At 38.1% G+C, this 243,793-nt stretch overlaps 6 protein-coding genes across 9 annotated transcripts; 4 read left to right on the forward strand and 2 right to left on the reverse strand.

Annotated features, from left to right (window-relative positions):
- Positions 1 to 109,080: 109,080 nt before the first annotated feature.
- On the reverse strand, positions 109,081 to 117,675 carry adcyap1b (adenylate cyclase activating polypeptide 1b). Of its 2 annotated transcripts, XM_020929186.2 has the most exons (5): positions 114,511 to 117,675; positions 114,147 to 114,251; positions 113,131 to 113,253; positions 112,814 to 112,918; positions 109,081 to 112,388 (listed from the first exon to the last, which is right to left on the reverse strand). In XM_020929186.2, exons 2-5 carry the CDS (start codon positions 114,248 to 114,250, stop codon positions 112,202 to 112,204), a joined length of 519 nt encoding a protein of 172 aa, XP_020784845.1. In that variant the 5' UTR covers position 114,251; positions 114,511 to 117,675; the 3' UTR covers positions 109,081 to 112,201. The 2 variants fall into 2 exon arrangements, with proteins under 2 accessions (XP_020784845.1, XP_020784846.1); XM_020929187.2 differs by lacking the exon at positions 112,814 to 112,918.
- Positions 117,676 to 117,916: 241 nt separating this feature from the next.
- On the forward strand, positions 117,917 to 162,366 carry yes1 (YES proto-oncogene 1, Src family tyrosine kinase). Of its 2 annotated transcripts, none has more exons than XM_020929087.2 (12): positions 117,917 to 118,057; positions 131,174 to 131,464; positions 135,890 to 135,989; positions 137,441 to 137,539; positions 139,222 to 139,325; positions 139,895 to 140,044; positions 143,882 to 144,037; positions 148,864 to 149,043; positions 151,160 to 151,236; positions 152,923 to 153,076; positions 156,105 to 156,236; positions 160,816 to 162,366. In XM_020929087.2, exons 2-12 carry the CDS (start codon positions 131,182 to 131,184, stop codon positions 161,022 to 161,024), a joined length of 1,644 nt encoding a protein of 547 aa, XP_020784746.2. In that variant the 5' UTR covers positions 117,917 to 118,057; positions 131,174 to 131,181; the 3' UTR covers positions 161,025 to 162,366. The 2 variants fall into 2 exon arrangements, with proteins under 2 accessions (XP_020784746.2, XP_055008154.1); XM_055152179.1 differs by lacking the exon at positions 117,917 to 118,057 and adding an exon at positions 130,331 to 130,442.
- A 746-nt stretch (positions 162,367 to 163,112) lies between these two features.
- On the reverse strand, positions 163,113 to 173,769 carry clul1 (clusterin-like 1 (retinal)). The gene is made up of 11 exons (XM_055151510.1): positions 173,665 to 173,769; positions 172,036 to 172,168; positions 167,089 to 167,216; positions 166,849 to 166,997; positions 166,396 to 166,566; positions 165,818 to 166,065; positions 165,345 to 165,535; positions 164,694 to 164,816; positions 164,135 to 164,355; positions 163,431 to 163,606; positions 163,113 to 163,176 (listed from the first exon to the last, which is right to left on the reverse strand). The coding sequence occupies exons 3-11, from the start codon at positions 167,189 to 167,191 to the stop codon at positions 163,161 to 163,163; spliced, it is 1,398 nt and encodes a 465-aa protein (XP_055007485.1). The 5' UTR covers positions 167,192 to 167,216; positions 172,036 to 172,168; positions 173,665 to 173,769; the 3' UTR covers positions 163,113 to 163,160.
- Positions 173,667 to 223,351, forward strand: colec12 (collectin sub-family member 12). Its single transcript, XM_020929150.2, has 11 exons — positions 173,667 to 174,173; positions 176,285 to 176,335; positions 213,464 to 213,586; positions 218,563 to 218,649; positions 219,645 to 220,090; positions 220,454 to 221,051; positions 221,139 to 221,651; positions 221,722 to 221,864; positions 221,940 to 222,049; positions 222,166 to 222,308; positions 222,616 to 223,351. The coding sequence occupies exons 1-11, from the start codon at positions 174,167 to 174,169 to the stop codon at positions 222,630 to 222,632; spliced, it is 2,238 nt and encodes a 745-aa protein (XP_020784809.1). The 5' UTR covers positions 173,667 to 174,166; the 3' UTR covers positions 222,633 to 223,351.
- Positions 223,352 to 223,731: 380 nt separating this feature from the next.
- On the forward strand, positions 223,732 to 232,662 carry stam (signal transducing adaptor molecule (SH3 domain and ITAM motif) 1). Of its 2 annotated transcripts, none has more exons than XM_020929113.2 (14): positions 223,732 to 224,108; positions 224,898 to 224,982; positions 225,079 to 225,154; positions 225,244 to 225,339; positions 225,439 to 225,585; positions 225,653 to 225,743; positions 226,185 to 226,380; positions 226,463 to 226,557; positions 227,164 to 227,252; positions 227,345 to 227,432; positions 227,876 to 227,930; positions 228,044 to 228,197; positions 228,422 to 228,543; positions 229,981 to 232,662. In XM_020929113.2, the coding sequence occupies exons 1-14, from the start codon at positions 224,069 to 224,071 to the stop codon at positions 230,207 to 230,209; spliced, it is 1,563 nt and encodes a 520-aa protein (XP_020784772.1). In that variant the 5' UTR covers positions 223,732 to 224,068; the 3' UTR covers positions 230,210 to 232,662. The 2 variants fall into 2 exon arrangements, with proteins under 2 accessions (XP_020784772.1, XP_055007484.1); XM_055151509.1 differs by lacking the exon at positions 223,732 to 224,108 and adding an exon at positions 224,158 to 224,810.
- Positions 232,663 to 232,792: 130 nt separating this feature from the next.
- Positions 232,793 to 238,402, forward strand: tmem236 (transmembrane protein 236). The gene is made up of 4 exons (XM_055151511.1): positions 232,793 to 234,636; positions 235,027 to 235,099; positions 236,229 to 236,352; positions 236,558 to 238,402. The coding sequence occupies exons 1-4, from the start codon at positions 234,383 to 234,385 to the stop codon at positions 237,205 to 237,207; spliced, it is 1,101 nt and encodes a 366-aa protein (XP_055007486.1). The 5' UTR covers positions 232,793 to 234,382; the 3' UTR covers positions 237,208 to 238,402.
- The last annotated feature ends 5,391 nt before the right edge of the window (positions 238,403 to 243,793 follow it).

Below are 243,793 nucleotides of genomic sequence, written 5' to 3' on the forward strand. Positions count from 1 at the left end.
GTACAACAATGTGGAGTTAATTTGATTGACAGAGATTCAGAAGCAGGACCATTCTTCAACCTCCCTCTCCTCCTCACCAGCTCACCTCGAACACACCTCTAATTTTCTCATTTGTAGCAGCCTATCCCATCATCTCAGTTTGTCTCAGCTAACTCGAGTCCACCCTCCCGCCCCCTCCTCTTGCCTGTCTTTCAGCTATAAGAGATCTACGAAAGGGGGGGTCTCATCTGGGCCCACTGATTGATTTAGACGAAGCCTCCACCCTGAGTCTCAGTCTAGCCTCCTCTACCTCATTCATCCCATCATTCATCTCACCAATCAGTCATAAATATCTTCATTGCATCATGTTGTTGGCGTGGTCCATAGTGAATCACTTTTATCTAACAGATAACCCTATGTCCTGTCAGTCATCATATCATTTTTTCACTGTTTTCCTTATGACCTCTTGGATATAGCTGAGATTTTTTTTTTTTATCACTTATTTTTCAATTTGATTTTAACTTATATACATTTATATAATTATGCCTATCTCTTGTTATTTTTGCTACTTATTTTGAACCATTTATATTTTTACTCTTGGTTATTATATTATATTGTGATGTGTGAGCTCCTGTGTCCAAATAATTTACCTTGGGGAGCAATAAAGTTTGTCTGAGGCTACGTTCAGACTGCAGGGCTTAATGCTCAATTCCGATTTTTTTGTGAAATCCGATGTTTTGGAGAGGTCGTTCACATTTCCAATTAAATGCGACTTGTCTGTGACTTCAGTGTGAACGGCCCGAAAGTGTCCCGCATGCGCACTGGAGGACACGATGACGTCAACCCCATGCGTCAACCGCAGCGAGCACGCTCTGTGTTTACGGAAGTTGTCCAAATATGGTGGCGAGCATTGAGCACCTGCCGATTTTACAGTTCCGGTTTCCGCCTGCTTCAGCGCAGAATAGTGACGTTTGTCGCTTGTTAATGATGTGTAGGTCGGATGGATGCGCTTTGGCCGTTCAGACTGAAGTCGCATGTCAAAAGATCGGATATGTATCGGATTCAGGACCACATATCCAAGTGACCTGGGTCGCATTTGAAAAATTCGGATCTGTGCCGTTCAGACTGTCATTAAAAGATTGGATACAGGTCACATAGAAGCCAAAAAATCGGATTTGGGTCACTTCAGGCTGCAGTCTGAACGCAGCTTAAGTCTAAGTCCAATGTCATACTGTTGTAGCCTGATTCATGAGCCGGTTTCACTTTGTAGAAACCATCTGACCTCGCAGCATTAAGATTTATTTGCTCAACAGTAGGCGGGTTTTTTAATTTAACTAATTGCTGCTATTTGGTCATGACGTATATAATGAGCCACTAACGAGGATAACTGGTATATTAAGGTTTTCCCAAATCCCGTAGGAAGAAGGGCAATAATGTCTTTCCTCTTGATAAAATTCACTAAGCATTCTCTTTGTTTTAAATCCTCGATCTCGGGAATCATTGCCAACACAGAATGTATGGCTCTTCGCTGATTGGCTGGTGCCCAGACTCGCATTACCGGGGTTTTCACAAACCATTTAGTGTATTCTGATTCCTGATCTAGTCGTTAGAGAAATGAAATTAAACAGAGGCACTAGCATATATCCATATCTAGGTGCTAGACTCATACCAGAAAAGTTACATTATGCACTTTTAAAGCTGCATAACCACAAAGGATGAAGTAGGTATTGACATCTATATCTAGCTCTCACAAATCCTTTGGCGTATAGTTTTCACGTTCATGAAATTTGCACTGCATTAAAGGTGCACTGTGGAACTTTTCTGGTGGTGGATCTGCCAGCTGCTTGTCACCATGGAGATCGCTTTGCCTTGAACGTTCCACAAAAAGGCATCTATCCACAGAAAAGCAACTTATCTACTGTATCTCAAATGAGACCATGACCTAGCCAAGTTACAAGTCAGATCTGTGAACAGACATACCTGCTCACGGTGAGAATGTGTGTTTTGGAGGGACGTTTGAGCAATGAAAACACTTCTAATTGAATAAACGCAAGATAGATTATTTTAATATTGTGAATCACTCCAGGAAAAGCAATTACATATTTCCACAGAGACAGACAAGTACAGGCAGAACCTCCACCAGAAAAGTTACACCATGCATCTTTACACAGCTATTTTTAAGAGGGCAAAGAAGAGGTTTGTGCAGTTAATCATACTGATGTTTACAACAATAAAACTTTATACAATATTATGAGCTGCAGACAGAATTCTTTTACATTCAGTGGGAACAAAATATAATTTACTCATTTCCCAGAAGTGTATCTAGACTTATTTTTCTTCTATGAGTTATGCTAACAGATAACATATTTAGATCACCATGTTCCCTTTTATTGTTTTAAAAAAAAATAATCTAGATTTGCCAAAACAATGTATTAACATGTTTTATAAGTTTTAGTTTTGGTTTTGATGCTCTGTGTCCCTTCGCTTTGCTCCCTTCCTTAAGTCACTCCCCCTCCAGAGCTTCTATCACAACACAATCAGGGTGCATCCCGCTAATGAAACTACTGCACATCGCATCAGGTTTGTGAAGTTGTTGTGTACAAGTACCTTGGCGTCCGTGTGAACAGCAAGCTGGATTGGAGGGACAGCTGTAATGCTGTGTACAAGAAGAGCATGAGTAGACTCTACTTCCTGAAAAAGCTCAGGTCTTTCAATGTGTGCAGCAAGTTACTCTAGATTTTCTACCAGTCTGAGGAGCACAAGTATAAAGGGCATTGGACAGACTGACAAACTGATCTGTAAAGCTGGTCACGTGATCGGCTGGAGATATTTGTCACAGTGAGGGACAGGAGGACACTGGACAAACTGCTCTCCATCATGGACACTCCTGCTCACCCCTGCACCAGACTATAGAGGGACAGAGGAGATAATACTCCCTACAACTCTACAACAACTCACCCTTATGTAACAGATAATACTCCCTACAGCTGTACAACAACTCAGCCTTATGTTACAGATAATACTCCCGACAACTGTACAACAACTCACCCACTGCACCAGACAACTCACCCTTATGTAACAACTCACCCTTATGTAAGAGATAATACTCCCTACAACTGTACAACAACTCACTCTTATGCAACAGGTAATACTCCCGACAACTGTACAACAACTCACCCTTATGTAACAGATAATACTCCCTACAACTGTAAAACAACTCACCCTTATGTAACAGATAATACTCCCTACAGCTGTACAACAACTCAGCCTTATGTTACAGATAATACTCCCTACAACTGTACAACAACTCACCCTTATGCAACAGATAATACTCCCGACAACAGTACAACAACTCACCCACTGCACCAGACAACTCACCCTTATGTAACAACTCACCCTTATGTAAGAGATAATACTCCCTACAACTGTACAACAACTCATCCTTATGTAACAGATAATACTCCCTACAACTGTAAAACAACTCACCCTTATGTAACAGATAATACTCCCTACAACTGTACAACAACTCACCCTTATGTAACAGATAATACTCCCTACAACTGTAAAACAACTCACCCTTATGTAACAGATAATACTCCCTACAACTGTAAAACAACTCACCCTTATGTAACAGATAATACTCCCTACAGCTGTACAACAACTCAGCCTTATGTTACAGATAATACTCCCTACAACTGTACAACAACTCACCCTTATGTAACAGATAATACTCCCTACAACTGTAAAACAACTCATCATTATGTAACAGATAATACTCCCTACGAACTGTAAAACAACTCACCCTTATGTAACAGATAATACTCCCTACAACTGTAAAAACAACTCACCCTTATGTAACAGATAATACTCCCTACAACTGTACAACAACTCACCCTTATGCAACAGATAATACTCCCGCAACTGTACAACAACTCACCCACTGCACCAGACAACTCACCCTTATGTAACAACTCACCCTTATGTAAGAGATAATACTCCCTACAACTGTACAACAACTCACCTTATGTAACAGATAATACTCCTACAACTGTACAACAATGCACTCTTATGCAACAGGTAATACTCCCGACAACTGTACAACAACTCACCCTTATGTAACAGATAATACTCCCTACAACTGTAAAACAACTCATCCTTATGTAACAGATAATACTCCCTACAACTGTAACAACAACTCACCCTTACGTAACAGATAATACTCCCTACAACTGTAAAACAACTCACCCTTACGTAACAGATAATACTCCCTACAACTGTACAACAACTCACCCACTGCACCAGACAACTCACCTTATGTAACAACTCACCCATATGTAACAGATAATACTCCCTACAACTGTACAACAACTCACCCTTATGTAACAGATAATACTCCCTACAACTGTACAACAACTCATCCTTATGTAACAGATAATACTCCCTACAACTGTAAAACAACTCACCCTTATGTAACAGATAATACTCCTACAACTGTAAAACAACACTCACCCTTATGTAACAGATAATACTCCCTACAGCTGTACAACAACTCAGCCTTATGTTACAGATAATACTCCCTACAACTGTACAACAACTCACCCTTATGTAACAGATAATACTCCCTACAACTGTAAACAACTCATCATTATGTACAGATAATACTCGCTACGACTGTAAAACAACTCACCCTTATGTAACAGATAATACTCCCTACAACTGTAAAACAACTCACCTTATGTAACAGATAATACTCCCTACAACTGTACAACAACTCACCCTTATGCAACAGATAATACTCCCGACAACTGTACAACAACTCACCCACTGCACCAGACAACTCACCCTTATGTAACAACTCACCCTTATGTAAGAGATAATACTCCCTACAACTGTACAACAACTCACCCTTATGTAACAGATAATACTCCCTACAACTGTACAACAATGCACTCTTATGCAACAGGTAATACTCCCGACAACTGTACAACAACTCACCCTTATGTAACAGATAATACTCCCTACAACTGTAAAACAACTCATCCTTATGTAACAGATAATACTCCCTACAACTGTACAACAACTCACCCTTACGTAACAGATAATACTCCCTACAACTGTAAAACAACTCACCCTTACGTAACAGATAATACTCCCTACAACTGTACAACAACTCACCCACTGCACCAGACAACTCACCCTTATGTAACAACTCACCCATATGTAACAGATAATACTCCCTACAACTGTACAACAACTCACCCTTATGTAACAGATAATACTCCCTACAACTGTAAAACAACTCACCCTTACGTAACAGATAATACTCCCTACAACTGTACAACAACTCACCCTTACGTAACAGATAATACTCCCTACAACTGTACAACAACACATGTATGTAACATGTAACAACCTATGTCCTGCCAATCATCATATTATTGAACTCCTGTACAAAGCCAAGATTTTATATTTTATTACTTATTTTTCAATTTTATTTTGACCTGTACATATACATTTATATAAATTACCAATTACATTTTTTACTCTTTGTTATTATATTATATTGTGATGTATGAGCTACTGTGCCCAAGTAATTCCCCTTGATCAATAAAGTTTCATAATACCCCCTCTTTAACCACTGTAGCAGTTCATAGTTTAAAATATTGAATAGTCTTCTAGTTTTATTTTGTTATATTTGCTAACAGAACAAAACACATTGAAATATAATATGAAATTTAATGTCCATATTATCTAAATTATTGCTGCTGCTACACATTTAATCTGAGTGCATAAAACTGTATGACTTTTGAATGATCCCTACAATATTCAGACTTTATACCCTGATTATTGTAGTTAGCGTCATCATTACCATTGTTATTTGGGAATAAATTCAGAGTGTTTTTGATGTAGCATTCTGATGGTTTCTGGAATGCAGTAATCAGAGAGAGACAATTAAACAGATTAAAAGGAAGAAAAAAACAAAACAAACAAATGTCGCAATAACCACTGTTTAGAAGTCAGACATTTGTGACCAATTTGTTTTATTGGTTTGGTACAACTCTTCTCCAAATCTTTGTTTTTCTGAAAATACATCCTCTAATTAGTGCGTGTGCGTGCCTGTCACTGAGGAAGCAATTAAAGCCAGCGGCCGTTAATATATTATCACAGAGCAATCGCCGTCATGAAAGTTAATTAGTCGTATTTCTCTTCTCGAACACTTGGTATTTACCTTTGAGTTAGCCTTTCCAGCCCCTGGAGGAGATGGGCGGACATTTTCTCTGCTAGTGTGGGGAATTAGTTTTAAAGCTGTGTGTCTGTACGGTGCAACAAGGATAAGGTTGGCACGAGATTCAATATCCACAATATTCAGATGCTAATCAATAATAAAACGATAGTGATGATGAGAAAAGATGTTGATATAAAGGTCCTATATTACGCAACAGTGACTCTTGTGAGCTTTAAGTCATGTTAAAATGTTGTTATCTTTTCAAAAACATAGCCCAGTTTGTGTTTTGTTTCATTCACACACGCCTGAGTAACTCTTTATTATTCGTCAGTCTATATTGCTAAAGCTCAGAATGCTCTGTTCCACCTTGTGATGTCATGAAGTGGTAGTTTTCAAGTTAACGCTACCTTATACTCTTTGTTCAGTTGATTGGCAATCCCAGATCTGAAATAATCCAAATGATTCTGCAGTTTAAAAATACAGTGCACCACTTCATGTATTATCACATGACATCACAAGGTGGAAAATAACGTTTTCAGTTTTAGGTAAAAGCTAAAGGTAAAGTTTAAATATGAAACGTTTTGTGTTAAACGTGTGAATGAAACAAAACACAACTCAGTGTTTTTGATGAGGAAATTAAATCCGTGTATCATTCGTTCATTTGTTTTCAATATAAAACCAAAAATAAGAAAATGAAAAAAACAACAGTTTTCTTCATTATTTATCTCCAAAACCAAAATGAAAAAATGGATGACGATTTTTTTTTTTTTTTCAATTTTGTGTTTAAATTTATAATGGAAAAAACAGAATAATGGCATTAAACTGCGATGCCGAACTTTTGCGCCACATAGGGGCTGAACTAGGACTAAACCAGGACTACAACAAGACTGAACAGGTCTAAACCAGCTCTAAACCAGAAGTGAACCAGGACTAAACCAGGTCTCAGTCCTGGTCTCAGTCCTGGTCTGGTCCCAGTCTGGTCCCGGTTTCTGATCACCTGACAGTCTACGCGGGCGCACGTCCGGGCCAGTTCTACACTCTTGGCTCAGTCCTGGTTTAGTCCTGGTTCAGTTCCGGTTTAGTCCTGGTTTAGGACTGAGAGTTGGACCGGACCAGGACCGGAACTAAGACTGGGACTGAGACTAGGACTGAGACCGGTTTAGACCTGGTTTAGACCTGTTTTAGTCCTGGTTCTTCTTCTTCAGTCCGTCATCGCAGTTTAAATCACAGAAACAGGAAACAGCCATTATCCGCTTTTTCTATTATTCATTTAAACACAAAATCAAAAAATGAAAGCGAAATGTTATCCATTTTTTACTTTGGTTTTGGAGACAAATAATGAAGAAAATTGTTGTTTTTTTCATTTTCTCATTTTTGGCTTTATATTGAAAAACGAATGAACCAGTGATACATGGATTAAACTACATTATAACATAGATCAGAAAATAGCATAGCAGAGTGTTTTTAGTGGTGTACACAGCTTCTTTACAGCAGAGAATCCCTGTCTATATTGACTGCGGAGTGTGAAGGGAGGTGAGGCGCTTTGTCCATGTCACATACAGGTCTCAGCATCCTCCTGACCTTTGGAGGAGCCTGGCCTGTTACTGGTGCAGATTAAATCACACTCTCTCCTTCCACAGACATGTCACCCTGTATGCGTGAAAGGAATTCTCACAAATGGCATTCTGTTACTGATCTGTAATAGATTTCATGTGGAAGAAGTACTCCATTTTGTTACTTAAGTAAAAGAACAGATACTGGAGCAAAAAAAAAAAAAAAAAACTTGAGCAAAAGGAGAAGTTTCACGTGGAAAATCTACTTAAAATGCACTTAAAGAGTAAATAAATAAAGTGGTTAAAAAGATACAAGCATTTTGAGTAGGGTTTGAGGAATGGAAACTATATTGAATCATTTTTTTCCCCCTAGATGTTTTGTTGTTTGCTCATTTTATGAACTTGATAAAAATAACTCCCCTCTCTGCAGGTTTCAAACAATAATAATAATATTAAAAAAAAAAAAAACTTTTACTTTTGAGTTCAGTTAAAAATGTAGTGAATTAGAAGGTACAGATACCTGCTTTTAAATGTAGTGAAGTAAAATTAAAAAGTATCCACTTGTATAATTAGTGGATACTTTTGATAATGATGATTGCCAGTGTTGGGAAATAACTGTATTAAAGTTATTTCCTCTTTTATTTCCAGTCCAGTCCAATCCGATCCAACTTTATTTGTATAGCACATTTTATAAGCAAGGCAGTTTCCAAAGTGCTTCACATAGCAATGTAAAAGAGTCAGCAGAATTATGTTCCAAATAAAAGGAAGTAGCATCAATAGATAAAAGAATAATAATAAAATCAATGAAAAAAAAAAAATCAATATATAAAGGCAGAACTGAAAAATAATATAGATAAAAACAGTAAATAAAATAAATTAAAAAATAAAAAAACACAGCGGGGCATACACAACTTACATGGTGTTAAAAGCCACAGAATAAAAGTGGGTCTTAAGATGAAGCTTAAAACTCCACTGTGTGGGCTGTTCGTACATGGAAGGGTTAATTTGGTGGTATTCAGAATACAGATACTTTCCTAAAATCCAAGGAATGTATTACAGTATTTAATCACAATATTTAGGCTTCAAACTGCACATAATGAGTGAGAATAATATAAAACAGTGCTCTTGTGGTGAGTGCGTGATCATCATTTCCAATTAGTGATAGGAAATGCTTTAAAAATGGTGAAACAAACCTAATTAATTAGTTAATTTAGCTGTAAATCGATGTGAAAGTATTCCATGTATTCAGAATACAGTTCTGTGATTGGAATACATTTTAAAATACTTTTAAATGCAGATATTCAGTATTCTGTAACTAAATACATTTGCATTGTTCCCATCACTGATAATGGCTTAATGAAAGAACTGAAACAAAAATATGTGATATCGCCCCTCACTATTCTGTACCATGTGGGTATGAATTACAGCTGTGTCTATGAACTCAATATCAACTGTGACTTCCACAAGATAAGCCTTTTTTGATTTTCACTTGACATGCAAACCCCCGTCACTAAAACACAAGTTAGCAGTGGAGTGGCTAACATTAAAAATTCAGATTCTGTGTCAGTCTCACTCACAGCTCCATATGTTTTTACAGCAGATGGGAAATACTGCAGGAGTCCTCAGCTGTCCTCTGGCTCTGCTCAGTCGTGTACTTCACCTACAAAGGCCAGTGTAATCAGCCAGTCTTTCTTCTCCGAGACAGAGGAGTGTGACCTCACTGTAACCTCTGAACACCTGTGGTATCTTTACAAAAAAAATAGAGAGAGGGAAGAGAGGAGGGTTTTAACGCTACAGTTCCCAGTGAGAGAAATGTCCCAAATCTCCAAAAGTTTCTACCTGCTATTCAAAGTTAAAGGTCCTATATTATGCAAAACTTGTGAATTTTAAGTCATGTTAGAATGCTTTTAACAATTCAACACGATTATAATATATCAGATCAGAAAATAGCATAATCTAGGCCCTTAAAATAAATGAAATAAGCACAGGATGTCATGGCTTTTCCTGAAATGACATGAGTTTTATTGCTAAACTTGACCTGGTGGTATCACCCATTTGTCTTTATAGAGATGGACAAGAGACAAGACATGATATATGGTCCACTAGCCTGACACGTCACCCACATGTTTTGCTATGTCGTATAAAATGTAGTTTAGTTTGCCTGTGCCTATAAAGGTCATGTGGTACAGGTCTCATGCATTTTCCATCAGTGGCTGTATCCCTGGATAGGCCTTAACCTTGGCACTGGACTCCAAATGTGAGTCAGAGCTTCATGGGAGTCGACAGAGCAGCCAAAAGATCATATACTATTTGTGTTCACTCTGCAGAGACGAGGAGAAGGGCAAGGAGAGCCGCTGTGCTCCACCAGTGCCATGGAGAAATCTGATAAACACCAGTCAGTCGAATAACTCTCTGTACAGTTAGGCCAATATGATCTATGTTATAATGTTGTTTCCTCATCAGAAACAGACCTGGAGTTGTGTTTTGTTTCATTCACATGTTTAACACACAAGCTCTGCATATTTAGGCTGAATTTTTCTGGCAAAGTGAAAACACTGATCCACTGTCAACTGATTCACTTTGTTTTTAAACTTCATACACTTTCATTACATTCCCTGAAATTGACAATCTCTACTAAACAAAAGGTAAAAGGTATAGCTGTTAACTTGAAAACTACCTCTACATGACATCACAAGGTGGAACAGGGCATTTAAAGCTTTTGAGCTGCAGACAGGGTTGCTCCAACATGTGTGGATGAAACAAAACTCAACTCCAGGTATGTTTTTGAGGATGTAACAGCATTGTAACATGGCTTAAAGCTCACAACTTTTAAGGTTTAAATCCACGGTGAACGATGAGTTGTCGCAAATGTACTGCTGTTTACTGCCCAAGTGTTTTGATGGAGCACTTCATTTTCTCTTTATTTCCTCAAATTTCAAACAATAACTCAATATTTGTTGTTATTTCTTGCAAAATCTTTCTATTGCTGTTCATTCCTCTCAAAATGTGCGTAGTCTAAATCTAACGTACTCGAGCTATACGACAGGTCAGATGCTATTTCTTGCAAATGATTGATGCGGGTTTGCAGTAAAAGGCAACATTTTGTCTAAAAATATAGTGAATAGAAGGGTAATCAGATTATTAACATTCAAAACTGGGACACACCTGGGTTGGGATGGTTGATAAAAATAAAATTGTGAAAAGTGCACGTAACATTGTCCATTCTCGACTTGTGTCATAATCTGTATTTTTTTTTTTGCCTTATGCTCATTTTCAGTAGTACAGTAAACAGTATATTCCCCTCTTTAATGTTGGTACAGATTGGATTGGTCAAAAACAGGGAACATTTCTTGTATAAAACTGGGACAAATCACTGGCTTTGTATAAATCTGCTGGGACGGGAAACAGAGCTCAAAACTGGGAGTGCAGTGAATAGTATACCCTGCAGAATGGAAGCTAAATGAAAAGCACAGCATTTAATAATTAAAAACAGAAGGAAAAGATTTATTGGGGTTGTAAACGTTCTTCTCAAAAATAATCTTAAACCTTGTATGTATCTGAATATAAAGTTGCCCTCTCTAATGCACGTTTCTGTTGTTTTATTTTGAACCGAAAACTGTTCACAGACGAGTGACTTTGTTTTGATCCTGCGTAGCACCATCTGACAAACTCCCATAACTCTTACTGTATCAAGTAAACACAGTTAACCAGACTTCAAAGCTTGGATTGATTAGCCCTGTTTTTGTTTCGCAATTGATCACGAAGTTTCCAAATTGCATTGAATTTTCCATTGCACCTGCTCAGCTCCTTGTATGACCTCATATGATGTGACGCATGTCTTGGGTACGGTATCCCTTACTGCACCAGCATATTTAGCCGTATAATCGATAGTGCATGAGATTTTTGTGAAAAAAAGAAGGGTTACCATCTCTGGACTGATTAAAATGCCAGCTTGTCTCCAGCTGCAGCCATCAGATAGGCATAACCTTTAAGAGGGCCATTAGGAATATATTAAAAAAGACTCATTTCCTGGGGACATGTCACTGATGAATTATTAAAGCATCTAAAATGGGGCATACCAAAGCCCTGGACTTGATACCCAAAAAATACATTATTTAGTCTAAATTAACCCTTTAAGACAAGAGCGTGGGGAGATGGGAGATTCCAATATGTAGACCACATTTAGTCCCGTGATATAATTTCCATATCGATTTCAGGTTAGGTGTGTAGGCTGGTTTCATGTATGTGCCTGAAATCAATGCTGCAAACAGGGACGGTGGGACTAGATCTGTCATTGTGACAGCAGAGATACAAGGCATTCACTTGAAAACACTTTTGTTTTACAGAGTTTAAAGAAAATAGTTCATCATTCTCGCCTCAGTAAAGCAGATAAAGTAACAGCTGTATGTTATTAGTTAAACTGCCAAATTAAATGTCATTTATTAAAGAATTGAATTATTGATGCAGAATTTTAATTTGTAGTAAAGATCGGTTGGAAAAACAATGACTAGTATATCACAATTAAAACTCAATAAAGTAATATTTATGATTAAAGTGCTTAAATCAGCCAAAATGAGGATCCAATGAATACTTAGGCTACGTTCAGACTGCAGCCTGAACTAACCCAAAGCAGATTTTTTCACCCCTAAGCTCCTGTATCTGATCTTTTAATGACAATCTGAACGACACAGATTCGATTTTTTCAAATGCGACCCAGGACACTTGGATATGTGCTTCTAAAACCAATACATATGCAATCTTTTGACACGCGACTTCAGTCTGAACGGCCAGGTCACATTCATCCCACCTACATGTCAGGCTCGGAGTCTAGTAGATGGAGGGAAAGCAAAGTTAGTGAGTTCATTCATATTTGGGGGATTGCTGTATTCAGGTAAATTGGAGGGGTCTTATCAGAACCGGGCGGTTTTTAAAATGATTGAAGAAGAAATGTCCGAGCTACAGGCGATCCTGGCTCCAGTGTCAACAAAAAATAAAGAGCCTTTGAGCATAATACAAGGAGGCTAAAGAATCAAACAAACGAAGCAGCCATGGATATGTAACCTGTCCATTTTACCAAGAACTGGACCATATTTTGAGAGACAAGCTTCTTTTACTTCTGTAAACACTGAGCTGTGTTTACTGTGTGACGTCATTGTGTCCTCCAATACACATGCGGGACACTTCACACTGGAGATCACATACAAGTCACATTTAAATGGAAATGTGAACAAACTCTCAAAAAAATTGGATTTCACAAAAGAATCTGAATTGAGCATTAAGCCCTGCAGTCTGAATGTAGCCTTGGTAACCTGGACAATGTTACTACATATATATGCGCAAATAAAGTGTGAATTTTGGCTTTTGTTGACATGAGGGTCATATACACGTTATCAACTTAAGCATAACTAAGCATATCAAGGCATTTATAACTCAGGAGGAGGCTCTTAGAAGCAGGTGGACAGGAGCAACTAAAGGGAAAATAAGTGTTGGATATCAAACTTTAGCCAAATGCAGGGCACCACCATGCTGGATTTTTTAACTGGGACTCTGTTTCCAAGTAGAAAATGTGAGATGGCTGCGTGTTACAGTTGTTGTGCAAGTCATGCAAGTAAGAACTTGTAAAATACGACCTCTGAGGACGACCTGAACACACCATCAATCCCCAATAGTGTATAGGAACTGAAAATGTGTTAGTACTTTCAATTCCTCTTGAGAAAGACTTCTTTGACCTCAAGGCTGTAGAAAGTTGTATTCATAAAACAAGCCTTATTAAAAGGAAGGTTAAACTAAAACAATGTTAAATGAGTTTGTACAAGGACATAGATAAGAGAGTAAAATCGGCAGTGTGATGATTCATGCAGATATTTCATTTCCATCATCCGGCTCCAGATGTGTGGAGACTGAACCATAGTTTTGTTAACGCACATATTTTAAAGGTATTAAAAGTTGCTAGCTGATTTGAATATTTTCTAAGTCACAGTTTCATAAGCAGGAGCAGAGGGATTTAGTTTTTGGAAGAAATACCCAGAAATATCCAAACTTATGATCCACAAATTTGGATTCTTCTCATTGGTTGTTTGGGATTAGCTCTACAAACTTGCCGTTTTAATCAACAATAACATGATGCTCAACTTTGTGCTAGTTTTGGTTTCATGTTGATAGTAATTTCAGTGATCTAAATCTTAAAGCAGGTCAACAAATCTGCAGTCTCACAGTTAAACTACCATTCTATCATAGCCATCTGACCTCCACATCCATTTTAAACTACAAAGATTCACGCAAGATTTTGTAGTGACATCATGCTAGGGGTGTTCTACCTGCATGTCTGTGGTGGAATGTTTAGGAGTTATCATGGTGACACGATGCACACATTAGCAAACACTGTTAAAAAAGTTGTACGATCTTCTGAAAACTCAAGAAAAAAAAACACAATGGATTTAAACAGCACATTTTCAGAAGCCTGTGATCAATACGAGCGTTCATGGTCCTGTTAAGGTTGTTTTGAAAAAGTATCAGTGACATTATCCATGATTTTTTTAAATACCAGAGGCTTTTCTAATATTAGAGAACCAATTAAAAAGTAACATCTATAGGCCATCATGTTATTCCATGCTTTTAATTCATATCAGTGTACATTTAAAAGACCATTCTGATAGTTGGCGCTGTGACGTAAAAGAGGGAGTGAAAATTACATGACTTCACCTTCCTCCAAACGTCAGCCATTAGCAGTCCATCCTCCCATTAGTGCGCTGCAGACAGTGTTAAGTGTATGGGACACAGGGCCTCATATTCCCCACTGTAAAGTCACTGCTAATAGGCCACACTCAAATGTCGCTGTCTGCAGTCTGAACATCCAAAGGTCCCACATCATGCTCTCTGCCCCATAATTCCACTGGAGATTTAAAATTGTAATGAAAAATTGAATATGTTTAAATGTTGTCTGGACGGAAATAGATCCTGCCTAAACTATGAAAGGTTATATGCTAAACTTTTTGGGGCTTTGATAATGTTGTGTTTTTCCCTCATGAAAACATAACTGGAGTTTACATGCTCAGATTGGTAGCAATGGGTAAACTTTACCTTGATATAAGAAGCCTTAAGCATGTTATTAATATTAATCATGGGGATCATGTGTTACCCTTGAACCCAAAGTCTCCATTGGCAAGGCCTTTTGGTATAGTTGACTTTGAGATCCTTCTTCATGGTTTTCAAATTTTGATTTGTCAATGTCTGCATCGCTGAGATTTTCACAGAAGAACTGGCAGATGTTCACCACTGCTCCTCTTAGGTCCTAAATAACAAAATATCCAGCATCTGCACTGATGCAGTCGCTTTATCGGGCTATTGTAGTGAAGAAGGAGCTGTGTCAAAAGCCAAAGTTCTTGATTTATCGCTCAGTCTACATTCCTGACCGAAATTAAGATCGCGGATACAAGCAATCGACACAAGTTTCCTCTGCAGAGTGAGTAGTTCAGTAAATGAGAGAAGCCAGCTGAAGTGGCTCAAGAATCTGTTCTTGGTATTTCCTCCAAGCCTCCATGGAGAGGTGATCCAGGCACTTCCACTGAAAGGCCCCAGGAAAACCCAAGGACATGCTGGAGGGACTGTGTCTCTTGGCTGGTCTGGGAACGGACTGGTGTTTCCCTGGAGGAGCTGGAGGAAGTGTGTGGGATGAGGGAAGTTTGGGAATCCTTGCTTAGACTGCTGCCCCTGCGACCTGGGATAAGCGGAAGAAAATGGATGGATGGGTTCATGCATCACACAATGCACAAATGCCTATAGAGTTATATAGATCAAAGTGTTACCGCACCATGTTGTAACTGTATAAGAGTTCTTATCATTGTCATGTCCTCATAGCTCAGGTATGTCTGCTTCACATGAAGCCGGCGTGTAGTGGACTGGGAGCACTCCACTGCTGTGTGCTGGAGAGGAGATGTGCTGCTGGGAGGATTATAACACACCACAGGCTCCCAGCAGAACGGGCTGAAGGGGCATGAGAGAGGCTATGTTCCAGTCCTCTCATGCCATTGACAGAGTGTCAGAGCTGGGCAGCCCAGGCCCCGACAGACCCCCTCACGTGGAGCTCAGATGGGAATCAGATGGACAGTGCATGAGTCAAGAGCCATCAGCTTTCTATACACCTCCCACTCACTGGCCAGAGCTACAGGTCAGCACAGTAAAGCAGGACAACAGTAAGTCAACAGGAAATCAACAGGAAGTCAATTGAATTACTTCCTTTGAATGATTAAGCAAGTGACGCAATGACAAACACAGAAAATATGGCTTTTCGTCATTGTTGAAAAGCTTGCCAGTAACATAAAATTTAAACGAACAAAAAATCATGGAATTACAAAAACAAAAGATCAGTCTATCAAAAGCCTGTTTAAAAGTGTACTATGTAACTCCTTTGTCTCCATGGAGAAACTGTTTTGAACATCCAGAGTATGGCATTATTATTTATACCACAAGAGTGTAAAAAAAAGCATGCATTCATGCACTGAACGGGGTTGCCTCTCCACAGATCACACCTGTAATGTGACCTGGAGATTGACATTTAGGGCTATAATATTAAACAATATCAAGCAATAACATTTCCCTGGCAAGTTGGGTTGTTCCAGTACTGATACCAGTATTGGCAACGCTAACGCAAGAGCAGGTTAAATACAAACAGTGGAGGCTCTCTAAACACTTAAAACATGCTGATAATAACAGAAAAGATATTTGTGTTACCTCTTTGATATCTTCATTTAGACTTTGGTGTGGACGCTGAACTGAGCTACAACAGGCTAACTCGACTTTGTTTACTTTGCATAATGAGCCATGCGCTCCGAGGATGAGCATCTTGCTACAGTCCTCACTGTTGTTTTAATCTGTGCATTGTGGTAGAAAGTGACAAACGAATGGTATCGGAACAACACTAATGGCAAGGCAAGGAAGGTTTATTTGTAAAGCAGCATTTGTACACAACATAATTCAAAGTTTATACAGAGTAAGCAATGCATTAAATCACAATACAAACAAAATCAAAACAAAAATAATCATAGTATGGAGACAAGCAGCTGGGAGATCGAACACTAAAAAATAGTGTACCTTTAAACTGAGATGGCTGAATATAGAAAGATTGCAGAGGTGCATTTATAGCATGACCCAAGCAGCCAGTACTGAACAAGAAAAATGACAAAGCTGTGAGTGTACTCTAGCTCCAAATCATAAAAGCAGCTTCTCAGCCAATCTAGTTCCTGACACCTTTGTGACCTGTTGGTAATACCTGAAGTGATAAAAGCATGCTGTCAAATTTAGGGCATGTTACATTGATTTTCACAAATCACAACTCGCAATATGTGACAATTCCTCTGCTGTTTTTACTTACACTTGCATCAGTGTGTCAGACTATTTTAGCACTCTTTCACTCTACTGATATTTGCCCTCTAAAAGTTATTGCGCATTTGCAAAATCTTTACATTATTTTCATTTACATAAAAATGACACAATTATGTTGCACATCTTTTAATATTTTTTTCTTATTAAAGAGGTCATACTGTGTTTGAGTATGCTATATATTCTTTTTCATTTGTGCAAAAATGACTACACAGTATTGTCAAATCCTGCACTTACTGCTACCCAACAAAATAAAATTGGAGAACAAAGTAAGTACAGAGCAGTTGGCATGTACAGGTAGCAGTAAAAGTGGGGCTTGATCAGGTAATGATGTCTTGAATACAGAAGTATAAAGATCACTCAAACATGTATAAATTAGGATAGTAAATGAAAAGGGGAAACAATTATAACATGTTTTTTTTTTTTTTTTTTTGTAAAGTAAATTTTCTATAATAGGTCTGAAATGAAAAACATATTTTTATTACATTATACTTGAATAATCAAGCTTTTTCATGTTTTACTCTGAAGTGAAAATCAATGTTTAAAAGTACTGAACACTTAAACATATCCATATCCACATTTGTAAAATCCTTAACAAAAGAGTCTTAGTAAAGATGATTGAGTTCTGAGTCTATTTTGAGAGGTGTGGTGAAGCAAGACTTGCACTGATCATATTCAATCTCTTTATCTTTTTGTATGGAAAATATGGTAATCTTAAGCACGATCATCAGACTCTCCAATCCTTTAATATCATTTGTAATACTGCACACTGACACAGCCACAGAAGTGAATGTAATCTTAAGGCTGTCACACAGGATTTTTTGGTCTTAAATGATTTTTAAACATGTGACAAAACATGCACATCACAGACACGAAGATAATCTTATGAGATTTTAAATCTCCGATCACAAAGATTGCAGTGGGATATGGCTGCGGACCACAGGCTACGAAGTTCTGAGCGCAATTGCGTCAGCTGTTTCCTGTCTACAGTAAAACCACTCGCTCTGAGACTCTTAAGTGTTCAACAGATCAGAGCTCTGCACTTCTAGTTTAGACAGTCAAAACTGTGTTATTATTATTAGTGAAATGTGATGATTTCTAATGCACAGAAGGCTGGTGATAAAGTCCACAGAAAGTAGGAGGAAGAGTAGGAGGCAGGAGTCACTATCGCAAATCTGCAGCTTCACCCCGATGCGCGCGCTGCATGGATGTAAACAGACACACTACTCTTGCCATTGTACTTTTAAAGATTGCTTCAAAGTAGATTAATAGTGCTGTTTTGTGGACTGGGTGTCATTATGTGTGGAGGACATATGCTATGGATAATGTGGATGAGAATGCTGCAGTTAAAATAAACTTTACCAGAGCTGAGTAATAATTATTGTTGCTATTTAGCGAGTTTGGATCTTGCGCCTCTAAGCCCATCTGCATAGAGATAGGCAAGTTTACAGGGCCCATGTTACATTTTTTTTCTTATCTATGTTATAATGTTGCCTCAACAAAAACAGACCTGGAGTGGTGTTTTGTTTCATTCACACATTTGTTCTTCTCTCAAACCCAAAACACTTCCAAATTATGATGTCATGGGGCAAAAGAGGAAATGTTCCACTGTGTTTGTTGAATTTCAGCCCTGGATTTGCCATTCAATTGAACAAAGGGTAAAAGGTAGCTGTTAACTTGAAACCTCGCTCTTCATGACATCACAAGGTGGCATTTTGAACTTTGGAGATGTAGACAGACTAATAATAAAGGGTTACTCAGACACGTGTGAATGAAACAAAACATACTGTAACTCCAGGAAAGTTTTTGGCAGCATTATAACACGGCTTAGAGTTCACAAGAGTGAAACTTTTATAAGACCTTTAAGGCAAAACATGGAAACAAGCAGGTTCCTCCTCTAGAAAAGTTACATAGTGCACCTTATTGCGCACCATAATCAATCACAACATTTTTCCCTCTCTTTGGCAAAGGCTACTTATTCAACACAATGCACCAAGACTGTATATATATGTTCATATTTAGTTCAGCTGTTATTTTAAGACAAACCATATACAGCAAATGCCGCAGATGATTCGTCAGCAGCCTGTTAACTTGAGTAGGTCACGCAAATGCACAGAAATAACACATCTCTGACATACAAACCACACTTTGGGCTATATAGTGTGTTTATGGCCCTGTGTCATGTGACCACTGCTGCTGCAAAGGACAGCTCAGACATCACATCACACCATGCATATTTGAAGAGCTAGCATACCCCCATAAATAGCTCTGGGGGTAAATAATTGACGAAGATACAGCTCAAAATATATGAAGAGCGGAGAACCAGCTGTCTCCTTCTGTTCCCACATTGTGCCGGTCAAGAAAGCACCAAATTATTGTCTAGTTAATCGAAACTGGGTTGTGTTTTCCATTCATTTTGGCGTTTTTGTTGACTACGCAATGTTGTTTCGGAATGTTCAGTCAGTATTTTGCGTTCATTATAAAGAAAAATGGCAGAGACAAACACACGACTTTGAAAGAATGATGAAAACAAAGCTGAAATGACAAGAAAAGTCCAAAAACAAAGTAAGCAAAGGAGTTTTGAAGGTTATGTGCAACAGTATTTCTCCACCCAGCTAGACACTTTCATCTCATCAACAAACAAAGCTACAAACAGAGCTATTCATGCAGTAAAAAGACATGACCCAAAATAGCCAAGATTGTCTTTTTATTTATAAATAGGACCGGTTGCCACAAAACTCATTCAGACAGAATACTCAGAAAATGCTTTGTAATTAGGAATACTTTAGACCCTCCATATTCAATGGTGACATTTTATAATTATGTTTATTTGTCCCTTTTTATGAATGGGTCTATGTGAAACACAAATTTGTTGTTTTTAGAATATTTGGTTTCATAAAAATATCCTTTTGGCTCTTTTGCTTTCCAGTTGCCACCTCTGCCCCGCAACAAATCACATTAAATCATTAATTTCCACAGTGAAATGAGAGCTGCTGTACCTGAGTTTTACTGTCTTAAAAATACAAAGTTATTCCTCACTTTCCTGGCAAAATTATGCACCTGAGCTGGTTTGTAAGCACTTTTCTCAACTGTCAGAGATCAGAGCAGAGTTTTCAAGCTAACAACAGTTAGTATGCCAACACGCATTTCTTGAATATTGGACAACAAAATCCTTATTAGATGCACATCATGCCCTAAAGAGAATCTTTTACAATATATCTTTACTTGGGTAACAAGCTCTAAATACTCAGCTGTATGCAGGATCACATATGTTACTTTGTATATTGCACATGTCTGTTTATTTTCAATAATGCAGTGAAGGTACATGTGAACTGAACCCAAAAATAACAAAGTCATAAAATCATATGGAACTGTTCTATTTGCCTTTGTAAATTGCTTAAAAAAAAAAAAAAAAGCATTTTGTATTATTATATGGCATTATTCCCTATTATGAATGTGACCTGAGATGTTCTCATTTTATGTGCATGGCGCCTGAGAGTCACTGACTGTAGTTATACTCGTTTAATTAGAAAGTGGATGTACTGTCACACAGATCAGTGGTGGGTGGACAGTTCATATATCTGAGTGGCATTTCTTCCCATTGTTTTGATCCTCTATTATATATATAAATATATATATATATATATACAGGTGTGTTGACTTTATAATTGAGAGACCTTGTTTGAAGGATGGTATTTATGAGGACTATATTTTTATCTGTATATGTTTCTCAACTTCACTATAACAGGGAACAGTAACAGTGGAAGTGAATACCTATATATTGTTTTCACTGTAGACCAGAGCTGTGCTGCTATTAACCTAAAAATCTAACATACAAATGTCATAATGAGACATAAAATGCTATAATAGTGATGTACAGCACACTCCTATAAAGATTGGGATTAAATGTCCAAAAATGTGACATTATTATCACTTAGTGTCAGTGATAGGCAGAATACTTGGAATTACTGAACACTAAATTTGTGCATTAAAATGACTAAAGGTCCTATGTTACACAAAATCGACTCTTGTGAGAAAATATACAGAGTTTCCAGGTATGTTTTTGATGAGAATCATTATACCATAGATCAGAAAATAGCCTTATATGGGCTAATTATGGGCTAAATATTCTGACTATGTATTTTTGGTGCATATTTAGTTACTTCCGATTAGGGTTTTTAGTTGACTTATCATTTTATTTAGATATGGGAATTTAAGATAAACTGAAGATTTGTTATTTTTGGGTTTATTTCTAAGGTTTAATCTGTCTTTTTATAAATACATTGTTTCCTAGTACAGTTTTCTCTATAAATGTCTGTTTTTGAGTGCATTTTGGGTCAAAAACATAGAGATACGTAGCTTTTACTTTTTAGCCGACTAATAATTTCTTTAGTCTACTACAGTACTTCCAAGCATATCTTATTATACAGGTAATATAGTTGCATAATCCAGACCTCTCTCTCCTCTCCGTATCTAAATCTGCTTTCGGCATCCCCCAAATTCCCTGAGTCACATGTTTTTCAGTTACATATTAAGCCAATATTTGTGCATACATAATTTATCAGGGAGTCATTTTAAATGCAGTGGAAAGGCCCTCCAGTCACATTTGTTCCAGTTCATTTCACTTGAAGCTTTTTCAGAGCAGACATCTTGTGGTTTCGTGAGAGTTTAGAGGAAAGCCCTGTTCATCCTTATGGCCTGATAACTGTGTATCTTGTCACATTGTACTGGATAACTTTAAGAATAAATAATACATTTGACAGTAGTTTTTGTATGGGGAGATTTTTCCATACATTTGAGTAAAGTTTCTCTTGCCAAAGTACAGCTATATTATATAAGCAGCTGTTTAGGTTAAGAATAAATCAGCTGTGTATAACAGGGGTTTAGTCCTGGTTAAATCCTGGTTTAGACCTGGTTTTAGTCCTGATTTTTGTCCTGATTTTAGTGCTGGTTTAGTCCAGGTTTAGTGTTGGTTTAGAACTGGTTTAGTCCTGGTTTTAGTGCGCCTTAATTTTACAGCTAATACAGGCACGAGTAGTTATCAGTATCAGTACTGCTCCCGATGTGTACAGATATGGACCGTTATTTTTTCTACACGTGTGTCAAGGAAAACAGCTAGTCAGGCTGGCGCCACCTAGTGCCTCCACTCAATTTCATTTCTCTCCAGGAATTGGAATACATTAGACGGTTTGCAAGTACCCCGGAAGTGTGAGTTTGTGCACCAGCCAGTCAGCGAAGAGCCATACATTCTGTGTTGGCAACAATTCCCAAGATCAAGGAATTTAAAGCCAGAACAAAGAGAATGTTTGGTGAATTTTATCAAGGGGAAAAACGTTATTGCCCTTCTTCCAATGGGATTTGGGAAGAACTTAATATATCAGTTAGCCCCGTTAGCAGCACATTATATACATTATGACCAAATGGCAGGGATTGATTAAATTAAAAAAGTATCCGCTTACCATCGAGCAAACGAAACCTAAATCAAAGGGTTTGCACCTAATTATAAGTGTTTTATAGCATCTGATAATCAAGAAGTGCATGATTAGCATACTAGTTTAACTTTACCACCATAATTACTGACTATACACTACACATTGTCTTTTTTTTTTGTTGTTGTTTTTTTTGTAGTAAAAACGAGATTTGTAAATATATTTTTCTTGCTTTATTCTATGACCTATTTCTATAATTCATAACGCTGATTCCTCATCACAAACATACCTGGAATGTGTTTTGTTTCATTCACACATATTTAGTTCTTGGAAAACACTCCGTTCAACCTTGTGATTTTGAGCTTTGGCGATGTAGACAGACAGCATTACTCAAACACATGTGAATGAAACAAAACACAACCGCGGGTATGTTTTTGAAGAGGTAACAACATTACAACACACATAAAGCTCACAGGGGTCAGTTTTGTGTAATGTAGTACCTTTAAACTTGAGTAATATCCTCTTTGTACTTCTACTATAGCAACATTATTGTGAAGTACAATTCGTACACATATCTACTCATGCACTGTGTCCACCACCTCACATTCTTTGAGCTATAACCACAGACCCGCAGGCAATCCTTGGGTGCTCCTCTATTTCCTGCCTCGTATTTCACTGTAATGTGTTGCTATTCGTTTTATGGCCTTGCATCTCTCAATTATTCAGACGGGGATCCATATTTTGTGAGTGTTCTGTGCTGTTTGTGTGTGGACATCAGGTAGAGAAAGGTGAGAAAATTGAATGGGCTTCTTGTATTGTTCGGTAAAATATTCATCCCACTGTTATTTTCTCCAGGTATGAGAAGCGCAGCTGATCTGGCCCCGAGTGCAGCCCTAAACGTGTAGCAGTAAAAGCCGGGATTGTATTAAGGTGGAGAAGGAGGGCATGCTATCTTCCTCACCCTCACCAGCTCGGATCAGCTCGGAGAGGTGGGATATGGAATGGCACACAGCACAAGGTGAAAGCGAAAGGTGAAGCCGTCCTCATATATCGTGTGTTAAAAAAGTCTCAAAGGAAAAAGTTAAGGGGATTCTTCCGAGAGATGACATGATTGCTTTGTTCACATGTAGACATATGTGGTATATTAGTAGATGGAGAAAATAAAAAAAACTAAAACGCTAGAACACTTTTCATTAGTAAGGTACGCTGTTTTTAATTTGGCAGGTCCTATATTAAGCAAAAATGACTCTTCTGAGCTTTCTGCCATGTTCTGTTTTGTTTCATTCACACTTGTCTGAGTAGATTATTAGTCTGTTTGCATTCCCATATTTTATAGATTGTGATGTCATGTAGTGGTAGTTTTCAAGTTATCAGCTACATTTTTCTTTTTGTCAAGTAGAGAAGGACATTCCCAAAGCTGGAATCACCCAAATTATTCTGGTGAAGGTATAGTGAAGGTGGAGCACTTTCTGTATTACCACATGACATCACAAATCCACATATGTTTTTGGTGATTCAGTTCAGTTCAAGTTTATTTATGTAACACATTTAAAACCAAGTCAACAAAACAGAAGAGACACTTACACATATTCAGACAACATGTGTAAACTACAATAAAAATGGCAAGATAACCTGACTAGCTCTTACTAAATGCCAGGAAGAAGAGATAAGTTTTCAGTGTCATCTTAAACTGCGTTACAGACTGAGAGGATCTGTCAGGAAGAAGAAGGTTGTTCCACAGTCTGGGAGCTGCCACAGAAAAGCCTCTGTCACCTCTCATCCTGAGCCTAGTTTTGGGCACGACCAACAGGAGCCGGTCAGCTGATGTCAGGGTCTGTATAAGTATAAGACTGCAGTTATTCCCTCAAATAGACTGGACTATAAAGTGCAAACATTTAAAAATAATTAATAACATTTTAAATTGCGCCCTATGTGAGACAGGGAGGCAGTGCAGGCCCTGTCCAAGCCTACATACAAAGAATTGAAATAGTCTAGGCCTGATGAGGAAACAACAATATTGTTAGTTCAGAAAATAGTGTGATATGGGCCCTTTAATGAAGGGTATTACACTTTCTATCAACTGCCAACACATAACATATTTAGATCATCATATTACTTTTAATGTTTTGAATTTGCTGAAAACAAGGTATTGAAATGTTTAATACATTACAGTTTGTTGGATTTTTTGAGTTGCCCTTCTTTTGCTCCCCCTTTAGAGCACAATCACATTACAATCAGTGTGCGTTCTGCTCAATAAAACAACTGCACATCATATCAGGTTTGTGAAGTTGCAGTGTATTTTGCGTCATGCTTTTGTATATTCATGAGCATTGCTGTGTGGGAGCGTGGGTGATGAAGGCTTCTGGGCCTTGGACAGAATCTTACAGCTAAACATGAGGATGGTTTGAATACTGGCCTCTATGGTAGGGCTCGTTTGTCCTGGTTTGGTTGTGGTTTGAGTCTAGTTTAGTCCTGATTCAATCCTGTTACTTCTAGTTTAGTCCTGATCTTGTCCAGGTTTAGCTCCAGGTTCTGTACCAGTTCAGTCCCTATTGACAGTCGCTCAGTCAGTAAAGTGTTTGTCCACTGATCCGAAGGTTGGTGGTTTGAATCCTGCTCTGGACTGAGCCACTGACCCAGAGTGACTCCAGCTCACACCGATGAATACTAATATTGTGTCCTTGGGCAAGACAAGACACTTAACCCCCTCACCCCCACTCTACGTGCACTGGTGAATGAATGTGTGAACGGATGAGTGGTTCCTTGATGTAAAGCGATTTGGATACCTTGAAGATGAAGAAGCACTATCTAAAAATGTGTCCTTTTTTCTGAATATATGTTTTGTTGTTGTTGTTTCCTTCTTCCAATTAGCACTGCTCCTCTGAAGCATAAATTGTCTAATGTCAGAGGTCAGTCAATAAACAATTACTTTTATTTTGACATATTTTCATTGGCTGTTAAAGCAGCTGAGCAGTGAGGAGCGGAATAGTAGAATATAGGGATGATCTTTTGAATTATATTTTTTCTGTATGTGAATACTTTTGTGCCACTTGCATTCTATATTTCATACTTGACATTGAAGTTTTATTCCATTTTGTACAGACTGTCATGATATGCATTCTGCCAGTCAGCCTGGTAGAGAACAGAAATCTGGACTTTTTTGCCTGTTGTTTTATACAAAATGATAAACCAATTAAGCTGAACGTTTTGATCAACTGTAGTTTTGTTGGTTGCTTTAGTCCAGCTATACATTCAAATATTACTGTCAAACTTGCTGTAAACTTAAAGTATCACTATACTGAGGTGGGACCAAGTCTTTGTTTTGCAAGTCTCAAATAAGTCTCAGTCTTTAATCTCAAGTTCAAGTCAAGTCCCAAGTCAAATACAGGCAAGTTCAAGTCGAGTCTTGAGTCACTGGCTCATAAGTCCAAGTCAAGACCAAGTCATCTGCTTTGAGCTTCAAGCCTTTTCAAGTCTTTAAACCAAATACCAAATACAGCTTAGATTTTTGCAATTCATATGATTTTTAAGATAAATTGTACTTATAAAATCATTGTATATTTATATATGAGTATTTAGAGTATACAAACACACACACACAGATGATGATGTCCACTCTGTTACCAACCCCTGTCACCTTTGTCCTGATTTGTATGTAATCTTTCATCTTAATGTTTGTCTTGTATCTTGTATGTTGTTTTGTTCCTATGTTCTGTGATGTACTGTATGTAGTTTGCAAAAGTTGCAGAAATTAATTTTAGTAAATTTTTCCTTTTTAAATGTCTTGACAAGATCTTAGTGTGAATCATTATGGTCAGAATAGAAAGAATTCAGATTTAACAGTGCTTCTCATGTCTTCTGAAGTCACAGACCTCAGTACTGAGTCAAGTCCCAAGTCACTGATCTTCAAGTCCAAGTCGAGTCCCAAGTCCATTTTATCAAGTCAAGTCTCAAGTCCTAAAAATAGTTACTCAAGTCTAACTCGAGTCCAAGTCACAACTTGCAAGTCTCAACCTCTGACACTATATATGGCACGTCTTACCAAATGGCTCTTAGCAAAAAATGTGTCTGATTCGATGAAAATTAGTAACCTCTTTTCAATTATAATTTAAAGGGCTCATATTATGCATTTTATTTATTTTTTTTATAAAGTTGTCTCCTCATCACAAACATACCTGGTGATTTGTTTTGTTTAATTCTCACAAGTTTAACACACAAACCCTGCATATTAAGACTGAGTTCTTCTCTCAGAACAGAACAGAACACTCTGATCCACCTTGTGATGTCAAAAAGTGCTCCACTCTGTTTTTAAACTCCATAGACTTTCACTGGAATCATTTGGATGATTTCAGCACTGGAACTGCCCGTTTCTACTGAACTAAAAATAAAAGGTAGCTGTTAACATGAAAACTACCACTTCATGACATCACAAGGTGGAACAAAGCATTTTGAGCGTTGGAGATGTAGACAGACTAATAAAGCAAAACACAACTCCAGGTATATTTTTGAGGACATAAAAACATCCTAACATGGCTAAAAGAGTAAATGTTGTGTGATATAGAACCTTTAAGAGAGAAACAATGGTACAATTCATTCACTTATATCGAGACAACATTATCATAGTTATTAAGTGCTTTGTGTTATTTATACAATGCAGATGAATGAAGTTAAGTCTTATGTATTGGAATTCAATGGTGAGAGACGACCATTAGAGACCAGCTCGGCCCACGGCAATCTAAGGGAGGACTTTGAGTGTCCGCTATGAGACTAACCCTGTTCAGCAAATGTGTTATGGATATCAATAACCGTTACTGAGACAAATGTGAGGACGTCTCCTGGTATTATTAAAATGTCATGGAACACAAATATAAAGCATTTTGTCTTTTTATGAAGACACATTGCTTTACAGTAGTGGGAAACTTACTATAATGCAAGTGATTTCACAGCACAAATGAAAAATAACATGATATTCAAGTCATTCTAATTTTCAGATATGTGTTCACCCATACTTTACATGTTCTTTAAAGGTCTTACATTACACAAAAGTGACTCTTTTGAGCTTTAAGCTGTGTTATAATGTTGTTACCTCATCACAAACATACTTCAAGTTTTGTTTCATTCACACATGTTTGGTTAATCCCTTATTATTAGTCTGTCTACATTGCCAAAGCTCTGTTCCACCTTGTGATGTCTTCAAGCTGTAGTTTTTCAAGTAATTTTTATTTTATTTTATTTTTAATTTTTTTAACCAGTGCAGAAATCATCCAAAATATTATAGTGAAGGTGCATGGAGTTTAAAAACACAGTGGAGAACTTCCTGTAATATCACATGACATAACAAGGTGGGACAGTGGAGTGTTTTTTTTTGAGAGAAGAACTCTAGAGAAGAACCAAAATATGCAGGGTTTGTATGTTTAACATGTGTGATTTAAAAAAAAACGCAACTCCAGGTCTGCTTTTGACAAAGAAACATTATAACGTAGTTCATAGATAGCGTCATATGGGCACTTTAAATTAAAGATCCATCCATCCATCCATTTTTTTCCGCTTATCCGGGGCCGGGTCGCGGGGGCAGCAGTCTAACCAGGGACTCCCAAACTTCCTTCACCCCAGACACGTCCTCCAGCTCCTCCGGGGGGACCCCGAAGGCGTTCCCAGGCCAGCCGAGAGACATAGTCCCTCCAGCATGTCCTGGGTCTTCCCTGGGGCCTCCTCCCGGTGGGACATGCCCGGAACACCTCCCAAGGGAGGCGTCCAGGAGGCATCCGGAACAGATGCCCGAGCCACCTCAGCTGGCTCCTCTCGACGTGGAGCAGCGGCTCTACTCCGAGCTCCTGCCGTGTGACTGAGCTCCTCACCCTATCTCTAGGGAGCGCCCAGCCACCCTGCGGAGGAAACCCATTTCGAGCGCTTGTATCTGCGATCTCGTCCTTTCGGTCATTACCCAGAGCTCATGACCATAGGTGAGAGTAGGAACGAAGATTGATCAAGAGCTTCGCCTTTCAGCTCAGCTCCCGCTTCACCACAACAGTCCGATACAGCGACCGCATGACTGCAGACGCTGCACCGATCCGTCTGTCAATCTCACGTTCTGACCTTCCCTCACTCGTGAACAAGACCCAGAGATACTTGAACTCCTCCACTTGAGGCAAAGACTCCCCACCCACCCGGAGAGGGCAAGCCACCTTTTTCCGGTTGAGAACCATGGCCTCGGACTTAGAAGAGCTGATCTTCATCCCTGCCGCTTCACACTCGGCTGCAAACCGCCCCAGTGCACGTTGCAGGTCCTGGTTCGATGAAGCCAACAGGACAACATCATCCGCAAACAGCAGAGATGAGATCCTGTGGTCCCCAAACCAGACCCCCTATGGCCCCTGACTGCGCCTAGAAATTCTGTCCATAAACACAATGAACAGAACCGGTGACAAAGGGCAGCCCTGGCGGAGTCCAACATGCACCGGGAACAGGTCTGACTTACTGCCGGCAATGCGAACACAGCTCCTGCTCCGGTCATACAGGGACCGGACAGCCCTTAGCAAAGTTTGCCTTGGGTGACCCTACCAGGGGCATGAAGCCCCCGACAACATAGCTCCCAGGATCATTCGGGCACTCAAACCCCTCCACCACGATAAGGTGACGGTTCAAGGAGGGGTAAATTAAAGATGCATTACATAACTTTTTCAATGGAAAGTCCATCACTTACTGGTCTACAGGGAAAAATTATTGCTTTATCTCAGTATTCCACTCTATGGAATTTAACTTAAAGATAAAGAGTATGAGCCATGGTGATACAGTAGTTACTTTTGACACTATAATGTGGAACATTCTAGACAATGATATCTCTGTGGAGACAAACAGACCCTACACAAGAAATGTTACACAGTGAACCTTTAATTCTAAATAAAATTAGACACAAGCAGAAGTACATGAAAGTTGTTAAACAGTAGCTTACCCATATGAGTGGACATAGCTAATGCTCTAGCCGCTGTGTGCCAAACAGGAAGTTCTCCAGGAGGCTCTTCTGGCTCCTTCTGACTCTGCCTCCAATTGACTTACACTGGGGTCTTGTTGTCTCTCTCTCTGTAACTGCTGCAGTGAGCTTCGTCATTTTAGTCTTAAAATGTTCATATTAACCTGCTCTACATGATCCTGAATTTTTCTTTGACTATTTTGTCCATCAGAAAATTCCTATTCATGACATAAAGCCTGGCTCCAGCTTCGCACCGTTAGCACCGTGAGCCTCATTTGAGCGGTCCTGAACGCTATGGTTGACATCACACTCGCCAAGTCCACTTTTTTATACACTCTATGCAATACACTAATATTATTTGTAGAACAAACTGTATTAATTGCTGTAGTCACAATGATAATAACAGGAGTAGTTGTATACACAGTACGTAACTAGTACTAACTGCTACCACTAACTACAACTACCTCTTCTGCAGTAGCCTATAGGAGTTAGTGGAAATAGCAGTTTTCCTTCTTGAGTTTATTATTGTTGCAGTAACTTTTCCCCATAAAAACCATGAGCATAAATTTTGAGTCACGTCCTTCTCCACATTGCAGCAAATATATTTCTTTTCTTGTTTAGCTGTGGTAAAGCTGAATTTGATCTGCCGACATTGTGTTTTTCATACCGTAATCCTTCTTGGGAACAGAGTTAGAGCGACGCATATTGTTACTTTTGAGCCATTCCTGTCTGAATAATTTGCTTTTTCTCTATAGGTCACCCCTGTACTCCTCTTCTCACTTGTTCTGAGGGTTGGAGAGATAGTTGAGCTGGAGGTGGCGCATTGAATTATGTTTTTTTGACACAGAAATGACCTTTGGGTAAATGGCTTCACACTGCATTCGTTTGTTATTTAAAGGCTGACTGATCTCGGGGTGCGCTTCTTTTGTTCGTCATTGTTAGCGTGGAGTCACTCAGCTGTCTCCTCACAATGGCTTTGAAATGACGTAAATACAAATTCTTGGGTGATATTAATAAATGAACTTTGCAAGATAGGGAACAAGTTGATCCCTTTTGTAGTAAGGGACGGTGAAAGTTGTTGAAATTGAAAATACTGTACACGTAATATGACACTGAGCATTTATATTATGAAACTTTAAATTTTACTTTCTAAGTTTACGTGAGTTCTGCCGCCCACTGTATTGAGCCACACTTACACCTCTGCCCTACACCTCTCACCGTGGCCTGGTAGAAGTCAGAGTTATACACTAAACTGGATTACATCAAGTTTTTCTATGAACTGAAATTATAGTATGGCATGCTCTTCAAACTGGTTGATTGATTTTTCTGTTGCTTGAAATAAACATCTTGCTCTTATCACTCCCATGAAATCAATCCGTAGCCTAAACATTAACTTTGAATACAGCCATTGCTCAAGACGCTCTAGCCTGTAAGTTTGGTTTGAGAAAACATAATGAAGTGAATTGTAACTGTCTAAAAAAATCATCTTATTAAAGGTGGAACCTGAAAAACATGTGATGCCACAGGGCCACTTTACAAGTTAGATCTGTGGCGAGAAAAACCCATTCACAATCAGAATGAAAACACATTTTTAATTGTATCCAAGTGATTTACTTACAAAAGTACTCACACAAAAAGTACAAGGGCAATGTGGTATAAAAAGTTACAAATATTTATGTAAAACTCAAGACATTTAAAAATTATTTCATTTTCTTTTAGGTACACAACTAACAAATCAACCCTTGTAAATGCAGGATTCAACACACTCCTAACTAAACACAACAAAATCAAAGTTAGTAATCTCAAACCAAACATTAATGAAAAACAAACCAATAGTTACACCCTACATTTACAATAATTTAAAGTGCCACTTGCTACAAAAACATGAATGCTGTGCCAGTTGATACTTAAAGTGCGTGTGCCAAAGTATTTGAGGTGGGCTTTGTTAAATTAAAGTGCGTAGAGCTCCAGATGGTGAAAGTGCTTGTGCTAAAGAGGACTATCTGTGCTGAAGTGACTTGTGGTAACCCTGAGGCCTAACCTTGCATTGCACTACGCACCTGGCCAAATATTGCATTTCCTCTCCAAGACCTCAGCTATTGTCCCAGACATCAAATAAACCACAACACTAAGAATGCGAATAAAGGATAAAGAGCAAGAATAAAGCAGCAGCAGCAATCTGTTACACCAGGAACAATACATTAACTTCAGGTAGGCCATTAGCAACCACCACCTCAGGTATACAACAAAAAAGGCATTTACTGGGAGTTTAGAAGGAGGAGGGGGGCTCTACATGGGGCTCGGTGCGCATTTGGAGAGGCTGCCGTCACCACCAACTCCACACAGCACATGCGCCTTGCACATCTATGAGCCGAAAACCCCCACAACGGCATTAAGGCGTACACACCGATTTCTACTCACTAATCAGTGAAGCCAGGAGTCACGCACAGCGATGCACAGGCAGATGCATTCATGGATGCATTACAGTAGAAAAAATAGTCTCTGCTAACCATCCGCTTACATAAAGGTATTCAAGAGTCAATTCCAGATAGATTAATTCCATAAATCTGAACATTCAAGGCAAAAGCAATAACATCTCCATGGAACAAGTAGAAGACAAGTTCCCAACCATAAAAGTTACATAATCCACCTTTAACGCTTCAACAAGACAAACAAGAAAGCGTCTCTTCTAACATCACACATATTGTTTAACACATTCACTGTGTGAGTACAAGAGTAGGATTTCCTCTGTTTCATACCAACTTTCCAAGCACCTTCATATCTGCAGTTGTTTGACACATCTTTGCCAACGTGTCATGTACACCTCCCACTGCCTTTAGTGCACATAGCCTGCAGGTATCTTAGTTAGAATCGTAATTAAATATCATTACAGTCAAGATCCGCATCACCCGCTCTCTTCTCAGGCCCTTGTCTGTCTTCGAATGGCCTTTGGGACGGTGTCATATATTTAGTTGTGCTTGTGACGTCTCTCCCACGGACTCCCCCAGCTGTTTTTATCAAGTTAGTCAGGCGGCAGGCAGGCAACCCCCTCACTGCTGTATTATTCATCCTTGTGCTATGAAGAATGCAGAGTCGGAAGTCCCCAGCACACTTTGATGGCATGCAAAGGCGCTGATGTGTGTGTGTGGTGCACCCCCCTCTGTCAATGGTGCTTCCCTGAATCCTCTGATCTCTCCAACAAACGCCTCACATATGAGCCTGGAGCGAACTGTGCAGAGGGACGCCATGATATGCAGGGTAAATATGATGCGTATGAAAAAGAAATGGACGCAAAAGGCAAAATGAAATCGTGTTCTCATCGTCAGTCTTTTAACTCTGCAGTTTAGTGACCGTGAGCTTATGTTTGTGATCTGCAAAACCGCCGCAAAACTTTGTACTTCTGATACTCAAGAGGCAGTTTTAGTTGGGTCTTATAAGTTCTATAATGTTCAAGCTTAGACCTAGTTATCAGACCTGGTTTGGTTCTGGTTTAGCTCTGGTTTAGTCCTGTTATGTCATTTTCTGCCTCACGTTGTGTCTTTTTTAGTCTTTATGTCAGTTATTTTTGACAATTTCAATAAATCATTAGCTTCATGTAGTACTTAGATAATTTACATTTAATTCTTCATTAATTTACTCCATATCTGATCATAGTTACAGTTATTATTACCACTAATACTTATACTAGTTCTACTACTACTACTTCTACTTCTAAGTCCTGCGGTAGACTGAAAGTGAGGTTACCATCAAGCCCACACCACGTTTATGGATAAGCGGAATGGGTTTAGTGTCTTGCCTAAGGACCAAGAACTGAACCATAAATCATTAAATCATTGTCCTCATTTATCCAGATTAGGTTCTTAAGGATAATTGTGTTTCATGACTTAGACTAATATGTGACTATAGTGAATGACAATCTCATTTCAAAAACTTCTAATATCAGTTTTAAAGCTACACTGTGTAACTTATCTTGTGGAACATTCGCCACCTGCTTGTTTCCATGATGATGTTACTCCTCTGTCTGGAATATTCTGTGGTATGTCATATTTATTTCTACAAGTGATGGAGAATAGATAGGTTTAATACTATGCTGTGGAACACTCCAGGCAATGCAATAACATCTGGAGAATAGATGAGAAGAGCAGATGGCGAATCTCCAACAAAAAAGGGACATATTGGACCTTTCATTTAGTAAAGATAATGATGTTTTGACCCAAGAGCATTCATAAATCAGTACTTGAACAACCCAAAATTTGTTGTTGAGTAATTTCATACCTCACTCTCAGCTTTAAAATGTAACTTCAATAGCTCATATAACACTATTTTCTCATCTTTGGAGATGTACACAAACTAATAATGCAGGATTACTCAAACATGTGTGAATGAAACAAAACACAACTCTGGGTAAAGCTGCATTGTGTAACTTTTTTGGTGAAGAGTCAGATGCTTTTCTCCTTGGCGATATTATTGCTTTGTCTGTAATGTTTCACAGTATGATATTAAACCTTTTTATCTACATGGAAATCAAACCAGACCAAGTTACAGGTCAGATCTGTGGAGAGGCAGAATCCTTGTTTTCTACATATTTTTGAGAATACAACCACTTTCAGTTGAATAAATATAAAGAAGAGCTGTTTAATTGTGCTCCCATTGGTCTCATGGTTTGGGACCATCTCTGCTAAAAATAAGAATTCCCTGAATCAGTTGGTTACATGGGCGAGTAAGGTGATTGGCCATCCTCAAAGTGGCCTGGACTCCTTGTACTCAAGACAGTTACAGAGGATGTCCCAGAGTTTTATAAAAGATGTACAACATCCACTAAACTCAGAGTTTCAGCTGCTTCCTTCTCGTCAGAGGCTTTTAGTCCCAAGATCTAGAATGAATAATTTTAAAATTAGCTTCTTCTATCATACTTATGAAAAAATTGTAATCTATTTATCAATTTTAGTACATTTATGTTGGCAAAATCTTTTTTTTTTTTTATATATATATATTTAATATTTATTGTGATTTTAACCAAGCGTGATGGATGAATTTAACTAAGCATTCTGCACTGGAACACTGGAACACTTTATTTTTGCAAATGTGTTTTTATACGTGTTATTGGGTATAATGTGGATGAATGAAATGTGAAATGTGGGACCTGCCTCTCAAATTTGCAAAACAAATTTACCTAGGGGCACAAATAAAGAAACCTAACCCTAACCTAATGTCATACTGTGGAACATTCCAGGCAGAGCATCATATCAATAGAAACATGCAGGTGATGGACCCCCAACCAAAAAGTTACATAGTGCACCCCTAAAGCTCCAGAGAACCCATTTAGTGTAATATAAGCCCTTTAACAGACATGATCTTGGAACAACTCTCAGTCTTGAAGAACATCAACTCCACACTGCAGTGTGTCTGTTTGGCTTGAGGTGTTGCTAGCGCGTGCATCTCATTCTTTCACATCAAGGCCCAAATTCGGTTTAATGCTGTTTTCTCCCAGGTCGTCCCTATGGTATTAAATTTATGCAATAGGTTCATTAAAGACATTCATCATCCTCACCACTCGGGTTTCCCTGGTTCAGCCTCAGCCTTGCTTTATGCACTATAAATAACTCTCCAGCGGTGAAACTCCCTCCTCCGGCAGCAGGCAAGGCTACCACCAGCGCCCACAAAACACGTTTTGTACGTTCTGGAGTAATTGCATAATCTTTTGACAAGAGACGGATGAGATCTGAAAATGAAAAACGTGTATCCGGTTGTAGATATATTTGTCAGATCGTAGCGTGGTTTGGCTCTGATTGAAATGTCGGTAGGAAGCGAATCTAGCTGGTCCTCCATCACAGGATTTTCTTTAGTCAATGTAGAGCAGCGCTGTCAGACTCAAATGGATGGGCCCAGGACAAAGGCAGGAGTATTACAGAAGCATTACAGCCAGAAAGAGCCTTCAATCTTGGTCACATATCCACTCAAAGGAAGCAAAATGTTACCAAAAAACTATTTCAGAGTTGAGTCCATTGCTAGACTGATGTTAACGCAAAGTCTAACAGAACTTTTAGTATCCATACAAACATTTCAAGCTTGATTTCGATACTAAAGGTGCATTCGTAACTTTTCTGGTGGAAGGTCCATCAAATGCTTTTCTCCATGGAGAGGTTATGTTTTGTCTGGAATGTTTCACACTATGGTATTAAATTTTTTTATCATCATGGTAACCAAACCAGACCAAGTTACATGCCAGATCTGTGGAAAGGCAACCCGGCTCACAGTCAGAATGCCTGTTTTTCTAGATATTTTTGAGCTATAAAACCACCTGCCAGGTAGAGCTGTTTATTGTCATATTGTGGAACATTCGAAGCAGAGCAATGACATCTCCGTAGAAACAAGCAGGTGACGGACCCCCGACCAAGGACTTGACTTAGACTTGAATGTCAGTGACTTGGAACTTGACTCAGACTTGAGGACTGTGACTTGAGAAGACTTGATGCTTCTCCTATATATCCTCAAATGTGTTACAGTAATATACAGTACAACACAGTAAAACAGAGGGAAATACAAAAAACACGATCCTTCCATGACACACATGACAAAATAACAGTTATTAAGCTCTCTTAAATCTGAACTCTGTCTATTCTGACTGCAATGATTCACACTAAGATCTTGTAAAGACATTTAAAAAGGGGGGGAAAAAAGCATTTCTGCAACTCTTATATAAATACTCATACATAAATATACCATGACATTTTAAGTAAAATTTTATGGAGTAAGAAAGCTGTCAAAAATATTCGTGCGCATAAAATAGTAATCCGTGCGTATTTGGGAAATCCGTGCATATTTGGCTGTAGTTGCGCATAAAATAAATATTTGTAAACTCTCAAATGACTTTGACTTGGGACTTGACTCGGATTTGAGGTAAAAGACTTGAGACTTACTTGAGACTTGCAAAACAATGACTTGGTCCCACTTCTGTGTAGTGCACCTTAAAGAATAGATTTACTCAATACCAATACCATGATAATCATGATAATTAATTAATCAATATTAAATGTGCATTGTGTAACTTTTGTAACTGATAGTCTGTCACCTGCTTGTCTCTATTATAAAAATGGTATTGCTTTACCTGTATGTTCCACAGTCTGGCATTATGCTTTTCTATCTCTATGGAGAGAAGCAGGTAATGCCACCAGACCAAGTTATGCACTGCAAAAAACATAATCTAGTCAAGTTAAGATGACTTGAATTAAGAAAGTTTTATCATTTCACTTGACAAGTAAAATTATCTGCCAGTGGAATAAGACTTTTTGTACTTAAAATATGAAAATACATCTTGCTACAGTTAAAAAAGAAAAACTACAACTTTTTGCACAAATAAGAAACAAAACAAATGTTGCTTGAATTAAGAAAAACACATTTATTCCATTGGTAGATCATTTTACTTGTCAAGTTGAATCAACTCAAATAAAGTGAAATGTTCTTAATTTAAGTCATACAGTGGAACATTCCTGGCTACTCTAATCCAGGCCAAGTGATAACATGCAGTAATGTAACCTCAACTAGAAAAGTTTAAATAATAGTACTTTCTTTCATATTACAATATCCGTGGGCATATACTAAGTCATTTTTAGTAATCCTTGTTCAAATAAGTATCAAGTTCTAGTATCTGATCTTCAATACTTTTTCAACCCTAATCCTTACACCTCCATTCATATTTTGCCTCAATATACAGCATGTAGTTTGTAGTCAGTGCTATAATTAGAAAACACTGAATGCAAGTTGACAGTAATATTAGATCAATAAACCAGATGCCAATTTGGTTCCTGGAAAGCATCACAGTGTGGATGGTGTGGGTCAAATCCTTTTTCCTGTCCACTTTGTCACTAGGTTATCGGTCTTCCTAATTTAATTGTGTATGTCATTGCTTGTCTCTGAGGGGCTACAATACAACTAACTGTTAAAGATAAACCCCCAATGGTCTAAACGTGTCAGCAAAAAGAATAATACAAGAATAATGCAAGAGTAAAATATGCAGTCTAAGCAGTCTCAAGTGCATGTTAGATGAACAGTGAGACAAGTTTCGAATCAATCTAAAATACTGCTAGGTAGATACTTTAATATAGTTAGTCTCATAGCATAATTTATAAGGGTTTCAGATACAATACAATACGATGACTAGGAAGGTTGAAGTAGCCAGGCTGGTGCCACCTAGTGCCTCTCCTCAATTTCATTTCTCTCCAGCGACTAGATCAGGAATCAGTATACACTAGACTAGACAGTTTACAAGAACCCCGGGAGTTGTTCAATCTGCCGTGAAGCCATGACGTCAAACTCAAGCTCCTGTCTGGGTCCCTTTTGTGGTACAGCACAACAGTAAAAAAAACAGTCGAGATGGATTTAGATGAAGCCATACATCCTGTGTTGACAATGATTCCAAGATCAAAGATTTAAAGCCGGAACAAAGAGAATGATTTGGTGAATTTTATCAAGGAGAAAGACGTTACTGCCCTAAGGGATTTGGAAAAAAGGTTTAATATACCAGTTAGCCCTGTTGCCCTGCAGCCTGTAGCCTTGTAGCCCTGTGGCGCATTACATTTTTACAGTTTTTTTTTTTTTTTTAAATTAAAAAAGTACCTGCCTACTGTTGATCAAACAAATCCTAATGTTGTGAGGTCAGAATAACAATCAGGCTAACAACCCAATGGATCATGACCAAAAGAGTTTAAACTGAAGTAAAAATGATGACGCCTAACCCTTTTAAACAATGGCAGAATTCCAAGAAAGAAAAGCATCGTATGAGCAACAAGTTTGCATCTACAATTTCAATTACGACTTACTGTATATATAAGACACAAAATATAAATTAAAATAAACAAAACTGAATGCATAAGTCATTCATTCCAGAGCACTACATTCTTTTTTAAAGGCCTCTACAGTGTTAGACTTTTTTTTTTAAATCACTCAGATTGTTCCATATACTAACCCCTCTAACAGAAATACAATCACATTTATTTATTAATTAATTTATTTATTTTTAGTTCTTTTCTTCATCAACTACTAACACTAAATTGACAAAGTTCACTGCAGCAGTTACAGAGGGAGTGGTGACAATTGTCCAAAACAAAGTCAATTGGAAACAGTCGAAGGAGCTGAAAGCATCCTATCACAAACACTTCTTATTTAAAACTAAATTTTCAAACGTGGGTTAGCTATGTCCATTCAGTCTATGCTACAGCTCTAGAGGTTTTGGTTGTAAAAATTTTTCTGGTTGGCCGGTGGATGGAGCCAGTGACACTTACAGTTGTAGAATGAAACTCAAAAGTCAATTTGACCAAAAATGACTGGACATTTTGGTACAAGGCCTGTGATATATAATCAAATCATAATATAATTAAATCATGCCTAAATTAGAATAAATGTAGAAGGTTGCATGTCATTTTTGAATCTAACTCAAATAAATCCATGCACTACTAATTTCCACAGACAAATTTCCATGGCAACCTCAGAAACAAAAACAAAGATAGGCCTGTGTGAATTCTCGCTTTCCTGACGCATGATCCGAAGACAACGCATGTCAAACTCTGCATATATAAAAGGATTACATGATAAACTATGGCGTGTACGTTGGCTCGTGTTAGCTGATGTTTGCAGATCTCCCTGTTTGCCTAAATGACCCCGCTCCTCGACCCACACACACGCTAACAGTCCCTCCGTGTTGACTCAGTATGATTGACTTGAGGATATGTCCCTATCTCCAGCGCAAAATCGGACCCCTCCCCACCCGCTCCCATCGCCACCGTCCGCAACTCTCGTCTGCCTACCCATAATCCCTCTGTTAGCATGTGCAGGCACGTCTTAGCCCGCCAAGACCAGTCATCTCGGAGAAGCTAATCCATAGATCCCCGCGTGTGTCAGTGGCCCAGGCCGTTAAAGCTATGGGCGCAGGAGGCAGCCGGTGTCAAGTGTAGCTCTCCACAATGGACAATCGATGGCCTGAAAGTCATTACACATGCAAATGTTCAGCAGTGTGATGCACAGAGTGAGTGGGCTTTCTAATTAGGGATAAAGCAGGAGACTGTGTACAAGTACGCAACATTACACTAAAGCTCTGTTGTTTTTAGGAATGCACTGATCCAAATCCTAAGAGATTTGCTGGATCGGATATCAGCTTTCTAATATCAGTTCAGTCGATATTCTGGTTGGACAGATATATTCATGTAATAAGACTGGTTACTGGTTGCAGTCATCAACATTTATTTATTCAAAGTTGTTCAGTAGTTAACTTGAAGGATAAGTAAGAGCATTTGGATAAGTCTCATTTTGTTTTAGTTTAAAGCAAATAAATGTTGTTTTCCATCTCTGCACTGGTATCGCTTGATATCGGTTAGTGGCAGATACTTAAATCTACAGTATCGAAATCAGTATCGGAACTGAAAAATATATTTTCTGTGCTTTTAGTTGTTTTCATTGTGGTCTCCATTTTAGTTTTCAGTTGTTTTCCTCTAGATGTCTGTAGTGTAACTGTCTAGGATCAATCCCACATCCAACCCACAGGTGTCAGCAAAAACACTAAGTTCTTCTTTAAGTATCTTTGTGCCACTGCCTCAATCAATTTTGGGTGTCTTTCTGCAATATTACAACATTGAGTTTTTATATGTCATCCATGCATTTTTCATTAATATAGTGATCTCTCCTGGGCCAAGTTTGAAAAGTCTTTGTGATTAGATGTGAGATTCTGAGATGCACAGTACACAAGCCTGCATCATCCATTCTCCCAGACGGCAATTCTCCATTAATATAAAAAAACATGATACAAAACTGTACACAAAAGTTAAAATATGCATAGCACACTCAGATGGCCGATGTCCAAAAGCCTTTGTCAGATATTTTTCTTGCTTTGGACCACAGTACACAAATGTACTAGTACTAGTGTACTGTGGTCCAAAGCAAGAAAAATATCAGAATATCTTGCCGAAACATTATTTAAAAATAAAAAAGCTTTTGGACATCGGCCATCTGAGTGTGCTATGCATTTTTTCCACTTTTGTCTTGCTGCTCCTTGCATTTGCACCTCTACAAGAACTGCGTTTTCTGTTTCTTTTGACAAAACTGTACACAACAACTTGACAAACCTGTTGGAATGCACACTGATTGTGTTGTGATAGTGCTCTGAAGGTGGAGTGACTTAACATAGAGTGCAAAGGGAGGGGAGACTCTTCTTCTTTTTTCTTCTACTTCTCTCCTTTAAAAAGAAAGCGAATCTTATAGAACGGGTTAATACATGGTTGTCATAAATAAAGCATTTTCAAAACAATAAAGGGTAAGATTGTGATCTAAATATGCAGTTAATACGCAATAGAAATAAAAAAAAATGGCATGTACCTTGGGGTAATTTGTTCAATACTAATACTTGATGCAGGTCTAACCTTTCTATTATTTGTTTTAAATATTTTCCATTAGGGAACTCTATTTTGCATTCACAGGAAAAATCACAAATCACAATATGGTGATTTCATCCAAACAGAATATTCTCACAGGAATGGCACAACAATTTGGCTTTTATTAGCGTATTGCCCAGTCTTATTTTCAATTCCAAATATTATCAGTTGCAGCTTTTCATTGATTTGTTTTTTTTTATTTATTAGTTGTTACTGACTACATATGATTATATTCACACTGAGAAGCAAAGCAGTGACGCAAACCCACTCACAGTAAGAATACATGTTTTTCAAGTCAATTTTAGATATATAAACACCTGTAATTAAATAATGCAAGAAAGTAAAGCTATCTCCATGGAGACTGACCCCTCAAGAAAAGTTATAGTGCATCTTTAAAACACCACCCAAGTGGGAGAAACCACAAATACAAAATGATTTATGGGGCAGTGGAATGTAATAAGCATCTTTGCGTTATGTAGAGGAAGCCAGTGCGGAGTGATCATGTATAAAGCAGACTTCCCCCGCTCAAATATTTATAGCAGCGATTTACTCATTAATCTTTCATTATCTGCTATCTCCCCATTTTGCATACATCATGGGAGCAGGCCTGGTATTGGGTAGAGCCTTGATTGTTTGACATCATCATGCATTGGGAAAAGAGATTGGCTTTAGATTACATGCCTTCTCACACAGAGTTTCAGCAGAGCAATGGTAAAGCTTTATGACATCTACGATAGTACTAGTGAATACAAATCGCTGCGTGTATTTCTGAATGTTTGCGTGTTTGTTGTAACAGGCGCAGTCAACAAATGTATATGAGACATTTTTATCATATATTCATTCGCAGTCGTTGTAACTAAAACAAAGCAACATTCAGTTTCGTTTCTTATTTTAAGTGCAAAAAGTTGTTGTTTTTCTTATTTTAAGAGTAGCAAGTTGTACTTTCATATTTTAAGTACAAAACGTCTTGTTCTACTGGCAAATAATTTTACTTGTCAAGTGAAATTTATTCAAATCATGATAAAACTTAATTCAAGTCATCTTAACTTGACCAGATTTTGTTTTTTAGTAGTAGTAGTTTTAGAAGTGCTATCATTAAAACGTATATTAGTTCATAGTTTTGTTTTGTTTAATTGATGCAAAATTGTTTCTTGTGAGCTTTAAGTCATGTTTTAATGTTATTACATTATCAAAAACATACCTGGAGATGTGTTTTGTTTCATTCACATATGTTTGAGTAATTTATTTTTTTTACTTTATTATTAGCTCCAGATGCTTTGTTCCACCTTGTGATGTCATGTTGTGGTAGTTATCAAGGTAACAGCTACTTTTTACCTAGTGTTTATAGAGACAGGCAATGACAGGACTGAAATCATCCAAATGATTCTAGTGAAGGTGTATGGAGTTTAAAAACACAGTGGAGCACTTTCTGTATTACAACATGACATTACAAGGTGGAAAGGAGTGTTTTCTGTTTAAGAGAAGAACACAGCCCAGATATGCAGGATCTTTGGGTTACACATGTGTGAATGATGAAACAAAACACAACTCTAAGCAAGTTTGTGATGAGGAAACAACATTATACCATAAATGAGAAAACAGTGTAATATGGGCCCTTTACGTCAGAGGAGCTTTCACGAGGACATTCATTTAGAGTGAATCCAGACATTCCACATGATGAGGCTTAGCGCAGGCTTAACGAGATCTGCTCCTGTGCTTCATATTTGAGAGAAAGACTGCTCTCCACCTGCAAAAACACTCAAGCCAATCCTCATGTCCAAATACACCTGTGTACAGTTGTGCTCATCCTCTGGGGCAATGCAGACACCTGCTCAACAAAAGAACACTACAAGAACAAATCATGTCAGTCAACAAAGTCACAGGAAACTCAATGTGGTGAAGATCTAATCAAAACTAATAGAATTACATTTTTTTAGACCTGCTAGACTTCATGGAGATATTATTGCTTTGCCTGGAATGTTCAGCAGTATGGCATTAAAGTCCTGACATGACACTTGTGAGCTTTAAGAGCCTGTTTACATGAGACTGCTTGTGAGTAAAAATGACAAAATATTTTATCAGAAGTGCCTTTTGTTTAGTTTGGCATTTTTGGGATTTAAAAATGCATAAATCTGAAATCACCCTCCAGAGTGGAAAAGTTGAATACGCTCCGCCGTAGTGTTTCCGTCTACACTGCCCAAGACGCAAAACTCTGGTTAGATCTGCTCAAGGTGTATATGCATTTACGTCCCGTACATCACCACCTAGCGTAACCACCTAGCCACCTGGCATGCATACCCAATCGAATTTCACAAACTTTTGCGTCACCATATGAACATATTTCCTCCCGAAAACGCTTGTCTAAACGCGAAATAAAAAGTGAAGACGCAACGCTACTTTTGCATCTTCTGTTCAGACCGTCATCATATAAACGTAGCCTAAGTCATGTTAGAGTGTTGTTACCTCATTCACACATGTTTGAGTAACCCTTTATTATTAGTCTGTTTCCAAAGCTCAGAATGCTCTGTTCCACCTGGTGATGTCATGAAGAGGTAGTTTAGGTATTTAGAATACACGTTTACCTCTTGAAAACAAATTCCAAGTTTCATAAAGCACATTTGCAAATTTGAATTAGTTTTGCTCAGGAGTAGTTCACTAATGCTAGTCATTGTTCGCCTTTATGTTTTCATCTTTCTTACATTGATAGTTGTGAATAAATTTTTCATGGAAGAATATTTATCCTTTGTGGACATTGTTGGTTGAAGATTTGGTGATGGGGCAGATTTATGAAGCTGGTGGAAATACGGCAGACATTTCCACAGATATTTTGCCATAGAGCAGCATTAACTGGAAGTGATGTTTACCCTACAGTGCAGCACTTACAGCCATTGTGAAAAAGGTCAATGTGTTTCGGAGGTTTGTATTTGTGTTTTTGCCACATGTAAATTTGTTTTGCGCTTCTACAAATGTTTTGTGTTTTGTAAATTTGTTTGCACATTTGCAAATGTGTTTTGTGAAATGTAAATTTGTTTTCAAGAGTGTTTTGTACTTGCCGGCAACCATACTTCTTGTATCACCACATGACATCACAAAGTGGAAGAGTGTTTTCATTTGAGAGAAGAACTCAACTCAGCCTAAATATGCAGGGTTTGTGTGTTAAACATGTGTGAATGAAGCAAAACTCAACTCCAGGTATGTCATTGATAAGGAAAAATTAGAAAAAAAAATCTGAAAATATATATAGATTAGAAAATAACCCTTTAATATCAAAATCAAGTGTGAATTTTTAGCATCGTCCAAACACCTAACCCGACACATCTGCTCATCCTCTGCCGCTATCCTGAGGGACTGTTGTCTATTCATAAAGTGTATAACCAAACAAAGAGTGAAAAGTGTTACATGTTGAGGTACAAATGTTCTAATATAACACTCTTTGGATCTTGTTCTCTTCTTGCTATGACGTTAGACACTAAATTAGACCATGGCGGGGTATAAAAAGCAAAAAATGTTACTGTCAGATGAAAGACACTGCTTACAGGTCAGCAGTTCATATCCCGCCCCCAACGTGATTAAGGAAGTACTGTGATTACCATATATGGCAACAAGAAGGTGTATATGGGACTTAAAGGGGGGTGGCAAACGACTGATGTTAATAATATACAGCGACTATAGCTTCACCCACACAGAGACATGGGCAGCTATGTAACAGCTCCAGGCCTTCAGCACTTCCTATCGCTCTAAATGAGGAGAATATCCGAATGTTTTGTTGACTTTTCTCACCCCACGGTGATCATCTCCGACTCTGTATCCATGGTGATCACAGTCTCTTCTGCCGGTTCAGACTTTATGATAACAATGCAATTAAACAGGATCTCAGGAAGGAATAAAAGCTGTCCGAAAACTCCAAACTGCACTGCTTATTAGTGTTCTTGTGCATGTATGTTAAAGTTACTGCAGCATTTTGCTGTTATAGGGAAGAGGTGGGGGATAACTTATAAACTTATACTTATAATACTTGTGACATTTTCAAAGTTTTAAGGCATGTTGTACTACTTCCCAACTGACTCTTTTAATTAACTTTAAGCTATGTTATAATGTTGTTACCTCATCAGAAACATACCTGAAGTTCTGTTTTGTTCCATTCACATGTTTGAGTAATCCTTTATTATTAGTCTAGTCTAACAACCAGGCTGGCGCCACCTAGTGCCTCCGCTCAGTTTAATTTCTCTCCAGTGACTAGGTCAGGAATCGGAATACACTAGATGGTTTGCAGGAACCCCAGAAGTGTGAGTTTGGGCTCCAACCAATCACCGAAGAGCCATACATTCTGTGTTGGCAACGATTCCCGAGATCGAGGATTTAAAGCCGTAACAGAGAGAATGTTTGGTTAATTTTATCAAGGAGAAAGACATTATTGCCCTTCTTCCTACAGGATTTGGGAAAAGCTTAATATACCAGTTAGCCCCGTTAGAGGCGCATTACATACATCACGACCAAATAAAAGCGACTGGTTAAATTAAAAAAACTTACCTGCCACCATCGAGCAAATGAATCCTGCGAGGTCAAACAGTTTCCATGAAGTGAAACCAGCTGATGAATCAGGGTACTAGTCTACTTCCAAAGCAGACAATGCTGTTCCTCCACATGATCCTGTGTTGGTAATTTTCAAGTTAACAGTTTCTTACTTACTTAGCTTTAGTTTTGTAGAAATTATGATGATATGGCTGAAATTATCCTAAACAAGGTCAAAAGCAGCATCTGTTTCTATTTTGTTTGTCTTTGTTGATGGACTGTACTTTTGCATCATCATTGGAGCCAAATATGAGTCTCTGTTTGTATAAAATTGTATGTGCAGTGTTCTTCCTTTGACACTTCATGATTACCATTTTCCATTTCATTTTCATTTGAGTTAAAGGTGTTGACCTAAAACTGGGAAAAAGTTCATCTTATACGGTTTGCAATAATCCTAACTTATCTTGGACACATCCCAAGCATCCTAATTCAATCAATCAATCAAACTTTATTTATAGAGCACTTTTCATACAAAAATGCAACACAAGGCGCTTTCTCTGTTCTCAGTTCAGGTCCTCAGCTCAGAATCTAGGTTCTAAACTCAGGTTCTCAGCTCAGGGTTGAGATTCTTAGCTCAGGTTGTCAGCTCAGGTTCTCATCTTAGGTTCTCAGCTCAGGTTCTCAGCTCAGGTTCTCAGCTCAGGGTCCTGATTCTTAGCGCAGGTTGTCAGCTCAGGTTCTCAGCTCAGGGTCCTGATTCTTAGCTCAGGTTGTCAGCTCAGGTTCTCAGCTCAGGGTCCTGATTCTTAGCGCAGGTTCTCAGCTCAGGTTCTCAGCTCAGGTTCTAAGCTCAGGTTCTCAGCTCAGGTTTTCAGATCAGGTTCTCAGCTCAGGTTCTCAGCTCAGGTTCTCAGCTCAGGGTCCTGATTCTTAGCTCAGGTTCTCAGCTCAGGTTCTCAGCTCAGGGTCCTGATTCTTAGCTCAGATTCTCAGCTCAGGTTCTCAGCTCAGGTTCTAAGCTCAGGTTCTCAGCTCAGGTTCTCAGCTCAGGGTCCAGATTCTTAGCTCAGGTTCTCAGCTCAAGTCCTTAGGCAGGTGTTGGCCCAACAGTTTGACGTGGGTGAAAGGGAAGTGTCCGTGTTTGGCTTTACATTCACCCTCCCTTGATCTTGGTTACATTCACCATGGCGTGGGTGTACACGGGGCCATTCTGGAGGTTTGACAGTTGCACCGTGGTCTGAGCGTACTGTCCCGAGGTCCCCAGCGGTGGCGTCTTCAGGGAGTCCTGTCCAGCTGCTGCCCCCTGGAGGAGGAGGGCGAGATGGGCGAGTCTGAGCATTACTTCTCCACTTATGGCACGGGGATCATGCCACGCCCCATGATGATGATGATTTACATTGATGAGTTTATTAGAGCTTTTCACAACCAAAGTGGAGTTTTGCCATCTCCACCTAGCATGCTAACAGAGCACCAGCCTTACTAGTTCACGAACAGTGCTTTATTAGATTAGATTAGACGGCATATATTGATCTCTTTCTGTACTGGTGCATGACAAGTTTTTTATTACATGAGAAAAATGGATACAGCCCCAAATAAAGCTGAAAATCTACAATAATATTTTTAAGGTCCTACTGTATATTACGTGAAATTGACTTTTGTGAGCTTTAAGTCATGTTATAATGCTGTTACCTCCTCAAAATCTTAGCCAGAGTTGTGTTTTTGTTGTTTTAGGCCCATTCAAATATCTACACAGTCTCTCCATAAATCAAAAATCTTCTATTCTTTGATGGACAGCTTCGATCTCCAGTGACTAACATTACCTCTGGAGCACTTTTGTATGTCAGGTGATATTTTCAGACTGCTGCGTGTGTGTTATGTCCCTCTCCAAAGCGTCCTGACCACCCACGGGTCTCTGTATAGTTTATGTGCACTTCCTGTTTGGGTCAAGCGCGGGTGCCGGTCCCACTCCTCTCACAGACACATGGGCGCTGTGCTCTGTGTCACTGCTGATGTGAGTAATGCACAAGTGAATCACAGGCCTGCTGCTCCTCAGAGGTATACAGCCACCATCTGCTGCTGCCCGGGCCAAACAAGACTCCACCCAGACAGGGATAAACTAGGGCTAAACCAGGGCTATCCAGGCCTAAACCAGGACTGGACCAGGACTAAAGCAGGGCCAAACCAGGACTAAACCAGGACTGGACCAGGGCCAAACCAGGACTAAACCAGGACTGGACCAGGCCTAAACCAGGACTGTACCAGGACTAAAGCAGGGTAAAGCCAGGGCTAAACCAGGACTGGACCAGGGCCAAACCAGGACTAAACCAGGACTGGACCAGGGCCAAGCCAGGACTAAACCAGGTCTGGACTAGGACTAAACCAGGGCTAAAACAGGGTTAACTTAGGGCTAAACCAGGACTAAACCATGACTGGACCAGTGCTAAACCACGACTGCATCAGGACTAAACCAGGGTTAAACCAGGGCTAAACCAGGAATAAACCAGGACTAAGCCATGATTGGACCATTGCTAAACCAGGACTAAACCATGACTGGACCAGGGCTAAACCAGGACTAAACCACGAATGGACCAGGGCTAAACCAGGACTGGACCAGGGCTAAACCAGGACTGAAACAGTACTAAACCAGGTCTAAACCAGGACTAGATGAGGGCTAAACCAGGACTGGACCAGGGCTAAACCAGGATTAATCAAGGACTGGACCAGGACATATCCAGGACCAAACCAGGACTGGACCAGGACTGGACAGGGCTAAACCGGGGCTAAACCACGACTGGACCACAACTACACCAGGGATAAACCAGGGCTGAACAAGGGCTAAACTAGAAGTAAACCAGGACTGGACAAAGGCTACACCAGGACTGGACCAGGACTAAACCAGGGCTAAACCAGGATTAAATTAGGACTGGACCAGGACTGGAACAGGGCTAAACCAGGGCTAAACCAGGGCTAAACAGGACTAAACCAGGGATAAACTAGACTAAACCAGAACTGGACCAGGACTTAAACAGGACTTAACTAGAATTGAACAAGGACTGGGCCAGGACTGGACCAGGGAAAAACTAGGACAGAACCAGATCTGAACCAGGACTTAATCAGGGCTGAACAAGACTGAACTACAACTGGATTATGCCTGAACCAGGTCTGAACTAGGACTAAACAAGTTCCAAACCTGAACAAAACCATTTCTAAACCTAATCTTTGAATTAACTACCCCAGATCTACAGTAGGTCTTCAACATTTATTATTAAAAGACTCTAAAAGCCAAAAATAGGCTATTATCCACCATGTACTTCCCTTCTGGTTTAGACTTCTATCAGCAGGCACTACTGCATTTATCCATCTAAATATAACTGAATATATACATAAATAAGATATTGCATAAACAGTATTTGGGTCACTGTTAGGGGGGAGCGGCTGTTTCTATTTGTGTTTAAAATAATTCAGAATTTTCCGGTGTTTACTCTTCAGAGGACGGCGGCCATGTTGAAAATGTCTCATTAGCATACTGTGGACTCACAACAGTAAAGACTATGTAAATGTTTGGTCGTTGTCTAAACAGATCTGCTGCAGTTAGGAAAAAAATGTTGAAAATATTCTGATACAAGTTTATGAAAAGAGAATATTAACGTGTTATTAAAGTTATCACAATAAAATCAATTAAAACTCAATTTAAATACTAAGGAATTAACTTGATACTCAATATTGATTTTGATACCACGGTGATAATTAAAAACACTTTCTTTAGACAATAGAATGTGACTTTCAACATTATTCATGTACTTTGTATTACCATGTGGCCTTAAATTTGTGTTATTGTCCAGATTCCATAGTGATCCATGGGTGTATTCTAGTCTACACTTGGTCTTATACTTGTTTTGATTCAGCTCAAGATCATTCTAAATACATTCAAGAACAGTTTGTAATGGAAATTTATATTGTGGAAAGATTCCTCTCATTCTGTCTTTGTGTAAATGAATGTGATTTCTACCTTAGACCAGACCAGTATCATTCCCCACCACACTGGAAACTCAGGAGAGGCTGTAACAAGAACAAACCTTTGTCTGTACTCCAAAAACTCACCGAGCTTCACAAATGGATTAATTATTTTTTCTTCAAGATCTAAATCTCTAGATCTCAGAAGCTAAGCAGGGCTGGGCCTGGTTAGTACTTGGATGGGAGACCACTGGGAACATCAGGTGCCACAGGGGGGCGCCAGTCAACAAACTGGTGTTGTGTCCTTAGGCTAGGCACTTCACCCACATTGCCTAGTATGAAAGTGGTGTGTGCCTGAGTGATGGTGGTGGTCAGAGGGACTGATGGTGCCAACTGGCAGCTGCACTTCTGTCAGTTTGCCCCAGGGCAGTTGTGGCTACAGTAGTAGGTTACCATCATCGGGTATGGAGTGAATGAATAATGCTCCTTTGTTCCCTGTCTTCTCTCTTGTGTTTTTTTTTTTTTTTTTTTTCCTCAATAAGCAGTCAATCCATGGATTTCAGAATGATTACGACAAATTAGGGCTGTTACCATAACGGTGAACAATTTTAAACAAAATATTAGATCTTTTGGATGGCGAAAAGTGCTCAGGTCCAAGAACTGCTCAAGCCCAGTTATTAATTTTAATGAGGCAATTGCATTTTTTTTTTCTCTTTGTACTGTCAATTTAAAGTTCCTATATTGCACAGAATTTACTTTAGTGCATTTTAGGCCATGTTATAATTTTGTTAACTCATCAAAAACATATCAAAAGTTATGTTTTCATCCATTCACATGTTTGAGTAACTCTTTATTTGTCTTTCTATGACATCACAAGGTGGAACAGTGTTTTATGTTTAGAGAAAAACTCATTTTAAATAAGCAGAGTTTGTGAGTTAAATGTGTGAATGAAACAAAATACAACAACATTAAAACATAGATTAGGAAATAGTATAGTGTGGGCCCTTTAACTATTTAATTGTGACTATAATTTTAAAGTAAACAAATATTATTATATATATTATTATTAAATGTGTGGATGTTGACTTTGAGAGCTTGCTGTAATATTGTACATGAATATCTTACATCCGACTTGTGACCTGTGTTGACCCTATTCCCAGTGGTCCTTGACTCTTAATCGTGTTGTTATGACGACTAGCACGGCCCTTTGTGTTCTCTCAGATCAGAGCGAGTGATACTGTCTGCACTGGAGATGTCAGAGAGGAGCAGACATGAGGAGCAGTGCTGGGGCCCCCACTGCGTTCAGCCATCTGTGTCACTGTGAAACCCCCTCAAACTTCAAACAACCAATCACAGAGCATCCTCAAGGTGACCCAGAGGACTGGAGAGGGAGAGGATCACCCGGGCTAAAGCAGGACGAGAGATGGATGAAGCAGGACTATCCATGGGTTGCAGTGTGATACAAATTTAGTACAGTTGTCATAGTGATTCATAATTTAAAACAAATATTACTTATGAATGTGCAAAAGTCCATAAAGGGCCCGTATGTTATAATGTTGGTTCCTCATCAAAACATAATTAAGAGTTGTTTTTTGGTTCTGTTTCACATGTTTAACACACAAACCCTTTATATTTAGGTTGATTTCTTTTTTCTGTTCCACCTTGGTGTTGAATGGTAATACAGGAATTGCTCCACTGTGTTTTTAAACTCCACACACCTTCACTAGAATCATGTGGATGATTTCAGCACTGTAACTGAAATCTCTACTGAACATAAGGTAAAAAGTAGCCAAGCTGGCACCACCTAGTGCCTTTGCTCAATTTAATTTCTCTCCAGCGACTAGGTCAGGAATCAGAATACACTAGATGGTTTACAAAAACCCCAGAAGTGCGAGTTCGGGCACCAGCCAATCAGCAAAGAGCCATACATTCTGTGTTGGCAACGATTCCCGAGATCGAGAATTTAAAGCCGGAACAAAGAGAATGTTTGGTGAATTTTATCAAGGGGAAGACGTTATTGCCCTTCTTCCTACAGGATTTGGGAAAAGCTTAATATGCCAGTTAGTCCTATTAGTGGTGCATTACATATGTCGCGGCCAAATAGCAGTGATTGGTTAAATTTTTAAAAGTACCCGCCTACCGTAGAGCGAACGGATTCTAATGCTGCCAGGTCAGAAAATCAGCTGATGAATCAGGCTAGGTAAAACGTAGCTGTTAACCTGAAAACTACTACATCACATCACAAGGAACAAAAGAGCAATCTGCAGCTTGCAAATGTAGACAGACTAATAATAAAGCATTACTCATGCGTGTGAATGAAGCAAAACACAAACAAAACTCTAGGTGTGTTTTTGAGGAGGTAACAGCATTCTAGCATGGCTAAAAGGTCACAAGAGTCAATTTTGTGTAATTTTAGACCTTTACAATATTACCCATAAACAGAAAGCTAAAGTCCATGAATACGAGGTTTAAATCAAGACAAAGATATAATTCCTTTTATTTCTATGTTGTTGTTTTTTTAATCTTTGTATAAAAAGGCTCTTTGTCCCCACATTAAATTCCCTCTGACAGGTTATATTATATTGTACTACAACACAGTTAAGATCATTATATTTAAGATTTTTCCAAAAACATCTCTCAGTGTTTTCTCAGTTTGGCCATTTTTTAGGTTCAAAATTTTACTTACTGGTACTGGTTACTTGGGAATTACATCACAGTTATCAAGCAAAACTGGTATAATGTAAACAGAAATTATTATCTGACAAAGAAAATATATTCATTTAATTGAAATCATGTGGAAAAGTGCATTGTGTAACTTTTCTGGTGGAGGATCCATCAAATGCTTTTCGCCATGGAGATGTTATTGCTTTGTCTGTAATTTTTCACAGTATGGTGTTAAACCTTTCTATATTCATGGAGACCAAACCAAGACCAAGTTACAGCTCCGATCTGTGGAGAGGTGACCCCGTTCACAGCCAGAATGCCAGTTTTTCAATGTACTTTTGAACTTCAAAACCACTTGTGTGAAAAATAGTAGAATCCATGGCAAAAGGAGAAATTCGATTTGTCAACTGGAGGAAAGTTTATTTGGTTGAATAAAAAAAGCTGCTTCTTCTGCTGAAGGCTGATTGATTTGTTTTTATTTTGAGTTTGTGCCAAGAGAGAAACAATAATCATATAATATATAAGACCAGTTGACAAATTGAATTTCTCCTTTTGCCATACAAAACCTCCTGTAATTGAATAAATGTAAGGTAGATCTGTTTGACGTCATACTGTGGAACATTCCAGAGAGAGCAATGACATATCCATAGAAACAAACAGGTGACAAACCCGCAACCAAAAGTTACACAATGCACCTTTAAAGTCTCAGAACAAATATCAATATATTTTAAAACTCTCTACATCCATTTCATTTTCAACATATTTTTCAACCTTTCTTCACAAATTGCCTTTTTAGTGGTGATAAACTATAATTTATATTTACACAAGGTATTATCCCAGCTAATTAAGTCAACGTTAGAGAATCATAAAACATCTCTCATATGCACTTATATTAATAATAATATGAATAATAATAATAATAATAATAATAATTACTTTTTAAATGTGTTTTGCTGGTACCATTGTCTTAGCTTTGGTCCAACTGTTTGACTCTATGCTCTATGTAGAAATGAAGATAATGAAACTGAGTAATGCATAATAATAATAATAATAAGACCTATGCCTAAGTCAAATTAAGTGCACAATTAAAATAGAGTAGAAACATATTGTCAGAACTGGCACGAAACACTATGAGCCAGGAGATGCAGTGAATCACCTAGAAAGAGCCGATGCCCAGAGCTCCAGCCCCGGTGCCAGCTCAGACAGATGGTCACAGTTAGCAGATGTGAGTCCAAAACAAGGTGTGTGACAAGACTCAGCTCCCCAATGTTATTTACTCAAGTCAAATTCAACTATATTCTGATCCTAACAAATAATTATCTCCAACAGTAATTACCTTTGGGCAAACATATCACTTCAAATCAGTGCTGTGTATATAATGTGGCTAAATATTGTGTTTGATTGTATGGAGTATGGAGTAAATCCATGGGGAGTTTAGTGAAGGAACTACTTGAATAAAAGTATTTGTGACTATAACTATCTGGACATAACATCTGATTAATAGTTTGAAGTTAAAGTAAATGGAAGGGCATTTAATATATATACAAAATATATGTGGTAATTTAAAGGGACAGACCACGGATGAGAAAACATCCAGAAATCAAAGAGCACATTAGCCCAGATTCTCAAATCTATTTCCGCACTGGATGATTTTAAAAGACAATTCAAACAAACATTGATTTCTAATTATATTTAATATTTGAACTACTGAAAGACAACTTGCCTGTTCATGATTGTTGTGCTAAAATCATGTTTATTGGGGAGGTGATTTTATAAAATCAAAAATGTCTTTTCATTCTCTCCTGCAGAGTCTTTTTTTCTACTTGTTTGAAATGTTGGTTTTACTATTTGTGCAAATAATATTAATGCGTTATTTATTTTTTAATTGTAAATGTTTGTTGTTCATTGGCTTTTATTTTGAAAAAGTCCATCGTGAGCGAACCTAGAGTTGCTTATTGTTGCAGCGCTCACAGGAAACAGAGAGAAAGAAAGCGGGATAAACAAACATGGAGAAGGGTAAGGAACTTTTACAAGGCCATTTTCATTTTAAAGTTCTTCCGGACAGTGCAGTCGATACAGCCAAAGTCATTTGTCTGAAATACCACCTAATTGCAACACACTCGGCTGCTGCTGGCAAAGAGCCGTCGCTGCGCAAACGCACATTTTACGTACAGCGCATGAGGCAACAAGAGCTTGTGATGCACCACCACGAGGTCAATCACTCTTCGTAGTTATTTTTGTCCCAGACCTAAAATATAAACATAAAAACAAAATAATATCCGAGGTGCCTAAATTACACTATTTTCTGATTTATGTTATAATGTTGTTTCTTCATCAAAAACAGACCTGGAGTTTTGTTTCATTCACACTCGTTTACCACACAAACACTGTATATTCAAGCTATGTTCTCCCTTAAAACAGAAAACACTGTGTTCCAGTTTATGATGTCATGTGGTAATACAGGAAGTGCTTCACTGTGTGTTCAAACTCCATACGCCTTCACTAGAATCATTTTGCTGATTTCAGCCCTGGAATTTCCGATCGCTACTGAACAAAAGGAAAACTGCTTCATGACATCACAAGGTGGCACAAAGTATTTTAAGATCATTTTTCTGGGCACTCAAAGATGCTTTACAGAGCGTTATTCATTCAATCTATAAACTACTTTTGTAGCCACAGCTGCACTGGGGCAGACTGACAGATGTGAGGCTGTCAATCTGTGCCATTGGCCCCTCTGACCACCACCATCACTCACACACACACACCACTTTCATCATTTTTGAGAAGATAACAGTATTATATTACTCCTTAAAGCTCACAAGAGTCAATTTTGTGTAATATTGGACCTTTAATATTCAGAGTACAGTTACATTGTAGAAATATATTAAACAAAGAGGACTTATGTGCGTTTGAACTACTAAAGTACAATTTTATTTAAATGTATTTGACTTATTGTTACTGATCATTGGTTATTTCTAGTTTAAGAAAGAAAAATAACTCCAAATTGCTTCACATTTTCTTATTGCAATTCAATTTCACACAGAATTTTTGGAATGTTTTATTATTATTATCATTATTATTTAAATTTTTTAAGCAAATCTCCCAGTTCCTCATGAATATGTGTTATTTGAATATGCGCTTGGAACTTTTTAAATTAAACTTTTGGTAAAATAATATTTGGAAGAACAATGAAGGATCTGTTCTCTTTCTCTTTGTGTTACATATCTCTTCTCTTCTCGTCTCCCCTTTTCTAATACTGTTTATTTTAATTTGCTATTTCCATTGGTTACAAGGTGGATTTTTTTTTTTTTCTTACAAAATATGATAAACAAACCAATTACCAAATCAGTGATGTTGCTATGACAATTTCAACAACTACAGGTATGACTTTTCACATGTATTTTAAATCACACCTCATAAACAGATTGCAGCATACATCATTATTTCTTTTAATTAGTTGACTTTGTTGTAAATTCTCACACTTCTTACTTATGAGCTCGAGGCCAGAGAAACAGGAATATATGTCACGTATCTTAGGAGTTATATATAGAAATGTAAAGGAGCTGAAAGAGGAAAAGGCTGTGGAGCTGTCCATGGTGCTAGTGCTGCCAGTGAAGTCTTTCTCTAATACTTTTGTTTATGTATTAAAGGTGCATTGTGTAACTTTTCTGGTGGAGGATCTGTCACCTGCTTGTCTCTATGGAGATGTCACTGCTCTGCCAGGAATGTCCCACAGTATATTAAACAGCTTTACCTTACATTTACAGTTGAACAGCTCAAAAATACCTGGCACTGGGACTGTGAGCAGGGCCGCCTCTCCACAGATCTGACCTATAACTTGGTCTGGTTTGGTCTCCATGAAGATAGAAAGGTTAATATATACAGGGAAGAATTCCAGACAAAGCAATAACATTTTCTTGGAGAAAAGCACTTGATGGACCCTCCACTCCAAAAAAGTTAGACACGTTTTATGTTTTTTCTTTTACTTTCAAACATACATCACCACAATTATCCAAATTAGATCAGATTAGCCTTTCCTGTCTCCTCATACAGATGTTTTTGTTGGACAAGCAATGGGCACAAAAACACAACAGCCACATTCAACAACACCAAAAGCAGACAGCATCAATTCAGAAGAGGTAGTTACTGTGAAAAAACAACTGACAAATGATACAAATTAAATGAGATTGTTATGTTATAAAGAATAGGTTATTTTTTGTGTATTGATATTTTGCATTTTGACAGCCCAGAGGCAAACAAGCTCTGACTAAACACCTTGTCTAGTCTATAAAACATTTATGTCAGTTTAAAAAATGATGACACAGTGGCTTAAAGGGCCCATATTATGCAATTTTCTGATCTATAATGTTGTTTCCTCATAAAAACATACCTGGAGTTTGTTTTGTTTATTCACATGTTTAACTCACACATCCTGCATATTTAGGCTCTTCTCACAAACTGAAAACACTCTATTCCACCTAGTGATGTCATATGGTAATACAGGAATTGCACCACTATGTTTTTAAACTCCATAAACCTTCACTACAATAATTTGATTGATTTCAGAATTGTTTTTTATTTAAATAATGAATTCATAAATAATAGCATGTATATAACCAAAGCGCTCCGACCACCACTAACACTCACGCACACATCACTTTCATATTGGGCAGTGTGGCTGAAGTGCCTTACCTAAAGACACAACGACTGCCCCACTGTGGCACCACATTTTCCCAGCAGTCTCCCATTCAAGTCCCAACCAGGTCCAGCCTTGCTGAGCTTTTGAAATCTGATGAGATCAGGCTTTGACAAGCCAGTATGGCCATAAACTCTTGAGTAAAAGGTGCTGCTAACTGGAAAACTACCACTACATGACATCACAAGGTGGAATGGAGCATTTTAGCTTTGGAGATGTGACAGTAGTAGTGTAGGTTTGATGAGGTAACAACATTATAACATGGCTTAAAATTCAGTGTCAAGTGTCAATTTTGTGTAATATAAGACGTTTAAAGGTGCTCTATGCCCAACACCTGCTCGCCTCCATGGAGATGTTACTGCTTGGCTTGTAATGTTCCACAGTAAAGCATTAACCTAATTCGAATCATTTGCCTTCAATTTTTAGTGTTTGTATTGCAAAATAGCTTAAAACACAAATTCTGTGATGTCACATCTCCACAGATCTGACCTGTAACTTCTTTGTCTTCATAAATTTAATGCCATACAGTTAAGTATTTCAGGCAATAACATCTCCATGGACATGCTAGCTGGTGGAGGACCTTGTACTAGAAAAGCTACATAGTGCACCTTTAAAAATAACAAAGCTATATTAATACTTTTTTTTAGCTTTGTTTTGTTTTGTTTAAAACACAAAACAAATAAAAATCTTTATTCTATTTGGCTATGTGTGCATGTTGTAGTCATTTAGCCACAAGTATTAGCAGTATGCATTAAAAGTACTAGCAAACTTACTTAACCTCTTAAAACTCAGACACTTTAGAATCACCCCCAGCACTGCAATTGACATATATCTCCATTTACTGCAATCTGTACTGTCTCCAAACTTATCACAATATTTTTATTACAAATTGAACTCATATTTCTAGAGGTCTCATGATTATACACTTCCAAGTACATACTTCCTTACATTGCCTGGTCCTGTTTTTATCCTGTTCTTGAGAATCCCATTGCGTAGTGTCTATATATGTTTTGGTACACAAGCCTAAAGCCCCTGACCCTGTGCCACTGCCTCTCTCTGCTCTTTATATTAGATTGCACTTTATTACAGGGTGCAGACTGAAAGAGAAAGAGAGAGGAATGTCCCCCATGGCTACACTGTTTTTGTCAAGTTTGACTCCAGTTCTTATAAATATGAGATTCTAAAAAGAGCGTCAAGGGCCGGAGAGTCCCATGATAAAACACTGAATGGAAGGCATGGTTTCTCTCGCAAAGTTTACTTACTTGGCAGAAAATAATAATAATTTTAAAAAGCAAATAACACTAAGGTTGTATCCGCAAATGCATCTCCTTATTTGAGTAAAGTTACAGTTAACAATAAGAAGTCAAGTTCAGGATGTATACATTTTTTTTAGCTTCTGTTCAAACATCAAAACATACCTGAAGAGGTTTTAGATGTGATCCATGCATGTTTGAGTAATTTAGAGATCTCTCTCAGGCCATTCTGTCCAAGACTCAACCCACAATCTTACAATTTACCATAAATATACAAAAAAATTCTACAAAATAAACACTACAACTTCACAAGCCTGATGCAATGTGCAGTAGTTTCATTAGCAGATTGCACGCTGATTGTGTTGTGATAGCGCTCTGAAGGGGGAGTGACTCAGGGGGATGACTCATATTAATTAATGTGTTGTTTATGTAATGTCAAAAGGAATAAAAGCTATATTTTCTTGGAGAGCATGAAAAGTTGCATATAGTACCTTTGACTTTGTTTTGCTGTAAATCAAAACTTTGCATATATTTGTTTGTGAACTTGGGTTACATTAACATGTGTATATTTCTTTTCTTGTTGTTGTTGTTTTTGTGTTTTGGATTATCGGTCCGTGCAGGAGGCAACTGTGCTTTGTGTCTGCAGGTTAGTGATGAGATGCTCACATACAGAGACATTTCTCCAGAGCACGCTGCTGTGACATGTGGCTTGGATTCTGTCTGATGGTTTCTGATCAGGAATAATCACCAAAAGGATAAAAACACTGCACCTCAAGGAATCAACAACTGTCAAACCTCCTCTGTAAGAGGCGGTGCTGTGGAAATGCCCCAAAGACCCCATGACTCACTTACATACACAGACTTTTTCAACTTTTTCAAAATAGTTTTCACTAATCATATACATTTACAACAACAGTAGCTCAGTTGGTACATTGTTTGTCCACTGATCTGAAAGTTGAGGTACGATTCCAGCTCTCACGGATGAATGCTGTTGTTGTGTTCTTGGGCAAGACACCTATCCCACTTCACCCCCAATGTAGACCAGTGTATGAATGTGTGTGTGAATGGGTGAGTGATTCCTTGTTTTAAAGCTTTGAGTCTTGAAGGTGGAAAAGCACTATATAAAAATGTGACTACCATTTTATCATTTACATTATCATACACAGTATGGTGTTAAACTTATTTCTATGGAAACAGGTTAGTGAATAATGTGTCAGATTAATGTCATACTGTGGAACATTTCCATCTCCATGGAGACAACTGATGGAGCCTCTAACTGAAGCGTTGGAAATTTGTCCTCTGCATTTGACCCACCCTTCAATGGGGTCAAAAGCAGTGCAGCATCCACATATCCGTTGGATCTTGTGCAATAGTTCTTAGGCTGTACATGGGTATTTTTTTAAAAACAGAGACATTTACTTTTGTTTGTACACATCTTTTACATGCAAACTGTGAATTCACCTCTGAAAATGAATCTTTCTAAAAACTCTGGCTAGACTGAAGATTCTGGAAAACTGCGGTTTGGCGTTTGTAAGATGAATGAGTTTTAGGAGCTGACGTGCCAGAAGTGCAACCAGTCCTTACCTTTTGCTACGATGATGATGATGATGAAGCATTCAGGGCAGCAGTCACATTTCTTCTGGTGCAAACACTTTTCATGTGTTCGTATTTGCACACACAGCTAATAGATCATATCCATGACCAGAGACGAATGAGCTCTGAGGTTAGCAGTTTTGCCACGTCATTAACATATCTGTGGAGAGGCAACCCTGCTTAGTAAAACACGTTTTTCAAGGTATTTTTGAGTAATACTTACAACTGTAATGAAATAAAGGCCTCAGGTTTGAATCTAATCCAGGTGCTGCCCAAAGGCTTCACGTAGTTATTACAGCGCTCTATGGCATATTTATACAGCTTGATGTAAACAAAAACTTTTTTGAAAACAATGCTATGTTCACGATGTTATTTTGGAAAACGTAGGTAGGAAAATATTCGTTTCTCAACATACTCGGCTATGTGTAAACATAGCCTTAGTCTGCTCGGGGCTGCAGGATCAGACTATTGTCCATGTTTTATTCTTAGACTTAGACAAACTTTATCGATCCACAAGGGAAATTATTTAGACACAGTAGCTCACACATCTCTATATATTATAATAACAAAGAGAAATATAAATGGTAATTATAAATTCTAAATAAGTAGCAACACTATCAAGAGACTAGCGTCAAATAGGGCATAATTATATAAATGTAAAAATAAAATACAAGAGAATTAAGAAATATAAATATCTCAGCAATATTCAAGAGGTCGTTAAAGAGAAAAAGTGCTCAAGATCATAATGATGATTGACTGGATATAAAGTATGGTTATTTATTACATAAGGTTGAGTTGTTGTACAGTTGGAGTATGGTATGCATGTCGTCCTGTATCTCTCACTGTTTGAGCGGAGCTGTAGGAGCCTCTGTAGGTCCCTCTATAGTCTGGTGCAGTGGGTGAGTGGTTGTACAGTTGTAGGGAGTATTATCTCCTCTGTTCCTCTATAGTCTGGTGCAGTGGGTGAGTAGTTGTAGAGTTGTAGGGAGTATTATCTCCTCTGTCCCTCTATAGTCTGGTGCAGTGGGTGAGTAGTTGTAGAGTTGTAGGGAGTATTATCTCCTCTGTCCCTCTATAGTCTGGTGCAGTGGGTGAGCAGGAGTGTCCATGATAGAGAGCAGTTTGTCCAGTGTCCTCCTGTCCCTCACTGTGACAAATGTCTCCAGCTCACAGTCGATCACGTGACCAGCTTTATGGATCAGTTTGTCAATTCGCCCAATGTCTCTTTTACTGGTGCTGCTCCACGAGCAGACCACAGCGAAGTACAGGGCACTGGCCACCACAGACTTGTAGAAGATCTCCAGTAACTTGTTGCAAACATTGAAAGACCTTCAGAAGTTGTATCATTTATTCAAAGCATTACTGTAATCCAAATCAGGGTAATTTATTATAATTTAGTGCATAACTTTGCCCCAAGCCTGTATAAATGCATATGACTGTATATTTCAACAGACATTTAGAAGTTCCCCAGACTGTTCCCCAGGTTTCCACAAGCACTGAAGGAGACATCATTTCTTTGATATCCTGACATGCTATAACGACCTAACAGGCAGCGTAGTATGTGGAGACGTGTCTTGATGTAATTTGCGAACAGCATGCTAACAGGTACATACAGGTCACTAATGAGTACCTCACATCACAGCAGCTGCTTGTTCTACCAGACTGGTGAACACGAAGTCTATCTCTGTTAGCCTACATTAAACCTCCACTCTTTGTACATTATATGATTTTGTATATTTCATGATTAATATATTTGTGTAATTTTGTTTATGCATAAATAAAAATCTATACAGCTGGTTCAGGCACTGGCCTGGTTTGACTTTTCCTGGATTCAGCAATCGCCCACACATTTCACTTGGAATTGCATTCAGATGATATACTTTGTTTAGATTCGATGGTGTCTGTGGGATGTTAGCTGCAAATACTGAGGACAGAGGTTAAATATGAAATGAAATGTTCTGAACACAATACAAAAATAGCATGGTTATGTTTCATTTATTGGAGGAAATCTGCATTATGAACTTTGATAACAATGCTGAATTTACATTTTGTATTTTTAAATCTGTAAACTGGGCAAGTATGGCAGTATTAAGGAGTAGTGTGGCAGTTCATGTACTAAATATAACATCAAGTACTAGTAGTAGTAGTAGTAGTGACAATTCTATAATTGATGGTTATGATATGTCTATCTATCTAATCTATTTAAACACATAGTAGTTTTCTTAGTTAGTTTTTTTTTTTTTTAGTTTCACGATATTTTGCGATGTGTGTACAGTCCCTCTAGCCAGGCTGGTGCCACCTAGTGCCTCTGCTCAATTTCATTTCTCTCCAGCCACAAGGTCAGGAATAGGAATACACTAGACGGTTTGCAAGAACCCCTGAAGTGCGGGTTCTGGCATCAGCCAATCAGTGAAGAGCCATATATTCCGTGTTGGCAATGATTCCCAAGATTAAGAATTTAAGGCCGGAACAAAGAGAATGTTTGGTGAATTTTATCAAGGGGAAAAGACGTTCTTGCCCTTCTTCCTATGGGATTTGGGAAAAGCTTCATATACCAGTTAGCCCCTTTAGCGGCGCATTATATACGTCATGACCAAATAGCAACGACTGGTTAAATTTAAAAAAGTACCCACCTACAGTTGAGAGCACGAATCCCAATGCCAAGGTCAGATAGTTTCCATGAAGTGATCCAGGTAGAATCCATGGCCAAAGGAGAAATTCAATTTGTCAACTGGACAAAAGTTTATTTGGTCAAATACGTTTCACAGCCCATCCAATCGATCCAATTCGTTGACAAACTGAAACTCTCCTTTTGCCAGATTTTCTGCAACACGTACCTCCTTAAGTATAATGATTTGCATAATACAATTTATTCAATTTGTGTATATCTAAGCACAGTACTGGCAAAAATCACACTGTATATTGATCCATCCATCCATCCATTTTCGTCCGCTTATCCGGGGCCGGGTCGCGGGGGGAGCAGCCTAAGCAGGGACTCCCAGACTTCCTTCACCCCAGACACGTCCTCCAGCTCCTCCGGGGGGACCCCGAGGCGTTCCCAGGCCAGCTGAGAGACATAGTCCCTCCAGCGTGTCCTGGGTCTTCCCCGGGGCCTCCTCCCGGCGGGACATGCCCGGAACACCTCCCGAGGGAGGCGCCCAGGAGGCATCCGGAACAGATGCCCGAGCCACCTCAACTGGCTCCTCTCGATGTGGAGGAGCAGCGGCTCTACTCCGAGCTCCTCCCGTGTGACTGAGCTCCTCACCCTATCTCTAAGGGAGCGCCCAGCCACCCTACGGAGGAAACTCATTTCGAGCGCTTGTATCCGCGATCTCGTCCTTTCGGTCACTACCCAGAGCACATGACCATAGGTGAGAGTAGGAACGAAGACTGATCGGTAAATCGAGAGCTTCGCCTTTCGACTCAGCTCCCTCTTCACCACAACGGTCCGATACAGCGACCGCATCACTGCCGAAGCTGCACCGATCCGCCTGTCAATCTCACGTTCCGTCCTTCCCTCACTCGTGAACAAGACCCCGAGATACTTGAACTCCTCCACTTGAGGCAAAAGACTCCCCACCCACTCGGAGAGGGCAAGCCACCTTTTTCCGGTCGAGAACCATGGCCTCGGACTTGGAAGAGCTGATCTTCATCCCAGCCGCTTCACACTCGGCTGCAAACCGCCCCAGTGCACACTGCAGGTCCTGGCTCGATGAAGCCAACAGAACAACATCGTCCGCAAACAGCAGAGATGAAATCCTGTGGTCCCCGAACCGGACCCCCTCCGGCCCCTGACTGCGCCTAGAAATTCTGTCCATAAACACAATGAACAGAACCGGTGACAAAGGGCAGCCCTGGCGGAGTCCAACATGCACCGGGAACAGGTCTGACTTACTGCCGGCAATGCGAACACAGCTCCTGCTCCGGTCATACAGGGACCGGACAGCCCTTAGCAAAGGGCCCCGGACCCCATACTCCCCCCACAGGACACCACGAGGGACACGGTCAAATGCCTTCTCCAGATCCACAAAACACATGTGGACTGGTTGGGCAAACTCCCATGAACCCTCGAGCACCCGATGGAGAGTGTAGAGCTGGTCCAGTGTTCCACGGCCAGGACGAAAACCACACTGCTCCTCCTGAATCCGGGGTTCGACTATCGGCCGGATTCTCCTCTCCAGTACCCTGGCATAGACCTTACCGGGAAGGCTGAGAAGTGTGATCCCCCTATAGTTGGAACACACCCTCCGGTCCCCCTTCTTATACAGAGGGACCACCACCCCGGTTTGCCAGTCCAGAGGTACTGTCCCCAACCGCCACGCGATGTTGAAGAGGCGTGTCAGCCAAGACAGCCCCACAACATCCAGAGACTTAAGGTACTCAGGACGGATCTCATCCAACCCCGGAGCCTGGACTGTATATTGATGTATTTGTAAATTTGGAATAAACTCTTATATCATAATTCAACTTCAAATGAAAGGTACAATAATAGGCTATGTAACTTTTTTCTGGCGGAGAGTTAAGTCATGAATGTTATTGCTTTATCTAGAATCTTCCATAGCATACCATTAAACTTATCTATCTTCATCTAAATAAGCAAGTGAAGTGTCAGATCTGTGAGGAAAAGAGGACACTCTGTACACAAGAAGCATTAAAGGGCCTATATTATATTACACAAAACTGACTCTTGTGAGATTTAAGCCATATTATAATGCTGTTACCTCACCAAAAACATACCAGTACCTGGAGGTGTATTTTGATTCATTCACACATGTTTGAGTAACTCTTTATTAATAGTTTATAGTTTGTCTACAAGCTGCAAATTCTCTGCTCCACCTTGTGAGGTCATGAAGCTGTAGTTTTCAAGTTAACAGCTACCTTTTACCTTTAGTTCAGTAGAGATTTGAGTGGAGCCAAGGGTTTTCTGTTTGAGAGAAAGCTCAGCCTAAACATGCCGGGTTTGTGTGTAAAACGTGTGAATCAAAAAAAAAAAAAAAAAAAAAAACCTCCATGTTTGTGATGAGCAAACACCTGTAATTGAATAGATGTAAGATATATACATTTAATGTTACACAGTGAAATATTTCCCACAAAGCACTAACACCTGTCTGCATTTTATTTCTAATTCTGTTCTTGTTTTGAGAGTATGATCTCCCTGGTTCAGCCTTATCTACCTCCAGGCTGGTGTTTACTTGTATTATAGGTAAATGCCACTTCACTGCAGTGCCTGTGGGAGCTTATGAATATATGCAAGGCGTATTTCCCAGCCACACAACACAGAGCCAGAGGAACGCCGCCCCTTTTTCATCATTTGAGATGAAAGAGAAAGCATCAGATGGGTCTCCCTACACAATCTACATCCACAGTCTATGCTGTATTTGCCCTGGAGATGTGTCTAAACCAGGTCTATTTTTGACTTCACCGCAGGAGAGTGGAGCCACCACAAACTCACTGAAAATGCACTGCTTCAAACCAGCTTCAATACTTACTTACTTTTATATAGCCTTTTGAAGAATTACGTATAACTAGTGGAGGAAATTTGTTTTTATTTTTCCTTTGACATATGAAGACTGTTGAATCACTGGGTCTCAGATGACATTATAACATGCCAATATTATTTAATACAGATGGGGGGCTGCTAAAATTTATATTATTCAACTGCAGATTTATTTATTTTTTTTTTGTAATATGGCATGGTCTTTCTTGGGTCTGGTCAGTAATAGAAATGATGAGGTTCCATATTTAGGAATTTACTTCAATATTTCATGTTAAAGTACAATGTAATATAAAACTAGCTCAAATCCCAATTCTGGAAGTACGACATCATCTAAAAATTATGTTTTTGTGTGCACTGATGCACAATGGTGTGTGTAATAAAAATACTGAAGTTATAAAGGGATAGGAAAAGATGGACAGTTGACAGGTAAAAAGTCTTCAATATGGCAGCATCTATATCAGGGAAAAGTCATGAAAACCTTCCCTGGGATTCAGAATAACTCTGGGTGCATCTGCTCAAGTAGAGAAGGGCATGACTAACAGGTGGATTAGCCAATCAGAGTCGTATAGGACAGGACTAAACACAGAGAGTCAGTGTTTCAGTTTTATGCTGGAACTTCCTGGTCTTCCTGAACATGTGAGACAGGCCTCTACTTTGACGCTGTTTAAATCCAGGCTCAAAACGGTTCTGTTTAGCTGTGCATATGACTGAAAGGTTTTCACACTGCACTCTTCTCTCTGATTTAATGTTATTATTAATGTTATTATTATTATTAGTTGTATTATTAATGCTATTTATGATTTTATTTGCTTTTATTGTGGTTTTAATGTATTTCTTATTCTGTAAAACACTTTGTATTACTTTGTGTACAAATTGTGCTATACAAATAAACTTGCCTTGCCTTGCCTTTATGTCCCTCAAAACAAACATATTAATTTTAAAAAAAAATACAGTGGACTAAAAAGCATCATGGTCTTTTGCATAAATGTTTAAAGAACTAAATTCTGAGGTGAGAGAAATGACATTTGTTTCTAAATGATAGGTCACCGATGATGAAATAAATGAGTGTCACTGTTATGTTTGTTTCTGGCTTAAGGTGCAACAGAGGGAGCGATGTCTAGTCACCAGACAATTAAAAACTTTTATCGCAAAAACTAGTAACAGCACTACACTTAAAGAGCCTATATTACTCTATTTTCTGATCTATGTTATATAGTTGTTTATCCATCAAAAACATACCTAGAATTTTGTTTCTTTCGCACAAGTTTATCACACAAATCCTGCATATTTAGGCTCAGTTCCTCTCTCAAACTGAAAACTCACTGTTCCACCTTGTGATGTCATGTGGTAATACAGGAAGTGCTCCATTGCTTTTTTAAACTTCATTCACTTTCACTAATCATTTGGTTAAATTTAGTCCCTGGAATTGCCAATCTCTTCTGAATGAAAGGTAACGTAGAGATTCACTTGAAAACTACCACTTCATGAAATCACCAGGTGGAACAGAGCATTTTGAGCTTTGGAAATGACAGACATAAAATGAAGGATTATTCAAACATGTGAGAAAGAAACAAAACACAACTCCAGATAAGGTTTTGAGGAGGTAACAACATTCTAACATGACTTAAAAATCACAAGAGCAACATTTGCATAATACAGAACTTTTAATTCAGCACTATTTATTTGAATGACATTTTTATTTAAGTCAATGCAACACACATGGAGCTGTAGCACACAGGTATACATACAGGTGTTGCAAATAGGTGAGTAATGTGACAGGTGTGACAGAAGTAATGTAGCGTTAACAGAGGAATGTGAATGAAATAACTTTATTCACAAACCCCAGCCCGCTTGTAACATATGTCATATTGCATTTGTCAGTTCATTTAGCATGTATTTATAACTAAGTAAAAATAAAGTGATAATTGATTGTGGTTTCACTGAATAAATCTTGTCTTCACTTGGATACTATTTTTAAAGTGTCAGTGTGCCATGCTCATGCTCATCACAGTGTTGCTTTTTTGATGACGGTTTCTCAGTCTGTTTGCATCGGACGAAATGTTTAAGTACAGTTTGAGCCTCTTGTAATTTTGGAAGTTCAGCGATGTTAAGTCAATGTGAATGACTATGAATGAACATTTTGTCTTTACTGGCCACATTTAATTACAATGGCCTTAAGTGTTGCTGCTTCTTTGGCTCGGTCTCTTGAAAAACAGATTCTGAATCTCACTGGGACCTCTGGTTAAATAAAGGTAAAATAAAAACTGCATTTTAAAGGGCCCATGTTATGCTATTTTCTGATCTATGTTATAATGTTGTTTCCTCATCAAAAACATACCTGGAGATTTCATACACACAGAAAACAGTCAGGCTACGTTTACACTGAAACAAATCACCATATCAGAAACGATTTGCATCCAGACACGTTGTTTCTTTGTCCGCAAGCCTTCCCTATCCACACAGCTTTGCGTATATTTGTTTATGTTTTACAGAAACAAAACTTAAAACCACGTGGCTAATTTGCATAAGATGAGAGCTCAAAAAAACACCTCGCCCCTTGTGCTCTGATGTCGTTTAACTTCTTTCAGACTAAAGGACACGGCTCAGTGGAATATGAGTGTTCTTTCTGTGTTGTGTTGTGTGGTGAACGGTGAGTCTGTTCTGTGCTTCTAACGCGTTGGAGATGGTTCATGTTAAACTTTTCAGAGATTATACATCTGCAGGTCATACACATAGATATATATGAATGGACATACATTCTAGCCTCTTAGCATTTTGGAGGTGAATTACTTCGTGGTGCATAGACCTACTTCAGCGTATCAACATTTTCAGGCAGACACAGTGCCGGATCAATTCGTACTTAGATGAATTTGTGGGAGCTGGTGGCACCAGATCGTTTCGCCTCTGGAGCTGTTTTCCATCGGATTAGTGTTGATGAACAATGAATCCGCAATAAAAACGACTGAAATATGTGCTAGTGTGGATGGAGCCTCAGTTCCACCTTGTGATGTCATGTGCTAATACAAGAGGTGCTTCACTGTGTTTTAAACTACATACACCTTCACTAGAATAGATAATTAGCTCTTAATTTGAAAACTACTGCTTTATGACATCACAAGGTGGAACAGAGCATGTCAAGGTTTGGAGAGGTAGACAGATTTATAATGCAGGATTACTCAGACATGTGTGAATGAAACAAAACACAACTCCAGGTATGTTTTCAAGGTGGTAACATTATTATAACATGGCTTAAAGCTCTCTAAATGGAGGACCTTTAAAGTTGTATTTTCATTTTGATATTGTTTTAAAAATCTAAGCACTATCTCACCTGGTTTTAGGTCTCGGTTTAGTCCCAGTTTAATCTCAGTTTTGGTGTGTGCAGAGATGTCTAATGAAATTTGGGGGCTTGGGGCAAGAAAGTTCACACAGGGCCATGTTTAATCAAAAATAATCGGACAACAGACTCTGTAATCTAATCTATACTACAAACACATAACAGTAGTGCATCACCTGCTCTGACTGGCCAGAATACACAGACTGCAGCTCAAAGCAGCTTCATCAATCACGCTTTGTAGGCTCATCTAAAGTGGAAAAAAGTAACCACTAAGTAACTAATATTCTTGAGTAATATTTTTCATGAATACGTAATATTTTCATGTAAAGATCCTTTATTACACAAAATTGACTCTTGTGAGCTTTAAACCATATTTGAATGCTGTTACTTCATCCAAAACATGCCAGGAGTTGTGTTTTGTTTCATTGACACATGTCTGAGTAACCCTTTATTATCAGTCTGTCTACGTCTCCAAAGCTCAATATGCTGTGTTCCATGTCATGATGTCATGCAGTGGTATTTTTACCTTCAGAGAGGCAATTGGCAATTTCAGGTCTGAAATCATCCAGGTGATTCCAGTGACAGTGTATGGAGTTTAAAAACACAGTGGAGCACTTCCTGTATTACCAGATGACATCACAAGGTGGAAGAGAGTATTTTCCATTTGAGACGCTGGACTTGTGTGTTAAACATGTGTGAATGAAACAAAACACAACTCCAGGTATGTTTTTAATGAGGAAACAACACAACATAGATCAGAAAACAGTGTAATATGAACAATTTAATTCAGACATGTCAAACTCAGGCCCAGGGGCTAATTTTGGTCCACGATGTAATTATATTTGGCCCACGAGATTATTTAACATTTAACATAACATTACATATCTCAAAAGAAGAGAAAACATGAAGATGTTGTTGAGTTTTTTCAATAAATATTAAGTTTGGCCCATGACTTTGTCCCAGTTTTTAGTTTCGGCCCTCTGTGAATTTGAGTTTGACACTAGTGCTTTAATAATTTGGCAGTAATACTTGAGTAAATATTTTCATTTGACTTTGCACCACTGAGTAAAAGACATATTGACCTCTCTCTTACTAAACCATATTAAAACTCTCCTCCTTGACTGTTCAGAATTGGTTTTGCCCTGCAGCCTTCAGACCTGTCTATCACTCCATTCAGTCTGCTGTCCAGAAGTGGTCCGAGTTCAAATGAAAGTCTGTCTGTTTACACATTTACTCCAGAATGAGTGAGAGACGAGACTACTTGCCTTTTCAATAACAAAGGACCTCACCCTGCTTTTAATAAATAGCACAAACCCGAATCAATCTGAGTTAAAGTATTTGATTACCCAGTTTCCTAGCAACTCCAGACCAGGGCCATCTGTTGCTGCAGAGGCCTGTGCAGTCTCCAACAGGGAGGATAGCTCTGCACTTCCTCACACTCAAATTCCTCCACATCAGAGACTACATTATGAAACATGCCCCTGAAGGATAAGCGTCCACTGAGCCAATACACACTCATCTGGGATCAGATTAAAGATAAACTGTGTAACTTTTCTGGTGGAGGGTCTGACAAATGCTTTTCTCCATTGAGATGTTATTGCTTTGTCTGAAATATTTCACAGTATGGTATTAGAGGTTTCTATCTTCATGGAGACCAAACCAGACCAAGTTACAGGTCAAATCTGTGGAGATGCAACCCTGCTCCCAGTCAGAATGTAACTGAGTAAATGTAAGGTGGAGCTATTTAAAGTCATACTGCGAAACATTCCAAGCGGTGAAATGACACATCCATAGAAACAAGCAGATGGCATACCCTTCACCAGAAAAGTTACACAATGCATCTTTAAGGATTAACTGTAGTTTTTCTGGTAAGGGGCTCTTTCTTTAGCCAGTGCCTCCGCTCAATTTCATTTCTCCAGCAACTAGGCCAGGAATCAAAATACACTAGACGGTTTGCAAACACCCCAGAAGTGCGAGTTTGGGCACCAGCCAATCAGTGAAGAACCATACATTCTGTGTTGGCAACGATTCCCGAGATCGAGGATTTAAAGCTGGAATAAAGAGAAAGTTTGGTGAATTTTATCAAGGGGAAAGATGATATTGCCCTTCTTCCTACGGGATTTGGGAAAAACTTAATATATCAGTTAGCCCTGTTAGCAGTGCATTACATACATCACTACTAAATAGCAGTGATTGGTTAAATGATAAAAAGTTTCCCGCCTACCGTCAAGCGAACGAATTCTAACACTGCGAGGTCCACGAAGTGAAACCGGCTGATGAATCAGGCTACAGTGTCATGCTTGTCTCCATGAAAATGTTGTCATTTTGCCTGGAATGTTCCACAGGATGGCATTTAACATCTCAAGTTCCAAGTCAGATCTGCAGTAAGAAAGCATGTTGGTGTGGTATTTTTGAGCTGCTTAAGTTTAATGCCTTACTGTGGAACATTTTAAGCAAAGCAATAAATTCATGAGACAAGCAAGTAGCAAATCTCCCACTAGAAAAGTTCCATAGTGTGCCTTTAAAATTAATATTAGTATGTGTAGACTGTCCTTGATAAAACTAAATGACCAAAACTAAACAAATAGGTGTAGAGCCTTGCCCAAGGAGGATGATGGGAGCTGGGATCAAACAGGGATTGGACCATCAACCATCAGGTAAGTGGCATTATCTTTTACAGTAATTATAACTCATTTGTGTTGCTTCACAGCTGTTCATTCTGCAGACACCTCACCAGAGCTGCAGTTCTGACGATACTAGTTCTTTGTAGTTATTCCAATTTTTTATTCTTTGAAAACATCAAACTTGGAGACAAAATGTTCACTTGTGTTTTATTCAGTGTATAAAATATTCGATTTTGTTAAGTACAAGCATAAATACCAGCAAAAGAGTACTCAAGTAAAAGTGAAAATATCAAATGAAAAGATCTACTTTAAATGTGTGCTACTACTACTACTCCTACTACTACTACTACTACTACTACTACTACTACTACTGCTACTACTACTGCTACTACTACTTCTACTACTCCTACTCCTACTACTACTACTACTACTACTACTACTACTACTACTACTACTACTACTACTACTACTACTACTGCTGCTACTACTACTACTCCTACTACTACTCCACCTCCTACTCCTACTACTACTACTCCTACTACTAATCCTACTACTACTACTCCTACTCCTACTATTACTATTACTACTACTACTACTCCTACTACTACTACTACTTTTGTTGCTATTAAAGTAACTGTTTAAAATAAGATTGTAAGTATTTGCAGTGATTTTTATAACAAAGCATCAAATGAAGTGTAGTTTTGATAAAGAATTTAGATGATTTTAAGGGATTGAATTGATTTCTTCATTTTTCTAGCTGTTTGTGTGTTTTTGTGTATCTGGTTTGCTCAAAGTTGGGAAGTTATCTCAAATTAAATGGTCTCATACTATAAAGAAAAGTACTTTTTACTTTTCAGTCCAGATCTAAAATGTAGTAGAAAGTTGATACATGCTCTCAAATGTACTGACATAAAAAGTATCTACTGTAAAATGTACACAAGAGAAGTACACATATGTAAAAACTGAACTTAACCTCTTAACGCCTGAATTTATATAAATGTATATAAAAAAAAGTTGAGATTATTAACTTGACTATAGCCAAAATAAACAAATAAATAAATAAACAGAAATTTGGGTATGTTGCAAATTTGCGGCAACTAGAAAGAAGTGCTTGCCAAAGGTTCCTAGGAAAGTACTGCATATGCACTAACCGGGATTGGGGGAATGTAGCTGCTATCTCGGCTTATATCTTGATCCAAATGGTTTGTCACAGTAAGAGGCTATGTATTGTTATTTACTTTTGTACTTTGTGACATTCCACCACAGCAAATAGGTGCCATTTTGATGATATTTCTTCTTTCTTCCACATCAGGCTCATCATTTTAAGGTTAATTCTCTCAAGTCTTTCTATGAATTTGCATGTTTTCATCATTATTCTCTCTTTGAAGGCTTAAAAATATCACCTCATTACTTATCCAAACATTTTTGCCTTAGCTTCTTCGAGTCTCCATTTACAAAAACACCCCAAAAGACCAGATCAGGCTGTTTGCCAAAGTGCATTTTATTCAATAATTTAACACTGGACTTGACACATACAATGCAATATTTATACAGACAAATGTTCAGCTCTGCTCCGTTGAAGGCTGTGTGGAGATTTGAGAATGAGTGGTCCGTGTGTCGTGTGCACAGGGTCAGGAGACAATGAGATGGAGAGGATCAGTCAGGTTCAGGCTCATGGTACCATATTACTCCAGACTGCTAGACTAAAATGCAGGACAAAAGCTTGTTTATGTAACATGTATAAACTAAATATGGATACAGTATTCTGAGTGGTTGGAGTAAGGTGAAGTTTGGGTTACCAAGTGCGTAGTTTTACATGGTTTTAAACATAGACTGTGTAAAGAAACAGACTGAGCGAGTGTGACGTCACCCATAGCGTTCAGCTCCACTCAAATAAAAGCTCATAATGTTTTGCAAAAGTGATTTTTCAGAGCTTTTAACCATGTTATAGCTGTTTCCCTTTCTCATTTACCCCCTGGAAGATCATATTTGGAGTAATCTGAGTAATGAGTAATATTTAATCACTTTTTTTCAAGCTGCTCTGTTGTTTCTGCTCTGTACTTACTTCATTCACCAATTTTATTTTATTTCTTTTCTTTTCTATTCATAGCTCCTCAAACCCAGACATGTTGCTACAGTGATGCGAAGGAATGAGTGAAATGCATGACAAGACAGCTCACACATCTATCCCATTTATCAGAAAAAGAAGAAATGACATAAGATAGAACATGATCTTCATCCAAGTTGTTTAGCAATTCATATTTTTACAAAAAAGTAGCCCATCCTGACTGGACTGACAACTGACAAAAGCTCACCTTATCTACTGTACCTAATCAATTTCTGCACAACCATTGTATTTGTTAAGAGGTGTTAGTGAAATATGGCATAGTTCAGTATTCACACAGCATCCTTTTTCATTTAGCCTCCAAATGATTCATCCATTGTAATTTAGAGCCGTATGAGGTCTGGCATGCTGGCACACTTTCATCAATTACTCATCACCAATAATCTGTATTTTATTCACTTATCTTCACCATCATCTTTCTTCATCCTTCTTTTTATGGAAGCATCCCTGCAGGAGACGTTAAAGGCCCTGTACCCGATTTGTTTACGTTTTTGACCAAAAATTGTCTTGCCTTCATACAGATATATTGTATAAGAAGTTCTGTGAGATCAAAATATGTCTGCTGGGTATTTTCTGCTGTTTTTTATAGTCCAATAATCAGGAAGTGCACAGTTTGTATGCTAGTTGTTGTTAGCATTATTGCGACACAAAACTCTGCTCCACGTATGAACTCGTGGTGAATAATTAGGATGCTTGGAATAACTTTAAATCACTGTAAACCATTTAAAATTAACAGGTTTTTCCTCATTTTTTCCGACAGTAAAAATCCAGTGCAATGCCTTTAAGAGAGGATTGGCTGTAGAATTATTTTTGTGGTTCTTGCCTGGAAGAAGGTCAAACGTTCTGCAGTATTTAACAGTAGGTGCGTCAGAGTAAGAATATATCTGTTAGAATGAGACACCAGTAAAGTGTCAGACTGAACGAGGAAAAACAAATTGATGATTTATGTGTACTAAATTTGAGGATTCAATTCCCATGAGTTTTGATGGTGTCATAACTTGTTTACAGTTTATTGATATTGATTTTATGGGCTCTGAATCTTTTGGATCCATTCATTTCAAAGAGCAAAGTTATTTTTCCTACCAACTAATCATAGAAAGAAAACCAAGACTCAGATTTGTTCAAACTGGAAGTGGGAGTGTGTTTGAAAGGACGCATAATCTAAATAAAGCATTCCACTACAAATCTTTAAAATGTATATATTATGATCCAAAATATGTGATCAAAATGCATAAATTAGAAAGTAAAAGATCTGGCTCTTTTTAAAAAAATTAAATATGGTTTCAGCCATTGATGTAAAGGAATCGTTCAGTCATCACATCTCTACTTTCAATATATTCTATCACTTTTTATTGCATTTGCACAAACACAAACTCCAGTCTATCTGAACTTTATTGATTATTTTTCATTATTACATGCCAGAATGTCCACTTATCCTTATCATTAGCAAGTAATTAACAAGTCTACCTTTTCATAATATCTAGTTTATTAAGAATGATTCAGGCTTATAGTAAATACTTATAGGTGCATTGTGTCACTTTTCTGGTGGAAGGTCTGCCAAAAGCTTTTCTCCATGGAAATGTTATTGCTTTGTCTGGAATGTTTCACAGTCTGTACCTGTTTTTAAATCATTCCTAAAAGTGCACTTTTTTTCACTGGCTTTTAATAAGTGAGATGTACTTTTCTTGTTGTGGGTATTTTATCATTTCTATATTTCTTAGTAGTTTTATTGTAACTTTGACTGCGATTGTCCTTGTCTATTTTATATTTGTGTACAGCACTTTGACCAGCTGTAAAGTTTTTAAAGTGCTTTATAATTAAAGTTGGTAAGGTAAGGTATGTGTGTATGATATTAAATCTTTATGGAGACCAAACTAGACCAAGTTACAGGTCAGATCTGAGGAGAGGCCTTGTAATAGCCCGGATAGCAACCTTAGCAGTATAAGAGGAACGGAGTAGAGTTGAGCCGATTTGTAGTGCAGACCCAAAGTGCATTTACTTCCACAACCAAGAAGAAAATTAAAAAAAATATTTACAAAAAATACAAAAGTTATAAACAGGCACGGCCATAACCTGCACTCACACACAAGCACCTTCTCCTCGACAAAGGTGAGGCTGGCTCCTTATATAGGCCACATCCTCTAACTGGGTGAGCTCATCTTCAACAGGTAAGTTCAGATAATTCCCATTCAGTATTTAAAAAGTTAGCCATCAAACAGTGCTCCAAATATTCAATTAAATCTAAATACAAAAATGTATCTCTTTATTAAATTAGCAGTGTTTTATTATTCATTTTCAAATATTAAATAGAAAAAGTTTAAATATCTGTGCACCCCTCCTGCTAACAAAATAGTTGCCTGCCCCGGACCCTTGTTAAGGTGCTCTGGCTTCTCGGGGACTCTTTTAGCCAGAACACCCGAGGCAGACAACACAAGAGGGTAAGTACAATTCATTTCAACCACAATTACTTAAATTAAATGCACTTATTTCATTTTCTTTACAGGTTCCTTTACTGCAAAGGCACTTCAATCAATTATCAATAAACATTTTAAACCTTTGCTTTGTCAGAATACTTGTTTTTCTATGTATTTTTGAGCTATAAAACCACCTGTATTTGAATAAATGTAAGGTAGAGCTGTTTAATGCCATACTGTGGAACATTCCAGGCAGAGCGATGACATATTCATAGAAACAAGCAGGTGATGGACCCCTAACCAAAAAGTTACGTAGTGCACCTTTAACTCAGCACTATTTACAGTTTCTAGTCATATTTTCGGCAACTTTAGCTCAAACTGTACGTAAATTTCTTGCTTTATGGTCAGAAACATGTGTGCTGCCTTCAGTGACCTCTGCAAATTCTAGTAGTTGGTGACATCACGTAAAACTGCCTTGATTACAGCCAGATCACAAACAACTGCAGCGTGGATACCTGTTTTGACACTGTTCCTTATACCCCAGACCCTGCCCATACTCCCCCCTTCACTTTCCCCTTTAGTCCTCCAGGTACTGCCCAGTTTAACAGCTCTATTTAAAATTTGGTTATTGGCAGAGTTTAGGATTTAATCCCAGTTAAAGCATCTGTTCATTTTATTAAGGCTAATTAAAGTGCAATAATTACAAAGTGTTACCGTATTTTCTCATTTCAATACTGAGTAAAGAGATGAGTGGTATACAAAAACTTTAAAGCTCCTTAAATTTACTTGAAACTCCCTGAAGCCAGTACATCCTCTCCATCTTTCATATTTTGTTTATTTGGTTCTTGTCCGAGACGCTTTTTACAGCTTTCATTTGGCTCATAATATGTGTACCTCCATCGCAAATTAACTGGGTAGATTCTCCGCCTCCAGGATATTTTTACCAGACAATTTTGGCAGCGGACATTTTAAACCTCCACTCAAGTCCCTAAAGTTTTCTTATTTACCTTTTTATCTTCCCGAGTTACAAAGTGGCCCGTCTGTGCGCTGGTTACACCACAACAATGCCGGAATATTCAATAATACTTTGTCTAAAATTAGCAGCAGTTGTAGCCAGCCTATTTCAGCGCTGTGTTAGTGTTGGCGGGGTCTGATTACACAGCAGCACAGCATTATTACACAGTCCATAGCTGTCTGCTATCTCATAACTTCATATTGAACCTCTTTATTACATGGCTTTCATTTCACTGTTTGAATATAGGGCAGTGCACAGTGCGGATTCAGACTAGCATTGTTCTCATCTTTGTAAATAGAACCATGGGGTATTATAGTGTTTTGTTTTTTGTTTTATCCCAATATTTGACCAGTTATGATGACTTCTTTTGATGAGTAGAAAATCAATTATCTCATCAGTCTCGGTTGTCTCCATGGACGTGTTCTTGCATTGACTAGACTGTTCCGTGTATGGCAACTTATATTTTGTATTTATTCAGTTTCATGTGTTTTTATCCCTGGGAAAAGGGTAAAAAGATTGGCATTGCCTCTCAACTCCATGGCGATACGCTTAAAGGGGGCATATTATGCAGAATCAATCTTTTTGAGTTTTCTCCCATTAAATATAAAGTTGTTTCCTCCTCAAAAACATGCCTGAGGAGGTTTTAGAGGCCATCCATGCATGTTTCAGTAATTTAGTGATCTCTCATGGGCCCTATTTTCACCTTCTTTTCGTTTAACTGTAAGATTCTGTCCAATAACCAGTCTACGTCATCCATGCTCCCACACAACAATTCTCCAGAAATATACCAAAGCAGGATACAAAACTGTACACAACAACTTCACAAACCTGATACGATGTGCAGTAGCTTAATAAGTGGAATGTACGCTGATTGTGCCAAAGATGTTCATTTTGTCTTCTTACATACTTCAACTTCTTGGGTTCTTTTTGAAGAGAATACAGTAAAGTGAATTTACTTTGTTGACATGTTTCTACTGCATCTTCAGAACTGTCTTTGGTGTTGGTGGTGACGTGTCGTCTATCAGCTGTTGTTACTTCCTGTAGGCGTGGTCCACCTGAATGACCTGGCAGGTCGCTCAGACTGACCACGCCTTCCGTCGCCCAGTGCTCTCTGGAGGAGGGTGTCCCAGGTGTGAAAGGAGAAATGTTCCCTCATCACTATTAATGTTGTCCGTGCTTCGTTTCCTGAGTTCACTGTCCTCCCTGATCCAGCATTTGAACTTGTTGTTTTCCAATCCAATGACCCGAGCCCTGTCCCAATCCATAATGTGGTTATTTCTTTTAGAGTCATCCAATATGGCAGATTTTAGGTTTTCCTGTTCTGCTTTGTCTTTTTGTGTTCTGGTGTCAACAAGGTAAATACGCTTTACTGTAATGTCTTTAAAAAGAACCCAAGAAATTAAAGCGTGCAGCTTGTGTTGTGATAGCATTCTGAAGGGGGGTGACTTTGCATACAGAGCAAAGAAAACTAAGATTTTGTGTCAAAAACAAAAGTGAGACTTATAAAAAAAATGTTAATGCATTGTTTTTGGCACATATAGCATTTTCAAGGCAATAAAAAGTAACATGGTGATCTAAATATGATGTGTTACCAGTTAATACCACATAGAAATAAAAAAAGCCTCTCTTTATACTTGCAGAATATTACAGGCATATAAAATTAAAATAGGAACATTTCTGACTCTTGCATGTTTATTTTTAGATAAATAAATAGACTCTCTTCTGTATCATTAACCCATTTTATCCAACTGTGTTCTACTCATCCATTATCACACCAGCCATCTCAGCCTCTTCATCTTCTCTTCACAACCACTATCAATCTATTTATCTATAAGATATAATCATTGCATTTTATTTATTTTTTTGTTGCAAAAATAAGTACAGTTTAATAATATTTTTGTGAGTATCTGTTTAGGAATTTGTCTTTGTTCAGTCGTAATTTGGTTGAGGTCCTTCGTGTCAGAATAGCTGGTTGTATATCTCATCCACTGGCCCCACCTCCTGCAAATCCACAGAGACCAGAGGAACTGATTGAAAAAACTATTAGGGTGGGAGGTGTCAATCATGTCTGTCAGTGATAATGGACCAAACACAACATGTCTCATTAAATCTGCAAAACAAATTAAGGTAAATTATATTAAATCCAGGTCTCTAATCCCAACCTGACTTTTGGTGTTAATGCGATGATGTAAAGTAAAATTGCATATATTATTTTGGAATTTCATGTCACTGTTGTTGTTTATATTAGGGACCAGGGTTGTCAAAAGTATCGAAAATCAGATACTAATCGATGGCAAAACCAGTATCACAACTAATGCTCATTTGAGCAGGTATTGATACTAAAAAAGTCACATTTATAGGACAGAAATTAACCTTTCCTGAATAACTTTAAAATGATCTTCATCTTTATCAAAACATACCATGGAACCCACACTATCAGACAACTGAGGGATTACACAGATATAAGGCCACATGGTAATATAAAAGAAAATAATTTAACTAATTGTTTGTGGAACAAACCATTTTTCACTGGAGCACTGCAACACTTTATTTTGAAATTGTGTTTTTATGAGTGTTTATTGTACATAATGTGGATGAATGAAATGTGGAATGTGGAACCAGCCTCTCAAATCTGCAAAACAAATTTACCTATGGGTACAAATAAAGCAACCTAACCTAACCTAACCTAAGAAAGTACTACCATTTAATGTTGAAAATGACATTTTATTGTCACATTAAATTTAAATAGCTTTAAACTGCAGTTATATTAATATTTCTATTCATATTTAACAACAATCCAATATTTTATTTTTTTTTCTGTCAATCAAAACGTTAAAAGGAAAGTCATTTTATTACAGTTTACATGCTTCAATTGGCAGTGCGGTGTAGTAATATAAAACTCTAATACTTTTATTTTTAGCAAATATTTGAATCTTCATGCAACTTTTCCGACAAATAGTTCATCAATCATGAATGTCTCAATGTTTTTTACTTTGCCTGGAATGTTCCGCAGTACAGCATTAAACCTATCAATTTTTTACTTATTCAATAGCAGTTGTTTTAATTGCTAAAGAGAAGTTATAATATAATAAGCTAAAGTGTGGAACATTTCAGGCAGTGATAAGCAGGTGGTTGACCCTACACTAGAGAAGTTACATACTGCATCTTTAAACATTCAGTTGCTGTCATTAACCTTTTATTTGTTGTTAGCTGAGTAGAATAAATATTGTAATTCAGTGGTGTAAGAAGTAATCAGATCACTCTCTTGTTGTGTAAACTCTTTTGAGAACTACTCTACCTCCTCTTCACTTCAGCTCATTTAACACAGCTCACACCATTCACACACTGAAAGCCCACACTTACACATCTTTGTATCGCTCGACTCTTGTTGTCTGTCATCCTACCAGTCCCTCCCATTGCTCGAATCATTACTGCTTACTGCTCAGTGTCGGAGTTAGGGGCTAAAGTGACCCCCCGGAATCCTTCAATGCCCATTATTAGTATTCTGCGTGGAAATAAAGGGTCCCATCTGTGGAAGTGGTGATGGGGAGAGGAGGGGGACTCAGCAGGACAAGGGGGGCCGTTGGGGGGGGCTCCCGAGGGACACACAGGAATTAACCAGTGACACATGGAGCCTGCTAATAAGGCGATGGTGCGTAGATTGGAGCGAGCACATGTAAAGCGCAGCAGGCGTCATTATGCGCACGTGATTATGCATATACTATTCAAGTACTACAGGGGGACGGGGCACGAGATCAACTATGCAAAACTAAGATACAGGAAATTAAACATGTGCATTTAGAAGTGAGGATTGAAACCAGATACTCATTTTAGCAGGTATTGATACTCAAAAGTCACAGAACCAGAACCAGAACCTAAATAGTTTTTTTATATATATATATATATTATTGTCATGGTATCAGAATCAAGTATCGAGACTTTTCCTAATATAATGTAAAAGGTGGAATCTATCTAAAAATACAATGAGTACAACTTTTATCTTTTTTTTTACTTGATATTAGGGTTTTGTCTTTGCCGAGTTAGCACAATGAGTGACCCATGCTGCTTTTCTATTTCCTGTACCCTTTTTGTTTGTGGTATGGGTGGAAAGAAGTAATTTTTAGTGTGCATGTATTGTAGACCTTTATTACAAGCATAGATATTCAAAGACTCTCTCTCTCACACACACCCACGCACACACATACACACACTCACACACACACACACACTTATTGTAATGCTGTGTGTTTATTAAATTTGTAGTGGGGCCACATGTGGTCACAGGGCAGACAAAGCGCAGGGTGAAGGGGCCATGTCAGATATGGAGATTTGATGTGGTGATTCTGGTGTTGCATTAATGCGCTTGTGCGCGCGTGTGTGTGCGCGTGTGTGAAGGCAGCATCTGTCACGAGTGTAATTGGAGGGGGTCAGGTGTGGACAGGGCACAGATCCAGGCCCCGCCCACAGCATGGGTCAGTGTCTGGTACAAGAGGCTGGTACAAGCTCTGTCTAAGTGTTTCTATTTACAACAGTGCTGAGCTATGTCTGATGGGGATGATTGTAGCTCTATACATGGCAGTGATATCAAGCTGCATGCATATATGTCTACAGTGAAATGTTCAGCAGTTACCATGGTGACACAATGTTAGTAAGTGCTGCCAAAAAATGTTTTAAGAAAAAAAATATAAAAACTCAAGAAAAAAAAAGATTAAAGATTAAAATCTAACAGAGCTTCAGACAGAGCAGTGCCTCTAGATGTCATCACAGTTAGCATCAAGTATCAATATGAAAACATGGCACTTTTCTTTTTGGTGTCCTTTTATACTTGTGATAGAGTGGCCTCATCAAAGCCACAGCACTGTCGCTAACCTAAGTACGCACATATAAACCATAGACTGTATTTACAGTCAATGCCACTTACCTGTTTGTTCATTAAGTGCATACCAGGCTGCTGTTCAACCATCCATGTGCACAGTTTGGTCCTCCAACAAACTTGAAATCAGTATCCAGCTCCTGTTCACAAGTCCCTACTGTCAAACCGAGCTCCTCGCTTACTTCATGTTTTTGTTTCGTCATGCGCGGAACACTGGCCTCTGACGTCATAGTGACGTCACCTTAAGATGCCATTTTTCCCACTAAATGGGAAATGTTATTTTTTACTAACTGTGCTACAGGTGCAGAGTTATGGCCATAATGTAAAATGTATTTCTGTGTATTTTTCCATATTTTTGTTATTATTGTTAAGTTGAGTTTTTCCATAGAAAACCAGTATTTTTGTCCTTTTTTTTTGTTTTTGTTTGTTTGTTTGTTTTTTCTATTTCTGCTTTTTCTCACCCGTGTTGTGTAGTAGAAAATTCTGAATCCTGCATATTACTCATTTTGGAGGGCCCATTTCTTGCCTTTGGCCCTGGTTAAACAAATACTTCTCCAGCTGGATGCCTAAGCAGACGCCAGTCACAAAATTTGGACCATAGGAGGCACCAACAGCTCTGTGGCTCTTTGTTGTGATGACAATTATAGCGATGTTCACTCAGTTCAGTTCAATTACAGGTGGTTTTATTGCCCAAAAATACCTAGAAAAACAGCATACTGACAGTGAGCAGGGTTGGTAAATGAATATTGCAATTTAAAATATCCATAATGATCCACAGGTGTCATAGATTATAACAATACAGCAGACACAAGCATAGTGTGTGTTTTAAATGCGAGCCATCTCCATCTAATTTTCAGCTTCTTTAAAAACCTTCTCTTCATCAACACAAAGAATAACAAATAATTCTTGAATCATTATGTTATTTTGATAGGTTTAATTGCCTTTCTTTTTGCAGACACCTCCTCTCCTCACCACTGGCCTGTGAGACACATCATGCTTTTACCATGAATAAAATCTCCAGAGTTTTCCTCCTGGTGTCAGCCTTAACCAGGTAATCGTCAAATCCCCCCCTTTAAATGTAAGCTGGGGTTTTCCTCCATCAAGCCCGGACAGCGAGGACCTCTGGGGAGCCTGGTTCACTGTACCACTGACAGCTACCCAGAAACTCCTGCTCAGGCTCATCTTTAGATCCCAAGGGAGCAGGATATAAAAAGAAAATTATTTAGACAGCAAAACAAACACGGTTAATTACAGTGAGTGAGTCTACAGCATGTATTTGGTGAAACAGTTTAAGGGAGACAAAATAGAGGAGAATGCTCAGGAGAGAGAGAGAGAGATCAATTGGTTGTGATTGAAATGACAGCAGAAAGACTGAAGGGCTGCAGATGAGGAGAGCACGTTAGAACAAGATCTACAGACTGGACCATCAGTCAAAACTGCCAAGCAATTTTGTGTCCTCAACCAGAGTACAGCAACAATGAGAATTCATGAATTAAATGCAGTTGATACAGTTGCTTAGCCATTGTGAAAAGTGGGTTTACAATTAAATAAATAAAAATAACAATAAGAAATGGCTTTTGGCATAAAATGATTTATCCCCATGTAGACAAGCATGTGACTGCACCAGGCCAAGTTACAGATCAGAGCTGTGGGTAAAATGCATGTGTTTCAATTGATATCTTTACCAGTAAATAAACCTGTAATTGAATAAACAGAATGCAAAATAGGTCAGTCTGAAGGTTGGCTCTCGACATAAACATCACTGGGAGAGCGGTGAGATCCACTGACCTTCAGGTTGGAGATGAGCTTCCAGGTCCCACAGATGAATGCCACTGTTGTGTCCTTAACCCAACTTGGCCCCAGTATCTGTGTACACTGGTGTAAGAATGTGTGTGTGAATGAGTTGGTTCCTTGAGAACTTTGAGTGCCTTGAAGGTGGAAAAGCACCATATATAAATCTGACCATTTACCATTTACTGTGGAACATTTCAGAGAAAGCAAAACACATCTATCCAGAATATTCCTGTCAAAACAATGACATCTTCTTAGAGACAATCTGGTGAAGACCACCCAGAAAAGTTCAAAGAGGTATCTTTAAATTAAACCGTAAGATGTCCATAAATATACCTGATATTTTCATAAAAATATATCATGCACTGTTCATGCCTCAGATTGCAGTGATTCATATGAATGTAAATCATTTATCCAGGTATGGGACTGTAGCACATATTAAAATACAGTTACTTGTGACCGGTGGTGGCTGTATTGACATCTCACTTGAGATGAGAATAGATGGTTTGGGTGGGACGAGAGACGAGGCACTGTAAATCAGGTCTGGCTGGCTTCCTGAGCTTGGGCTGATCCAGAAATAGAATTTTGCTGACAGAGGAAGTTGTGGAACCAAAGATCGATACACTCTCACTCACAGAGCTGTTTCAAACCTCCAGCGTTTTTCACTGCACTGTGTTTTGGTTTTGCATCTTCCTCCTTGTTACTGTAGTAACATGTGAGGAGCTGCTTTTTATAACATTTAAATCAGGAAGATGAGATGAAGCATTCATGTAAGTATGCCCCAGGGCAGGCATGGCTGCTAAAGGAAAGCCATGATGATCACTGGGGTGTAATAATGAGTTAAAAATAACGAAATCTCCCCATTGTTTGTTTAGAAATTCTATAGAAAAATATGTTCCTTCTCAGATGGAATATCATTTTTTTTATTTCTAAAATGCCACAAAATGCATGTACTGTGAGTGAGGTCTCCTCTCCCAGAAAAGTTACATAATGCTTTTCTTTTACTAGTTCACAAAGCTACTTTTCACACAGTTATTCATAGTGAAATTAACTTCATATCAACTAGGAATAGACGTGTGGCTAAACATTGTGATATAAAATTGTGCTTAGAATTAAACTTTATTACTGAAAAACTAACTCATGCATATTTTTGCATCTTCAATGTCCTCCTTCTGAATCCATCCATGCCTCTCTTCTGGTCTTTTATTCCGTGTGTGTGTGTGTGCATGTGTGTATGTGTGCATGTGTGTATGTGTGCATGTGTGTATGTGTGCATGTGAGTGTGTGTGCATGTATGTGTGTGCTTGTTTGTTGGTTAGAGGTCAGTGGTGTAATCGGGTGGGTCCTATTCCCATTCAGGAGGCAGAGTTCACGCCTGGCTGCATTAACATATGTCTGTGTATTGACTGTGACCACTGTGTTTGATTAAGCTTAAACAGAACCCAGCCCACCACTCCGCAGCAGTGACTCACTCCTTTTGCATATATGCAGATGAAGAATACACCAGTGATTTCATCTGTTTATAGTCATAAGAACACGAGACACGACATGTGAATAGATGGGACTGACAGTTATTAACTATAGATTACAGCACATTTTTGGTTGTTTGGTGGATGCCTCACAAACTTCGGTACGTGGGTTGCCTTTCATGGTTCATTGCAATTCTTGTATTTGTATTGAAATATATTCATGAACTACTTTTATAATGTTTTAGGTCCTAGTGTAGACCCAGTATAGTCCTGTTTTTGATCTGATGGTACTCTGATGGTACCATATATTTCTTCCAGGCACACAAAACAAATTATCTTATTTTGTGTATCATAAACTCTTCACTAATAAACATGCCCAAATATAGTTATATAATTATATCTAAGTGCATTGTTAAGTATAAGAAAACATGTGCTGTAAAAACTATTAGGAGCTGCATAAAATTAAGGAGCGGGGCTGCATAAATTTAAGTCTGGTTTGATATTAATAAATTGTCGCTAAACAGAAAAAAACAAAATTTATGATATTTGCAAAACAAAAAGTACAATATCATGTACAGATTATGTTCAATAATACACCACTAGAAAGAGTCTCTGAAAACAAGTTTTTAGGAGCAACTATAGACCATAATTTAAACTGGAAATCACACATAAATACAATTAGAAATAAATTATCCAAAGTAATCACAATTATATATAAATATAGATATATCCTAAATAAAAACTGTATTTTTATTATAAATAACTTGCTGGTAATGCCCTACATAAACTACTGTATTTAGATTTGGGGCAATACATACAAGACTAACACAGATCCAATCTTTACCTTGCAAAAAAAAGGCAATAATAATCACACACACATTATCAACTTTTTTTTAATAAACCTTTGAACTCCAAATTCCACGGCTTAGTCCACCAGTACACTTTGAAAATCATGTTCAAATTAAACAACATTCTCTTGTCAAAATCATTACAGAATATGTTCAAAATCCAAAATAGTCAATATGAGCTCAGAGGTACAGCCATGCTTTGAAAAAAATAAACTAAAAGAAAATCAGAACAAACATTATGAAATTTTGTATCTCTGTTATCTCTGGGTGGATGTCTTGAACAATTGTACAGAAAACCTAAAATTGTGCACCACTCTCTTAAAAGTTTAAATGTTTAACTCTGGGCAGATTCATGAATCCGTTTGTGCTGCTCAGTTTGTGCTGTAGTACTTTGTTGTACTGTAACTGATTTGTTTGTTTCCTTTTGCTGTATTTATGAATATGAACTGCTGTTACGATGACGCTCTGAGAAAGGAATAAAGGGTAAAGGCAAAATAAGCTCAAGCTTCAGCCTACACCTTTTCGGTCAGTATATGTTAAATATGACTGTGGATAATATCAGAATATTCCTGTGACCGAAATAAATTAACTAATCAGTCAATTTGAAGAACAATCATTGCTAATAGTTACTAAATATTAGCCTGATTCATCAGCCCGTTTCACTTTGTGGAAACTGTCTGACCTTGCAGCATTAGAATTCATTAATTCGATGGGAGGCATGTACTTTTTTTTATTTAACTAATCGCTGCTATTTGGGCTAACTGGTATATTAAGCTTTTCCCAAATCCCATGGGAAGAAGGCCAATAACGTCTTTCCAATTGATAAAATTCACCAAACATTCTCTTTTTTCCGACTTTAAATCCTCGATCTTGGGAATCGTTGCCAACACAGAATGTATGGCTCTTCTCTGATTGGCTGGTGCTCGCACTTCTGGGGTTCTTACATACCATCTAGTGTATTCCAATTCCTGACCTAAGGAAGTGGCATCAACCTGTCTAATTTAATATACCATATCATTTAAAGTTACCAGATTTTTTGAAAAGTCCTGTGAGGTGATTACTGTTGTGATTTTGGGCTAAAGAACCTGCATAATAAAAGTTGGTTGCATACAGTGTCTCGTGTTGTGAGTGATATGTGTGTGATCTTGCACTCAGTCTGCTCATTGTGAGGGGACTCTTTGTTACCCAGAAACTCAGGTTTGAGTGACTTCACTGGGCAGATGTTAGCATATAGCTTCATCTTTAGGACTAAACTGAAATCCACCTGAGATGTCATACCGCCATTTATTAATTTGTAAATCACAAGTTATTGACAGCCTGGTAACATGTTAAAAGTGTTCTATAGCAAACAGGAGAATAAATCCACCCTGGTTAGAAGCTTGCACCAGACCCAGACTGGTGATGATGAGACGATAAATTCACCGTGTTGCTGTGTCCTTTGGCAACACACGTTGCCTAGAAAGAATGTGGTGAGTGGTAGTTGAAAGTTTACCCCTCGGCAGCTGTGGCTACCGTCACAGAGTGTTGAGTGAGTGAATAATGATTATAGTGTGGAGCTTGGAGAGGCTTGGACAGATTGGCATCAGACTGACTACTGCACACGAGGAAGCAGATATAATGGAGGGATATACACATATGGAAAACACAGTGCAGAGACCAAGGTTAGGCAAGGCAAAACACACTGTGCATAAAACATATCATACCCAAATGTATTCATATTTATACATTAAAGTGCAGAGACAGGCCGTGACTCACTGCTGTCTAACCGTCCTCCTGCTCTCCAGGTTTATCTAACAGTGCCATTATCTTTTAATCTGCTCTTACACCATCCCCAAGAGACGCGCTGCTCTAGATACGGCTCTTGATCTGTGACTGACGCTCTGCTACATGAATGAAAGAGGGAGGGTTTTCAGCAGAGCAGCGCTGCTTTCATCACACACTTTTACTACTAATAGAACAAGCCATATGGACTCTTTAAAGGGGCTATATTATGCTATTTTCTGATCTGTTATAATGTTATTTCTTCTACAAAAGCATAGGTGTTCATTCTGTTCCACCTTGTGATGACATGTGGTAATACAGGAAGTGCTCCACTGTGTTTTTAAACTGCATACACCTTCAATAGAAACATTTGTGATGATTTCAGCCCTGGAACTGCAAATCTGTACTGAACAAAAGTAGCTGTTAACTTGAAAACTACCACTACATGACATCACAAGGTGGAACAGAGCATTTAGAGTTTTGGAGATATAAATAGGCAAATAAACCAGGACTATTGAAATGTGAACAAAACACAACTCCATGTTTTTGAGGAAGTAGCAACATTATAACATAACTTAGGTTACGTTCCGTATCACCATATCGGAAACGATTTGCATTCAAACACTATCCACAAAGTAACGAGAAACAGCCTGAAACACTAGTCACATGACTAGGCTGGCGTCATAACATCACATGGGCGGTAAAAACAAAGAAGTGGTTCTAGCTACGCTGTAGCTAGAAATAAGTAGTTCTAGCTACACTGTATTCTGTTTATTTGTGGTTTGTTTAAACTGTTTCCCGCAAAAGTGTCACATGACCGATGTCACAAACCCAGCAAATCAGGAAGACACAAGTCACAGTGATGTGGTCCAATAAAGACGCAACTAGAGCTCCTATGTCAGCGTATCAACATTTTCAGGCGTCCACACAGTACCGGATCAGATCCGTACTCGATTGTACGAATTTGTGGGAGCTGGTGGCACGTTCGTTCAGTCGTTCCGTCTCTGGAGCCTTTTTCCATCGGATTAATGTAGACGAACACGGCATCCGCAACGAAAACGTCTCAAATATGTACTAGTGTGGATGGGGCCTTAAAGCTCACAAGAGTCGGTTTTGAGTAATATTACATGTATTACATGTAATTTTTCACACTAACTAGAGTCTATTGCATTCACCATTAATTGTCATGTGACCCACATTAGAATGTTTTCATACATTTAAATGTGCATTTCTGTGGTGGACCAAGATTGTAGCACAGTATGGCATTACCCGGAAGTACGGCATTATTATACAACTTACCCGGAAAACTTACAAATCTTAAAATAGCATTTTTGGCTTTGCGCAATGATGAAATATATTTCTACAGCCACCTCCATGTAGATTTTCACTTGATATGTATTAAAACAATTTATTCAGCATTCTAAATTTGGTCTACTCAGCTGTTTCACCCATTGTATTCTAAATCTTAAAATTATGTGCAAAATGAATGTCCGTTATATTTTTCCTTACTTTTTCTTAGTTGTAAACTTTGCTCAACCTTGAGTGTGCCAGCATGCCAGAGGTTAAAAAGACAGACCTCAGATTGGGGAAAACATCACTGACCTTTGGGATCTCATCAGTGAGTCCTCATCCAACCGCTCGGAGCAAACTGGGGCGTGATTCAAATCTCTGAGCTGGAAGTGGGAAGGCGGCCATTTTGATTATTTGAATTTAGAGTTTGTATTACACGCTGTTGTTTGTAGTTTAATTTTGTTTTTACTTTGCACAAAACAAACCTGACAGATTGAAGCTTAACTGTGCTCTGGTCCATTGCTTCCATGGAGACAAGCAAGTGACGTTACAAGGCTGAATTGTGGGTCTGATCTGTGGATTGGTGACCGCACTCACAGCAAGAAAGTATTTCTGTAGCATAAAAACATCTGTAATTAATAAATGCACAACAAAATGGTTTAAAGTAGAGGTCTGCGTGGGAGAGAATTTTCAATCCCACTCCAGCCCGCATCTGTGATATTTTGTCCCGCTCTCGTCCACAAATCCCACAGGACAGGGATTTTCGCTTTCTTAAGCTCTATTAAACATGAAGAAGCAGAAAGGAATTGTCTAAAATGTGTGTGAGATTAGACCACATCTGCAAATTTAGGCTGCTTAAAATGTTTTTATTAATGCCAAATAAAATATCCAGCACAAATGATGTATGATAAGCATACATGATTCATTTGTATATTTTAATTTACACTCATATTTAGTTTAGTTTGGAACTGCAGTTTTTCATCCCACCTGCCCGCTCCCGCATTGTGCAGTCCAGCTCCCACCTGCGTCTGCAATGAGCTTTCAAAATATGTCCCACGACGCACTGTTTTGCATCGGGTCAGGGCGTCAGGTAGTGAAGGGCACTAGCTTAAAGCCATACTGTGGAATATTTCAGGCAAAGAAACAGAACAGAAACGTGACATACTGGTAGTACACTGGTAGTGGTACAATAATGTTGTTTCCTCATCAAAAACACACCTAGAGTTGTTATTTAGGCTGAGCTCTTCTCTCAAACAGAAAACACTCATGTGGTAATACAGGAAGTGCTCCAGTGTGTTTTTAAACTCCATACACATTCACTAGAATCGTTTGGATGATCTCAAACCTGGAATCGCCAATCTCTACTAAACAAAAGGTGAAATGTAACTGTTAACTTGAAAACTATTGCTTCATGACACCACAAGGTGGAACAGAGCATTTTGAGCTTGGAATGTGCCTAAGTTCCCTCATTTCTAAGTTTTTTGTTTTGTTTTGTTTTGTTTTGTTTTGTTTGTTTGTTTTTTCTTTCCAAAATGAAGCCCTATGTTCCCACATTTACTTTATCATCAATTTGCATCAGAGTTTCTCCCCATTTCTCCCCATTTGGTCGTCAGTTTGACCCAACCTATTCTCCAGCAACACTACAGATGTAGTATCAAGGTTATGGTGCAAAGGACCTGAGGTTGAAATTACTCTGAATCATCCCTTTAAATGCAGTATAAAAATAAAAATGACTTGACTCAGAGTTCAATTTTGAGAAAAATCTTTGAAGTAAGAAAAATCTTAGGAATGAGGGAACATTGGGCTGACCCCTTTGAGCTTTTGTAGATGTAAACAGACTAATAATGCAAAGTTACTCAAACATGTGTGAATGAAACCAAACACAACTCCAATGTGTTTTTGATAACAGCATTTTAACATGGCTTAATGCTCACAAGAGTCAAATTTGCGTCATATAGGACCTTTAATATTATAATTTCATTCATAAATCCTGCGTCACATTAACTTACCATGCTTATTGGAGTGTGTTTACTGTGATTTGGTCATGTCTTGAGTGTTGAGCAGTCATGGAGAGTGACTAGAGCCAAAGAGTGAAATCACTGCACTGAAGGGAGGCCATATGCTGAACAAACAAACAAACCATGCTGCTCTGAAACGCCTAATAGCACGGCCAGCATAATGAATGCTAATGGAGAGACAATAACAGCATCAGTAGGTCAAGATAATATTGTAATCTGCCTGGTGCGTGTTTTGCTGTCTCTCACTAACTGTTATACCTTTACATATGAACTACATTATGCTGTGTTGAGTCCAGACAGTCTTCAGAAGTTAGGCCTACACAAAACTTCACAAGGCTCTTTAAATTCAAGTCAATTCACTGCTTATGTAAGTTTAGCATGAATAAATTAAGCAGTGCAGACTTCATTCATTAACATCATTTGTTGGCTGGCCTTGGCTAACAAGGACACTTTAAAGGGCCCATATTCTCTGATCTATGTTATAATGTTTCCTCAGCACAACAGACCTGCAGTTTTGTTTTATTCACACATGTTTAACACACAAGCCCTGTAGGTTTAGGCTGTGCTCATCTCTCAAACAATAAACACACCTCACAATGTCTTGAAGTAATATGGCAAGTGCTCCACTGTGTTTTTAAACTCCACACACCTTCACTAGAATCATTTCGATAATTTCAGCCCTGGAATTGCTGATCTCCACTGAACTAAATGTAAAAGGTAGCTGTTAACTTGAAAACTATCACTACATGGCATCACAAGGTGGAAAAGGGCATTATGAGCTCTGGAAATGTAAACAAACTAATAACAAAGAGTGACTAAAACGTGCTAGCTGCTAACACATAACAAATTTAGATCTCCATGTTATCTTTTGTTTTAATAATTTTCACATTTTTTCACAATTTTCATTTTTGACAGTCCCATTTCTACCCCAACTGTCCTACCCTCCCTTTGCCCTCCATGCTAACTCACTCCCCCTTCAGAACACTGTCATATTCCAATCAATATGCACCCCACTAATAAAACTACTGCACATTGCATCAGGTTTGTGAAAATTGCAGAGATGACATAGGCTTCTAGGCTGGGTTTTGGACAGAATTACACTAGCCACATCCACACTAGTACATATTTAAGTCGTTTTCCTTGCGGATGCAGTGTTTGTCCACACTAATCCGATGGAAAACGGCTCCAGAAACAGGACAATGTGGTGCAGCCAGCTTCCATGAATTCATCTGAGTATGGATCTGATCCGGTACTGTGTGGATGCCTGAAAACGTTGATATGTTGACATAGGAGCTCTAGTTGCGTCCTTACTGGACTGTGTCAGTGTGACTTGCGCCTTCCTGATTCGCTGGGTTTGTGACATCAGTCATGCAGAAACAGCCTTCTATACACACATAATTTCTAACATGGTGATATGGTAACACGGTGATTAGTTTCAGTGTAAACTTAACCTAAGAACTATAAGGAGGATTCAAATAGGGCCTTGGAGAAGTCGCTAGGTTACTGAAACATGCATGGATGACAACTAAAACCTCCTCAGGCAACAACATTATAACATGTTAGAAAGTGCCAAAACATAAATTTTGCATAATAAAAAATAATAATGGTCAACATTTGTGGATTTTGGATCTTTCTTTCAGAGGCAGAGGTACATCTTTCATGGAGTTACATAGGCCCTTGCCCACTCTGTCCACTGTTCAGTTCTTTTCAGTTCAAAGCACGACGGCAAACTCTCCCATGACACCTATTAAGCACAGTGAACATTTTTGAAACATTTTAACATTGTGAGTGAGCTTTCTATTTGAGCTCCCTTTCTCCATGGTTTTATTCAACATTTATGTTCACAGTTGCTGGGAGCTGTCTATCCCCAGGCTGTTGACTGATAAGGCTTCAGACAGGTTTTCACTTCACTTTCTTTGTCACTTAAAAAAACTCTTTGTTAAAAGTTTGCTCGCACTATTGCACACTTTACACATCAGCTTTGTAACTTCATTGACTTGTAGCAAGCTTAGGTATTGACATATTTCAACATCATAATTTTGCTAAATATCTTGCAATAAAGTGTGATCCCTTTCTATACTGCAGATCTAAATTTTGATGTATTAAAAGTGCACTGTGTAACTTTTCTGGCTCATCATGATGATGCTGCTGCTTTCCCTGGGATGTTCCACAGTATAGCATTAAACAAATATATCTTGTATTTATTAACTTACGTGTTTTTATTGCTCAAAGCTACTGCAAAAACATTAAAGATGCACGGTATAACTTTTCTGATAGAGGGTCCATCACCTGCTTCTCTCCATGAAGAAGTTGCCTGGAATATTCCATAGTATGGCATTACATGTATTTATCTCAGCAGAGACAGCAGGTGAGGCCATAGAGCCAAGTTACTTAATGTGGAGAGGCGATCCCCCTCAAAATAAGAATGCAAGTTTTTAAGTCAGTAAAAGCCCATGTTATTGAGTAATTGCAAGATGGATACATTTAATGCCATACCGGGACATTACAGACAAAACAACATCTCCATGGAGACAAGCAGATGGCAGATGCTCCACACTTCTCCAAAGGTGTTTTACACAATAAAATAAAGACAAAAAAATACATTAAAGGTTCTATATTACACAACATTAACTCTTGTGATCTTTAGACCATGCTATAATGTTGTTGTTGTTACCTCATTGCAAACATACCTGGAGTTGTGTTTTCTTACATTCACATGTATTTGAGTAATACTGGTTTATTTGTGAGTCTACATCTCCAAAACTCAAAATGCACTGTCTTGTGATGTCATGTAGTGGTATCAAGTTACCTTTATTTCAGTAGAGATGGGCAATTCCAGTGCTGAAATCATCCAAATGATTCTAGTGAAGGTAGATTGAGTTTAAAAACACAGTGGAGCAGGGTGTTATACAGAATTTGTGTGTGAATGAAGCAAAACACAACTCCAGGTATGTTTGCAATGAGGAAAAAAAAACATTATAAGATCAGAAAATGAATTAATATGAGCCCTTTTTTAAATGTAGTGTATTTAAATATAACTAAATTCAACTCAGAGCACACAAAACTATAGCACAGCCTATGAATCTATGAACATGTGATCAAAACCATGAAATATATTTGTCAAAAAAATATAAAAAAGTTCGGTCCTTGAAATCCCACAATGCAACACCAGCCTTGCTCCTCTCACACGTTCCATCTTCCTTCTATTATGCCTAACAGACCCCACTCTTCTTCCTCCTCTTCCCCTCTTCTTCCTCCACCTCCTCCCTTTCTGAAGACTGCAGAACACAGGAGTGACTGACACAGGAGGGAGGCAGATCCGGAGCCTCATGGGTGTCAAACAAGACCCAAACTAGCGACATCATCTCCGTGTGTTCTCTCTCTCCACACCTCCCCAAGCGATCCCAAAAAGGTGTGAAAACAGGGGAAATCCAATGCTACACGCTGCTATGTGCTTCTGCTAAAAATGTACCATCCATTTTTGGTGCAAAGCAAGTTTTTTATATGATTCTTTCATTTTTGAATTTGATGCCGTGATTTTAGATGGAATGGTGTGCAATGTTAAGATTCACTGTTGAAAGAAATCGCCCCAAAATAAAATTTATGCATTTTAAAGCTTTTCTTGTCAGGAAATGGGATCTTCAATTTTGCTGTTTTAATCTTATAACTTAAAGTAAATTAAATATATAATAATAAAGCAGCAATAGTAAATAAAGTAGTACATAAAGTAAATATATATTTTTCATTACCATAGCTGATTTGTGCTGACAAAGAAGATGCTGATATTTGAGATTTGGTTTGTGTATTATGTGGATAGGCCTGGCATTGTGCTTCTTCTGAAAAGATGTTAGGCATTTTTGATGCAAAGTTTTTTAGATAACTTCTCATTATAGAATTAGATGCAATGATTTTAGATTGAAGTGTACAAGCATTTATGGAAGATTCACTGTATTTAAAAGAAATGACAAAAAATACATTTGATACATTTAAATAATAATTCTGAGACAGTTTTTTTTAAATATGTGCCTGTAGATATTAACCACAATACATCTGCAACTTCTACCTTTGATTTCTGACCTAAATGTCCAGCTCAATCTTAAACTATAGGCAGTTTACAACAGGCATATTACAGTAAATCAATCTGTTTGTAGGTTGTAGTTTCCTGTGAGAAAATTCTCTGCAAGATGTCTGATGCTTCCTCTGAGAAGGTGTAATCCATTTGTGGTGCAAAGCAAGTTTGAAGATGCCTGTAAACAAGTGACTTCCTGTTTGGAGATAGGGCTGTAGACCACAGCGGTGGTGCTTGGTGTTGTAATTTGTTCTGAGTATTTCTGTGTGTGTGATTAGGAACTGAGAGCTTGTGAAAGTGACATGAAACTTGTCACTTTTGCTTCAGACGTTTTCAAAGAGGGAGTGTCACTGAGCTATTCTCATACAGATGAGACATTCCTGTCATGAAACGTTGTTGTTGTTACATATACACATTACTTTACCCATGTCTCAGTGCAAATATAATATAAAAGCAACTAGGACAGTCAAGTATCGAAAGTCAGATACTAATCAATAGGGATGTAATAATAACTGAAATATCATGATATCGTATCATCAAAAGTCTCGTGGGCTGTCACAATATATGGAATCACAAGTTCCTTTGCTTAAATGCATGGTTTTATAGTAGCAGCTTATAATATAATAGTAGCTTATAAATATAGGGAACTACATATCCCATGATTCATTTTAGTGTAGACAACATGAAGAAATATGTTTTTTACTTGAATTCTTGGGATTATGACAGAAATAATTCACAACAAAATCTTGTCAAGGTTTTATAAAAGCAAAAAAGTGTCCTATCTACAATTATATAAGCCTCTTCAAAATATTGCAATAAATATTGTACCGTGAGAATCATATAGTGATAATACTCATTTAAGCAAGTTTCATTCAAACAATTTCATCTTAAGTTTTGCCAGAACTAGTGTAAGACCATGTCCACATAATAAACAAATATTATTATGTTGTGTTGAAAACTGAAAAATGTTTGTACACTGAAAGCAACCATTGTATGCTGTATGACTGCTGTATGCTGTCTGCCTTTACATACTACCAAAGGCGAATCGTGCAGAAAGTAAGGCTGGTGTGTTGTTAGCATACCTTTATTGCCATTTTTATATGTGTAGGAGCATTTTTACATTACTTTTTTAGGTCTAAATACAGTTTCACTATGCAAATCACCACAGACGTCATTAATATTTGAACATATATTTAAAATGTGTGCAGTTAAAGGCTTGTCATACTTTTCTCTACTTGTCCCTACATACATGTCTTATAGTAGTATAGCATTTATACTATTTTATTTAGTATTTTATGTAGTATTTTATAGAATTTTATTTCTTCTTTGTGCAGATTGTGTAGAGCATTGAATATTATTTCTGCACAAATTGGTTCAATGATTGGTCAGCCTTTTTTGGAGTAGTCTGGACAGTGTGACCTTGAATTGGATTTCCTCTGAGTGTCCCAATACAGTAGACAATTGATTATGTTTAGATGTTGTTTATCAATGAACTACAACAAGGAATAAAAGAGTCGCAATCATTAAATATAATAATATAAAAATACATAAATCATAAGTCATATGCTATTCATAGTGTATATAACAAGGAGAGTGTGCACTGATGTTACAGAAGAACATGTTTAATTTTTTATACATTTTTGGTATTTTTTCATTTGTGAATAAGCTTCGGTTGAACAGGAGAATCAAATCAGTCTATTTGTGTCTAGGCTTATTTAAATGGACATAGCTAATCTACTCGCCGACACGTTCTAAATAGGAAGTAAGCATGGACGCTTTTTGGCTCCATTGTCTCTGGCTCAAGTTCACTTTTCACTGAAAAAATGCTGCCTCTCTCTCTGTAATTTCTGCTGTTAGGGTCATCATTTTGGTCTTAAATATCTGTATTAATCCGCTCTACATGATCCTGGTTTGTTTTTTCCACTGTGTTGTCTACAAATCATATCACTATGTATCGACCAATAAGGCTCCTTCTTTTCCCGAGGTTGCTCCTGTTAACGTTAGTAACATGTTTGACTAACACTCAATGTCAAACTTGTTGGGGGCGTTACCTTCAACCATCCCGCCCCTGGTTGGCTCTTTGGTTGCTATGGAATTCCAAATATGGAACTCAGCTCAAGATTTGCAGCTACAACTGTCAGCCTTGATGAACTTAATTTGACTGGAGCCAAAAGCTATGTGTGAAGTCACACTCACTTAGTCCATTGGTTAGTCCTCCAAAGTTTCAATTACAAGTCAGGTTTTGTCTACATAATTAGCATTGCAGGTTAAATAGATTTTTTTTAAAGTAACATGTCACAGAATGTACTATCAAATCAAATGAAATTTTATTGTCTTATACAATTTTATCTGAAGGGTAAAATTACATAGATTCTTGTCTGAGTTTGAGTGCGTCATTTTCTATGTATTATTATTGTATGTATTTGAGTAGTTTTTCCGCATAGCTGCTTTTAATCTCATAGTCTTTCAACTTAGTGCTAGCCTATTTGCATATTACTGTATGGCTACAATCATGGTTACATGTATAACCCTAGCACTGAAGTTTTACATCCCTTGAACTCACACCTCTCTGTACATTCATTCATGCCATTACCACCCATTGTGTCACAAGCATATTCCATACACTTGTTATTATCTTTGGTCTCATTCAGAAAATCTTGCACAGCTGGAGGAGACACAGTAACAGGGTGTCTTCTATCCAGTGTTGTGCAAGTTCACACTTTTCCTGAACTAGTTAAAAGTTCAGTTCACACTTGTTCAAAGTGAATAGTTCACGTTCATAGTTCACAATTTAAATTTTGAACTAGTTCAAAGTTCAGTTCATTTTATATTTAGATGAGATCTGTAAATGAAAGGCTGCATTTATTTTTCAAACTGACTTCTAGTTTACAACAACTTTACAAGATACACTGTTGGACAAGTGACTTTAAAACTGTAATGTGTTATTTATGACTTGTTACTGTCATTTCAAAGTCATTTGTTACATTACAATATTACTGTATTTAAAATGTAAAACATTACACGACTATTGCAGCACTTTTAATTTACTCTCACCAAAAGAACTGTTAAGATGCTGAACCTTTGCGCCGTATATGGACTGAACCAGGACTGAACCAGACTAAACCAGGACTAAACCAGGTCTAAACTAGGACTAAACCAGGTCTAAACCAGGACTAAACCAGAACTGAACCAGGTCTAAACCAGGACTGAACCAGAACTGAACCAGGTCCAAACCAGGACTAAACCAGGTCTAAACCAGGACTAAACCAGGTCTATACCAGAACTGAACCAGGACTAAACCAGAACTGAACCAGGTCTAAACCAGGACAAAACCAGGTCTAAACCAGGACTGAACCAGGACTAAACCAGGACTGAACCAGGACTAAACCAGGACTAAACCAAGACTAAACCAGGACCAAACCAGGACTAATCCTGGACTAGAACTTGGAATCTAGGACCGCCCCTGAGAGAACCCCGAGTGCGATCGGGCGTCAGCTGCGTTTATCTCGGTGGAGCGCGGACTTCTGCGTCGGTCCTTTCGCTCAGGATCACGGTCTACGCGGGCGCACCTCCGGCGTTTCACCGCTGCTGATATCGCGGTGATTTTAGCAAATTTGTATGAAGAAAAACGAAAAACCCACCGTTTCAATCCAGGTTAAAAAAGCATTGTGACGCGCGTTACTGACATATGTACCAAGTAAAATAATACGCGCGCGGAGCAGCACGTCCTGTGCGTGTAGATTTCAGAAAATAGGATCCATCCTATTTTTTGACGCTCTACACGAGCGTCCCCGTCAAAATACACAGAGAGCATGTATTTATTGTTGTATTTGTGCATTTACCATCAGCACATTGTGCTCCCTGGGCAGTTGGGTATCATGTGAAAGAGCCCAGATCCACATAGACTGTTAATTAGTGCCTTGCGTTTGCCGTGGTCAGCCTGTACAGAAGGCAGCTAACGCGCCCAGTCAAGTTTGACTGACTTCCCATTGAGAGACACAAGAGCCCGTACGTTCTGCTAAAGCTGCCGGTGGAGTCGCCTTCGCGTTGACACGCGGCTGTGGTTTCGCGAGGTGAAGTGCGAGCAGATCGTCACTCGTCAAATTCCGACGTTTAACTGAACCCCAACAGTGACGTACGTCGTTCATCACACATAATTTGAACAAATTCACGTTCAAGTTCTTTATTTACAAAAGTGTTGCGTTCAGTTCAAAGTTCACTGAAAAATGAACGTGTTCAATGAACGCGTTCTTTTGAACTCGTTCATGCACAACACTGCTTCTATCTCTTGTGCAGTTAGCTCAGAGGCAGGTGCAAGCAAAAAGTGGCAAAATGGAGCTTCTTTTTGGCGCTGATCTCATACCACGTTTTCACACTTCAGCACGCCAGCATTAATACATTATTCAGTGTTTGCACGGCCTCACCCCAAATCACAGTGAAGCCTGTTATAGACCCTTAAAACACAGCCAGTGCAAGCACGTGCCATTGAACTGAGAGGGTCAGGTACACGGCTCGTTATTGTTAAAACAGGGCTTGCACTCATTCATTGAGCATTGGAAAACTGTTCTGAATGGGATAAGATGAAGTGAAGGGGTGAGAGTCAAGATAGAAGTTATTTGCAAAGCTATTACCAAGCAGTATTTTCAACTTAAAGCAATGTTTTTATGTTAAAGGTTCTATATTACATAAAATGAACTCTTGTGAGCTTTAAGCAATGTTAAAATGTTGTTACCTCAGCAAAAACATACCTAGAGTTGTGTTTTGTTTCATTCACACATGCCCGAGTAACCCTTTTATTATTATTAGCCTGCTTACATCTTCAAAGCTCAGAATGCTGCAATGGGCAATTCCAGGGCTGAAATTGGCCAGATTCTTGTGAAGGTGAGTTTAAAAAGAGAGTTGAGCACTTCCTGTATTACCACATGACATCACAAGGTGGAACCGAGGGTTTTGTTTGAGAGAACACAGCCTAAATATGCAAGATTTGTGTTAATGACACATGAGGAAACAACATTATAACTTTGATCAGAAAACAGTGTAATACGGGCCCTTTAGCTGATTTGAATCTGATTTATATCTGTATAATGTTAATGGGAAGGGAGGGGTGGGACATTCAGATTTAAGCTTGTACCTAAAGTGCCGTATCAATGTTGGTAAGTTCACACCCAGACCACAAGACAATGTGGCTGAAGTTTTCCTCAGTTTATAATTGATCTGATTTGTCTAACCTTGGAGGATCAGCAGGATTGGCCCTGGTTATCACTTAGGCAACAGTGGCTATAAACTGTTGTTGTGTCCTTAGGCAAAACACTTCATCCACCTTTCCTAGTACAAATGTACTGTATGATTGAGTACCTCTGTTCTGTCACTCTACCCTAGGAAGCTGTGGACATAAGAGAAGTTTACCACCACCACCACCAGGTATGGAATGAAGGAATAATGTATGAACATTTTGATCATCTGGAAAATAAGAGTAATTGTACTGAACTGTCTTGGTTTTCCATTTCTTAGCATTACTTATATTGTGTTACCAGTGAGTATGTTTTATAAGTATCAAGACTATGTATTTGTTTTATTTTGTTATAAAAGGCAATAAAATGTTATGTTTCTACAGTCCCCAATGAAGCATTTTGCACAGGACTCCCAAAAGGCTAGAAAGCCTGTGTAAGCTAGTTTTCAAATGCCAGTGAGTGAGTCTGAGTGTATGTCAAGGAGAATGCCCCTTTAGTTGCAAACATACACTCTGGCATTTGAAAACTAGTTTTCAAAGAAAGTTTGGCAAGTTTCATCCCAGTCAAGTGCAGATTTAAATCTCAAGTTTGATTATGCATTCACAATGTCACAAAAATCCTCCTGATTTCTATTGCTTATTTTCTACTTCCAAGTCATGAAGCCTGCTACTGAAGTAGCAGACATTGCAGAATGTTTCAGATGCCTCTTGTCTTTTACCATTAATAGAAAACCAAGAGAATTTTAAAATAATTTGTCTATTGTTGCCAGTCTTGAGTCAAATGTGCAGACTGCAGACACCACACCACTGAGCTGATGAAGTGAACTCACAGAAGCAGCATGAAGTCTAGCCTGCAGCTCCACAGGGCGACAGGTGCCCACCTGCTGCCTCCACTACTGCTCTGCTCCTGTCATCTGCTGCACCACGGCAGAGAAGCACTGATCTACGCCACAGCTGAGGGGTACAAATCTCTGCTGGTTTATAGATGAGAGTTAACAGGATCCAACAACACAAACCATCCTGTGGACTTAAGATGTTTTAGAAGAAGGGTGTAAATGGTTATAAAGTAGTTGACTGTAATTTAGACAAGCTTTTCATAGTGCCACCACAGCCACTTTTTTAACCACAGCCACCAGTCCTAGCTCTCACACTCTATTCTTTTAAAGATAATAGGTGAAGTGTCTTGCTACAGAACACGATGACAGCTAGTTGAAATCAGAATTGAACTATCAAAACATTCATTTACAGCATAGACTTGGTTGCCTCTCCACAGACCTGAAATATAACCTGGTCTGGTGGCATCACCTGCTTAAAAACATACTGTGACTATTTCCAAGAGAAGGAATAACATGTTCATGGTGACCACCAGAAAAATAACACAGCATACCTTTCAATTAGACAAAAAAAACATGACCAAACAGGCTATGTATGAAGCAAACTAGTTTTCTTTGAGTAAAAGGACTTTGTGGTCATCAAATGGTTAATAAAATATCACAGTTTGGGCTTTAGAGTTAACAGATTTCTAGGCAGTGGATAAGGTAAAGTTTTGGCTCAGGGTTGTATTTGCAAACCATGAATGATGCCTGCACTCAGACCAATGAGATTTGCCTCTGTGGGACATTGGGTTAAGAGTCAGCACTGTCATCTGCCACACTCAAACGCCTCTGATTGGATTTAGTGCCCTGTGAGCAAGACATGAGCAATGATACCCAGAGCGAAAAATAAAAGGAGAAACTGGAGACGGATATTGAACATTTTCAAAGCCAAACATCCAATTTTGTGACATCAAACACACACAATTCATCAGATTGGTTATAATTTAAATTTAAAGCTACACCACATAACTTTTCTGGTGGAGGGCATACCACCTGTTTGTCTCCATGGAGATGGTATTGCTTTTCCCAGAATGCTCCACAGCCATTAAACTTACCCATCTTCTTGGAGATATTTGAAGAAATAACCAACTTATAGGTCACATCTGTGGAGAGGAGCTCACAACAAGAATGCATATTTATCAAAGTATTTCATTAGCAATAGAAACCCCTGTAAGTGAATAAATGCAAGATATATTTAATGCCATATTGTGGAACATTTAAGGCAAATCAATAGGATCAGATCTTAAAGGACCCATATTATGCAATTTTCTGTTCTATGTAATTGTTTACTCACCACAAACATGTTTCTTTCACACACAAATCCTGCATATTTAGGATGAGTTCTTCCCTCAAAAGGAAAACACTCCACTCCACCTTGTGATAATATATGATAAGACAGGAAGTGCTCCACTGTGTTTTTAAACTCCATTCAACTTAACTAGAATCATTTGGATGAGTTCAACCTTGGAATTGCCAATGTTAAAGGTAAAAGTTAGCTGTTAATTTTAAAATTACCATTGCATGACAGAGCATTTTGGCTTTTGGAGATGCAGACTAATAATCCTGGATTACTCAGACATATGGGAATGCAACAAAACACTATTCCGGGTATGCTTTTGTGAAGGTAGCAGCATTAAAACATGATTTAAGACTCACAAGAATCCATTTTGTGTAATACAGGACCTTTAAGTTTTCTAGTTACATTGTCAGTAGTGTAAAAACTGCAATAGAAGGAAAATCCTGACCCAGAAAAGTTACATAATGTGCTGTTATAACAAATTTCTATTACAAAACTTCACAATCCAAGGAATATGTGCTTTGGACACCTCTAAGAATGAAATACAGTCAGTTACAATATCTAACACATACACAATGCTGAATCCAAATAATAACAAACCAATTTCATGTTTGGCTTTCTCTCCTCTTCCCCTACCTTTGATTCTCCTCACTTAGGTGTGTTTTGATCCGTAGACTCCTCTGTGCTGAACATGGATTGCATCAGCAGGTGGTTGGGGGTTGCTTCTCTAGACAAAGACTTGGGCGCACAAGCGTTACCTGCCAACATCAAACAACAGACCAAGAGGAGGCGCGCCCTGCTAAACCTGATGGATTATTTTTAGAAGCTAACGAGCCTGATACATCCCCCAGGAGTTAGAGCGGAGCAAAACACAGCTAAAAAGGGGGGAGTGCATGGGTGTGTGTGTAATGGTGTGTGGTGCATTGTGGGCACTGAAATCTGTGCACACAAACACAAATCATGGAGACCTGCCTTACTTATGGGGACAAATATCAGGTCCCCACAAATCACACACAATATATTAGATCAGCTACATGGTCTAATGTTCAGAGATGGGTTTAAATACGTTAAGGTTAGACAAGTAATGACTATGAGGTTATGATCAATCTCCAGGAAATGAATGTAAGTGAATGTACTGTCCCCCAAAAGCATGGAAACCCAAAGAGAAAGAGAGAGAAAGAGAGATACATATTGGATGGGGCTCTCCAGAGACCTCTGTATGTATATGTGTATGTAAGTCTTCGGGTGGGTGATACAGCACAATATAACGGATTTGTCTTTTTGAATTTCTAGGAAGATTCTTGGAAGCGCCTTTGCCAATTAGCGAACTAATTATTAGATGTTAATGGTTTTGGATGATGTAGTTGCTTTTTCACCCTGCTACTCTCTCTTTCTCTCTCTGTAGTGATAACATGTTTAGAATTCAGCAAATGATAAATGTCTAAGGTGCAATGTTTGTGTTTCAAGTACAATGGTAATTCTGATATATTTTGAAATATATATTTTTGAGCCAATTGTGCAGATTGCAGACACTACACCTCTCACACCTTTAATATGTTGTTTATGTCTAAGAAAAAAATGAGAAATTCAGCATGTCAGATGAAATGAATGATTGGGATTAAATGTATACTTTAAATACAATTATTTAAGGCCAATGTGAGATCATACATGTGAAATATGACATTTTACTGCTGATTTATAGTAAATTATTTTTACCAGCAAGTTATCATTCAGCCAGAGTCACTTGCCAGTGTATTCTCTGGTGGTCCCAAACTCAGGAGACTGTATGCATTAGGGAGGGAGCGCTGGTGCTAAATCAACATGGATCTCAACATATTATATATTTAATTAGGAAAATCTAAATATAAAAGCACATAATTCTTCTTAAAGGTGCACTGTGTACCTTTTCTGGTGGATGAGTCAGCCATCATGTCACAGGAGATGTTACTGCTTTCCTGGCCAAGCTGGTGCCACCTAGTGCCTCCGCTCAATTCCATTTCTCTCTAGTGACTAGGTCAGGAATCGGAATATACTAGATGGTTTGTAAGAACCCCGGAAGTGCAAGTCAGGGCACCAGCCATACATTCTGTGTTGGCAGCAATTCCCAAGATCGAGGATTTAAGGCCGAAACAAGGAGAATGTTTGGTGACTTTTATCAAGGGGAAAGTCATTATTGCCGATGCACATTACATACGTCACAATCAAATAGCTGGTTAAATTAAAAAAGAGTACCCGCCTACCGTCGAGTGAACAAATTCTAATGCTGCGAGGTCAGACGGTTTCCACGAAGTGAAACCGGCTGATGAATCAGGCTACTGCTTTCCCTGGAATATTCCACAATATGGCATTTAATATTCTGTCTCCAAGGAGACGACCAGGTAACGGCACCAGACCAACCAACAAGTCAAATCTGTGGAGAAGTGAGTCCACTTAAAGAAAGTTTGCATAGCATTGTAATGATGCTGGCGATGACATCCCCATGAAGACAAGTAGATCACAGACACTCCTCTTGAAAAGTTGCATAATACATCTTTAATCTTAATACCTTGACACAAACATTCCATAATTCAAGCAACAAACAAACAAAAATCAGTCCCTCTCATATACTTCTACCCTTAAGCTCAAAACTTATCACAATACATTTCTACCTCAAGGGTTCAAACTTAGGACATCATAACAAGATGATGGGTTCTTTGTGGAACATTAAACCTTCTGTACCTGCCTGTAATCTGAGTAACACAGGTGTATCCAATGGTCAACTTGATGCTGTGTGACGTTTATTCCCACTCGCACCTCTGTCTTATTGCTGTTTTAAGGTGCGACAATAACGTCAGCTTTGCCCATGTAGGCTCATAACACATGATGGATAGTGCTGGTTCCACATGGTCACCCAAGCAATACAACTAAAGTGTTCCCCTTTTGAACGCCACAAGCAACACCAGTCTTGATCAGAGGCCCGACTCCTCCCACTCCCCCCTGGTTTCCGTGGCGCCTGTCTGTTGCGACGTGTGGTTGGTCCCTGGGGGGGTTACCGTGCCTCCTGTTTAATGAGAGCCGTGACAGGCAGGGATGAGATTTAAGCCTAGAATAGAGCCTTTACTGTGGGGCTCTGGCAGGACGGCAGGCCGGGGCAGGGGAGGGCAGGGGAGGGCAGGGGGCGGCAGGAGCAGGCACACCCCTCCTGTGTACATGTCCCGCCAAGACACCGAGCCCTGAATGATTTATGAGGGGGGGGGGGGAGGGAGAGGGGAGGGGCTGTTGCATCACTGCTGTCTGGACTTCTCTGTAGTGTTGGCTGTAATCCTGGTTCACCATGGGGAAGTCAGAGTGCACACAAAGGTGAACAGAAAAAGCAGGAGTTTAAAGGTGTAATATGTAAGCAGGGTTTGCAACTTGCTTCTAACTACAGAGATGCATTTGCTTTTCCTGGAATATGCCTCAGGAAAGAATCAAACTTGTATATCTTCACGGAAATGAACAGTCTTCAATTTTGTGATTTCAAAACACTCACAATTTATCAGTTTGATTACAATTTAAAGCACTATGTAACTTTTCTAGTGGAGGGTATGTTATCTGTTTGTCTCCATGGTGATGTTATTGCCTTGCCCAGAATGTTCCATATGGATTAACCTTATCTATCTCCTTGGAGACATCAGATGAAAGAACAAAGGCCAACAGGTCACATCTGTGGAGAGGAGAGCCCACTCACAATAAGAATGCATATTTATCAAGGTATTTCTTTAGCATTACAAACACCTATGAATAAATGCAAGATATATTTAATGCCGTATTGTTGCCATATTAAGACAAAGCAATGGGATCTTAAAGGGCTCGTAATGTGTTATTTTGCAGCTAAAACCTGGAACTTAAAAAGGCCTCCACTTTGACTCTGTTTAAATCCAGGATCAAAACTGTTGTGTTAAACTGGAAGGTTTTCATTCCGCTCTCTAATTTATGTAATTAATGTCTCTCTTTTTAATTTTATGATGTTTATTTATGTTTTGATTTGTTTTTATTGTGATTTTAAAGTATTTCTTATTCTGTATAGCACTTTGAATTACTTTCTGTACAAACTGTGCTATAAAAATAAGCTTGCCTTGCCTATTTTCTAACCCTAACCCTAACCCCCCCCTAACAGCTATCATGAAATCATTGCAAGATTGAGACATAATGCCATACTGTGGGACTTTCGAGGCAGAGTAATAATATCTCATGGAGACAAGGGGGTAGTGGAGCCTAGAAAGGTTCTTTTAATTTATTTTATGTCCTTATTTCCATGATTATTTACATTGTAGATTCTCACTACAAGAGAGAATCCATTCAAAACTATGAATGGACACATATGGAATGTAGCAAACAAAATAAATCTGTTTTATATTTAGAAAAATTAGAAATGGCCACTCTTTGCTTTGAACCCTGGTTTGTGCTTCTGGCACAGCTGTGATGTGAAAACTATTTCAGGAAACTTCATCAAGAAGCTCATGGAGAAGGTTTGCGGTGCTGTCCAAAAAGCAAAGGGTGGCTACTTTGAGGATCTGAATTTAAAAGATGAAAAATATATAGAGAGTATTCCATCAATTTTCCATAATATATTTGACGTATTCCATATGTATATAAAATCTAGTAAACATAAAGAGAAAAAAAAGCATTGAATGAGAGGGTGTGTCCAAACTTTTAACTGGTAGTATAGTGTATAAATGACTGTATATTTGTATTTATTTTTGTATGTTCTTTTTTGCTTAGAAAAGGTTAACAAATTCTTACCAGTTATTTCTAGAAGACCTTACCCCAACTGTGGCCTTCAGCATGCAGACATTTTGCAGTGACAATCCCATTGATTTGTCACAGGTTTTATTACCCCAGATGACCTTAAAGACTTTTAAAATTATGTTCTTCCATTCACAGTGTGACTATCAACAGAAGCTACAACACAAAAACACTGAACTTAGATAAATCTCTTTGTTTCCCTGAGGAGACGCCCAAACCATCTGCCTCCAAGTGTAAAGTAACTTGCCATTTTCTTTTCTTTTTCTTTTTTTTTTTTTTCAGAAGAGTGGAATTGAACCAAACAAACATTCATGCCTCATGCTGAAAATATAATTTGTCTTGCAGTCATAATTAAGATTTCATTTAATATCAGTGAATTACACACATAGGCCCCATTTTTTCTAGAATGTTCTAAACACAAGAATGAGCTGGTGTATATTACAACTTACCTATTTTACCTATATCATTACCTATTCTGGCCTATATAAATACCAACATTGATATAAGAGATTGTAGATCAGTGCTGAGATGGTAACAAAGAGCTGGCTGCATGTCGACTGGAGGGGCACTGTGGGTATCCCCTGTGGAATATCCCAAATCCATCACCCCTCCCCCTGCCCCCTCCTCCCTGCCCCACTGCTGCCCCACACAACAATGATTAAGACATGTCTGGGGGCTATGAAGGACACGTGCGCATTATTAAAAGATGGGATTCTGTGGTTCAGCCTGAATTAAGGACTTTTCTTCACAAATAATTACCAAAAGGCCAGAAAAAATGGCAAATATTAAGGTGAAAAGAAGAAGAATGCCACAGAGGAGCAGTGAAGGCAGTCTGCTGAATTCATATTTTGTTTTGTTCTACGTCTTCAATCATATCTTTGTGTATGTTGTGTAAAGGGTATTCCCTCTGCTTTGTGAGAGAATGCACTTCGGCTGAATTTCAAATGCAATTCCTTTCTGAATATATTCTTTTATTTATTTCAACGCATCACTTGTGAAATCCCAAAACGTCAGATGGAATCTAGGAATTTCATCTTGTCGACAGGACAAAGCTTCAGTTTGGGCTGCCAGCTCCAAAACACAGAGGGATAAATAAAGAATAGAGACATCTCCACACAAGAGCTGACAAACGCCAATCTGCTTCTTAGTAACGACTCCCACCACTCGCCTCCTCTGGGAGACTCACATGTATGTGTGAGCAGGTTCTCATGGCTAATTCATTTAGCTGCTTTCATTAATCATATTTACCACCTGCTCCACTGTGCTGCCGCTACAGTATCAGCGAGAGTGCTGTCCAGTGCTGTTTGTACTGCAGTCAGGTACAGGTGAGGACCTGAGTGGAGGTGTGTGTAGTTGTGTGTAGTTGTGTGTAGTTGTGAGGAGGTCTGAAGAGCTGTGTGGAGTTGTGTGCTATGAATAATGAAAGACGCTCATAAACATGTACACAGGGCTGTGAAGATGGCGATATACACACTCCTGACACATGCGTATACATAGCGCGTCCCTTTGTGGCCTGTTGCCATGCAACATGTCTCTGATTGGGTTAGAGCAGTGAGCCTCTTCACCACACCCTCCTCCTCCTTGCTCCCACGAGACCCAGCTGCACTTCCAAGGCCAAGACTGGAGCGAGGAGAGATCCACAAAGAGGAACTCTCAGTCTGGAGCAGGCGCCAACCGCCTGTACACTCACAACTATTGATCCAGTAGTCTGATGCAGTCAGGACCTCTCCTTATTTTCATCTCACTTGTCCGTTTAAATGTGCTAGAAGCATACATATCTTTAGGTGAGGTGGAGAAGTAGATGTTCCCTCTTACACACAGTAGACCAGTGTATTCTGGGCTGGGCTGCTTACAGGTGTGAACGCTCCTGGCTTATATTTGCTTTTCATTTGTGATGAGGTTTTGCTGGAAATGTAAATTGAAGCTGGCAGACTCTGTGCTCCTGAGAGCAGCTGGGCTGGATGTGAGAGATGTTTAACTTTATTTTCCATCAGAGCTTTTGGCCGCTGTCTGTTTTAGAAATGATCTGCTCTGAGGCTCCAAATCTGCACTTCGGTCAGACTTATGTGCCAGCACTCTTAATTTCATCTTAATACACCTTATATATGAATTTAACAATGGTTCTCTTAAAAATGATTAGACATTGATTAGAAAAATGTTGTTTACAAAAATTTATTCATACAAATCTTACAACACTTCATGACATTGAGAAACGTAAAACCCCATAAAGGATTCCTGTGTGTAGAACGATGCCACTTGTACTAAGGTTCACTTTGAAAACACAGAGTTTTGCAGATAGAGAAGAGAAGAGTCAACATTTAAAGTAAGGCGTTTGGCGCTTTCAGAAATATCAACAACAGGCATTTTCTATGAGCGGAACAACATCTCCGTCATGGTTCTGTAACCCTTGTACTTTTGGATAGTGATGTACATGAGAAAGTATAAGTTATATAAGGGGCTAATTTCTTTAAAATGTACTGACCAATATCAAAGAAACAACACCTCATATAGTCAACATTTATAATACCACTGGTGTTTGTTCACAACTCCCACAGACACTGAACACCCCATGCACACACATACATTGCCTGCTCCTTCAACATATACATTCTAGCCATTTTAATAATATTTTACTCACTATAAAGTATTGGCCATGCTTTAAAAAGAAAGCCTAATTACTACTACTGTTGGGGTGGACCAAGCCAAGCAATTCAACATTAAAAAAGGACGTTTGAATGTAAGCTCATGGACTGCAGCATCGTAGGGCCACTAAAATTGCCATCTGTCACTTGTGGCGATTTTTTTTTTTTTTTCATTTTTTGTACATTTTTTTTCTCACGTCGAAAGCAAGGCACCGAAGCCAAAAGCTGTTTCCACCACCTCCACGTTTTGATCCTCATTCACACAAACAAACACACGGATACAGATATTTGCAAAACACCTACATTGATACCACTCTCGCACAAAGCCTGTAGGAAGAAAAGCCCAATTTGACAACATATTTATAGTTTTGTATGAAAAAAGAAGGATGCAGGCCAGAGATTGGATTGCAAGGGATGCATAAAACGCCATTTGCATAATATGGAATAAATTCATAAGATATTGGTCTAATAAAAGTCAATACGTAGGTCTCTCTGGGCTGGAGGGCTGTGAAAATCCGTTTAGTCTTTTCTTACAGTCAGCAATATCTACACTAAAGCGCATCTATTTCAAATCAGCATTTAAAATAACACAACCTACAACTAAGACAGGCTCTATGCCATTAAGGAAGCAATCTTATAGGCTTTGTCCACACTAATGCAATTTTGTACTTTAATATTTTTGTACATAGCACTTAAAAAGGAAAAAGAATAGTTTAATTAGAATGAAGCATGAGCAAAAAGGGCATTTAGCATAAAAAATATGCTAAATGAATATGCAAATCATTGAGAAGGCATGATTTGCAGTAGTGACGTCAGAAGGCAAAGGACAAAAAGTAAAAATTAAGAAAAGCATTGTGCATGGCAAGTATGTGGCAGCATATCAGCCATCTTGTATGCTTGGTTAAGTTTGGATGCAGGAGCAGCAAAAGAAAAAAAAAAGAATGAATCTGCTAGATTTGTGAAGTTATCTGCGAAGAAATTTGGTAACGAAAAATAAAACCATAAGAAGCAAGTTGATTATTAGCTTCAGTTACTAATAATTCTGCCAGAAAATATAGAACTAAATTCATCCAAACATATTTTTAATACAAAAATATGTTTTAAAAAAGTGCATAAACTACAATGAAGGCAAGCTCATTATTAGCTTTAGGTGCTAATAATGCCAAAAAGATGCAACGTGCTGAACCAAAACTGCACTCGTGTAGATGGCCTCCAACTTCCAATTGACAAAGGTGAGGGAATTCAACGCCTGACATCCACTTTCAGACTCATTGACCCTCAAGTTGTCAAGTCTACCTCTTTCTCTTCTACATAAATGATCACACAATGGCTTCAACTCTTACACCACTCTTTTCTTCAATTCTTCCTTTCCTCACGAATTTCCCATCTATTTATCACATCCTCACGACACGCTCTCCACACACATCCAACACAAAAGCCAACTACGGCACTGTCTAGGCTAACCGAAAAGAAAAGTATTTATATGATAACTAGCACGGCCATCTTGAAGCAAAAAGAGAGAAAAATAAAATCAAATAGCTTCTACTACTAATACTACTACTACGACTACAGGAGACAAAAGGCAATTAGGTTAAAAAAATATAGGATAAGGGCGTCCAGTGTCAACAAGTCAGTGCAATACCAGTCATCACCACACTGAAGCTCCTTAACTTGAGAAGGAGGAGCTGTGGTGCAAAATGAGGCTTAAAGCATAAGCCCAAATAAAAATCTCTATATAGCACGTGTGTCATGCAATTTTTAAAGCAAAACTCAGCCTTTACATGCACCATTAAGGATGAAGAAGCCGATATAATAGTCCTCTTGTCTATGTCGGTCTGGTGCAGCCTGCACTCAACAGTTTGCCCCCATTTTTCTGAATGAAACTGTGGACTGAGCAGGCAACACTGGGAATTGTAGTTTTCCTCGTCTGTACACAATAAACACAACTCTCTTTATGGATGCATTTTTCGTACACTTTTTTGAGGCAAGTGAGCACATCTCTGTAACACATGCCTCCACAATGACGGTTTTAAAGATTAGGCAATTTTTTTTTTTCTTTTCTATTTTTGCCACCAAATGAGGCCATACATCAATGTCACATAGCTCACCAGTCCGGTGTAAAACATTTAGAATTTATATAGGATAAGCCTCGGTTTACAGAGCATGCTCACTGCTTCTTTGGGCCTGTTCGAAAACAAAATAAACAACACTAAAAAAATAGCTTACAAAAATAAGTATAACATTCAATACTTTGATTGTCTTTTAAAATCTATTTATTTTCTGCATATGTAGATGACTTTTAAAGATTTCAAGCGCATAATGTTGAAGGTGCACATTTAAATCTCTTTTCTTTTTAAGCTTTTTTCTCATTTTCTTTAACATCTTGACATGAAAATAAAATATTGGTCCACAACTGTGTAGGTTATGTCTCAAGAAGTGCTTCAGTACAAAAAGAAAAAAAAACGATATTATTAATAAAATATTGATTTTAATGGCTTTACTTCATACATAAATACATGTTGAAAGAACACAGGCGCAATCCACTGGTTGGCAGATATAGGTGGATGAATTTTATAACGACTCGATGTATTTACACAGTTGGGCAGTTTGGGGCGCGTTCTCGCAAAAAAAGACGCTACAAATAGGCCAGCCCCCGCCGTCCCTTGTTCCTAACTCTCTGTCTGTACCTTCTGCCCAGAACCGCTGCCAGGTATTTCTGCACGGCCATTTGCTTCCTATAGCGGCTGTAGCTGTCGGTGAAGATGCCATCCGAGTGTCTCTTGGAAAGGGGCTCCGACTCGTCCTCCACGCTGTTGTCCTCGCTGCAACGACACACAAACGAAAAGAAAATGCATTGAAAACCTGCTCTTTTCGATCGTACAATTTCATTCGTGGATTATCTTTCCCTTTGCTGTCGTGATTTCTAACGTAAAGCGTCGTTGTTACGGCCTGCCTGCTAAAATAGGCCTTTGGATTTATGCGCGTCAATTATTCATCATTTTTGGCCCATTGTGAATTCTGACGCAGTTTTTTTTAGTGCTGCACACAAATCAATGTATAGACTGTTTTGTAATTCACCCTGACCGGCATTGCTTATGGGGATAATAGTGACAGTGAACGAAATACGCCATGCAACACAGAAAAAACAAGACAGACATAGCTGAACGACGCACCAAAGCAGACTTTAATGCAGGCAAATGAAATGGATGTGATAGCTGCGTAAACGCGAATAGAAGGATGCCCTTACCCTGCGCGTATTGTCATCAGCGAATGCAGATAATGTCTCGCTGTTAACTGACCCAGGATGTCCCTCAAGGCTCTATCTAATTCCTCCTCAGCATGCCTTTCTGATCTGAGATGATAAAACGCCAAAACACACATATCAATCCAAGGAAGACTTAAAAAGAAAAGCGCAGACAATGATCCAAAACGTAGCCTTAAATGCCCCCCTTAAACAAGACTATTAAGGCGTGTGCATTTTAGGCTACGTGAAAATAACACCGGACAGATAAGAACACGAGAGCATCAGATCAAGACGAACAGTATATGGTGCCAAAAATGTACCTCTTGTCTGGTGGGTAGTACAGGGTATACGATTCGTCCGGGCTACGTATCGCTATTTGGTCCGTGTCAAAACCCATGTCCGGTAATGTGTTGCCGTCTTCATCGAAGGCGTCGTTGTCAAGTCTGGATGGGGAGGGAAAAAAAGGACAAATCAGGAAGGCAGGCGAGCGAGCAGCGTTCAGTGTCTATGTGGGACGCAGCAGTGGAAGAATATGGAACAAGAATGTGCAAAAACGCGCGCTCCAGCTCTCCTTTTCCGGAATATTATATGTAAAAAAAAAATGGAAAATGAACGAAAATGTTTAAAACTAAAAACTGATGTTTAGTTCAACGACAAATATTTCATAAACATAAATATATCAATAATAAAAAAGAAACAAAATCACGTGAATTGATTTTATATTGTATTAACTGCTTTAATATTACAATAAAGATGTTAAAATATTTCGGTTTTGGTTTGGAAATCCGTGTCCTTTCATGGGCTCATTAATAATTAAATTAATCCGAACAATGGGTGTGAAAACTCCCACATACCGAGAAGGTGTGAACACTAAAATATTAATATTGCAAACGGAAAACGAAAAACTATAATGCGGCTATTATGATGTGAACAATAACCACGCCCAAAATCATGCTTTTGCCACAATAACAAGTAGGAAAAAATAGATGCAAAGTGGCTCAGATTTCTTCTCGCCATGCCTCGCCTCTGCGCGTGACGACAGCCCCCCGTCATCTGGCGCTTGGTTTCAGTTTAATAAGAAGGACTTGTGTGAAGCGTCCCGCCGGACCCATACCTCACTGTCATACACACACCCAAACGCTTTGACAACTATGGCTTTCATCAATCACCCGTGTGCGCGCAAGGTGTGGGTAAGGAGCGCAGCAGACTTTGTGCGTAATTACGCGGGGAACGTACATAAAACTACTTAAATGTGCCGTGCAGAGAAATTCCAAGTGTTTCTGCTATTACGCGTAAACTAAAGTGTTGCCCAAATGATTTTCTACGAGGCACCTACCTGATTTTAGGGTAACTTAGTCCAAGGGGTGTGCAGAAGACGCTGTAGTGCACTAAGATTCCGTAGATGAGTAAGATTAAAGTGGCTTTACTCGAACTGGCCATGCTGTGGAGAAAAGTAAAACCATCATCAATATACTAACACCAAAAACAATAAAACATAATAATTACTACGCAATACGCCATAATTTATTCTACTGGCACGAGTAAAGACCAATTAAAGCTAAGTTAAGAGGTTTACCTTACATCAAAGTTATAGTTAATCCTTTACATGCAAAGAAAAAAAACAAACAAATTCCTGTGACTTTTACGCAGCGCTCAGCTCCATGAGTGTCCGTGCAGTCCGCGGTGGCACAGTAACATACCTATTTCAAGAAGAAAGGGAGAACCGGTGGCGCGCGGTGCTTCTACTGGCTGCTGCTGCTGCTGCTGCTGCTGCTGCTGTTACTGGAAGGGAGGCAGAGGATGTGGGAGGAAGAGGGAAGGCAGGGTCCGGGCGTGTCTGTCGAGAGAGCACTTCTATCTCCCCTTGGCTGGAGCGCCGTCTCCGCGTTGACTCTGCTTTATGTTCCCCTCTGTTCCGCGTCTATCTCACTTTGGACTCGGTCAGTGAAAGAAAGAAAGAAAAAGAGGAGACAATTGCGCGCACGTTGGAGAAGAAGAATAAAACGTCTCCCGAAAAAGTCACCAAAAGCGCCCTGCTCTTGTCGCGTGCGTCTTCATATCGCTCGCTCGAAACTTTTGTCCTGTGCTGTGATTGCCTTGGATTTTTATCTCCCCTCCGCCCTCCCCCGATAAGTCACATTAAGGATGCAGTAGACGTCATCATGCCTCCCTCCCGGAATATAATAGTACAGTTCCTCGTCAGACCCTATCCCACCTGCCTGCATCTATAAGCTCCCACCCATCCCCCTCTTTTCTTTCTTTTCTTTCAAGTTTTTCAACCCAAACTTTACTCTTTTGAACCGCAGAGACGCACACCGCTGTTATGCGAGGGCCATTACCAATCAATTTGTGCGCTGGCGTCATCAATGAGTCCAATTAGGCCCGTATGATTATGGCAAAGCTGGGAAACGATTGGTTGGGTTTTGTCATAACAGGGATCAGGCTTCAGAAGTTCAAGGCCTCCAGGGACTGACGCTGTCCGCTGCTAGTGACTCGTCTCCGGTTGCACAGCAGCGCATCTCTGTCTTTTCTATCCTTTTCCAATCATTGCGTTGTACATTTTAATGTCGTTTTAATGGCCGTGCGTCTGGTGCGTTTCCTCAAAGCGTCATTTGGTGCAATAACGCAGGCCACATTTCTACTCAGCGTTAATTAATCATTTTCTATGTACTGTAAATGTTTAAAATGAAATGTCTGAACGAAATATAGCTACAGAATGGCAAACTTTTTGTTATATGAATAGGGTTTGAAGCAGTAACAGCAAGGCCCGGGGAAGCCTTATTTTAGAAAATTAAAGTACCAAAACTGTCCTTGTTCTTAGCTGCTTTCTTGCATCGAGGAGCTCATTACTGTATATTAATAAGGCCAATTAAGTGAAGCAGCACTGCGCGAACTTGGCTTTAAACGCGTGGAAAAGGAGTGAAAAGAGAAGGGAAAGAGAGCGCGTCCAAAATGAGTGGAAGTTTTTTGGACACTTTGCATGGATCTAAATGTCCATAAATGTTGAAGGGATGCCTATGATAATTAAAAACGCAGGACATCGTGTGCTGCTACCCACAGTTGAATCAGACATATATCTCACCAAGCACTTGATTTTTTTTTATTTATTTATTTTTTAATTCACGTCAGCGTTTTTGTTTACTCTGACGCAATATGACGAACGGAGCCAGTCACAGCCTCCTGGGCCTATCCACAACTCCAGTTTTGTGGGGCGTGATTCCAGCTTGGAGCACAACTTAAAGCCCATATGTGCTGGAGAAGACTGCTAATGGTGCGACAGCCAGGTAGACGAGGCAAGAGCGTTGAAGGATGTGCACACGGCGCCACCAAGAGGACAGCGTGCGGAACTGCGAGCGCACTGTCCAGTCAGCAGTGCGCACGAGAAGGGGGGAAGCATGAGTCACACACGGCCTCCCTTTGGTCATTAGAGAGTCTGGAAATCTAATTGCTCGAAAGCCATGCGATTATGGATAATGCCCCCAATCAAAATATAAAGGTTGAGATAACTTTGAAATCTGTAGTTGGGTCGCTTATGACTTTCAAAACTAATGAAATTATCGCAACAATTTGGCATTTCACATCCTGTCGCATCAGCATCTTGGACTATTTATAGACCAGGCAAGAATATATCTCTGCACTAGCTATTCAACGTCCTTAAGCCATAAAACATGAAAGAAGAAACATTTATGTCCCTCTGTGTCCTTCTTGTGTCTGTACTGAGTTTGTAAATTCAGCCTTAAGATTAATGCCCCAAAGCCCTGATGTCTTATGAAACCGTTTCTTTACCACTGCTTGCCGTTTCTAAACAAGACACATTAACCAAAAAATCTGAAGCCATAGTCTATTGTAAGATTACATTGTTACATACAATAAGACATTATTAAATTAAAATTATAGTATTATGACCAGAAGTTACAAAGACAAAAATGAGTTAACATTTGTCAGCAAAGTGTTGGATGTAGGTATACTGAATGATGACTGAGTGATGGTCTTTACTTCACAGTGATTCCACAATATGTGTTTGCCTCAGTCAGATATAGATTCAGCAAGAAACCATTTGCCTTATTTTTTTATTTTTTTTTTACATATTGTGCGGTTTAAAATGCAGTGCTAAACCTTTAGAAACGATTTATTCACCCATTTTGCCTCAGGCCGCTGAATGAAAAAACTGACTCGGCTAAGAACATCTCGCCGTTGAGAAAAGAACATGTACCTTGCACAACATTACACCTAGGGGGCGCCAGAGGTCTGCATAATTTAGGTTTTCAGTCCAAGGTTCAAATCAGTCCCCTCAGTTTGTGTTACAGCATGCAGTGTATGCCCAAAGCCACATTTACGCATAAAGGCACAATCCAAACTCGTATCCCCAAATAATACATACAAGAAAAGTACAATCCAGTAAAACTGGTGACCTTTGGTGCCAAATATTCTGATCAATCTGAGTGTCGGCCATATTGGGCTCACGGGGAAACCGTTCAATGGGAGATGAAGGCGCTTTCAAAGTCCTTCGAAACAAGGAATTTAAAGACTGTACATTGATAATACAAAACCACTAGACCCCGACTACACAATATGCGTTAAAGTGGGAAACAGTGTCTTTTGTACTTTTTTTATAGGCATATGTTTAATGTGAATGAAATCAAATGAGTAAATAATGATTTGGATTACAATAAAATGTTGCCTTTTGATCATGTAGAGGTTAAACTAATGGCTGTGTCATACTTGCATTACTTATAATATAGTTTGCATTGTTAGTAATATAATATTTCACACCGGTCATCTTCCTTTTCAGCCAACTGTGTTGCTTTTATGCCTTGAACATAAAATAAACGAGTTTAATCCCCGTCTTTGAACGCAGCTCGGTTGCTTCTTTGGCCTCGTCGGCTCCTCGCTCCTAGTCCGGCTATTGTTGTACCTCTTTTGAGGGCAGCTCTGACCTATCAGCGGGCGGTGATTTGGGGATATTTTAATTGCTTTGCCTAGCCTTTACCCCGCCATATTAACAACCCTTTGTCAGCTGCCGGAGCATTGTCTTCTAGGAGGAATACTATTCGAGATTCCGTCGCAGGACTTACTTGGGGTTGTTGGAAGTAGTTTATCGGCATGGGACAAACCGAGGAAGACTGAGAGTCAGACGGTAAAGAGGAAATTGCTCGTAGCGGTTGATTCCTCGAAGTCAAATAACGTGGGAAAGGGACCACAGGACGCATGTAGCCACAACACAATAGTGCCAAGGTCGCTTTTGAGGTAAGTCACGTTTGTCTTTAGAGTAAAAGAAGAGGGCCTAGCGTGTTGGCACCCCAAGAAAGTTGTGCGTAAAAGTGCACGAGTTTCCCGGTTGAGTCTTTTTAAAGTTAATACTCGTGATTTGCTACGTGTTTACGCCTCATTCTCGCTTGTATCTTTTCTTTCTCGTACTTTTACTTCAGAATTTAACAGATATCACGTTCAAAAGTGTTCAAAGCTTGAAATGGGTCTGTTTTTATTCTGTTTGCTGTTATCTCTTACTTAAACAACTGCTGACTTGTGTCTTTCCGCTATCTTGTAACATTATTTCCCCAACTATCCATTAGGTTGAAGCACTTAGCCCATGCCTCACCCTATCCCACTGTGAGCTCCACTCCAGTCAGCTGCTGCTCTAGGCCCCAGCTGTTAAAGCCTTTTATTGCTAGACACACAGTATACTATTACTGGTTTCCCAGAATGACCATATACTTTTGTAATTTAACCCTGAAAATGTAATTCCCACGGATATTCCAATACCATGTTGTTATTTTTGTAGCCAACTCCAGTGATCTACAATCTGCAAAATGCACACACTTAGAATGCGTAAAATCTAGTTCAGGGCTAGTAGTGGGAGTCAGTAGATCCATGAACTGTACTCTGGAGCCTCGATAATCCACGGTACTCCACGGTAATCCTGGTGTTGGCTGAGCAGTCCCGTCTCGTTACGCATTCACAGCTGGAGAAAACGAGGGCAGTTGGCAGCGTGGAGAGGAGCGCGAACAGGTGGCGCTGGCCTCGGATCAGGGACCTGGGTTAAATGAGAGGAGAAATCTTCTCATGAGACTCCTGATGGATGGGGCCGCCTTGGTTCATTATTCTAATTAAGGATTTGAAGTTGTAGACTAATGGCTTTTGTTACAAACACGAGCGCTTTAGTTAAATTTCATCATGAGGATTGGCCTAAATTTGCAATCTGATCACAACTGAGGAGATCCAGTGGTTGCTTAACTATTACTACAACTCAATGCAATAGTGCTGTCAGCTATTTAGCATATTTGGAAGTGCATAGTGACAAAGTAGTTTACAGCTAGGAGGAGGTTGTGGGTTTGACGACCTTATGTTGTAGCAAATTTAAGTTACAGTATACCACAAAGTTCAGTGGTATATAGAGCATGAAACAGTTTTAAAGGGCCCATATTCTGTCTTTATTACAATGCTGATTCCTCATTAAAAACACACTTAGAGTTCTGAGTGCTGAGTTATTCTCTTAAACAGAAAGCACATTAGAATCATTTGGATAATTTCAGCCCTGACTCTACTGAATTAAGGTATAAAGCGGCTGTTAATTTGGAAACTTTCCATTCATTACATCATAAGGTGGAACAGGGCATTTTCAGCTTTGGGGATGTAGACAAACTAATAATAAAGGGTTACTTAAACATGTGTGAATGAAACAAAACACAATTCCAGGTAGATTTGTTTAATTGATTTAATGAACAATATTACCCTCTCTAATGATGATTATTAGATGAATACATTTACAAGATGGACCAACTCAGTGGCAGATTTTGGTGATCTTAAGTCCACCTCTCCAGTTCTCATACTTTCACTTGTGTCTTTAAAAAGTCAAGAGTTGGAAGAAGAGCTCTTTTCTCTCTAGGTTGGAGATGTCTCTGTCTCTGCATGATCCCGGGCTTTGACAGGCTCCGCAGGTGGCCCCACTGACATGAATGGTGTCGGAAGAGGAAGTCCCCCTTTCCTCTCCCTTCCCGACTCCTCTGTGTGTGATTGGCAGAGATGGCAGACTGCCCTGAAGATAAGACTGTGCAAGGCCTATGGGAGCGTGCCAGGGCAATTACTGAGTTACCGCTTCAGTGGAAAGAGTTCACAGCCCCTGGTTTTCCGCGTGTGCTAGTGATTGATGCAGGCGTTTACTAAGCATGGCTGTCAAGTTTGGAATTTGGTTATGAATTTGTATCTGATTCTGTTTTGGTGGGGCTTATGGCTCCTTTTGTCAATAAGAATGTAAAAGAAAGTTTGTAACCTCCGGCCATATGCTTGGTCAACTCTTCAAAACTTAAAGCTAAATAACTGAAAATAATAAATAAAAGTTCTGTAAGGGAGCTAACTGCTTGTTCGACTTAGCCATTACGTTACACTATGTAAATTATGTGGTGTATGTTTAACTTCTTTAGGAATTTTCCTGTATTTTTTTGTTTTGTTATGTATGATGTAAGCAAATGTCTTGAGTGTACTCAAGTATGAGTATGTCATAACTTTTTCCAAGCAACTACAGAAATGACGTGAGGAAGGAAGCTCAAAGGTCAGTAGGGCCTCTCCCAGTAAAGTGCCATCATAATTGATTTAGCATGACGAAAGAAAACTGCAGGTGGGGCATGTTTTTCTCAGTCTTTCTCTGCAAATCTGTAGAAACCATTGAATGCCATCAGTCAGTTGATGACTACTTCAGCTTCTCTTTGATCCTAAAAACAATTTAATGAGAATATTTAAAGTTGGTTAGTGAAATATTCTTCTTTGGGCCAACATGAAAACTGCAAGTTAGTTTCTTCTGCTGTGTCATTTAGGGTTAGGGTTATATGTACTAATCTTAAATCCATAGTCTTCAGTGGTATAAATTGTTATGATCAGAAAGTGGTTCCGAATGGCAAGACATATTCAGGTTCATAATTTCCTCTTATTCCTCTTCCTATAATATTATGCTAGTATGTTTACTAAAGCTGAGACCTAAAGACCTAAAGAGGTTTCTGGTTTTGAGCAGCAATGGCTTCGTAGGTCTGGGCGATAAAAATCACTTGTATTGATTTTTCTTTCAATTTGAATTTACTGAAAATAAATAATACACACTTTGGAAAAAGAAGTTTCACTATTTTTGTGTTAAATTAGTTATTCAGAATCTGAACTCTGCTCCAAACCACATGCTTTTAATGACAGCATTAGCAGTAGACCTCTTAATTAAAAAGACCCAAGCTGATCATTTGACAATTAGAAATTATTAAAATTTCAGTTTGCTGCACAGACCTACTTCTCTTTTTGCTCAACAACAACCTTACACTTTTATTTTAGAATTTTTTTTCTATTAATAATCTTTCAAACCATTGCAATTTCAACCTCTGATTGTTCCTCTCCTTGTGGGGCAGTATCCCTGAGTAGTGTTGAAGTTTTGATGGTGGATGGTGCAGATGCCGAGCACATGCCAGCCATCCCTCCTGCAGCTTTGACTCTTTGATTGAAGCCTGTGGGAGGGGAAGGTAACTGCACTTTGTCTCTTCTTAAAATCTGACACAATATCAGTGGTAGTCTGACACATGACCTCTCATGTTTTTTCCAGCATGACATGTCTTTTACTGTATTTGCCTGTTGTTTTGTTCTCAATAGTGGGACTGGGAATCACAATTTCATATGATCCGTGATACATGTCTCACAACCATATCACCACTTTGTGATATTCTGACTGTATAAAGTGGACTAAGTGAGTGCAACATCACCCACAGCATACAACGCCACACAAATGAAGCTCGCGTACAAACATTTTAAGACCAAACTGACGAGTCTCACTGCAGCAGTTATGGAGAGAGGGGCCACAATATTCCAATGCAAGTCAATGGGAGCCAGGGTCAGTAGGACTCGGAAGAGCCCCCATGCGAACTTCCTATTTGGAACACGGCAGCTAGCTTCGTTAGCTATGCCCATTTATATATACTGTCTATGGGTAGGATAGATCACTATTATTTCTTTGTTAAACCATGACTGCCGCAAACCTATACACTTATTTTAATCATCAAAACAGTGATTAGATCAAATTTATCATATGAACAAGTTTTCTTCTCTTAACAAGTAGATATATTTTAGCGTTGTCACAACATAATTTGAATTCAAACATAAATTGTCTAGATGTTTTCTTCATGTAGGTTTATGAGACTGAATTATACCCAAATTTCCAACTTACTAAGTAATTGTTAGGGGCATTACCATAACAGTTAACAATTTAAAATTAATGTATGTATTTTTAATGGGAAAAGTCCTCAAAGTTGTATTTAAGCAGAAGATTAAACCTATAACTTGCTGTACCCACTTTGGATCAAGAGGCTCATTTAAATTCCTGTCCCATCCTTCACTAAGTATATTGCATTTGTTACATTTGCATCCGTATTTTCATATTCTCCACTCCAAGGCTCCGCTCCACTGGAGATTTGAGACAAATCTTGTTATGATTTACATATGAATACATAACCATAATACATTACCTCTGAGATGTAGAGGTGTCCAATGTTAACAATCCATTTAAAGTGCAGTTATCTGGGTGCCACTGCCTGAGCAGTGTGTAGGCTTGTAGCGGTAACAGCCCGTTTCCTTAGAGCCCCCAGCTAATCTCATTGTCAGTATAAGAGCTTCATTTAAGGGCCCATTGGAGAGAGGTACAATAATCTGCCTGTAATTTGATTTAAACCAAAGTCAAGTGGGCTCATTAGTTATGGTGCATTATAAGAACTCTAAAGGGGATTTCTCACTGACATTTTAACTTAATTTATGTGTATTTTCAAAAAAGGCAAGAAAATTAGAATTTTGAGGTGCTGGCTGTGTAAAATTTCTGGCTTTGGTATGCCACTTATTATGAGATATCATAGTTTTGCCTATAATGTTCCGCAGTATATTGCCAATTTCATGTGGATCCATTTTTGCTGTCTGTGTGGTCGCTTCTCCTGTAACTTGGAGATGGGTTTAATGCCATACTGTGGAATATTCCAGTCAAACTAATAAAATCTCGATGGAAGCAGGTGACAGACCCTATAGAAATACACACAGTACCTTTTTATTGAAACACCGTTGGCATCTACATAGCCTAAATGCAGAAGTGTTCTTAATAGTCTTCAAAGTTATCATTTTTGTTATAATCCAGAACAACAACACATATTTAGGCTCATCATTTTCCCCTGTTACTATAACATTATGCAAGTGTCCACAGATGTACTTGCATGGGTAGTAAAATATTGAAAATCTCATAGTCGTGTATAAATGGTCCAGTGGTTAAAAATGTTTGAGCTGGACAAATAAAAAGTTCTGATTGACACACTTATTATGGTTATGGGTGGTAAAACACTGAAAATCTCATACAAAGTAGCAGAGTGTTTGAGTTGCACAAATAAAAAGTTCTGATCGACAAACTTTCTACATCCTGTGTGGTTGTTTTGGTTAGCAGCAGAACAGTTTGCACCTCTTCCTCTCATTAGCATGTGTGCTGTTAGGTCTTAGCATGTGTGTGAGTGGCTGTAGGTGCTGCTGGGATTGTGTGTTCTCTGTGGGGGGAGCTCTATGGGCTGCCTCCATTTTTCCATAACAAAGGACAACTGGGGCTGACAAAAGGGCCAACCCAAGCCTTTCTCTGCACATTCAGACAGACCGAGGTGTACGCTTCCCTGTTGTTAGTAAAATAGACTCCATTAAAACACAAAATATACCCTAAAATTCACTTGGATGATGGCATTTATCAATTTTGTACATTTAATAGTAGAAAAAAACAAAAAAACAACTGCACAGTATAATTACACAGTACTTATCCTTAATAAAACATGGGGAAGAAATAGGTGTGGTAACCAGAGAGCAGCAATAAATAGAAAGTGGTTGAATCACAAAATGCATATTTCATTGAAAAAGCATACCTACTGTCATGGTAAAAATGTTGCCATTCAAGAAAACACGATTTCAGGTCCAGGGTGGCAAAAATCGTCCGTATCATCAAGTCAGCATCGCCAACAGTTATCGACGAGTTTTATCATTTCAAAGTAATGATTTTGATCCTGAACATTCAGTGACTTAAGAGTAAGACGATGAAGTAATGTCAGAACAATTAAATGCAAAACCTACTTGAAAATAAGAGGAGTTATCTCATGACAGACATACGCAACACAACTGTCAACACAAATGAGCAGCTCCGCTGACTTTTTTGCCTACCAGCGACTGCGCACATGTAGAAAACCCGGATGTAAACAAAAACTAAGTTTTCTCGTATATCTCCTAGCCCTTGTCTAATTAAATTAAGATGAACATTTCTCTTCAAATTGGAATATATCATTGACTTTAGGCTCCTTGGGACTATGTTTTGTTTTGTTTTTCTCATGTGATCCAACTGCTACAAGCAAGCTCAGGGCATCCGTTTTGTCACAATTGCAATGCTGTGCTATTGTTCGCCTAATTATATAACAACTCAAAATCTCAGAAACAAATAGTTTGACAAATATTTCATTGACACATAGGACTTTTATTTTACTTTAGTTACATGCTATAAGCTGGCTCAGGGCACTGAAGCAGCTATCATGGGTTCCCTTTGGGCTGTAGCTCACAGGCTGTGCTGTTTATGGCACTCCCAAAATGGCCATGAATAAACAAAATGATAGATGCTTAAGAAAATAACTTTAATAAAGCTTAGCTGAGACACAAATCACTATAATTCAGACTAGACCACTAAAAACAAACTCAAACAAACTCCCAGACCTGTACCAGGAAAATATTTACTGCTATAGTTATATAATAGTACTATAGTATACTATAAACTGTTCAATCATAATTTAGTTCAAGGCTTAATCTTTTTAGTAGGTGTATGCTATTCTTGGTGCGTGCTCTGAATGGTATCAAATCAGTTTAAAGCTGCACTATGTAACTTGTCTGGTGAGGTACCCGCCGGTAAATTATTTATTGCTATAGCTGTATACAATAAACTGTTCAATCATAAGTTAGTTCAAGGCTTTTCATGTGGAACATCCTGTATATCTCCTTGGAGAAAAGCGGCCAGTGCGTCCTCCACCATAAAATGACAAAGTGCACTTTTGAATCTCCTTGATAAAATAAAATAGTTTTTCCATCAACTGAGTCTGGATTTCTTGAATTATAATGGATAATTTTCAGCATATTTCTATATTTATTATTATTCTATCTGACTCTGACTATTAGCCAGTAAATCAGTTTCCCATGTTTTTCTTTTGCAGCAGCTGTAGCATTAGCCGTATTGTCCCCGTTAAGTGTTTTTAGCATTTGGAACCATGGGTTGTTTGACGTGCGTCTCCGAGTGGGATCAAAGGTCACAGACATGTTTGTCCTGACCTTTGCTTTGATGTCGCTGGCTTCCATCTTGACATTTTGTTGTGTAACAGAGGTGACAGCACAGATCAGGGATGTCACTAATTAACGTCCTTTTCTTCGTTGAGCAAATGTTTATTATGCAGTCAGTGGGTTCTCCATTTTTCCTAACACTGGATAGTAGGGGTGTACAATTAATAAAATCTGTTTTTGTTTAAAAACGAATGAGATGAACTAAATATTTGCTTACGCCCAACCCCTTGGAATTGACACAAACAATGCTAGAAATTATGTTTTGAGGCTGAACTGGCTTGTAGCAGTAAATGAACAGCAGAAAATAGTAATGCTTCTTTTGACTTTCTGCTTGATTGAGAACATTAGTATCTTAACGATCATCCTTAACTCTGTATTATCATCTTATCACTTGACTGCACAGAGTTAAGACATGATTCTTGCTGCTCTTCTTCACTTCTAGAGGCTTCACTTGAACATGCCGTGCTTGTACATTCTGTGCCTTCCACCTGTGTGACTAAGGATATCAAACATGCAAACTCCACATGCTTCAGCGACACTTCTTGTATTTTACGCTTCAACTCTCCATCCAGATTCAAAGCTCAGGGGTGTGTATGTCATGTTTTTATTTAGACTTGGGCATAAAAGTAAAGTTAAAGTTTAAATCTGTGGCCATTTATCAGCATTATTGAAAACTATGTACCATATTTTTCGAACTATAAGCCGCACCAGCCAAATGAAGAAGAAAATAACATATATAAGTTGCACCAGACTATAAGTCGCACTTTTTGGGGGAAATTTATTTTATGAAATCAGAGACCAGGAACTGACATTTCATCTTGAAAGGCAAGTTGTAGTAATAACAATAGAACAGAGAACAACGGACTGTTAACGTAACATGTTATTCAGATAACTATAGCATAAACAAGAGGACATAACAAGTTTACCAAACTCTCCATCTCACTTCAAATCACTAAATCCGTTGAATTCTTCATCCTCTGTGTCACTTCTGAGTAACTGTGCAACCTCCCAAGGTAAACAGAGCACCGCTTCCTCTTCTGCGTAGCTGTTGTCAGACTCAGCATCAGTTCCAGTTAGAATTATTCCAGCCTTTCTGAATCCCGACAGGATGGTTTCGGTTGTTTTTATGTTTGTTTAAATGTAAAATTGTCAGTGGTACAGAAGTAATGGTGCGATCGACTTAACATGATGCCAGACAGGACAGTGGCTCTTTCTGCACGAGACATGCGCAGTAGAGTGAAGTGACAGTGGTACAGGAGTAACAGGAGTAGCAGATACTGACACACAAGCCTAGAGTCTCTCGTGGCTGTCAGTGTAAAAATGTTTAATGTATAAGTAGTATAAGTATAAGTTGCAGGACCACCCAAACCATGAAAAAAAGTGCAACTTATAGTCCGAAAAATACTTTACACAGCTTTGCATAGGCTACTTGTGACTAAAGAGGTATTAAAAGTACGGACGTAATGATCCAAATCTCTCGGGATGATATTTTCACGATGTGTATCTCACAATACAATATTTATTGAGATATATTGTGGAGGCTAGCAAAACTGGGAATATGCTACGTTTTCCTCTTAAAATGCCTTGACAAGACTTAACCCAAAGAACTAAGGTCTAAGTGCTTAAAATAGTTTCTTTATATTGTCTGCTTTGAAATGGAGCAAAGGATCACGGTCTATGTAGCTCCCTCTGTTTTTAGCTATTGCTGCAAAATAACTCTTAAATTAAGCAAAGAGACTTGTAGTTCGATATTGTGATGGTCCACGGTATTATTGTGAGAACTCTGACGATACGGTATTACGATATTTCTGTTATTATTACATCTCTAATTAAATGTGCATTAACGTTTCCAGAGGAGGGTCTGCCACTTGCTTGTCTCAATGAAGATATGTTCCTCACTATGCCACACAAACTCTTCTGTCTTTATGTGGACAAGCAGGTGACCCTATCAGGCCAAGTGGTAGGTCAGATCTGTGGAGAGGGGGCTGAGCTCACAGTGAGAATGCTGGAAAAAAACTTAAGAAAACATTAAATTAATATACATTTTACATAAATATGATATGAATAGATTCATTTCAGTATTGTAAGTACTCTACTACATGAAGTCCACAACAATTATATGGTGGAACCTTTTAATATACAATCATTCACACATTTCTTACAAAAAGTCAGCACAAAACCTACATCTCTACCAATAGGAGATACTGTAGAGCTCAAGCCTTGTAGGGCAATGCCTTGTAGAGGACAATCCTGAACATCTGTCTTATTTTTCCCTCTTTTTTTCCTCTTTCTCTCCGTTACTCACCCCCACTCGACTTCTCTGCCCGGGCAAAGCTTTTTGGTCTGTATTTGTTCACCAGGTCAAATCAATGAGCCATCTATCTCAAAGGCACAGATCCATACATTGACAGGTGCACCTCGGTAGCATTGGTTAGAGGCTGCTTTCAAGGCAAGGCCATACAAACATACAAGCAAGGTAGTGGGTTTATACTACTCAATCTGAACTTCAGTGCATTACTGGTGCTGCCAATTGTCATTTGAATTGCAAACCTTTGAGATTACCAAATAAATGTGGATGTGATTTACTTTTTAAAAAAAAAATTAAATATTGTAATAAGCAAGAACGTACGGATAATGTCTAAACTAACTAATGATGAGTGGATGTCTGATGGAAATATACAAAACCAAACTACATGCAACTGTCATGAAATCAATATAATGATTCTCTGCATAATACAGCATTTGGGCCACTGGGTCATTGTCCACTGAACAAGAAGGCTCCATATACCATCCTACCCTGGTCTAATGAGGATGTAATGAATTAATAATGGCCATGTCTAATTGGGCATTCTAATTTTGGATGGTTACTGAAAGATATAAAGTTTGGAAATGTAAAATAAATAATGTATCCTCTTTTTTTTCTCAATAATTATGACTATGGTTGAAATGGCTGCTGATCTGTGCATTTATGTTTTTGTGATTTTAAATAGAGCAGACGTCACCAGGAGGCAATTACAGTTCAGATTTGTGAGAAAATCAGTAAATCAGTTTCACACTAACTGGACTAATTTTTAGCAATATGACATTTTAGGCTTCATGGTTGTACATTTTCGGAGTAATTAAAGCAATATAAAATACATTTCTAACCTTCCCACGATAGTTTTAGATTGACTATGACTTTGGATTTGATGATTCTCAAATTTTGACTTGAAATAATAGCTGTTATAAATATAGTTCTACACAAATTAAGAAGAACAACAAATTTTGAAAAATATAATAAATTAAATTAAATTATAGTAAGCAGAGTTTTAGAGAATTTCCATACTGATGAGATCAGACGAGGGAGAATTCTGTCCAAAAATTAGACACTATTTACACATAAGAAACACAACTTAATTTCAACAAAATACAGGTGTTTTCCTATATTTTTATTCATCCTATAGGCTCTATTCACACTTGCGTCACAAACCAGGAAGAAACATGGAAACATGCGATGACACTTTCTAGTGTAGTTATCGACACTGGGCTCGTCGACCGACTGTGATAAAACCTGTTGAAGTAAACGTGATCAGTGGTAAAATGAAAACTGCATACGTTTGTGCTGTTTGGAATAATCTTGAATTTGGCCCCTCATCTCTTCATGTACCCAGAGTCGTGTGTCAATGGGGAAATGATGAAAACTGAGGTATGGTTGTAATTGTTGATTAGCTGAACATAACAGAATGCTACAATGACATGTAGATGAAGAAAACTGGGCCTTTTCCTAATTTTTCTTAGATTTTGTCAGAATTACTACCGTGAACATGGCCCACTGGAAGTTGTCATCACATGTTTCCAAACGTCTTCCTGGTTTGTGACGTAAGCATGAATAGAGCCTATTAGGAAAAGAAAAGTCAAATCTTAAATATAATGATTTTAACTACTGTGATTTAGTAAAATGAGTTATCCAACTTGTCATAGGCACTTTAACTGTTCGACTGGACTCCATTTCCCATATTGTGTTTCCAAACTTCCCCATCCAGCAGTGCATTTTGCTGTCTTGTTTTCACCACACTTTGAATTACAACCCTTTTAGCTTAACTCGTGTTGTTTCTTGTCCTCTGTCTTTTTGAGTGGCAGTAGCAGCACTCCTTTCCAAAACACTGTTGTGTGACTGTGCATTTTAAACTGTGTAACATTTTACGAATTCCAGGACGTGACTCATTCACACGTCGTTTTATTGAGTTTTTACAAAGAGGCCCATGACTCAGAGGCCAAAGGTAATAGAAATATTAGTCAGTAAGCAACAAGAGACCAGTATTTATGCTTTTGTTTTCCTGAAGTATTAAGCCACTTTTTGTGCAGAAAAAACTGAAACTGTTGCTATGTTTGAAGAGGCTTTCAAACAGGATCCTGTTATTAACGGTCCTATATTACGTAAAATGTGAGCTTTAACCCATGTTATTAAGTTGCTCCTTCCTCAAAAACATACCTGGAGTTGTGTTTTTGTTTCATTCACCTGTTTGAGTTACCCTTTATTATTGGTCTGTTTACATCTCCATAGCTCAAAATAATCTGTGCCACCTTGTGATGTCATGAAGTGATAGTTTTTAAGTTAACTGCTACCTTTTACCTTTTTAGTTCAGTAGAAATGGGCAGTTCCAGGGCTGTGATCCAAATGTCTATTGTGATGAACTGTGAAGAATCACAAGGTGCAACAGTGTTTTCCGTGTGAGGTCTAAACATGCAGGATTTCTGTGTTAAACATGAAACTAAACACAGCTTCAGGTATGTTTTTGATGAGGAAACGGCATTTTAACAGATATGAAAATGGTGCAATATGAGCCCTTTATAAAACAAAAATCACAATTGTAATTACACTCAACGTGCTCTCAATTAGATATTTTTTTCCCAAATTGCCCAGCCCTACTTTCAAGTCTGTGTAGTAGATCAGAGAAAGAGGTGTAGTGGCCTGAGGCTGTAATCCGATCGGGCCTGGACTTTTGGTGAGTTACGAAGCTTTTGTGGTGAAACTGTGAAGTCATCTGAGGTCATTCACAGGATCCCGGGAACCACCCAAGAATCGCCCCAGGCCTGTCCAAGCACAGTCACTCCTACCTCTTTCAACACAGTACAGGGTAAATAATGTGTTCCTTTGATTTGGTTGGATAGTCGGTCAAGCAAAATTAGACACTGTTTGCCTGTTGCCATCATTCTACCAGAATAACTATATCCAAAATGTATTGCATTTACTGTTCTGCCTTTTGAACCTCATCTGAACTATAAGAAAACTTGGTGAAAGGTACTGGTAGTGTCTGTGGCTGTAGTCCTTTAGTCGTTTGGTCTATTAATTGGACAGTGGTGTTTTAGGCGAACAAGTTTTATATTAGTTGTTTAATTCTTTTCTTTAGATAACTGTCTACATGGAACAGCTATTTTAGTTGAAGATTTGGGAGTGACAGATGAGTTTATCCTGACTTTTACATATAAATACACTGTTTCTTTGTGTTTTTCTGTATAAATAGGGTGGTTGTAGTCATCTTGTGAGTGCAGTTTGAGTCAGATACATAGTCAGATCTTAGTGATATTTAATAGCCATTACCCCTTTTAGTTGACAAATCGATCAACAGGTCCTTTTTTCGTTATTCACCATATTGTGTTGTTGGGTTAGTTATGATCACGTGTTTTTGTTGTTTTGTTTTTTATAAGGTTGTTATTCAGCTGACGTACACTCACATGAGGCCTGCAGCTAAGGATTGGTCTAGTGATTATTTCTAGCAGTGGAGTAAAGCAGAAATGAATTTGACCTAAATAAACTGTTGATGCACCACCCATTATACTAATGTCAAAAATATGCCCAACACCTTGTTTTGTTTTCGGTTTGAGAACTTAATTAAGTTGTTGAATCACACGATTATGAACACAGTCAGACAGCCTTTTAGTCACACATCGTGTCACTTTTGAGAAGGAAACCGTTGACAGCAGTTAGCGTTAAGATGCCTCTCGGTAAGACTATTGGATGTCTTTTCACAGGCTTGAAGATGGGTTGTGTGCGGAGTAAAGAGGATAAAAACGCAGCGTTGAAGTACCAGCCCGCCAACACCAATGCCACTCCGATCAGCTCCCACCTGGGGCACTACGGGCCGGACCCCACCCTCATGGGGCACTCTCCAGCCATGAAGTCCCTCAACAACAGCTACAACGCCGGGGCCTCGCTCACGCCGTTCGGGGGGGCCTCCTCCGCCATGGCCCCCTTTGGAGGAGCGTCCACCTCTTTCACATCTGTGGCCGTCAGCAGCCCCTTCCAGACCGGAGTCATCACAGGTCAGTACAGGTGTTTTTAAATGCAAAGAATGAACTGAACAGAATGAACTAGCAGTGGCTTGAATTTCCTTGCATAGTTTGAATTGTTAATTACATTTTATATGGTGCTGTTTAAGACACTCATATGCAGTAATGAGCCATTTTATTCTGGAGTAAAATGTAAATTTCCATATGTACATATAATTACTGTATTATACATGTATATATAATTTTACATTGTTACTAGGGGTGTAATGATATCCAAGTCTCACAATACGATATTGTCACAGTATGAACCTCATGGTACAAAACTGTTTATATGCTACTTTTTCTTCTTGAAATGCCTTGACAAGACTTAAAAGTGCTTAGAACTGTTATTTTTTTCTTGTAGTCTACTCTCAAATGTAGCAAAGGATCATGGTCTATGTAGTTCCCTCTGTCTTTTTTAGCTATTGCTGCACCATAACTTTTAATTTAAGCAAAGAGACTTGTAATTCGATATATTGTGATGGCCCACAATATTATTGTGAGAACTTTGACGATACAGCGTCACAATATTTCGGTTATTGTTACATCCCTAATTATTACCGCAAGTGTATGTTTTGAGTAATGGGGCTATTTCAAGAATTATGAACTAAGACATATTTTCAATCCATTTAACTCAAAAAGCCAAATGTGTTATAGTTTATACATTTTAATTTCTAGCTTTATAATTAAATAGTCTAAATTTAGCTTGTCTTATTATCATTTAAGCAGAAAGCACTACTGAATTGGAATAGTTGTGGCCCTTCCTTACATAAATGGATATGACATTTAAGCTTTTATATCATTATTTCCAGTCTTACTTACTTCCATTAGTCAAATATATTCATAAATTGCACTCTTCTGCAATTTTAAAGAAATGTGTCTTAGATTTCCATCTTTTGGAAATGTTATCCAAAGTCATTGATTTACATACACCATAGTACATCATGCTGATTTTGCAAATCTAAAGTCATGTTTTAAGAACTGTTTTAAACTTCTCAAGATGTTCTAGCTGTATTAAGCCCATACTCTAAAATAAACCTAGTCAGTCATTTCTTATGCGTGGGACGTTTTATGAGCAGCAGATGTTATGCAAATTAGACATTTAAAGCGAGTCGGCCAAAACATCAAGGCTCAATAGAAAACCAATATAGCCCTGTAATAAAGGCTGGAGGCAGGAGCCAGGCCAAACAATAAGGAACATATGTAGAGGAGATTGTGATTCAAAAGTTATGTTAAGAATTATCGACTGCATTAATTTAATAGAGATGCCATAGAATACTAAAACGGTTCTTTCCTCAATAGTGGTGAAATGACAATGTGGGTCAAGGCGAGATAGACATGTACTATATACACATTGTCAGTTCCAAATGGTTTTAGTGTTTAATTTAATCTGATTCTTATGAAGACTTTGTGTGAGTGATAGCCCATACTTATGTTTTCTTTTTAACTGTAACAATGGGGTGTAGGATATTGCAAAAACTTGAATATCTTAAATTTCCACAGTGAAAGCAAATAGTCACTGTTCTGAGTGTACAATCCACATGACGCCCAAGTTACAAGAAACCACTTTTGGTAATTCCTCCATGGAGTAAACTATTTTATAATTGTATTAGTTAATGAAAACAGATTCCAGTATGGTAACAGCACAAAATTAACCATAACAACTGGAACAATACAAGAGAACTAGATTCAGAAATTACTCTAGTAACAAGTCATCGAATACCAGAAATCAAATGTCCTGACATTGATGGGACAATGGAGATTTGCAGTTTGAAACAGCAAAGCGAATCCAAATTTGTCTCATTTTGAATTGATCTATTAACATGAATTAGCGTTTTCCACAATATAATTCATGTTTACGTAAGGCCTGGGCAAGAGTGTTTCTGGTGTCTTTATATAATTATTATAACTATTATAACTATTATTTTGTGTGACAGTGCTACAGTCTTGTTGCTTGTTTAGGATTGAAAGTTGTTGTGTATGCAATAGATTTGACACATTCACTGTTTTGTTGATTTCATTAAGTACAGATACTTCAGAAATAAATATTGTTTTTAATATGTATTTGGTAGGGGTGTTATGATATTCGAGTCTCACGAATATATCTATATTCTATATTGTCATGGTATGAATCTCACGGTACGATATTGGGTTATCGTTGGAAAGCTCACGATATGGTTGGGAGGCTCACGATATGGGAGGCTCACGATATGACGATATTGTACATACATCATTTGGTACAACGTTTATTGTCATATTCTAGGAATGTAACAATATCCAAATCTCATAGCACAATATTATCATGATATGCATCTCACAGTACTATATTTATGGTGATATTTTGAAGAGGCTAATAATTAAAGATGGGGCACTTTTTTTTTTTGCTTTTAAAATACGTTGACAAGATTTTGTTGTGAATTATTACCGTCATAATCCAAAGAATTCAAGTAAAAAACATGTTTCTTCATGTTGTCTGCACTGAAACGAATCATGAGATATGTAGTTCTCTATGTTCATAAGCTATTGCTACTATAAAACCATGCATTATTGTGAGACTTTTGACGATACAATATCACAATTTTTCAGTTATTGTTACATTCCTAGTATTTGGTTCTTCAAAAACAGTGATATTATTGTATCGTAAGACATATATTGATTATCATATAGAATCATGAGGGGACCCTGCGTTTCCAGCCTTATTTATTTAAGAGCTAGTGTAGTAAAAACTTTTTTTTTTATTCTGTAGCTGTGCTTTTATGAAATGCTTATAATGGACTCTCACCAATCAAAAAGGACTGATGTAGCACTGTACTTGTGAAATGCTGAGTAAAGAAAGGTGTGTGCGTGTGTGCGTGGAGCAGAGTCCGTAGATAAACAGCAGCTTTGGTGGCTCTTTGGCGCTGCGCTGTTATTGGTTAATCTGGCCTGAGGGGCTGCTGCAGATCTAATCCTGTCTGAGCAATTTCCTCCCTCAGATAAAACCATCAGGCTCCGGCCAACTCCCTGCTCCTGTCGCTCCTGTCGCCCCTGCCAAATCTACTCTTCATTAGACTAAAGATTAGATTTACTAAAGTGGGGACAGTGTTAAAGTGTGTGTTTCAGATGTCCTCACGGTTACACACATGCACTGTAAATGTGTTAAACTTTAAACAGCTGAGTGCTGCTGGATCGTGCGCTGGGGATGAACACTTTACTTTAGGCTTTAGACAGGGTGTGGTGTACTCTAGGGTCACTTAATCTTATATTAATTATAGGGCTGTGCTATTGTGTTATTGTGATTGTGATTTTGATTATGCAATTATTTTTAATTTTTATTCAATGCTTAAAAGTGCACCATATAACTTTTATTATTGGGGGTCCGTTTTTCAGGATATGATATTGCTGTGTGACATTAAACAGCCTTACATTCATTCAATTACAGGTGGTTTTATGGCTCAAAAACAAAAACAGTGCCTCTCCACACATCTAACCTGTTACTTAGTCTGGTTTGGTCTGCATAAAGATAGAAAGATTTAATACTGTACTGTGAAGCATTCGAGCCAAAGCAGTAATGTCTCCATGAAGGAAAGAATTTGACTTACTCTCCTCCAGAAAAGTTATACAATTCATTAGGGATCTAACAATAATCAAAATATCATGATATTGTGTCTTCAAATTTCTCACAATTATATCGTGGACTATTACAATATATTGAATTACAAGTTTCTTTGCTTAAATTAAGAGTTATGGTGCAGCAATAGCTAACAGGTCTGAGCACTTTTAAGTCTTAGTTCTTTGGATGAAATCTTGTCAAGGCATAATAAGAGGAAAAAGTAGCATATTAACAGTTTTGTTAGCTTCCACAAAATAGCTCATTAAATACTGTCCTACTGTGACTATATTGTGAGACTTTATCATTACACCCCTACAGTTCACCTTTTTAAAATGTTGGTTACGAATCAGTCAAATCTTGTATTTAGTGTTTTTACAGGAACAACTGCATAATTAAACATTATCAAAAGTAAACTTGTATTTCAAAGTACTTTTAAAGGTACACTGTGTAACTTTTTGGTTGAGGGGCTGTCACCTGCTTGTTTCTATGGATATGTGATTGCTCTGGAATGTTTCACAGTATGACATTAAACACCTCTACCTTACATGTATTCAGTTACAGGTGGTTTTATAACTCAAAAATAAAAACAGTGCCTCTCCACACATCTGGCCTTTAACTTGGCCTGGTCTCTATGAGGATATCATACTGTGAAACATTTCAGACCAAGCAATAATATCTCCATGGAGTAAAAAATATGACAGACCCTTCATAAGAAAAATTACACAATGTAGCTTTTAAACTCCATTGCTTTTACTATTGACTATTGATACTTGTCAACAGCTTCACACACAAGCATAGTTGATTTAAAGCAGTATTTCTATTTCTAGGTGGTGTGACATTTTTCGTTGCCCTGTATGATTATGAGGCGAGGACATCGGATGATTTGTCATTCAAAAAGGGCGACCGCTTCCAGATTATCAACAACACGTGAGTACATTTGATTTGGGTACACCCTCTCCTGATGGGTCAGTGTTTAATCCCGTAATATTCAGGTCTAATATTCAATCTGGATGGAGCAGACTGGCAATCTACCCCAGGGCAGTGGTAGCAATAGAACTAGTACTGCCTGGTAGTTGAGTGGTCTAACTGTAGCGCGTATGGTGCCTAGTCTTTGTTAGGTAGACCTCAACTTTGATACTAATTCCTGGGTTTGCTGAATGCTCATCCTGCTCATCCTGCTCTTCACCCCCATTTTACGCTATACTGTCTTTCAAATAATGTCTAAATGGCAAACAAAGAAAAAATGTGTATCTTATCACGGCAGAGTGACTGAACAAAGTACTTAGACTGCTAAACCTGTTTTGGCTTGTTATATCCAATTAAATTCGGTAAAGCCAATCTTTTCTCTGAGCATATGTGGGGTCTGTTGTCTCTACACTTTGCACAGCTTATAACCAAACACAAACAATGCTAATTACACAAAGTTGATCAGACCCAGTGTTTTCAGTTCTGTTTAAGTCTACAGTCTGAAGTAAGAGCATATGCTGTGGGCCCAGGTGAGAGGCACAGTTGGCTTGTGTTGGATGAGTAGTTTTTATGGCACAATCCGGTAATAAATCTGCCATCTGCTTTTGAGGAAGGGAAGGTGGCAGGAGGACAGCGCTTCTCATCATTTAAACTGTACTCATGCTTTACAAAACTGCAGTACTCAATAAAATCAAAAATGTTTGAATTTTCTTCAGTACAGAGTAAATGGTATTTGTTTGTAACTTGGAGGAAGGAAGTACTTTGAAGTTTTGTGGCTGCTAACAGTGCTTTCTAGTACTTTGCATTAATACTTAAAAGGTGCACTATGTATCTCTTCTGTTGGAGGGTCCCCCACAGCCTTAAAGAATGTTTCACATGTTTGCATTGGAGACAGACAGTTGACACAACCGGGCCAACCTACAGGTCAGGTCTATGGACAGGCAAGTCTGGTCACAGAAAGAATTTTTGAGTAGCTAAAAGCATGTAATTGAACAAATGCAACATAAATATGTTTAATTCTTTGCTGTGGAACATCCCAGACTATGCAGTAACATCTCCATGGAGATGAGCAGATGGGAGACCCCCCCAACCTGAAACTTTATATAGTGCAAGTGCACCTTTTAATTACAGCTTTTAACAAGTATATCATCTAGTGTGCCATCTATGTTTTTTTTTTTTGCATTATATGTCTGCTCTGTTTAGTTAAAACCCTGAATGGTCATTTGAAAATCATATTATCTGTTTATTTAATTGTCTTCTTTGAAAATGGTAAGGACATTCAATTGTCTGAGGTACAAAAACTCAATTATGACTAATTTTCCAAAATAGTTTTGGCAGGAACAGCACTTTTGACTGTCTGACTTTCAGTTGTGTTAGTCATGTTTTCACTTCCTTATTTTTGTTGTTTCCAGGGAAGGCGATTGGTGGGAGGCTCGATCCATCAACACGGGACAGAAAGGTTATATCCCCAGTAACTATGTGGCCCCAGCAGACTCCATACAGGCAGAAGAGTAAGGACCACTATGCAATCGCATACAACACCACTAACAAAAAACAAACTCGGTCTCTTTTTTTTTTATTGGTACCAAAAACTTGTGATTTAAAAAAAAAAAATGTTTTCATTACCAAATTTACAGTACCAACTATTGTGTTTTCATGATTCTAGTTGATCATGAATACCGCATACACTATGTGCATAATTATTTGGCAAGTTGTATTTGAAGATTCATTTTATAATTGAACAACTACCTTTACTAGCTAGAGGCACAGTGGAGTGCGTCGATGCATGCAATGGAGCATTGTCCTGCATAAAACTCATGGTCCTCTTGAAAGATGCAGACTTTTTCCTGTACCACTGCTTGAAGAAAGTGTCTTTTAAAATCAGGCAGTAGGTTTTGTAGTTCATTTTGAGTCCATCTTCAATCCAAAAAGGTCAAACAAGCTTATCTCATCTACAGGAAAAACTATTACAAACTATAAGATTAAAATTATAAACTAGTACTATTAGTATTACAAAATTCTGCAAAATAAAACAAATAAATACTCCACACACTTAAATAATTAACAAGACATTTACAGTCTTGTTTTATCCACAGCACTGTATAATTCACTTCACCATTCATGTTGACAGCATGGTTCTGTCTCATGTGATTAAGCCCAGGTCTCTCGGCTCTGTGTGTTGGGTAAACATTGAACACAATGAAGCTTTACATTGTTACTGACAGCCGTTAGTGTTTCTGTCCAACCAGTGTGACAGACTCTGATCTCAAGGGACTCCGAGCTGCTTTCACTTTGGCTTTTGTCGTCATTAAATCCAGGTCATTTGATACATAAATGAACACTTACTGTAAAACCAAACCGGGGAGATGACTGTGAAATCAAGATCAGTTTCAGTTTTGTGTAAAGACAAAGTATTGCACAAATGTTAACAGACTTTAGACTAAAATATCACCTTGTAGCATTGATGTTGTTTTTTTTGTTTTTTTGTTTTTTTTGATAGCTGACCTTTCCAATATTTAAAAATATATATTACACACATGACAGCTATTTTGATACTATTTTACTTGTAGGAGTTTTTGCCTACCTTTTTATTTTTGGCATGTATGAACTTGCAGAGAAGTACAAAGAGGAACTATGATCTCATCCACTGGTCGTGTCCTATTTGCAGAAACAGTCTATTAGAAGTTACTGAGACCTTTTTAATGAGAGGGGCAAACCAAGTGCCCAATCGCCTGAAGTAGTGTTTTTAATGGGCTTAATGGTTGTTTACTGGCTTGCATTCAGGCATTTGAGCTTCTTGTTTTTGTTCGGGCCTGGAATGATCCTCAGTATAGCATTAAACTTGCCAATCTCCATAGAAACAACAAGAATCCATGTTTTTTAAGGTATTTTTGAGCGATACAAATACTAGTAATTGAATAAATACAAAATAGATAAGTTTAATGCCATACTGTCATACATTGCAGGCAAACAAAAACATCTCACCTGTAAAGTTGCATAGTGCAGTTTCAATTCAGTACATTGACCCACTTTACTGGCTGTAAAGTTGTATATCCTGGTACTACATCTGATGCATATCAACTCTGACGCTGGCCTAACTGTCTCTTCTCTAGCTTGTATTGTATTAAAAAAAAGCTACTTGCCCTAAGCCTCCTTTGATCTCTCCTCTCTTGTGAATCGTGTGTCTTGGCAGATGGTACTTCGGTAAAATGGGCAGAAAAGACGCAGAGCGGCTTTTGCTACTTCCAGGAAACCAACGGGGCACTTTCTTGGCACGAGAGAGTGAAACAACCAAAGGTAACAAATGATGTACATTATGATATAACACACGTAATTATGTAAGATAAAAGTAATTCAATTCACAAATTTAAGAAGTATATGTGTGCAATCAAACAAAATGTATAATCAAAAGAAATCCATGCTGTAATAATGTGATTTGTACACATATAAATAATAATTCTCTTCCTGTTTGTTAATAATATAAATGATATTCACATGGTGGTGGTTTATAAATATTTAACCATTATAACCAATGACAAACTGCAGCTTGTTGTGGAACTTCATTTACAGCTTAAAGGTACAGGCTAATGTTACTTAATTATGGTTTAACAAGTAGTTACAGATCAATGATGTTAATAAAAATAATTTATTCTTAAATGTTTATAGTATAATGTCAAAATGTTCAAAACAAATGTAAACCTTTTTTTTTAGTTACTATATCTATGGGTTTCAGAATGTTAAAAAAAATGAGCATTTGCTATAGTGATTTATAAATGAAAACAAAATATGTTTTGATAGTGAAAATGTCCTTTGCATATACTAGGAAACTGAAACCCTATTAATACTAACAATTCTTTCTCTCCCAGGTGCCTATTCATTGTCTATTCGCGACTGGGACGAGATAAAAGGAGACAATGTCAAACACTACAAGATCCGAAAACTGGACAGCGGAGGTTATTACATCACCACTCGGGCCCAATTTGAGACGCTACAGAAGCTGGTGAAACACTACACAGGTATTCAACATGGCCGCCCCAGGTGCAGCTTAGCTAGAGGCAGTGGTTGGAGAAAATTGATGTTTACAGTCCAAAGATGGTGTCTGGGTTGGACAGTGGCCTTTTGAACATTCATGAAGAAGTGCTCGCTGGGATGTACCATGTAGGTACACAAGATTTAAAACAATGAAATCAAAATTGAATAGACATGCTGACCAAAATGCAAAGGTTGTGTTTGTTTAAAACCTGCTTACCCTGTAGTTTAAGCCTCTACAAGCATGTTCTAAACTCACAGCATTAGTTTACTGGTTTGGAGTATCACAAGACTAATGTTTTTGTTTTTGTTTTGTTTGTTTTTTGAGACATCACATTTTCTCTATGAAGATCCCATTTCATTATCTAAACTGTTCCACAATATAGCATTTATCTTATCTGTGTCCATGGCGATAAGCACGTAAAAACACGTGTAACTGAATGAATGCAAGGTAGATACTTTTCAAAACCAAAAGATTGAAAGAGGATTAAAACAAGGAAAACATTGGACAACTATTCAAATTTAATATAGAAAAAAATATGTTTTAAAGGTATATTGTGTAACTGCTTTTCTCCATGGAGACGTTTCTTCTTTTATCTGGAATGTTTCATCAGCCGGTTTCACTTCATAGAAACTGTCTGACCTCGCTGACCTAGCATTAGGATTCGTTCACTCGATGCTAGGCGGGTACTTTTTTCATTTAACCAATCGCTGCTATTTGGTTGTGACGTATGTAATGCTCCACTAACAGGGCTAACTGGTATATTAAATTTTTCCCAAATCCCATAGGAAGAAGGGCAATAACGTCTTTCTCTTTGATAAAATTCATCAAACATTCTCTTTGTTCTGGCTTTAAATCCTCGATCTCGGGAATCGTTGCCAATACAGAATATCTGGCTCTTCGCTGATTGGCTGGTGCCTGAACTCGCACTTCCGGGGTTTTTGCGAACTGTCTAGTGTATTCCGATTCCTGACCTGGTCGCTGAAGAGAAATGAAATTGAGCAGAGACACTAGGTTGCCTGAATGTTTAATGTTTAACTAAAATGGTATTAAACTTTTCTATCATCATGGAAACCAAACCAGATCAAGTTACATGTCAGATCTGTGGAGAGGCAATGCAACTCCCAGTCAGAAGGCCTTTTTAGTTTTTGAGATATTTTTGAGTGAAGGTCTAAGGAAGAGCTTTTTAATGTCATACTGTGGAACATTCCAGGCAGAGCAATGACATCTCCTTAGAAACAGATAAAAAACTCCCAAACAAAAACTTGTATAGTGCACCTTTTTCAATTTAAAATCTAAGTCCAGTTAAACACCGCAAGTGCAATTTTTTATATTTAAGTGTTCTTTTGCGTTCCTACATGCTTGTATATCAACAGCAGCGGACGCCAGCCTCTTACTTGGTATTTCAGCCAGCATGCTCTCTCCTCCAAAGGAAATGCATTATTCAGCTGTAGTCCTGTGGCTGGGAATGCATTGAATATGTTTAACAGCGGATTTTGTGATGGAGACTCAAGCGGTGCACAGTCAGGGATCAGTGGACATGACAGAAATCCCCAAATACAAACCATGTGACCCAGAGCCAAAGTTTGTTCTGTAATAACTCCACTGGGACACTGAGCTGGAGTTTAAGATATGTGGTAAACTAGTTTCAGTGTTTACAGCACAACTACATTCACTATTAAGGCTTGGAGATGTCTTGTCTTCAGTATAATATTAAAAGTGTTATGTAAAACTGTCACGATAACCACTATATCAACTTACCATTCAATATGTGAAACGTGGAACAGTATTTTTTAGGGTCAGTATTTATCACGTGTACTTTTTCTTTGTACTACTGAGACATTTTGGGTTATTTTTTGGTTATACGATAAGATTTAAGCTGTAAAAGTTTGAATTAGTAACTTCTATTACTCATTACAAATGCACACCAAGTACTAAAGTGTTTCATTCTGCTGTTTGTTTATTGCAGCCCATGATTTATTTAACAATATTATAGATTTAGAAGAGGTTTTGTGGTTTAAATCTGTTCTTGGAGTATTGCAGTTTTACAGTTTATATTTTCTTCAGAAATTAAATTCAGCAACACTTCAAAATTTGTTGTCATCACAGGCCTAGTCTTATGCAAATTTGAAAAGCTTTATTTAAACTTTAACTATAGAAACATTGGCTGGAGCATGCGCAATTGTTTTATTTTTTTTTAACTTTCCTTCACAAAGATTAGGATAATCACTAAACGAGATAATTTCTCCTTATTGCCTGTATCTGGAAACAGTTTTATGCTTCAGCAAAACTTGATGGAACAATGGATATGTCTGAGCCAACTAAACGCAACATTTTATTCTGTGGTTTAATGGCAGTCTGAAACATTTAAATCACTATGGAAATGAGGCGTATGATTCGTTGTTTTAGTTCTGTTTTCTTAGCTCTTTGTCCTTGAAGAGGTTGTTTATACATTTTTATTGCAGTTACTCATTAGTCAAGGTAAACTGAAATGTGACCTTGATAATATCCATAAAATATATGCAGTGCACAGAAATAGGCTTGTTAGCATTTACTCTCCATGTTGAAAGTTTGAGTTATGGATTGCTATTCAGGGCAACTACTTTTCACTTCTTTCCTTCCGGGATCACAAATCATCAGCTGCCTTGTTTTTCCTGAGACAAAACTTTTCATTGATTCTACACTGAGAACTAAACACGGTATTTCTCACCCCATTCAAATCCTTCCTCTGTAAACAAGATTTTTTGTTTTTGTCTGACTCATCACTAAAACCAGAATTAAAACTATATACTCATCTGAATAACTTCAAAACTATCTTTACTAATATCTTTACTGAAAAATCGCAGAGCACAAATTGGACAAAACTGGAACAATCTCCTGAATAGTTTTAGAATGGTCTTAATTTATATCAGAATATATATATGTGTTGTTGGGCATAAGTTGTGGATGCTGGCAACACGTTAACTTATACCAACTAATGCTTATCAAAATGTTCTATATAAGTTACTAATATGTTATGTATATGTCCAACCATTATGAATACGCTATGTATACGCCCCCCAAAAAAACATTGCTAGTTCAGCGTATGCCAGTGTTTTAGGGAAATTCTGGTACGTCGGCTTACGCTTGCTAAATCATCAACAGAGACAGGGCCTTAAGGATGCACTGAGTCCCTGCTTAGACTGCTGCCCTCATGACTCGGTCTTGGATAAGCAGAATTTCTGATACCGATTCTGATAGTATAGGTTCTAGTATCTGCGCATACCTGATCCTTGTATCAACCGATACAAGTGTTGGGACTGTGAACAGTATTTTCTTAAAACAAAAATAAAGTAAGACAGAACTGCTCCAAGCTATTATTTATCTCACTTGTAACTACAGTATAGCTTTGTGTAAACATTGAGACTTTCTGAGTCAACTGTGAAGAGTAACTATTTATTCGTCCAACCAGGATATTGGCTGAACCGATATTTGGAAACCGATATCTGATCCAGCAAAGTTTTGACTATTGGCACTGATATCCAATACCAGTATCAGATCAGTGCATCCCTAATTATAACTAGTATAAACGCACACAGTATTACTAGATGACTAGATATTGATTGTGATACTCAAGATTATTTAATTATCCTTGTAGTATCAAGCTTACTTGGTATCAGAATGGTTTATTGTGACACTAGTTTGATTTGTAGATGGCACACAATAGAGTGATATTTAATTCAAGTCTCTACTCAGTTATAATGTGTGCAAAGGTCTGTTATCCCAATCTGGTGCCCTTCCCTTCCATCTTACAGTCTTTTCCTCCCTCTCTCTCTGTGTGCAGAACATGCAGATGGCCTGTGCTACCGCCTGACCACCGTGTGCCCCACAATAAAGCCTCAGACTCAGGGTTTGGCCAAAGACGCCTGGGAGATCCCCCGAGAGTCTCTGCGCCTGGAGCTCAAACTGGGACAGGGCTGTTTCGGGGAAGTCTGGATGGGTAAGAATGAGATGATTACTTATGACTACTAATCATTTGGATTTCAAGTAAAAGTACAAGATGAGTATAAAGTGCACACAAATGCTACCACTACTCAAAGTACTAGTTACAAGTCAGTGTTACACAAAGCTTGATTAGGACACTGAATTAAATACTCAAATACACACATTACTGTAATTGCGTAGTTACTTTCCGACCCTCTAGATTACAAATGTCTCATCCATATTTTCTTCGAAAGTACTTATTTAACGAACTTCAAACCAACTAAGCTCTATAAATGCTTTTATCATCAGTGAATCTGGTTTTCCATTTCTTTTATGGTTATTTCAAATCTATTAATGAAACCACATATAGACCACATTGGAAACTGAAATTGTTTCCAAAGGGAGGGTGGCACACACACACACACACACACACACACACACACACTTGGCCTCATACAGTAAGCACAGTGGATTAAGGTTTTTGCATTTGCATTACTGTTACTTCAAAATATTATAAATGAGAAATTCAGTTAATTAAAGAGTAGTCCTGAAAATTCCACTAGTTAAATTCCACTCACATCTCCAGTGTTAGTGTACGCTATAAAGCTATGTAAGATATGTAAAGTATATTTATTTTTAAAAAGCATTTCATTGACACCGGCTAATTGCATCCACGGTGAAGTAAACCTGATCAAATTAAATGGTGGCACTAAGGGTTGCCAGGTACCACAGTCAAAATCATCCTTTTGTCTCCTCATTTTAGAAGCCAAACATGTCATTTTTAAAGTTACTATTTGTTTAACTGGGAATATTACAGTGCATTGTAAGTGCTTTGTATGCCATTGCCTTTAATCCAAGAAGCCTTTCAGAAGTATTTATAAATGAATACTGCACAGACCATTTTATACGTTAAGTAACGAGTTATAACATGAAACAATCAAAAACAGAAGCTTGCACTTACATTGTTATTGTCAACAGTAGCCATTATTAAAAATTCATGTCAGTTTCTTTTCAATGGAGTCATCAACTGTGTATAGTTTATATACAGGCTGATTCAGTGGCATTACCACACAGCTGAGTGGAGCTGACCTCACTAAATCTCCATGTTTAAATCACGTTGGCCCACATACCACGCACTGACGACGGAAACGCTGAACTCTGCACACAAACCCGAGCGCTGTAATGACAGGTCACCACCCACGGCTCATTTCTCTGGCCCCCTACGCGTGTGAGAGGGGGAGAGAGAGAGAAGGGATTAGAAAGAAGAGAGCAAGTGAGAGGAGGAGATGAAAGAAAGAAGAGAGGTTTAAAAATGGAGATGGCGGAAACAGACAGTGGAGAGGGGCAAAGAATAGTTGGAGCAGAGGGAGAGGAGACAGGGGACGGAGATGGAGGAAAGCTGTAATTTCACTTAGACTGGTGAAACTGGCTGGTAACATGATGGGGTTGTCCTCTCTGACTACCCCACAGCCCATCTTTGAACAGTCACTGGTGAGACAGTTGTCCTATTAATGTGGATGGACTGTCTGTGTAGAGCTGTGAGTGATTGTATATTGTCCAGTTTAATATGTTTTTCTTCTGTATTTTTGTCATGTCATGCCATGTTAATCCTACTGAGCCCAGCTTCGAGTCAAATATCTGCATGAGGACACAAAATAAACGAAAACCTCACCTGAACCCAAAGAGTGGAGGAGATCGTGTTAGAACAGAAGGGGAGAGAAAAGATGAAGGAGTTGATGTACGGAGAAGAGTGGGAGTGAGCAAGAAAGAAGAAAGATACAGTATATATAAGAGAGAGATAGAAGAGACTGAGGGGGCGAGAAAGAGGGAGATATAGGGGGAAAAGGGAGATCGAAAGCAGTGACGAAGGGAAAGGAGAGAGAAGGACAAAAATAGAGAGGGAGAGGGGAGACCATGATACAAAAAAGAGAGGGAGAGCTGAGAGAAGAGAGAGAGAGAGAGAGGAGGGGGGGTTCAAACAGTTCCTCTTTCATCACAGGCTCTTTCATTAAGCTTGCAGCAAGCCCAGACCTGCCAGGGTATACCATGCAATCCCAGGAATCCTCTTTGCCTCTCCCCAAAACTGTTTGTTCATCATAGTTTTTCTTTCCAGTTTTTTTTTTTTTTTACTAACGACATCCCACTCTTTTCACGTCAGCAAGTTGTAATGCTTTTGATCTCCTGGTATCTAAAGTTGCATAGTTTGGAAAAAAAAACAGATGTTAAATGTCAAAAATTGCTTGCTGCATTTGTGAAGAGTGCGTCATAATGGGAGCACAGCACAGCACAGCACAGCACAGTACAGCAAAGTTTAAACCTTGATCCTGTCTCGAAATGTCATGCATGCAATGAATAATGTGTACTTTAAATTTTCCAAATTGGAATTCAAACCAGGGATTGTGTAGTTGAAGGTTACAGATTCTGTACATACACCTCCAAAGTTTAGTCAGTGCAAAAAAAAAAAAGTTACTAAATATTACTAACCCCTTGTGGCTGGAGATTGTATGTTTGGGTAACAATATAACAGTAATTTTGTAGCCTGATTCATCAGCCGGTTTCACTTGATGGACACTGTGTGATCTTGCTGCATTAGAATTTGTTCGCTCGACGGTAGGCGGGTACTTTTTATTTAACCAGTCACTGCTATTTGGTCATGACGTATGTAATGTGCTGCTAATGGGGTTAACTGGTATATTAAGCTTTTCCCAAATCCCGTAGGAAGAAGGGCAAAAATGTCTTTCCCCTTGATAAAATTCACCAAATATTCTCTTTGTTCCAGCTTTAAATCCTGGAATCCCTCTGGAATCGTTGCCAACACAGAATGTATGGCTCTTCGCTGATTGGCTGGTCCCCAAACTCGCACTTAAGGGTTTTTCCAAACAGTTTCGTGTATTCCGATTCCTGACCTGGTCGCTGGAGAGAAATTTAATTGAACGAAGGCACTATTTGGCACCAGCCTGGCTTGTAATTTTGGCCTATCAGTTAAATTTTTATTAAACTATATTGTAAATAAATTAAAAGTACATTATAAATCTAGTTTTGTTACTTTTCAATGAAAGATGGTTAGTGCCTAAGTTTACGTAATATTAACTTGAGTTCGGTATTTGAATATTTGCAATTTTAAGAGATTACATTAAACCTGAATCTTATATTGGTCAATTGCAAATTCTACGTCAGTATTAAAGAATAGACTCAATACTCCAATACCATTTCTGATAATACAATGATAATTTAAAACACTCATTATTTCGACAATAGAATGTGATTTTCGACATTAAATAATAGTGCTTTCTCATTGTGTAATCCCTCAGTTGTCCAGGTGATACAGCTGTTTGATTTTTAAATACTTATGACATTACCACAAGTGATTTTAGCCTGTCCTGTTATATTTGTTTTGATATTATGAAAAAAAAAGGCTTTATGCCGCACTATTTTCACACGTCTATCATTGGTTAAATATACATTTCCCTTGTATTATGCAGCTCTGGTACCTCTTATCTAACCTCTGTGGTTGCACTAGACTATACTAACTGTACAGCGCTTCTTCCTGTTTGTCTAAGGCAGTTTGTTCAGCACACAGTCATCTCTTTGACAGTGGTGCTGGATCTCCTGCCTCAGCATTTAGTATGTAAGCAGGTCGTGAGTAAGAGGCTTTGAACCAGGAAACCACTGATTATCTGAACTGTCAAGTGTTCTGCTGTTTTTTTCTTTCTTCACATCCTGTAAACGAAAGTCGAAATGTTTTTAATTGCACCGCTAAATGTTTGTGTCATTTTGTCAATATGAAACAAATTGCCTGGTTAATCCGATAAGAAAAGGGCAGCGGTGTTTCAAAGCGGGCAGCAAACTATTCACCACTAATAAATGTTTTGATTGTAGTTACGTAAAGAAACACAGAGTAACTTTTGTAGAGGAGAGTTTGCCACAAGGTTGGAACACTCCAGGCAAAGCTACAACATGTCCATGCAGACGGAGTATGGCATTAGACATTTCCGTCGCCATGCACACTCGTTGGTGATGCTGTGTGATTAAGTTCCAGGTCAGATCTGTGGAGGTATGAGCAATAAAAATAGCTGTCATAAAATAAATGCAACATCGATTAGTAAGGATGGGACAAGATCTCGTTCCACAACATCTCACGAGACAAAATTGCTACAAGATTGTGCACACGAGAAAAATTATTTTGTGAGATTTTCTTTCCATTTGTTCCATTTGGCTTGGACAAAGAAAAGTTAAGTGCTCGTGAGTTACATGTCCTTGAGAGCTGTAGTTTCAAAACACAGTGCTAAACCGACGAGTATTACATAAAATAAATAGAAATACTAGGATTTGTCTAATTATTCATTGCAAATCTTTTTAAAATCTCATCTTGTCTCATTCTCGTGGATCCAGTCTTATGCCTCGTCTTGTCTTGTGGGAATTGTGTCTCGTCCCACCTCTATAGATTAGTTTAATGCCATGCTGTGGAATATTCTAAGCAAAGCAATCACATCTAAATGGAGACAAACGGGTAACGTACATTCCACCAGAAAATTAGATGGTGTCCCTTTTTAAACCAGGTCCAGACAGTGATGCGAGTATAGTAATTACTTATTTAGAGCTAAATCAAGATTTGACCCGAATGAAACCAGATTCTGTTTTTACGAAAGCTTGACTTAACACAACCAGGACCAAATCAGATCTAAACCAGGACTGCTTAATGTCTAAAATACATTTTACAAAACAATGACAGAGCACAAATAAGAACAAGAATCCAGTTTTTGCTTCTCTAAATGAAACTTGTACCACGAGATTGTAAGTTGATTAAACAGTTTTCTTTTTTTCTTCTTCTTCTTTTTTTAGGCACATGGAACGGTACAACTAAAGTGGCCATCAAAACTCTGAAACCAGGAACCATGTCTCCAGAAGCTTTTCTACAAGAGGCCCAGATCATGAAGAAGCTCCGCCATGACAAACTAGTCCCTCTCTACGCTGTGGTGTCAGAAGAGCCTATTTACATCGTAACAGAGTTTATGGGCAAAGGTAAGAAAACGCGTATGAAGTGCCATAATTCTCTTCCCACAAACAATAAAAATATGATGTCTTATGAAAAAACACTCAGAACCCTGTAATTTAGAGTTGTGTTTGAACAGAATCCTATTACTCCAAATATAATCACAGTACTTGTCAGTTGTTGGATATTTTTCCCAAATAATTCAGCCCGGTTAAGTAGATTTTAATTAATTTATTATAATCTTTTGTAATAGAAAGTAGTAAGTGTCGAAACACCTATTTAAACGCACTGTGTAGGCAAGTTGTGACAGCAAAATACAAAGCAAGGTCAAGCTAGTTATTCAGAAAGAGTTTGTGGAGTTTAAGGATTTGAAAATCTGTGGTATTGCATTGTGTTGCAATATAATCAGATCTCAAGTCTCATGAGTCATTGGAGATTCTTTGTCTTGCCACTTCTCTAACCTGTCGAGCTTGTGAATTATCATCACCCGCATCTGATATGAAGTTTGTCTTTCATGTTTAATTAATTAGTAATAAGATACAACTTTTAAGCAGTCCAGCCAGTCTGTCAAAGAGCAGAATGTGCCACTGTAATCATAGTAGTCATGTGTATTGAATTACGCGCAAGTTTCATTCAATCTATTTTTAAAAAAATTGTATACATTTCGTAAACTTTTTAGAAGATATAAATGGTCTTTTGGTTTCAGATATATTGTTTAAAGTAAAATCTACACAACTTTTGAGAGATGCTCTATAGACTGCAACGAAAAAAACGTACATCAACATTTTTAACAGGACACAAATATAGAAAAGAAATGACTAAACCTCAACAACTAAAGTAAAATGATAGATTTATATTTTACCCCTGTAACTATGCCTAAAGCACATAGAACAATAAAAGCTTCTCACTATCTTGTTCACGTTTGCAAGGACTCTAGTTGGCCCTGAGCCAATCAATAAGAACCAAATAACATTGACAGTTTCACCTGAAGGCTGCTTCAACAAAATACTTTTATACACTGTGCTTTGAAATTGCCAAGTTATTTGTTGTAACTAGGGTTGGTTGATTTTGATTTTGTCTTCATGAAAACCAAATAAACCGACTTTGAACATTTAATTTCCTGAACATGAACAATCATTACTTTTAATCAGTACAATATAGAGATCGACTGATATGCATTTTTTCATGGACTATGGCCAATAAGATCTGACAATGTTTTTTATGTAGGGCAGATTATGATGATTTTCACCTGATTATGTAATTATAATATGCAACAAACTCACCCACAGCCCTATTTTTTACATAAACTTTTAAGAGACTTGTGTAGTCACGTTTCATACACTTATCTGTTCATAATAATGTGTTAAAACAAGCTTTGTGTGAACTCTTTAGACAACAGATCAGCCAAAACAAAATGGGCGTCTGTTGGAGATTTAAGGCAGATATGTTAAAAAGGGCAAATATCTCTAGTAAGAGTGTAACGATATCCAAGTCTCATGATAGATATGAACCTCACTGGACGATATTTATTGCGATATTGTGGGGAAGCTCACGATGTAACAATATCCAGATATCTCTGTACAATATTTTTAAAATATACATCTCACGGTACGATATTTATTGCAATATTTTGTGGAGGCTAAACAAAACTGTGAATATGCTACTTTTTCTTCTTAAAATGCCTTAAGACAAAACTTAACTAAGACTTAAAAGTGCTTAGAACTGTTATTTCTATTATCTATTATAGTCTACACTGAAATGGAGCAAAGGATCATGGTCTATTGTAGTTCTCTCTGTCTTTTTTTTTAGCAAAGAGACTTGTAATTCGATATATTATAAAAGTCCACAGTATTATTGTGAGAACTTTGACGATACGATATCACAATATTTTGGTTATTGTTACATCCCTAATCTTTAGTACAATTTCTTCTCCTAAAGTTTGCTGTAGATCTCTTAATTAACAAGACCCAATCAAATCATAGCAGCATAGAAATTACTGAATATGTAAATGTGGTTAATTGCACACAGTCATAAATCTAACTGTGTGCCATGTTCAGCTATTTCAGACAGTTTAAATTCCTTGGATGTTTTACTTTAAACACCAAAACTTTTTGAACATCGCCTGTCTTTTCCAACTTTCTGCAGGCAGTTTATTGGACTTTCTGAAGGAGGGTGACGGTAAATATCTGAAGCTGCCCCAGCTGGTGGATATGGCTGCTCAGGTAAGTTCAAATCTCCAAAGTTTATATCCAGTCTAAACAACATCTCCCTCTGCCCTTCACCTGTCTGCCCTCTTTTCAAACTAACATGAGCAATATACAGCCTCTTTCTCTACTTCCTGTGTGGGCGGGAGTCAGTCAAACGGTTCGCCCCCTTGGAAGACATCCTTTTGAGATTTGTTTCCATCTAGTGTCATATTATTTATTCTCCAACATGTAAACTCTAGCTTTGATTTTGTCCATCTTTCTTGCCCACCACTTACCGCCTGTAGCACTTAACCGTTTGTCATCGGAGGCCACTTTAAAAGACTCGTTGACTCAGCCCCTCTTTGTTGGAGTTTTGTGCTTCTTAATTTGCCTCTTCACGTTCCCTCTGGGATCCCCGTGACTTACCCGGTCGAGTGGAGACATGTTTAGACTTCAGACCTGAGTGAAAATGACACGCGCCTTTCAGGGAGACGTTTAAGGGAGGTGTAAGACTGTGCTAAAGATAAGCAGCTTTGTTCTCACATCGGAGATCCCGAGTGCTGCCGACTCCACTTCCTCTTCCTATTTATAAAAAATGTTATTATGTAAACTTATATCTTTTTAATGGTTAATTTTACTGTCCGTTCCCTTTTTGGCAATACTTAAGGTGCTGCATTGTGCAACTTTTCTGGTGGATGGTCCGTGAAATGCTTTTCTCCATGGAGATGTTATTGCTTCATCTGGAATGTTTCACTTTATGGTACTAAACTTTTCTATCTTTATGGAGACCAAACCAGACCAAGTTACAGGTCAGATCAGTGGAGAGGCACCTCCGCCCACAGTCACGTAGCAATAAAACCACCTGTAACTGAATAAACGTAAGGTAGAACTGTTCAATACTGCATTGTGGAACATAGAAACAAGTGACGGACCCCCAACCAAAAGTTACATAATGCACCTTTAAAGTGCATATGACCGATTTTTATGATTCTTTAATTTTAACTTAATTTAGTGGGATTATAACTCTTGCAAATATAAATTACAGTTTCACACAAATCAAGATGGAACTTAAGAAGAGCTGAAAAATGTGTTGAAAATGACAGGAAGTACAGTTTTTTAACATATTGACATCATGCTAGGGAGAAGTTATCCAAATGTTTACTTAAACACATGTTTTTGCTACTGTAATTTCAACAAAGTAAAGGTGTTTTCGAATATTTGTATTTGTCAAATAATAATTCCTGTGTACACAAGAGAAGTTTTTCTACATAACAGTTCCTTGTGTGACGCCACAATGTCCAACCAGGAAGTAAAATTGCAAACTGGGAAAATGAGTTTTTGTTTTTTATCATAAAGCGCCTATGACAGGTTAGACTCTTCATTTTATTAAAACACAATCAACATCATTATATTTAACTTCACAGAAACCTGCACTGTATGTGATCTTTCAAACAAAAGAATAAAGTGTTATTTTTTTGTGCAGTCTCTGTACTAAATGCAGGACATGCACTGGCATTTTAGCATTTTATTATTATTATTATTTAATTTATTTTATTTTTATTTTTGTCCCTGATTATCTCTAAATAAAAGTTTACCGCTCACATCTTTATTGGTAATGATACAGAAAAATATCATACAGTATAAAAGTGTGGCTTGTGTTGATTAATTACCATGTTAATGTAGTTTCGTTAACTCATCCCTCCTCTCCCTCCTCCCTGACAGATTGCAGACGGCATGGCGTTCATTGAGAGGATGAACTATATCCACAGAGACCTGAGAGCTGCCAACATCCTGGTGGCTGATAACCTGGTGTGTAAGATCGCAGACTTCGGTTTGGCTCGGCTCATCGAGGACAACGAGTACACGGCCAGACAAGGTGCGTAGGTGCTGCTGTCCACATTAAACTTCTATAAATAGGAAGGTAATATATTGGCTGCCCCTGTGGTTCTCAAAGCTTGTACCATGACGAAGTATTTTAAGAGTTTGACTTTTGCTGTGCAATCTTTCATTCACTTCCATATCTAATGCAGTTGTTTTATTACTTTGCTTATTTGTCTATTAAAGGTGCACTGTGTAACCTTTCTGGCCACTTTCTTTCACTTTCTGCTTTGAGAGTTTTGCCTGGAATGCTCCACAGTATAATAAGAAACATGTCTCTTTAGCAATGAAGTGAGCAGGTGTCCGGAGCATCTCTCCACAGCTCTGTAACTTCACCTTGCCCTGATGCAGATGGATAAATTCAGTGTCATACTGTGAAACATTTTTCACAAAGCAATGACATCTCTATGGAAAAAAGAAGTTCATCACCAGAAAAGCTACGCAATGAATATTCTTTTCTCCGTGTACAGTATTACATTCACTCGAATAAAGACTTAACTTGGTTAAGTATTTTTCACATTATTGGTAATTGCCAACTTCGTGTCCTGTTTGCAACAGTGAACAGATTAACAAACCCTCCAGTACTGCCACTAGAACTAATTTCCACATCTAAATGTAATGAGTTTGCAGTTTTCTTTAATGACAAGTTCAGGGCATCAAAAATGCCATCAATTCCACAACACAAATAACAAGCATGCAGCACAGAGACACTTTAGAGCTGAATCACTTTGCACCTGTAACTGACAAAACTGTTTTAGAGATCGTTACCAGTCTGAGTTCATCTACTTGCTGCCTGGACATGTTACCCACTAGATTTCTAAAGTCCGTTCAACAGTTTACTTTCACCACTCACTCACATAGTTAACATGTCACTTCAATCTGGAACATTCAAATGCGTTGAAAACTGCGGTCATTAAGCTCTTAAAGAAGAGCAGTCTTGATGCCACAGTACTGAACAATTTCCGACCCATCTCAAATCTGCCGTTTTTTTGGCAAAGTCCTTGAAAAAGCTGTTTACCAACAGCTTACGAACTTTCTCCAAATGAACAACTCCTTTGATGTTTTCCAGTCAGGTTTTAGAGCCCACCACAGCACTGAGACTGCTCTTATCAAGGTGACAAATGACATCCGCCTGAACACTGATGCAGGCAAAGTCTCAGTCTTGATCCTGTTAGATCTGAGTGCTGCTTTTGACACTGTCGATCATGGGATCCTCTTACAGAGACTAGAGGACTGGGTGGGCACTCTGGTACTGTACTAAACTGGTTCAAGTTATCTAGAAGACAGGAAGTATTTTGTTGAAATTGGAAACTGTGTCTCAGATGACATGGCCCTGACCTGTGGGGTGCCTCATCAATCCTGGCCCCCTGTTGTTCAATCTCTACATGCTGCCATTAGGCCAGTTAATAAGCAGCAATAACGTGTCGTACCACAATTATGCAATGACACTCAGATCTACGTCTCTCTGGCAGCAGGAGACTATGGACCAGTGGAGTCACTTGGTCACTGCATCCAACAATCAGTGTGTGGATGCAAAACAACTTTCTCCAGCTAAACTCTGACAAGACTGAAGTCATAGTGTTTGGTCACAGAAACAAAGGGACAGTGTCAGCAGTCACCTCCAGTCTCTCGCTCTAAAACCTTCAAATCAGGCAAGAAATTAGGGGTAATAATGGACTCAGACTTGAACTTTAACAGTCACATAAAATCAATAACATCTGCAGCCTTTTACCATCTAAAAAACATAGCAAAAATCAAAGGTTTACTGTCTAAATCAGACTTGGAGAACTTATCCATGCGTTTGTCTCCAGTATTAGATACTGTAATGGTCTGCTCACTGGTCTCTCCAAACAAGCTGTGAGACAGCTGCAGAACATCCAGAATGCTGCAGCTCGGGTCCTTACTCGAACTAGGAAGTACGAGCACATAAGTCCTGTGCTCAGGTCTCTGCACTGGCTTCCTGTGCCTCAGAGAATAGACTTTAAAGCAGCTCTGCTTGTGTACAAGTCTCTCCATGGCCGAGCACCAAAGTACATCTGTGACATGTTAGTGTCATATGAACATCTCGCACTCTGAGGACCTCAGGGACCGGCCTCCTGCTGGTGCCCAGAGTCAGAACTAAACAAGGGGAGTCAGCGTTTCAGGTTCATGCAGCTAAAACCTGGAACAGTCTTCCTGAACATGTGAGACAGGCCTCTTCTGTGACGCTGTTTAAATCCAGACTCAAAACATTTCTGTTTAACTGTGCATATAACTGAAAGGTTTTCATTCCGCACTCTTCTCTCCAATTTATGTCTCTCTTTTTTAATTTTAATCTTCATGATTATTTTATGATTTTAATGTATTTCTTATTCTGTAAAGCACTTTGAATTACTTTGTGTACGAATTGTGCTATACAAATAAACTTGCCTTGCCTTGCCTTACAGCCCATTTATGTAATCATCTAATTAACCCAATGTTGTGTTTTGCACCTTGCCATTAGTCGGGAGGTTATTTTTGCGACTGAGACCGCTCTTAAATTACTTTTGGTGATTAACTCTGAAATAAGAAATCATTTTTTTCTCAAAAGGGGTGTCCTTGATCAGTAATGACTCACACAGGTACAAGCAATTACAGGAAATGGAATCTGGATGAGAGGGGCCTCATCCCACATTCAAACAATTTGCATGAATTGTAATTTTAACAACAAATTAAAATACAAAATCACAGAGGGCTGCACAGAATAATGAATTGAATTACATATTAAGTTGCGTCTTTGGGGTATATGGTTTTGCATATCAGTTTGGCATACTGTAGCTACTTCTACTAGCTGTTAATTTATATTATATTGAACAATAGCAGGTAAAAAAAAATACTTAACTTGTTTATCTCTTACTTACTTCCTTTCATTCACCTAAGTTTGGAACAAATGCAAATACTGACTTGGGCTTCATTTCTTTAACAGTGTTTGGTTCTTTTATAGTGAAATAACTTCACTAATATTACGCGACAATGAACAATCACTTAAAATTATGTATTTTTTTCAGGAGCTAAATTTCCCATCAAGTGGACGGCCCCTGAAGCAGCTCTGTACGGACGCTTCACCATCAAATCAGACGTGTGGTCATTTGGGATACTACTGACTGAGCTGGTGACCAAGGGCAGAGTACCATACCCAGGTAAATACTCACACTTTAATCTGAGTTAACTTTAACCTTAATCTCAATAAAACACACTGACCAAAGCAAGATATCATCAACTAGTGAGTCATTTTGAGATGTGAAAAGAATGGCATTATTTCCGTAGTAGGATGTCCACTGAAAATAACAAAATCTGAACAAACGCTTTGAAATTCTGAATTTTTTAGTCTTCTCTGAAATGTTAATGCTCATGGACATGTTTTGAATTGAGCACTCTGAACAGAATTTTACTTTTTAAACAGAAATCACAAATATAATCGCAATACATGTTAGAAAAATAGCAAGTGGATTTTTTTTACATGCAATCCTGGTATGAGCTGTTTTGTTCTCATTGTTTCTCATGACTGATTGCGCTTGTAATATGTGGGTATAGTCTGAGAATGTACAACTAACGGCAGTAAACATATAAGGAAAAAACTTTAGTCCCTTCTAAAAACCAGCTGGGATCTAACAATAACAAATTCCTATTCCTCAGTCGAACTCTTTGCACTTTTAGTCTGGTCCAAGTATATTTTCCTCTCACACGTGCAGTTTAAAATAGCTGATATGAGTCAAAGCAGATGCGTAATTTCCCTGCCCATGGGAACTGATGCATCCTTCTGAAGTGGTTTACTGCTGTTCGTCTGCTGCCCCCTTCTGGTCACATGTGGTACCTCAGCACATCTGATGTTGACGGTGGCACTGACTACAGAGCGTACCATATGGCAGTCTAAACCAGAGCGTCTTGCAGTGGGCCATCTGGCTGTTGTGCCCCCCTGGTTTTAGTGCTCCTCCTTTTGGTATAATTAATTCACCCCAGTGCCCCAAATTGTGTGGGTGGGCCCTATTTTTTCTACAATCTTCTGACTCATGCTTTATTTGAGGCTCTTGTACTGCTGTGTTTGTCTTTTTATGGCCAGTCCTGAAAAAGTATCTCCCAAAAGGGTCTAACAATCATTCGAAGAGTCATTAAGTTAATTGTTTTTTAACATTTTAAGCATGAAAAAAGAATGCATTTGTGTTTAGAATGTCTAGAAATGTGCTATAGACTCCCAATCGATCAATATGTAGGACTCTTGGGAAAGAGATTATTAATCTCTGTGAGGTTCTCTTGGTAAAATAGAAGTTAAATAAAATTAAATAAAAAATATCAATACATAATCATTATTGGTAATAAACTGATACCAAGATGCAAATCATTACTATAACTAGTAGGGGTGTAACAATAACCAAAATACCGTGATATCATATCATCAAAGTTCTCACAATAATATCATGGACCATCACAATATATCGAATTACAAGTCTTTTTGCTTAAATTAAGAGTTATGGTGCAGCAATAGCTAAAAACAGAGAGAACTACATAGACCATGATCCTTGGCTCCATTTCAGTGCAGACTACATGAAGAAATAACAGTTTTAAGCATTTTTATGTCTTAGTTCTTTGGTTGGGTGGTCTTGTCGAGGCATTTTAAGAGGTAAAAGTAATATAGTAACAGTTTTCTTAGCTTCCACAAAATAGCGCAATAAATATCGTACCGTGAGATGTATATCGTGAAAATATCGTACTGAGAGATTTGGATATTGTTACATCCCTAATCATGAGCCTCCCCACCATATTGTGAGCTTTCCCACGATTTCGCAATAAGTATCATACTGTGAGGTTCATACCGTGATGATATCGTATTGAGAGACTTTGATATCGTTGCACCCTTAATAACTAGTATTGAAAATAGATGTCCATTTAAAGGTGCACTGTAACTTTTCTGGTAGGGGGTCCACCGGTTGCTTGACTCCATGTTGTTTTTTCCTGAAATGTTCTACAATACGGCATTTAATTTAACTATCCCCATGGAGACAAGCAACCCACATTACCAGGCTAAGCTGCAGGTCAGATTTGTGGAGAAGTGAACCTACTCACTGGAATAATTCACAATTTTACAGTACAGTTTTTGAGAAATAAAAGCACCTGTAATTAAATAAATACAAGATTTAGTATTTCACCACCATGAAGACAAGCAGATGGTAGACCCTCCACCAGGAAAATTACACAGTGCACCTTTTAAAATTTTATTTGAATCAATACTAAAATCATATAAACGGGACAAAATTTGAATGTTATGTTGGTTAGTTTGTATTCTATATTACGTTTTTTGGAGTATTGCAACTTTTCTATACAAGCTGTTACAACAAAGTTTGTCAGACATATGCTCATCGCCCAAAATTACATTGACCAATCATATTTAGGCATATTTTATTCTTGGAGATTGGCATTTAGTATACTCTACCTATATCTGTATTTTGGGCCTGTGCTAAAAGCAGGCCTCCCAAGTGAAATAATGCGTCATTTGGTTTATTTTAGAGGAGTTATACATAGATTTCTTTCTATACACAGCAGATGCATATGACAGTGCTGCTATTACGGCTCCGTTTGACACTCGCGAGTCTCAAATCACACCATAGCTTGCGACGCATGCCAACACCAACATCCCAGTGCCTTTTTCTGCCTGAGTGTCAGTGAACTCACCATCCTTTGCTCATACAGACTGGCAGAGGACCAAAGGGCGCATACCAGGGCAACTACCAACCCGCCAAATCTGTGTCATAACCTCTTTTAGCAACGCGGCAGCTCCCTGTGGGGTAGAGACAGACCGTGTCAAAGGGTTAACCATAACTGGCTTCCTGTCTCGAGATGACATGCACAACTCCTCATTGCACAAGGAGAGCTATAAATGGGACACTCCTAAAAAAGATTAAATAGTCCAGAATGGGAATGGCTATTGTACGCAGTAAACAGGGGAGAAATATGGAAAAAATGTATATAATATTGCAGTTAATTATAATATTGCAGTTAATTATAATATTGCAGTTAATTAGAATATTGAGTATGCAGTGTTGGGAAGTAACTGAATACATGTACCAAAAATACGCATTCAGAATACTCTTTCTGGATAACTGTATTCTGGCTCAGTTATTTTTTCCATATTTCAGAATACAGTTACTTCCTTAAAATCAAAGGAATACATGCAGCACTTGGATAACGCTATTTTGGCTTTGAAAAAATTTTAAATACAGCTTGAGCTTGAGTGTGCAAAATTTCCTTCTGTTAGACTTAAATTAATAAATTAAATGAATGACAACAAACAGTGCAACAAAAATAAAGCTGTTTGTAATTCAATGTTGTATGTTTTCACTATAATGCGACTCGGAGTGAAAGTATTACAATTCAGAATACAGTACTCTGATTAGGGCTGTGCAAAAATAGCTAAATATCAATATATCGTATCGTTTAATGTGATGATACAGTATTGATATCGTGGGCTGCTGTAATTTTTTGTATATTTTACTAAATAATTTTGTTACAGTGCTACCGTTTTGTTGCTTGTTCAGAGGAAGGAAACTTGTTTATGCAACACATTTTACATTTTCACCGTTTTGATTATTAAAATGTGTGAGTTTCATATTAACTTGGCACAAGAAGTGGTTTAACAAAGACTTTTAGTATCACAGCTATGATTTAGCCTTTATTTTTTACTGAACCATATCAAATATATTTGAAATATATCATATCGAATCGAAAGTGTAGTGTAGTGATCTTATCGTGGTCTATGTATCGAGGTATGTATCGTATCAGCAACTTCTGAATGATACCAAGCACTAACTCTGATTGGACCATAACATAACTGATTCAGTTACAAAATACATTTGAATTTGGGTATTCAGTATTCTGAAAATACATACATTTTCAAAATATTCTTCCCATCACTGATCATTTATATGGAAAAAAAAAAAGAGCTGACAAAGGTCTAAAGTTTCAGCCCTTTGGTTACAAGTACAGTTTAGCACATTGTCATTAAGATTCAAAAACGATTGTTGACAAAAATTAATATATTTTTCATCCAGCTCTACTTTGCATTGAATACGAAATGAGTCATTTTTACAATGCTATGCACAGCTGAAAAGTTTTTGTCCCTTTGCTTTTCATCATAGCCTTAAATCCCCTTCCCTCTAGTCTGGTTTCAATTGCAATTTCTCTTTATTGCCTAAGGATAAAAATGAACTTTTTAGGGAGTGTTTTAAATAGTCTCCAATTAAAATGTAAAGTGTTCTCCAAGGCTAAAAATATGTCTATCTGTGCACAAAAATAGCTTTAATTAACTTGATTTTTTCATAATTGATTTCAGCAGCAAAGACAGAGTTTGTCTGCTCACCAATCCCAAAGCTGTTGTTGTTGTGTCAATGAGCAAGACACTTAATTTATTTCTATTTATTTCTAACTTAATTCACAGTATATGACTAGGGTTACACATTATAATTCAACTAGAATTATAATGTGTAGTTTTTTAAGGTTTATAACTCAAAAGATGATAAAAAATTTTACTGATCTAGCAATAATTTTTTGTCACTGTTTGTTTGTGTTATTATTGAGATTAAATTAAGTACTGTGTTCATATTAATGTCTTGTTTCTCACACTACATTGCACTCTCTCCATTTCTGCCTAACTGTGTGGAACGTACAGATTGTAAACAAACTGTAAATAAACATAAAATAAAATGCTAAACTTTGTGTGTTCTGTAGGCATGGTGAACCGGGAGGTCCTGGAGCAAGTGGAGAGAGGGTACCGCATGCCGTGCCCACAAGGCTGCCCTGAATCCCTGCACGAAATGATGCGCCTCTGCTGGAAGAAAGAGCCAGACGAGAGGCCCACATTTGAGTACATCCAGTCCTTTTTGGAAGACTACTTCACTGCCACTGAACCCCAGTACCAGCCCGGGGACAACCTATAAGAGGCCAGTGAGGAGAGGGCCATAGCAAGAACACGAGCTTCCATACCAGAATGGGATTTTTGGATTTTAAACGGACAAAGAGCTACAAATTATCACAAAATTGTATGCAGACTTGTCCCGCATATGTACCCAGGGACCAAGCATGTTTGGGTGATGTCCATCTGTCCAGATTGGTGCTGGTAGAAAAAAAACATAAGAGCTCTGGGAGAAAGTTATCCTACAGACTGGCCACAACACTGTGAGGCATTTTTACATTCAAAAATCAAACTTGCAGCCACTTGCAAATGCAGTTTTTTAAAGATTTTCAACAAATTTTCTCCACTTGTTTTTATATTGTTTTAGCATGGGATTTTTTTTTTTTTTTTTTTATAAAGAATGAATTGGTTGGAAAGTTTTAAAGAGACCAATCACAACGGTACAAGTATGTGAAGTGACTGTTAGGAAATTATTGAGTAAAATAAATGGACAAAAGCATACGGATGCAGCAGTTGTACAAAATGTGGAAAAAAATGTATTTGAGCAGCGGGTGTAAGTTGGTGAATGAATGAAATCTTTAGTTACGGGGTAATTTTAACAAATCAACTTGTTTTACGATGTATCGAGAACTTGAAATCCTTCACAGCTACGGTGACAATGTACCACTGCAGAAAGAAATCTTGTGTTATCATTGTTTTAAAATAGACATGTGACAACTGTGAAACTTAAGTAAGATTTTTTTTTCTCTCTTAAATTGTTTAATGCACAAATATAAAGACTAACTTGCACATAGCTACACAATAGCCTTGCAATAAATGGTACAAATGAGTCAAAATTCATTAGCTGTAAACTTTTTCTATATTTTTTGACAATTTTTTTGGTACAAAAAGATATTTTGTTTTAGGACAGGTGACAGAAAGAAATCCCCTGAAATATTAACGTCATTAAGCTGGTTCATGTTTTATGGAACGAGGTGCTATTTGTCTTTGTCTCACCCCCTTTGAGATGATGGATGACTTTGTGAGTGAAGTAACTGAACCAAAAAAAACCTCTGCAACCAGTGGCCGATCTGGGCGCCCTTTTACATCCAAAATCTACATCAGAAATTATAACGTGCAGAGTCCAGCAGGGAATGAGTGAAAGTGATGTTAAGACCTCTTGACTTGTTCTACGTGATTTGAAAGATTGGAAAAAGATGTGAACAAATTGTATTTTTTCTGATTTTATTGTGAGAACTCAAAGTGTGACTGTTGTTAAAGAAAATGGGGACATGGAACTAGTCTAAGGCGGAAATATTGATAATTGTAGTAACTAATAATATGATTTTTGTACAGAAAAAAATAAAAGTTTTACTTAAAGAAGACTATCTACAATCTGAAATTGCTTTGTACACACCCTTTAAATAATACAAATGCAAACTCCAACAATTATTATTTAATTTTTTTTTTTCTTTTTTTTGTTGTTGTTGTTTTTTTGTTGTTTCCACATTGCAAACATACCTACTTGTGTTTTGTTTCATTCACACACACACATGTTTAACACACAAACCCTGCATATTTAGGCTGAGATAGACTACACTGTTCTTGCTTATGATGTGGTAGTACAGGAAGTGCTCCAGAGTTTTTAAACGCACATTTCAACCCTGGCATTGTTCATCTCTACTGAACAAATGGTAAAATGTAATTGTTTAATTAAACTACCGCTATCACAAAGTGGAACTGAGCATTTTGAGCTTTAGGGATGTAGACAGATTGATAATAAAGAATTCAATACTCAAACGTGTGAACAAAACTAAACACAACTTCAGGTATGTTTTTGATGAGGTAGCAACACCTTAACATCTCTTAAAGTTCACAAGAGTCAGTTTTGCATAATGTAGGACCTTTAATAAATTTGAAACTACATGAGACTGGCGTAAAGAACAGTGGTCATTGCATGTTAAGTACTTTATTTGAGATAGGTCCATAAATGCTATAAGTACTTCTATAATAAATAATAGTAAATACAATATCTTTTTGATACAAATTGCTAAAACTAAAATGTCAAAGGTAAATTGTGTTATATAACCATTTGACACACTGGTGAACTTGATGCAAAGAATACATTCACTATCTGTCATTAAAGTGCTTGAATGCTTTTGGAGAGGTATATTTGGGACTTTTACACATCTTCAAATCTGTGGAAAAAGAAAAACGATCATTACTAACTTATCATTCGATGCAATATAAGCAAATATGTAGATTCTATGACTAATTATAGACACTAAAGGGATTCATTTGATACGATTTATTGCAGCTTGAGCTTTTAATACATTCTTGAAGAACTGATATGCTATGAATTTCACAGTTCAAAATGTGCTATCATGAAAGGCCCAGTCACGCATAATAATTTCAGTGCATTTACATTTTTGGACTAAAGTGGGCCCCTTACCTGACCATTTCCTTGTACTTGTCCAGTGCTTCTTGGGCGACATACTGAATGAAGGAGGGGTCTTGTGGCTCCAGTTCCCCTGGGATGGACAGCTCCAGAGGGGGAGAGTTCAAGATGTTCACCTGCACTTTGGTGTCACGCACGGGCAGGTTCTCATCATGGCTCTCTGGTGCCACCTACAGGTGACAAAACAATGATGCTTTTTTAGAATATGATCATGGATTCAAGTTGCATACAAGCATCAGTAGTCCTAAATTTTGATAAGGGCTGTGCATAGAATTTTAATTTCTAATCAGTGATCAATGTGGGGTTTTTGATTGAGAGGTCTACATCTTCTGTCAGTAAAAGAATCTGGTTTGGAGCAGATTTCATACGATGGAGGAATACATTTGAATGTATTAAATCGACATATTATTATTTAATAGTCTGTATTGTTTAGTTTAATACTGAAAGCAAGATTTATTACAAAAGGACAAAATAAAACTGAATCAAAAATGCTCAATCAAGTTATACGAGTTATATAACCTCAGAAGGAAAAGTAATGCCACATTGTAGTACAAATTATACCTGTTGTTGTTGGGGTGTTTATAGTAGCAAAAGTAGTACAAATGAAAATATACAGATGCCTGTAATAATAGTAGTACTTTAAGTAATATCAGTAGTATTAGTAGCTGTAGCAGCAATAGTAGTAATTGCATTTGTACCATAGTAACCCTGAAGATGTTCTGCGGTGCGCTCCTGTTGGTGGAGGGGTTAACCCAGGAGACCCAGCTGAACTCTGCGGCCATGTTGGAGAGCCAGTCCAGAGTCTCGTCCACGTGAGTGCGGACAATGGACAGCACCTCCTCGTACTGCACTCTCGAGGCGTCCAGCAGCTGGGACACCTCATCCAACTCCACATGAAGGTCACGCACGCTGGGGCACTCTGAGGAGACAGGGACAGAATGTTCACAATGAGGAGGGTGGAGAGGACAACATTGTACTCAGAGCTCAAGTGAGAGGAAATGTACTTCTGCATAATTTAATAAAGTGAAGAATAATACATGCAAAGTTTAGCTCTGCCAATCTATATTTTTAGTTTTGCAGCTGCAACAAAAACAAAAGTTTACTTGAATCATAATATGTAGTTATTTCCAAGTATAACTATTCAGTAACAATAATTCAATTATTTACTACTGGACAAAAAGAAAAAGTAAAGTGTATTTTAGCCATAGCCCCAAATAATGTTGTATTATTACTGATACAGGGACAATAGAACTTCACCTGTGAGTAGCGCCCCCTGGCAGGCCTCACACTGACTGTGCAGTCTCCAGCACTCAGAAGTCTGTCTGCGGAGATCTCTGCACAGCTTCCTGTTTTGGAAGAAACGAGGAATGCTTTCTCTCTCTGTAGAAAAACAAACAGAAATACAATGAAATATAAACACCAACTTTAAACTAGTTTACAACTTTCTAATTTAATTTTTAATTTAATTTTAAATCATCCTAGACTGCAGTATCACAGAAAATGATAGTTTGTTTACTCTTTCAAGAAGCACTATGTAACTTTTCTGGGGCTGAGTCTCCAAGGAGATGTTATGCTTTGGCTGGCTACAGTATGGCATAAAATCTTGGAGAGTATGTCAAGTTTTAAACCAGCCTCGCTCACAGAATGCAAGTTTTTCATTGTATTTTTGAGCAATAACAACATCTATCAGTGAATAAATGCAAGTTAGATGCAAGTTTAATACAAATACTGCGGAACATTCTAGGCAAAGCACTGACAAGCACTGACTGACCACCAGACAGATTAAATACAATTTACATTACAATATAAAGACACAATGGCTCATGATACCATTCATATTAACAATCAAAATGACCTGTTACATATATTATGACACTTTCTTCTTCTAGCTAATAGATTGTCATTGACCTGTCTTCTTTGCCTCCTCCACAGCCTCGTTCAGATCTCCAAACACCTGAGTGACCACTGCCCCAAACTCCTGCACCACACTGCGGCCAAAATCATAGAAGGAGTCCAGCACCTCGTCCAGCCCCACCCCCTGCAGGAACCCAGAGTCCCGGGCCGGGTAGAAGGGGTCTCGCTGCTCCCTCTCCAGTACACTGCCCAGGAAGAGATGCAGGTAGTGCTCAGTTACATTTAATCACTTACGTAACTTTTTGAATATATTGTACAGCTGGCACCACTTTTACTTCTGCTATAATATATGAATAATTATAATAATTATGAATAATATTTTGTTTAAAAGTGCACTATGTATGCTTTCTGATATGGGGAGCACCATCTGTATGTAGCAATTATTTAATTGGATTTTAGATATTGATTTATTTACATTAAGATAACACTTCTATTGCATGAGTATACATTTTGTGTACTCTACCCACCTCTGGTCTTGTGTATCATTCAGGAAGCTGTTCAGGAGGCTCTGGTCCCATCGTCCCTTCATCTGGGAGACTAGAGCCATGCTGCGGTTCACCACTGCCCCCACCTGGGACATGAGCTGAGAGAAGGACTCCTCGATGCGACTCACGTTGGTCTCTGGACTGTCCTGGTTCACCAGGATGTCCCCTGGCTCCAGTTTGGTCTGCTCTGGTCCAAAACGCCTGGACACTCTGCGAAAGAAGTTTTGTACCTACAAATACAAGCACAGCAGATGATACATATACATATACTTATTATACTGGTCTAATATTAAGCTTTTGGTAGAGCTCTCATCGCTTGGCTCCATGGACATTGTATTGCATTGGAATAATCAGAGATGATCTTAAACTTCTATCTCCACGCCAGATCTGTGGAGAGGTGACCCCGCTTACAATAATAATGCATGTTTTTCAAGGTATTGTCAAGCAACAGCTGTAACTGATTAATGAAGCACCAATCATTTAACAGTATATTTTAATCTTATACAACTTTTACAGAATTAATGTGGTGGAAATATATAATGTAACTGTAGTGGTCCTACCTTGTTGTGGAAAGTAGCAAAGCCCCTGCGGCAGGTGGAGGTGTAGAAGTCTTTGCAGGCATTTTCTAAACAGGGTCTGCACTCGTCCCACTCAGACTGGAGCGAGTCTTTACACTGCTCCTCTGCCTCCGTCAGCTTCACCGTCACCTCCTGCGCCAGCTGCTCTGCTCCCTGTAAAAATGCACACTTTGTATACTATGGTGACAGTCAGAATTGTCAAACTGAAAATGTACTGTCAACTTCATGCAATATTATCCATGCTCTTATATATAGTGTATGTACTGTGTATATATAGTGCAATGTTCTTAACCATTGCAAACATTACACTTTCTGAAACCAGTTTAAGTTGTTATTTACAGTGGCACGATTAAACAAATGACTACTCTATTACTTAAATGAGTACTGTATGAGCATAGTATTTCATGTGGACATATATTATGACTGCAGGCTGACCTTCTTCTTGTCGCTGCTCCTCTGCAAAGACTTCATGAGATGTTCATGTTTCTGTTCATTCCTCCACATCACCTCTCTCATCTGTTTCACCCCAACCAGAGCCCTCTTCATCTCCTCATCCACCACCTTCTCACCTGCCTGGGACAACTCTGTGGAAGACAGGCAAGTCATATTACCACAAAATATCTACCCCTGTTTTTTATTTTACTTGATGTATGCTGAAGTTAAAGTTTAACTCACGTTTAAGAGTTTCCTCTGAGAAGATTCTGAGTTGGTCATCAGGGGCACATTGCAGGACACCAAGTGTCACCATGACAATGGACAAACTTAAAAGGAGCTTCATTTTTTTTGCTCAAGAAATGCTCTCACTGGAGGAAAAAAGCACAAAGAGTTTAAACCATAAGTGTCATCCACCGCTTCAGCTGAATGAATGACATTGAGCTGCCAACATTTTAAGGAGCATATATACATCCACCACTGGGGGGAGCTACACACTAAACTGAACAAGACAAAAAAAAAAATCAACAGTGCACATAGTTATTTTAGATATACTTTATATTTATTCAAGAGTGGTACCTTGGTGTATCGCAAAAATACTCATTCAACATTTCAATATATTGGCCTTTATTACAATATATTTTCTGCTATAAAATTCTTAATCAGACTATATTCTGGATAGATTTTGTTCCCCTCCCTCCTCTCGTCTACCATCTCCACTTTTCTGCCAAAGCGCTCCACTGAGCCCTCCTCAGGGGGGATCCTACACTGTCTGCTCCATCTGCTCTGCTGCCAAACGCCAGGACACAAAACACTCCCAAACTTTCACTTTTTGATTACAGAAGTTTTCATTCATTTCAATTACCACAATGTTTGTTTGACAGATCGGGCCTGATTTAATGTGTGCACATGTCACACACGCACCAGATGTATGTCTGATTTTCTTATAGGTTTAGGATGGCCTAAAAATCAGCTGGGTCATGGTCTGGACTGTCATAACACAACAGAAAAACAACTTGTCTTTATGCTACCTGGATTTACACAAGATTTACATACGAAGAAGTGTCAACCCTCACAACACTAGATCTATAAAGTGACAGAAGAAATATTCCATGTACTATTAAAATATAAAAATCCTCAACATGGGGTAAAAATATTCTTAATTTTAAACAGAATTTTGAACCGAACTTAATTTAATTTTAAACCTGATTTTGGTTCATTTACTGACCCATTTTGGTAGATGTTAGTCTATTTATCTATATCTAGCAATGGAATAAATCTTTTTAAAAATTCTGTTTGCAGAAACTGACCATTGTTTTTCATACAATTCTTATTCAAATACAATAAAATGGCAAATTAATAAACAATAAATAACAACATAAAGCTATAGATTTTAAGTTTTAAAAAGTGTGCAGATAAACATACCTGTGACTGTAGTTCCTCTCTCAGTGGTGTGAACTGTTGTTGTTCTGACTGGTATTGACCCAGCTCAAGCTATTTGTGCCTCACCTTCATCCTATTAGTGTCTTTGCTCCAAGGCCACAGGCCCTAATCCTGCATTTAACGCTGTCACACCCACTGGGTTTGCATAAGAAAATGCTGCTTAGTCATGAAAGAAAGAACAGAATGTAATCAAATATGCAATAATTTTTCTGAAAATTGTTTGTCTTCACGTAGATGTTATTGCTTTACTTAGAATGTTCCACAGTATGGCATTAAACATTCGTGACATGCAGCAGATGCTGCCACGCAAGATTGCAGGTCAGCATGCATGTGTGTCAAGGTATTTTTGAGCAATGAATACATAATGAGATGCTATATAGATACATTTTATGCAATTGGCCTTTATTTCTTTAGTTTATTAACTGATCGATGGAGTCTTATAAGTCCATAAAGTAAGTTTTTTTTTTGTCTGTTTTTTGTTTTGTTTTTTTTGGTTTTTGTTTTGTTTTTGAAAGGAGAAGTTACTGCGGGAGTTAGATGCAAAATCATTCTTAGTCTTTGTCTTATTTGACCAAAATGTGTCTTAGTCAATTAATTGTATTTATATTATTAAGATTTATATGGAACAACAGCAGAAAAGAGAGTTTGCTGAAGATTTGGTATATTTTGGTATTTAAATGTAAAACTGCAGATTCATAAAATGAATCTGTCTTTATATAAAAACATTCCCATACTAGTGTAGTCTTTTGAGCGCAGTTTGGTTCTGATACAGAGCATAGACACACTCCTTTTTAGGTGATTAATCGATTGGCAGGACATGTCTTTAGTCGACTACAGCCCTAAATACCTGGGAACATTCCACGCGGTCAGTTTATAGTTGCCAGTGGAAAAGTTAAGCAGTGCCTATTTAACTAAATTGGATGGATTTCAATTATCCATTATCAAACTGGCAGAACAACAACTATTTTCAGAATGTAGTACAACATTACAGAAAGAAGGGGGGCTGTCATTTTGGTCAAATCTATTTAATTTCTCTCTTTACAACTACTACTCCAGGCCAATAGTTTATTCAGTAAGTGGAAGATCAGCTTTGTCTTCTCGTTTCCTCCTTTCAAACTTAATAAATGTGTTTTAATGTACAAATGTACATACACATCACCAACTGAAACACCACAGTGAAGTAAAAACAAGGCCTTTCCTGTTGTGTGCACCTGGTTCTCCCTGGACACTGCTGTGATGCCGCAGGACACAGAGAAGGAACTCTTTTGGCTCTTCCACAGGATCTGCTGACCCTACCTGACAGTGGCCAGTCTCCCTGTTAAACTGCCCCGAGACACAAAGGAGACTGAGAAGCACATTGTAAATGTTGCTGCAGAAAAACTTGAATTTCCCTCAGGATCAGTAAAGTATTCCTCTTACATAACCTTATGTTATACCATAAATACTACTTTTCAATATATGTCTTTATTTATTAATCTAATAACTCATCCTCATCGGTTGTTGCTGTGAAAGCCTGTTTAATTACAATTTATACGTATTATAATACCTTGAATTTCCCTCAGGATACATAAAGTCTCTCTCTCTATTTCTGTTAATCCATATGATGAATCAATAGCATCACATAAGCACGAAGTTCTGTGTTGTTCTTTTTGACACTCACACTATAATGAAGACAAAAAAGCTGATGTATAACTCACTGGCTACTCCTACATTTGTACCCAGATGTGTGGCTAGATATTTTTAGTAAAACAAACTTTAGTGTCTCGGTAGGGGGGCTGTTGAGCATCTCCACCTCTGCAGGAATGTGAGGTGAAAGGGCTGACAGGCTATTTCTTCTACAAACTCCTCTCCAGCGCCCCAGCTCACTCAAAAATGTGCCCCCTTCACACGCTTTGACCCAGAAAATAGGGCCCTCTCCGGGTAATAATGAAAAACACCCAGCCTCTTCTGCCCCACTGACACCTTCACCACCTGGATCATATAACGGTGCTGTCCCCTGTACTCTCACGGACCATCCTAACACAAAACAGTCCATGCTAAAAGTCATTATATTAACTGGGCACACTAAGTTACAACACTGGGGCTACATCAGGCATGAATGAGAAGGTAAAATGCTGTTCTGGCTAAACCTAGGCCATAGGAAGAGAATTATAACTGAAAACTGAACTAAACCAAGTTACACCAAGGCAAAATCAGGGTGAGGACTGAACTTAAATCTATACTCATGTGACCAAGAAAGAGTGATTTTTTTTTTACTATCATTATGGTATCAGAACTGGTCTTGAGTATTGAAATCGAGTTTGACATTTTTAGTGAAATATTACTACTGCTTCATTATTTGAAAAATGTGCTTTTCATGCCCATATTTTTAGTTCAACAATTAATATGCTTATTTTTGTACTGACTTTTAAAATGATAATCTAGCTTCAGTACTAGTTTGCGTATGGATTAGTATCAGATTTTCAGTACTTCACAATATTGTCATGTTTGTTCAGGACTTGCTTCAGTCTGAGACCAAGTAGCAAAAAACCATCTTGAGGAGTGGACCTTGCTGCCGGCCTATGAGTAATCCAGGTTAATTAGTCAAATCAAAATGCTCTGTTCCACCTTGTGATGTCATGTAGTGGTGGTTTTCAAGTTAACAGGTACTTTTTTACATTTCGTTTAGTAGAGACGGGCAATTAGAGGGCTGAAATCATAACATTTTTGTTATGAAATATAAAAAATTGTGTGGTATGGAATTGAATAAATTATGCAGATTGCATCATAAAGTACAGTGTTGTATTTATGAGGACCCCCTTGAAAACGAGATGGTGACACATCTCAAGGGGCTTATCCTCCAAACAAATAAATTCAAATTCAAATGAATGAGGTACATAATCAAAAATACCTGCTGTATCAATAATTTGTTGTACAAAATTATGTAAAAATATGAAGACTTCATAGATTCATCTAAGAAAGTAAATGTTCATATTGAAGAATCACTAACAATATTTAGTCAATTCTTACACTAATCTTTTAGAAATTGACGAAGTTGTTCCTCCAATAATAGAGAAAGTCACGTCCACCAATGCGGCCATTTTAAAACTGTCTACTCTGAGCCTGTTATTTACTGCAGCTGACAAGTATTTAATTGTATACAGCAGGTTTTCAGGAAAAAATATTGATTATGTGGGTGGAGCAAAGGTCTCAGAATGTTGTTTTTCAAATATGATACAAATGGCAGCTTTTCAGTTTTTGGAAATAAAGAAAACAATAATCTCAACATTAATGTCTTCATGTGTTTTATGTTCTTATACATTAAAGGTGCACTATGTAACTTTTTGGTTGGGGGTCTGTCACCTGCTTGTATCTATGGATGTGTCATTATTCTGGCTGGAATGTTCCACAGTGTGACATTAAACAGTCCTCCCTTATATTTTTTCTATTACAGTAGATGTTATAGCTCAAATATACCTAGAAAAACAGGTATTCTGATTGTGAGTGGGGCTGCTTCTCCACAGATCTGACTGGTTTGGTCTCCATGAAAATTGAAAGATTTAATACTGTACTGTGAAACCTTCCAGACAAGACAAAAAAAGATACACAATGCACCTTTAAAACTCTTTGCTACAACTTCAGATGTGAGGACCTATAAACTTTTTTGCAAGTTTTTGTACCCAGAAGTTTGCTCACCCCTGCCCTAAAGTTAAGGATTTTAAGTAGTAGGAGTAGCTTCCTTGTACTGCTCAAGTCAATATTACTTACTGAGATGGCGTGAGTTGTGATCAAAGTGAGACGAGGCTGAAGAGATAAACAGGTGTCTGGGATAAACTGCTTTACGAGACTCAGAGGTATAATGGCTTGAGCATTTGGAGACCTGGGAACCTCCAAACCAGACCTGTGAGGGAAACATTCACAATTAAATATTATCATGATTCATTACACTGGTGTTTAAAATGACAACAAACAGCTGAACATGTACTTACTGAAGCTCGACTATCAACTTTTTCCTAGTGATTTTTGTATTTTGTGTTCCTTTTAGAATTGGTTTGGTTCTTAAATGAGAAAAACACAGCCAAAACATCCAGGTCAGAAAGCTGGGGTTCACATCAATTTAGTCTATTTCATTTTTTAGACATATTGTGATGTTTTGTTGAATGAAAGTCCATGCACACTGCCAGCAATGATTTTCTTATGCCAGTTCTACATATTATTTATACCAGTCTGTTTACTGTATTTTGTATATGTTTAAAGTATTTTACATCGGCTTAATTTGTGAAAATCGGTTTAAAATATGTGGTTGTATAATTAGGTCAAATGAACAGTTAAGCTATTTAAAGGGGCATTATGTGACTTTTCTTATAGGAAGTTTTTGACTCAATGAAAAAACTGAAGCTCATTTGAACTGTGAGTGAGTGACCTCTCCTCAGATCTGACCTGTAACATGTTTCAGTGAGGAAAGATAAGATTATTATGTGGAAAATTTCACGTAACCATCAAAAAGTTGCATAGTGGACCTTTAAAAAGCTCATATCCCATTGTCTGATCTATTATAATGTTGTTTTCCTAATCAAAAACAGACCTGGAATTGTGTGTGTGTGCTCCATATTTAGGCTGAGTTCTTCTCTCAAACAGAAAAGTGGATAATTTCAGCCCTGGAATTGCCCATCTCCACTAAACAAAGGGTAAAAGGTAGCTGTTAACTTGAAAACTACCGCTTCATGACATCACAAGGTGGAACAGAGCATTCTGAACATTGCAAATCTAGTCAAACTTTACTCAAACATTTGCGAATGAAACAAAACACAAGTCTGGATATGTTTTTTGATGAAGTAACAACATTCTAACATGACTTACAGCTCACAGTAGAGAATTGTCCGTAATATAGAACCTTTAAGTGTTGGATATACAATCACTATTTATTCAAAGTTAGCTCTGAAATGTTTTAAATAAAGGCTTCTAAACCAACGCTAATTTGTGACTTTATAACCACTGAAAACATATTCGACGAGACATCCTTGGTTTGGGTTGGCCATAATAAAACTGTAAAACGAGTGCGTAATTATGGAAAATTGTTATGCACTCAGCACTAATGTTAACCAGTATAGTCACATTTTCTTTGTGTTTTGGTCATTTTTAAGCAGCTTTTCTGTATTTCACCTAAACAAATGACAATGTATGTCTCTCTTTACCGTTGGCAGGGATCAGATTGGTCAAAAATAGGAACACCTGGGACATTTCTTGTATAAAATTGGGCCAAATCAATGGTTTTGGAGAAATCTGATGAGTCAGGAGAAACAGGGCTCAAAAACTGGGACTGTCTCGGGTAAATAGAGGACGTCTGGTCACCCTAAGTAGGTTACATCTCTCATACAAAAAGTTGGTGGTACACACTGTTCGCGCGCGCAGATGTGGAGTGGCGAGCACGTGGTGTTCCTTAGCAACAGCCCTCCACTTCACCACGTTCAGATTCCAACTCCTTTTGAGCCTCTCCGGTTTCTACTACTACTACAACAGCTCCTACTACTACTACTACTACTACTGCTGCTGCTGCTGCTGCTGCTGCTAGTGGTGGTACCGCAACAGAGGAGCTGAACTGGAAACTCCCCCTCACCTCCGCATCTTTCCAAACAACTTCTGAATTAGCGGTTTTGTCATTTTGCGCTCTCAACTCTTTCAAAGCTGCAACAAAGTTCAACCCCACATCAGTGGCGCTGCATAAAGTTACCTGCATTGGGGGAGATTGCCACATGCGCGAGGAATACTGGATGGTTAATGTATTTATATAGGTAAACTACTTTTATCCAAACGCGGACAGGGTGCACATGTGGATCAGAGCGATGCTGTGGATGTGACGGACAGCTGCTTCAAACACGGTTCACTGCTTTCAGCCACAATGAAAGGTAAACTGCATTAATTTGACTTGTACTGAACACATTTTATCCATAAAGTTAATGCAATGGTTCGGCGTCTTATTTACGCACACTTTTACGCACGCTACACACTTTCTTTGTGACTCCGGGGTGCACTTTGTTTCTTCTCCACTTGAGACGTAAGGAATGCGTGGGCTACAACTCCACGTCTAACATCTGGAATCAATTAGGTCTCTCCGTTTGGAATTGTTTTGCATCTGGTTACCGCTGCTGCTGCACCACACACCACCTAAGTTGTATAATTTACGCAAACAATCCGGAATATATTCAAACGATTTCAGTGCATTTTGTATTGATTTTCATATTCTTTGCCTTCTTTGACACTTTTTTCCAATTGCATTTATTGCGTTAGCTTACTTGTTAGCTCACTTGAGTTTATTAGGAGTTTTTCTGCTTTATTGTGATTAGCTGTGGCTTTCGCGCGTTGATCTTATTTGGAAAGCTTGGACAAAACTCAGGAATGCGCATAACTCAATTCAAAGTTGTTGGTAGTATAAGTTTTTCAATAGGCTTATATTATATTTCATCCGTACTTAAAAGCACATCTTACTAACGATGCCTGGCTTTTCTTTGCAGTGATTACTTTACCCTATACATTTAAAACATGATCAGTCAAGTGCACGCACTAGTTTGTTTTTCTTACTGCCCTCTAGTGGTTCACAACATGAAATATATCCTCCAAAAGCCTCTGTTTTTCTCATAAGATTTTGCTGATGTCATTGGCGTCTTGGTAGTTTCGTGCAAGATGGGACGCACATCTGCTTTGTTTATAACTGGGTGGAAATGTTTTGACATTGTTATACTTTATCTATGCTACTAACTATGTATCCAACAATTTCTAATGACGTTTATAGTGCTTTGTGTCTGAACTGAGAGTTTAAAGTCCTCTCTGCGTCCATGTGTGTGGTTAAGATTTTGTATCCATTCCCATATTTAGTAATCTACTTAATCAGCTGTTGAGTTGTTTTTATTATAATTTACAGATCTTGATTTATACAGAATTGACTTTTGTTGGTTTTAAGCCATGTTATAATGGTGTTACCTCTTCAAAAACATACCTGGAGTTGTGTTTTGTTTCATTCACACATGTCTGAGTAATCCTTTATTATTAGTCTGTCTACACCTCCAAAGCTCAAAACGCTCTGTTCCACCTTGTGATGTCATGAAGCAGTAGTTTTCAAGTTAACAGCTAGCCTACCGATTACCTTTAGTTTAGGGTGACCAGATTTTCAAAATATAAAACTGGGACACACTCGGGTTGGGATGGTTGATGTAAATAAAACTGTGAAAAGCGAGCGTAACATTATCCATTCTCGACTCATTTGTGGGTCAGTCATAATCTGAGGAATTTCTGTCAGTATCACTTTCAGTTACAGTTTTCTGTGTTTTAGCTTAACAATTGACAATCTATCCCCCTCTTTACTGTTGGTGGGTAATAAATTGGTCAAAAATAGGGACATCTTTAACATTTTCTTATAAAAACTGGGACAAATCAGTAGTTTTGGAGAAATCTGCTGGGACAGGGGACACAGGGCTCAAAACTGGGGTTGTCCCAGGTAAATAGGGATGTCTGGTCACCCTACTTTAATTCAGCAGAGATTGGCATTTCTGGGGATGAAATCTTCAAAATGATTCTAGTGAAGGTGCATGAAGTTTAAAAACACAGTGGAGCACTTCCTGTATTACCACATGACGTCACATGTTTGAGTAGAGGAACTCAGCCTAAATATGCAGGATTTGTGTATTAAACATACAGTAGGCGAATGAAAAAAAACACAATTTTGGATATATATTTTGATGAGGAAACAACATTATAACATGGATCTGAATATGGTATAATATGGGACCTTTTACCTCACATTTGGAGTAAGAACATTCCTCCTTCACTCATATCTGGTTTTATCATTTGACTTTGGTTTTCATAGCTTTCACACCTCTTAAATCATCATGGCTGCTTGTTTAAACTGCACCATTACTGAGATTAGATTTACCGACAAAAAGCTTACAGAGATAATTCAACACTTTTTATTAATGATGATGACCATGATTGTGGCAGTAACTTATTTCTTATTTTTATTTAGACGACTTTGCTGATGAAGAGGAGGTGCAGTCCTTTGGATATAAGAGGTTTGGTAAGTACACAGTGCAGTTTCAAAAATTGCCAGTGATAATTTTGTTTAAATCTAAAATATTCACGATGCTATGACGAGGAGATAGTCTTTGTTTTTATTTACATCTATGGACCAAATCCCATATTATTAGAATTTTAAAATTTTTTAAATGTATTTATTTTTTCTGAGTACCACCAGCACTAAAAATTTACATATCAAAACTACAAATAAAACAGAGCTACTGTAAGTTGAAACATGTCCACTAAGGCTGGGTGTCATTAAAAAGTTGCCGATACTATATATACCTCGATACATAGGCCACGATACGATACATATCTCGATACATTGCCCTTTCAATTCAATACAATATATTTCAAAACAATTTGATACATTCCAATAAAAAATAATGTCTAAATCCGGCTGTGATACGAAAAGTCTTTGTTAAGCCACTTCTTATGCAAAGTTCATATGAAACACAAACATTTTAATCATCAGAACAGTAAAAATGTCAAATGTGTTGCATAAATGAGTTTCCTTTCTCTAAATAAGCAACAAAACTGTAGCTCTGTAACAAAATAAATTTGTAAAATATACCTAAAATACTCTGGGTGATATATTGATACAGCAGACCACGATATCGATGCTGTATCATCACATTAAATTATACAATATATCAATATTTCGATATTTTTGCACACCCCTAATGTCTACGCAGGCAGATACTAATTGATACTAAAACTAATAGAAACTAGATACTCCTAAATACCAAAATAAACAATAACTGAACTAGGGATGCATAATGGTATTGAATATTTCTGCACCATACTGAAAAATTTGCTGGATCGGATATCAGCTGCTAAATATCAATTCTGTCGATACCCTGGTTGGTCATGTACATGGTTATTGCAGAAAGTTTTAAAAAGTTTGAAGTTTTATTGATACAAAGCTTTTCTGTTGTTTCTTGACAGATAACTAACAGCTACATTTTAATCTGTTTTGTCTTGTTTTATTGTTTGTTTAAAGGAAATACATGCTATTTTCAGTCTCTGCACTGGTATTGCTCGGTATCAGCAGATACTTAAAGCTATGGTATCAAAATCAGTATCAGAACTGTAAAAGCTGGATTGGTGCATCTCCAAACAGAATTTTCCTGAATACATTTAGTATTGTCTTGATCTTTATTAGAACTAGTAAAAGACCACAATGTAATAATAAAGAAACTACAGTTATTTAGTGCTTTATTCTCTAAAAATGTTTTTCTGTATCATCATGGTATTGTGATTGGTGTCAAAATTGTAGTTAATAGTGATATACTCCCTCCCAGCGACCTAGTTTTGAATCCTGAGTAATACATTAGTGATACCATTTAACTACATAGATATTAAATAGGATGTTTTTGTAAAATCTTTAAAACCTATTATTTGCTTTGGTCTGTTAAAACTAACGTTAATCTCAGACCACACCTCATTTTGCAGGACCCACATTATTTTTGGCTGTTGTTTTAAATGTTATGTGCTTATGAAAACAGTAAAAGAGCTGCATGGAGAAACCACTGCATCCTGTGTGTTCTTGACCACTGATATTCAACCCAATCGAGAGCGGGCTAGACTGGACCAGCAAGGCACAAAAATGCACAAATGTTAAGTTCATTATAACTGAAAACCTTGGGAACTTCATGTAGCACCCCAGAGAATATTCAGATTTGCCAGTGCTGGTCTTAATGAGTCTTAAATAGGATTGTGCATAGTTTGTTACAATCAAAAACTGCAATTTTACAACACAAACTCATGATTAAACCAGAATTTAGACCTTAACCTAAGACCAAAGCTGAACTACAGCAAACCTGGTAGTACAGTCATCTTATAACTGGAAGGTTGATGGTTCAATTCCATCTCTGACAAGTGTATAATGTTACTGAGCTCTTGGGGAACACATTTCACTCACATTTCCTGTATGAATGTGATATTTTTGGTGGTCAAGTCATAAGGTGCAATTGGTATCCATTAGAGGTGTAACGATATCCCAGTTTCACGATATGATAACGTCACGGTATGAACCTCACAGTACGATATTTATTGCGATATCGTAGCAAAGCTCACGATATGATGGGGAGGCTCACGATTAGGGATGTAACAATATAAAAATCTCTTGGTACAATATTTTCTTGATATACATCTCTGCGTACCATTTTTATTGCGATATTTTGTGGGGCTAACAAAACTGTTAATATGCCACTTTTTCCTCTTAAAATGCCTTGACAAGACTTAATCCAAAGAACTAAGATTTAAAAGTGCTTAGAACTGTTCTTTCTTAATGTAGTCTACACTGAAATGGAGCAAAGGATCATGGTCTATGTAGTTCCCTCTGTCTTTTTTTAGCTATTGCTGCACCATAACTCTTTAAGCAAAGAGACTTTTAATTCGATATATTGTGATGATCCACAACATTATTTTGAGAACTTTGACGATACGATATCACAAGATTTTGGTTATTGTTACATCCCTAGTATCCATCTAGACTTTCAGTTAACCCCAGGACAGCTATGGCTACAGTAGATACCACCACTCATTTTGGGAAGATAATACAAATTTTATTACCAAATGAGAGCTAACCTTGAGCAGATATGAAATGTCCAGAAAACCTCAACTAATGGGACTACTACAATACAAAGAAACTATTACTACAATACTGTCGATTGAGCTAAAGATTTAAAGTAGCATGTAGTGTTGTCATGAAGATTTTAAAACTTAATTTCGATACTAAAGAATAGACTTGACACTCAATTCCGATTCTGATACCACAGTGATATGGAAAATATGTTTTATTTACACAATAGACTGTGATTTTCAACATCAACTCTTTATATTGTTATGTGGCCTTGGGGCTGGGTGATATGGAGCAAAAAATATATCTCGATATATTTTGCTATATCTCGATATACAATATATTTATCCATATCTGTACAGGAAAAACAACTCCCCAAAACTACTGCAAAAACGAATATGCCAAATTCCAGAAAGTCTTTTTTTTATTGAAGTGCAAGAGGTAGGCAGTTCATATAGGAATCAAGTGCTTCTGCCACATTCAAGATTACAAAAAAAATCCCTAATTATATAAATAATAATTTAACTGTAAAATAAAAGAAATAATACATATTGCCTTCTATTCATTCATCAATAAAACATCTCAACTCAAGCTCATCTTTGCATTAACTCTGTTAACCGTATGATAACCATGAGCTCTTTTAGCAGAGGACGCTCGGGACTTTCCTTATTTTAACAGATCCATGTTCCTATCCAGCAGTAAGGAGCTATGAGGTTTCCCACAATCCACTGCACAGATCAAACCCAACGTTTCCAAACACTATTGTACACTGCAGCAGATTATTAATTAAAAATCTTCTGCATAAATAAACTTTACATTACTAAACTTTACAACATATAAAGCATAACGACTATAGAGCCACATCAGCCCTTTTGAGATTATATTGTGTATAATGCAGTTTTGCACACGTGTGTTTACGTTTTACAGAAACCAAACTTAAACCCACATGGCTCATTTGCATAAACAGACGCTCCTTGTGCCCTTCATGCGATTCAATTTCTTTCGGACTAAAGGACACGACTCAGTGGAATATGAGTGTTCTCTCTGTGACAGAGGATGTGCTGTGTGGAAAAGGTTCGTGGTGCTAGAAAGTTTTCACTGGCACCAACTTTCAGCATTCTGGGCGGTAGTGAGGAGTGAATGAGACACAAGCGAGCAAAATCAGGGAGGCGGGGGCGTGCACAGAGAAGGCAAACAAGTGAAATGGTCAAATCAGAATTGAATATAAGCATCATATCGATATATACGATATGTCAAAATCCATCTCGTGTTTAAAAAAATATCTCGCTATATTTAAAATATCGAGATATCGCCCACTTCTACTCCTTGTCCTGCTTAATTGTGTTTCTAAATGTGACTAATAATGTTTAACTTATCATAATCTTAAATATTAGCTTAATGTTGATCAGGTAGGCTACCATATTAAAACTACCTATTTCAGCATATGTGACTGACGTACCAGGCTAAATAGTGTAAAACGGGGCTTTCAAACTCAGTTGGAGCAGGGACCAAAGTGATAATATCAGCGTTGGTCGGGGGCATATTATATTATCATATCATATTATATAACGTATTATATATGACCACCAAACTATCATGCAGGCTCACACAGAATAAACTTGAATGCAGTGTAGTCTGATACATTTTATAAGGGCTGTATGATATGAGATAAAGATATTTCATAACTCTATGTTGTATCACAAACTATATCATAGCACTAACATTTTTTGACACAATACGGAAAGCAAAATTAAAGCACATACCAAGACCAAACTGGGTTAAAGGGGTACACAATAAGGAAATTGTGAATAAAATCTGCCATTTTTGCATCTACTTTCAAAACTCTCACTTCTTTTTGTATTGTATTGTATGAATTAAACAATGTGAAAAAACATCAATATTTTAAAATTTTTATTAATGCTAGGGTAATGGTTGGAGGTGTTCTAGCGTGGTTAATGCCTGAGTCCCCTCCTCTGCTCCTCCACTACAGCCGCTTTTGTGCGGCTGGATCACTATGACCTTTGACCTTTACAGTGAAACTTCGGGAAATGCAGCTTTCCTCGTGATGTGAAGGGTTCAGAATAGGGCTCCTGCACCTTTCTGGACAGTTTCTCAACATCATTAGTGGTTTGAGTGGTTTGAGTCTTTATTGTCAGTTCTTGTTTTTGTTCTTGTTTTTGTCAGTTCTTGTTTTTCTTTCAACTTCTCATAGGCTTTCGTGGTGTTGTGGTGTCTGACATGGTCTGACACTGTCTTGTTATACCTTATCTATAACCCAACGTTTCCAAGCACTACTGTACAAGTTACACTGCAGTAGATCATTAATTAAATCTTCTGCATGAATAAACTTGACATTACTAAACTTTACAACATACAAAACATAATGACTATAGAGCCACATCAGCCCGTTTGAGATTATAATGTCTTTAATGCGGTTTTGCCCCTATGTGGCCTTACATCTGTGTAAACCCTCAGTCGTCCAGGTAGTTTCCATGGGTGTATACTAGTCTATGTAGTTTTATACTAGTTATGATACAGCTCAAGATCATTCTAAATCTATTCTAGAAAGGTTTATTTCTGTCTGGTTGATGTGTTGTTGTTTTTTTTGTTTGTTTGTTTTTTAGTATCGATACATGCTCAAATTTAAATTTTACTTTCGTCAATAGTGATGCCATCTCTCCTATAAGAAAATTTACATTTTTCAAATTAAAACTAATGTATATGGCTAAACTGTGGTTTCTCTCAAACTGTTCCGTGCCATACAAAGGGTTATATTGACACGTTTCTTTCCCACTACAGCAGACCACAGTCATTTCCACTGGAGCAGACTGGCAAAACAAAAAAAAAACATATTCATTGGAAAGTCTTTTGCAGTTTTCAGCTCAGTATAGAGAAAAAATACTGCAGCTACAACTGCAATGAAGACATTGCTTTCCTGGCATTAAGGGGATAAATAATTTTGGGATTGCACTATTGGTTCCTATAGATTGACTTGATTCTGGCGCAATGCATGATGCTGTGTCCATTGGCAAGACACTTTACCCACATTGTTTTCAGTGTCTGTGTGTATATAGTTTTAAATCTATGTGAATGAACACAACAGGTCCTTGATTAAACATAAACCTACAAATTAAAGCGCTAATACCATTCAACTACTGTATGTTTGTATATTAAAACTGTAGTAATACATTGCTTTCAGTAGTAATAGTTTTGGGGGGGGGTTCTATTTTGAGTGTCTAGTTAGGCCTTTCCATAGACTGCAGAGTGATGAAAGTGTAGCACTGATGTAATAGCAATTCTTACAACTAAAACCAAAACAGTGTATCTTTTGAATGGGCGAAAGTCCCAAACATATCATATATAAACAAGAAGCTGAAACCGAATAGTTAGTTGTTTTAGCATTGTCTCTATACAAAAATTTCAAACTAAAGAATAGACTCGCTACTCAATACTGACTCCGATACCACAATGATAATAATAAAAAGTTAGGTTCCCTAATTTTCCATGGGCGTATATTAGTCTGTGTGCTCTTATTCTTGTTCCGTACAGCTCAAGATCATTCTCAGGAAACATTTGTCCTGCTGTGAATGTGACTTTTTTAGTACTGATACTTGCTCAAGTGAGAATTTAGTTTCGATATTATTTTTAGTCCTAGACTAGTATCTGATTTTCAATACTTTGGACAACCCCAGTTTATTTACTAACTTGCTGAAAGACTTATTATTACTGAAGCGTGCCTTGTCATTTGCCTGGTTCACTAAACTTGAAGTCTTAGTCTGTGCTTGGGTAATGTATTGGTGGTGGTTTGATTGTGGCTTGAGCCCACAGCCCCACAGCACAGATCAGGTTTCCCTGTCCACAGAAGCCCCTCGTGTACTTTATGGGCTGTGGTGGAGCAGGTATCATCCAAAAATGTCACCAGCTGTGTGAAGAAGCTATGCACGAGAACATACAATAAATCAGTGTGTCCGTTTATTCAAGGTGCTTTTGTCGTAACTAGATCAGTTTGTGTTTGTGTTTGATTAGGAAGTCTCCCCTCACTTGGCCTCCTGCATTAAGTCACTCCCCTTTCAGAGCACTATCATCAAGGGGGTAGTGAGTGTGGTACGCGTGGGGTACCCCGTCCATTCACTTCTCCTGACGTGAGAAATAAAAAAAACAAAAAACAAATATAAAATAGCTACAACTTAAATGTCAAACTGGAGCTACTGGCAATAGTGAAAAAAACCTGCATAGAGTCATGAAATCTCCAGTACTGTCTTATAGGGACCTGCGGCATGAGGGACCAGGACTGAACCAGGACTAAACCAGGATTAAACCAGGACTAAATCAGGACTAAACCAGGACTAAACCAGGACTAAACCAGAACTAAACCAGGTCTAAACCAGGACCGTCATAGAGCTCCGCGCCCCACGGAGCTAAGCGCAGCCGTCACCCGATCACATTTTGCAGACACCCTACTCCGCAGGCTCTGGGTTCTGGTTTAGTCCTGGTTTAATCCTGGTTCAGTCCTGGTTTAGACCTGGTTTAGTCCTGGTTTAGACCTAGTTTAGTCCTGGTTTAATCCTGGTTTAGACCTGGTTTAATCCTGGTTTAGACCTGGTTTAGACCTGGTTTAATCCTGGTTTAGTCCTGGTTTAGACCTGGTTTAATCCTGGTTCAGTCCTGGTTTAGTCATGGTTTAGTCATGGTTTAGTTCTGGTTTAAATCCTGGTTCAGTCCTGATTTAGACCTGGTTTAGTCCTGGTTTAATCCTGGTTCAGTCCTGATTTAGTCCTTCTGGTTGAGTCAAGAATTGCGTACCCCCACGTAAAAAATCCCCACTACACCAGGAGTAGTTGCAAATTAAGATGTAGTTACTATAAAATGGTACTAACATTTCTGCTAGAAGAGAAGGTTTTTGTTGAATCTCAGTTCAAGATTTGTGATAGGAGGAGTCCTAAAATAACAGAATGTGATGTATTTCCATATGTTGTTACTATAGTGAATTCTGGCTCACAGCTGTGTAGCTAAAGCAGATTTTGTCCTTAACATCTCCATAACCTCATTATTCACTTGGAGAGCAGTTTAACCGTGGATCATTTCTGCCCTAAAAGCATGTTGTTTCTAATCTTGTATAAGGAATGTTCCACAGTATGGCATTCAGTCTTGTATTTCATAGTTTTTAGTGCTACATTGTGAAAAACATTCATTCTTACTGTGTGGGGGTTCTGACCTGTAACTTGACCTGGTCGTGTCATCATCTTGTCTCCATGGTGATAGAAAGGTTTAATAACTGGAACATTCCAGGCAAAGCAATAGCATTTACAGACCTTCACCAGAAAAGATACATAGTGCACTTAAGTAAGACCCCATAAGCCTGTGCATTGAGTATTTATACAAGGGGAACTCAAAATTGAAATTTCAGTAAACATTTCTAACATACATATACAGTCTTAATCTCAGTGTGTAACTTTTCTGCTGGAGGGTACATCACCTGCTTCTCTCTATGTTAACACCACAGGCCCAGTTTACGTGTCAGATCTGTGGAGAGACAAGGCAACTCACAGAAAGAATGGAAGTTTTTAGGTCAATAAAACCCCACGTTATTGAGTAAAACAAAACAAGTCCCTATGGAGACTAGCAGGTGGCGGACCCTCCACCAGAAAAGTTACACAGTGCATCTTTAAATTGATTTATTGTGATTCCTTAACACATTAATGGGGCAAAAAGTGAACAATACCAATTTGATTTGGAACCAACCAAGGGACTGACCGATATTTTTTTATTTTTTGTTTGTTTGTTTTTTAAAGGGACTGTTCAGAATTTTGGACATAGGACCTCATTTCCTAGTGAGCCAAAGTGTTGGAGACGTGTGGAGGCACTTTTTAAAAAATTCCATCCAGTCCTTGTATTTCAAGAGGTCGCTCATTGGTGCTAGGCTAGAGCATGTCAATGGCCATAGTTAGCCTGCTGCTAAAAACAGTCTTATCCGGTCCACAAAGCACCCGAAGCAAATAAATTATAACGCCAGACTGTTGATGTGAATGTCTTTGTTGACAGAATAATTTTACAAGCAAAACCAGCCTTGCATTTGAAGGATTTATGTCAGAGCAGCGGCAGCGGTTGTACTTCCTGATAGAAAGCTCAGCAGCTGCGGACTGATATATGAGGAAATAGTCCCTCAACATGAAATGATTCATGCGATGCAAGGTTAGTTTTATTTCAAACATTATTCTATCAACACAGACATTCACATGGACAGTCTGGTATAATAATACATTTGCTTCAGGTGCTTTGTGGAGTGGGTAAGACTGTTTTTAGTGGCAGGATAACTATGGCCATTGACATGCACTAGCCTAGCACCAGCAACCTCTGCAAATACAAGGACTGGATGGAATATTTAAAAAGTGTGTCTACACGTCTCCAACACTCTGACTAACTAGGAAATGAGGTCCTATGTCTCTTTAAGGCCGATGCCGATACCAGTTGTGGCCAGTATGTAGAGTCGATTTTGGTAATTTTTCCTAAATTACGCAATTCACGTTCACTACAGACTCATTCTCAGACTTTTTTTTTTAAATCACAAACCTATAAGAGAGTTGTGAAATCACATTTTGTTTTATGTCTTTATGCATCTGGTTAGCCTAAACTTAGCCTTTGTTGGAATTTTAAGGCCAACAACCATTATGCAAAAAAAAAAAAAAAAAAAGTAAAATAGATATAGATATATGGTAATGGTAAAGATTGTAATTAAGAAGTATGCGATATAATTAATGTAAATTTAGGGCTGCATTCACAGACACAGACAAATACAGTTTTCTTATATTCATACACTCCAAGGTCTGTTATGTTATGTTGAAAGTGGGACCCCATTTTAAACAACTGGATCCACTTTCACTTTATGAACTTTCTTTGAACTTCATATCTTGCTTATGTAGATTTCTGTAATGATAAAAGTCCTCAGCTACTTTACAGTATTGTCCATTATCGGGTTATTACTTAATCCTCCTGTCTCCAGATGGACCATTAAACTTGCCATTTTATATCTTATCTTTTCTTTCTCCATCCCTCACTGCTTTAAAGTTCTGACGTGTGTTTTTGTTCTAGTTCATATCAGACTTTCTTTCTTCGTGTAGAGAAATGGGGTCTTGTAGCGTTTTTGACATCTGCTTTCCATAAGGGCTCGATTACCCCTCTGCGCGTCCCTTCGAAGCGTACAAAATGCTGAGCCACTTCCTGTGCGTAGACCGAAAGTTTATCCAGTGCAAATCTATACTGTTTATATAAACGCACTGTACTGACAGAAATAGCGTGGGTGGGAGGGACTATTTGGGTTAACCAGGAACAATCAACATACAATTCAGATGTTTATTAAAGGGCGAATGTTACGCTATTTTCTGATCTATGTTATTATGTTGTTTCCTCATCAAAAACCTACCTGGAGCTTTGTTTCATTTCATTTACACATGTTTACCTGTGCATATTTAGGCTGACTCTTTCTGTAAAGATAAAAATACTCTGTCCTACAAGAAGTGCTCCACTGTGCTTTTAAACTCCATGCACCTTCACTAGAATCATTTGGAAAACTTCAGCCCTGGAATCGCCAATCTCCACTGAACTGAAGGTAAAAAGTAGCTGTTAACTTGAAAACTACCACTTCATAACATCACAAGGTGGAAAAGAGCTTTGGAGGTGTATAGACGGACTACTAAACCAGGATTACTTAAACATGTGAAACAAAACGCAACTCCAGGAATGTTTCTGAAGATGTAACAACATTCTAACATGACTTAAAGCTCACAAGAATTTATTTTATTTAATATAGAACCTTTAAGAATGGCAAAACATTTTTATTTATTTTGACTAGTAATATTAATAGATAGTAGTAGTGAAATACTGTGACTAAGTACATTAACATCTCTGTTGAGGCGTTTGTGTGGCGTACGCTCTACCCAAAAGGTTGTATATCATGTGATTTATAACCAATGTGCAACTGAACAAAACTAACTCTGCCCACAAGATGTCATTAAAGAAACCAATTATAAATATTTTTCTGGATTCATTGAGAAATGCTTGTACCTCAACACTGCTGACACGGTACTTTTTGCAAATCATTCAGTGCAGTACAGTCCCTGACAAAAGTCTTGTCGCTTATCCATTTTGTAGAAACAAAAGCTTATAACCTGACTTTAAATTAATCGAGTGGTTTTAGAAATGTCTCATATGAAAGCTAAAACCCTCCCAAATTATGCTCAATATACTAAAATAAATTTGCTTCACTGAAAAAAGATTGATCATTTAATGAACACAGAAAGGTCAGATTTTGGCAAGACAAACGTTTTGTCGCCTACAGAAAATTGAACAAATAATTTACTTCAAATACAAAAATATGTTGCATAACGTCAGTGAATTAAGTAGTGGTGCTGTGAGATCCATATTTAATATCTTGTATGACTTCCATGACCTTGAAGGACTGCATCCATGCGGTTCGACAATGATTCATACAATTTGTTGATGAAGTCATCAGGAATAGCAAAGAAAGCGTCTTACATGCCTCCCAGAGTTCAGCAAGATTCTTTGATTTTGCCTTCCATGCTTCCTCTTTCATTCTACCCCAGACATGCTCAATGATGTTCATGTTTGGTGACTGGGCTGGTCAGTCCTGGAGCACCTTGATCTTCTTCGCCTTGAGAAACTTTGATGTAGAGATAGAAGTATGCGATGGAGCACCATCCTGCTGCAAAATTTAACCCCTTTTATGGTTGGGAATGTAAGAGGTAGTTAATACTTCTTGATATTTTAGGCTATTGATATTGCCTTCCACCCTGCAAATGTCTCGCACAGCCCCATACTGGATGGAACCCCAGACCATGATTTTTCTGCCACCAAACTTAACTGTTTTCTGGGTGAATCTTGGATCCATGCGGGCTCCAGTAGGTCTCCTGCAATATTTGCGGCGGCTGTGATGTAATTCAACCGAGGATTCATCTGAGAAATCCACCTTCTGCCACTTTTCCAGTGTCCATCCTTTTAGCAGGCTGTGGGCCTTGGCAAATGCCATACGGTTTTTTAATTGCCTTTTGTTTAGTGCTGGTTTCTGTGCACTGATTCAATCATGGAGGCTATTTGGAGACTGAATTCTACAAACTGTTGTGGTTGACACAGGGACTTGAGGTGACCAGGCCTGGTGGAGTCTGCTGCAGTGGAAAAGGGGCTGGCCTTGGATTTTCGAATCAACAAACGGTCCTCCCGAGCAGTTGTCTTGCGGGGTCTGCCGGACCTGGGCTTGTCAAAAACATCTTCAGTCATTTCAAATCTTTTTCTTATTCTTTGTACTTGACACTGAGACACATTGAAGGTGTCAGCCACCTCAGCAGTGGATCTGGTCTTCAGCCTCTTGATAATTAATGCTTTGGGCTGAGGGTGGATCTTAGGCATGTTGCCAGAGGTCAAGTTGCAGTTGATGTGAAGGTCTGGTGTGCTGGGGTTCTTTTTATACACACCCACTAATTGATTGATCAGTAACTGATCACAGGTGAGGCTGTAATCTAGGATTGGGTGCATCATATGACAAGGCGACAAGACTTTTGTCTTGCCAAAATCTGACCTTTCTGTGTTCATTAAATGATCGATCTTTCTTCAGTGAAGCAAATTTATTTTAGTATATTGAGCATAATTTGGGAGGGTTTTAGCTTTCATATGAGACATTTCTAAAGCCAACCGATTAATTTCAGGTTATAAGCTTTTGTTTCTACAAAATGGATAAGCGACAAGACTTTTGTCAGGGACTGTAGAGCTTACTCAGCCTGATCGTGATGTTTCAGTTTTACATTTTTTTTATAGATCATAATCAATTACTTTGAATTTTATGACAAAATTGTGATTAACTCAACTTTGTACTGACTTTCAGTTTGACCTATAAGCCATATGGGCCTAGTCAGTGTTGTGCAGGTTCACACTTTTCATGAACTAGTTCAAAGTTCAGTTCACATTTGTTCGAAGTGAACAGTTCACGTTCATAGTTCACAATTTTAATTTTGAACTAGTTCAAAGTTCAGTTCATTTTATTTTTAGGTGAGATATGTAAATGAAAGGCTGCATTTATTTTTCAAACTGACTTCTAGTTTACAACAGCTTTACAAGATACACTGTTGGGCAAGTTACTTTGAAACTGTAATGTGTTATTTATGACTTGTTACTGTCATTTCAAAGTCATTTGTTACATTACAATATTACTGTATTAAAAATGTAAAACATTACACGACTATTACAGCACTTTTGAGTTACTCTCACCAAAAGAACTGCAAAGATGCTGAACTTTTGCGCCGTATATGGACTGAACCAGGTCTAAACCAGGACTAAACCAGAACTGAACCAGGTCTAAACCAGGTCTAAACCAGGACTAAACCAGAACTGAACCAGGTCTAAACCAGGTCTAAACCAGGACTGAACTAGGACTGAACCAGGTCTAAACCAGGTCTAAACCAGGACTGAACCAGGTCTAAATCAGGACTGAACCAGGTCTAAACCAGGTCTAAACCAGGACTGAACCAGGACTGAACCAGGTCTAAACCAGGACTGAACCAGGTCTAAATCAGGACTGAACCAGGTCTAAACCAGAACTGAACCAGGACTACATCGGGTCTAAAACAGGTCTAAACCAGGACTAAACCAGGACTAAACCAGAACTGAACCAGGACTGAACCAGGTCTAAACCATGAAAAAACCAAGACTAAACCAGAATTGAACCAGGTCTAAACCAAGAATAAACCAGGACCAAACCAGGACTAATGCTGGACTCGAACTTGGAATCTAATACCGCTCCTGAGAGAAGCCCGAGCGCGATCGGGCGTCAGTGCGTTTAGCTCCGTGGAGCGTGGATTTCTACGTTGGTCCTTTCGCTGACGATCACGGTCTACGCAGGCGCACCTCCGGCGTTTCACTGCTGCTGATATCGCGGTGATTTTAGCAAATTTGTATGAAGAAAAACGAAAAACCCACCACTTCAATCCAGGTTAAAAAAGCATTGTGACGCGCGTTACTGACATTTGTACTCAGTGAAGTATTACCACTTTTTTTCCCTGTAATGCCGAACATTACTGCGTTACAGCAAAAAGCAATGCATTACAGTAATTCGTTACTTTTATAACGCGTTACTCCCAACACTGACAAGATATTAACCATAACCACTATAGAGCCACGCGCGTGGAGCAGCACGTCCTGTGCGTGTAGATTTTAGAAAATAAGATCAATCCCATTTTTTGACGCTCGACGCTAGCGTAAGCGCGTATCCCCGTCAAAATACACAGAGAGCATGTATCTATTGTTGTATTTGTGCAATTACCATCAGCACATCGTGCTCCCTGGTCAGCTGCCGGTGGAGCCACCTTCGCGTTGACACGCGGCTGTGGTTTCGCGAGGTTAAGTGCGAGCAGATCGTCACTCATCAGGTGAAAACAAATTCCAGCGTTTAATTGAACCCCAACAAATTCACGTTCAAGTTCTTGATTTTCAAAAGTGTTGCGTTCAGTTCAAAGTTCACTGAAAAATGCACATGCACAACACTGTGGCCTAGTACAGGGGTGGGCAAACTACAGCCCGGGGGCCATTTAATCTTTTTAATCCGGCCTGCCAAACTTGAATATTAATAATAATAATAATAATAATTTTCAGTGTTATAAAAGTCATAGCAATAAATAGTAAATACCGTGGGGACTTGAAAGACAGATATTTTGTTGTAATGGATTGTAATGATTTTCACTTATGTGATATTTCAATAACACGGAATATGTTTTCTGCATATCTCATGTTCATTTTTTTTCCTCTTATTGAGGTGGATTACTAAAAAACTCCTCCATCTGCTCCTGGTTCGGCCTTTCCATCAAATTTTAGAACCTTTTGTGGCCCATGAGTCAAAAAGTTTGCCCACCCCTGGCTTAGTATATGGACCACTTACAGCAGGTGTTGAGACATTTTACTACTTTATGGAGTCTCACTGTGAATTTGATGGTAACATAAGAACAACAAATCAAATCTTTAAAACATTTCACCAGTGTTTCCTTCATACAAATGTAACTTACACCGGTAGCCTTTTGGTACTTCATTGATAATATTTTGTCTATTAAGTTATTGAACTGCATGGGAATCATTTGTCAACAGTATTTTCAGCTGAGGAATCACATTCCTTAGCAGACTTATTTTGGGGAGCAAAACAGCAAGTGGTTTTAATTTACGGTGCCTTTATTAGTGGGGAAGAATGCCTGGTACTTACTTACAGCCCCCTCCAGGGTTCTGCGTGCGCATGCTTCTAGTTAGTGATGAAAAATGACTGTATCCATGTTTTTAATAAAAGGGCAAAAGTAGATTACAGAGTTCAGGATTCATAAATTGTTTTTTTGGTTTCTTTCTGAGGCCTACAGGAGTTTGTGACATTTTTCAGGGGTGGCAAGTGACTAATGATAAATACTCATTTTAATGACTTTACTGTTTTTTGTACTTTTTGAGTAGAGGTTCACACTTGTAATTGAGCATAATTCTAGCCAAGCAGTTGTAATTAGTTACATTTACACAGGGTTGGAAAGTGAATAATTACAGATACTTGACTGTAATTGTAATTGAGTAGATTTTTGGGATAAGTGTGTAAATATGTACTTGCACTACTGCACAAGTTTCAGTTTCTAGCTGCCTACCCTCTGTCCCTGCCCTTTGGCAAACACACATAACAGCACTAAGAGAATATGCAGTGATGTTAAAATTTTGTATAAAATTGTGTTTTTCATATATATATATATATATATATATATATATATATATATATATATATAGTGTTTCTCACCTTCCACGGTGGTAGGTCTCTCTCACCCTCATTCAGCTCGGGTCCTCTACCAGAGGCCTGGGAGCTTGAGAGTTCTGCGCAGTATCTTTGCTGTTCCCAGTACTGCACTTTTCTGGACTGAGATGTCCATTGTTTTTCCCGGTATCTGTTGTAGCCACTCTTCCAGTTTGGGGGTTACAGCCCCGAGTGTCCGATCACCACAGGCACCACTGATGCCTTTACTTTCCAGGCTCTCTCCAGCTCTTCCTTGAGCCCCTGGTATTTCTCTAGCTTCTCGTGTTCCTTTTTCCTGATATTACCATCGCTTTGGTATTGCGATGTCAACCACCACAGCTCTGCTCTGTTTCTTATCCACCACCACTATGTCTGGTTGGTTCGCCATCACCATTCTGTCAGTCTGTATCTGGAAGTCCCACAGGATCTTGGCTCGGTCATTCTCCACAACCTTTGGAGGTGTTTCCCACCTTGATCCTGGGGTCTCCAGCCCGTATTCTGCACAGATGTTTCTGTACACTATGCCCGCCACTTGGTTATGTCGCTCCATGTATGCTTTCCCTGCCAGCATCTTACACCCTGCAGTTATGTGCTGGACTGTCTCAGGAGCCTCTTTGCACAGTCTACACCGTGGGTCTTGTCTGGTGTGGTAGATCTGGGCCTCTATTGCTCGAGTGCCCAGGGCCTGCTCCTGAGCAGCCAGGATCAGTGCCTCTGTGCTGTCCTTCAGACCAGCCCTCTCAAGCCATTGGTAGGATTTCTTGATATCAGCCACTTCAGTTATGTTCTGGTGGTACGCCCCATGTAGGGGTTTGTCCTGCCATGATGGTCCCTCCAGCACCTCTTCCTCTGGACCCCACTGTCTGAGACATTCTCTGAGCACCTCATCTGCCGGTCAACAGCTACGCCCTGCCAGTGATCAGATATATATATATATATCTTTACCGGAATACAGTTTTGGCAGCAGTACTTGTACTTGTAATTCAGTAGGCTAGCCATGTAACTGTACTGATAATGAACCTTTTTTAACCCCTGAGCTTGAGATCTGAACTGCAGACTCATCTTTAAAAACACAGGGACAAAGAGAAAACTGAGGGCGAAAAAACTGCTCACAAAGTTTTACTTTGTGACTAATAAAAGTTAAGACTTGCTTCCCCAAAATAGGGTGCGCTCGAGCATCAAATTAATAATCAAATGTCATATGTCACTGGAGTTCATCTATCTGCATAAAAGAGCATAAAGAGGAATGCTAGTCTAGTCTTAAAAACCAAGGACATTCAATGGGTTGGACCACTTGGACTGGACTACACAGCCCTGGCATACCGTTCATGCCCATGGGTAAATCCTCCACCACTGCACAGTCATATTATATATATTTAAAAACGAAATGTGTTTTGCTTTTGCACTGCATATAAAAAAAATATATTTCAAAATAGCAGATATCGGCTGCATGTCAGCTGGAAGAGTGAAGCAGGATTTGTTTCAATAATTAAAAAAGCTTTGATAAAATTTTTCAAACTAATTTTTGTATGTGAGCATCAAAAGAGAGCTTTCAGAGAAGTACAAAACCAATGGAAACATACCCTGGGCTTTACAATGGGAAGTCTTGATTGGGGGGAGAACTGGTAATCCACATCCATGCAGGAAAATGGTTTTGGTTTTCAGGAACTTTAAACTGTACTTTTACTTGAGTACATTTTTTCATTACTCTTTCCATCACTGACTTATAGGATATACAGTCTCGAAGCAGGACTGTGTTCAAAGCCTGGCTTACCATGAGGAGGCATTTTGGGGGAACAGCCTCAGGTCAGCTCCAGGTCAATTTATGAGAGAAGAACCGTTTAACTCTACACTTAACTCTGTCAGAGTAAACTGAAACATGCGCAGGAGGTTTAGAGGAGAATGCAGTACTGGGCATATTCTCTACTGAAGGAACTGTAAGAAAAAGTCCAAAGAAAAGAAGGATTTCTTTGATTTTTTTGCCTGTATTGTGACGATTATACTGTGTATGGCAAAGATCTAAATGGGTTCGTGGGGACAGGGGTATTGAGGAATAATGCATCCAAATTTAAAACTGCACTAACTTTTCTGTAGGAAGTCTGCCACCAGCTTGTCTCCAGGAATTTTCCACAGACTGGCATTAAACTCTTCTATCTTGTGTTTATTCTACAGCAGATGTCTTATAGCTAAAACAAGTAGCGTCAGAAACATCCCCTGCTTGTTTCCACTGAGATAGAGATCAATATTGTGGAACATTCTAGGCAACAACATCTCCATGGAGACAAGAGGGCTTTGGACTGCACCAGACAAGTTACACAGTGCAACTTTAGTGTTGAGCCTACTTATATTGCTACTGCTACTGTAAAAACTGTTGACAATGTGAAGCATCTTAGGGCACAGTCACTAAGAGGAAGTTCCAGACCCCGATTTGAACCAGGAATGAGTCAAAATATTACCAAATTTCTGCATAAACCTTGACTAATTAGATTGAATATCGCAAGACCTTTTCATATGAGTTTCAACTTAGCCTATCTTTGCCTTGCCAGAAGCTTTTTACTCTCTCACAAAACAGAAAAGGTTTAGTTGGTAATCTTGATCCTCCGATGCACTCCCTGGCTGAATTACTGACTGTTGTAAATTATGTTGAGTTGCTGAGTGTTGATTTTCTTCTGTTCCATCTGGACAGAAGCTGTGGCAGGGTCTGGTGGTTTACAGAAAGCGCCGCATTTCCAGTCAGTGCGGCTAAATGCTAATGAAACATGTCATTATAGAGGTGTAGTGGAGATTTAGTCACTGAAAAAACACATTATGTAACAACGCGGCTTTATATAATAACATGGGAAAGTGTAGGAAGGTTTTGAATTCCCAATTAGTTTACACTTTATTTAAGCCCCAAGCCTGGATGAATAAAGACGGTCGCTTCAGAAAGGGAATATAAAACCTAAATAAAAATCAGAGACCAAGAACCAACATTTCATCTTGAAAGGCAACTTATAGTAACAACAATAGAACAGAGAACAAGGCTGTTAACGTCACATATGAACAGTTCTTCAGATAACTATAGCATAAACAACAGAACAGAACAAGTTTATCAAACTCTCCATCTCACTCCAAATCACAAAATCCATTGAATTCTTCATCCTCGGTGTCACTTCTGAGCAACAACTCAGCATCAGTTCCAGTTAGAATTGTTCCGGCCTTTCTGAATCCTGACAGGATAGTTTCAGTTTCAGTTGTCTTTATGTTTGTTTAAATTTTAAATAGTCAATGATATAGATGTAATGGTGCGATCGACTGACATGATACCAGACAGGACAGTGGCTCTTTCTGTTTTTTTCTGCAGCCAACATACGCAGTAGAGTGCGAAGTGACAGTGATACAGGAGTACACAAGCTTCTCATGGCTATCATGAGAAGATTTTTTACATATAAGTCGGACTGGAGTATAAGTTGCAGCACCACCCAAACCATGAAAAAAGTGTGACTTATAGTCCGAAAAATACGGTATATATACATTTGTATCAGTCAGCCTTAATGCTCACAGTAAGATAGTATAACGTCTAATATTAAAAGGTCCCACATTACACAAAATTGACTCCTGTGATCTTTAAGCCATGTTTTGTTTCATTCACACATGTTTGGATAATCCTGGTTTATTAGTCTGTCTACATCGCTAAAGCTCAAAATGCTCTGTTCCACCTTGTGATGTCATGAAGCAATAGTTTTCAAGTTAACATTTACCTTTTACCCTTTGTTTAGTAGAGATTGGCAATTGCAGGGCAGAAATCCAAATGATACTAGTGAAGATGCATGGAGTTTAAAAACACAGTGGAGCACTTCCTGTATTACCACATGCCGTCACAAGTGAGTGTTTTCAGTTTGAGAGAATAATTTGCAGGATTTGTGTGACTGAAACATAACACCACTCAAGGCCCTTTAAAGGTATTCTGTGCAACTTTTCTGGTAGATGATGTGAAGGTGAGTTACTTTGCTTAGAATGTTCTTCAGTATGGCATTAAACTTGGCTATCTCCATGGACACAAGCATGTGATCAATTTTTTTGTATGTTATCTGGGCATTTTATAGTGATACACATAGTGAAAGTAGTTCTGTCTGGGACAGCGTTGGTGTGTCTTCTGTTCCATAATAGACTTGTTTGTGAAGCTCTCCTTTTGCTGCAGGTTCTGGCTGTGTCTCAAGAACAACACACTCCAAAGAACTGGCAGTTTTTCATGTCAGCAGCTCAGACAGGATCAGTGGAGTTTTGCATATGGCCGCTACGCATCAGTGTTACGTTAAATTTACAAAAATAACTTTTCTTCTTCTCCTTTCCTTAAGACTTCAGGCCAAGATCAACCTCCAAGCTTCCTCTCAGAGAAAAGTTGCAGAAATGAAAAATGTCTTTTGTGTCTTTTGCTGAGGTGGTAGATTTGGATGTGGCTTTGTTGGCCTAAACCAGGAAGACTCATGAATTTTTTGGAATTGTTGATTCTTTAGAAAGCTTTATTTCTGTGACTATCTGGAACTTCCAGTATGGTGCAATGAAGACGCTTTCCACAGAATTATGTCTTTCAGTTTTGATATCATGTGGAGTGGAGTTTTGCATATGGCCGCTACGCATCAGTGTTACGTTAAATTTACAAAAATAACTTTTCTTCTTCTCCTTTTCTTAAGACTTCAGGCCAAGATTTACCTCCGAGCTTCTTCTCAGAGAAAAATTGCAGAAATGAAAAATGTCTTTTGTGTCTTTTGCTGAGGTGGTAGATTTGGATGTGGCTTTGTTGGCCTAAACCAGAAAGACTCATGATTTTTTTGAAATTGTTTATTCTTCTTCTATTCTTTATTCTAGAAAGCTTTATTTCTGTGACTATCTGGAAATTCCAGTATGGTGCAATGAAGACGCTTTCCACAGAATTATGTCTTTCAGTTTTGATATTATGGGCCAACATCTGTTAAAGAAAAAAATGCTGGTGTCTGGGAAATTACGACATTAACAATTTAAAACTAAATATTATATCTTTTTAATGGGGAAAGATCTTGCAAAATGTTGCTTTTAACAGAATGCTGTAGCTCAAGTATAGGCCAGAGGAATTTGCAGTAATATAATAGACACTCAGGACTATGTGATATTTTGGCAAACTGTTTAATTCCAAATTAACTTGCCTTTTAAGAAAATATTTAACCAATTCTATGTTACACAGTAACTTACACAGTTTGCTGTTGATGGAGGCAACAACTGAATCCCCACCTTCCAAAACATTTTGACCAATATTATCCTTCCTTATACTGTATTTAATGTTTATATTGTCAATATAATCCTCTTCCAGGAGTGTAAAAGGTATATTGTTTGTGATTTAGTTCTTTTATTAATCATATTCTCTGTGGGAGCATTTAAAACTGGTACCAGGAGGTTCTGTGATAGTTCTATAGATAGTTAGCAAGAATATCTTATTTAATGACATTGTAATTGTGATTCTAGTAATACAATATGCTGAAAGTAATGTTCATTTAATCACTTTGTCTTAAAGCCAGGGATCAGATAAGCACAAACAGAGCGGTGCTCATCTGTTATCTGATGAGAGGTTCACTTGCAAAGAGAACTCAAGGCCTAACTTTTTGTCCGATTATGGTCAGATCTATTCCTGTAAGTAGAGTGAGCATAACATCTTTTCTCGCCTGTGGTCTATAGTTTCTCCAGAGGTGGACGTGGTCAGTGAGTATGGTCCACTCTGTGGTTGGACAGCTCTGGTGTGTATGGGTGGAGAGTGTGTGGTATTCACAGCACTGGGCGATGACTGCCGCTCATTCTGGGATAAGTGTTTCAGGTGGGCCACCCAGTGTTCAGGACTGCTCCTAAACCAAAGTACAGATTTAAAAAAAAAAACCTCTGCTCCACTGCAGTTTCAACTTCAAACTTTGTTTTGAAAATGGTGCATGGCAATTACATCTGATGTTTATTTGTGTTATATTCTCATATAACATTTTGAATTTATGTTAACTCTATTTGCATCCAGAAGTAGAAGGGGGACATCCAGCTGGTTGTTGTAACCATGTCTGCTTGTCAATACACAATCTTGTCAGATATCAGAAGCTAGTATGAATGTGGTAGATGAGAGAGTATCTGTGGTTTTGGAAGGGCCATCTGTGCAGATTGGCAGATTCACCGTATCTGTGAGTGAAGGAATGAAGTACTTCCATTGGGTGTATGAATCCAGTCCTTTATTCATTGACTGAATGTGATTTACTGTAAATATTCCAAATGTGTCCAGAAGTCCATGTAGGCCTTTAGCCACTTCCAAAACTGAGTCGTATAAAATGGTTGTTTCAAAAAGTACAAGTAAATTGTTAGCAAGATAGCTAAGTAGTTATCACTTCTGTCATAAAGTAAAAAGGTCCTAGGTTCTTGAGTGGGGTATAGACAGTGAAACTTGTATAGATTTTGCATGCTCAACCCACTAATTTCTGGGTAGATTTTCCAGTGATCCTTTTAGTAATTACATTAGTCTTATCAGTTGCTGCTGTGGGAGTGTATATTTTGAGTCCTTAACTTAAATGGAAAGCAGCAGGTTTGGGTTTCCTGCTGTCCCCAGTGCAGTTAACCTATTCACTTAACCTCTGAAAGCTTTGTGCCCTGGATCGTCCCATGGCTTTAGTTTACATGGCATGGTTTAACATTTGGACATAAAATTATCTCATTCTACATGTCAGTGTTTAAACAGCGAGGGCCAGCAGGTCTCATGTTCTCAGTACAATAAAGTTTACAGCACGCTTTTACATCCATGTCTAAAGAGTGCCCATTAAAGACTGTTTTAAAAGTTCCATATTTCCTTTATTCTATATTATGCCTCAATGTACTTCAAGTTTTTACAACAATGTGTCCATAAAAGCACAGCAATATTGGGTGCAATTTGATCTATTGTTGTAAAATGTCCATGTGGCTTGTTATATTGGAATTACTTTGAGAATGTAACTTTAGGAATTTGATTACCTTGTGTTGAAATTCTGATTGAAAACAGCCTCTGCAATCCCATAGTTACTTCCTGTAGTCTAAAATACCACTAAAACACAACAAAAGACTAAAAAGTTCACAAAATAGCAATCAAGCCAATCCAGAATCTAGAATTAGTTTAACTGCACTTTGTGACAAAATGAGACCATAGCAATAAAAAAAAAAGTATTGAGTTGATTGCAAACCTGGAAAAAGCTGTTCTAAAGCAGTGCACGTACTTTAAAGGTCATATATTATGTAAAATTGACTTGTGTGAGCCATGTTATAATGTTGTTGTCATCCATCCATTTTCTTCCACTTATCCGGGTCCGGGGCACAGGGGCAGCTGTCTAAGCATGGACTCCCAGGCTTCCTCCACCCCAGACACTTCCTCCAACTCCTCTGGGGGGGACCCTGAGGAGCTGGAGGATGTTGTTGCCTCATCAAATAAATACCTGGAGTTGTGTTTTTCTTTATCATTATATCAAATATCACATTATCATATATCAAATATCTTCAAATCTCAAAATGCTCTGTTTCACCTTGTGATGTCATGAAGCAGTAGTTTTCAATTACAGCACTGCCCTACAAACTGAGTGTGAAACTAAGAAAAATAACTGTTATGCCGTTCTGCTGTGGTTTCTCGTATGGTTTTGGATGTTACGGTTGTCATAGCCCTTTTTTTTCCTCGTTAAAATGATATTTATTCATGATAAAGGAGGTCTCAAATACTCCCAAAATGACATGAACAAATTTTTGACGAAACATGATGTTACAGCTTTGTGCCTTTGTAGGGCAGTGCAGTGACAGCTACTTTTCACCTTTAGTTCAGTAGAGATTGGCTATTCCAGTGCTGAAATTATCCACAATTCCATGATTCTAATGAAGGTGTATGGAGTTTAAAAACACAGTGGAGCTCTTCCTGTATCATCACAGAAACAACATTATAACATAGATCAGATAATAGTGTAAATATAGGCTGTTCAAAGTTCATACATATAAATACTAGAGATGTCAGATAGATTTAAATACATACTGTATACTTTCTGAAGCACTACAGCAGTTGTAATCTAGTCATATAACATGTAATGACTTTGGTTTATGTCTAAGATTTGTTCATGTCTGCCAATACCCAACCACTGTTTTAATAACTCCCAATTAAAGCTAAAAAGTACTGCTTACAATTTACAGTACAGTTGGTTTTTCTAGGTATTATAGTCAGGACAATGAAAAATGTTGCTTCTTTCAGCATTCTTAGTTTTTACAACTCATAGTCCAGTGAGTTGCAGGTTCAACAAAGTATTCTATGTCAATAATAGCCTTGAACTTTAAATATATGTGTGTTTTCTGGCTTGCTCATCTTCTACAGTGAGCTCATATCATGCTCTAAATCACTACTCGCCGTCTCCTTTTTTCATATGATTTTCTATAAACGTGTTCTGTTGTTTTAATGATAAGCAGGAAGTTGGTGCCTCGCAGATGTTTGCCTAAAAGTTGCTGATTGTGTTTAACTTACCCTCTTTGTAGGCTGCACCTCTGATGCTGGCATGAATGAGCGACATATCAAATGTTTGAATGGGCTCCACTGTAACTATACCCAGATGTTGCCACGGCCCCCAGCCCTATTTAAAGTGCCATAAACCTGTACGCAGCAGCACACAGCGGTATGCAGGGCCAGCTCAGCAATCCCAGCACTCTAATATCTGGGTAATTTGTTTCAGTGGTCACTTCCTCTGCTCTGTGTTTACTTGTTAACATTCCTGACGATGGTGTGAATGCAGGGGATACTCCAGGAGACCCCATGGACCCGGCCCCTCAGGTCAGAGCAGTCATGTGACCTGCAGAGTAGAGCTGTAGTCCATTAATCAGTTGATGGCGCCATAGTTGATCCAGGTTTGTGTTAGTGTACTAATCATTTATTTGGCAATGAATCCTGTGTTATTTCTGCTTTTTCCATATAAAAACACGTTTTCCTTGTACTTTTCTGTATTGATACTTTGCGGTGACATCGTGCTGGAGATGTTCTGCATTTGTCTCTATGGTAGAATGTTTAGCTGTTACTATGGCGACACAATACACATGTAGAATGTACAATGCTGCAATATGGATCAGAAATAGCAATAGGAGCAATAATAGTAGCAGTAGTAGTAGTAGCAGCAGCAGCAGCAGCAGCAGCAGCAGCAGCAGCAGCAGCAGTAGTAGTAGGCTAGTTCAGAAGACTGTGGTTTGGCTCGGAGGAAAATGGGGTATTTAATGAGACAAAAACACAGAACTTGTAGTGCTTGGTTGTGGTTTTATTTACAGTGAACAGACAGACACTGTAGTACAACCAATAGTGCTCTATAGCTGTGGACCATTGGTTGTATTGAGTTCAGGGTCATTAATGAAAAAGTTGAAAGCTATAAAGCTCTTAATCCAAGCACACAAGGGATGACGCAAAAAACACAAGAGAGTTCCAGATTCCAGAAATATGGCAACATGGATAATGCCCGGTAAGGTTCATTAATTGCCCAGTGCCCACAGCAGGGGCAGTGTGTGTGTGTGTGAATGTGTGTGTGGTTGAGCAGTTGCAACGTCTCCTACCACAGATACCTTCACTCGCCATCCAGTGCCTGGAGCATCCAGTTTCTGGAACCTGACCTGTGCAAAACAGAACCAGTAATAAGTATGACAATAATTCAGTCATAATAATCATCCATGTACATGTATAAATATTTGTCATGAAGAGTCCTCCATAGTAAAATATTTCCCATTAACAATAGTTAAAATGTGTTTTTAGATCAGCTTTAGCACTGGTTCCATTAAACTGGAGCACAAACATTAGCTAATGAGCAACAAAAAACAAAGTTAGCACTCACCAGTTCCACTTAGTTAATGCACTTCGTCACAAAGGCAAGGGGCATCTAGAAAGGTTGGCTGCATAACAGTTACTTTAGTGTACTACTTTAGCGTGTTGTGATACTAAAACTCAATTCCAAATAATCTCATCCATGTATACTGATTTTGATATAACGATGAAAAAGCACACCTTTTTAATTATTTAAGCACGGATCTATTCTTTTACCATCTCCATACATAATGTACTTTTAAACTCAGAATAATAAGTCATACTTTTGAAAAAGTTTAGCAGTGTCAATTGTCCATATTAATTTTAGTATCGATTAGTATGTGGGTATGCACAGATATTCATGTATTAAATCTTGGGCTGATTCTGTATTCTTTAAGGTGCTTAGTGTAATTTTGGTTGGGGGTCTGTCACCTGCTTGTTTCTATGGATATGCCACTGCTCTGCTTGGAATGTTCCACAGTATGGCATTAAACAGCTCTACCTTAGATTTATTCAATTACAGATGCCTCTCCACAGATCTGACCTCTAACTTCATCTGGTTTGGTCTCCATGAAGATAGAAAGCTTTAATGCCAAATGTTGAAACATTCCTGAGAAAGCAATCACACCTCCATGAAGAAAAGCATTTGACTGACCCTCCAACCGAAAAGTTACACAATGTACCTTTAAAGACAAATTTAGACAGAATCCATCCAAAATATACTATGACCTCAGGAAGCTAAGCAGGGTTGGGCCTGGTTAGTATTGGATGAGAGACCACTGGGATTATAGACATAGAGGAGTGTCTGTAATGACTCTAGTCTAGTGCATACTTATACTTTCAATGGAGTATTATTCATTGTATGACCAGTGAGTGCTAAGATACAGTACCTAGGGGTTGAGCCACTACAGCCAAATACGAAAACTGTTCTCTTCAGCTACATCTAATGGAAACTACAGTTGATATTTTGGTCTTTCAGTGCCATACTATTGCACCATGAGTTCCACTTTTGAATGTACCGGATTTATTTTCAATATTTAGTTGATCACGCAAAAACTCTTGAATGTTTTCTTTGCGCAGACAGCTTTCATGATGCTGAACCCACTTGCAAACCACAATTTGTAGCTTCACAGACAGACAGTGACATTTAAAAGCTGCATTGAAAGAGAGAAATATGATGTTTTCTCCCAGTGGACCTTAAACCAGGCTGTTGGCACTGGGCCTGTCTGCAGATGTGTGTTTGGGACGGGACTACTGCTCCTGACTGCACCACACTTTTCATTTACACTAAAAGGAGGGATCTGCGAAGTGCGAAAGAATTCCTGTGGTATCCGCCCAATAGTGTATAGAATATAATACTAACAGTTGCACAAAGAGGCTTCACAGAACTGCACAGGACCTCTTTGTATTGAATTTGACGTAGAAAAAATGTATTGATCAACATAGGAGATTGTACACAGTAGTTTGAAAAACATCTGGAGACTATCTTAATTTTATTGTTAAAATAGTAAAAAAAAAAACATTTATAATAATAGAAATTAATACGGGGCCTGTTTACACAAGAACGGCTTTGGGTTAAAACAACTATATATTTTATCGGAGGTGACTGCGTTTTTGGGGCTTAAAAATGCTAAAAAATCTGAAACCACCCTCCAGAGTGGAAAAGCTGAATATGGTCCACCATAGCATTTCTGTCTACACTGCACAAGATGCAAAACTCTAGTCAGATCTGCTCAGGTCACGTACGCATTTACTTCACATACATCACCACCTAGCCGCCTGGCATGTATACCTGATCAAATTCCATGCAATTTTGCGTCACCGTATGCCCGCAGATTTCCTCCCAAAAATTCTCGTCTAAACGTGCAATAAAAAGTGAAGACGCAATGCCACTTTTGCGTCTTCTGTTCAGACCATCATCATATAAACATAGCCTATATTTAGCAAACACAGGCCCTGTGGTTGATCATGTATTTGGCATGTTCAATTTTTAGTTGCAGTTTCGTGCACTGTGTAACTTTTTGGTTGGGGGTCCATCACCTGCTCATTTCTATGGCCTGGAATGTTCCACAATATGACATTAGACAGCTCTACCTTACATTTATTAAATTACAGATGGGTTTTTTTAGCTCAAAAATACCTAGAAAAACAGGCATTCAGACAGAAAGGTTTAATGCCATAATATGAAACATTCTAGACAAAGCAAATAACATTTACATGACCAATCCTCCACCAGAAAAATTTCATAATGCACCATGCGCCTTTAATAAAAGTATATATGTGTATATATATATATATATATATATATATATATATATATTATATATATATATATATTTTATTTTTTTTTTTTTTTTTTTTTTTTTTTTTTTTCAAGAAAGATGGGAGGAGGGGCAATGCAAAATCTGAGGAAGGGAGGGAGTCTTGGCAAGGCACACTGTTACATAAAGGCAAATAGTATGAGTTGCATATATACCATAGTAGTACAGTAACAAAGAGTGTTCACATAGAAAGGGCCAGCTCTGTACAGGACGTCTTTGTGTTCACTTTGAGGTTTTTCCACTGTGGGCCGTGGGCGGGGCTTGTTCTATGGCAGGTACAGGCTCAGGCAGTCAGGAAAATCACTGTTGGTTTTTCTGCTGAGTCCAAATGAAATACAGCTGCTCCTCCACACACAGACACCAGGCAAAACCAGAGCTGTCACTATGTTTTTCTCCTGTCTCATTTGAAAAAGATCACTGAGTGAAATATTTGGTGGAAATTCATTTTGTATTGATGTGTTCACAGCAATTTCAGTGTGGTGGCTCTGAGGTTAAAATAAAAGGCAAGTGAAAATGATGCACCATGCTGTGAAAAGCCCTCATCGTGATTACAATATTTAACTTTTTTTTTTCTTTTTTTTTTTTTTGTAATTGCAGTGAAGGATAAGCAAAGAATCATACCATTTTCAGATATGTTTCCCAATCCAAACAGTACAAAAAGATAATTAATTTAAAGGTAACATTTCTGGTCCATGCATTATTGAGGCCCCATCCACACTAGTGTGTATTCGGGTCGTTTTCGTTGTAGATGCAGTGTTCATCCACACTAATCTGATGGAAAACGTCTCCAAAGACGGAACGATCTGGTTCCGCCAGCTCCCACGAATTCATCTGAGTACGGATCTGATCCGGCACTGTGTGGATGCCTAAAAAACGCTGATACGCTGACATAGGAGCTCTAGTTGCGTCCTTACTGGAGCACGTCACTGTGACTTGCGCCTTCCTGATTTGCTGGGTTTGTGACATCGCCTATGTGACACTATTGCAGAGAACAGTTTAAATAAACCATAGACAAACGGGAAACAGCATAGCTAGAACTACTTGCAGAACAGAACAGAACAGACTCACCATTACAAAACACCCCTCTGTCACAGAAAGAACCCATATATTCCACTGAGTCGTGTCCTTTTTAAGTCTGACAGAAGCTGACCACGCACAAGGAGCGAGCTGTTTTTTGAGCGCTTAGTTTATGCAAATTAGCCATGTGGCTTTAATTTTAATTTCTGTAAAACGTAAACAAATATGTGCAAAGCTGTGTGGGTAGGGAAGGCTTGCGGACACAGAAACAACGTGTCTGGAGGCAAATAGTTTCCGATACGGTGATATGATGATACGGTGATTCTTTTCAGTTTAACTTGAGATGCATTATTGCAACGCGTGGAATGTTCCATAGAGTTACATAAAACTAATCTATCTTGCATTTATTCAATTACATGTAAAGCTATTGCTACAAAAAGATTTTCTTACTGTAAGTGGGCTTGCCCCTCCACAGATCTGATGTGTGTCTTGCTTAATGCCATACTGTGGAAAGCTATAACATCTCAGGTTGTAGACTATCCCCCAGAAAATGTACATAATGCACCTGTAATGTAATGTAATGTAATGTAATTTGATATTTGCATTTTCAAACTTGCATTATTTTAATTACGCTATTTTATTATTATTTTGAGACAGGTTATGTAACAAAGTAGGACAGGTGATATCAGTACGTGTGTTCATACAGTGTTATTTTTACTGTAAACTTGTTGATAATGTGTAACTTTACTTTTGTTAATAGATGTTTACTATAACCATGTTGGAAAATTTCACTGGTTTTGGCTTCGTCCATGTGTCTAGAAACAAGGCTGAATCTCTCCTACTAGTAAATGTGTGCATGTGCAGGTCCCCACGCTCTCTTTCTGCATTACTTCCCTTAAGAGGTGTATCTGGCCTTTATCCAGCTCACTGATTGGCCCCTCCTGGCTTCCGTCCAACTCCTCAACAAGTTCACATTCACCAGGCGTTTTTCACTATACAAGACCCTGGTGTGCTCACTCACCTTTCAACATTTTCAACATTCAGCGTTTATGTACCAAGAGGACAATAAGCACTAGCATGACAGACGTATGCACTAATGAGCTACTAGGTCCTGTTATTTCAGCTTAGCAAGTTGAGAGAAAAGATGTGAGATGTGTTTCTAAGATATCAAATGGACTGGAGAGGTATAATATGTCTTTATTACCAATTAAAGGCTCTAGATTACACACTCTTGTGATCTTTAAGCCATGTTATAATGTTTTTACATCATCAAAAACATACCCAAAGTTTTGTTTTGCATCATCCGCACATGTTTGAGTAATCCTTTATTGTCTGTCAACATTTCTAAAGCTCAAAATGCTCTATTCCACCTTGTGATGTCATGAAGCATAGTTTTCAAGTTAACAGCTAACTTTTACCTTTTGTTCCATACAGATTATTAATTCCAGGGCTGAAATTATCCAAATGATTTTAGTGAAGGTGTATGAAGTTTAAAAACACAGTGGAGCACTTCCTGTATTGCCACATGACATCAGAAGGTGGAATAGAGTGTTTTCTGTTCTGAGAGAAGAACTCAGCCTAAATATGCAGGGTTTGTGTGTTAAACATGTGTGAATAAAACAAAACACAATTGCGAAATAGGGGCCCTTAAAAGATTGTCAAACATGCACGAATCACTCCAAATACAACTTCGGGTGAGTAAATGGTGAGGGTAAACAAATATAACATTGTGAAAAGCTCTAAAAAGTCAACTTTGTGTAATAGGTCTGCTTTAAAGGTATATTATGTAACATTCTGTTGAAGGATTTGCCTGCTTGTCTGCATGGAGATGTTATTGCTCTGCTTATGGTATCGTCTTTATTGAGACAACATATCAGATCTGAGAGTGAACCACATACCATTGCTTGTAACTGAATGCAATTTAATACCATACAGTGGAAATTTCTAGCCAGGCTGGCGCCTCCTAGTGCCTCCGCCTAATTTCATTTCTCTCCAGCGACAAGGCTAGGAATCGGAATACACTGGGTGGCGACAGTTTGAAAAAGAAAAACAGAAGTGTGAGTTGGGGCACTAGCCAATCAGCAAAGAGCCATACATTCTGCGTTGGCAAAGTTTCCCGAGATCGAGGATTTAAAGCCGGAACAAAAAGAATGTTTGGTGAATTTTATCAAGGGGAAATACGTTTTTACCCTTTTTCCTACGGGATAATATACCAGTTAGCCCTGTTAGCAGCGCATTACATACGTCATGACCAAATAACAGCGATTGGTTAAATTAAAAGAGTACCCACCTACCGTCAAGCGAACAAATTCTAACGCTGCAAGGTCAGATAGTTACTACGAAGTGAAACCAACTGATGAATCTGGCTAGGAACTTTCAGGCAACGCAGTAGACTCTCCATGGAGACAAACGCACAAGAAATCTGTAGAGTGTAACACCTCAATGTAAATATTGATCAAAGTCTGTATCATACAAGTAGTATTTGTATATTTTGACCCAGTCTGATTATAATTTCCTCAAATAACACATACACTTTCAGACCTTTTGTAGAGTATAGGGCTGGGAATCACAGGGTCCCTCATGATTCGATACGAAACACAATACATGGCTCACGCTACGATGTTATCACGATATGGCGATACATATTTTGCACATAATATATTGCTGTATTTTAACTGTATGTTTTTGTTAAACCACAACCTGCACAAACTTGACCTATTTTAATCATTAAGTCAGTGAATATGCCACTAAATAAGCAACAAAATTGTAGTGTGGTTGCAAAAAAAAAAAAATAGTTAAAAGATACCATTAAATACTCTGGGCGATATATCGATACAGCAGCCCATAAAAACGATAATGAATCACCAAATGTAGTATCACCATCACCATAAATCAATATTTCATTGTTTTTGTACACCCCTAGTAAAATATGCAACTGTTTGAATAATATTTTTTCTTGTACCTTTGAAAATAACACTCTTTTGGCAGTGCTGTGTCAGGGTTTCCCAGTTAAATATTTTAATTCAGAAGCCTGCAGGGGAGCAGAAAGTCTAGAGACAGGCTTTGGAAAATGTTGTTAAGTTGGACGGAGAGAGAGTTTGTCCAAGCCAAAATGAATGAAAACATCACCAACAGAGGAGACTGACAGAGATCCAGTGAGGAGCTCCAGAACTTTATTCAAAACCAGTTAACAGTTTCCTACCACAACATTTAACAGTATAATGCAATATTTGCATTGTTTTATGTTAAGTTAAAGGTGCATTGTGTAACTTTTCAGGTTGAGGATCCACTCTGCCTGTAATGCTCCACAGTATGACATTTAACAACTCACATTTATTCAATTGCAATGGATTTATAGCTCAAAAATACCTAGAAAAACAAGTATTATGACTGGAAGCGGAGTTGCCTTTCCACAGATCTGACCTGTAACTTTGGTCTGGTTTGGTCTCCATAAAGATAGAATGGTTTAACACCACACTGAAACATTCCTGACAAAGCAATAACAATTCCATAGAGAAAAGCATTTGACGGACCTCCACCAGAAAAGTTACACAATCCACCGTTAAACAAAAAGTAAATTCGACCATAAACATATTTTACCACTATTTAGGACTGTAAAAGTACCCGTAAGTGCAGAAATGTAACTTTTTTACCCTTGTTTGAAAGATTACAACCTCTTTACAAATATTTACAGTATAACCAATGTTGAAATTTTCCAAAACAGCATTCACATTAAAGGTGCATTGTGTAACTTTTCTGGTGGAGGGCCAATCAAATGCTTTTCTTTTCATGGAAATGTTATTGTTTTGTCTGGAATGTGTCACAGTATGGTATTAAACTTTTCTATCTTAATGTAGACCAAACTAGAAACTATAGGTCAGATCTGTGGTGAGGCAACACCGCTATAAAAGCTATTTAAAAACACCTATAATTTAAGAAATGCAAAGTAGGGATGATTTAATGTCATACTGTGGAACATGTCAGGCAGAGCAATGACATATCCATAGAAACAAGCAGGTGATGGACCCTCCACCAGAAAAGTTACACAATGCACCTTTAATGGCGACCAACACAAAATAAAATAATCAAAACTTTCCATTTTCCCTTATTATTTCAACTGCATAAGAACAGAATAGAAATGGCAAAGCTTCATGACTCAATTGGTGCAAAAATTCAAAACATTTAAAAATATAAACTCATTTTTTAGTATTAAGTGCGTTTTATTTTATTTATTGAGTAACACTGTTGTTGATCTCCATTGACCCCATGGACCCTGAACGCACCGTCCTCATCACATCTGGTGTTATTGGTCCATCTCCTCTCACATCTGCTCTGTTCTTGACCCAGGCATGCACCGGTCAGAGCCTTGTTTACGCAGTGTGTGGCTGTCCTTAAAGCAGCGGGCGATCTGTGTATGTGTGTGTCTGTCACTTTAAGTCCTCTCTCAGACTGGTCCAGGACTATAGACTTGGCCAAGAGTCTTTGAGGTGGTCAGACGCCATGTTTGGACAGATGTGTGCCCCTCTGCTGAGAGAAAAGAGGCTATAGATTACATCCAGCGAGATACAAATAGCGACACTTTGGTAAATATACAATGTTTTTGAGCTGTGAAAGGGAATTGCATAAGCTTTTTTTTTTTTTTTTTTTTGTCCATATAAGCCAATGGAATAATGCAGTGATCAAATCTGCTTTTCAGTATGTGCTGCAATGATTTTTGTTTTGAAAATTTAATGATTATTCAGCACAAAATAATAGTAGAATATTTAATATAACCATGTGGTCTTATATTAGCTCTGAAATAAATGCAGACCATTCTAAAAAGCATTCAGAAAAGGTCTAACTTGTGTATCTAGTTTTTATATCAATTAGTGGTTTTGTATATTTCTCTGGGCAACTCTATGTACCACTATTTTCTCCTGCACCTGTACACCTGGCTCTGCAGTCTCAAATAAAATCTCCATGATTTGTCTGTAATGCGGTGCAATAAATTGTAATCAAGGTCATGTTTCAGTCATTTCTAACTGTCAATGATCAGCTTGGATCTTCTTAATCGCTTACAACCAGTCCTCTGTCAGTAAAAGATTGTGGTTTGGAGTAGATTTCCAACTGTAGAGAGGTGGGGTGTTTGACTATTCTTTCTGTTAAATCGCAATAATTTAAAGGTCTTATATTAGAGATAGATAAATCTGTTGGCACATTTTTCCCGCATATCGGCTATTGGCCATAAATCTTCAGTAGAGACCAATACCAGCTGCCTAAATATGCATGAAAATATATATGCATAAACCTCTCTCTACACTGTGTAGTAAAAACAGGTTGTGGATGAGTTTGTACAAAAATGTTATTTGATAATTTGGGAAATATTATCTAAATCAGCTCATTGGTTTATCTGGATTCTGAATAATCAGTATCGGGATCAGCCATAAAAAAATATCCTTGTGAGCTTTGAGCCATGTTAGAATGTTGTTACCTCCTCAAAACATACCTGGAGTTGTATTTTGTTTTTATACATGTTTGAGTCATCTTTTATTATTAGTCTGCTACATTTCTAAAGCTCAGAATGCTCTGTCCCACCTTGTGATGTCATGTAAAGGTAATTCTTATGTTAACAGCTCCTCCTTTTACCTTTTGTTCAGTAGAGATCGGTAATTAGCTGAAAATATTCATGTGATTCTTTTGAAGGCGTATGGAGTTTAAAAACACCATGGAGCACTTCCTGTTTTAAGACATGACATCATAAGGTGGAACAGAGTGTTTTGAGGAGGAAACAACAATACAATAACATAGATCAGAAAATATCGTAATATGGGTTTTGTTAAAATCTGTATGTTGAGGAAATATATATTAAAGCCTTTTTTGATATATTTTTTAAAAAGGACTAAAGAAAGAAGAATTGAGTCCATATGTCTCTGCAAACCGTGTGGTATACTTTATTTCTAGTCAATTTCACCCAGTCTATACACATGTACTCTGTGTGTACTGTTTAAGGTCTCTGCATTCTTAACCCCTGCCTGATCTGGTCCGGAGTCTGCTCAGATAACATGTGTTTTATTGCGCGTTGTGAATATTTCCCAGCTGCCCTCGCACTGAGCCGCCAGAGGCACTCCTAATGAAGTCAAGCAAACATCCTGCACCAAAGGCATGTTTAGGATGTTTGGCATTGCATCACTTTGTTTGAGGAGGCTGCGCTAAACTAGTTAAAAGCTCACCAGCATGCTCCCTGTTGTGAGAAATATCAAGTTTTATCGGACCGATGCCATCTCACGTAGGGCTGAACCGAGGTGGAAAATATCAAATTGCGATTTATGTTTTAATTTAAGGATTCTGTTCAAAGTTCAAATTTTTTAAGTGTCCAGAAGAATTGGCAACAAAGACTTGATATATGAACTGACAAACTAATGCAAGAATTATATTTCAGAACATGCTTGTACAGATCTACAGAGTTAGCAGTTTTTTATGCACAATGAGACTGAAATGTTTTTGTTGTTTCCTCATCAGAAACATTTCTGAGTTGTGTTTTGTTTCATTCACACGTTTAACGCACAAATCCTGCAAATGTATGCTGAGGTAATATGTATGTGGTAGTACAGGAAGTGCTCCACTGTGTTTTAAACTCCATACACCTCCACTATAATCATTTGGATAATTTCAGCCCTGGAATTGCCCATTTCTACTGAAACAAAGATAAAATGTAGCTGCTAACTTATTTTTTCTTATCTATTTTTTATTTTTTATTTGTGAAGGGGCAGCACATATTTATATGAACATATGAACATTTAAAATGTAAATATGTAAAGATTATAGGCAACGTGGCTAATTTCCATCTTCAGTTCCTTGACAGGTTGAAGAGAAATTATCTACAGGACAGAGAAATGTCATACAAAATCACACAAAAGTACATAAAACCAGCACACTCACTGTACACTCATTATACATACAATTTATTTCATACAGTACATTTGAAGTTTGAAGTCAAGAGTTAAAGAGTTAAACCAACAACCCCTCAATACTAAAAAAATAAAAATTTACTTGGTTAAACGTGACATATGGTGACATATTTGTCTATGGAACAACCACTGTTTTAAAGCTTTAGAAAATGCTGCCAGTGTTGAAAGCTCTTGTATATGAACAGGCACTGTACCATATGAAAACTACTGCTTCATGACCACACAAGGTGGAACGGAGCATTTTGAGCTTTGGAGATGTAAACAGACTAAGAAAGGATTACTCAAATGTGTGTGAATGAAACAAAACACCACTACAGATACGTTTTTGAAGAGGTAACCAAATTCTAACATGGCTAAAAGCTCACAAGAATAAAGTTTGTGTAATATAGGACCTTTAATAAATAACATTAAATATTAGTAAACACAAAATATATCTGGATGAGGCAAGAGGTGGTGTTAAGTATATGTAGTCTTCAGAGGTGGGACCAAGTTGTTGTTTTGCAAGTCAAGTAAGTCCCAAGTCTTTGACCTCAAGTCAGAGTCAAGTCCCAAGTTAAATACAGCCAAGTCCAAGTTGACTCTCGAGTCACTGGCCCATAAGTCCAAGTCAAGTCCAATTCAAGTACAAGTCATCTGCTTTGAGTTTCAAGTTATATCAAGTCTTTAAACCAAAGAACCAAATATAGCTTAGATTTTTGCAATTTGTATGATTTTTAAGATAAATTGTACTTAAAAAAAAGTATATTTATATATGAGTATTTAGTATATACAGTAAGAGTTGTAGAAATGTTAAGTTTTCTTTTTAAAATGTCTTAACAAGATCTTAGTGTGAATCATTACAGTCAGAATAGAAAGAAGTCAGATTTTAAAGTGTTTCTCGAGTCTTCTCAAGTCACAGGTCTTAAGTCTGAGTCAAGTCCCAAGTCACTGACCTTCAAGTCCAAGTCCAGTCTCAAGCCTTACTCCATTTTATCAAGTCAAGTCTCAAGTCCAAAAAAATAGTGACTCAAATTTGACTTGAGTCCAAGTTACAACTTGCAAGTCCCCACCTCTGGTACTCTTGTATCATTATTATGCCAATAATTACTACATCATTGATTCAACTTACAATCATGGTTGTTTCTTAAAGATGAAAAATCACGTTATCGCAAATTTTTTCTAGAATAGTATATATTTGTTTTTTTGTTTTATATTTATTTTCGGTACATTTCCCAGCACTGTCTCTAAGGGCCCGGTATTGTAGGGGTCTAATATGTTGTCACTCAGTCATTTGTTTTTAGCTTGTACAAGAGGGAAAAGAATTGTGCATTTCAAACATATTACATGAATAATCTAAAAATATCTTGTTTTGAGTACAATTGGTGAACAATTACTCTGCAATGCACTGCCTGTTCCAACATCACATGGCCAACACATGTTCTCAAGTTTTATAGTGAGTGAGTGTTAGTGGCCGGGCAACTGTTTTCAATTGATTCTTGGATACAGAGAAGCACAGCGTGTCCTTTTTTAGACTCTATTAAACGTAGTTATGCAATCAAATGCTGTAGTGTTTGTTTGAATGTAACCTTACTTGATAATCCACAAATGAATACTTTATGTAAATTGAGGTGTTTGTTTTATTGTGGTTTGTTTCAGGTATTCAAGAGGGAACCGAGTGCACCAAATGTAAAAATGATTGGGCCTTAAGAGCTGCCATTGCCCTTCTGTATGTCCTCTGTGCCCTGCTCACCATCGCAGTGGCTGTCCTCGGATTCAAAGGTACGTTAGTTATTATAAGGAATTGATTAATTATTTATAGGAAAAAATGTAATAAACAAAATGCTCAGGTCAAAGATGTAAAGTAAATGTAAAGAAAGAAAAAGTTAAATAGAAGAAGTTAGACTAATCCCAAGTGGACCAAAATCTTAATTTGAACCACATAATATCCCGTCCTACTATGTAAACAAATGAGTCTCTGTTTTAGGGCTCCACAAAATGTATGGTATTCTTGTATTAGTTTAGCAGTTCATATATCATATGTCTTCTCTAAAATGATAATGATCCTGTATAAGTTTAAAAATGTTTTAACTTTAGTTTAGACCTGCCACCATAAATGCTACATCAACTTATCATTCAATATATGAAAGCTGTAAAAGGTTGAATAAGTGATTCCTATGGCTAATTATTGACCAGTAATAGTACATTATATGTTGCAGCCCAAGCCTTTTAATGATACTGTCTATTAAATAATGGTTTACTGGGATGATCCTGCATTATTATTATTGTGTCAGTGATATAAAGTTGTTTCATTATTATTGTTTATCGCTGTAAATCTCTGTAGGAAAATATGCTTCAGAATTAGTTAGCATGACAGGCATACCACATTTTTCAGACTATAAGTCACTCCGGAGTATAAATCACACCAGCCAAAAAATGCGTAATGAAGAAAAAAATATATATATAAATATATATATAGGTTGCACCGCGCTAAAAGTCGCTCTTTTTGGGGAAACTAATTTTATAGAATCAGAGACCAGGAACTGACATTTTATCTTGAAAAGAAAGTTATAGTAATAACAATGGAACAGAGAAAAACAGGCTGTTAACGTCACATATGAACAGGTATTCAGATAACTATAGCATAAACAACAGAACAGAACAAGTTTACCAAACTCTCCATCTCACTCCAAATCACTAAATCCAGTGAATTCTTCATCCTCGGTGTCACTTCTGAGCAACTTCGTTCCAGTTTTCCAGAATTATTATGGCCTTCTGAATCCTGACAGGATGGTTTCAGTTGTCTTTATGTTTGTTTAAATTTTAAATTGTCAGTGGTACAGCAAGAATGGTGCGATCGACTGACATGATACCAGACAGGACAGCAGCTCTTTCTGCAGGAGACATGCGTAGTAGAGTGCGACGTGACAGTAGTACAGGAGTACACAAGCCTAGAGCGCCCTCTTGCGGCTATCAAAATGAAAATTTTAACATATAAGTCCCACCAGAGTATGACAAAAAGTGCAACTGACAGTCTGAAAAATACGGTACTTTAATTTCAGATCCTACTTTTAAAATATAAATAGCAAATCTATTACAACTGCCAAGCTTCTCAGTACAATTAAATATATTACAATTAAATATTCATTAATTTGTTCAGCCTTACAATATAAATGTATGACAATTGTCATTGTAATCTAACTCATTTGTTTCTGTGTAAATGTAAATCTTTTTTTTTTAAACTAAAAAAAAAAAAAAAAAAAAACTAACAGAATAAACTTCACTAAAGAAACTCCATGTCTGTGCTGTACTGAGGGCTCTCAGTGCTAGTTCAGTCCAGCACAGAAATATAATCTCTCTCACTCTGAGTAACTTCAAATCCTCTTGAACTGCATTCATAATTCTTTGGTCTTGCTCTGGGCCTCTTGTCTGGCACCTCTAACCTCTATAATCCTTCTAACTATATTTTCACTATCCATCCACTGAACACCGCTAGACCATTTCAATCAGGCTTCAGCTGCAAAACAACTAACAAGAATGATCCTCTCCTTGAACACAATCATACTCCAATCCATTATTATGAACAAGGGAAATTTAACAACCTTGACATTTATTTTCCCCTGCTTTCTGTTGAGATATCCAGTTCTATCTTTGTATACACACAGTGGCGATTCATTACAAATTTCCAAATATTTATTGTTTCATTTTAGCAGTGTCAAGATTCACATTGTTGAAATCTAGACTGTCTGGAAGGCTAAAGGAATCCAAAAAAAACAACCACTCTTCTCCACCATAAAACTAATTGAAATGCAGTAGCAAATGTAGTTCCACATGTCAGGGTTTTTAGTAAGAAGGTGGATTAGAAGGTTATCATTGCAACTATGGGTCAACCCTGATATATCTAAAGCTGCATCATATTCTAGTGAAGTAGATCTATAGAGTAACATACTTTAAAACTTAACCTGTTTTGGACCAGGTTAAATTCCTGTACTGACATGACATAGCACCACTCCATAACACTGTATACTATATAATACTTTGCATGAGTTTAGCCTATGGATTATGACTAATATTAATATGTGACCAAAATGCATTTCTCCTCTTCATTTTACTGTGCTGATGACAATATTCTGACAATTTTATGAGACTTACCTCCTCCTAAAAGTAAACAAACAGAGATCATGCCACAAGACTGCCAACATAACATAATAACATTACAAAAGTTTACATTGTTTTACACTAAGACAAGCCCAACACCTTTTCTTAATCTTAAAGGGACGGTCCAGAATTTTGGACATAGGACCTCATTTCCTAGTGAGCCAGAGTGTTGGTGAAATGTGGAGACACTTTTTGAAATAATCCATCCAATCCTTGTATTTGCAGAGGTCGCTGGTGCTAGGCTAGTGCATGTCAATGGCCATAGTTAGCCTGCCACTAAAAACAGTCTTAGCCACTCCACAAAGCACCCAAAGCAAAAAATTATTACACCAGACTGTCCATGTGAATGTCTGTGTTGATAGAATAATGTTTGAAATAAAACTAACCTTGCATTGCATGAATTGTCGCATGTTGAGGGACTATTTTCTCATATATCAGTCCACCGCTGCCAAGCTTTCTATCAGGAAGTACAACTCATTGTTGCTACTCACACATTAATCCTTCAAATGCAAGATTGGTTTTACTTCTAAAATTATTCTATCAACATAGACATTTACAGTGACAGTCTGGCGTAATAATAGATTGGCTTCGGGTGTTTTGTGGAGTGGGTTAGACTGTTTTTAGTGGCAGACTAACTATGGTCATTGACATGCGCTAGCCTAGCACCAGAGACCTCTGCAGATACAAGGACTGGATGGACTATTTTAAAAAGTGTCTCCACACATCTCCAACACTTTGTGCGGTCCTATGTCCAAAATTCCGAACTGGCCTTTAACCATTACAGATTTACTACTAATCTTCGGGATTAAATGTACAATGTTTGAAGTGCTAATAAATGTAAAAATTTAAATGTGTTTAGTAACATTTGAGATACAAAAAAAGAGTAAACAAATGAAAATGGCGAGGGACATGTGGCTAGAGGTGAATCATCGTGGAGGTCTGGAATTTATTGCATACTATCTGAAATATCCTGTTGAAGAATTTATGTAATGGACTGTCAAATTGAACTCAAAAATATAACGTTATTTGTAAGATAAGATAAGATTGTTTTGTTTTTTGTCAACTCATTTTGAATAGTTTCCATTATTATATCGTCCACCTCTAGAACTGGCACAGTTTACTCTCATAGTTCCATAGAAATAAACAGGGTTCACTAAGACATTCATAACCCGCTTTGTAGTATTATTATGAAGAGAGACATATCCGGTTTAAGTTCAGCCAATTCAAACCCAGTCACTGTAAACAGCCCCAGGTTTCTTCAGCCTGCCTGTCTTGTGTTCGGACATGACCCTTACAGAAAAATAGACTTTCCTTGTATATTTGTATTTGTATTTTGCTTCGTCATAGCAGCTGAATACTTCCCGGTGTTGTTTTGGAGTTCATATGATGTCTGTGGTTTGAGCTGTAATGTTTAGCAGATGACCATGCACTTAAACTACTTATGGCACGCTTTTATGGCTCAGTAGTGTAAGGTTCACTTGCAAAAAGCAACAAGTCACAAAGATTTTAAAAGTTCCTTGTTTTCTCCTGTAGTGCTGGCCTGGATTAACATTTTATAACATCTTATCTACCATTACCATGTTTGCACTCTCCTAATGACCTTGTATATAGCTGAAAGAGATAGATTTGTTTTACAAAAAAAAAAAAAAATGAGTTCAAGGTGTGGGGCCACAGTGGGGCGCCAGTGTCAAAAAATGTTGTTGTGCTCTTAGGCAAGTGTGTGGCGCAGATTAGCAGCCTCACTTCCATCAGTCTGCTCCAGGGCAGCTGTGGCTACAGTAGTATCTTGCCACCACTCTCGCCATTAAAACATTTACATTGGGCACCTGCAACTTTTTTAATTGTTTGAACTTTTGAACCACAATAAGAAGGCCTCTTAAGATAACACACTTGAAAGCACAGAGGAATATTGTGAGAAACAATAACATTGAAAACACTTGTATATACATGTGACTGACACAAAGCAGGATAATCCCAGCAAATCATTTTATCGTGACAGGTCTAATAGTAAGCAGTAATTGTATGGAAAATGTGTCAAAAGCATTTAAAAAAAAAAGGAAAAACAAAGAAAAGAAGGAGTACAGAAATAAATTCTCCTGTCTTGTGTAAAAATATTATTTAAATCACTTCCAAATTGCATTATCCTCTTCCAAGCAACTGACCTAAAATGGACCCCATTTGCTTTGTTTGCCTGTATTCTGATTGGTTCATGTTTTGTCATTTTTGGAATGATAACAAGGAAAGTTCAGGATGCTCTCTCCAGAACATTTTTTTGTCAGCTTTTGACGCCCACATACGCAGAAGAAACAAGGAAAAAGGAAAGAGAGAGATTCAGCATATGATTTTCATTATGTTTGCTGTTTGTTGTAAAATCAAGTTTGTATTTGTGTCTATCAATCCACAGTTGCTTGGTTACACGAAATCAAAAAGCTTCTAATCTTTTCAACCAGCCACAATCTTCCACCCATCGAGGTTGGCAGCGGAATAGTATTATGCGTGAATATTGTGCGCCCTCTGGTGTTTGGGGCATGTCATTGCAGAATTAGGTTGTTACTACATTGTCTTTTTTTTTTTTTTTTTTTTCCTCCAATCTATGATAGTGGTCCAGAGAATGGATAATGTCACAGAGGGTATGCAGAATTATAAAGGCAAGATCAACGAAGTGGAGACGGATCTAAAGAAATTTGGTAAGTTTTTACATTGCTTTCTCAACATATGTATAATTTATTTATTTATTTAGTCAATTGAGACCATTTAGATCAATTTAATATAGATTATTTTATTTGCTTTGAGAATGTGACTAGTTGCAGGTGTTTATTAATTTTATTTTTTTTTTTTTGTATTTTATTTAGACAATTAAAGATATAGGACTACATTCATACCATAATCCATACTACAGCTCATCCTTATGTCCTGTCAATCATTATTTTATCTTTGCACTTTTTTTCCTTATGACCCTGTATTTCTATATTTCGATGTTTTGTAGCTATATACATTTATATAATTATGCCTTATTTGACACCTGTCTCATTATTTATTATTATTATTATTATTATTATTATTATTTCATTTAGTTTACTACTTTTTGTAATATAATATAATATTAATATACTATTAATATTTATTTATTATTATTATATTTATTATATAATAATAATTTCATAAACAGGTATAATTAAAGGGCACATAATATTATGGCTGATTATTATTGCTATTGCTATTATTATTGTGATTTTGTGTGGTAATAGGAAGGTAAAAGGAAGTGCTCCACTGTATTTTTAAACTCCATAAACCTTCACTATAATCGTTTGGAAAATTTCAGCCCTGCCAATCAAAACGGAAGGTAAACGGTAGTAGCTTTTAACTTGGAAAACTTCAACTACACATCACAAGGTAGAACAGAGCATTTTGAGCTTTGGAGATGTAAACAGACTAATAATAAAGGGTTACTTAAACATGTGTGAATGAAACTAAACACAACTCCAGGTATGTTTTTGAAGAAGTAACAACATTCTAACATGGCTTAAAGAGCAATTTTGTCAATTTTGTGTAATATTGAATATTTAAGCTCAAATTCACTCCAATAGTCTTATCAGAAATATGATGGTAATTTAATTTTAATTAGCACTTTGTATTTATTCGCTTTGTTGTTGCATGCTCTGTGTCTGTCTGTCTATTGTAGGTAACCAGGCTGGGCAGAAGTCAATAAACGCCACCAGTGAAATCCGGACTTTTAAATCTGACTTGGAAGCTTTGAGGAAGCAGCTGGACGAGATCGCGCTCAGAGCCACAAAGAACCGGGATGTCCTGGAAGGGCTGCGTCTGACAGGGGGAGAAATGCAGGCCACGCACACCTCTTTACAGGGGGTTTTGGACTCCAACTCTGCCTCTCTGCGCTCCGTCAACCAGACCTTGACCACCTACAGCTCCATGTTGGACAATCTCCAAACGGACACAGCTTACCTACAATCAGAAATACAGACGCAGGTGAAAGTGCAGGGGGAGAGCCAGGTCACCATCAGTGCACTAAACATCAGTCAAACTCAACAGAGAAACCTCCTGAGTAGTCTGCAGAAAACTGTGGAGGATGCGGGTCAGGCGGTGCAGAGACTGAAGAATGACTACCAGGTATGCCTTTCTGATTCATCAATTATTTCAGTGATGTACACCTAATTAAACAGTCAGTCATTTTTATTTGGGCTATAAATAGACTGTACTATAACATGCCAAGTTTTAATTCCAACTTAGATTTCTCTGCAGAGTTAACAAATAATAACATTGTTAAAATTATTAAGATATAGATAATAGATAGATAATAATAGAGGGCAAAAAGACAGGCATGTCAGTATGTTGGAAAAGGAGTAAGAAGAATTTCTTAAGTTAAATGTACTTTCTACATTCTATTTCACAGCAAAATAATTGATTTGCTTGTTGTCTTTTAGTGACCCAAATGGAGATTAACCAATTGATGATCAATATCTCCTCTTGTAGGGTCTGCAGCAGAGCGCTCGTCAGGCCGCCTCAGATACTGAGTGGCTCAAAGAGAAGGTTCAGAACCTGCAGGTGTTAGCAGCTAATAACTCCGCCCTGACACGCTCCAATGGAGAGGCGCTGGACGACCTGGGGGCTCAGCTCAGCACTTTGGCCAGTCAGATACAGAACGCCTCGGCCCTCACAGAGATCCACGACCAAAGCCTCCGAGAGCTCATGGACCACCAGAGGGACCATGACAACAGCACCTCGGCACGCTTTGACGAAGTAGAGGCGCGACTGGACCGTCATGAGAGCGACATGGACCGAGTGACAGGGAACGTGAGCTTCTCCTCACAGCTGCTGGGGGCCATCAGCTCCGACCTCAATGGGATGAGGGCTTGTGCAGAGACGGTGATGAAGCACACAGATCTGATCGTGGCTCTGAACAGCAGCGTGACAGAGGTTCGCACAGACAGTAGAGACCTGAAGGCCCAACAGGATGACCTGGTGTCCCGTTTGGACAAGGAGGTGACCAGTCTGTCCACCGTCATGGAGGAGATGAAACTAGTGGACAGCAAACACTCGCAGCTCATCACCAACTTCACCATCCTGCAAGGTCAGACTTAACTCACCTCATGATACAAGCTGAGCACATTTTACTCATTTACATTCAGCTGTAAACTCTGTCCTCCACTGTCTGTAGGTCCTCCTGGTCCCAGGGGTCCCAAAGGAGACAGGGGTGCACAGGGCCCTGTAGGTCAGACTGGACCCAAGGGTGACAAAGGAGGCAGAGGCGCAACTGGGCTTGTGGGGCCTAAAGGAGAGAGAGGACCTCCTGGTCCCACAGGTGCTGTAGGGCCAAAGGGTTCAGGAGGCCAACCAGGTTTCCCTGGACCCAGAGGGCAAAAAGGACCTGAGGGCAGGCCTGGGTTACAGGGTAATATTGGAGACCCAGGACCTCCGGGGCTGCCCGGTCGGGACGGGTTCAGTGGACCGCAGGGTCCTCCAGGAGAACCAGGGCCCAGAGGAGCCCCGGGACCACCAGGTCAGGATGGTCCGCGGGGGCCTGTGGGCCCTATCGGCCCTCCTGGTCCTCCAGGTTTACCTGGATTCCCAGCTCCGCCCCCTAAGGGGCAACCTGGGGTTGTTAAATCGCTTGCAGCTACAGAGCAGCCTGAAATTACTCAGCCCACTGCCCCGCCTACTGCTGTCCCCGGTAAGTGACATTTGTACGTTATTTATATCTAGTTCTAACTTTTTTCTAAATATTTGGAATTTTATTCCAGGCTGCCCACCACACTTTAAAAAGTGGAGAGGAAGTTGCTATTATTTTTCCCCTGCTGCTCAAAGACTCAACTTTGATGAAGCCAACAACTATTGTACAAACATTTCAACACATTTGCTGATAATCAGTGACAACGATGAACAGGTATAAACAGTAAAATGTTTGATTTCAAACCTCTAATACATTCAGCATGAGTTTGTCACATTCTTTCTTCTGTAGCAATACATTCAAAAATCTGTTGTTGGGAAGATGTACTTCTGGCTGGGCCTCACAGACAGAGAGAAGGAGAATGAATGGAAATGGGTGGATGGGACATTACCTGAGTTCACGTGAGTTAATCCTATTCAATGCAATTATTCTTAATATTTTCAATAAGAAAGCATTGTATTTGTATCATGCATTGATGACTTGAGGTAAGAGAACCTTTCTTTGTTGCCTCCTACAGGAACTGGAAGCCGGGGCAGCCTGATAACTGGACCCATGGACATGAGGATGGAGAGGACTGTGCTGGGCTCATTCACCAGGCCAAGTGGAACGACTTCTACTGCACTGACCGCATTGGCTTCATCTGTGAACGCACCGCTGATGGTCTGCACTCACTCTATTCTGTTTAGTCAAAAAGATGGGAATAAAGATGTGAATTTTATATGTACAGAGAAAAATATTTAAGTGAAGCAAAATCTGTAAATTTAAGGCATTAAATAAATAAAATAAATATTAAAATTAACTATAATATTGTGATGATAATACCATCATTTTAGGCCATCCCTAAAGCATGATGTGCTTTATGCACATGTTCATGTGCACAATTATTGTAAATGTGTGTAATTCTCATATAAAAAGGTTTTCATATATTTTTGAATGACATGTACTTTTTTTTTCTTTTATTGTATAGACTTTCCAGTTTTATAGCAGTGGCAGTCCCACATGAGCATGGATGAAGGAGGAGCTCTAGCACTGACTAGAAGACTCTGATAAAGTCAGTCAGTGTCATGGAGACCAGCACTGACAGGTCAAAAGGCACTTTACAACAGTGTGGTGCAAAGGACTAAACAAGCACAGGCCGGCCCCCTGCTATTGGGACAAAGCGTTTTATATGAAAACATAAGAATGTTGGAGTCAAAGTGAAGTCCTTATGTTGTACAGGTTTATCTGTAAATAGTGACAAATTGTGTTCAAATAAATACATTTTTACTCTGTTCTGCAAATATATGAAATTATACTGCTATTAAAGCTATCGTTATTTTGTATTTTTGATACCACACAGAAGTGAAACTGTGACTGTAACTTAGCATTCAGAATGTGCCCATGGATCATTAAATGACTGCAACATTTTCTTACCTTGCCTTTAAAACCTTTATATGTACTCATATTTTTTAGACATATAAATACTATACAAGTGAGACATTGTCCATTATGCCAAATTTGTGAATATCTTATTGGTTTGATTGTGTGTGACTGATTAACAACATGCAATGAAAAAGAGTTTATTTGTATAATCATTTAGACCTGTATTATGATTTTATATGAACCAAACCCACCTATAGCCTAACAGATCAAGCAGTAAAATAGTTAAAACGCTGTATAACATTTGCTTTATTTAAATAATAAAATGTGATTTTATAAGCCTATCTTTGTGGTATTAGTCATTGCTGTAATGTGTGGTATTAAACTTTAAATATGCACTATGTAGTCTCTATAGCTTTTTCTGGTGGAGGGTTGAGCACTTGCTATAAGCGCTGCTTGGAATGTTCCACAATATGGTATTAAACTTGTGCGAAAAGCAGGTGACGATACCCGTGTGTGGAGCAATCCCATTCACAGTCAGACTTGGCTGTCACAGGGTTAATGTCATTTTGTAGAACATCGAGTGATCAATTTCTTAATTTATCCTAATGTTTTACAAATTCAACAAATAGACAACTGTATAAATCAAGTCCAGAATTAGACTTAATAACAAAACTTCTAGTCCCATAATGCTTTTGCGCTGAAGTGTCACCGCCATGTGATCACGTGACCGCCATCACCTGACGATGACATGTTATTTTTAGGGAAAGGGTGATTTCACATCGGTATTGGGGTTAATAATATAACTCGTATCAAGTATTAGTATCTACATTATGAACATATTTAGTGGTATCTAAATCAGCTAATTTGCGGCTTTTATTCGGGATTGATTGTTATGATTACCCAGCATGCTTAGCTTGTTGCCGTCTGACGGAGCTGAGTGAAGTGTCTGGAGAAGAAGCTAACAGCGAGCTGCATTTATGAAGTTACTATGATTTATTGTCGTATGAAATAAAGAATTGTGGGAAATAGACTAATTAAAAGTCGCCAAGACATCAGCAATGCCTCTCTTCACGACAAACCCCTTTGATCAAGATGTGGGTGAGTAAAAAAGGGCAGGGGGCTGCGCAGGCTGTGGTCCCTCCTCGAGCTAACTCCTCTCATCACCAAGCTTTGTTTCATTTTTACATTCACATCATGTTGCGTGTTATTGTGGTAGGCTGACATACTGTTGGATGAGACAAGCTTTTCGGTTCATATTTGGCATTTTTTTATTGTGTGTTGTGGACATAACGCCTTGGCTCTGTCTATAAGGTGGATGCAAGTGGCTAGCTGTTGAAAGCTAACATCTCTGCACATTTTAGTCTTCCGTCTCAATCATAGTCTGTGGACTCAGTATTGAGTTAGAACATATTCATAACATCGATCATATAGTCGGTGGAAGACTGTAGCAAAGGGCCTCTCAGACAAACTATATTGACTATATCACCCAGAAATTATAATACATCTTTTTACATATATAACAAAGAACAGACATTGCGTTTTACATTAAAATAGCAATACAGCAAAAATATGTTCTGCCTTGTATTCTGTCATTTAACATTATGATTACACAGATATTTATTGATGTTATCAGATACTTTAAAACCAAATATTAGTGCATGAAATATGGTTTATAAGAGACTGGAAAGCAATATAAGATGAGCCTTTATCTGTGCCACAGTTATCAAGAAGACTAAACAATAGACCTAAAACCATAAATCATGATGTCTTAAACATAAAGAGTAATAGTAGACTAAACCTGTAAGTAACAACCCCTGTCTGGTAAATAAGGTTATGAGCTCAAGACCACTCCTTCCCCTTGTCTTCACTATTGTGTGTTTTTTACAGAGAAGGCAACCAGTGAGATGAACACAGCGGAGGACTGGGGCCTCATTCTGGACATATGTGATAAGATAGGACAGTCACGCACTGGGTTAGTGAACCGTCTTCATAGGAAATCTAACTTGAGAATGGTACGTAGATATGATTTGACAGAGTTAACACAACAATACCATGTATATCTTTGTAGGCCAAAGGAATGCCTTCGCTCTGTAATGAGACGGGTAAACCACAAGGATCCCCATGTGGCCATGCAGGCTCTTACTGTAAGAACCTCAGTATTTTTTGTGTCTAATTGCTTTTAAGGTTTATCAGTTTGCCTAGATTGATGCATATTTAACTCTTCCCCCCTCAGCTTCTTGGAGCTTGTGTCTCAAACTGTGGCAAAATCTTCCATTTGGAGGTGTGCTCTCGAGAATTTGCCAGTGAAGTCAGTAGTGTTTTAAACAAGGTATTAACTCTTGTTTGATTATTTTTTTCATTTAAATTTTCATTTATTTGCTGTCTTTAGAACTGAAGGTAGTATAAATGTGTTACCTTAAATCTTCAGGGTCATCCTAAAGTTTGTGAGAAGCTGAAGGCTCTTATGGTAGAGTGGGCAGAAGATTTTCGTAATGATCCCCAACTTAGTCTGATCTCAGCCATGATCAAAAACCTACGAGAGCAAGGAGTCACTTTTCCTGCAGTGGGTTCCCAGGTTAGTGAAGAAATTATATGAATAGTTTTGGTATTTTCTTAACAAATTAACATCAACATTTTCATAGGCTGCAGAACAAGCAAAAGCAAGCCCGGCTTTAGTGGCAAAAGATCCAGCCACTGCATCCACCAAAAAAGAGGAAGAAGACCTGGCCAAAGGTAGGACAGATGGTATAATTTTATATGTATATTTTTCCCTAATTTTCTTTTTGTCACTGGCTGAATGGTGGTCATAGAAAGGTTATGAGAAGTCTGCTTCAGATATGTATTTTCATATAACTGAGATTAGAACAGCAAGTTTTTAAAAGTTATTGTTTTTGGCTAAATTATATTAAAAGAAACAAGAAACTATACTGTATATATTGTGTGTGTATTTTGCCTCTAATCTTACAGGAAAATAAAATGCAGTATTTTTTACTAATTATTTTATATTGTTATATATGGATTTTTTTCCCGAGCTTATTAGAATTATAGTATTTACTGATTTGTTCATATTATACACAATTTGTTCATATTATACTGAAATTAGAAATAAAAAAAAAACAGTCTATACACATTTTAAGTAACTGATCACAATTTCCTCTTCTATTCTCTTTGAAGCTATTGAACTGTCCCTGAAAGAGCAGCGTCAGCAGCCTCAGACCTCCCTGTCCAGCCTGTACCCGAGCACCTCCAGTCTGCTCTCCTCTCACAAGTCCGACGGGAGGAAAGTTCGTGCCATCTACGACTTTGAGGCTGCTGAAGACAATGAGCTCACCTTTAAGTCTGGAGAAATCATTACTGTTCTAGATGACAGGTGCAGTTAACTTAGATTTTCATTTCACCTTTTACTAACTATCTGTTTTAATTGAATATTTATTTTGTGTGTGTGTGTGCAGCGATCCAAACTGGTGGAAAGGGGAAACATATCAGGGGGTGGGTCTTTTCCCCTCCAACTTTGTGACAGCTGATCTGACGGCTGAGCCTGAAATGAGTGAGTACAATTCTATATATCTGCATATCTGCTACTAGTTGGATTAACGTTCAAGAATTTGTGATGTGATGAGATGGGTGCACAGCCTATAAAACTCTATAGGAGATTTACTGTTTTTGAAAGCAATATCCAAATTTATGATTTGCAAATGCCAGGTGTTATCATTATTTGTTTGGGATTGGGTCCAGCAACTTCAGCACCTTTCAACTTATAAAAATCACATCTTTGATTGTGATTGAATAATGGTACCACTTTCTGAAGACATTGAGGAAACATAAGAGAAGGCATTGACCTTTGTGCCACTTTTATATCACGTGAATAGGCCCAGTAATTACAGAGATATTAACCATAAACCATGTCAACAAGTCTACAAATTGATCTTTAAAAAGCAAATTCCACATTTAATTTGAACACCCCTTCCTCCTCACTGTTAACATTGTAGAATCCTTATGGTTTGTGATGCCAAATGAACACAACCTTATTGGGTCTGTGAGGACGTATGATTTATTGTACTTGTTAGAATAGTCAATTGGTAATTTTTGGAATCTAAATGTTACTTTTGGTTTTTAGCTTTAAGACTAACCTTGTCATTGTTTTACTAAATAGTAAAGACCGAGAAGAAGTCTGTGCAGTTCAGTGAAGAAGTCCAGGTGGAGACCATAGAGCCAGAGCAGGAGCCTGTGTACATAGATGAAGTAAGTCCATAACTATAGCACCATTAATTATAAATGTCAATATGCAGTACAATACATACAATATAAACTTTTATTATGTGTTTCCTCATTAGGATAAAATGGACCAGCTACTGCAGATGATTCAGAGTGCAGATCCCACAGATAACCAGTCAGACAGTGTAGAACTCCTCCAGTTAGAAGGTAAAACTACGACTATATAATATGAAAATAAAATATTATAGGGTGACTTTTTAAAATGTGCAACACACTGAGGAGTTTAAGGCACTGTATCTGATTTTTACTGTTTCAAATGTGAAAAACCCAATTAGTGCATTTTAACGGTTTGCAGAGGTCCCAGCTTATTCTTCACTTTCCTAACACATTAGCAATATCCTAATTATTCATTTTATAGGCACTTTTTACAACCAGTCTGACGCCAGAGCGTAGCTTTTCTGCCATGATAATGCTAAAAACATTTAGCATGCCAACAGCACACCAGCCTTACTTCCTTATTCACGATCAAGAAAAATACTTATAATTACATACAGACAGCAATATATCTGAACTGGGGTAGAACATTTATTTTATTACGTATTTGGGCAAAAAAATTGTATAGCCCTTATTAATATTGACTATTTTTGCAGGTGCTTGTAATCAAATGGGACCTCTCATTGACCAGAAGTTGGAGGACATAGATCGGTAATCATCTTGAATAGTGTTTATTTTGTACTTCTATAAGTCATGTATCAATACTGCATCAAATATTATCAATGTGTCTTCATGTGTTGTATGTCATGGTCCTCTGTCAACAGGAAACACTCAGAGTTGTCGGAGCTCAATGTAAAGGTGATGGAGGCTCTGTCTTTGTATGCCAAGTTGATGAATGAAGATCCAGTTTATGCCATGTACGCCAAGCTGCAGAGCCAGCAGTACTACATGCAACAACCTGGAAACACAACACAACAGGTGAGAGAACAAGATAACAAAAACTTTACTGGATTTTATTTGGGAGACTCTTGCATAGGCTTTAGATTCAGCAGACATAATATAAGATGTATGTAGTTTTTTCTGTCACATATATAAAAGGACATACAGAAAATTCAACAATAATACTGGAAAAGGAGGAAGGAAAACATGCCCAGTTCATAAAATGATAAAATCTTTAATATATATTTGCCCTCCATCCTCAGGTGTACCCGGGCCCGCCTGCCCCTGGGTCTTATGGCATGAGCGGCCCTGCAGTTCAGGGTTACACTGTTCCTATGGAGCAACTCCCAGCTGGAGCGCCTATTCCAGGACAACCAGCCCCTAGGTACAGTTTCTTCTTGTTCTTTTGCAGGAGTAAACAAGTCTTCTGTGAGTGGTTTGAGTTTCATAATTTTGGGTCAATCTGGATTTATTGTGGCTGAGATCTCATCTTTCGTATAAAGAACATGATTTATGTATTATTCACAGAGCACTTTGGCAGTTATTTAAATGACATGTAGACCTAGATAACATGTTTACCGTAAATTCCGGACTATAAGTCACTACTTTGTTAAAGTAAAGGCTAATAAAACGTTGCGGCTATCATTTGGATGGATTCTTTGTTTGACACATTTTCCGTTCATATATACGGTCTATGGTTTGGCAACACAGCGAATACGCACAGCCTGAGGGCAGAAATCGCCTCTGTCTGTGCGGATAACACATGGAGCTAGGGTTAACGTGAAGTTGCTACACTAGCTAGCGATATTGTCGGCGCACTCAAATAGTTTATCTCCATGTGATAAAATAAGTTATGATGTTAAATTAACATTAGTAGGGAGGATACATCTTACCCCTATGCGTAAATTACGAGAAGAAACATCTCAAACTTCAGTAGCCGGACATCCACTCATACCTGATTGATAGAACTAGCCTTGCCCCCAAGAGAGCCTGAAATCTGTTGAAATCCTACAAGACACTGACATGATACAGACAGGACAGCGCCTTTTGCAGGAGTCATGTGCAGTAGAGCATAGGAAGAGACTGGGTAATGCGCCGAGGAAGATGCTCGTTTGATGGTGTTTTGAACAGTTATTTTGTTCTTCATACGCACACACTCCTCATGGAAAATACACAAAGAAATGCAGATGATGCAGCTTTTAAGGTAAATGCGTTTAATGTGGTTGTCAAAGAAGGAAACACAGCTGCTGCATGTGAGCTTGGCATCAGTGAGTCGATAGTGAGAGTTTGGCGACAGCAGCGTGACGAGCTGACTCAATGCAAAAAGACAACAAAAGCTTTCAGAGGCAATAAAAGCAGACGGCCCAAACTTAAACGTTCTTGAAGTCGTGGACACCTGCGGCTTATATTCACATGCGGCCTATATATGTACAATTTTAAAATTTTGTTGATGCAGCTTATATTCAGGTGCACTCAATAGTCCGGAAAATACAGTACTAACTAACTGCTAAAATTGATTCTTGAAATATAAGGTGGAGAATTCATGGACTCATTGCATTCACTTGCACAGAGAACACCACATAAAAAATTAAACTAAACAAATTAAACCTTTCCAAGATATTGCCTAGATCAGGACCAGGACTAGACCCAGGACTAGACCCAGGACTAGACCCAGGACTAGACCCAGGACTAGACCCAGGACTAGACCCAGGACTAGACCCAGGACAGACCAAGTCTATATCAGGATTCAATTGGGCTCAAACCAGAACCAAATCAGGGTAAGTTTGAAGTACCCTAGTGTCATATATCCTTTCTCTTGCAGTGATGTTCACATGTACATGGGACAGCCTCCAGTCTACACAGCGCCCCCTGGCAGCATGCCCCCCTCTGAAGTCCAGTCCTACCAGAACCCAGCCACTGTTCCGGGACCAGCTCCAGGCCCCAACCCCCCTGCACTCACACAAACTCCTAACTACAGTGCCCCCTCTGGTCACAGCATAGCACCTTCAGACGCTGCACAAGCCCCTTACCTTGAGAAGGCCTTGTTATAGGTCTCACTGTTAGGTTTGTTCACACACCACCCTTCAGGCCTGATCAAACAGAGGTTTAGAATGACGCCTGTGTCTTTAATTTCATGTTAGAATTGTTTTTTGGGGGGCAGGGTGGTTGGAGTGCTCCTGCCTCTAAGCAAAGCTGTTTGTAAAATTCTCAGGCACACTAATAATGACGTCTTTGTTGTTTTCCCAGTGTTATCAAGCATTCTGAAACTTCCCAGAACAATGAAAACAATGACAATTTAAGATGGAATTAGTATCCAGGTGACTACTCAGTCACTGATTAAAATTAGCTGTTGATCAGGTCTGTCCACCTTAAGTAACTTGGATTTGTTCAAGCCATATTTAAGACCCCTCAACTGGAGAAGTGAAAAAGGTAAATGCATTTACTTGGGTGTCATTTTAACATATTTGTATATTTTATTGCTGCACTTTGGTTTATTTATCATTTTTCATTGTTTTGCAACCTCTTTTTGATCGGCCCTGAAAGAAACACTGGATTCATAATACACTACAAGGCATACTATGGGAAAAGCATCTTCTTTAGTATGTAATAACTTAACTACTCATACACTAACTGAACAGTCACTAGGGGGCAGCCTTCTCACTCACTCCTCAGACAAAAACAGGCTACGGATCGCAAAGGCTTAACATGACGTTTTTATTCTAATGATAAAAGGACTTGTATGATTATTCAAAAATAGATTACTTCTCTGTATATGTTGTTCACTTTTAGAAGTACTGAAAACTGACGCCACTTTTTGTTTTTTTGGAGGGAAAAATCTCAAGAAGCAGCATGCACAACTCTTTTGTAAATACTGTAATGACTTGGTAGTGACCGCAAATCAAGTGTGTTCAATTGTCAGCCCTAAGGTGGACTATTTTATGTTGGTGGTACTGACTGAATCAAAAAGAGACATGCAAGTGCTTATGTTCTTTATATGGAAAAAATATATTATAATGTATACACTACAGTACTAGATAATGATACAATACATTTGGACTTCTAACTAACCTGAATTTTACAGTCAATCGTTCTCAAACAATTTCTATTCTACATAGTTATTTCTTATTCATGGGTGTCAGGCAAATAATTCCTTCCTGATTTGACGTTTTTTGTGAGGACCTTTCCCTAATCAAAAGATATAAAATTTTGGTGAATTGCTATGTCCACTGTTGCCAATGCAATTAAGCTTGAATACCCATGAATACTATGGTACCAAAACAAAATTTGTTGCAAAACAGAGCATTAGCATTTGCCAATATTGCAATACTAAGAATCAAATTACAGAGTCTACTTTTTGTAAATTGAATCTTACGGCTGGTTGGTCACACTTGTATCAGAGGAGCATAGAACTGGCTGAACCCCAAGTGTTGAAAACATTTGTGTTTCAAAACATCATTTTCGTAGTGCATTTTAATTTATGGTTTTGATTGTTATGCTATTTTTAAATGCAGAAATCTTGCGGGATTGATGTATGTATTCACAGAGCAGGCATATGATGTATTATTTAGTTGTATATTTTTAAATGACTCGAGACATGTCTGTGTTGTACCATAAGGTCATATGTGAATAACAAGCCACACTCAAAATTTTAGAGAGCAAATTTCTGGCAAATTTGTCAGATTTTGTTGACATCTCTAGACTCTGTCAGTTACAGTGTTGAAGCTTTAAGAACAAAATTTTCAAAAACTCACCCTTTCTCATGTCTAAAAAAGGCTGCTTCTCGAGTTGTCTGCAAGTATTGATGGAATTGAAATTGCAAAGTAAATATTATGTTCTCGGTATAATGTATAAGGATGCACAGTGAAGGAAGAGTAAGAACAAAAACTTGACTTTTTAGGATGTTGTGTTCTCAATTACATTTCATTATAACACTGTTTTTCCCCTTTTTAATGCAACCACTAAACTACTCAACCTAGACTGGTCAAACGTTACAAATTCATAGAAAAGTCAATGCATTTCTGTTGCTAATTTTAAAGACTTTATTTAAATTTTCTGGTAATGTAGATTTTTTTTTGTTTTTCATTCGTTAATGGTTAATATTTATCATGACTAATACAAATCCAGTGAATTAACTTACAAATAAAAGACTAAAATGCATTGACGTTTCCATGATATGATAAGGCTGATTTATTGTTGATTTAAGAATGTTTTGTACTGCCTTCCTCTGGTATAAAACGAGCTAATAAGCAGTTGTATGTAAGATGGTATGTGATAAACTTGCAGGTATTGTGGGACCATTATTTGACTTGGAGCCAGTCTATATCACACATTTTGAACATTTAACATATTGTACAGGATCCTGAGGCTTCCTGTTTAAGTTAATGTTGAAAAGGAGCATCTCTTTATTGTACAAGTACTGTCTAAAGTTGTACCCCGCTGTTAGTATGTATTATTTTAACCATACTTATTAATTGGTATTGACAATAAAAACAGGCCAAATGTACAGAGTGTTGACATTTTTTGCTTTTGCACAATATAACAGGCGCTACAGTTACGCAATTTTCTGATTTATGTTATGTTGTTTCCTCATCAAAAACATACCTGGAGTTGTGTTTTGTTTCATGCACACATATTTAACACAAATCCAGCACATTAGGGCTGAATTATTCTCTCAAACTGAAACCACACTGTTCCACTTTGTGATGTCAAGTCATGTTTTTAAACTCCATACACCTTCACTAGAATCATTTGGATCATTTCAGAGATGTAAAAAGACTAATAATCCAGGATTACGAAACACAACTCCAGGTATGATTTTGATGAGGTAACATTATAACATGTCTTAAAGCTCAAGAGTCAGTTTTACATAAAATAGGACCTTTAAGAACTAATCTTAAAGCTGATTGAAGGTTACACATCAGTGTAATGCTTTGGGTTCTTAAAGTGAATGACAGTTTTCAAATTATTACTTGGTTGGGTAGGATAGTACCTGTTGTGAATATTTATCTCACATTTCTTATCAGTTAAACGTGCACCATATAACTTTTTTGGCAGTGTGTCCACCACCTTTTGGTCTCAGTGGGGATGTTATTGTTTTGCCTGGAAAATTCTACAGTAAGACATTAAATTTTTTTATTTATCTTTTCTGTTTTATTCCATTAGAGGTTTTTATTGCTTAAAAATATAATGAACAGATGACTCTCTCCATAGATCTGACCTGTATCAAGGTCTGATTTAATTTCTGCTTATCTTTATGGAGATGGATGAGTTCAATGCTTCAATGTGGTTAATTCCAGACCCTCTCACACCTTTAGTTTGTGGACAAAAATACCGGAAGCAGCTTTGTACCTCAACTAATATCATCAACACGAAAGATTCTGTATTGTACCTGAAAAGATTGACATACAATTTAACTAAAGAAAAAAAACTAAATAGAATAATGTTAAACTGTCATGTGCACTTTTATGTGACCCAGATTTTAATCATGTCAGGTGATTAGTGACTGTACCAACTCAAATTATATTAATCATTTTTATAATCTTAATTTAGTCAATAATTGCCATTGTATTGCTACAATAAAATGACATCATATAACCTTTATCAAAGTGGAAACTGGAATACATTTACATGTCATTACATTGTTGTAATGTGTGAAAAAGAATAAAGAAAAATCATCTCACACACAAAATAATGAAATGTGGGAACTGCGGGGGTTGGAGTTTAATTAATTTGAGAGGACTAGGTCTCATATAGCCACTGACAAGCTGACTCATAGTCCTGTCTCTCTAAATCATCAGATAATACAAATGTACCTGTAATTAGCCCAATATAATTGCATTGTTTTTTAATTACGCCTACCATCCAAATAATATATTCTTGTGTAGATGAGATATTTTGCCCACCTATCATTATTATTATTATTATTATTATTATTATTATTATTAGTTTGTTTATTATTATTTTATGGAAATTACAGTTTGGCAATATGTAAAATCCCATCAAAAAAATCACGCTAATAGACTAACTTGGCGAGTATCACCCGTGAGTATCTCTTGGATGTTATGGGATGGGAGTGTGCTTTTCTGGCCCCATAAACTCTGCACATTAAAAGTACACAGCCCGTGGTGCACTGTAAGCACACCAGCTGTCCAGAGTCCACACGCCTTTTGGAGACATGCCCGTGAAAAGTGTTTAGCACCTGAACGCATCATCCTGGGGCCACTATGCTGTCTGGAAAAACTATCAAACTGATCATATATGAAATCGTGGAGTTTGCCGCTCTCGTTTCCCCGCTGTTTGTGGTTTTGGAGAGATTTGCAGCTCTGCTCCGGGATGTAAACTACCGGGACTGGACCACGTATTGGCTGATCGTGGCCGTATCCGTCGCGTACGTGACCACCGTGACGCTGGTGGCGTGGGCTCCTCTGGAGTATATGGTCCTGAAGGGGCGCAGGTTCATCACCGAAATCTCACAATGGTATAAGACTAACTAAGACTCATATAATGTTAGAATGCGATGAGAAATTATACAAAATTTTATTTGGGGAGGTATTTTTTTATTCTTTTTGTGTCTCCCACTCTCAGGTCCAGCCAGTCCGTTGTCAGCTGAAGACAGTTTAGAAGTGCTCATTGAAAATAGCCTATTAATAATTAGTCATAATAGGGATAATTAATCATACATTGCAAGTATGTTTGACCAATTACACTGGGCTCATTAGGACCCATTTACTGCCTTTATTAGTCAAACATTTGTATAGGCTAGTGGTAAAACTCTTTTAGTAGGCCGGTACAATTGATGTTATCTGTAATTTATTCTATTTATATGAAATAAATGCATATTATTTATTCTTTTTTGTTATGGCATCAGGAGACCCACAGTCCTGCTTTATCTTGTCCTCTCCTCAGCTCCATGTTTTGGGATTCTTCTTGCCAGTTCCAAGGTACCACCATGCATTGTTTTTGTAGCACTGGCTAAGTCTTTATTATTGGTATTAAAAGCATTCACCATCATAGAGTGTTTTGATCATAGTGAGTTGGGTGTTGTGTGAAGGACTTTGACAGTGACTGGATCACGAGATTGGGATACTCAGTAACTTGCATTGGATTTCTTATTAACACATACTTTATTATGTTAATGCACTTTCGGTTTTATGCAAGTAGTAGACCTATCATTCTTTTTGTGCTCAAAATGTTCGAAAAAAAAAAAAAAAGACTTGAAGAAAACCATTTATTGTCCGGCTGCCTCAGGTTAAAGGTCCCTTGTTAAGGTATTTTCTGATCTGTTATAATGATGCTTACTCTTCACTAACAAACCTGGAGTTGCATGTTGTTTCATTCACACACTTTTAACACAAAAATCTTGCATATTTTGGCTGAGTTCTTCTCTCAAATAGAAAACACTCTGTTCTACCATGTGATGTCATGTGGTAATAGAGGAAGGACTCACTGTGTTTTTAAACTCTGTACACCTTCACTAAGCTCATGTGAATGATTTCAGCTCTGGAATTGCCATTGTCTTCCAAACAAGGTGAAAGGTAGCTGTTAAATTGACGATTAACAATCAGTTCGTGACATCACAAGGTGGATCAGAACATTTTGATCTTTGGACTATGTTAACAGACTAATAATAAAAGGTTACTCAAACATGCAAACACAACTACAGGTATGTTTTTGAGGTGGCAACAGCATCGTAACATGGTTCACAATTCACAAGAGTCAATTTTGCGTCATATAAGACCTTTAAAATACAGTGTATTCTTTGTAGAAGGTAAAAAATAAATAAATCCAAAAAATAAACAAAACATTAAAGTCTATCAATGCAGCTTAAACAATTAAAAGATTTACTATGGCTGTGAACCTCATAGTAAATATTGCACTTGGATTGTGAAGGTTTGTTATTACATAGTTGTTTAAATTGTTAAGTAAGATGCACTATACAGTATTTTTCTGAACTGCAGTATTTCTTCTAGCTAAATAAGTCTAATTTCTCCTTGCTTTGTTGTTCTTAATGCCTTTGTGTCTGACGCAGTTCCTGATATTGACTTTTCTTTTCTTCTTATCGATCTCCAGGTGCAGGTGGACGCAGCGTTGAGACTGGACCATTTTGCAGAGCTGCCTGTTTCTTTGGTGCTCTTTTCAATGATTTGTGTCGACATTGTGGAAAAACTACGGCCCCATCGCCTCCTGGGACGAAGTAAGAGTTTTTCTACTTTCATTGCGATAGTTTATATATTTCTGGTAGTTCTACCTTTTCGCTTTTGTGCAGTATTGGCAATTCCAGGACTGAAATTATCCAAATGATTCTAGTGAAGGTGTATGAAAGATCAGAAAATAGTTTAATATTGGCCCTTTAAATTCATTTGATCTAACTTATATAATTTAACTTCTATTTGCTGCAGCGGATGACTTCGACGATCCTTATTTGGGCATGTCCAGTCCTGTACTCACTCACCTGGTGACCACCGTCACCACCGTCTCAGGCCAAATGTCCTCTGACCCCGCTCAAACCGAACACACCCCCAATGGAGTGGCCCATCCTGAACCCGAAGTCCGCAATGGTGCCCCCTCTGGCAGACAGCAGGACAGCACCCCTACTCAACCAGTGTACACCCGTAGACCCACCAACACCGATTATTTGTACTCAACCAGACCACGTGCCTATTCTGGACCCATGAAAATCCTATGGAGAAGAGACCCCAGGGCGGAGCTATTTGTGGAAAGCTTCATGTTTTGGTTGGATACAGTTGAGATGGTTCGGATAGGAGGCATACCTGATGTCTTTTACTCAGGTTGGGTATTCCCGGTCTACATTCTCAGTTTTCTGTCAGCTTTGAGGCTGACTATTACCCCAAACAACCCCCTCCATTCCTTTGCAGGGGTAGTTCTTCAGGACTTTCCCTTTTTTGTCCTCCGGGTGGCGTTACTAGCTGTGTTTGGATGTGTGACTCCAGTGTTGTTTATGGTGAAAAACGTGATCATCTGTCTCTCATATGTCTATTTCACATTTCTGACCAGGTTTAAGATATTTAAGAGGCAAAACTTGTTCTAAACAGAGTATGCATTATGGTGGACAGTATTTTTATAGCCCCTTAGATGTGTAAAGAAATCTGAAATTAAACACATCAAGTAAATCAAATGTATAAATAATTTGATAAATTATTATATAACAATTTTCTCTGTGTCATAAGCTAAATTTGTTGTATTTATAATTTACCTATACTGTTAAAGCCACGATATGTGACTTTTCAGGCAAAAAATAGGCTAAAATAGAAGCATGTTTTATTTTTATGCATTCTTATTCTGAGCAGGCTTGCGATCTCCACAAACCTGGCTTTTATTTGGTCTGGAAAAGGGCCTCTTCCTGCTTGTTTCCATGGAAATGCTGTTAACTTGGGTATAAGCTTCCACAGTGTGGCATAAAATGTATCTATATTCATTGAGAATGATCAGAAGTGTGGTTTTAACTTTGTGTTTACATGGAATCTTGTCATATGCAGATACTTTTAAAGCATTTTATTGGCATTACATAGCAAACAGTTCCACAATAAACTGAGAGTAAATGTTTAACAGAACAGTACCAGAGATTTTATTTTATCTCTCTTTCCCCAAGTGATTCCCCTTTATTCAATGGATTTTGCTGTTAATGGTTAGTTTAGTTATAAAGTTCAAGGAGGAATTTTTATGGCATGTTTGTGTTGTATCTGAAGAAATCTTCTCTTCAACCACAAGAGGTCAGTCAGGTAAAAAGAAAGGAAGAAAATTTTTTGATATTTTGAGATATTGCCTGGGGAATATCAGAACATTATAACGTGGTGTGGTCAGTGTATCATTGCATGTTAAGACCAATGCCTTGGAGGAGGTCTGTGTCTCAGTGTGATTCTAGCTTTTGGTGACTTAAAGGTGTTGCAATAATGTTGCTGCTTTACCTTGAATGTTCCACAATTTTGCATTAAATTTATCCATATATGTCCCATTATTAATAGTAGTAATTGTAAAATATACTAGTGGTCCTCAACTTTTTTAGCTCCACGGACCAGTTTTATGTCTGACAATATTTTGAGGACCGGGGGCTGTGGTGGCACGGTATGGTTTAGTCCTGGTTTAGTCCTGGTTTTAGTCCAGGTTTAGTCCAGGTTTAGTCCAGGTTTTAGACCTAGTGTAGACCTGTTTTAGTCCTGGTTTTAGACCTGGTTTAGACCTGGATTAGTCCTGGTTTTTGACCTGGTTTCGACCTGGTTTAGTCCTGGTTTTTGACCTGGTTTAGACCTGGTTTAGACCTGGATTAGTCCTGGTTTTTGACCTGGTTTCGACCTGGTTTAGTCCTGGTTTTAGACCTGGTTTTGACCTGGTTTAGACCTGGTTTAGACCTGGTTTAGTCCTGGTTTTTCACCTGGTTTCAACCTGGTTTCAGGCCTGGTTTAGACATGGTTTAGTCCTGGTTTTAGACCTGATTTAGACCTTGTTTAGTTCTGATTTTAGACCTGGTTTAGACCTGGTTTAGTCCTGGTTAAATCCTGGTTTAGTCCTGGTTTAGTTTTTGTTTAGAGGGGGATTTACACTTTTGCAGCCCGGTACCAAACAATCCAGCCTGGTACCGGTCCATGGCCCGCGGGTTGGGGACCCCTGAAATATGCATTATTACTGTAAGTGGGCTCACCTCTCCTCTGAGATTGGAACTGTAACTTGGCCTGTTGCGGTCACATGCTCGTCTCCATGTGAATAGTTACAGTATCTTTAATGCCACACTGCAGAACATTCCAAGCAAAGCAATCAGTCTCCATGTAGATAATCACGGGGCAAATCCCTCACCAGAAAAGTTTCTTAGTGCACCTTTAAAATAAGACCCCAAACAACTCTTATGTAGCTGAAAATGAGAAAATGCATAAATATGTATTAGTTATTTATACAGTGGATTTAAATTATAGTCTTGCTTTGTATCTTTTTCCATTAAAACCATTACATTACATTATCCTATTTTTCCTTATTGTTTTGTCCTTGGTTGCATCTCTTTAGCCTCTGGCACCACTTTGCTTCAGGTTGGTGGATCTTAATCTGGCCTTGCCCATTTAAGTGTATTGCCACAATGACACAGCAGCAGATGCAGTTCCTCTAATGGGCCTATCTGACAAAGAGGGCCCCCACAGAGCACTCGGAGTTTGTCTGCTGATTTGATGGATGTGAGGAGCTGTTTATGACTCAAAGTGGAGACGTGGGAATGACACAATGTAAACGTAAGCGCCCTGGTGCACACAGTGTCTCGGAGCAGCTGTAAATGTCCAGCTATGAACAATTAGAAACATTATCTGATAGTAGGAGTTCAGTGAGGCATAGTGCAGCATGCTTTAGTAACATTTACTTGCATAATTTTCTTGAATATAAGGTATTTGTATATTTGTTATTTGCTTTTACACACTGATCTCACTTTGCGCCTGAATAATAATAATCAAACATGCGTTAAATGGTCCTAAATTACACAAAACAGTGACTCTTGTGCTTAAGCCATGTTATAATGTTGTTACCTCTTCAAAAACAGACCTGGAGAAGTGTTTTGTTCCATTCACATGTGTTTGAGTAATTCTTCATTATATATCTCTAAAGCTCAAAATGCTCTGTTCTACCTTGTGATGTCATGAAGTAGTTTTCAAGTCACTTTTTACCTTTAGGTGAGTAGAAAATGGCAATTGCACGGCTGAAATTATCCAAATGATTCTAGTGAAGGTATATGGAGTTTAAAAACACAGAGGAGCACTTCCTATATTGCCACATTACATCACAAGGTGGAACAAAGTGTTTTCTGTTTGAGAGAAGAACTTTTATTTGCAGGATTTGTGTGTTAAACATGTGTGAATGAAACAAAACACAACTTCAGGTATGATTTTTGATGAGGAAACAACATTATAACGTAGATCAAAAATAGAATAATATGGCCCTTTAAAACATTTTCAAGTAAAAAATAATGTCACCTGAAATATGTTTTGCTCAGTGATTTATTTTTAAGACTGTTTTAGAAAGAGCTTTGCCTATAAAGTTTCAGTTCAATATTTTTCAATCATAAAATGGCCTCCAAAAATCAATGAGACTTGGTAGTATCACTGTGATGTTTGTAGAATCCTGCCTCTTGCTTCAAAACAAAATCTTTAATGGTATTTGTCCACGTAGAGAAAGCACATTTGCAAAGACGTCAAGCCTTGTTGTCTTCCCTAAATATAACTTTCTTCATTTCCTCTCTGCTACAATCCTCCCACTCCTAATGACTCACTATAATCTAAGCATTACTGCAGCTCAAGTTTCAGTGGTCGTTTTACAACTCTCATTTGACCAACTACAGCCCGTGTCTTAAATATACGGGCTGAATGACAAAAGGGCCCATATTACACTATCTTCTAATCTATTTTAAAATGTTGTTTCCTCATCAAAAACAGACCTGGAGTTGTGTTTTGTTTTGTTTCATTCACACGTTTCACACACAAACCCTGCCTTATATCTGCCTTAAGAAAGGAGCTAATTACACTGAAACTACTGTGAAAACTTCTGTTTGTTATCTAGGTCTATTTAACTGCACTAAGTGTGGACTGTGCTTGAGTCATACTCAGTTAACAAAATAGACATAGCTAACAAACAGAAACTGTAAACAAGTACAAGAGTTAGTTTCAGTGTAGTTTCAGTGGATTTAGTTCCTTCCTTCAGGCAGATATGAGGAAGTGTCCACTAGCGTCTGACCAGAACTGAAGAAGCAGCTTGGATGAGCTGCAAAACATATATTCGATCCAAAAACTGTATCCAGTTTACAGAATTTAATTTCTTCTTTGCTATGGATCCTACCTAGCCAGGCTGATGCCACCTAATGCCTCTGCTCAATTTTATTTTCTTCAGCGACTAGATCAGGAATCGGAATACACTAGACAGCTCATAAGAACCCCAGAAATGCGGGTCCGGCCACCAGTCAATCAGTGAAGAGCCATACATTCTGTGTTGGCAAGGATTCCCGAGATCGAGGATTTAAAGCCAGAACAAAATTTTATCAAGGGGAAAGACATTATTGCCCTTCTTCCTACAGGATTTGGGAAACGCTTAATATACCAGTTAACCCTGTTAGCAGTGCATTACATACAGCACGACCAAATAGCAGCGATTGGTTAAATAATAAAAGTATCTACCTACCGTTGAGCGAATGAATTCTAATGCTCAGGTCAGACAGTTTCCACGAAGTGAAACCGACTGATGAATCAGGCTAGATCCTACCTGGACAACTAAGGGTTTTCACGAACAAGCTCTGCATATTTAGGCTTAGTTCTTCTCTCAAACTGAAAACATTTGTGACGTTGTGATTATGCAGGAAATGCTCCACTGTGTTTTTAAACTCCATACACCTTCACTAGAATCATTTGGATAATTTCAGCCCTGGAATTGAACTAAAGCTAAAAGGTAGCTGTTAAATTGGAAGCTACCACTTCATGACATCACAAGGTGCAACATTTTGAGCTCTGGAGATATTGACTGACTAGTAATAAAGTATTACTCACATATGTGTAAATGAAACAAAACGCAACTGCAGATATGTTTTTGACAAGGTATCAACATTCCAGCGTGACTAAAAATGCACGTGTGAATTTTGCGTAATATGGAGCTTATGGATATTATGTGGTAGCTATCACTTTTTGCTCTGCTCTTTATTCTCTCATCTTTGTTGACATATGTGCTTAGGCGAACAGGGATTATAAAACATCAAACTCAGCAGGACCGTTAGTCACACATTACACAGTGTCTGCCTTGTAGAGTTTAGCATTGCCAATATATGTAAAGTCATTTTGAATTTTGTAGTTTTTAAAATGTACTTAAACCAAATCAACTATGATTAAAAGGTCCATATTATGCTATTTTCTGATCTATGTTATAATATTTCCTCATCAAAAACATACCTGGAGTTGTGTTTTGTTTCATTCACACATGTTTAACACAGAAACCCTGCAAATTTAGAAAGTAAAAGGCAGCTGTTAACTACGACTTCATGACATCACAAGGTGGAACGGAACATTTTGAGCTATGGAGATGCAGACAACCGAATAATGCTGGTTTACTCAAACAGGTGTGAATGAAACAAAACACACCTCCAGGTATGTTTTTGATGAGGTAATATAGGTTAAAATGTGCCACAATAAGACATTTAACTTAATTCTCTATCTCCATGGAGACAAGTAGAGGACACCACCAGGCCAAGTTACAGGTCAGATCTGTGGAGAAGCGATCTACACTCACAGTAAGATAGATAGATATTGTATAATTTATGCATGTTTTCCCAAGATATTTCTGAGCAACAAAAATACATAAATAGGTATGACATAGACAAACTTAATGCCAAACTGTGGAACATTACATTAAACAAAATAACATTCCCATGGATACAAGCAGGTGGCATGGCCTTTTACCAGAAAAGCTACAAAGTGCACATTTAAAGCTGATTATGGCTTTTGACGTCCCATAGCATTTGTACAACTAAAGTAAGTATTAATACCATTGGAAATAGCTTTATACTCAACTTAATACAATCTGTTTCTTCTACTTTTTCTAAGTTTGTGGGTAAAAAGTCCACAAATCAAGAAGAAGTTTTGGTACAGGAGGAGAGAGGGCATAATTAGAATGGCTGACCACACTGTAGCGCCATTGTTTGAGTTGACAGACCATGCATAATGTTGATTCAGCACAGCCCATTATTACTGAGAAACCCCATTCATATTTTCAGTTCATTTTAAAGTGCCCATAGATGCAGTACGCGTCCTCCACAATTACCGGTTTGAATATCAGGGTGACATTCAGAAACGATTGCTATTTTTTCATATTTGTAAGCGCAAAAGTCATCAATTCACCTATGGATTATAATTATTGAGCAAGAGTGGTCCAGGTGATTAAAGTTGGACACAATTTGGCGTACAGAAATCTGGTCTGAACAATTGCTTTGATCAAAATGTCATGCCATTTCCTGTCTGATTAGAGGTAGAATTTCAAAAGGCCGTCATGAAGTAATAGCTTTCAGATCCAAGATATGTCAAGCTACGAAATAAGGGATCCTCCCATTTGGCAAGATTAGAATCATTTGTGACAAAGAGAAAATAGGGACAAATTGGTGTCTTTTGGAAGAAGTGTCTTGGAACTTTATAATTTGGAGGAAAAAAACGGCATGACTGAATTGTTGGTAAAAGACATCCATCCAGCTAAGATACTGTTTTGATTCCAAGTTGTTCAAAATACCAGTAAGTGTTATACTATTAAAGGTGTGTTATCTTTGTAAATTTTCTTGCATTTTTTTTACTGTGAATGCATTGCCTCTCCACAGGGCTGACCTGTAAATTAGTCTTGTGGCATCAGCTGCTTTATATGGAGCTCAGCAGGGAACGCCTGTTCTGATTCCGGAAGTAACTTTTCCATTAATTTTTTCCCACAGACTTTTCCAAAAATTCTAATCTTAAAAGTTTAAATACATCACGGAGGCGAACCAGCTATGAGGTAACTGACATCCTTAACACGGTTGTTTTAAGTTCAAAAAGCATTTGTAAAACACAAGATTATATGAAGTGTTTTAATAACTTAGTTTGTAAAGTTTCAGAAACAGATTTTAAATAAAGTCATGGGTCTTGTGG

Source organism: Boleophthalmus pectinirostris, unplaced genomic scaffold, assembly GCF_026225935.1.
Source record: "Boleophthalmus pectinirostris isolate CB_2022bp ecotype Guang Dong unplaced genomic scaffold, ASM2622593v1 HiC_scaffold_16, whole genome shotgun sequence".
Lineage (NCBI taxonomy): Eukaryota > Metazoa > Chordata > Actinopteri > Gobiiformes > Gobiidae > Boleophthalmus > Boleophthalmus pectinirostris.

Coding starts and splice junctions, on each gene's coding strand:
- colec12 (XM_020929150.2), top strand. Junction 218,650..219,644: donor GACGGATCTAAAGAAATTTG/GTAAGTTTTTAC, acceptor TGTCTATTGTAG/GTAACCAGGCTGGGCAGAAG. Junction 220,091..220,453: donor GACTGAAGAATGACTACCAG/GTATGCCTTTCT, acceptor CTCCTCTTGTAG/GGTCTGCAGCAGAGCGCTCG.
- yes1 (XM_020929087.2), top strand. CDS start 131,182: ATGGGTTGTGTGCGGAGTAAAGAGGATAAAAACGCAGCGTTGAAGTAC. Junction 137,540..139,221: donor GACTCCATACAGGCAGAAGA/GTAAGGACCACT, acceptor GTGTCTTGGCAG/ATGGTACTTCGGTAAAATGG. Junction 156,237..160,815: donor GGGCAGAGTACCATACCCAG/GTAAATACTCAC, acceptor TGTGTTCTGTAG/GCATGGTGAACCGGGAGGTC.
- tmem236 (XM_055151511.1), top strand. CDS start 234,383: ATGCTGTCTGGAAAAACTATCAAACTGATCATATATGAAATCGTGGAG. Junction 234,637..235,026: donor ATCACCGAAATCTCACAATG/GTATAAGACTAA, acceptor TTATGGCATCAG/GAGACCCACAGTCCTGCTTT. Junction 235,100..236,228: donor TTCTTCTTGCCAGTTCCAAG/GTACCACCATGC, acceptor ATCGATCTCCAG/GTGCAGGTGGACGCAGCGTT.
- adcyap1b (XM_020929186.2), bottom strand. CDS start 114,250: ATGGCCAGTTCGAGTAAAGCCACTTTAATCTTACTCATCTACGGAATC. Junction 112,919..113,130: donor TACTACCCACCAGACAAGAG/GTACATTTTTGG, acceptor TTATCATCTCAG/ATCAGAAAGGCATGCTGAGG. Junction 112,389..112,813: donor CTGATGACAATACGCGCAGG/GTAAGGGCATCC, acceptor GTGTCGTTGCAG/CGAGGACAACAGCGTGGAGG.
- stam (XM_020929113.2), top strand. CDS start 224,069: ATGCCTCTCTTCACGACAAACCCCTTTGATCAAGATGTGG. Junction 224,109..224,897: donor CCCCTTTGATCAAGATGTGG/GTGAGTAAAAAA, acceptor TGTTTTTTACAG/AGAAGGCAACCAGTGAGATG. Junction 227,433..227,875: donor AGAACTCCTCCAGTTAGAAG/GTAAAACTACGA, acceptor CTATTTTTGCAG/GTGCTTGTAATCAAATGGGA.
- clul1 (XM_055151510.1), bottom strand. CDS start 167,191: ATGAAGCTCCTTTTAAGTTTGTCCATTGTCATGGTGACACTTGGTGTC. Junction 164,356..164,693: donor CCAGGGGGCGCTACTCACAG/GTGAAGTTCTAT, acceptor CTGTCTCCTCAG/AGTGCCCCAGCGTGCGTGAC. Junction 163,607..164,134: donor ACATCTTCAGGGTTACTATG/GTACAAATGCAA, acceptor TGTCACCTGTAG/GTGGCACCAGAGAGCCATGA.